This window comes from Oncorhynchus mykiss, chromosome 9, assembly GCF_057628025.1.
Source record: "Oncorhynchus mykiss isolate SJ-2025 chromosome 9, ASM5762802v1, whole genome shotgun sequence".
NCBI classification, from domain to species: Eukaryota; Metazoa; Chordata; class Actinopteri; order Salmoniformes; family Salmonidae; genus Oncorhynchus; species Oncorhynchus mykiss.
In genome coordinates this window covers 68,648,827-68,895,833 of record NC_143030.1, presented here as the reverse complement: position 1 = coordinate 68,895,833, position 247,007 = coordinate 68,648,827, and the positions used below count along the sequence as shown (strand labels likewise).

At 42.2% G+C, this 247,007-nt stretch overlaps 10 protein-coding genes across 27 annotated transcripts; 4 read left to right on the top strand and 6 right to left on the bottom strand.

Annotated features, from left to right (window-relative positions):
- Positions 1–14,605: 14,605 nt before the first annotated feature.
- LOC110532630 (CCN family member 2) lies at positions 14,606–30,036 on the top strand. Of its 2 annotated transcripts, XM_021616697.3 has the most exons (5): positions 14,606–14,933; positions 21,122–21,338; positions 22,477–22,725; positions 25,819–26,042; positions 28,432–30,036. In XM_021616697.3, the coding sequence occupies exons 1-5, from the start codon at positions 14,862–14,864 to the stop codon at positions 28,813–28,815; spliced, it is 1,146 nt and encodes a 381-aa protein (XP_021472372.2). In that variant the 5' UTR covers positions 14,606–14,861; the 3' UTR covers positions 28,816–30,036. The 2 variants fall into 2 exon arrangements, with proteins under 2 accessions (XP_021472372.2, XP_090041315.1); XM_090185189.1 differs by lacking the exon at positions 25,819–26,042 and having other exon boundaries at positions 14,665–14,933.
- A 12,029-nt stretch (positions 30,037–42,065) lies between these two features.
- Positions 42,066–67,521, top strand: LOC110532627 (6-phosphofructo-2-kinase/fructose-2,6-bisphosphatase). Of its 6 annotated transcripts, none has more exons than XM_090185179.1 (14): positions 42,066–42,422; positions 50,549–50,674; positions 50,815–50,911; positions 51,197–51,263; positions 55,588–55,662; positions 56,202–56,258; positions 56,364–56,485; positions 56,797–57,004; positions 64,417–64,563; positions 64,865–64,969; positions 65,958–66,087; positions 66,226–66,288; positions 66,377–66,441; positions 66,546–67,521. In XM_090185179.1, the coding sequence occupies exons 1-14, from the start codon at positions 42,386–42,388 to the stop codon at positions 66,603–66,605; spliced, it is 1,359 nt and encodes a 452-aa protein (XP_090041305.1). In that variant the 5' UTR covers positions 42,066–42,385; the 3' UTR covers positions 66,606–67,521. The 6 variants fall into 6 exon arrangements, with proteins under 6 accessions (XP_090041305.1, XP_090041303.1, XP_090041304.1 ...); XM_090185178.1 differs by lacking the exon at positions 42,066–42,422 and adding an exon at positions 42,449–42,765; XM_021616695.3 differs by lacking the exon at positions 42,066–42,422 and adding an exon at positions 49,070–49,326.
- A 258-nt stretch (positions 67,522–67,779) lies between these two features.
- LOC110532626 (inter-alpha-trypsin inhibitor heavy chain H6) lies at positions 67,780–98,292 on the top strand. 6 transcript variants are annotated; one of them, XM_090185162.1, is made up of 18 exons: positions 67,780–68,231; positions 71,828–71,863; positions 74,488–74,642; positions 81,926–82,036; positions 82,338–82,585; positions 83,428–83,597; positions 83,725–83,841; positions 84,246–84,417; positions 84,642–85,102; positions 85,256–85,610; positions 86,349–86,471; positions 94,410–94,442; positions 94,960–95,001; positions 95,144–95,167; positions 95,275–95,325; positions 95,413–95,526; positions 96,769–97,170; positions 97,286–98,292. In XM_090185162.1, the coding sequence occupies exons 1-18, from the start codon at positions 68,109–68,111 to the stop codon at positions 97,528–97,530; spliced, it is 2,982 nt and encodes a 993-aa protein (XP_090041288.1). In that variant the 5' UTR covers positions 67,780–68,108; the 3' UTR covers positions 97,531–98,292. The 6 variants fall into 6 exon arrangements, with proteins under 6 accessions (XP_090041288.1, XP_036844537.2, XP_090041287.1 ...); XM_036988642.2 differs by having other exon boundaries at positions 95,236–95,325; XM_090185161.1 differs by having other exon boundaries at positions 86,262–86,471.
- An 84-nt stretch (positions 98,293–98,376) lies between these two features.
- On the bottom strand, positions 98,377–108,137 carry LOC110532629 (rab GDP dissociation inhibitor alpha). Its single transcript, XM_021616696.3, has 11 exons — positions 105,897–108,137; positions 104,965–105,072; positions 104,639–104,738; positions 104,164–104,298; positions 103,804–104,002; positions 103,518–103,649; positions 103,213–103,312; positions 102,764–102,935; positions 102,197–102,341; positions 101,605–101,659; positions 98,377–101,485 (listed from the first exon to the last, which is right to left on the bottom strand). The coding sequence occupies exons 1-11, from the start codon at positions 105,939–105,941 to the stop codon at positions 101,333–101,335; spliced, it is 1,344 nt and encodes a 447-aa protein (XP_021472371.1). The 5' UTR covers positions 105,942–108,137; the 3' UTR covers positions 98,377–101,332.
- A 2,286-nt stretch (positions 108,138–110,423) lies between these two features.
- Positions 110,424–115,927, top strand: LOC110532624 (V-type proton ATPase subunit S1). The gene is made up of 10 exons (XM_036988641.2): positions 110,424–110,574; positions 110,838–110,964; positions 111,947–112,021; positions 112,220–112,413; positions 112,513–112,550; positions 112,675–112,760; positions 112,932–113,176; positions 114,157–114,210; positions 114,432–114,663; positions 114,874–115,927. The coding sequence occupies exons 1-10, from the start codon at positions 110,450–110,452 to the stop codon at positions 115,087–115,089; spliced, it is 1,392 nt and encodes a 463-aa protein (XP_036844536.1). The 5' UTR covers positions 110,424–110,449; the 3' UTR covers positions 115,090–115,927.
- Positions 115,928–117,468: 1,541 nt separating this feature from the next.
- On the bottom strand, positions 117,469–123,204 carry LOC110532625 (transcription initiation factor TFIID subunit 8). 2 transcript variants are annotated; one of them, XM_021616686.3, is made up of 8 exons: positions 122,991–123,204; positions 122,582–122,741; positions 122,293–122,391; positions 122,130–122,192; positions 120,244–120,368; positions 119,961–120,108; positions 119,631–119,773; positions 117,469–118,872 (listed from the first exon to the last, which is right to left on the bottom strand). In XM_021616686.3, exons 1-8 carry the CDS (start codon positions 123,036–123,038, stop codon positions 118,732–118,734), a joined length of 927 nt encoding a protein of 308 aa, XP_021472361.1. In that variant the 5' UTR covers positions 123,039–123,204; the 3' UTR covers positions 117,469–118,731. The 2 variants fall into 2 exon arrangements, with proteins under 2 accessions (XP_021472361.1, XP_021472362.1); XM_021616687.3 differs by having other exon boundaries at positions 122,293–122,379; positions 122,991–123,178.
- Positions 123,205–124,038: 834 nt separating this feature from the next.
- On the bottom strand, positions 124,039–125,092 carry g0s2 (G0/G1 switch 2). The gene is made up of 2 exons (XM_021616683.3): positions 124,976–125,092; positions 124,039–124,726 (listed from the first exon to the last, which is right to left on the bottom strand). Exon 2 carries the CDS (start codon positions 124,709–124,711, stop codon positions 124,373–124,375), a length of 339 nt encoding a protein of 112 aa, XP_021472358.1. The 5' UTR covers positions 124,712–124,726; positions 124,976–125,092; the 3' UTR covers positions 124,039–124,372.
- A 7,223-nt stretch (positions 125,093–132,315) lies between these two features.
- On the bottom strand, positions 132,316–178,165 carry LOC110532622 (F-actin-monooxygenase mical1). 3 transcript variants are annotated; one of them, XM_021616682.3, is made up of 27 exons: positions 177,923–178,165; positions 176,986–177,055; positions 167,424–167,734; positions 166,929–167,136; positions 166,581–166,688; positions 166,291–166,386; positions 166,013–166,168; positions 165,483–165,583; positions 163,373–163,630; positions 158,067–158,182; positions 157,644–157,770; positions 156,860–156,947; positions 155,144–155,291; positions 154,673–154,869; positions 152,202–152,302; positions 151,557–151,610; positions 150,985–151,219; positions 148,907–148,977; positions 148,015–148,672; positions 146,276–146,488; positions 145,927–146,045; positions 144,500–144,613; positions 143,712–143,805; positions 137,675–137,768; positions 137,292–137,362; positions 135,768–136,013; positions 132,965–135,587 (listed from the first exon to the last, which is right to left on the bottom strand). In XM_021616682.3, the coding sequence occupies exons 3-26, from the start codon at positions 167,679–167,681 to the stop codon at positions 135,805–135,807; spliced, it is 3,894 nt and encodes a 1,297-aa protein (XP_021472357.3). In that variant the 5' UTR covers positions 167,682–167,734; positions 176,986–177,055; positions 177,923–178,165; the 3' UTR covers positions 132,965–135,587; positions 135,768–135,804. The 3 variants fall into 3 exon arrangements, with proteins under 3 accessions (XP_021472356.3, XP_090041285.1, XP_021472357.3); XM_021616681.3 differs by having other exon boundaries at positions 132,316–136,013; XM_090185159.1 differs by lacking the exon at positions 177,923–178,165 and having other exon boundaries at positions 132,316–136,013; positions 176,986–177,118.
- A 994-nt stretch (positions 178,166–179,159) lies between these two features.
- On the bottom strand, positions 179,160–219,309 carry LOC110532620 (proto-oncogene tyrosine-protein kinase Src). 4 transcript variants are annotated; one of them, XM_021616677.3, is made up of 13 exons: positions 218,670–219,143; positions 190,486–190,717; positions 190,084–190,183; positions 186,960–186,977; positions 186,436–186,534; positions 186,220–186,246; positions 185,930–186,033; positions 184,763–184,912; positions 184,479–184,634; positions 183,952–184,208; positions 183,692–183,845; positions 183,404–183,535; positions 179,160–183,121 (listed from the first exon to the last, which is right to left on the bottom strand). In XM_021616677.3, exons 2-13 carry the CDS (start codon positions 190,706–190,708, stop codon positions 182,913–182,915), a joined length of 1,629 nt encoding a protein of 542 aa, XP_021472352.1. In that variant the 5' UTR covers positions 190,709–190,717; positions 218,670–219,143; the 3' UTR covers positions 179,160–182,912. The 4 variants fall into 4 exon arrangements, with proteins under 4 accessions (XP_021472352.1, XP_021472354.1, XP_021472353.1 ...); XM_021616679.3 differs by lacking the exon at positions 186,220–186,246; XM_021616678.3 differs by lacking the exon at positions 186,960–186,977.
- Positions 219,310–223,666: 4,357 nt separating this feature from the next.
- LOC110532619 (voltage-gated potassium channel regulatory subunit KCNG1-like) lies at positions 223,667–227,619 on the bottom strand. Its single transcript, XM_036988638.2, has 2 exons — positions 226,694–227,619; positions 223,667–225,192 (listed from the first exon to the last, which is right to left on the bottom strand). The coding sequence occupies exons 1-2, from the start codon at positions 227,501–227,503 to the stop codon at positions 224,425–224,427; spliced, it is 1,578 nt and encodes a 525-aa protein (XP_036844533.2). The 5' UTR covers positions 227,504–227,619; the 3' UTR covers positions 223,667–224,424.
- Positions 227,620–247,007: the final 19,388 nt, after the last annotated feature.

The following is a 247,007-nucleotide window of genomic DNA, read 5'->3' as shown; positions in this document are numbered from 1 at the left end:
TGGCTATTGTTATTTTACTGCTGCTCTTTATTTACTTGTTATTTTTGTTTCTTATCCATATTTTTTAAATTTTTTTTATTTGAAACTGCATTTTTGGTTAGGGGCTCGTAAGTAAGCATTTCACTGTAAGGTGTTGTATTCGGAGCATGTGACTAATAACATTTGATTTGATTAGGTCAGTTATTTAAATAACATGAAATTATCATAGCCACATCCCCATAAGTTATGTTCTTTTCGATCACACAATGGTTTTGTAAATGCGTTTTGTATTTTATCATACATTCAACTAAAGGTTGTGTCCGATTGACATGATATTAACAATGGCAACACACAATGATATTGATTATTATTATGGCTGATTACTTTATATGGTATAAATATTCCTCCATGACCACTAGAGGTCATCTAGTGAAAAGCCAACTGACATTTACTCCTGAGGTGCTGACTTGTTGCACCCTCGACAACTACTGTGATTATTATTATTTGACCATGCTGGTCATTTATGAACATTTGAACATCTTGGCCATGTTCTGTTATAATCTCCACCCGGCACAGCCAGAAGAGGAATGGCCACCTCTCATAGCCTGGTTCTTCTCTAGGTTTCTTCCTAGGTTTTGGCCTTTCTAGGGAGTTTTTCCTAGCCACCGTGCTTCTACACCTGCATTGCTTTCTGTTTGGGGTTTTAGGCTGGGTTTCTGTACAGCACTTTGAGATATCAGCTGATGCAAGAAGGGCTATATAAATAAATTTGAATTTGAATCATGTTCACAGTGATAAAGATTTGAAAAGACAGACGTGAAAAATACAGAGATAAAGGAAATACTGCAATTAAAACTGCATTAGAGTAAGAGACCCTCAGCCTCTCAAGCCTCGTTTATTCCTGGTTCTAACATGCATCCTTTGTCCTGATCTTGTTCACATTCTGATTGTGCCCACATTTGTAGAGAGGTGTAGATGTTTAAAAGACACATTGTTATCTGATTGTGATCAGATTTTTCTGATCACCTCCGGAGGTAGTCAGGCACTCATTGTCTCTGGATCCTTGCAAGTGTAGATGGATCTGAATAGTGAAACCATTTAAATCATCATTTTCCAACCTTCTAAATGTGGCACCATTGATTTATTGAATGTGACTTCAAATAAATTAATACATTTTTTTTAAAGACTATTGACTATCAAATGACTATTTTAACCACTTAAAAAAATCTAACATAAGCTGAAACTTCAAAGAAGTGAACTGTCCCTTAAATCAATTGTTTCAGACATTACATGTTTTCATCCTTGGAGTGGGGGCTGATACAAGAGAGAGCCAAAACCTCACACATTCTGGATATTTAAGTATTATGGCGGTTGATACTACTTCTGCAAATGATATGGTCAAATCGATTACACTCTAATTTTATGAGAATATTATTCAAAACATGGCAAAAGTCAAGAAGGACCTCGTCTGTCATCTAGTGGATCTTATTTAGTTTAGTTTAAGGACAGCTTGTTCTGTAGCCACAACTATGAGCATAATCATAAGTCATTTATTTCTGATATTTCAGAAAATAAAATTGTTTTGGTGGATGAGATTTCTAAGGTTTCCATATTAACTAATCTCATTGGTGTCTGTGAAAATACTTTTGAGTAGAATTGTATCTAACATCCCCATTTATTTATCAAAAATGTTTTAGATGAAATATCCTTGGAATGTTCTCTTAACGTTCACTAAAATGTTGTGCACAACATCTGTAACAACCACCACAGAACATTCCCCAGAAGTGTGTATGTTTGTATGAAACGTTTGCCCGATGTTGCAAAAACGTTGCTATAAGAACATTTAATCTCTTCTTTAAAGTTTCCCAGAATGTTTCATTAGGTTGTGGGAACAGTCTGGTGGGGACGTCACAAAAGATATGTTCCCAAAACCCCAAAACTGTCCAGTTGTGCAGATTATTCTACAATGTTTCTTTAAGGGTGAAAAATAAATTCATTTGATGTTACAAGAACATTCCCAGAGCACATTTCATCTGTTCTTTAAAGGTTTTCAGAATGTTTCATTAGGCTGTGGAAATATTGTGGGGACATGATAGGAGAGGTTCCCAAAACATCAGTTGTGCTGACATTCAGATAACGCTTGTATCAGGGTGCACAAAACATTCCTTTGATGTTGCAAGAATGTTGACAGTTAAGCTTTTCTGGGTTATTTAAAGGTTCCCAGAACTTGTAATTATGTTGTGGGACCAGTGTGGGTACATTACAAACAAAATATGTTCAGTTCTGATGACATTCATGGAATGTTTAAGTTAGGTTGGACAGGACATTCCCATTAATGTTGTAAGAATAAAATAAATCCGTTTTTATGACATTCATATTGTATTTGTTTTAGGTTTAACCTAATATTCCATTGATGTTCACACAATATACATTTACCTTTCAAGAACATAAAACAATGTTATATTTACCTTTACCTAACATTCTCAGCAATAAAATCCACTATGTTGCTCACCAGATTTTATAGCAATTCACATTTGAAGACTGGTCTAGACTATGTGAATTTTACACTATAGGACATTTAATCATACAAACATAATTCCTTTTTTAAAAGTTCATCTGTGGACAATCTGCAAATGTAGGGTTTGAACCTGCAATGTTTGGTTCCCAAGCCATGTCTTTTATCCTCTGCGCCACCACAGAAGCTCATCTGCGCCACCACAGAAGCTCATCTGTGCCACCACAGAAGCTCATCTGCACTGTATTTTTTCAGTATATAGCCATGGCAGTAAGGTCACTTAGGAATTCCATGCTTCCCTTTTAGCCTTAACTAACCCAGGGAAATACTGTTAACTTGGTTATTCACCATCACTCCACCCATCCTCTTTATATGCTGCATACTTCTGGGCCCACACTTACAAGTATCCAAGACTATGACAGCTGATCTAGGATCATTTTTGCTTTTCAGATCATGAAAAATATGCCAGGGGGGGCCATATCAGGCGTTTCAAAGTAAGAACAATAAAAGATCATTCTATAATCATCACCATAACTGGACAATTTTTGTGTTATGATAACATTTGCCACGACTTAATGAATGCTCTGGGAACCTTCACAGAACCAATTTTGGTTTACTGGGTGTATCTAGTGCTAGATTCTTTCTGCCTGGGGCCTCGGAAACAAAAGAGGTGTGATCAATCACACATGTTCCGAGCTGAGCTTCTCTCACAGTAAAGTTGTTGGTTTAAACATTCCCATAATATTCCACGTGTATTGTATCCCACACAAACTGTCATCAGACGTTTTCACAGCAACCCGCTACTGTTAGTGTTCACATCTGTCAACACATTATTCATTCATTTGATCAGTGGTTTGCATTGTAAAAAGGCTAAATCCCAGTTGAGTTCTCAGTGTTTCTCAGTGATTCACAGTGTGTTAGACATGCTCAATATGCTGTATGCAGTACAGTATATAACCACCACTGAAGTAAAGGGCACAATCTCAACTAAAAATATTGACACGGCTCACGACTTGTAAGGAAGTGGTCTCATAGATGAAGTCAGTCCTTGTACCATATTTATTTGTTGTCAAGTTATTTTTAGTAACGCGACTAGAAATGGATGTGTTGTTGTTTTAGGTGTGTCTGGATGCATTGCACATGGCTATTTTTACAGTATGTTGTTGCTGCAATTATTTTTCCATAAACAGCTACCTTTGTGAATCCTGGCTGACCAAATGAACTCAATGAGCAAAGAAGAGCAAACTTGACTTGACAAGTTGGGGAAGTTGCCGCAGTGGGGAATAGTGAAGGCCTTCAGAGGCCTTCAGAGGCCTTCGTTTTAATTTCTATTTCATCTTTATAATATTTTTTATGATCTTCTGATTTCATCGCTTCAGTACTGAAGATTAAAAGAAATATGCAGTCAGGATTCTTCTTTGGTAGTCTCTGGGTAGAAAAATCTAGCCAACTTAGCCAGCCTTTAGCTAGACCTTCAGAAGCTGGACAGAAGGATAATGCCATTCAACTGAATTAGAGCAGTTGCTTACAATGGGTGGAACCGTAAAAAAAAGTGAAGGCCTAAACGTGTCACTACATGCACTACATACATGCAACAGCAAATAATCAGTGGTGCGAGCAGTAGTTTTCCCATGCTAACGCTAGTAAAGTTGGCTAGCTTGTGTTGTGTTAGGGTGACAACGGCGATGGCAGCAGCAGCAGCTCTTAACAACTTCGAGGTGGATGTTGTTGCTAATTTGTTAGCATCACCCTTTATAAGATTCACTTTTAAACTTCTTTTAAACTTTGCTTACAAATGATCATCATCTGGTTGGTGGCACTGTTTTTTGTTGCAGCTCGCTTTCTGTTAGCTAATGACAGTGAAACATTGTTGTAATTAAACTTCAGATCACCGGTTAGTGTGATGAACGTGATAAAATATACTGTGTCTTCGGAAAGTATTCAGGCCCCTTGACTTTTTCCACAATTTGTTGCTTTACAGCCTTATTCTAAAATTGATTAAATCGTTTTTTCCCCTCATCAATCTACACATAATAACCTATAATGACAAAGCAAAAATGTTTTTTTAGAAGTGTTTGCTAATTATATATAATAAAATATCACATTTACATAAGTATTCAGGCCCTTTTACTCAGTACTTTGTTGAAGCCCCTTTGGCACTCATGTGATCTTCCTGTCCGGGTGTGGCACCCCCCTCGGGTTCGACCCGTGGGGGAGATCTTTGTGGGCTATACTCAGCCTTGTCTCAGGGTAGTAAGTTGGTGGTTGAAATGCATTCCAGGAGACTACTTCATGAAGCTGGTTGAGAGAATGCCAGGAGTGTGCAAAGCTGTCATCAAGGCAAAGGGTGGCTATTGGAATAATCACTTTTTTGGTGACAACATGATTCCATGTGTGTTATTTCATAGTTTTGATGTCTTCACTATTATTCTATAATGTAGAAAATAGTAAAAATAAAGAAAAACCCTTGAATGAGTAGGTGTTCTGGGTGATGGACATCTACAAATGAATACATTCCATACGAAACGTAACATATCACACGAAATGGAGTGTCCCGGTGTCACGTCCTGACCATATTTCTCTATGGTGTAAGAGGTCAGAGCGTGACTAGGGGATATTCTGGTTTAATATTTCAATGTTGTGTTCTAGTTTATGTTTTCTATGTTGGTGTTTTGTATGATTCTCAATTAGAGGCAGCTGGTATTTGTTGTCTCTAATTGGGGATCATATTTAAGTAGATATTTTTCCCACCTGTGTTTGTGGGATATATTTTGTGTTTGTGCATGTGCACCACGTAGTCATGGTCTGTTGTTTGTTTATTTGATTTGTTTTTTGCTTAAGTTTCTTTGGAATAAATATGTGGAACTCAATATCCGCTGCGCCTTGGTCCCATTCTTACGACAGCCGTGACACCCGGATTTACATACCAAATAATACGAAATGCTCTGACACTAGGTTGCTGTGGTTAATTCATAATGTCATCAACAACAACAAAAAACATTCCTCCTCCTTCACTAGAGCTGGAATTGTCGGACTATAGAAGATATAGCCTAATGACAGGCGCATTAAGTGATGCTATGTATTCTGTAGTTGTTTTTATTTTTTGAGTTTGATACAACATATTGGAAGATTTTTGGTCCCTCTGAACATCTACTCACTGTTGCCACTGGGTTGCCATACATGTTGTTTGTCCATTTTTGAAAGAGAAGTTCTACCAAACCTGTTTCTGTATGCACCGTGTAACATAAATGGTCCAGGTTGAGGTTGCGCCATCCTGGTACCCAAGAAAGACCATGCTGGATTATCAGAACAGGGTTGAAGGTGTATTCCATTTTGAATCTGGTCTATACAGGAAAATGAATTTAATTTCACATACTGACATTCCCTGAAGTTTTTAATCAAATCTCAAGGCCAACCTTACACTGCCTTGGCTAACAGAATATTACCAGAAAAGTCATAGTTTACACAGATTGTCATTAACAAGCCAGAAACTAATATTTCCACCCATGTTGCTACTCAGACAGTGTTGTCTTCCTTCCTTCCTTCCTAGCTAATAATCCTGTCACTGCAGCTGTCAAGGTGGGTGGGTGTGTCCCGGTAGTCTACCAAAGTTTCCTATTTAGCAGACAGACAGACAGACAGGATCTGTGTCCCAAGTGGCATCCCATTCCCTGTGTAATGCACTACTTTTGACCAGGGCCAAAATAGGGAATAGGATGCCATTTGGGACAAAGCCTGGGAGAGAGTGTAGTGCCTCACCCTACTGACGTCATCAGGTGACCTTCTGGTCAGGACACTGTCCTTATCGGAGTGTTTGGTTGTTCCGGAGTGTCTCTGACAGCCCTATGAGATTTTCACACATCCACCTGGAATGCCTGGAATCTAGGTGCCATTTCCTCCAATAGCAAAACATCTTGGCTGCCGGAGACTATCCCTCCATGTTGGAGAGTTGGAGAGCTCTCTGTGTCTACATAGTTGAACTGTCGAAGCACATCTGGACCACAGCTGGGATTAAAGATAGACAAAGTATCTTGTTGAACATGAAAGGACTGAGAACATTTTTGCTTTTATATATTAGTTACTTGAAAAGTATTTATTTGTGTTTTCTGACAGTACTCTCCCAATTTCAGACAACATACTTTCACATGATGTTCCAAATATGCACCTGTAGCATTTTCTTACGGGTTTCAAGAGGTCAGCACGCAAATCCTTGTGCACGCAAATATTTTCATGGATACGCCTGTAAAGTACAGTACATCAAGAACTTAAAATAGTGTCTCTGTCTGGCTGGTGAGCATTACATTATCTAAACTATTCACCTGCGACCTCCTCATCCTCTTCATCCCAGGTTTCCTAACCATGCAGTTGAAACCATGTGCAGTCTTTGACCGCCACCTTTCCTGCTGGTGTCTACTTAGTAAACCTTTTAGCTTGGTGGAACATGAAGAGAGGCTTCATGCAATGCATTGTAGTAATCTTGTACAGTGTATTCAGAAAGCATTCAGACCCCTTGACTTCTTTCACATTTTGTTACGTTACAGCCTTATTCTAATATATAAATAAATAAATAAATAAATAAATAAATATATATATATATATATCCTCATCAATCTACACACAATACCCTATAATGACAAAGCAAAAACAGTTTTTTAAAAATGTTTGAAAATGTATTACAAATAAACAGATTATCCCTTATTTACATGTATTCAGCCTCTTTACTATGAGACTCGAAATTGAGATCAGGTGCATCCTATTTCCATTGATCATCCTTGGGATGTTTTTACAACTTGATTGGAGTCTGCCTGTGGTAAATTCAATTGATTGGACATGATTTGGAAAGGCACACACCTGTCTATATAAGGTCCCAGAGTTGACAGTGCATGTCAGAGCAAAAACCAAGCTATGAGGTCAAAGGAATTGTCCGTAGACCTCTGAGACAGGATTGTGCTGAGGCACAGATCTGGGGAAGGGTACCAAAAAATGTCTGCAGAATTGAAGGTCACCAAGAACACAGTTGTCTCCATCATTCTTAAATGGAAGAAGTTTGGAATCAACAAGACTCTTCCTAGAGCTGGCCTCCCGGCCAAACTGAGCAATCGGGGGAGAAGGGCCTTGGTCAGAGAGGCGACCAAGAACCCCATGGTCACTCTGACAAAGCTCCAGTGTTCCTCTGTGGAGATGGGAGAACCTTCCGCAAGTACAACCATCTCTACAGCACTCCACCAATCAGGCCTTTATGGTGAAGTATCCTGACGGAAGCCACTCCTCAGTAAAAGGGACATGACAGCCGACAGGTACCTAAAGGACTCTCAGACCATGAGAATCAAGATCCTCTGGTCTGTTGGAACCAAAATGTAACTCTTTAGCCTGAATACCAAGCATCACGTCTGGATGAAAGCTGGCACCAACCCTACGGTGAAGCATGGTGGTGGCAGCATCATGCTGTGGGGATGTTTTTCAGCATCAGGGACTGGGAGACTAGTCAGGATTGAGGGAAAGATGAACGGAGCAAAGTACATCGAGATCATTGATGAAAACCTGGTCCAGAGTCCGCAGGACCTCAGAATGGGGCTTAGGTTCACCTTCCAACAGGACAACAACCCTAAGCACACAGCCAAGACAATGCATAAGTGTCTACGGGACAAGTCTCTGAATGTCCTTGAGGTGTACCAAGCTTTAGCGTCATACACAAGACGACTCAAGGCTGTAATCGTTGCCAATGGTGCTCCAACAAAGTACTGAGTTAAGGATCTGGATACTTATGTAAATATCATATTTCTTTATTTGTTTTGCTAAAAATTTCTACAAAACTGTTTTTGTTTTGTCATTTTGGGTTATTGTGTGCAGATTGATGAGGGGGAAAAGTATTTAATACATTTTAGAATAAGGTTGTAACTTAACAAAATGTGGAAAAAGTCAAGAGGTCTGAATACGTTCCGAATGCACTGTATATTACACTGTCTTAGTCGACAGTGATTCAGCCTTAATCATTTGGTAATGTTTCAGAGCTGATACTTCTCAGTTAAGAAAGAACACATTGTTTCAATGTTGATGTTGGATGAATTTACTGTAAACCTTAGGAGAAAACATCTTTCACATCATTCATTGTGCTTTATTCTTACAGACTGAGTGAGGATTGTGGAAGAGCTATGGCTCTATATTCAGCCTGTGAGTTTTAATTTGAGTTTAGAAGTTGGCAGTAAGACTGCGATGTTAGGCATCGTCTCTGCCATGAGTTTTACTGGAATAATGAGTCAATGTAAATCACAACATCAATCTATCTTTGGATTTTGGACACATACTGTAGCTAAACCATTTATTTTACAAACCTAACTTGCGAAGTTGGATCACTCTAGCTATTTCTAAACTCATATTAACACACACACACACACACACACACACACACACACACACACACACACACACACACACACACACACACACACACACACACACACACACACACACACACACACACACACACAAACACACCTCTGAGCTGTCAGAGGTGATGCATCTTCCTCGTTTTGAAGATACAATAAGATCTGGCAGTCTTGACAGTTTTATTATGGCACTGCTCGGACGCCTGACGCTGTTGGTTTAGAGGCGCCCCTGTGCCAAAACCTCAGACACCAATTACATGGTGTGTGGGTATGTCAGATACTGCCCCAGGGGGAGAAGGTGGGTGTATTATTTGTGACTGTTGCTGGCCACAGCTTGTTGACTTTCAGTCACATTCAGATCACCCAGAGCACACTGAGTGTCACCCAAACATGCAGCATCGTGCCCATAGGGTGACACCTCAGATTTGTCCTGTAATGTAAGTTTATACTACTAGTCACTTAGCAATTTGGTCTAACTATCTTAGTTGGCATGCCTTCTGGCTAGGTTGATACATTTTAGAAAAGCAAACAATAACTGAATGTACTGAATAATACTCACATGCCTTTCAATCTTTTACCCAGATTTTAGCAGAGATGCAGAGAGGGATGTTTTGTTTCTTTAAAAAAGTCATACCAGTCAGAGGATACAGATAGTTCAAGAGGTATGCTTTCTTTTGTTTACATATATTTATGTAAAATATTTATATTTATATAATCATTTGATTATGTCTCTAGATTGACCCTTTCCGGACTCCCCCCACCCCAGGTATCTTCACATAATTTGTGCCCCCTCAGATTTTTAGGGTGCATGACGCCCCTGACCCAAACCCATTAACCATAAAACTGGCAGACCTGAAATCTCTCGGTTAGCTGAGGAGAGAAATAGGAGAGGTGAGTTCATAGATGAAATTATGGCTTCTGCAACACTCTTTTTTCATTGTGGGGACAGACAAAACGTCAACTTTGTAAGTTACAGTGTTGTTATGTTGGACCATTATTTAATATTTGAAGCCACTTTTAGATTTTTATTAATGTTGGATAGACATTTTCCTTTAACCATTCTTGCTCCATAGTAACAGATTTGGTATAGTAAGCTCCATTTCCTTTTAGTTCTCAACACTTTGATGATTGCTTTCTTTTCTACATTAATAGGACCCATAATATTTTCATGGCTTTGCCCTACGTTTGAATCAAATAGAGTTCCTGCACATACCATTACATAGCTAAACAGTATCCCTTTCAAACTGAATGGGGTCATTGTATTTAGCCCTGAGGGACTTCTCCAACTGTGCCATCTCCCATCAGTTACAGTAATACTGTTGTTCTGATTAAAGAAGAAATAAAACGGGCCTCCTTTAGACCAGCTGAGTACCTGGAGCATCAGGATTTTGTAGGTTCGATTACAGGCTCAAAATAGCCAGAAACAAAGTACTTTCTTCTGAAACTCGTCAGTCTATTCTTGTTCTGAGAAATGAAGGCTATTCCATGTGAGCAATTGCCAAGACGCTGTGTACTACTCCCTTCACAGAACAGAGCAAAATGGCTCTAACCAGAATAGAAAGAGGAGTGGGAGGCCCCAGTGCACAACTGAGCAAGAGGACAAGTACATTAGAGTGTCTAGTTTGAGAAACAGACGCCTCACAAGTCCTCAACTGGCAGCTTCATTAAATAGTACCTGCAAAACACCAGTCGCAACGTCAACAGTGAAGAGGCGACTCCGGGATGCTGGCCTTCTAGGCAGAGTTACAAAGAAAAAGCTGGCCAATAAAAAGAAAAGATTAAGATGGGAAAAATAACATACAGTAGACACTGGACAGAGGAAGATTGTAAAAAAGTGTTATGGACAGACGAATCTAAGTTTGAGGTGTTCGGATCACAATGAAGAACATTCTTGAGACGCAGGAAAAATGAAAAGATGCTAGAGGAGTGCTTGACGCCATCTGTCAAGCATGGTGGAGGCAATGTGATGTTCTGGGGGTGCTTTGGTGGTGGTAAAGTAGGAGATTTGTACAGGGTAAAAGGGATCTTGAAGAAGGAAGACTATCACTCCATTTTGATAGCCATGCCATTTTGATAGCTACGCCATGCCATACCCTGTGGACGGTGCTTAATTGTAGCCAATTTCCTCCGACAACAGGACAATGACTCAAAGCACAGCTCCAAACTATGCTATAACTATTTAGGGAAGAAGCAATCAGCTGGTATTCTGTCAATAATGGAGTGGCCAGTCAACCCTATTGAGCTGTTGTGGGAGCAGCTTGACCGTATGGTACGTAAGAAGTGCCCATCAAACCAATCCAATTTCTGGGAGGTGCTTCAGGAAACATGGTGTGAAATCTCTTTAGATTACCTCAAGAAATTGACAACTACAATGCCAAAGGTCTGCAAAGCTGTAATTGCTGCGAATGGAGGAAATTTGGACACAATTATTATTTAAATTACAAATCATTATTTCTAACCGTGTCAAAGTCTTGACTCTATTTCCTATTAATTTTGAAACTAATTTCATGTATGTTTTCATGTAAAACAAGGACATTTATTAGTGACCCCAATGTTTTGAACGGTAGTGTACATTGGAATTCAGAGAGCGATTCAGGCTGGATTTCTTCCAGAACATAATTGATGATCTGATGCTCTGTTTGTCATTGATTGTTTTGCTCCTTTGGATAAATAAAGCAATAAAACATTTTTTTACTTTAATTAATGCTTTCAGTAGGACAAATAATGACATTACATTTATATTTATAATAAACTTGAACTTGATCTTTGTAATATCTTTGCTCTACCTGTATGTTTGAACAAGAATGATATGAAGTATGCATACTCTATTGCATAACAAAACAATATTGCCTCAGCTTACTGTGGGCCCATTGTCTTCTGCACTGAAGCAAGGTCTCCTCCAAATGTCCAATGTACACTGTGAAATGCGTCCCAAATGGGACCTTATTCCCTATGAAGTGCACTACATTTGACCAGGGACCATTGCGCTCTGGTCGAATGTAGTGTACTAAATATAGAAAAGCGTGCCATTTGAGACGCGTCAATGTCTCCTCCAAATGTCCCGTGTACACTGTGGGTTACAGCAGGGCTATTGCCTTGCCTATTAGTTTGGGGGCATTGCAAATCCTGTCTTTCTTGGACAGTGTGAAAATAAAATGAAAAGGTGTTGAAAACAAAGTTTAGTGCAAACTGGAGTTCACTTTTGGTCTGCTGTAACTGGCTAACCACATGACTCCCACCTGTGTTGGACATGCATCATTTCATCTGTCTCATTCTATTTTCAAACAATCTGTCTTTTCTTATCCCTTCACTCCCCTGTCCCAGCCTTCTTTCTCCATGTGAACTGTTATCAAGAATTCTCATAGTTGAATGGCATGTTGGACCAAGGCATTTAAACGGTATAATGATGCCCAAGTAATACTCCATGTATTGTTCTTTATTCGATCCATTTCTTAACCAAAAATGTTTCAATGGTATGGAACGGTTATGGTAGGCCTATTTAATTCATACATTAAGTGAATGGTCCAGACTTTTGCAGAATTCTTCACTCGCCCCAAGAAGATATTTCTATCTCTCCAGTCATACTGTTATGTTGACCGTTATAGTAACAGCCTCTTATTTAGACTAGATGTTAGCATTCTCTGCTGCTTTGCTGTGGTTGCTGGGCAGTGCTACTCTTCACTACAGAATATCAGCATCCCAAATGGCACTCTATATAGCCCTAGTATGGGTTTGGTCAAAAGTAATGCACTATATAGTGAACAGGGTGTCATTTCAGACACAGATTTGTTTCCTCATGGTTCCTCCGGAGTGGAACCTCTCTGTCTCTTTCACAAGTTCAGACCCATGTCAGCCATTTTGCTCCAGCACCATGGCAACCACAGGACAGATGAGGTTGGCATTATAAGAGGTGACTTACATATCAATGAATTTGTTTTGGTTGCATCTAAAGTTTTGAAATTAAGAAATAATTAACAACTACCTGTTTTAATGTTATTTTCTAGGCTGTTACTATAAACAGCTGTTCAAAATTGTTAATTGTTTGATTCTTCAAAATAGCCACCCTTTGCCTTGATGACAGCTTTGCACGCTCATGGCATTCTCTCAACCACCTTCACCTGGAATGCTATTCCAACAATCTTGAAGGAGTTCCCACATATGCTGAGTACTTGTTGGCTGTCTTTTCCTTCACTCTTTGGTCCAACTCACCCCAAACCATCTCAATTAGGTTGAGGTCGGGTGATTGTGGAGGCCAGGTCATCTGATGCAGCACTCCATCACTCTCCTTCTTGGTTAAATAGCCCTTACACAGCTTGGAGGTGTGTTGGGTCATTGTCTTGTTCAATAAGATGGGATGGCATATTGCTGCAGAATGCTGTGGTAGCCATGCTGGTTAAGTGTGCCTTGAATTCTAATTAAATCACAGACAGTGTCACCAGCAAAGCACCCCCACACCATCACACACCCTCCTCCATGCTTCACGGTGGGAACCACACATGCGGAGATCATCTGTTCACCTACATAGAATCTCACAAATACATTGTGGTTGGAAACAAATATCTTACATTTGGACTCATCAGACCAAAGAACAGATTTCCACCGGTCTAATGTCCATTGTTTGTGTTTCTTGGTCCAAGCAAGTCACTTCTTCTTATTGGTGTCTTTTAGTAGTGGTTTCTTTGCCGCTATTTGACCACGAAGGTCTGATTCACACAGTCTCCTCCGAAAAATTGATGTTGAGATGTGTCTGTTACTTGAACTTTGTGAAGCATTTATTATATATATATATTATATATATGTTTAGGAAAGGAAAAGCGAAACCACAATCTCAAAACATAAGTAAGAATATATACACTATGAATTAGCACATTTTCATCTTCCTTATGTTTTAAGATTGTGGTTTCGCTTTTCCTTTCCTAAACATATATATATATATATATATATATGACATAACATACACACATGACATAACATATGTGTCTGTTATGTCATGTGTGTATGTTATGTCATATATATATATATATATGTTATATATATATGTTATGGAAAGGAAAAGCGAAACCACTATCACAAAACATAAGGAAGATGAAAATGTGCTAATTCATAGTGGTCTATTATGCAGTACTCAACTCACGAACCTCTCTTTTCTTTTCTCTTTGCTTATTTGAGCTGTTCTCGCCATACTATAGACTTGGTGTCTGTACCGCGGTTAGATAAACACACATAAGACATGGAAACATTTGTAGAATTGCAGGAAATTAGCTTTAAAACAACAACAAAAAATCTCTTTCCGATGCAAAATGTGTAGAATTTTGCAAAATTGGCTTTGAAACTTCTAAATGTTATTTCCGCCTACAAGAAGGGTGTGAACAGTTTGGGGTCGCATGGGTTGCGAGGTGGTGGTCTGTTACTACTTCGATAAATGACAATATCAATCCGGACCTTTGCCACCTAGGAAATATGTGTGACCGGACCTTCTCAAATAGTACCCCTGCAGGAAACTTTACACCGCAAATACGTTTTAGAGGCTATTTGACATCCAGTAGACATCCAGGAGGATAATGTATTTTTCTCCCTTCAATTTGTGTTAAGCTGTGTAAACTTAGCAGCACACCAACAGACTGAGAGGGAGGGAGGGAGGGAGGGAGGGAGGGAGGGAGGGAGGGAGGGAGGGAGGGAGGGAGGGAGGGAGGGAGGGAGGGGAAAAAGAAGGGGAGAAAGGGCTGGAAGTGTAAATGGATGACAGGGAGTAGGAGGAATGTGAAACATTTCTGATCTCGCTCCAGTGACTGTTTATACGGCGGTCAGCTCTGTGACATCACAGCTGAGACTTTATAAATGACAGCCATGCAAAGGAATGAGTAGTTAGCCAACAGCAAGCAGCACTGGTAGCTAGCTAGCACCACTACCAACAACTTCATCACTTAGAGGTTAGACAGACAGACACAACAGAGCAGTCCAATCAACCTACAGTCGTTTCAATGGAAATTTCAAGACAACTCAGTGACAATGTGATAGCCTTGGCATTACTGCTCTGTATGGGTGCACTGCAGGTGAGGCCACACTGGTTTTCTGCTTTTCTCGTTGTGTGTATGGGGAGGTGAACTGTACCTGTATCTTACACCTGTTTCTCAGGATGTGGACTGTCTGTGGAGGTCAATGTGACTACATTCCATTGATTGTATCCATTCATTCCATGGAAAGATCTATCACAAGATTCCAGGTGGTCATGTTGTTTTTATTTGTACATTTCTCTATAGCCAATTTGTAATATTTGTACCTTTCTCTGTAGCCAATTTGTAATATTTGTAACTTACTCTAGAGACAATTTTATAATATTTGTAAATTACTCTAGATCCAATTTGTAATATGTGTAACTTTCTGTATAGCCAATTTGTAATATTTGTACAATAAGCTGTTCATTGCATGATGTACCAGTATTGTACACTGCATATTCCGATGTTTTTTTTTTTTGTTATCTAGAAATGGGCAACAAAAAAAAAAAAAATTTTTGTACACTTTGATCATCATGAATAATAATGATCAATATTGATGTATTAAGAATATTGTGAATGTTTGATGTTAAATTGTATAATCGCATAGAGAATAGCTTGAGATGACAAATTATGTTTAAAACAATGGTAGAGTCCAGGGAGGATGACATTGCTCCGTCAATGAATAATTGAGGCCAGTATGTCCAAAGATTGCCTGCTGTGGGTTGGCTCCATTATCTGCCTGTAATTGAAAACAGGAGTATTTTGACCAGACAGTGTTGGACATAGTGTACTAGATAGTGTACTTTGACTAGACAGTGTTTGACATAGTAGACAAATTACTTCTACCAAATACACATTTTTTGACCAAACTTACATTTGGTCAAAAAAAGGATGTTTTATTTCAGAACATAACTGCAGCATTGTTTTAAATGTGTGTTACGGTGCGTGAATGAGGACCCAAAAGCGAATTAACTTAAACAGAGCTTCTTTAATTACCAAACATAGGTAGGCTCAGACGGACCGGCAGATTCCGACAGGACAAGACAAGGTTACAGCAAACATGACGACAGTCTGGTTCAGGCATGAAACACAACAAACAAGAATCCGACAAGGACAGGAACAAAAACAGAGAGAGATATAGGGGACTAATCAGAGGGAAAAAGGGAACAGGTGGGAAAAGGGGTGACGAGGTGGTTAGGAGGAGACAAGGCACAGCTGGGGGAAAGAGGGGGTGGAAAGGTAACCTAACAACGACCAGCAGAGGGAGACAGGGTGAAGGGAAAGGACAGAGACAAGACACAACATGACAGTACATGACAGTACCCCCCCACTCACCGAGCGCCTCCTGGCGCACTCGAGGAGGAAACCTGGCGGCAACGGAGGAAATCCTCGATCAGCGCACGGTCCAGCACGTCCCGAGAGGGAACCCAACTCCTCTCCTCAGGACCGTACCCCTCCCAATCTACGAGGTACTGGTGACCACGGCCCCGAGGACGCATGTCCAAAATTCTACGGACCCTGTAGATGGGTGCGCCCTCGACAAGGATGGGGGGGGGGGGGAAGACGAGCGGGGGCGCGAAGGACGGGCTTGATGCAGGAGACATGGAAGACCGGGTGGACGCGACGAAGGTATCGCGGAAGAAGAAGTCGAACTGCGACAGGATTAATGACCCGAGAAATACGGAACGGGCCAATGAACCGCGGGGTCAACTTGCGAGAAGCCGTCTTAAGGGGAAGGTTCTGAGTGGAGAGCCAAACTCTCTGACCGCGACAATATCTAGGACTCTTAGTTCTACGCTTATTAGCAGCCCTCACAGTCTGCGTCCTATAACGGCAAAGTGCAGACCTGACCCTCTTCCAGGTGCGCTCGCAACGTTGGACAAAAGCCTGAGCGGAGGGGACGCTGGACTCGGCGAACTGAGATGAGAACAGCGGAGGCTGGTACCCGAGGCTACTCTGAAAAGGAGATAGCCCGGTCGCAGACGAAGGAAGCGAGTTGTGGGCGTATTCTGCCCAGGGGAGCTGTTCTGACCAAGACGCAGGGTTACGAAAAGAAAGACTGCGTAAGATGCGACCAATAGTCTGATTGGCCCGTTCTGCTTGACCGTTAGACTGGGGGTGAAAGCCGGAAGAGAGACTGACGGAAGCCCCAATCAAACGGCAAAACTCCCTCCAAAATTGAGACGTGAATTGCGGACCTCTGTCCGAAACGACGTCTGACGGAAGGCCATGAATTCTGAAAACATTCTCGATGATGATTTGTGCCGTCTCTTTAGCAGAAGGAAGCTTAGCAAGGGGAATGAAATGAGCCGCCTTAGAGAACCTATCGACAACCGTAAGAATAACAGTCTTCCCCGCTGACGAAGGCAGTCCGGTGACAAAATCTAAGGCGATGTGAGACCACGGTCGAGAAGGAATAGGAAGCGGCCTGAGACGGCCGGCAGGAGGAGAGTTACCGGACTTAGTCTGCGCGCAGACCGAACAAGCAGCCACGAAACGACGCGTGTCATGCTCCCGGGTGGGCCACCAAAAACGCTGGCGAATGGAAGCAAGCGTACCCCGAACGCCAGGGTGGCCGGCTAACTTGGCAGAGTGAGCCCACTGAAGAACGGCCAGACGAGTAGGAACGGGAACGAAAAGAAGGTTCCTAGGACAAGCGCGCGGCGACGGAGTGTGAGTGAGCGCTTGTTTTACCTGCCTCTCAATTCCCCAGACAGTCAACCCGACAACACGCCCCTCAGGGAGAATCCCCTCGGGGTCAGTGGAGGCTACTGAAGAACTGAAGAGACGAGACAAAGCATCAGGCTTGGTGTTCTTAGAGCCCGGACGATAAGAAATCACGAACTCGAAACGAGCGAAAAACAGCGCCCAACGCGCCTGACGCGCATTAAGTCGTTTGGCAGAACGGATGTACTCAAGGTTCCTATGGTCAGTCCAAACGACAAAAGGAACGGTCGCCCCCTCCAACCACTGTCGCCATTCGCCTAGGGCTAACCGGATGGCGAGCAGTTCGCGGTTACCCACATCATAGTTACGTTCCGACGGCGACAGGCGATGAGAAAAATACGCGCATGGGTGGACCTTGTCGTCAGAGAGGGAGCGCTGAGAAAGAATGGCTCCCACGCCCACCTCTGACGCGTCAACCTCGACAACGAACTGTCTAGAGACGTCAGGTGTAACAAGGATAGGAGCGGATGTAAAACGATTCTTGAGGAGATCAAAAGCTCCCTGGGCGGAAACGGACCACTTAAAGCACGTCTTGACAGAAGTAAGGGCTGTGAGAGGAGCTGCCACCTGACCGAAATTACGGATGAAACGACGATAGAAGTTCGCGAAGCCGAGAAAGCGCTGCAGCTCGACGCGTGACTTAGGGACGGGCCAATCAATGACAGCTTGGACCTTAGCGGGATCCATCTTAATGCCTTCAGCGGAAATAACAGAACCGAGAAATGTGACGGAGGAGGCATGAAAAGTGCACTTCTCAGCCTTCACAAAAAGACAATTCTCTAAAAGGCGCTGGAGGACACGTCGAACGTGCTGAACATGAATCTGGAGTGACGGTGAAAAAATCAGGATATCGTCAAGGTAAACGAAAACAAAGATGTTCAGCATGTCTCTCAGGACATCATTGACTAATGCCTGAAAGACAGCTGGAGCGTTAGCGAGGCCGAAAGGAAGAACCCGGTATTCAAAGTGCCCTAACGGAGTGTTAAACGCCGTCTTCCACTCGTCCCCCTCCCTGATGCGCACGAGATGGTAAGCGTTACGAAGGTCCAACTTAGTGAAAAACCTGGCTCCCTGCAGGATCTCGAAGGCTGAAGACATAAGAGGAAGCGGATAACGATTCTTCACTGTTATGTCATTCAGCCCTCGATAATCTATGCAGGGGCGCAGAGACCCGTCCTTCTTCTTGACAAAAAAAAACCCCGCTCCGGCGGGAGAGGAGGAGGGGACTATGGTACCGGCGTCAAGAGCTACAGACAAATAATCTTCGAGAGCCTTACGTTCGGGAGCCGACAGAGAGTATAGTCTACCCCGGGGGGGGGTGGTTCCCGGAAGGAGATCAATACTACAATCATACGACCGGTGTGGAGGAAGAGAGGTGGCCCTGGACCGACTGAACACCGTGCGCAGATCGTGATATTCCTCCGGCACCCCTGTCAAATCACCAGGCTCCTCCTGTGAAGAAGAGACAGAGGAAACAGGAGGGATAGCAGACATTAAACATTTCACATGACAAGAGACGTTCCAGGAGAGGATAGAATTACTAGACCAATTAATGGAAGGATTATGACAAACTAGCCAGGGATGGCCCAAAACAACAGGTGTAAAAGGTGAACGAAAAATTAAAAAAGAAATGGTTTCACTATGATTACCAGAAACAGTGAGGGTTAAAGGTAGCGTCTCACGCTGAATCCTGGGGAGAGGACTACCATCCAGGGCGAACAAGGCCGTGGGCTCCTTTAACTGTCTGAGAGGAATGTCATGTTCCCGAGCCCAGGTCTCGTCCATAAAACAGCCCTCCGCCCCAGAGTCTATTAAGGCACTGCAGGAAGCTGACGAACCGGTCCAGCGTAGATGGACCGACAAGGTAGTGCAGGATCTTGAAGGAGAGACAGGAGTAGTAGCGCTCACCAGTAGCCCTCCGCTTACTGACGAGCTCTGGCCTTTTACTGGACATGAAGTGACAAAATGACCAGCGGAACCGCAATAGAGACAGAGGCGGTTGGTGATTCTCCGTTCCCTCTCCTTAGTCGAGATGCGGATACCTCCCAGCTGCATGGGCTCAGCACCCGAGCCGGCAGAGGAAGATGGTAGTGATGCGGAGAGGGGGGCGACGGAGAGCGCGAGCTCCTTTCCACGAGCTCGGTGACGAAGATCAACCCGTCGCTCAATGCGAATAGCGAGTTCAATCAAGGAATCCACGCTGGAAGGAACCTCCCGGGAGAGAATCTCATCCTTTACCTCTGCGCGGAGACCCTCCAGAAGACGAGCGAGCAAGGCCGGCTCGTTCCAGCCACTGGAGACAGCAAGAGTGCGAAACTCAATAGAGTAGTCTGTTATGGATCGATTGCCTTGACATAGGGAAGACAGGGCCCTGGAAGCCTCCTCCCCAAAAACAGATCGATCAAAAACCCGTATCATCTCCTCCTTAAAGTCCTGATACTGGTTAGTACACTCAGCCCTTGCCTCCCAGATTGCCGTGCCCCACTCACGAGCCCGTCCAATAAGGAGAGATATGACGTAGGCGACACGAGCAGTGCTCCTGGAGTAAGTGTTGGGCTGGAGAGAAAACACAATATCACACTGGGTGAGGAACGAGCGGCATTCAGTGGGCTCCCCAGAGTAACACGGCGGGTTATTGATTCTGGGCTCCGGAGATTCGAAAGCCCTGGAAGTGGCCGGTGGATCGAGGCGGAGATGGTGAACCTGTTCTGTGAGGTTGGAGACTTGGGTGGCCAGGGTCTCAACGGCATGTCGAGCAGCAGACACTTCCTGCTCGTGTCTGCCTAGCATCGCTCCCTGGATCCCGACGGCTGAGTGGAGAGGATCCGAAGTCGCTGGGTCCATTCTTGGTCGGATTCTTCTGTTACGGTGCGTGAATGAGGACCCAAAAGCGAATTAACTTAAACAGAGCTTCTTTAATTACCAAACATAGGTAGGCTCAGACGGACCGGCAGATTCCGACAGGACAAGACAAGGTTACAGCAAACATGACGACAGTCTGGTTCAGGCATGAAACACAACAAACAAGAATCCGACAAGGACAGGAACAAAAACAGAGAGAGATATAGGGGACTAATCAGAGGGAAAAAGGGAACAGGTGGGAAAAGGGGTGACGAGGTGGTTAGGAGGAGACAAGGCACAGCTGGGGGAAAGAGGGGGTGGAAAGGTAACCTAACAACGACCAGCAGAGGGAGACAGGGTGAAGGGAAAGGACAGAGACAAGACACAACATGACAGTACATGACACTGTGATGATGTTGATGACGATTATGAGGATGGCGACAATGAAAATATTGTTGATACTTGAGATGGTGATAATAATGATGAAGATGATTAGGATGACGATGATGACGGAGATAATGATGACGACTATGACGACAACAACAACTGACCAACAATTGACCTCCTACTCCTCTTGCTCTAATCTCTACCTGCTCTAATATCTACCTGCTCTAATCTCTACCTGCTCTAATCTCTACCTGCTCTAATCTCTAACATTTGCCCCCGTGTTACTCCAGGTGTGGTGTCAGCTATGCCCGGGACCTTGCCAGTGCCCCAGCCCCGTGCCCCTGTGCCCAGCTGGAGTCCCTCTGGTCCTGGACGGCTGCCAGTGCTGCCAGGTGTGTGCCCGGCAGCAGGGTGAGGCCTGCAGTGATCTGTACTTGTGTGACAGCCAGCGAGGACTGCAGTGTGACTACAGCACTAGCTTCTCCGGCAACCCTGGAGAGTGTTCCAGTGAGTACCAGTTGTTTATTGACTTTCAGTCATAAACAAACGCAACAGTGCCACCCTTCCTAACAGTAAACAAGCAGCCTCTGCCCAAGCCAAACCCAGGCCTGAAAGATTCAGAGTCAGTTTAGACCAGGTGTGGTTTGGCTTTGCAGTCTGTGTGGGTGGGACAAACAGACAACTCTTTTCTGACACTAAACAACCAACCTCTGCCCATGACAATTAGCAAATAAAGGGAGAGGGTTTGAAGCTGCACTCTGTTAGACTGTCTGTATGTAAGAGAGGGACAAACATACACTCTGTTTAGGGCACATACTCAGCGAGCTAGCCAGCCGGAAAGCGGAGGGGCTTTAGTTTGCCTGTATTTCAAAACACCTCAACCTCTATTTTCAGTGGTAGTGTTGACACACTTCCCATTGAGAATGATAGATTGCAGAGACAACACACACGGATTGCAAAACAGACTTTTCAGTCTCCCCAGGCCTGAGTTGTGTCCCAAATGACACCCTATTCCCGACATGGTGCACTACTTTTGACCAGAGCAGTGCACTTAATAGGGAATAGGGTGCCATTTGGGCAACAGCCTGGTTTCCCATAACATCACATAACAACCCACAGGCTTGGCAGTAGACATGAGCCTCTTGAGTCCTTACCTCGCTCTTTCATAAGCTCTCTCTCTCTCTCTCTCTCTCTCTCTCTCTCTCTCTCTCTCTCTCTCTCTCTCTCTCTCTCTCTCTCTCTCTCTCTCTCTCTCTCTCTCTCTCTCTCTCTCTCTCTCTCTCTCTCTCTCTCTCTCTCTCTCTCTCTCTCTCTCTGTTTGAGGTTTTCCTTTCCTAATTGTATTTCCTTCAGACCAGAGCAGGGGCCATGTTCCAGGGTATGGGTTAGGATTAGGGTGGGGATGCCAGTCCAGGTCTCTGTCCTGTTCCCACATCATACTGGGGTTCAAATACTATGTGAAATCCTTTCAAATACTTTATCTGTGCTTGATTGAGCTTGCCTGGTTTGATGGAGCAATATAATAGTCCCAAAAATACAAACTCTGCCCATCTGGACTCCAGGCAGGCTAGAACAAACGCTCAAACTATTTGATAGATTTCAAATGGAATTTGAACCCAGCTCTGTTATGTTCATACCCGTCCAGGTCAGGAGGAGTTGGGCTGTGAGATGAATGGGGTTTCTTACCTGGATGGCCAGGTGTTCCAGCCCTCCTGTGCCACCCAGTGCCGCTGCCTGGGGGGAGGTGTGACCTGTGTGCCCCTGTGCCCTGAGGACATCCGTCTGCCCAGCCCAGACTGCCCATACCCCCAGCGGGTACAGCTGCCTGGGAAGTGTTGCAAGGAGTGGGTGTGTGAGAACACAGACAATACCATCCTTCAGGATGCCATCACAGGTAACATCAAGCTTGGATAACAGTCATACACTAGTCTGGTCCAAGATCTATTTGTGCTGTATCCACTACTATGGTGGTTGTTATTGGCAATACAATACAAACAGATCTGGCACCAGGCTTGTCATCCTCTGTTCTGACGCAGGTTTCTGCTACATCTTTAAACTGGACCATATTTAAAAGTCACTGTGGATTCCAAACGTTATTTTCTGATTTTAGACAAGCTACTTGACATATATAAGGAATTGTTCACACAATTGGACACCACAATGACAGATGTTATTTTGTTGATCAAGCTGTAGGACAATATTAACATCCCACAAGTGCATCGATGACGTCGTCCCCACAATGACTGTACGTACATACCCCAACCAGAAGCCATAGATTACAGGCAACATCCACACAGAGATAAAGGGTAGAGATGCTGCTTTCAAGGAGCGGGACTCTAACCCGGAAGCTTGTAAGAAATCCCGCTATGCCCTCTGACGAACCATCAAACAGGCAAAGCGTCAATACAGGACCAAGATAGAATCGTACTACACCAGCTCCGACGCTCATTGGATGTGGCAGGGCTTGCAAACTATTACAGACTACAAAGGGAAGCACAGCCTCGAGCTGACCCGTGACACAAGCCTACCAGACGAGCTAAATTACTTCTATGCTCGCTTCGAGGCAAGCAACACTGAAGCATGCATGAGAGCATCAGCTGTTCTGGATGACTGTGTGATCACGCTCTCCGTAGCCAATGTTAGTAAGACCTTTAAACAGGTCAACATTCACAAGGCCAGACGGATTACCAGGATGTGTACTCCAAGCATGCACAGACTAACTGGCAAGTGTCTTCCCTGACATTTTCAACCTGTCCCTGACTGAGGCTGTAATACCAACATGTTTCAAGCAGACCACCATAGTCCCTGTGCCCAAGAACACTACGGTACTGTAACCTGCCTAAATGACTACCGACCTGTAGAAGTCACGTCCATAGTCATGAAGTGCTTTGAAAGGCTGGTCATGGCTCACATCAACACCATTATCCCAGAAACCCTAGACCCAGTCCAATTTGCATACCGCCCCAACAGATCCACAGATGATGCAATCTCTATTGCACTCCACACTGCCCTTTCCCACCTGGACAAAAGGAACACCTATGTGAGAATGCTATTCATTGACTACAGCTCAGGGTTCAACACAATAGTGCCCTCAAAGCTCATCACAAGGCTATGGACCCTTGGACTAAACACCTCCCTCTGCAACTGAATCCTGTACTTCCTGACGGGCCGCCCCCAAGTGGTAAGGGTAGGTAACAACACATCTGCCATGCTCATCCTCAACACGGGGGCCCCTCAGGTGTGCGTGCTCAGTCCCCTCCTGTACTCCCTGTTCACTCCTGACTGCATGGCCAGGCACGACTCCAACGCCATCATTAAGTTTGCCAATGACACAACAGTGGTAGGGCTGATCACTGACAACGATGAGACAGCCTATAGGGAGGAGGTCAGAGACCTGGCTATGTGGTGCCAGGATAACAACCTCTCACTCAACGTGATCAAGACAAAGGAGATGATTGTGGACTACAGGAAAAGGAGAACCGAGCACGACTCCATTCTCATCGACGAGGCTGCAGTGGAGCAGGTTGAGAGCTTCAAGTTCCTTGGTGTCATCACCAACAAACTATCATGGTCCATACACACCAAGACAGTCGTGAAGAGGGCACGTCAAAGCCTATTCCCCCTCAGGAGACTGAAAAGATTTGGCATGAGTCCTCAGATCCTCAAAAAGTTCTACAGCTGCACCATCGAGAGCATCCTGACTGCTTGCATCACTGCCTGGTATGGCAACTGCTCGGCCTCCGACCACAAGGCACTAAGTGCGTACGGCCCAGTACATCACTGGGGTAAAGATTCCTGTCAGTGAAAGGCCCTAAAAATGTCAAAAACTCCAGACACCCCACACTCTCTGCTTCCGCATGGCAAGTGGTACCGGAGCGCCAAGTCTAGGTCCAAAAGGCTTCTTAACAGCTTCTACCCCCAAACCATAAGACTCCCGAACAGCTAATCAAATGGCTACCCAGACGATTTGCATTGTCCCCCCTCCCCTCTTTCTTATGCTGCTGTTACTCTCTGTTTATTATCTATGCATGTCAATTTAACTCTACCTACATGTACATATTACCTCAATTACCTGGACTAACCTATGCCCCCATTGACTCTGTACTGGTACCCCCTGTACTCTATACAGACTTGCTACTGTTATTTTGCTGCTGCTCTTTAATCATTTTTAAAATTATATATATATTTTTATTTATCTATTTTTTCTTAAAACTGCATTGTTGGTTAAGGGCTTGTAAGTAAGCATTTTACTGTAAGGTCTACTACACCTGTTGTATTCAGCGCATGTGACAAATAACATTTGATTTGATTTGAGCTGTCACTGACATTCACTGTCTGAGGTCTTTTATTGATGGATGTTTAGCATTTAATTGGGGTGAATTTGGCCAAATGAAAAGACACAATGTCCAAATATAACCACAGCATTTCAATGGAAAAGTCTGGTCAGATGAAGATTCACATTATTGTTAAAATAGAAGTGGACCATTACAGTGGACCATGTTTCCCATATGCATCCCATATGGCACCCTATTCCCTATGTAGTGCACTATTTTTGACCAAAACCGATATGGTTCTGGTCACAGCGGACCAAAAACACAGCTGGTTATTATGACTCACCGATTCAACCAGAGTTAGGGAGTGATCTCTGTCGATAACACTGCTTTTCTGTGATACAAAAAGACAAAAAGTTCCTGTCCAATTTGAGGCCAATTGAGTCATTTAAGAGACATTATGACATCTGAAACACACTGATACATTTTTTTTTTTACCTGGGAATTCATGTCAGATTAGTTTTTTGGCTCTGAGTTGTTAACAGCTGGATGTCGTGACAAGTCACTCATTCCTCATTGTCCTGTTTGTGCTCGAAGCGCACTGCTGTTATTCCCCATACTTATTCTTCTTTTTAAGACAGCTGAAGCAAGCAATCAAGTATTCTTGAGGAAATTCACCATTCAGTCTCATTTCTCTCCTGGCCTCCTCTCTCCAGCCTCCAGATCAGACAGGTTGTGGCCAGGCATGTCTGGTCCCCAGCAAAACCCAGCCTTTAACTGTATAGACCAGAGTACAGAGTGGAGTGTCTGCTCCCGTACTTGTGACGCCGGGGTCTCCACTCGGGTTTCCAACAAGAACCCAGCTTGCCGGCTCGAGATGCAGAGCCGTCTTTGTAAGGTCTGGCCCTGTCAGGCACTCCAGCCACGCAGAAGCCCCATGGTGAGCCCATACCTGCCCATATAACCTCTCGTAACCCACTCCCCAACCGGCCTACCTCACATGTCATAGGTTATATCAACAGGGATATTAGGTTATGTCAACAGGGATATTAGGTTATGTCAACAGAGATATTAGGTATGTCAACAGGGATGTTAGGTGATGTCAACAGGGATATTAGGTTATGTCAACAGGGATATTAGATTATGTCAAAAGGAACATTAGATTATGTCAACAGGGATATTAGGTTACGTCAAGAGGGATATTAGATTATGACAACAGGGATATTAGGTTATAGCAACAGGGATATTAGGCTCTGTCTTATGGCAAAAGGGATATTAGGTTATGTCAACAGGGATATTAGGTTATGTCACAGGGATATTAGGTTATGTCAACAGGGATATTAGGTTCTGTCTTATGGCAAAAGGGATATTAGGTTATGGCAACAGGGATATTGGGTTATGTCAACAGGGATATTAGGTTCTGTCTTATGGCAAAAGGGATATTAGGTTATGTCAACAGGGATATTAGGTTATGTCAACAGGGATATTAGGTTATGTCAACAGAGATATTAGGTATGTCAACAGGGATATTAGGTTATGTCAACAGGGATATTAGGTTATGTCAACAGGGATATTAGGTTATGGCAACAGGGATATTAGGTTATGGCAACAGGGATATTAGTTTATGGCAACAGGGATTTTAGGTTATGGCAACAGGGATATTAGGTTATGTCAACAGGGATATTAGGTTATGTCAACAGGGATATTAGGTTATGGCAACAGGGATTTTAGGTCATGGCAACAGGGATATTAGGTCATGGCAACAGGGATATTAGGTTATGTCAACAGGGATATTAGGTTCTGTCTTATGGCAAAAGGGATATTAGGTTATGTCAACAGGGATTTGGTTATGTCAACAGGGATATTAGATTATGGCAACAGGGATATTAGGTATGTCAACAGGGATATTGGGTCATGGCAACAGGGATATTAGGTATGTCAACAGGGATATTAGGTATGCCAACAGGGATATTAGATTATGGCAACAGAGATATTAGCTTTTGGCAACAATGATATTAGGTTATGTCAACAGGGATATTAGGTTATGGCAACAAGGATATTAGGTTATGTCAACAGGGATATTAGGTCATGGCAACAGGGATATTAGGTTATGGCAACAGGGATATTAGGTTATGTAAACAGGGATATTAGGTATGCCAACAGGGATATTAGATTATGGCAACAGGGATATTGGATCATGGCGTCAGGGATATTAGGTTATGACAACAGGGATAGTAGGTTATGGCAACAGGGATATAAGGTTATGTAAACAGGGATATTAGGTATGCCAACAGGGATATTAGATTATGGCAACAGGGATATTAGTTTATGTCAACAGGGATATTGGATCATGGCATCAGGGATATTAGGTTATGGCAACAGGGATATTAGGTTATGGCAACAGGGATATTAGGTTATGTCAACAGGGATATTAGGTTATGGCAACAGGGATATTAGCTTTTGGCAACAAGGATATTAGGTTATGTCAACAGGGATATTAGGTCATGGCAACAGGGATATTAGGTTATGGCAACAGGGATATAAGGTTATGTAAACAGGGATATTAGGTATGCCAACAGGGATATTAGATTATGGCAACAGGGATATTAGTTTATGTCAACAGGGATATTGGATCATGGCATCAGGGATATTAGGTTATGGCAACAGGGATATTAGGTTATGGCAACAGGGATATTGGATCATGGCATCAGGGATATTAGGTTATGGCAACAGGGATATTAGGTTATGGCAACAGGGATATTAGGTTACGGCAACAGGGATATTAGGTTATGTCAACAGGGATATTAGGTTATGGCAACAGGGATATTAGCTTTTGGCAACAATGATATTAGGTTATGTCAACAGGGATATTAGGTTATGGCAACAAGGATATTAGGTTATGTCAACAGGGATATTAGGTCATGGCAACAGGGATATTAGGTTATGGCAACAGGGATATAAGGTTATGTCAATGGGGGTATTAGGTTATATCAACAGAGATATTAGATTAGATCAACAGGACCCATGCCATGCATATGCCTCATATATGTGCTAAAATGTGTGCTCCTGTCACCTCGACACTAATGTAAAGTGTGCAGTCCTTTATTAAATGGCCATACTGTATGGTCTGGAGTATGCTTGTGTTGGAAACGCATGTGCTATGTGTACAACATTGTACAAAAAATCATGTATTATGGTGTTATATTTTTTCTTCAGTAATTGCATTTGAGTTCATTCCTAATTTAATAAAACATACATGAACCTCTATCCTCAGCAGCCATGAGCTCATCTAGTAGGCTAACATTGGTGATCTGTGTGTGTTTTCTCAGTCGGGCCGGCGCTGCGAGCCGAGCTACAGGTCAGTGGTGCCAGTGAGACTGGTGCACCAGGGCTGCTACAGCACACGAGTCTACCGGCCCCGGTACTGTGGCCAGTGTACCGACGCCCGCTGCTGCTCCCCATACCGGACCAGCACGGCCACCGTGGCATTCCGGTGCCCCACAGGCAGGCTCCTACACCGGGCAGTCATGATGATCCAGTCCTGTGTCTGTCACTACAACTGCCCCTACTCAGCTTCAGGCCCCTATGCAGCTGTACCCTACTCAGCTTCAGGCCCCTATGCAGCTGTACCCTACTCAGCTTCAGGCCCCTATGCAGCTGTACCCTACACAGGCCCTTCACGCTCATACAGGAGCCCTGCCATTTGGGGTTAGACTTGCATTTCGTTTCAACCCTCTAGTCCCCCTTGAGAACCTAGGGTGTCCACCGTGGCTCTACACCTCAATATGTTCCGCATAGGGCTTTTTCCCAGGAGATCTCCACTTTACTACTTACTGTAAGTTATTGTAGAGATCTAGAGCCCTATCCTACCCCCCTTCATGGACTGACACTCCCATACTGAGACATGGGAGCAACACGTATTCTGTGTCTCAATGTCCATACTGGTACACTACTTGCCAAATAGATTGCTGAATACATGCCCATTACATTGCTTCCTTCTAAGTGGTATACAAGTATGGATATTGGAACAGAGCCTCTCTCTATCACGACTGGATCCAGCAGGTGTAACCTATACCTCTTAGGATAGATAGGGGAAGTGAAATGGTCTTCTGGGTAATAAACTGGGACTGAGTTGGGGGATAAAGCCCTGACATGACTGGACAAGGTCAGTCTGCACTAAGACCTCTACTCTCTTCCATTTTATCACCTGTCATAGGGTGACCTCATGAGGAGTAGAATAGGTCAATAAACCCTCATTAGCTAGGCTGGTCCCAGGTCTGTTTGTGTTTTTCTCTACTACATGGTCATTGTCAAGCCAAACATTTAGCGTGACGTCTCCATAAGGAGTTGGCAAGTGAGCAGAAACAGACTGATAGAGCTACTGTTTAGCATATGGAAGTGAACTACTGTCACACAACACGTCTTGTTTACTGATTGACCAACTGTAGTATCATATGACTAGACTAGACGACACCTGACCAGAGACATTTGTTGCCTTTCTCGACTCATCTTAGGTCCTAGTGTTTCTCCTGGACTCGTGACCTGACTTAGTTGAGTGAATAAGTGTTGTTACTTACATTTTCGTGAATTTATTTTACAGAATGACACCAACTTTTGGGTTGATAGACACTGTATCTTGACATGCAAATTCAATCTGTTGTATCAGTTTGTTTGTTTATAAATGTGTCTATTTTGTGATGAAATTGTACTTTTATTTTTTAAGTTGCTGTAAATATAAACCATTCTTATGCTTTTTGAAACGTACAACTGTGTCGCTGATTCTATGCATTGTCCAAAATGTTTTCCATTCACAGTGTCTTTTGTGTAAAGCTTGAGCTCATTTGTACATTGCATATTATTCAATAATTATTTGCTATATTGATATGTTGTTGTAATTTCTTCTGTAACTTTCCCATAAATCTCCTTATGATTGATTAGTGATTTGTGTGCTGATATTTCAACATACACACTGTAGAGTCCCAATATCAGAATGCCATGTAAATTCATTGACATCTAGTGGCTTCTATTGGACTCACAGTATCAGTGCAAATAGTTGTGTGATGAATAGGAAACTGACCGGATCTAAATTGATGTCATTTATTTTTATATAAAATGACTGAATGTTGACCTTGATCAAAAAGTTATGTTCTAGGCTTTCCTCAAAAAGCATCTTATTTCAAACCACTGTTACAAAACTGAATGAAATAAGGGGTCACTGTGTGTGTGTGTGTGTGTGTGTGTGTGTGTGTGTGTGTGTGTGTGTGTGTGTGTGTGTGTGTGTGTGTGTGTGTGTGTGTGTGTGTGTGGTGTGGGTCTAAACATGGAAATGAGTCCCTACTGATAATTTCAGAATTCTTCTGTATAGAGAGTCAGTGATACAGCTTGCCATAGAGCAAATAGCACTTTCACACAAAACATTGTGAGAGAACACCTACCTCCACCTTTTGCAATCTCAATGTGGAGCTCTGAAAATAACTGAGAAGTGATAGGAAACTGAGCGACTGACTTATTCATTCATCTTGAAGGAAATACGTTTTTTCCATTCAACCTCTATTCAGGTTATTCTCAACCATATAAGATCAATTTCTGTGGGGGAGAGAAAATGGAGACAAACTCTTCCTGTGGACAAGTTAACAAGGCCTTTTCACACAAATTCTTACCTGCAGTGTATATGTCAGTATTCATCATTGGTCTTGTTGCTAACTGTTTGGGACTAAAATTATTGTTTGCGAACTGGAAGAAATTCAGAAATATCAATGTTTTTCTTCTGAACCTTGGAGTGGCAGATATTCTGTATTTGATGACACTTCCATTTCTGGTTGCGTCCTACTCAGCAGACAGCAGACGTGTTCGGCATTTTATTAAATCTAACTGAACACTAAATACAAAGTCACAAAAGGCACAACCCACACTAAACAGAAAATAACTACCCACAAATCATAGTGGGAAAACAGGCTGCCTAAGTATGGTTCTCAATCAGAGACAATGATAAACAGCTGCCTCTGATTGGGAACCATACCAGGCCAAACACAGAAATACAAAAACATAGAACAACAGATAGAATGCCCACCCCAACTCACGACCTGACCAAACTAAAATAGAGACATGAAAAAGGAACTAAGGTCAGGACGTGACATGATCGTTCTAGACAACCATTTTCAGGTCTTGCCATAGATTTTGAAGTATGTTAAAGTCAAACTTGTAATTTGGCCACTCAGTAAGCAACTCCAGTGTAGATTTGGCCTTATGTTTTAGGTTATTGTCCTGCTGAAAGGTGAATTAATCTCTCAGTGTCTGTTTGAAAGCAAACTGAAGCAGGTTTTCCTCTAGGATTTTGCTTGTGTTTAGCTCAATTTAGTTTATTTTTAATCCTGAAAAACTCCCCACTCCTTAACAATTACAAGCATACACATAACACGATGCAGCCACCACCATGCTTGAAAATATAGAGTGGTACTCAGCAATGTGTTTTATTGGATTTTCCCTAAACACAACACTTTCTATTCAGGACAAAAAGTTAATGTCTTTGCCACATTTCTTGCAGTTTTACTGCAACCTGGTTGCATGTTTTGGAATGTTTTTTTTCTGTACAGGCTTCCTTTAAAATCACCATTGACCTCATGGTGAAATCCCTGAGCGATTTCCTTCCTCTCCCACAACTGAATTAAGTTTAACTGACTCCTGTACCGTATCCTTGTCGTGACTGGGTGTATTGATACACCATCCAAAGTGTAATTAAGAACTTCACCATGCTCAAAGGGATATTCAATGTCTGCTTTTGTTTTACCCATCTACCAATAGATGCCCTTCTTTGCGAGGCGTTGGAAAGCCTCTCTTGTCTTTGTAGTTAAATCTTTGTTTGAAATTCAATTCTCGACTGAGGGAACTTACAGTTAATTGTATGTGTGGTGTACAGAAATGAAATTGTCATTCAAAAATCATGCTCACCACTATTATTGTGCGTGGAGTGAATCCATGCAACTTATTATGTGACTTGTTAAGCAAATGTTTCCTCCTGAACTTATTTAGGCTTGCCAAAACAAAGGGTTGAATACTTATTGACTCAAGACATTTCAGCTTTTCATTTTTTATTCATTAGAAAAAATGTCTACAAACATAACACCACCTTGCCGTTATGGGGTATTGTGTGTAGACCAGTGACAAAAAAATCTAATTTTCTTTCCATTTTAGATTCAGGCTGTAAGACAACAACATGTGGGAAATGTCAAGGGGTGTGAATACTTTCTGAAGTCACTGTATATGCATGCAGCTTCTTCTGTGTTAAAGAGACTTGACTCTGTTTATCATCTATCCTTATGCTTTGTTACAAATGCTCAGTCACTCACCCACCATTGCCCCTTGAACCAAATGGTGGATTGGAACTATCTTTATATGTGCAGACAGCTACATTGGTACGTGTTCATTTACAAAACCATATTGGATAAACTCCCTCTACATCTGTAGCCTGCTCGCCTCTACCACTAGCAGTTACCAGACCCGGTCTACTAGGTGGTTGCTACTTAAAGTCCCCAGGGCCTTCACCGAGTAAGGCAAGACTGCCTGCTGCTATTGTGGACCAGAGGCATGGAATAGTCGACAAGATATGCTTCACCTAGATGTATTAGTGCCCCTAAAGGGTTTAAAACTCTGATGAGAGACGGTTCATGATGAGTGTAAATATTTCCTGTAGGCTGGATTGTGCTGTTGATGTGCTGATTGTATTGTATGTTTTACATGTAGTAATGTTGTAATGATTACTGCTGCCTTCTTGGCCAGGTATCCCCTGCAAAAGAGACTGGGTGTCAATGAGCTTTTCCTGGTTAAATAAAGGTTAAATAAAACAAAATAAACATTGTTTCCCGTGTATGGTAATATGCATGAATTGACGTTCCTGGTTATTCATTGTATCTAATAGATGTAAATATATTGTAAATCACAGGATGCCGCTGAGGGGAGGCTCATAATAATGTCTGGAATAATAATGCTGCTGAGGGGAGGCTCATAATAATGTCTGGAATAATAATGCTGCTGAGGGGAGGCTCATAATAATGTCTGGAATAATAATGCTGCTGAGGTGAGGCTCATAATAATGTCTGGAATAATAATGCTGCTGAGGACGGGCTCATAATAATGTCTGGAATAATAATGCTGCTGAGGGGAGGCTCATAATAATGTCTGGAATAATAATGCTGCTGAGGACGGGCTCATAATAATGTCTGGAATAATAATGCTGCTGAGGACGGGCTCATAATAATGTCTGGAATAATAATGCTGCTGAGGGGAGGCTCATAATAATGTCTGGAATAATAATGCTGCTGAGGACGGGCTCATAATAATGTCTGGAATAATAATGCTGCTGAGGACGGGCTCATAATAATGTCTGGAATAATAATGCTGCTGAGGACGGGCTCATAATAATGTCTGGAATGAAGTGAATGTGTGTTCGATACCATTCCATTGATTCCATTTTAGCCATTACTATGAGCCCGTCCTCCCCAAAATATTCTTAAGAGTCTATTGACACAACCATGTGTCAATCTAAGTAACATAATAAAGAAATCCACATCACAATCCATCAGCTTAAACTAGAGATACTGTATCATTGCATGGGCTGCATCTCAATCCACCTCATCCACTTATGTCGGCCTTCTGCATCTGCAGTGGAAGGTGGCCAAGCTACAGTGGTGTTTGTCAGACCATGAGACATCCCGAAAATTGGTCGGCATCCGAATGGTTTGGTCTACCAAACTACACTGAACAAAAATATAAATGCAACATGCAACAACTTCAAAGATTTGACTGAGTTACAGTTTGTATAAGGAAATCAGTCAATTTAAATGAATGAATTAGGCCCTAATCTATGGATTTGACATGACTGGGAATACAGATATGCATCTGTTGGTCACCAATACATTTTGTTTTAAAAGGTAGGGGAGTGGACCAGAAAAACAGTCAGTATCTGGTGTGACCACCATTTGCCTCATGCAGCGTGACAAATCTCCTTCGCATAGAGTTGATCAGGCTGTTGATTGTGGCCTGTGAAATGTTGTCCCACTTCTCTTCAATGGTTGTGCGAAGTAGCGGGAACAGGAAAACGCTGTTGTACAGGTCGATCCAGAGCATCCCAAACATTCTCAATGGGTGACATTGTCTGGTGAGTTTGCAGGCCATGGGAGAACTGGGACATTTTCAGCTTCCAGGAATTGTGTACAGATCCTTGTGACATGAGGCTGTGCATTACCATGCTGAAACATGAGGTGATGGCGGAGGATGAATGGCACGACAATGGGCCTCAGGATCTCGTCATGGTATCTCTGTGCATTCAAATTGCCATTGATAAAATGCAATAGTTTTCGTTGTCCGTAGCTTATGCCTGCCCATACCATAACCCCACCGCCACCAAGGGGTACTCTGTTCACAACGTTGAGATCAGCAAACCACTCGCCCACACAACGTCTGCCATCTGCCAGGTACAGTTCAAACTGGGATTCATCCACAAAGAGCACACTTCTCCAGTGTGTGAGTGGCCATCGAAGGTGAGCATTTTGAGGACAACGAGTAAGCAGAGCAAGCAGATTAACTTCACTGAGACGGCATTTGACAGTTTGTGCAGAAATTCTTTGGTTGTGCAAACCCACAGTTTCATCAGCTGTCTGGGTGGCTGGTCTCAGGCAATCCCGCAGGTGAAGAAGCCGGAAGTGGAGATCCTGGGCTGGTGTGGTGACACGTGGTCTGCGTTTGTGCGGCCGGTTCGATGTACTGCCAAATTCTCTATAACAACTTTGGAGATGGCTTATGGTAGACAACTTAACATTAAATTATCTGGCAACAGCTCTGGTTGGCATTCCTGCAGTCAGCATGCCAGTTGCACGGTCCATCAAAACATGAGACATCTGACAACTGCACATTTTAGAGTAGCCTTTATTTGTCCCCAGCACAAGGTGCACCTGTGTAATGATCATGCTGTTTAGTCAGCTTTTTGATATACCACACCTGTTAAGTGGATGGATTACCTTTGCAAAGAAGAAATGCTCACTAACAGGGATGTAAACACATTTGTGCACAAAATTTGAGAGAAATATGCTTTTGTGCATATGGAAAATGTCTGGGATCTTTTATTTCAGCTCATGAAGCATGGGACCAACACTTTACATGCTGTCTTTATATTTTTGTAAAGTAAATTATGAAAGGGGGAGACTCTCAACACGATGGTGTTCGCGATTGTGCTCTACGACCCCCACAAGTGTCATTGGACTCATCTGAAGGTAACGCATACAAAAGAATGAAAGTATGGAGTTAATTTGTGCCAACAAAAATAAGGGGTTAAATATTCCAAAAGCTTTGTTATATCTCCTATATATAAGACAGACACTTCAGAACCTTGTTTCTTGTGATTTATTTTTTAATTGTATTTTTTGCCATTTATGAGTGTGTTATTCAATGCGTTTCTATAGCCTAAGGTCAAATTCAATATTTTATAAAATAATTTAAAAATAAAACTTGTTTGATACCTAAAGGTATCAAGGCACAAGGCGAGACCCAAATGCAGACACAGGAGGCAGATGGTTGGAGTCTAACAATGTTTATTCATCCAAAGGGATAGGCAAGAGAATGGTCTTGGACAGGCAAAAAGGTAAAACCTAGATCAGAGTCCAGGAGGTACAGAGTGGCAGACATGCTTGTGGTCAAGGCAGGTGGGTACAAAGTCCAGAAACAGGCATGGGTCAAAACCGGGAGGACTAGAAAAAGGAAAATGCAAAAAGCAGGAGAACGGGAAAAACACTGGAACAAATACACTGGGGAAAACAAGAAACATCTGGAGGGGGTGGAGACAACAACGAGGACGGGTGAAACTGATCAGGGTGTGACAAAAGGGTTATCTAAATCAAATAGCTACATGATACATGGTATGACCATCTAAAACAATTCCATAGGTTAGGTTAAGGTGCCAATTGTGTTTTAAATATACAATATGTTAAACTGATTTAAAGCAAAGTGTAGACCGTGTTGGTTTATGGCACATGGTATTGATTGCACCACATAATATGTATGAATACATGGCTAAAGATCAATCAGATTTGTGAATGATTTATTTCTTATTTTTTTAATTTCACCTTTATTTAACCAGGTAGGCTAGTTGAGAACAAGTTCTCATTTGCAACTGCGACCTGGCCAAGATAAAGAGTCGCAATTCGACACATACAACAACACAGAGTTACACATGGAATAAACAAAACATACAGTCAATAATACAGTAGAACTAAAGAAAACAAAAAGTCTATAAACAGTGAGTGCAAATGAGATAAGTTAAGGAAATAAATAGGCCATGGTGGCGAAGTAATTACAATATAGCAATTAAACACTGGAATGGTAGATCGGCAGAAGATGAATGTGCAGGTAGAGATACTGGGGTGCAAAGGAGGAAACTAAATAAATAAATAAATACCAGTATTGGGATGAGGTAGGTAGATAGATGGGCTGTTTACAGATGGGCTATGTACAGGAGCAGCGATCTGTAAGCTGCTCTGACAGCTGGTGCGTAAAGCTAGTGAGGGAGATGTGAGTCTCCAGCTTCAGAGATTTTTGCAATTCGTTCCAGTCATGGGCAGCAGAGAACTGGAAGGAAAGACGACCAAAGGAGGAATTGGCTTTGGGGGTGACCAGTGAGATATACCTGCAAGAGCGCGTGCTACGAGTGGGTGCTGCTATGGTGACCAGTGAGCTGAGATAAGGCGGGGCTTTACCTAGCAGAGACTTGTAGATAACCTGTAGCCAGTGGGTTTGGCGACGAGTATGAAGCGAGGTCCAACCAACGAGAGCGCACAGGTCGCAATGGTGGGTAGTGTATGGGGTTTTGGTGACAAAACGGATGGCACTGTGATAGACTGCATATAATATAACCCCTAGCTGTGTATTGTCGCTTTCCATGTTGTCTGTTGTCTGTAGCTTGTGAGGTGTGGAAACACTTTGTTGCGTTAATGAATTTTGTTTTGCTGCTTTTTGTTCTATGTTGCTCTGTCTGTATGCTACGTCTTGCTTGTCCTATGTTGCTTTGTCTGTATGCTATGTCTTGCTTGTCCTATGTTGCTCTGCATGTGCTCACTGCTCAATGATTTCTATATTGTAATTGTTTTTAATAACCTGCCCAGGGACTGCGGTTGAAAATTGTCTGGCTGGCTAAAACCGTCACTTTTACTGAAACGTTGATTAATGTGCACTGTCCCTGTAAAAATAAAATTAACTCAAACTCAAACTCAAACAGAGCAATGTGAAATATGGGCTGGTAGCCCTTTCCTGCAGTTAAATGACCTAGTGGCCTCATTGGTGGAATGTTATGAATATTTTTCAGAATTTCATAATTAATAGATAGCTTGTTCAAAACTACACTGAACAAAAATATAAACGCAACATGCAACAACTTCAAAGATTTGACTGAGTTACAGTTTGTATAAGGAAATTATTATATATTTTTTTAATTAAACGCTTAAAATCCTGCTTCTTTGTCAAACGGTTTTGTTCTATTTCAGTCTTCTGTGATGTATATGAAGTCTAATATTGGGATGCAAACTCATAACTGAATGCATTTCAACGCTATATCTGACATGATATGGGTGTCTTCTTTTTTTAACGCAATAACCATGTAAGTGAGGTGTATACTTTCGTTTCAAAGTAGATTCGTTTAAGACTACCAGGAAGCACACTTTGTGACCCTGATTTAGCCTGCTGCAGTAAAAAGATGATGCATGTGCAGAGGAACAGGAAACAGTCTAACTGCCAGCAGAGTTCTTAATATAGGTGTGAAACTCCATTCAAAATAGAACAGTATTATAATGTGCTGATCGGCTTTTCAATGTGGTGAAGGTCTAAAAAGAATGCATGATACTGTGTATATTCTAAAGTGAACATTTTAATTTAAAGAAGACTTTTGAACGTATTCTTACTCTTATTTCATGAAACATATATCTCATCCTTTATATGTATGGAATCAAATGTTACAATTTATACTGTATTACAAAATGTACAACATTAGTTCAAATACATGGCGAAGGTACCCACTAAAAACTTGATTCAAAAGATGAATGTAATAATTACATGTGACTAACATATTTGACATATTAGAAAGATTCTCTACATAAAATACCAGACACTTTGGAAATCCCATTATATCAACCTTCAGGTTTTTTCAATTGCTTTCCCTATATCTGAAATACACTGCGTTACTTAACAGGAATGACAGGCCCACTGTCACTACAATCACTACATGAAAATCAGAACTGATACATGGGAATACATTAGAATCCATAAACTAAGAATGTACAGGACTTCACACACCATAGTTCCTTATCACTTTGGTTCACATTTTGCTTAGAAATGTTCTGCAATTTGATGTGACATAGTTGTTCTGCCAAGAATAGCCTTGTGTTCCTCAGTAAGAACATTCGGTAAAGTACACACTCTAGTGCTTAGCAGTCATTCAGCAGCAGACAGGAACACAACCTATTTACGCTGCAGGATGTGGCAAGGTCCCAAACGATCTCTAACGATGCACGGTAGTATTGTATAGCATACTATGTTAAGTTTAAACAAAGATCTCCTAGATTAGAGTGAGAAGTGTAAGACCAGATGCAGCACAGGAAAAGCTTCATAAAAGGGATTAAAAATGATTGAGGGCAAAAACTATGGGAACCAGTGCTTTTCAAATGTCACTGTACAAATATATTTTCTCTGAAAATGTGATAAATTAATGGCATGACCTCAAGCAAAAATAGTGGTGTAATATTACAAGAACAAAACTACATACTGTGCAGTGAGGTAAATTCCTGAGCCGTGAGGTCAATTACTGTGCATTGAGGTCAATTATTGTGCAGTGAGGTCAATTATCAATTGAGTATCATCAACCATTTAAGTAGTTGGATCTGTTTGTTTTATAAATGGAAACCATCAATAGTGTTTAGGCCTATGGCATAAATACTAGAACAATTCTGAAAATCCATTGTCTCTGTGCTTATCCTATGTCCGAGCCTCATATACAGGATACTGTACCATTATACTTTGCTGAGGAGTCTATCACTCATGAGGGTCCTCGTTAATTAACCCGACTGTCAGAGAGCACAGAGCAGCCCATCAGTCATTCCCTCTCTCTGCCCTCTACTATGCCTATGTTTCTTGCTTTCTTGGGTGGGTGTTTTTTTGAAAATGTTTTACTCTAGTTGTCAGACTTCAAGGTTTCTTAATCAAGGGTCTCTTCTCAGTTTCCTGTTGATATATGTATATTGCGGACCCAAGGAAATCTAGTGCTCACCGATGCGTCTGCTAATGGGGATCCAGATAAAGAATACCCTTCGTTGGTTTACAACCCTCGCCATATGAAATCAACCTGCACCATATGAAAGGCCACACTTGTGTGGTGACCAAAAGGATCATTACAGTACTGTAACACACTGTGCAGGCAGCAACTCATTACAACAAAATACGCCCAACAGTCTTATTGAGAATAGGGAGGCAAAGTCTTGAGGGAGTACTGATTGTGATTCAAATCAAACAGATTATTTTCCATATTTACTTTTGTTTTGGTGTGCTAAGGTTTTTGCTCAGTAAATGAGCTGTAGTGATATGTTTGAGATAGTGGTAAATTAGTTGATCCTGACAAGTAAGTGGAAAAGTTTAGTGAAGGAAAATGCCCCTTTACAATCCATAAGGGTAACATGAGATGGTACCTTACTAAACTATTTAGAATAGGAGCAGATCATTCTCTGATAGAACTCTGATAGAGTTCAGTGTGTCAAATCGGAGGGTCTGCTGTCCGGACCTCTGGCAGTCTCTATGGGGGTGCCACAGGGTTCAATTCTTGGACCGACTCTCTTCTCTGTATACATCAATGATGTCGCTCTTGCTGCTGGTGAGTCTCTGATCCACCTCTACGCAGACGACACCATTCTGTATACTTCTGGCCCTTCTTTGGACACTGTGTTAACAACCCTCCAGAGCCCTCTGGACGGCTCTGACTTAGAATACGTGGACAACTACAAATACCTAGGTGTCTGGTTAGACTGTAAACTCTCCTTCCAGACCCACATCAAACATCTCCAATCCAAAGTGAAATCTAGAATTGGCGTCCTATTTCGCAACAAAGCATCCTTCACTGATGCTGCCAAACATACCCTTGTAAAACTGACCATCCTACCAATCCTCGACTTCGGCGATGTCATTTACAAAATAGCCTCCAACACCCTACTCAACAAATTGGATGCAGTCTATCACAGTGCAATCCGTTTTGTCACCAAAGCCCTATATACTACCCACCATTGCGACCTGTACGCTCTCGTTGGCTGGCCCTCGCTTCATACTCGTCGCCAAACCCACTGGCTCCATGTCATCTACAAGATCCTGCTAGGTAAAATCCCCCCTTATCTCAGCACACTGGTCACCATAGCATCTCCCACCTGTAGCACATGCTCCAGCAGGTATATCTCTCTAGTCACCCCCAAAACCAATTATTTCTTTGGCCGCCTCTCCTTCCAGTTTTTGCTGTCAATGACTGGAATGAACTACAAAAATCTCTGAAACTGGAAACACTTATCTCCCTCACTAGCTTTAAGCACCAACTGTCAGAGCAACTCACAGATTACTGCACCTGTACATAGCCCACCTATAATTTAGCCCAAATAACTACCTCTTTCCCTACTGTATTTATTTTATTTATTTATTTATTTTGCTCCTTTGCACCCCATTATTTTTATTTTTACTTTGCACATTCTTCCACTGCAAATCTACCATTCCAGTGTTTTACTTGCTATATTGTATTTACCTTGCCACCATTACTTTTTTTGCCTTTACCTCCCTTATCTCACTTCATTTGCTCACATCGTATATAGACTTGTTTATACTGTATTATTGACTGTATGTTTGTTTTACTCCATGTGTAACTCTGTGTCGTTGTATGTGTCGAACTGCTTTGCTTTATCTTGGCCAGGTCGCAATTGTAAATGAGAACTTGCCTACCTGGTTAAATAAAGGTGAAATAAAATAAATAAATATAATTTGGGGCTTGGTTATAAAATAAGGCATGGCTAGATGCTTTGTCTTGCTGCCAAATTAAACCACCATCCATTGTTTTTTACATTACCCCTGTATATCGAGACATCCCAAGATTTCACTGGATTCTTTTGGGGCCTCACGTGAAGAATGGAGCTTGGGTATGGTACTGACTGTAGCAATACCATGCTTCTGTAGCAGACGTTACACATACAGCTAATGGTAGGCTGTACATTTTGATGTGCATGCAGTAATATGCTGTATGTGACATATTTTTGAATTTGTCTGCTGCATAACACAGTCGGTATTGGTTGGATAGAAAAAATTATTGTGTTTTGTTGGTTTTATGATTGCAGCACATAGTAAGCTCCAGTCATTAAAAACATATTTGTTGAAACGTTTAATGTTACACACCCTTTCAAATCAAATCAAATCAAATCCAAATGTATTGGTCGCTACACAGATTTGAAGATGTTATCGCAGGTGCAGCGGAATGCTTGTGTTTCTGGCTCCAACAGTGCAGTAATAGACAAAATACTGCAAAGTTGTCTAGGAGCTAGAAACAGGGTGTCCGTGTCTGTCAGTGCCATCTTGCCAGAGAAACTGTAGTATATGGAACACAACAACAAGAGTTCAAGACATGGACTATAAGTCCTTACTTGTCGCATTCTCATGTAGTAATTACTTTCTATTAACCTTTGGCTCAAATACTATTTGATATTACTTCAAATAGTTTAGCTGGGCTTGATTAAGCTTGCCTGGTGCAATTGAACCAATAGAAGAGTCACAGAAGGGTAAAACCAGCCCGCCTGGCAATAAAGGCAGGCTTAAGCTAAAGCTAATAGTATTTGAAAGATGTCAAATGCTATTCAAACCCAGGTCTGAATGATAAGCGAAGCCACGGAGTTGTAAAGGTTCAAATCCCCTCGATGACCTTTGCTCCTGTTCTGAGCTCACTCCCCTGGGTGTGTGTGTGTGTGAGTGTGCGTATGTGTGAGTGTGCGTGTGTGTGTGTGTGTGTGTGTATGTGTGTAAGTTGTGAATGGTGAACCCAAGACCTGGCAAACATTAAAGGACAAGCCCAGCGTATGTCCATGTGGCGTAGAAAGAGGGAGAAGGTGGTGAGAGGGGAGAGAATGCTTTGGCCGAGGGGTTTGGTTACATTAATAAGAGTATCTGACAGCAGAGCCATAGGCATTAGTAAGTCTTCTTCAGACCGTGCACCGTGCAGGGATAGAACTGCTCCATATGGAATACATAATGAGGCACCGCTGTGACAGCGCAGGTGAGAGCATTCAATGATAAACATGCACTCTCTTGAGAGAGAGGAGTAGGAAGAACTAAGATGGTATAGTAAAGTCCAACTTTACTATGCTGTTTCACTTCTGTCTATGCACATGTTGTCCCGAGCACATGTTGTCCAGGGGGCTAAGTGCAGCAGCACAAAAATACACTCGAGCAAGATAGACTTGGTGGATTGGTGTTACACTCTATGATTCAGACAGTGCAGCAGACACTGCTACAGACCGGACAACGTCTTCTCTGGGTTTCAAGTTGCCTTGATTTAGAAAGCTGCCTTGATTTAGAAAAGATGGACATGCAGACGAAATGGGAAAGGACTTGGGAAGGTCTGTCTGTCACTCTGGTAACTCTGATATCTTCTGTTGTTTCCCTTCTATTTCCTTATACAGTAGTGGTATCATCTTTGTGCTCTGTTACAGTGTGATTAGCACAGTCAAGTATAGTAGTAACCTATCACTGAATGAATGCTACAGTTGTAGGATCTTAATTGGAGCCAGTTTGCTACAGCAGGAAAATGATTCTACAACAACAGGAAATGTGAGGCCTGCACACTGTTTAAGCTCCGAATTCACCGCTTTATTGACAACGTTTCCATCTGAAGCGGATCTTGGTCAGGTCATTATATTTAATGGACATTGTTTGTAGGGGTTGATACATATTTTGTATCACAAAAATGAAGCCTTTTTAAACCTTGAATACACTAGAAGTCAACATTTCCTGATGTGGAGGAAAGGTTTATATACTGTTTTATAAACTCTGGATGTATATACTGTATTCTAGTCAAGGCACATCCTATATAACTATACCTGCGCTCACCTTTTCAATTCATATACTGTCTATACACACCATTACACACTGAGTGTATAAACATTATGAACTATTTTCATGACAAACTGCCCAGGTGAATCCAGGTGAAAGCTATGATCCCTTACTGATGTCACTTGTTAATTCCACTTCAATTGGAGTAGATGAAGGGGAGGAGACAGAATAAAAAAGGATTTTTAAGATTTGAGACAATTGAGACATGGATTGTGTATGTGTGCCATTCAGAGGGTAAATGGGCAAGACAAAATATGCAAGTGCCTTTGAACGGGGTAGTAGGTGCCAGGCGCACCGGTTTGTGTCAAGAACTGCAACACTGCTGAGTTTTCCATGCTAAACAGTTTCATGTGTGTATCAAGAATAGTCCACCACCCAAAGGACATCCAGGAAACTTGACACAACTTTGGGAAGCATTGGCGTCAACTTGGGCCAGCATTCTCGTGAAACGCTTTCGACACCTTGTAGAACCCATGCCCCACCAAATGGGAGGTGTGGGGGGGGTGCAACTCAATATTAGGAAACTATTCTTAATTTGTTGTACACTGAGTATATACAGTGCCTTGCGAAAGTATTCGGCCCCCTTGAACTTTGCGACCTTTTGCCACATTTCAGGCTTCAAACATAAAGATATAAAACTGTATTTTTTTTGTGAAGAATCAACAACAAGTGGGACACAATCATGAAGTGGAACGACATTTGTTGGATATTTCAAACTTTTTTAACAAATCAAAAACTGAAAGATTGGGCGTGCAAAATTATTCAGCCCCTTTACTTTCAGTGCAGCAAACTCTCTCCAGAAGTTCAGTGAGGATCTCTGAATGATCCAATGTTGACCTAAATGACTAATGATGATAAATACAATCCACCTGTGTGTAATCAAGTCTCCGTATAAATGCACCTGCACTGTGATAGTCTCAGAGGTCCGTTAAAAGCGCAGAGAGCATCATGAAGAACAAGGAACACACCAGGCAGGTCCGAGATACTGTTGTGAAGAAGTTGAAATCCGGATTTGGATACAAAAATATTTCCCAAGCTTTAAACATCCCAAGGATGTTATTGATAATATTGAAATGGAAGGAGTATCAGACCACTGCAAATCTACCAAGACCTGGCCGTCCCTCTAAACTTTCAGCTCATACAAGGAGAAGACTGATCAGAGATGCAGCCAAGAGGCCCATGATCACTCTGGATGAACTGCAGAGATCTACAGCTGAGGTGGGAGACTCTGTCCATAGGACAACAATCAGTCGTATATTGCACAAATCTGGCCTTTATGGAAGAGTGGCAAGAAGAAAGCCATTTCTTAAAGATATCCATAAAAAGTGTTGTTTAAAGTTTGCCACAAGCCACCTGGGAGACACACCAAACATGTGGAAGAAGGTGCTCTGGTCAGATGAAACCAAAATTGAACTTTTTGGCAACAATGCAAAACGTTATGTTTGGCGTAAAAGCAACACAGCTCAACACACCATCCCCACTGTCAAACATGGTGGTGGCAGCATCATGGTTTGGGCCTGCTTTTCTTCAGCAGGGACAGGGAAGATGGTTCAAATTGATGGGAAGATGGATGGAGCCAAATACAGGACCATTCTGGAAGAAAACCTGATGGAGTCTGCAAAAGACCTGAGACTGGGACGGAGATTTGTCTTCCAACAAGACAATGATACAAAACATAAAGCAAAATCTACAATGGAATGGTTCAAAAATAAACATATCCAGGTGTTAGAATGGCCAAGTCAAAGTCCAGACCTGAATCCAAACGAGAATCTGTGGAAAGAACTGAAAACTGCTGTTCACAAATGTTCTCCATCTAACCTCACTGAGCTCGAGCTGTTTTGCAAGGAGGAATGGGAAAAAATGTCAGTCTCTCGATGTGCAAAACTGATAGAGACATACCCCAAGCGACTGACAGCTGTAATCGCAGCAAAAGGTGGCGCTACAAAGTATTAACTTAAGGGGGCTGAATAATTTTGCACGCCCAATTTTTCAGTTTTTGATTTGTTAAAAAAGTTTGAAATATCCAATAAATGTCGTTCCACTTCATGATTGTGTCCCACTAGTTGTTGATTCTTCACAAAAAAATACAGTTTTATATCTTTATGTTTGAAGCCTGAAATGTGGCAAAAGGTCGCAAAGTTCAAGGGGGCCGAATACTTTCGCAAGGCACTGTATACAGTGGAAGTTGGAAGTTTACATACACTTTAGCCCAAAAAATGTAAACTCAGTTTTTCAAAATTCCTGACATTTAATCCTAGAACAATTCCCTGTCTTAGGTCAGTTAGGATCACCACTTTATTTTAAGAATGTGAAATGTCAGAATATTAGTATCTATTTTGCCACAACTTTGGAAGTATGCTTGGGTCATTGTCCATTTGGAAGACCCATTTGCGACCAAGCTTTAACTTCCTAACTTCCTTGAGATGTTGCTTCACTCTATCCACATAATTTTCCTACCTCATGAGCCATCTATTTTGTGAAGTGCACCAGTCCCTCCTGCAGCAAAGCACCCACACAGCATGGTGCTGCCACCCCCGTGCTTTATGGTTGGGATGGTGTTCTTCGGCTTGCAAGCCTCCCCCTTTTTCCACCGAACATAACGATGGTCATTATGGCCAAACAGTTCTATTTTTGTTTCATCAGACCAGTGGACATTTCTCCAAAAAGTATGATCTTTCTTCCCATGTGCAGTTGCAAACCGTAGTCTGGAAGTTTTATGGCGATTTTGGAGCCGTGGCTTCTTCCTTGGTGAGCGGCCTTTCAGGTTATGTCGACATACGACTAATTTTTACTGTGGATATAGATACTTTTGTACCTGTTTCCTCCAGCATCTTCACAAGGTCCTGCTGTTATTCTGGGATTGATTTGCACTTTTCGCACCAAAGTACGTTCATCTCTAGGAGACAGAATTCAACTCCTTCCTGAGTGGTATGACGGCTGCGTGGTCCCATGGTGTATATGCTTGTGTACTATTCTTTGTAGAGATGAACGTGGTACCTTCAGGCATTTGGAAATTGCTCCTAAGGATGAACCAGACTCGTGGAGGTCTACAATTGTTTTCTGAGGTCTTGGCTGATTTATTTTTATTTTCCCATGATGTCAATCAAAGAGGCACTGCACTGAGTTTGAAGGTCGGCCTTGAAATACATCCACATGTACACCTCCAATTGACTAATATTATGTAATTTAGCCTATCATAACCTTCTAATGCCATGACATCCTTTTCTGGAATTTTCCAAGCTGTTTAAAGGCACAGTCAACTTAGTGTATGTAAATTTCTGACCCACTGGAATTGTGATACAGTGAATTATAAGTGAAATAATCTGTCTGTAAACAATTGTTGGAAGAATTACTTGTGTCATGCACAAAGTAGATGTCCTTACCGACTTACCAAAACTATAGTTTGTTAACAAGAAATTTGTGGAGTGTTTGAAAAACAATTTTTTAATGACTGCACAGTGAAAAACGTGATTTTCTGTGTTTTATATATATTTCCACACTATGAGGTTGGAATAATATTGTGAAATTTTGAAATTATGGTAATGCCCTTTACGTGCAAGAACTATTTGAAAAGACTGTTTCAAATTTCTGCCTGTTTTTGATGGGATGGCGTTTTGGCCAGACTGGTGACATCACAAGGTGGTAAATTAGTTAATAGACCAATAAAAACAAGAGTTTCAAACCTCTCTGCCATGTCTCTGCCATAAAAACTAGTTTCTGATAGTCCTAGCAAAATTCTTGCTTGAGAAATTGCACTTTGTTAGGAAGCTTTTTTTGTTTATTTTTGACCATTTTAATTGAAAACAATCACAGTAAGAACTATATTGTTACCGAAAAATGATTTGATATTGAGATAAACATTTCTGCATTGGACCTTTAAGTACAGTATGTTCCATGTAAACTTTTATTATGCAATTTACAGTTCCTCAGAGAGAGAGAGAGAGAGAGAGAGAGAGATGTTTTCAGGAATACATTTACACTAAGCTGTGGTTTACAGGAGCTGCCCATAGCTCATTTCTCAGCAGCTACAGTGCAGTCAATCCCTGTCATTCTATTTGGAGCATGGAGGCCAGGCTAAATTCCTGCCAGGCCAAACTCTCAGCCAGCAGGGATAGCATGTTCCTCTCTCGCTTCTCCTGGGCTCTACTAACAAAACCAGATCTAGACTCTGTGGTCATTACTGTTGCTGAAAGGCATAAACATTGTCTGTACTGCAGAATATCAGGTTAGATACTTAACCTTTTTAACATATGCCAACATTAGGCCTACTGTATGATTTGCCCAGAATGTGGTCAGTTAGGTAGCTTAACAGTTGGTATGAGGTCTGACACTTAGATACAGAATGTATTGCTGTGTTATGGGAATTATATTTTCTGTTGGAGAACAATGGCAGAGGCCAAAGAGTGTCTTACTGCCAAACTAACTGTCTGTCTCTGTTAGAATTTGACCACAAAGTTTTATTCAAAGTATCCTGTCCCAATGCCCATTTCAGCCTTGCTAAGTTACTGCAGGTCTAAGTAAAAATGTGTTACAGCAAACCCCACAGTGGAAATGTCTAAACAATGTTGCCACTGCATGTAAAACCGGATACTATACAGTAGGCCTACACTCGTAGAAAAAAGGGTTCCAAAAGGGTTAATTGGCTATTCCCGTAGGAGAACCCTTTATGGTTCCATGTTTCAAAGGGTTCTCCTATGGGGACAGCCGAAGAAGACTTTTCAGTTCTAGATAGCAATCTTTTTTTAAAGAACGTATGGATATAACATTAATAAGAACTGCGGGGGTAACAATGTCCAGCGGGCCCAGTGAACAAAGCTGGTTGTCTTGACGTCAATACAACTAGTTTGCAACCAGGTTGTAATGGTGTAGTACTGATATCGTTTCAACCAGTGTTGCTCGCCTGCTGGGAGGCTACATTACGTATTGATGACATTATCTAACCCATGACGCCACTTCCCTTTAATACTCCACTGCATTAAGTTGTAATGAGATCAGATCAGGGACTGTCCATGTCTCATAGGTTGTCAGATGTCTAATTCCTTAGTCAGGTTAATGCCTCATTGCCTTGGTAACCTCTTGAAGTACTGTCAACAAAGTCAGATATTTTCTGAATGAGAATGATTGCACCAGAGCAGAAAGACAGCAGAGAACATAGGGATGAGCTGTTTTGTCAGTTTATTTGCTACCTACAGGCTACAGACAGTGAGAGTGTATGTAATGATAGAGCCAGTTGATCTTTCCTCTGGATCAGCATTTCAAAAGGAACTGTGAACTCTGACTTCCAACTGCCACCTTGTGGTATAATTGAGCAACACCACACCGTTGCCAAATACAAATCAAGCAACATATATGTGCTGTACTATAGCCTCACAACATATATTGTTTTGATCAGTTCCTTGTAACAGTTAACTATGGTAAACTGTTACTCTGTGATGAGCTTGTTCTTCAAAAGGACTGATATATTTAATGCTTTAGTGCCATGTCACCACCACAACACAGACTTGTGTGACTTTGTGATTCCTTCTCCCTACTGGCTGATATCCCAGGATATTTTAGATCCCTCTAAAGTAGTTGGCCTCGGACCATGTTCTACGCTAACTGCTGAGTAGCAGTGAAACAGCATGGCATCAATGAGCTAACATGTGTCCCAAATGGCACCAAATTCCCTATGGACCCTGGTCAAAAGTATTGCATTATATAAGGAACCAGAGCCCTATGGACCCTGGTCAAAATTATTGCATTATTTAGGGAATCGGATGCCATTTAGAGGTCCTCCCCTTCCATCGTCCCCTCCGCCTTCTGCTCCTTGGCAACAGTCAGGTGACCCCGCCGGAGTTCACTGAAGCAGGCGGCTGTGTTGCTCCTCTTGTCTCCCTCACTCACACTCGCTCCGCTGAACAGGGCCAGGGGGACTGTGCTGTGTTGCATGACTCTGTCTGTCTGGGCTCTGCCGAGAGCTGACATGTCCACAGAACAGGAGAAGAATGAGCTCACGCAGACTCCTCTGCTCAAGATATGGGTGCCATGGTTGGGGATGGAAGGCTGCAAGCTAAGTCGCCGGAGAGGCTGTAAGTGTGAAGAACCCATTTCTGTCTAGTGCTCTCTTTCTCTTTTTCTGTTTCTTTCTTTCCTGTTTCCGTCTGTTTCTGTCTGTTTCTCGCTCTCTCTTTGCCTCTCTCTCTCTCTCTCTCTCTCTGTCTCTCGCTCCTTCTCTTCTCCTGTCTGTTTTCTCTGTCTCTTCTTTCCTCTCAACTTCCTAATTCATTCATTAGTATAAGCCACGGGAAAGTTATCTTCAACAACAGGAGGATGAGTGCTCAAATTTTGATCTTGTTGCTATGTTAAGACTATGATCGAATGTTTCCTAGTGTAAATCTTAGATCTGTTGAATGGTTTCCCTCCCTCCTCCTCCATGCCCCATGTGTGAGAATAAGATGAATCCTACTCTAACATTGTCCTGTGACCTGTAATATATGAATACTGTATACTGACGCTGCAGTCAGTCGTCATTCATATAGACTACCAGCTTCTATATCCTGCAATACGTCCTGGTTCTCCTATATCCTCCCTCATACTACCTATTGTACTGTAACGCTCTTCTAAAGTCTCAGTTAAGTGGAGTTGCTTCCTGACATGTGAAATGATATCTGGTGCCGTGTACAGATATGCAGTTTGAACATTACTTTATTGAGAGGTCTGATGTAGCCTGTGGAATGATTCTGTTCCACATGCTTTCACAGTTATTTTGTTTCTACGATGAAATCTCATGCTGAACAAGAGGTACTGCATGCTGGTACTGTCTGCAGTGGCACCCTTGTCCCAGTGTGTTGTCACCGATGTGACTGGCTGCATGGGATACTCTGTGGTTCTCAGGGTATATTCTGAAGTAGTCTTACACTCTTAAAGGAGTTGGCTAATTACTCTGGGATTATTATGCAGAACACATTACCTCTGGCGATCCTGTTGACAAGGTAAGTAAGACATAACATGGTAACAATGATACGTGTGCCATGGTTAACAGATATTTGATCTCTCTGTCACCTGGTGTTCTCTCTCTTGAGGAGATGGTGAGGATTACCTCGGCAATTGGTACACACACACACACACACACACACACACACACACACACACACACACACACACACACACACACACACACACACACTGTGTGTGTAAGTGTTTACTCTCACCAGTGATTTGTGCCTTGTTAAAAGTGTTCACAGAGAACCACTCTATTTACCTACCAGGCATGTACAGTAGATTCCTAAGGTCTGTCTTGTTTTTCCCCAGCCTCCGTGCCCCAGCTCACCAACTCCCCCACTCTGATTGTGATGGTTGGACTGCCTGCCAGGGGGAAGACATACATATCCAAGAAGCTCTCCCGCTACCTCAACTGGATAGGGGTTCCAACAAAGGGTCAGTTCACAACCAACACACTAGCCAAGTTAAATGACATGAGGTGTGCTTGAGTACTCATACACGTCACTGAGGATTGGAGTTTATGGTCTTTCCCTTATCTATCCTATATCATGTATCATCAATCACCTATCGTCTAGTCTTCAACTTGGGCCAGTATCGCAGGGAAGCAGTCCAGAGCTACAAGAACTTCGAGTTCTTCAGACCGGACAATGAGGAGGCCATGCAGATTCGCAGGTAAGAGATTCCTCATGTTTGATGGGTTTCTCTATCTATGTGACGAAGCTATGGGTGGGGCTGCGTCTGAAATAGCACTCTTTTCCCCATAGCACTCTACTTTCCCACTACTTTCATTGTCAAAGTAGCAGTGCACTGTATAGGGAATAGGGTGACATTTCAGGTGCAGACTAGTGGTGGTTTGTGTAAAGTATTACGTAACGACTGACATGCTACGTCCTTTTGTGCTGTGAATGATCTTTCTGTGGTTAATCCAATGATTTCTCATTGCATTTGCTTTCTCAGGGCCTGCGCTACAAATGCCCTTAAAGATGTAGTTATCTACTTCTCAAAGGAACATGGACAAGTAGCCGTGAGTAAGAGGACAATTTAAAACTGCCCCTCTGAGCTGACTGTCAATAGGGCAAAGACACCATACCTCTTACACCTGACTGACACATACTGTACTCAGGGTGGACAGGACATTGAACTTCAAACACACTGTACATGATAAACTGGATACTTCCAGGTGTCCATGGGTAAAACTATATTTTGACCTCTATGGATTTACAGATTAAATAAAGGTTAAAGAAATATACACTGTGCCAATGTTCCCTCTATGCTGCGGGTGCACAGTAGCCCCAAGACTGCTGCTCAGCTCCCCCTGGACTGCCAAGCAGACGAAATATCAGCCCACAGAGAGAAGTACGAGATTGAACTTCACTCAACTTTCTAGAGCGGTGGTCATCAAACTCGACTAATTGATCTCCAAGGCATTCCTAATCGATCGACAAACATTTCTGTAAAAAAACAAAAAACAAAGATAAAGCCTTGTGTTCCTATTTTGTTTTGCCATTTTGAACAATTTCATGTGTCTGAAAGTACAAACTCTGCCTGTTGGCGGGACCGGAGAGCAAATCAAGTGTACTATAGGCATACAATGGGCCAATCTGATGGCTCAGATAACGTGTCTGCAGTAACGTAGCAGGCATAAATGAAAGCTACAGCAAAATTGATACTGTAAGATTTCAAAACGTCTAAAATCATGACTAGAAAGAGACTGTCAATGAATATAGCGAAGAGCTGCTGTTTTACGAGTGAGTTCATGTTTAAGTTCTTACTCAGCACTGTCAACACTTCGTATTCAACATTAAACCTGTGTTTTTCCTATTTCCACTCAGCGCTACAATAAGCACTGTAGCAGTAAGGAATGAGTAGGAAAGTATATATATATAGGCTTGCGTTGTTGTTATTATTAGCGGCTTGGGTCTTTTTTAACATTGAGGAATATTTCTCTTATTCTGTTCATAAGAGTAACAACACATTTGTGGATGATGTGCGGTGCAACTCCAGTTTCACCATCAGCTCGAAGACAGTGTCCCTTTTGGTCAGTGTCAGTGGAGGAAAGGGAGAGCAGAGGGATATTGAGAGGCGGACCCTAAATCTGCTGCTCTCTGCCTCCATTGAGACTAAAGATCAGATGCAGGCACCATCAGCCCAGTAAAATATTGAAATGTTTGCTCACTCAGCTGTGCCTCACAAGTAATACAACAACGGGTCTATTACGGGAATGATCATATAGCCTACCTTACAACAATGCGGTGCCCGAACAACAATGCGGTGATAATACAGTTGAAGTCAGAAGTTCACATACACCGTAGCCAAATACATTTCAACTCAGTTTTTCACAATTCCTGACATTTAAACCTAGTAAAAAAATACCCTGTCTTAGGTCAGTTAGGATCACCACTTTATTTAAGAATGTGAAATGTCAGAATAATAGTTGTAAGAATAATTTATTTCAGCTTTTATTTCTTTCATCACATTCCCAGTGGGTCAGAAGTTTACATACACTCAGTTAGTATTTGGTAGCATTGCCTTTAAATTGTTTAACTTGGATCAAATGTTTCGGGTAGCCTTTCACAAGCTTCCTACAATAAGTTGAGTGAATTTTGGCCCATTCCTCCTGACAGAGCTGGTATAACTGAGTCAGGTTTGTGGACCTCCTTGCTCACACATGCTTTTTCAATTCTGCCCACACATTTTCTATAGGATTGAGGTCAGGGCTTTGTAATGGCCACACCAAAACCTTGACTTTGTTGTCCATAAGCCATTTTGCCACAACTTTGGAAGTATGCTTGGGGTCATTGTCCATTTGGAAGACCCATTTGCGCCCAAGCTTAAACTGCCTGATTGATGTCTTGAGATGTTGCTTCAATATATCCACATAATTTTCCTCACTCATGATGCCATCTATTTTGTGAAGTGCACCGTCCCTCCTGCAGCAAAGCACCACCACAACATGATGCTGCCACCTCCGTGCTTCACGGTTGGGATGTTGTTCTTCAGCTTGCAAGCTTCCCCCTTTTTCCCCCAAACATAATGATGGTCATTATGGCCAAACAGTTTTACTTTTTTTTTTTTTTTTTTGTCTCCATGGACATCTCCTTTGTCTCCATGTGCAGTTGCAAACCGTAGTCTGTCTTTTTTTATGGCGGTTTTGGAGCAGTGGCTTCTTCCTTGCTGAGCGGCCTTTCAGGTTATGTCGATATACGACTAGTTTTACTGTGGACATAGATACTTTTGTACCTGTTTCCTCCAGCATCTTCACAAGGTACTTTGCTGGTGTTCCAGGATTGATTTGCACTTTTCGCACCAAAGTACATTCATCTCTAGGAGACAGAATGCATCTCCTTCCTGAGCGGTATGACGGCTGCGTGGTCCCATGGTGTTTATACTTGGGTACTATTGTTTGTACAGATGAACGTGGTACCTTCAGGCATTTGGAAATTGCTCCCAGGGACGAACCAGACTTGTGGAGGTCTACACTTTTTTTTCTGAGGTCTTGGCTGATTTATTTTTATTTTCCCATGATGTCAAGCAAAGATGCACTGAGTTTGAAGGTAGGCCTTGAAATAAATCTCAGGTACACCTCCAATTGACTAAAATTATGTAAATTAGTCTATAAGAAGCTTCTAAAGCCATGACATAATTTTCTGGAATTTTCCAAGCTGTTTAAAGGCACAGTCAACTTAGTGTATGTAAACTTCTGACCCACTAGAATTGTGATACAGTTAATTATAAGTGAAATAATCTGTCTGTAAACAATTGTTGGAAAGATTCCTAAAAAACTATAATTTCTTAGCAAGAAATTTGTGGAGCGTTTGAAAAACAAGTTTTAATGACTCCAACCTAAGTGTATGTAAATTCTGACTTCATCTGTACACGTGGTGATAATGTATTGGGCCTATAGCTTACTGCACAAACCTCATTGCTACAGTACTGTTTTTAATTGGTTAATAGGCTTACGTTTTTAAGTCTTGTTAAAAAAAACTGAGCGGTAGATCTTGGCTAGCATTTTGAAAAGATTGGTGACCACCGTTCTTCAGTTTTCCCTGTTAACACTATCCACATTTCCCTTTAATGTGGCAATTGTGATTGAATCTATGCAATATTAGCCACTTTTAATGGTACATATCGAAACAAAACAAACTATGCAAGAGATTTTGTTGTTGGCAGAAAGCATCAGAGTAGGATTCTATTGCATTGACACGCACTACTCAGTCCGTACTCTACACAGACCGATCTGTGCAATTTACTTTGAACTGGACTGTGTTTACAGCATGAGGGGTCTTGAGTAGATGCGCTTGTTTTGAGATCAAAGTGAGAGCTGCATGTAGCAACGTGTGTACATTTTGTTCATATCCTTTGCTAGTTAGTGAGTTATTAGCCCAGTTATAGATAGGGAGTGATTGCTTCCTACAAGACCACAAAACATGTACATTTCCAGACATCTTTGAAAAGCGATTCAGGCGAAGAGCTTTTTTTGTCTTAAAGGGGCAGTGTTTTATTTTGAGACATGTTTTAATAAGCTAAGTAGCCAATAGGCAGAGGGTAGCATAATTTGTCTGATTCTCTGTAATAATGGTATGGGAATAATAATGTATTTTACTTTGTAAAGTGGTTTCTTACATCAAACAACACAACAAAATGTTCAGTCACCTCCTTGTCTGATGGACAAGTGGATAAGCAGGTTAATGTCAAGCCCTGCATGTTTTTTTTCAAACGTCTCAAGGAATATAGGCCTACAATGAACACCACACATTGGCTGCTACACTAGGCTGAATGATAGAACAGGTATTTCCATGTTAAACTGCTATGGGATGTATTTTCTCCATTGTTGTTGATGGTTGACCACCCAGCCTACATGGCCTACTTGGCCCCTGTTAAAACTGTAACTTAAAACGGGTACAGGCTCAGTGTTCACAGTAAACTTTCGCTGGAAGTTTCTTTACAAAGTTCAAGTTTGCGCTCAGCAGACCTGAAATTTGCTCAGTGCCAAAATAATTTTGAGGGAACATTGCACTGTGCCCACAGTGCCCACGTTCTGCTACATTGACTGGAATGTATAGATGTAGGATCTTAATTTAAGCCAGTTTGCTACAGCAGGAAAATAATTCTGAAGCAACAGGAAATTATAATTTTTATGTGGATCATAATTAATGGACCTTTTTGTAGGGGTTGATACATTTTTCGTGGTGGAAATGACAAAATATAGAAGCTTTTTAAAAAAATCAAATACACAAATACAATGCTCAGCAACAAAATAGTAAAACAATCCTACATCTGTAAAATCCTACATCTGTACAGCCGATTAAAATATATTTTCTCTCAAATTTCTATCCTCTTCCCTCCAGGTGTTTGATGCCACCAACACAACACGGGAGAGGAGGATATCCATTGTGAGCTTTTCCAAGGAAAAAGGCTACAAGGCAGGTTCAAGGGCAGGGCAACTGACAGTCCTGTAGCTGCTGCTATACATAATGAATAAACACTTTACTACCACTGCAACAGCTAAATACAAACTCAGATGGTGAAACTGGACAAAACCCCTTTGGTATTGTAACGGTTATCTTGGGGTGAAGTAGAGTCGGACCAAAATGCAGCGTGGTGGTTATTCATGTTTTTTAATAAAGGAAATTATACATGACGAAACTAACAAAACCACAAACGTGAGAAAACCTAAACAGCCTATCTGGTGAACAAACAAACACATAGACAGGAACAATCACCCACAAACACACAGTGAAACCAAGGCTACCTATGATTCTCAATCAGAGACAACTAATGACACCTGCCTCTGATTGAGAACCATACTAGGCCGAAACATAGAAATAACCCAAAACATAGAAAAACAAACATAGACTGCCCACCCAACTCACGCCCTGACCATACTAAATAAATACAAAACAAAGGAAATACAGGTCAGAACGTGACAGGTATAATGAACACAACTGAATTGTCCTTACAGGTATTTTTTGTGGAGTCCATTTGTGATGATCCAGACATCATTGCACAGAATATCACGGTGAGAAAGTATATTCTCAAACCTTACTGGAGGGCTCTCTGTTTCTAAGATGCCAAACTCTGCAAGATGTTAAACTCTACACTGTGACACTGACCTTTGTCCCAGGAAGTGAAAGTGAGCAGCCCAGACTATGTGAACTGTGACAAGGATGAGGCGCAGGCAGACTTCCTGAAACGTATCGAGTGCTACAAGCAAACCTATGTGCCTTTGGACGATGAGAAAGACAGGTAGAGTTCAACAGACTATGCCAACTAGCCTGGTCCCAGAACTGTTTGTGCTGTCTTGCCAACTCATTTATAGTCATAGTCAAAAAAAACACATCTGGGATCAGGCTTTATGCCAACAGCTCCTCTCCCTGAATGAGAGAAAGAGTAAAAACTAAACTGAAAAAAAATACTTGGTTATCTGATACCTGTGATTAACAAAAAAACCATCTCTCCTTCTATCTTCCTGTATTTCCCCTACATGTTATTGTGTCGGCACCTGTCTTGAATAATAATTGTCTCCCTATGTGTCTCTCTATATTTCCTATACAAAGGCATCTGTCTTACATCAAGATCTTCAACGTGGGCTCTAGGTACTTGGTGAACCGTGTGCAAGACCATATACAGAGCCGGATCGTGTACTACCTTATGAACATCCACGTCACACCGCGCTCTATCTTCCTGAGCCGCCACGGGGAGAGCGAGCTGAACCTGCTGGGTCGCATTGGGGGAGACTCAGCACTCTCTCCCAGGGGTCACAAGGTCAGTAGGCCACACAGGCACAGTGGCTTGGAAAAACTTCCTAGAAAGGCAGGAACCTAGGAAGAAACCTAGAGAGGAACCAGGCTCTGAGCGGTGGCCAGTCCTCTTCTGGCTGTGCCGGGTGGAGATTATAACAGAACATGTCCAAGATGTTCAAACATTCATATATGACCAGCAGGGTCAAATAATAATAATAATTACAGTGGTTGTAGAGGGTGCAACAGGTCAGGACCTCAGGAGTAAATGTCAGTTGGCTTTTCATAGCCGATCCTTCAGTTAGAGACAGCAGGTGCGGTAGAGAGAGAGTCGAAAACATTAGGTCCGGGACAAGGTGGCACGTCCGTTGACCACGTCAGGGTTCCATAGCCACAGGCAGAACAGTTGAAACTGGAGCAGCAGCACGACCAGGTGGACTGGGGACAGCAAGGAGCCATCATTAAAACAATAGAGGTCCTAAAACGGAACATTGAGGAAAACCAAAACTTACGGTTGATTTGTCAGAGGACAAACCATCCACAGAGACGAACTGATATCTTTCCCGACAGATAAGATCTGAAATCAGGCCAGAACTTGTCCGTGTAGACCAATTTTGGTTTCCAATCTCTCCAAAAGAATGTGGTGATCGATGGTGTCAAAAGCAGCACTAGGGTGATTCTCACGAAATCTTGGTTTCAAAGATTTCAAACATGAAATCTTTAAAAAGACTTGCATCAACAAATTTCCTTTATAGGCATAATGTTACGGTGCGTGAATGAGGACCCAAAAGCGAATTAACGTAAATCTTAATAATCTTCGAGAGCTTTACGTTCGGGAGCCGACAGAGAGTATAGTCTACCCCGGGGGGGAGTGGTTCCCGGAAGGAGATCAATACTACAATCATACGACCGGTGTGGAGGAAGAGAGGTGGCCCTGGACCGACTGATCGTGATATTCCTCCGGCACCCCTGTCAAATCACCAGGCTCCTCCTGTGAAGAAGAGACAGAGGAAACAGGAGGGATAGCAGACATTAAACATTTCACATGACAAGAGACGTTCCAGGAGAGGATAGAATTACTAGACCAATTAATAGAAGGATTATGACAAACTAGCCAGGGATGGCCCAAAACAACAGGTGTAAAAGGTGAACGAAAAATTAAAAAAGAAATGGTTTCGCTATGATTACCAGAAACAGTGAGGGTTAAAGGTAGCGTCTCACGCTGAATCCTGGGGAGAGGACTACCATCCAAGGCGAACAAGGCCGTGGGCTCCCTTAACTGTCTGAGAGGAATGTCATGTTCCCGAGCCCAGGTCTCGTCCATAAAACAGCCCTCCGCCCCAGAGTCTATTAAGGCACTGCAGGAAGCTGACGAACCGGTCCAACGTAGATGGACCGACAAGGTAGTGCAGGATCTTGAAGGAGAGACAGGAGTAGTAGCGCTCACCAGTAGCCCTCCGCTTACTGATGAGCTCTGGCTTTTACTGGACATGAAGTGACAAAATGACCAGCAGAACCGCAATAGAGACAGAGGCGGTTGGTGATTCTCCGTTCCCTCTCCTTAGTCGAGATGCGGATACCTCCCAGCTGCATAGGCTCAGCACCCGAGCCGGCAGAGGAAGATGGTAGTGATGCGGAGAGGGGGGCAACGGAGAACGCGAGCTCCTTTCCACGAGCTCGGTGACGAAGATCAACCCGTCGCTCAATGCGAATAGCGAGTTCAATCAAGGAATCCACGCTGGAAGGAACCTCCCGGGAGAGAATCTCATCCTTTACCTCTGCGCGGAGACCCTCCAGAAAACGAGCGAGCAAAGCCGGCTCGTTCCAGCCACTGGAGGCAGCAAGAGTGCGAAACTCAATAGAGTAGTCTGTTATGGATCGATTACCTTGACATAGGGAAGACAGGACCCTGGAAGCCTCCTCCCCAAAAACAGATCGATCAAAAACCCGTATCATCTCCTCCTTAAAGTCCTGATACTGGTTAGTACACTCAGCCCTTGCCTCCCAGATTGCCGTGCCCCACTCACGAGCCCGTCCAGTAAGGAGAGATATGACGTAGGCGACACGAGCAGTGCTCCTGGAGTAAGTGTTGGGCTGGAGAGAAAACACAATATCACACTGGGTGAGGAACGAGCGGCATTCAGTGGGCTCCCCAGAGTAACACGGCGGGTTATTGATTCTGGGCTCCGGAGATTCGAAAGCCCTGGAAGTGGCCGGTGGATCGAGGCGGAGATGGTGAACCTGTTCTGTGAGGTTGGAGACTTGGGTGGCCAGGGTCTCAACGGCATGTCGAGCAGCAGACAATTCCTGCTCGTGTCTGCCTAGCATCGCTCCCTGGATCTCGACGGCTGAGTGGAGAGGATCCGAAGTCGCTGGGTCCATTCTTGGTCGGATTCTTCTGTTACGGTGCGTGAATGAGGACCCAAAAGCGAATTAACGTAAACAGAGCTTCTTTAAGAACAAAACAAACGTAGGCTCAGATGGACCGGCAGATTCCGACAGGACAGGACAAGGTTGCAGCAAACATGACGATAGTCTGGTTCAGGCATGAATAACACAAACAAGAATCCGACAAAGACAGAAACAAAAACAGAGAGAGATATAGAGGACTAATCAGAGGGAAAAAGGGAACAGGTGGGAAAAGGGGTGACGAGGTAGTTAGGAGGAGACAAGGAACAGCTGGGGGAAAGAGGGGGAGAAAAGGTAACCTAATAACGACCAGCAGAGGGAGACAGGGTGAAGGGAAAGGACAGAAACAAGACACAACATGACAATACATGACACATAAATAACAAGGTCTGTGTTTGTGTTTGTGAGCATTCATTTAAAAACAGTTACTGACAATTTAACGCCTTTATGAACATATTTTCCAAAACAAGTACTAAAGAATATCATTACCGCAATGTTCTGAAAACATCAAGACCTTTAGGAAAGCTAATACATTTTCAAAAAAAAAAGTTTATTAACAGTCATGCACAGAATACTTCAACTGTAACTAATTTTTAAATTAACAATTTTTTATTGATTTTGACTGATTTCTCTCATTACCGCAACACCTTCCACAATCTACAACCTACATTTTTTGATAATAATTACAATTTAACATTAACACTGGAGTGATAGATGTGCAGATGATGATGTGGAGATACTGGGGTGCAAACGAGCAAAAATAAATAACAATATGGGGATGAGGTAGTTGGGTGTGCTATTTACAGATGGGTTTCAAGTTCAATCAATTTCATTTTGCAGTGCTTCAAAAGTACATAACACACATACAGTGCCTTGCAAAAGTTTTCACCCCCTTGGCATTTTTCCTATTTTGTTGCATTACAACCTGTAGTTTAATTTTTATTTGGATTTCATGTAATGGACATACACAAAATAGTCCAAATTGGTGAAGTGAAATGAAAAAAATAACTTGTTTCAAAAAATTCAAAAAAATACAAAATGGAAAAGTGGTGCGTGCATATGTATTGACCCCTTTTGCTATGATGCCCCTAAATAAGATCTGGTGCAACCAATTACCTTCATAAGTCACATAATTAGTTAAATAAAGTTCACCTGTGTGCAATCTAAGTGTCACATGATATGTCACATGATCTCAGTATATATACACCTGTTCTGAAAGGCCCCAGAGTCTGCAACACCACTAAGCAAGGGGCACCGCCAAGCAAGCGCCACTATGAAGACCAAGGAGCTCTCCAAACAGGTCAGGGACAAAGCTGTGGAGATTACAGACCAGGGCTGGGTTATAAAAAAATATACGAAACTTTGAACATCCCACGGAGCACAATTAAATCCACAACCACAACAAACCTGCTAAGAGAGGGCTGCCCACCAAAACTCACGGACCAGGCAAGGAGGGCATTAATCAGAGAGGCAACAAAGAGTCCAAAGATAACCCTGAAGGAGCTGCAAAGCTCGACAGCGGAGATTGGAGTATCTGTCCATAGGACCACTTTAAGCCGTACACTCCACAGAGCTGGGCTTTACTGGAAGAGTGGCCAGAATAAAGTAATTGCTTGCACATTTGGTGTTCGCCAAAAGGCATGTGGGAGACTCCCCAAACATATGGAAGAAGGTACTCTGGTTAGATGAGACAAAAATGTAGCTTTTTGGCCATCAAGGAAAACACTATGTCTGGCACAAACCACACACCTCTCATCACCCCGAGAACAACATCCCCACAGTGAAGCATGGTAGTGGCAGCATCATGCTGTGGGTATGTTTTTCATCGACAGAGACTGGGAAACTGGTCAGAATTGAAGGAATGATGGATGGCCCTAAATACAGGGAAATTCTTGAGGGAAACCTGTTTCAGTCTTCAAGAGCATCATGAAGAACAAGGAACACACCAGGCAGGTCCGAGATACTGTTGTGAAGAAGTTTAAAGCCGGATTTGGATACAAAAATATTTCCCAAGCTTTAAACATCCCAAGGAGCACTGTGCAAGCGATAATATTGAAATGGAAGGAGTATCAGACCACTGCAAATCTACCAAGACCTGGCCGTCCCTCTAAACTTTCAGCTCATACAAGGAGAAGACTGATCAGAGATGCAGCCAAGAGGCCCATGATCACTCTGGATGAACTGCAGAGATCTACAGCTGAGGTGGGAGACTCTGTCCATAGGACAACAATCAGTCGTATATTGCACAAATCTGGCCATTATGGAAGAGTGGCAAGAAAGCCATTTCTTAAAGATATCCATAAAAAGCGTTGTTTAAAGTTTGCCACAAGCCACCTGGGAGACACACCAAACATGTGGAAGAAGGTGCTCTGGTCAGATGAAACCAAAATTGAACTTTTTGGCAACAATGCAAAACGTTATGTTTGGCGTAAAACCAACACAGCTCATCACCCTGAACACACCATCACCACTGTCAAACATGGTGGTGGCAGCATCATGGTTTGGGCCTGCTTTTCTTCAGCAGGGACAGGGAAGATGGTTAAAATTGATGGGAAGATGGATGGAGCCAAATACAGGACCATTCTGGAAGAATGATGGAGTCTGCAAAAGACCTGAGACTGGGACGGAGATTTGTCTTCTAACAAGACAATGATCCAAAACATAAAGCAAAATCTACAATGGAATGGTTCAAAAATAAACATATCCAGGTGTTAGAATGGCCAAGTCAAAGTCCAGACCTGAATCCAATCGAGAATCTGTGGAAAGAACTGAAAACTGCTGTTCACAAATGCTCTCCATCCAACCTCACTGAGCTCGAGCTGTTTTGCAAGGAGGAATGGGAAACAATTTCAGTCTCTCGATGTGCAAAACTGATAGAGACATACCCCAAGCGACTTACAGCTGTAATCGCAGCAAAAGGTGGCGCTACAAAGTATTAACTTAAGGGGGCTGAATAATTTTGCACGCCCAATTTTTCAGTTTTTGATTTGTTAAAAAAGTTTGAAATATCCAATAAATGTCGTTCCACTTCATGATTGTGTCCCACTTGTTGTTGATTCTTCACAAAAAAATACAGTTTTATATCTTTATGTTTGAAGCCTGAAATGTGGCAAAAGGTTGCAAAGTTCAAGGGGGCCGAATACTTTCGCAAGGCACTGTATCTGCCATGACTACAAGTTCTGATAGGAATTCAGGGAACTAAACAGTAGCTATAAAAAGTGATTGAGTAGGCTGCATAGATTTCATGACTAGAAGCTCAAAAGACGAAACCGCAGTAATTTACTTTTTTGTAAATTGAAATGTTCTATCGTAAATGTTAGCAACACCTCCGCCTTTGTGAGATGCGCAAGGCATATACTCACTAGTGTAAACAGGAGGAGAGGCCTCATTTAACACAGTAAATTCATCAGGCTTAAGCCATGTTTCAGTCAGGCCAATCACATCAAGATTATGATCAGTGATTAGTTCATTGACTATAACTGCCTTGGACGTGAGGGATCTAACATTAATTAGCCCTATTTTGAGATGTGAGATATCACAATCTCTTTCAATAATGACAGGAATAGAGGAGGTCTTTATTCCAGTGAGATTGCTAAAAGGCAAACATCGCCATGTTTATATTTGCCCAACCTAGATCGAGGCACAGACACGGTCTCCATGGGGATAGCTGAGCTGACTACACTGACTGTGCTAGTGGCAGACTCCACTAAGCTGGCAGGCTGGCTAACAGCCTGCTGCCTGACCTGCACCCTATTTCATTGTGGAGCGAGAGGAGTTAGAGCCCTGTCTATGTTCATAGATGAGATGACAGCATCCCTCCAGCTAGGATGGAGTCCGTCACTCCTCAGCAAGCCAGGCTTGGTCCTGTTTGTGGGTGAGTCCCAGAAAGAGGGCCAATTATCTACAATTCTATCTTTTGGGAGAGGCAGGAAACAGTTTTCAACCAGCGATTGAGTTGTGAGACTGTATAGCTCATCACTCCCCCTAACTGGGAAGGGGCCAGAGACAATTACTTGATGCCGACACATCTTTCTAGCTTGTTTACACACTCAAGCTATGTTGCGCTTGGTGATCTCTGACTGTTTCATCCTAACATCGTTGGTGGCGACATGGATAACCATATCCCTATACTCTCTACACTCGCCAGTCTTAGCCTTAGCCAGCACCATCTTCAGATTAGTCTTAACATCGGTAGCCCTGTCCCCTGGTAAACAGTGTATGATCGCTGGATAATTATTTTTAAGTCTAATACTGCGGGTAATGGAGTCGACAATGACTAGGGTTTTCAATTTGTCAGAGCTAATGGTGGGAGGCCTCGGCATCTCAGACCCCGTAACTGGTGGAGGAGAGACCAGAGAAAGCTCGGCCTTTGACTCCGAATTGTTGCTTAATGGGGAGAGCCGGTTGAAAGTTTCTGTCTGCTGAATGAGCGACACCGGTTGAGCATGCCTACAGCATTTCCTTCCAGAAGCCATGAGAAAATTATCTGGCTGTGGGGACTCTGCAAGGGGATTTATACTACTATCTGTACTTATTCCTACACTTAAATTACCCTTGCTTAATGATTGCATCTGAAGCTAGTCTTGTAGCACGGCTATCCTCACCATAAGGCGATCGTTCTCCTGTATATTATGAGTACAGTGACTGCAACTAGAAGGCATAATGTTAATGCTATTACTTTTCTTCGGCTGGTGGAGGTCCTGTAGAACCATGTCCAGATAAAGCGTCCTGTGGGAAAACGTTGAATGAAAAAAGTAGAGCGAGGGAAAAAATGAAAACATAATTGTTTTAATCCAGATATAATGCTATTGTCCCATCCAATGACTTAATGTATTGGGCCCTCCCTTATGTAGAAAATAAAAAACCATAAAGCATAATGTATATGTGTCTCGGAGGTTGGGTTGAAATCCGAAATATAAAATGTCATTCTCCGCAAAGAAAGTGGACAATAAAGCATTCTTCTATAGTAAATGATTGTGTAAAAAATCACCCCCACCCACTCCCTGTGAACATGGTCTGTCCCTGTAGTATGCCACTGCTCTGGGGGGCTTCATCAAGGGCCAGCATATAAAGGATCTGAAGGTGTGGACCAGCCATATGAAGAGGACCATCCAGACTGCAGAGCATCTGGGGATTCCATACGAACAGTGGAAGGCTCTCAATGAGATTGATGCAGTAAGTCACTGTTTACTGCTGAGTTTAAACGAGATTTATACAATAAGTCACTATTTACTGCTGAGTTTAAATGAGATTGATGCATTTAACCACTGTTGACTGTTGAGTTTAAGCATACATTTTATGTGAGTGTGTAATGCATATATACAGTTTGCTGTGAATGTGTGACCAACTGAGCTAAAGTCAATGCATTGCCCTGAAGAGCTAATGCAAATCTTTCGGTCTCGGTATAGGTTACTCATCACTGTACATGCCCGTACCACTCATTGACATCTTCTCTGCACCGCCATTTCCTCCTCAGGGTGTGTGTGAGGAGTTGACATATGAAGATATCCAGGAGAACCACCCAGAAGAGTTTGCACTGAGAGACCAGGACAAGTACCGGTACCGTTACCCCAAGGGTGAGGTAGGACCTGTCTTAATTCACCACACACTGCTTACAAAATACACACAAAATATACATACACTGTACATTACTCAGACAAATTGTGGAGATCTTAGTACAACACCTAGCAGTCATAGAACAACACCTAGCGATCATAGTACAACACTTAGTCATCTTAGTACAACACCTAGCGATCATAGTACAACACCTAGTCATCTAAGTACAACACTGAGTCCTCTTAGTAGAACACATAGTCCTCTTAGTAGAACACCTAGTCCTCTTAGTAAAACACCTAGTCCTCTTAGTAGAATACCTAGTCATCTTAGTACAACACCTAGTACTCTTAGTAAAACACCTAGTCCTCTTAGTAGAATACCTAGTCATCTTAGTACAACACATAGTCCTCTTAGTAGAACACCTAGTTACTGTATCTTAGTAGAACATCTAGTCCTCTTAGTAGAGCACATAGTCCTCTTAGAAGAACACCTAGTCCTCTTAGAAGAACACCTAGTCCTCTTAGTAGAACACCTAGTCCTCTTAGAAAAACACATAGTACTCTTAGTAGAACACCTAGTCCTCTTAGTAGAACACCTAGTCATCTTAGTACAACACCTAGTCCTCTTAGTAGAACACCTAGTTCTCTTAGTACATCTTAGCTACCCTAGTAGAGGTGGATCTGAGTGACTGGGAAAGATAATTAAAGATGATTTTCTTTATTGTCACATACACCGGATAGGTGTAGTGAAATGTGTGGGTCAGCCATGGTAGTACGGCGCCCCTGGAACAGATTAGGGTGAAGTGCTTTGCTCAAGGGCACATACAACAGATTTTTGACCTTGTCTGCTCAAGAATTCAAACGTTTCCAGCTGGAACCAAGCCGAGCTGGTAAGGAAAGAAAGAAAATAGAGAGCATGGTGTGGTTCAGGTTGGTGCAATAGTATGAAGAAGGTACATTTCCTGGTGCAATAGAATGAAAAAGGTACACTTCATTTTCCTCTTTCTACCACAGTCGTATGAAGACCTGGTCCACCGTCTGGAGCCAGTGATCATGGAGCTGGAGAGACAGGAGAATGTGCTGGTCGTATGTCACCAAGCCGTCATGCGTTGTCTGCTGGCCTACTTACTAGACAAAACCGCAGGTACTTTACAGTCCAAAATACATGGATTCATTTAGCATTGTCTTGTGGTAGTGAAGTTTGTCATGTCTACGACTATCTCGTCACTCAAAACCAAATCTCGCATGCGCACTGGACTAGAGACTACTTTTTTTTCCACAGATGAGTTACCATACCTAAAATGTCCTCTTCATACTGTGCTCAAACTTACACCGGTGGCCTATGGTAAGTTGTTGTCCAATTGGACTTGAACAAATTCACATGCTGTAATTGGATCCAACAATTTCACTTAAATCTCTTTCTCCTGGTACAGGGTGTAGAGTGGAGCACATTTGCCTAAACATTGAGGCAGTCAACACGCACAGAGAGAGACCTGGGGTAAGCTTTACAAAACGTATCCATTTATTCCAAGCACAATAGGAAAATGTTATAAGAGATTCCACAAATCTAACGGTGTGACTACATGTGTGTTGTTGTTGTAGAATGTGGACATAACCAGAAACCCAGAAGAGGCGCTGAAGACTATTCCTGACCACTTTTGAATATGATTTAGAGGATATGGACTCTAGGACCGTACTGAACCAGCAATATTATATTTTCAAGTTTTAACTTTATTGCTCGATCAATTATGTCTTAGTACCTTTTCCCGATTAAACTTGTCAAAATCAGCAAGTGTCAAAGGGGAAAAAGATAAGGAAGAAGACTAGATGAATAGAAGATCAAAAAGGACAAACTCCACTGTCTCCGGAAACAGTGAGGGGGAAATGGACTTTCTGCCTCCAACATGGGACGGCTAAAGCCCAGTACTGTATGAGTGTTGTTGACTGACCTATAACGTCCAATATATGTGCATCAGTCTGCTCTGTCTTACCCAAGAGTCTCATGGTGAAGTGCAGTCGGACAGGCTGTGTGAGAGGTGGTTTGGCATGGTATTGTCACTAGAATGTGAAAGAGGCCAGACAATTCTGACATTAGGCTACAGGATGACGAAAGTAAAATGTCCTCCATTCTAGTAGATTAATAAACACATCTTCTGTTTCTTAATGATACATGTCTGACTAAGTGTCAACATCATGAACAGTTCCCAAACAAACAACATGTCTACATTTTATCAGACTCTCTGGTCTTATAGTTGTGAGTGGGTAGATTTTAGATTATTTTTTTTCCGTACTGGTCCCACGTGGGCATTGAACCCACAACCCTGGTGTTGCAAGCACCATGATCTACCAACCGAGCCACACAGGACCTGATTGATGTGAAAAACGGTGTGACTTTGCTAAAGGAGTCTCTTGGCTTGGCTAGATCTGCAACACTACTGATTACATATTTTTAAGGAAACTTGTTGACAATAAATACATTTGTGACAAAGGTATACAATACCACTAGTTAAGACAAAGAGTTTATTGTACTGAATAAGTGGAACTAGATTTATGAAATAAATGGTGAAATTAAAATAAATGGCTTTGTTTTTTACAGATCATGCAAACTTTTATTAGAGCCTAGATGTCAGATAGTCATTTATAAAAATTAAAGATACGTGTTTTACATTTGTCGGCCTATGTTGTAGCCTATTTATGTGTATGTCAGGGTGGTATAGCGTCCTTTATAGGGTCCCGTTGTGGAATTGAGAAAGGGGCAAGAGCAGAGAGTTTGGGATGTTTTTCTGTCAAACTGTCGACATTCATGGGTTAATAATTTGTCATTTCTTCTCATGCTGCTGATGGCAACAGTGCGCGAAATATCCAGTTATGTACACTTGAGGATACCCTACCGAACTCAACTCTTGCAACTTTGCGCTCACTGATTTTCTTTTGACTTTTCATCTGAATATCTGTCAGTTATAAATTATACTTCAACTTATTTTAGGTTATTTTTTCATAGGTTACAAAACGATTAAAATAAAGTGGAGGGAGGGGAACGAGTCGACTGCCCCTTGCAAAACTAACTTGTGTAATATGTGAGGCTTGTACTCCTACCGCGTGCTGTGTATACGCAACGTGAGACCACTGGCAACATAACGTTTTTCATCTCGGAGACAAAAGTATATGACCATGGGGAAAGTGGATTTAAAAATCCGTTGTATTTTCTTTTTCATCATCATCTCAGTCCAGCGGGTATTTTCAGAGGAATTTGGAGCACACCAGGGTGCAAAAGGCATACTTTTACAGGTGAGAATTTTTGTATATTCCTATTGGACTGGACTAATATTGGAAATGAATGTATATTTCTATGGGACTGAATTAATATAGGAAACTCTTGAAAAACAGGCTACTCAGTCAAGAGAGCCTCAAACATCATGTTTTTTTTCTTCATAATTGATCCATGGTCAGCTTTCCCCCCCTTATACTATGCTACATTCCTTTTTGCACTCAATATGTCATTTTTGTACTCGAGTGAGGGTGTAACTTTACTGCACATTACTTTGGGATACAGTGCCTTCAGAAAGTATTCGTACCCTTGACTTATTCCACATTTTGTTGTGTTACTGCCTACATTAAAAATAGATTAAATATACTTTTTCTAACCTATCTACACACAATACCCAAAATGACAAAATGAAAACATGTTTATAGTATTGTTTTGCAAATGTATTGAAAAAGAATTACAGAACTATCACATTTACATAAGTATTCACATCCCTGAATCAATACATTAGAATCACCTTTGGCATCGATTACACATGTGAGCCTTTCTGGGTAAGTCTCTAAGTGGTTTGCACACCTGAATTGTACAATATTTGCACATTATTCCTTAAAAAAATATTCAAGCTCTATCAGGTTGGTTGTTTCAAGTTGTTTCAAGTCCATTTTAAAGTCTTGCCATAGATTTTCAATACGATTAAAGTCCAACTGTAACAAGGCCACTCAGGAACATTCAATGTCGTCTACAACTCTAGTGTATATTTGGCCTTGTGTTTTAGGTTATTGTCCTGCTGAAGGTGAATTTGTCTCCCAGTGTCTGTTGGAATATAGACTGAAGCAGGTTTTCCTTTAGGATTTTGCCTGTGCGTAGCTCTACTCCATTTCAGTGATTTGTTTTGTTGGATTAGCACCAAATATAACGCTTTGTATTCAGGACAAGTTCATTTCTTTGCCAAATTGTTTGCAGTTTTACTTTAGTGCCTTATTGCAAACAGGATGTATGGAGTAACTACAATGTTGTTGATCCATCCTCAATTTTCTCCTATCACAGCCATTCAACTCTGTAACTATTTTAAAGTCACCATTGGCCTCATGGTGAAATAACTGAGTGGTTTTCTTCCTCTCCAGCTCTCTCAAGGATGCCTGTATCTCTGTAGTGACAAAGTGTAATAAATAACGTACCATGCTGAAAGGAAGATTCCATTTCAGTTAAAAATTTTTTTGTTGCCATCTACCAATATGTGACCTTATTTGTGAGGCATTGGAAAACCTCCCTGGTCTTTGTTGTTGAATCGTTGTTTGAAATTCACTGGTGTACAAAGATGAGGTAGTCATTCAAAAATCATGTTAAACACTATTATTGCACACAGAGTGAGTCAATGCAACTTATTACGTGACTAGATAAGCAAATAGTTACTCCTGAACATATTTAGGCTTGCCATAACAAAGGGGTTGAATACTTAATGACTCAATACATAAATTCATATAATTTGTAAAAATGTCAGAAAAGATACACTATATATACAAAAGTATGTGGACTCCCCATCAAATTAGTGGATTTGGCTATTTCAGGCACACCTGTTGCTGACAATTGAGCACACAGCCATGCAAGCTCCATAGACAAACATTGGCAGTAGAATGGCCTTACTGAAGAGCTCAGTGACTTTCAACGTGGCACCGTCATTGGATGTCAGTTTGTCACATTTTTGCCCTGCTAGAGCTGACCCGGTGAACTGTAAGTGTTTTTATTGTGAAGTGGAAACGTCTAGGACTCACAAGCTCACATAACAGGACCGCCGAGTGCAAAAGTGCGTAACACGTAAAAATCATCTGTCCTAGGTTGCAACACTCACTACCAAGTTCCAAACTGCCTCTGGAAGCAACGTCAGCACAAAAACTGTTAGTCGGGACCTTCATGAAATGGGTTTCCATGGCCGAGCAGACGCACTCAAGCCTACGATCACCAAGCGTCGGCTGGAGTGGTGTAAAGCTCACCGCCATTGGACTCTGAAGCAGTCGAAATGCGTTCTCTGGAGTGATGAATCACGCTTCACCATCTGGCAGTCCAACGGACTAATCTGGGTTTGGTGAATGCCAGGAGAAAGCTACCTGCCCCAATGCATGGAACCAACTGTAAAGTTTGGTGGAGGAGGAATAATGGTCTGAGGCTGTTTTTCATGTTCGAGCTAGGCCCCTTAGTTCAAGTGAAGGGAAACCTTAACGCTACAGCATACAATGACATTCTAGAAGATTCTGTGCTTCCAACTTTGTGGCAACAGTTTGGGGAAGGCCATTTCCTGTTTCAGCATGACAATGCCCGCGTGCACAAAGCGAGGTCCATACAGAAATTGTTTGTCGAGATCAGTGTGGAAGAACTTGACTGGCCTGCACAGAGACCTGACCTCAACCCCATTTAACACCATTGGGATGAATTGGAACGCCGACTGCGAGTCAGGCCTAATCACCCAAAGTGCCTGACTTCACTAATGCGATTGTGGCTGAATGGAAGCAAGTCCCTGCAGAAATGTTTCAACATCTAGTGGAAAGCCTTCACAGTAGAGTGGAGGCTGTTATAGCAGCAAAGAGGGGACTAACTCCATATTAATGCCGATGATTTTGGAATGAGATGTTCAACGAGCAGGTGTCCACATACTTTTGGTAATGTAGTGTAGTTCGACTTTGACATAATGGGGTATTGTGTGTAGGCCATTGGCACAAAATCTCAATTTATTCCATTTTAAGTTCAGGCTGTAACACAACAAAATGTGGAAAAAGTCAAAGGTTGTGAGTACTTTCTGAAGGCTCTGCCTATGGCAGATGTGAATACGATTATGAAGTGGAAACACATAATAAACATAATAACACATAATATAGCCTACATTTACATTCATTTAAAATAAAGTTTCTATTTCACCTAAAATGTATATTAAAATTGTCACTGAAGAATAAACGGCCTGCAAATTCAAATGTTTTCCTCTCTTTAAAGGTATTTGATTGTATATCATGGATATGTGGTAAAGTATTGACACAACAATGATTTGTGATCTAAATGAACATTTGAAACCGAACCTGCACCTCTGTGTACAGTGAAAGCATTTATTTAAAGTTACCCCTTCATTCATCTTATTTTGACACAGAAATATTGACCCAACACCACACATAGATTCTGGAGATGAATTTAAAAGGAGGGGATTTTGTAAGGTAATCCTTGTTAGAATGTTGTCACTTTTCTAAGTCAAGTTCTCCTCTTTAATACAACTTATTATCGTAGATAAGGACCTAAATGTACTAACTTACATTTTAAATCATCTTCTTTCCCATACAGTGATAGAAAATTGTGTGGAAGCTTATACATTTTGGAATAATGATGGCTCTAGGGCAACTCTGTGGTCTTAAAGTCACTACTAAGCAAGCTTTTATGAATCTATTAAGATTTTAAAGCTTTGCACAATGTTCAGAGGGCATCAGCTTGTTTTGATGACATTTTTCCAAACTACAGGACTCCAGAAATATGTTACTGTCAGGGCACTGGTGTGAATAAATGTTCCTTACTGCTGCGCTCAATCCCACAGTTAGGATTCATTACACTTTTATTAACTTTCTCTCTGTAATTTTCTCTCCAGAGAGTGAGACGCCAGAGCAAAGCAGCTAAATCTGTGGTGAGTATGAGCTACATGAAACAGCCTGTTGTTCATGACCCAGTCCCAGTGGAATGTGTCATGAGCAAAACAAAACATTCAAATCAGGGATATCTGGCTAGTGACAAAAGTGGCGGCTTAGGGCCCTGCGTGACTAACAAAATCAATGGGACCCCCTGGAGGTCAAGGCCCTTGGGCACGTGCCCTGCCTGCCAGGTTGATAATTCGGCCACGATTATTACAAGTTTACTGTAGATACTGTCGCTGGCTAGACTAACTAGACTAATTTACCAATCCATTTTTATTTTTTACTAACCGGGTAATTGAGTGACTGTCAGTGAGTGACATATAACAAGAGGAAAACTCATCAGTAAATTGAGTCTTCCCACCAAAAAAATAGCTACTAATTGTCACTCAATTAGCCAGTGATGTAATGTACTTAAGTAAAGAAAATACTTTAAAGTATTACTTAAGTAGTTTTTTGGAGTATCTGGACTTCACTTTACTATTTATATTTTTGCCAACTTTTAATTTCCTAAAGAAAATAATGTACTTTTTACTTCATACACCCAAAAGTACTCATTACAATTTAACAGGAAAATGGTCCAATTCACACACTTATCAAGAGAACCTCCCTGGTCATCCCTACTGCCTCTGATCAGGCAGACTCACTTAACACAAATGTTTCGTTTGTAAATTATGTCTGAGTGTTGGAGTGTACTGTCTGTCTGTAAATGGAAATATTGAATTGTTCCATCTGGTTTGCTTAATATAAGGAATTTATCATTTTACTTTGACTTTTGATAGTTATAAGTATATTTTAACAGTTCCATTTACTTTTGATACTTGAGTATATTTAAAACCAAATACTTTTAGACTTTTACCGAAGTAGTATTTTACTGGGTGATTTTCACTTTAACTTGAGTCATATTCTATTATGGTATCTTTTACTCAAGTATATTAATTGAGTACTTTTTCCACCACTAGCCCTTGTCAGCAACATTTTATAGATGGCTTTAAAACTGCTAAATGTTCTCTCCGTCCCATGGCATAATGTGAAGAACTGCAGGAAATTAGCTTTAAAAGTGAAACATTTTCTCTCCATCTCATAGGAAAATGTTTAGAATTGTATTAAACATGCTTTAAAACTGAATTTGTTTCTCTCAGACCCATGGCAAAATGAATAGAATTGCCTGAAATGAGTTTTAAAACTGCAAAATGTTTTCTCTAGAGTTGTAGAGTTGCAGAAATGATGCTTTATAACGTTTTTCTCAACGCCTCATGCTACTCCACATTGGTTCAACGTCATTACGTGGAAACAACTTTTCTTTTTGAAAATAGTGTCAAAATTGACTACAAAGTGTAAAATAGGATAACTTTGGTCATAAAGTCAGTCTCGTCAAAACTGAGATTTGCGAGATGATAGGGAAACATTTTATGTCGCGCAATGAATTGTCTCATAACAGTTTTCTATTGGCTGGGTTTGTTTTAATCCTTCCCACCTGCTCACAGCTGGCAGCACCCAATAAATATTCCTATGGGGCTAGTGAGGGACCATCAGTAAATTACACACTGTACATGGGACAATATTTTAAAAGGTCAATATCGACAAATAACAATGACTTGAAAATCTCAAACCATCTACAAATTGTAGAAATGCATATTCTAATGTCGAAAGCATTTAATGAGACAACTGAAAAATGTGCAACGTGAAAATGTTGTCCCATTTACATTGTGTAGTTCATTGACTGTCCCTATCTATCCCCAGAGCTAGGCTATTCAAAGTCAAAACAACATTGCCACGGTAGCACACCAGCCAGCTGAAGCTAATTGGTTAAATAATTTGGTTACGCTTCCCACCTGCGAACACACACAAGAGACACCCACATCAAACTCAACCCTGAACCAACTCATATTTGAATTCAGTTTATTAATGAACCAAATCTAAAACAAGGCCACATCAGGAAATGTATAGCAACATGATGATTAAAGGCACTAGTATTAGGTTAGGAAAAAGTCATGCAGCAAGTGAAGATCTACCTATCACTCTCATTGCAATCTGTAGTTATAACCTGTGTGCCACACAGAGTAAGAAACCCCACAGTGCTCAATGGAGGCAACACTTTATTTGATGCTTTGAATGTTCCCAGTGACAGAATGTAAATCATCCATTATTACTCTAAATTGATAGGTCTCTGATGTGTCAGAAAGCTTGTCCACTGTCTTTGATACCAGTGAGTAACGAGAAACCTGACTGTCTGTCTGTCTGTGTCCTGGCCTAGCAGTAATGTGGCCCAGCTGACCAGATTGGTCTCAGCAGGGCCCAGAATTAGCCAAGTAAACAAGGGGGTGGGAGGGATATCTTGCAGAGTGTGGCTTTGTATCATTTGTCTAAACTTGTCAAGCCACTGAAGCCAGGGTAAAAAGCCCAGTAATAGTTGGATTTCCAATTCCAAAAGAGCCCGACCAGGACTCAAACCTGGGTCTTCTCAACTGTCAGTCAAACAGCCATTACACAAAGAAGTCCAAAGCTCCTCATGAGGTCACTATTGGTTTTGTACTAGGGTAGCTATATAAAGATTTCATCAGATCAAATGTACATGTTAGTTGGTGTGTCAGGTTTGGTGTGTCTTGTGTGTTCACAGCTGAAGGTGACAGACTACCATGTGAGGTGTTCAGTCGTGTCTCGCTATGCCCACACCACAATCCAAAGCTCTGTGTGGAACCAGCTACCTGTCACCAAGGAGGCAGCCTTTGAGGTGGACCTGCCCTCTGCTGCATTCATCTCCAACTTCACCATGTGAGTCAGAATCACACGCTTCAAGTCAAGTTTACTTTATTATCCTCTCTCTCTCTCTCTCGTGTTCTTATAAGACACCTCATCACAGGTAGTGGGCATGTAATCAAATTAATTGTTCTTTCCCTTGGAATTATATCCTTCTTGCCTGGGTCCCAGTCTGTTTCTGCTCCCTTGCCAACTCCTTATGCTTGACAATGAGGGACGAGGAGTTGGCATTACAGCACAAACATACTGGCACTCAGGCTATTGTCCTTCAGGATCAAAAGGACTTGTACTTTCAACTGTGAAGGGGATCGTTCACATGCGGGAGACAGTATGACTCACCTCAGAGAGTATAACGCTTAATTAGAACATAGAAATATAGAAAAAAGTAAATAAACAAAACAAATCCTGTACACCAGTCAGGTCAGTGGTTCAAAATAAAAACTTCAAAGGAATTATGTCAGGAACTGACATTCCGTCCAGTGTGGAAAGGAGACACATAATTTGATGTGTAAACATTAGACACAACGAGGAACCGCAGTCTGTAGTTGGGTTTGGGAGCAGAAGGGGGAAGACTCGGAGGAACCTTAGAACCAGATGAATACCCGGCTTTATAAATGCACGTCGGAAAGTTATAAGAAAAAATGACAGGACGTTGGCCTGTTTTCTTCCCCCTCTCTCTCCTGCGAAGTTTACCAAGGCATTGAGCCAAGGTACACGTGCACGCACACACATTCAACTACATACTGACACACAGCCTACACATGTCACGCACAGACCCATTTACATGTAGTTTTAGTTTAACATGCATAGAATCTCATAATCTATTTTACTGTCAGTCACACACTCGACACGCCTGCTCGTCACCAACTAACTCAGTAGGAAAATAGCCGTTTTAGCCGAAATAACTATTTCTTAGTTCAGTTGCGTTTCTCAACGTGGGACTGAGGGCCTTGTGTTCTGTGTGTAGGTCACTCAATTGCAGCCGTTCCCAGTTCCCACTCCCTCTCAGCTACACATACATATATATTTTCCACCCTGATAAATCCAACATTCCATTCTGCTCTGTGTCTGAAACAAGACTTGCTTCAAGGCTGCAGTTTATTTCGGTCCCTGTTGGTTATTATTTTAATATATTTGTTCAAAGGACCTTATTTTAGCACATAAACTGTATGGTTTGGATTAAAGTCTTTCCAGTAATCAGGTATGGGTCCCAAATCCCACTCTATTCCCTATATACAGTGCATTTTTAAAGTATTCAGATCCCTTGACTTTATCCACATTTTGTTACGTTACAGACTTATTTTTACTAATAAATCTACAAACAATACCCCATAATGACAATCCGAAAACAGGGCTTTAGAAAAAACTGAAATACCTTATTTACATAAGTATTCAGACCCTTTGCTATGAGACTCGAAATTGAGCTCAGGTGCATGCTGTTTCCATTGATCATCCTTAAGATGTTTTTACAACTTGATTGGAATCCACCTATAGTAAATGAAATTAATTAGACATGATTTGGAAAGGCACACACCTGTCTATATAAGGTCCCACAGTTGACAGCGCATGTCCGAGCAAAAACGAAGCCATGAGGTCAAAGGAATTGTCCGTAGAGCTCCGAGACAGGATTGTGTTGAGGCACAGATCTGGTGAAGGGTACCAAAAAATGTCTACAGCATTGAAGGTCTCCAAGAAGACAGTGGCCTCCATCATTCTTAAATGGAATAAGTGTGGAACACCAAGACTCTTCCTAGAGCTGGCCACCCGGCCAAATACAGAAATTGGAGGAGAAGATCCTTGCTCAGGGAGGTGACCAAGAACTCAATGGTCACTCTGACAGAGCTCCAGAGTTCCTCTGTGGAGATGGGAGATCTTCCAGAACGACAACTATCTCTGCAGCACTCCACCAATCAGGCCTTTATGGTAAAGTGGCCAGGCGGAACCTACTCCTCAGTAAAAAGCACATGACAGCCCGCTTGGAGTTTGCCAAAAGGCACCTAAAGACTCTTACACCATGACAAACAAGATTCTCTGGTCTGATGAAACCAAGATTAAACTCTTTGGCCTGAATGCCAAGTGTCTGGAGGAAACCTGGCTCCATCCTCCTCTGTGGAGATGGGAGAACCTTCCAGAAGGACAACCATTAGAATTGATCTTCTTTGGAGAATAAAACACACAGACGCATACAAATCTCTCCCTTGCCCTCCATTTGGCAAATCTGACCGTAATTCTATCCTCCTGATTCCTGCTTACAAGCAAAAATTAAAGCAGGAAGCACCAGTGACTAGATCAATAAAAAAGTGGTCGGATGAAGCAGATGCTAAGCCACAGGACTGTTTTGCTAGCGCAGACTGTAATATGTTCCGGGATTCCTCCGATGGCATTGAGGAGTACACCACATAAGTAATTGGCTTCATTAATAAGTGTATAGATGACGTCGTCCCCACAGTGACCATTCGTACATACCCCAACCAGAAGCTATGGATTACAGGCAAAATCCGCAAAATCAAGTTGATAGTGCACAGTGAGTTATGTGGCTCTAGAAGGTTCTCAGACCGAGAAACAGCCTCGTACATTTGCAATAACTTCAATTCATTTTGACCATCACGAAAATGACGACATTTAGAAAAGTCCCAGAGTTGCAAAACTAGGTGCATTGAAACTGCCTCGGCCCATAGAGACGGACCCTAACATTTCTGTCCGATAGCTCATTCAAGGACCCCATAGCAAAGCCCGGAAAATGTGGATTTTCAGCACCAATTAAGATCGCTGCTCTGGCTCCAAATGACCTATCGAGCCGAAACTCGGGATTCAGCGTCGCCTCACATAGGCCTACACATAATGTCAGAACTGGAACCGCAGCTAGAACGTAACTATGTGTTTTATGTTTTTATTATGGTTTAAACTGAAGGTGCTGTGAATTATGGGCCTGCTCTGAAATATGTCATAGTTGGCTTCTAAACGAGTTGGAAAAAGTGGGTTTGGTGTCAGATGGTATCAGTTTGGTGTCAGAATGATATCTATTTGACGATGGACGCTCACTTGCTGGCTGACTTTTGTACATTTGCAATATGTTTAGAAAATGAGGAAGCATCACCAAATTGACATTCTGAAATCAACACCAAGAAGCAATGGAGAGGAACCAGAATCACTGCCCGGCCATCCCAAATTCATCGGGACAGTACATTTTGGAAATTTTGGACGTTTTTCAAAAGATCTTAAAACAACGACAGAGTCCCACTTCTCTCATGTCACCATCGAGCAATGGAGAGGAACCACTATCACTGCCCGGCCATCCCGAATTCATCGGGCCAGTCAATTTTGCATTTCTGCAGTATTTTTGAGCATGTCAAATTCGTGATGGTAAATGCCTATTGAAACATATTGCAAATGGACAGTACATTTGCAATAAGATTCAACAGTGAAAAAACATCACCAAATGGACATGATGAAATCAACACAACGAGCGATGGAGAGGAACCACTATCACTGCCCGGCCATCCCGAGTTTATCGGGCCAGTCAATTTTGCATTTCAGCAGTATTTTTGAGCATGTCAAATTCGTGATGTAAATACCCATTGAAGCATATTGCAAATGGACAGCTGTGCACCTGGTGATTGGAATGGGTTCCCAGGAGCACATTTTAAAAATGTTTTTAATGCCTTAAGGGGGTAGCAAGGGGTCTATGGTTGGGTAGGGAGCACCCTCCACCCGGGCCCACCCAACAAAAAATCGTTAATAAACAACAGATTCCTACTTCCCCCTCATCATACATATCAAATAGACCATCTAGGTTGATTCATGGCTTAACATAGTTCACTGACTTTTGGGTTTGGAAACCGACTTCCTATGATCGTACATGGAAAATGGACATAACATCCTGATTTGCCACTTTCAATACTTTCATATTGCATTTGGACATTTCTTATGGCATTTGGCAATGGTTCACTGACTTTTGACTTTGACTTTTGACTTCCTATGAAATCATATTGCAAATGGACAAAACGTATGCCTTATGAACAATCTTTTAAAATATGACAAAATATGACAAAGGTATGTTCATACAGTTCTTATACATGTATAATTATCAAAAAAAATCTAAAGAATGTCGAAAAACGGTCCAGAAAGCACTTTTTTAGAGGGTGATACATTTTTTATTTTGTTTTCAAATTTTCTAAATTTCACCCTTGGGTCTTGACTTGATGTGCATTTGCAGTATGAAAATGTACTGTGGAGCTCGCTCGCCATCTTTTGGATTTTTGCTGTGTGACACTTAGCATTAGCCATATGATATTTGCCATATGACATTTGCCATAAGCTTTCAATGATCTGCTGTCCATTTGAGTGTTATTGGACATCATGTATATATATTTTGTATTTATTTTTTTACCTTTATTTAACTTCTATAACAAGCGGCAACAGTGAGAGACTTATTTCTGGAAAGGTGAATTTTTAAAAGTTGTAGCTCGAACTGTTTGGGCACAGACCTGGATAGCATGACAGAACTTTGCAGACTGTCTCTGCAATACATTGCAACTCCACCCCCGTTGGCAGTTCTGTCTTGGTGGAAAATGTCGTAGTTGGGGATGGAAATTTCTGAATTTTTGGTGGCCTTCTAAGCCAGGATTCAGACATGGCTAGTACATCAGGGTTGGCGGAGTATGCTAAAGCAGTGAATAAAACAAACTTAGGTAGGAGGCTTCTGATGTTAACATGCATGAAACCAAGGCTTTTACGGTTACAGAAGTCAACAAATGATAGCGACAGGGGAATAGGAGTGGAACTGGGGGCTACAGGGCCTGGGTTAACCTCTACATCACCAGAGGAACAGAGGAGGAGTAGGATAAGGGTACGGCTAAAGTCTATATGAACGGGTCGTCGAGTGGGTTGGGAACAGAGAATAAAAGGAGCAGATTTCTATGCGTGGTAGAATAGATTCAGGGCATAATGTACAGACAATGGTATGGTAGGATGTGAGTACAGTGGAGGTAAACCTAGGCGTTGAGTGACAATGAGGCACCAGTTAAGCCAGGTGAGGTCTCCGCATGTGTTTGGGGTGGGACAAAAGAACTATCTAAGGCATGTTGAGCGGGACTGAGGGCTCTACAGTGAAATAAAACAATAAGATCTAGCCAAGACAGCAGTAGACAAGGCATATTGACATTAGAGAGAGGCATAAAGCATTCACAGGTGTTGATCAGAAGAGCTAAGACAACAACGGGTAAATGGCGATGAATGGTTACATGTTAGTTACATTCAGGACCTGAGTTCGAGACTGGGGCTGACAGGTAAACAAAATGAGGTACCGTGTTATTGAAACAGTCCAGGCGGCATCATCAGTGTAGCCGAGTGATCATAGGGTCAAAAGAGCAGCAATAGGTGAGTCAGTGTGCCGTTTGGTAGTCACTGCTATGCTAGGTGAGCAGGGGATACAGCGTTCAGAAAAGCTTGCGGGTCGGGGCTAGTAGATGGTTCTTCGGCGACATCGTAACAGAATAGCCTGTTGAGACCACATCGGGCAATCATGCCAGCAGTCCAGTCGTGATGGATCGGCAAGGCTAAGTGACGACAATAAAGGGTCCAGGCCAATTGGCGAAGGAGGTATTGTAGCCCTAGAATTAGCTGGTATATTTTATTTATTTATTTTTATTTTACCTTTATTTAACCAGGTAGGCAAGTTGAGAACAAGTTCTCATTTACAATTGCGACCTGGCCAAGATAAAGCAAAGCAGTTCGACAGATACAACGACACAGAGTTACACATGGAGTAAAACAAACATACAGTCAATAATACAGTATAAACAAGTCTATATACAATGTGAGCAAATGAGGTGAGAAGGGAGGTAAAGGCAAAAAAGGCCATGGTGGCAAGGTAAATACAATATAGCAAGTAAAACACTGGAATGGTAGTTTTGCAATGGAAGAATGTGCAAAGTAGAAATAAAAATAATGGGGTGCAAAGGAGCAAAATAAATAAATAAATTAAATACAGTTGGGAAAGAGGTAGTTGTTTGGGCTAAATTATAGGTGGGCTATGTACAGGTGCAGTAATCTGTGAGCTGCTCTGACAGTTGGTGCTTAAAGCTAGTGAGGGAGATAAGTGTTTCCAGTTTCAGAGATTTTTGTAGTTCGTTCCAGTCATTGGCAGCAGAGAACTGGAAAGAGAGGCGGCCAAAGAAAGAATTGGTTTTGGGGGTGACTAGAGAGATATACCTGCTGGAGCGTGTGCTACAGGTGGGAGATGCTATGGTGACCAGCGAGCTGAGATAAGGGGGGACTTTACCTAGCAGGGTCTTGTAGATGACATGGAGCCAGTGGGTTTGGCGACGAGTATGAAGCGAGGGCCAGCCAACGAGAGCGTACAGGTCGCAATGGTGGGTAGTATATGGGGCTTTGGTGACAAAACGGATTGCACTGTGATAGACTGCATCCAATTTGTTGAGTAGGGTATTGGAGGCTATTTTGTAAATGACATCGCCAAAGTCGAGGATTGGTAGGATGGTCAGTTTTACAAGGGTATGTTTGGCAGCATGAGTGAAGATTGCTTTGTTGCGAAATAGGAAGCCAATTCTAGATTTAACTTTGGATTGGAGATGTTTGATATGGGTCTGGAAGGAGAGTTTACAGTCTAACCAGACACCTAAGTATTTGTAGTTGTCCACGTATTCTAAGTCAGAGCCGTCCAGAGTAGTGATGTTGGACAGGCGGGTAGGTGCAGGTAGCGATCGGTTGAAGAGCATGCATTTTGTTTTACTTGTATTTAAGAGCAATTGGAGGCCACGGAAGGAGAGTTGTATGGCATTGAAGCTTGCCTGGAGGGTTGTTAACACAGTGTCCAAAGAAGGGCCGGAAGTATACAGAATGGTGTCGTCTGCGTAGAGGTGGATCAGAGACTCACCAGCAGCAAGAGCGACCTCATTGATGTATACAGAGAAGAGAGTCGGTCCAAGAATTGAACCCTGTGGCACCCCCCAGAGGTCCGGACAATGGGCCTAGCTCGAGGCTAGCTCAATGCTAGCTGGTGCTTGCTTTGGGACAAAGATGTCTAAGATGTCCTCCATCTTAGTCCAACTTGAATGCTGTGAAGTACAGTATATTATTGTTTTGTAACACGTGACCGATAATACAAATAGTAACCATAAAGGAAAGTACATTTATGGTAAAGGAAAGTCTATTTACTGTCAATAAACCTTGACGTTTTCAATCTATGAGACCAAAGCATGTTTGTTCACATAGTCTGACCATTGTGAGTTACCCAGAGGGCTATTTTACTTTATTTCTGTCCTCTTATTCCACAGCACCTCCAATGACAAAGTGTACATCGCCCAGGTGAAGGAGAGGAGTGTCGCCAGGAAGATGTATGACGCAGCCAAGAAACAAGGAAAAACAGCTGGACTTGTTGCCACCAAGTCAGTCTGAAAAAGTATTTGATACCACGTTCACTCTTGAATATGCGTTTTATTCAGATTTCTATGTTTTGTGTGAAAGAGTAAGAAACTACTTCAATTTTTCTCTAGATTTTCTGCAGTACAAATCAGACATCCATCACCCACCCACCACATCCACTCACATCTTTCTATCACTTTAGTCTGGATGCTACTCCATTCCCTCAATGCTCTCTCAGCCATTCTTTCAGGTTCGCCATAGACCACTGACACCATCACTCCAATACTGTCTCTCTCTGTTGTTTCTCCTCTGCTGTGGTCTCAGAGAGAGGGAGATCGAGAAGTTCCGCGTGGCGGTGAGTGTTCCCTCGGGGACCCGGATGTCCTTCTCTCTGTCCTACGAGGAGCTGCTGCCCCGCAGGTTGGGTCGCTATGAACTGACCCTGGGTCTGAGGCCTGGAGGACTGGTCACTAACCTCACCCTGGACGTCAGTATTGCAGAAAGGACAGGACTCAGCTTCATCAAGGTCCTCCCGCTGAAGACCAGTCGACTGCTCTCCAACACTGTCACAGGTAACATAGGAAAAGACAACCATCAATGTTCATTGTCAAAGTAGTAGTACTAGTTGTAATACAATCAGCATGTTTAGGGCATCAGTTTGAGCAAGTCAGGGCGCAAAATCACTAATGGCAGGTAGCCCAGTGGTTAGAGCATTGGGACGAGCATTGAGACGGTAACCGAAATGTTGCTGGTTGGAATAGCTGAGCCGACAAGGTGAAAAATATTGAGCAAGGCACTTAACTCTAAATTGCTCCAAGGCTGCTGTACTACTATGGCTGACCCTGTAAAACAACACGTTTCACTGCACCTATCCGGTGTGTGATGGTAGGTTCTAATTTTCAGAGTACAAACTCAACGGACACTATAGAAGCTTCAAACCAAGTTTATTCTGCCCAGAGGGTCAATACAACTGCATTAGACAAAAAACATGGTTTCCCCCATGGTAGTATGCATACCCCACTTTGGGTGGAGTCTCCTCCTTATCGCAAAACATTGCATCATTATTGCTAGTCAGGGAGCTGAGTGAAATGGGTCTTAAACGGTTCTTCCCCTTGTCAGTACTGCCACATGTGACCATGTTCCCTGCACTCAGCACCTCCCAAGCTTCATTATGGCCCCCCTCATGTCTCTTTTATAACTAATGATTAATTATAGTTAAAGCTCAGAAACCAAACCTATCAGTGACAATTAAACTTAAAAAATAATAATGAGTAGTTATTGTATAGTAGGGTGATTTGTGTTTGTGTGATTGTGTGCAGTCCGACTTCAACATACTGTAGTATATCTCAAACATGCACAATGACTGTCTGTGAACTGACTGGGTGTTCTCTGGCCTCCCTTCTCTTCCATCCAGGTGAGTCTGAGGCTCCAGCCTCCACCCAGGTCCAGCAGAACCCTCGTTGTGCTCGTGTGCACTACAGCCCCAGCCTGCAGCAGCAGAGCAGTGCCTCTTCTAAGGGACTCAACGCTGACTACATCATCCAGTACGATGTAGAACTCAGTGACCTCATTGGGGACATACAGGTCATCACACACACACACCCATGTATGCACGCTTGCACAAGCATTACACACTGTCTAGGACCAAAGCCCTAGTGAGACAATAATCTCATCAAGTGAGTTATTATTCTCTTCTTTTGGCCTCTCTCAGGTGTTTGATGGATACTTTGTCCACTACTTTGCACCTCGGGGGCTTCCTGTTGTCCCCAAGGATGTCATATTTGTCATTGATGTCAGTGGCTCCATGATTGGCACCAAGATCAAACAGGTACAGTAGAAGTATTACAGATATTTATTTATTTGACCTATATTGTCACAGCAAAATAATGCAGCAACAGGATTTGAACGTTTAGTCCATAATGTTGCTTGATCGGTGGTTAGGCTATGAGCTTGACAAAAGTATGCTACATGAAAAGTGCAATATTGTTAATATACAGTAACCGTGTGTTAGTGTGGGTTTTCAGTGAATTTGTCTAAATCACGAAGCTCATTTGCATTTCCTGCAAAATTCCCAGCTACAAAGAGTGATCAAATTAAGATCCTACACCTGTACCTCTTCCACATTGCACCCAGCTGCACCCCATTCATTTAGACAAGAATGACAACATTGACTCTACATTATATAGATCAATAAATTATCCTTTCTCTTCTCTCTGCATTTGTGTGGACCAGACAAAGCAGGCGATGTCCACTATCCTGGGAGACCTGCGTGAGGAGGACCACTTCAACATCATCACTTTCTCAGACAAGGTCCACACCTGGAGGAAAGGTCGCACAGTGAGGGCCACGCGGAGTAACATACGAGATGCTAAGGACTTTGTCAAGAGGATCATCGCTGAAGGATGTGAGTGGGATTGAATCTGGTGTACTTGAATTGCAATATATCTGCAGCAACTTGACAAGACCATGAAAACACTGTCGGTATTTCTCTCTTCTTCATTCCATTCCATCTTCTGACTCCTCTTTTTCCTCCTCTTCTCCCTCCTCTTCTGCATCCTCCATTCCTTCCACCGCCACCCCTCCCTCTCTGCTCCACGCCTCCTTCCCATTTGTCCCTCTATCCTCCAGGGACCAACATCAATGCAGCCCTCCTCTCAGCCGCCCAGCTGGTCAACCCTCCCTCCTCCTCCAGTGGTACCCGCCGGGTCCCTCTGGTCATCTTCCTGACAGACGGTGAGGCTACCATCGGCGTGACATCCAGTGACTTCATCCTGAGCAACGCTAAGAGCGCCCTGGGGGCCACCTCTCTGTTCGGCCTGGCTTTCGGTGACGACGCCGACTTCCCTTTGCTACGGCGCCTGGCACTGGACAACCGCGGCGTGGCGAGGATGGTGTACGAGGATGCGGACGCCGCACTCCAGCTGAAGGGATTCTACGATGAGGTGGCCAGCCCACTACTGTCAGACATCCAGCTGACCTACATGGACGACCAGGCCTTTGACGTCACACGCTCCCTCTTCCCTAACTACTTCCAGGGCTCTGAGCTGGTGGTCACTGGGAAGGTCAAGCCAGGGGTCAGGGACCTGAAGGTTTGTGTCATTTAGATCATGTTGCTTGATCTGTGTTTGTCAATTGTTTATACCAGAAGATGAAAGGAAATGTCCACTTGAATTATTCATATTGTAATGGCCAATAAAGATGTATCTTCTCTTATCTTCTCTATTTTTGTATTTTCTTCTCAGGTGTCTCTGACGGCCAGTGGCTCCAAGCAGAAGGTGAAGGTGGAGAATGAGGTGTTGGTGTCTAATGGAGAGGGGAATAGGACAGTGCTCTCTATGGGCTGCCCTGGGGGCATGGATGGGATCCCCAGCTTTGTACGGCGTCTCTGGGCTTACTTCACTATCAAAGAGCTTCTGCTGGCGAAACTGAACACCACTGACCCTAACATACAGAAACTGCTGGGAGAGAAGGCCACCAACCTCTCCCTCAAGTACAACTTTGTCACTCCTGTTACTTCCCTCGTTGTAGTTAAGCCTGATGCCGATGAAATTCCTGCCTCAGCGTCAACTACAACGGTTCGACCCACCACCACCACAGGTACTACAACAACCACAGTAGCCCACACACCTGCCACCAACATAGCCTCCTCAATCCCTGTGAAAAAGCCCAGGATGATCAAAGCTAAACCAGACCCTCTTGTCACAAAGCCTCCACCTCTCCAACCACCTCAACCCAGAAAGGGCTCCAACCCACCAACAAAACCCAACCCAGTGAAAACAGTGGCTCCACCATCCCCCAAGAAAACCACTACAACTACCACCCCCAGCCCCAGTGCTGTCAAAACCGTCCCTGTCCCTCTCTCAGGGAAAACCCCTACCCCTCCTCCCAGCTCTCCTAAAACTGCTCCTGCCCCTCCTGCCAGAATAGTCAGTACCCCCGTGCCCAACTTGCTCAAAACAGCCACCGCTCCTGCACCTGGGAAAACCACCACCACAACCCCTCCACCCACCACAGTGAAGACCATCCCTACAACCACCACCACTACCACCCAACGCAAAACAGTAAAGACTACAGTCCCTACAACTGTGAAAACCACTACCTCCACTACCACCACCACCTCAGTCAGAGCCGACCCAACCCCTGCTCCACAGCCTGGGAAACCCACTACGCCCCTGCCCATCTCTGTTAGAACAGCCCTCCCGCCAGTTAGAATATCCCTCTCATCCCTCTCATCCTCCTCTTCCTCAGAAAACGCCACCATGTCTGCCGCTGATGCCAACCAACCTCAGGTCACCACACACCTGTACAGTCTTAAGTATGTCCCCTCTACTCCAGCTCCACAGGGCAGTAACACAGACCCAGATGTGGACCAGATTGCCACCTTTGTCTCTGCCACGTTTGCCCCCATGCCAGGCGTTACAGATGGACCGAAACTGTGGGAGGCTGCAGGACTATTGGGTAGGTCTTCCACTAATCTCGGAAACCCAGAACTAAAATCTTGCGTAATTGTGCCAGATCTTAGAAAATAAACTAGAATGGTAGCTCCTCCCCCTTCTCTCTCAAAGTTCCGTGCAAGTCTATGGGTCAAATGTCCCTTCCCTTCCGAAATTGTAAAGATGCGAGCACCTGCAAAATCGTGATTTGTCCAAATGATCAGTGACAAAAAAAAAAACAGCTCACTGGAACAATGTTCTTTGTTAGTCGTCGCATCCCAGTCTGTTGACAGATGCTACAATATCAATTATGTGTATCTGTGCACGAGAGGTAAGTCCACTCTCTACTGTCTATTTCACTTGGAACTCCAAAAAGCAGTATGCAAAGTATAGGCGAGGATACATTTTTACTGAATACCAGTATTGCATATTATATACATTTCTTTGTATCAGGTATTGAACTTACAGTCCATATTTTGTACCTGTCTATCAGAGAAGTACTAGTACAATGGCTAGAGGACTCCTGATATCGCCAGGAGTGATAAGTATAATTTGTTTTGTCTTTATCTGTTGTGGTCTAGTACTATATTTTTGCTAGCTATGGCCATCTACTTTAAGTGCTGCCTGTTTTCCCAGTTGCATACTTGGTGTGAACTGCTGACTGCTTATAATTTTCTGATAGTTTTCACACATCAACCAGGATCAAGGGGCAGGGCAGTTTGTGACTTGTTTTGTAATCAGTGGCTGTATTGGGGGGGAGTGGTTTCACCTCTTCTAAGCAATTAGCAATTATTGTTACTTCTTCAGTCTCCCCTGGTTTCACAGCAGCAGCTCTACGCGGCAGGTGTGTCAGTGGCGCTTTTGTCAAGGAAACAAAGGTGTTTTTTCCGAATAGTTCTGTGGAGTTGTTGGAGGAAGGAAAGAGAGAGAGGCGCTACACCCCTCTCTCACTTGAGTATCTTACCTAGTTATTTACAGATTATCTAATTTTGCTCTGTTGTAGCTTTGTCAAATATGTGTGTGTTTTCAATACCTGTTCGCACCACTCCCTGTAGGCTTTACAGATGTCCCCCACCCCTTGGATGCAACCCGTCTAGTGTACCCTGTGTGCAGAACCCATGTGGAATTCCGGGTCTCTGGCAGTGTTTGGAACTGCTGATCTGCGGTCAAGAATGTTGAGTTCATCTCAGCCTATGCTGCCCTTCAGACCCTTGACTTTTTTTGGCCCTGACGGAGACATGGATCTCTACAGAGAGCACTGCTACTCCAGCTGCTCTTTTTTTCATCTGACTATGTTTTCTCTCATAGTCTGAGAGCATCTGGTCATGGACATTTTCTCTGTTCTCCATCTCTCACCTGTCCATCTTCTCATTTGAATTCCATGCTGTCACTGTCACTTGTCATCTATCGCCCACCAGGTGCCCTTAGAGTTCCTCAATGAGCTTGACACCTTGATAAGCAAATTTCCTGACGATAGCTCACTGCTCTTTGTACTTGGTGACTTCCACCTCCCAACATCTGCCTTCAATTAATTTATTTCCAAATCTCCCTTTTCCCTCCTTGCCTCTTGACCCCACCCTTTCACAATCCCCTCCAACTCACAAGGCAGGCAATACGCTTGACCTCATCTTTGCTAGAGGCTGTTTGCCTACTAATCTCACTGCAACCCACCCCCCCCACCCCCAAACAGGTTTCTGATCACTAATTTCCTTTTTCCATTTCTGTCTCCTTTCCTCCAACCCTAACCACTCAGCCCCTACCCAGATGGTCATGCGTCTTCTCTCTCTCTCTCACTACTCTCTCCTCTTCTATTCTATCATCTCTCCATTCTGCTAAATCCTTCTCCCTTCTGTCTCCTGATTCCGCCTCTTTTCCCATTCCGCATACTACGACTCACACTGTCCACTTTCCTCCCAGCCGGCTCGGCCCTCCTCTCCTGCTCCGTGGCTGGGTGACTCATTGTGAGTCTCCCTCCTCCCTATCTGCGGACAACTTTGTCAACCACTTTTGGAAAAAAAGGTGGACCACATCCGCTACTCATTCACTCAGCCTATTGAGTCCACTGGTCTCACTCACACAGAACTACCTTACGCCTTGACCTCTTGATCCCCTCTCTCTCCAGATGACAGAGAGAGGGGAGAAAGCGCCATTGAGAAAATCAAAGATGGTAGCCAATCAGTTTGTATGTGTGATCCTTGAGATCAAAGTTTTAAGAGTTATGTTTTAATGATCCTGATCCTGTTTACAGAAGCAAATACTTTTGATGTGAAGGTGGATGCTTTATATAACAATTATTTTTACATCTGTCTCTATTTTACAAAATATACTTGTACAAAGATTTGGGATTGAGAAGGCCTTTATTTTTTTCTACACCTTTCTGGAGTTGGAACTCACCGAGTCAGGAGCGTCTGTCTGCGTGCAAGGCCTGCTACGCGAACGCAGGTGCGCACTGAAGGCTAGGAGCGGAGTAGCAGTTATCAGATTGGAAAACCTGATGTGCACCTTGGGCGGTGGGAAAACCTACGTTCTACAGTCGTGGCCAAAAGTTTTGAATGATACAAATATGAATTTTTACAAAGTCTGCTGCTTCAGTTTGTATGATGGCAATTTGCATATACTCCAGAATGTTATGAAGAGTGATCAGATGAATTGCAATTAATTGCAAAGTCCCTCTTTGCCATGCAAATGAACTGAATCCCCCCAAAACATTTCCACTTCATTTCAGCCCTGCCCCAAAAGGATCAGCTGACATCATGTCAGTGATTCTCTCGTTAACACAGGTGTGAGTGTTGACGAGGACAAGGCTGGAGATCACTCTGTCATGCTGATTTTGAATAACAGACTGGAAGCTTCAAAAGGAGGGTGGTGCTTGGAATCATTGTTCTTCCTCTGTCAACCATGGTTACCTGCAAGGAAACACGTGCCGTCATCATTTCTTTGCACAAAAAGGGCTTCACAGGCAATGATATTAATGCCAGTAAGATTGCACCTAAATCATCCATTTATCGGATCATCAAGAACTTCAAGGAGAGCGGTTCAATTATTGTGAAGAAGGCTTCAGGGCGCCCAAGAAAGTCCAATCAGCGCCAGGATCGCCTCCTCTAGTTGATTCCGCTGCGGGATCGGGGCACCACCAGTACAGAGCTTGCTCAGGAATGGCAGCAGGCAGGTGTGAGTACATCTTCACGAACAGTGAGGCGAAGACTTATGGAGGATGGCCTGGTGTCAAGAAGGGCAGCAAAGAAGCCACTTCTGTCCAGGAAAAACTTCAGGGACAGACTGATATTCTGTAAAAGGTACAGGGATTGGACTGCTGAGGACTGGGGTAAAGTAATTTTCTCTGATATATCCCCTTTCCGATTATTTGGGGCATCCGGAAAAAAGCTTGTCCGGAGAAGACAAGGTGAGCGCTACCATCAGTCCTGTGTCATGCCAACAGTAAAGCATCCTGAGACCATTCATGTGTGGGGTTGCTTCTCAGCCAAGGGAGTGGGCTCACTCACAATTTTGCTTAAGAACACGGCCATGAATAAAGAATGGTACCAACACATCCTCCGAGAGCAACTTCTCCCAACCATCCAGGAACAGTTTGGTGACGAACAACACCTTTTCCAGCATGTACCTTGCCATAAGGCAAAAGTGATAACTAAGTGGCTCGGGGAACAAAACATAGATATTTTGGGTCCATGGCCAGGAAACTCCCCAGACCTTAATCCCATTGAGAACTTGTGTTCAATCCTCAAGAGGCGGGTAGACAAACAAAACCCCACAAATTCTGAAAAACTCCAAGCATTGATTATGCAAGAATGGGCTGCCTTCAGTCAGAATGTGGCCCAAAAGTTAATTGACAGCATGCCAGGGCAGATTGCAGAGGTCTTGAAAAAGAAGGGTCAGCACTGCAAATTTTGACTCTTTGCATCAACTTCATGTAATTGTCAAAAGCCTTTGACACTTATGAAATGCTTGTAATTATACTTCAGTATTCCATAGTAACATCTGACAACAATATCTAAAGACACTGAAGCAGCAAACTTTGGAAATCAATATATGTGTCATTCTCAAAACTTTTGGCCACGACTGTAGACAACGTCTACTGGTCGTTGCACACTTGTGCTGAAATACCTCTAAAAACCGACATTATGTATCTGTTACTGTGCCTGCTCTTTACTCAATGCCATCATGGATTAAATTGGGTGAGTGAATTATCTTCGCCTTATGCCCTACAATTTGCAAACGCTCTGAGACCATAATGTCAATACCACCAGGAACTTGGTCTCTCTCTGCAAATGCATTTGTACCACTCTCAAACGCAACTGGACCTACACTTGATGACATACTTCCAAAATCTCAAACTATTGAATGACAAAAATAATTCTGTGTCAAAAGACTGTTTGTTTTATTGACAATGGTGCTGGCTCCGCCAAGTCCTCACGCATTGGACAACAGATTTATTGTTATGCTTTTTTTGTTGATCTCTGGTAACGTGTGACCAAACCCTGGGCCAGTAGATACCATGCGATCTCTACCGACTCCCTATGATTTCAAAAACAGAGCAGGTTTAGGCCTCTTGCATGTTAATGTCAGACGTCTATTTACAAAAATAGACATGATTAGAATATGGGCCAAAATGACAAATGCAGACAATGGCTTTATCAGAAACTTGACTAAAGAAGTCTGTGTCAAACAACTCGATTTCTATTGATGGGTACACGGTTTTTAGAACAGATCGGATGAGTAAAGGAGGAGGGGTTGCAATGTTAATTCATGATCAATTCATGTTAAATCCGAGTTTAACACCTCTGCAATTCTCTCGATTACCAAAGCCAAACATTTTGAATTGCTTGCGGTTAAAGTGAACACAAACTCAACAAAAAAAAGAAGTGTCCTCTCACAATCAACTGCGTTTATTTTCAGCAAACTTAACATGTGTAAATATTTGTATGACCATAACAAGACACAACAACTGAGACATAAACTGAACAAGTTCCACAGACCTGTGACTAACAGAAATTGAATAATGTGTCCTTGAACAAAGGGGGGGTCAAAATCAAAAGTAACAGTAAGTATCTGGTGTGGCCACCAGCTGCATTAAGTACTGCAGTGCATCTCCTCCTCATGGACTGCACCAGATTTGCCAGTTCTTGCTGTGAGATGTTACCCCAGTCTTCCACCAAGGCACCTGCAAGTTCCCGGACATTTCTGGGGGGAATGACCCTAGCCCTCACCCACCGATCCAACAGGTCCTAGACGTGGTCAATGGGATTGAGATCTGGGCTCTTCGCTGGCCATGGCAGAACACTGACATTCCTGTCTTGCAGGAAATCACGCACAGAACGAGCAGTATGGCTGGTGGCATTGTCATGCTGGAGGGTCATGTTAGGCTGAGCCTGCAGGAAGGGTACCACATGAGGGAGGAAGATGTCTTCCCTGTAATGCACAGCGTTGAGTTTGCCTGCAATGACAACAAGCTCAGTCCGATGATGCTGAGAACACACCGCCCCAGACCAGGACAGACCCTCCACCTCAAAATGTATCCCGCTCAAGAGTACAGGCCACTGTAATGCTCATTACTTCGACGATAAACGCGAATCCGACCATCACCCCTGGTGAGACAAAACCACTTTTTGCCAGTCCTGCCTGGTCCAGCGACGGTGGGTTTGTGCCCATAGGCGACGTTGTTGCCGGTGATGTAAGGCAGGTCCTCACCAGACAACAGGCCTACACGCCCTCAGTCCAGCCTCTCTCGGCCTATTGCGGACAGTCTGAGCACTGATGGAGGGATTGTGCGTTCCTGGTGTAACTCGGGCAGTTGTTGTTGACATCCTGTACCTGTCCCGCAGGTGTGATGTTCGGATGTACCAATCCTGTGCATGTGTTACGTGGTCTACCACTGTCTGCCCTGTCTCCCTGTAGCACTGTTTTAGGCTTCTTACAGTTCCCGACATTGCCATTAATTGCCCTGGCCACATCTGCAGACCTCATGCCTCCTTGCAACATGCCTAAGGCATGTTCACACAGATGAGCAGGGACCCTGGGCATCTTTCTTTTGGTGTTTTTCAGAGTCAGTAGAAAGGCCTCCTTAAGTATCCTAGGTTTTCATAACTGTGACCTTAATTGCCGACCGTCTGTAAGCTGTTAGTGTCTTAACGACCGTTCCACAGGTGCATGTTCATTAATTGTTCATGGTTCATTGAACAAGCATGGGATCCAGTGTTTAAACCCTTTACAATGAAGATATGTGCAGTTATTTGGATTTTTACTAATTATCTTTGAAATACAGGGTCCTGAAAAAGAGACGTCTCCCACATCACTGTAGTCGACTTCTACAGACCGGCTTTGGGAGGCGCACTAAACTCTTTCAATGTCATGCACAAGTTAAATGACTCAATTTGGTTTTTTTAAATGAGATTTGAACTGGGACATGCTTACATCTGTCTGGCTTTAGATTGGGGCACAGCACCACAACTGCAGCTATGGCAGTGGCAAATGACATTAATGCACTTGATAAAAAGCAACATTGTGCTGCTCCGTTTGTGGATTCATCAAAGGCCTTTGATTCAGTTGACCATGAACTGTTGCTCGCTAGACTCAGAAACATTGGTCTCAGTGAAGAGGCAGTAAATTGGTTTAGGAATTCTTTCTGACAGAACACAATGTGTATATACTGACAATTAAAAGTCTAGCTTTCTTGAGATTAATTTAGGTGTGCCCCAGGGTTCCATTTTAGCTCCAGTGTTCTCAATTTTTATGAATGAAATGGGATACAACCAGCAAAGTTACATCTATATGCAGATGATACAGTCATATATTCATGTGCTCCTTCTCTGGTTCAGGCTGTGGATGAGCTCCAGACTGCTTGTCAGTCAATGCAGGCCTCCCTTTCTGGTCTTGAATGTACAAAAAACTAAATTCATGACCTTTACCAGAGCTAGAACTCTGCCAGAGAAGGTTATTATTGTCACATCTGGTGGCTTATCCATTGAAAAAGTGTCATCCTACAAATACCTAGGTATTTTTCCTCTATAATTGATTATGGTGACTTGCTGTATATGCATGCAGCCTCCTCTGTCTTACAGAGACTGGACTCTGGTTATCATGCATCCTTGCATTTTATTACAAATGCCAAGTCACTCACCCACCATTGCACATTGTACCAAATGGTAGGTTGGACCTCACTTTATATGTGCAGAAAGATATATTTGTATATCTACAAAGCCCTTTTGGGTAAACTCCCTCTTTACCTCTGTAGTCTGGCCTCCTTCACCACCAGCAGTTACCATACCCGGTCTGCTAGGTGGTTGCTACTTAAAGTCCCCATTCACAGTATTAGGCAAGACTGACTTTTCTTCTTGTGCACCAGAGGCATGGAATAGTCTACAATCCATGCTTCATCTAGATATGTTAGTGCCACTGAATTCATTTAAAAAATGTTGTATGTTTTAATGATGTATTGATTGTTGCTGCCTTCTTGGCCAGGTCTCCCTTGAAAAAGAGACTCTGGGTCTCAATGGGCTTTTCCTGGTTTAAAAAAATAAATAATTTATCCTGCAACGAGTGAGGTCTGGCCACCCGACAACCTGCCTGCTCAACCCCATCGCCTTCTCCAGACCATCTCTGGAGACCTCCTATTCGTCACTTCCCTCATCAACTCATCCTTGACCACTGTCTGCGTCCCCTCTGACTTCAAAATGTCTTGAGCTGCTCCCCTCCTCAAGAAACCAACACTCGACTCCTCTGATGTTAAACTATAGACCTGTATCCCTTTTCTTTCCAAAACACTTGTGTGCTGTCTCTGATCAACTTTCTCGCTCTCTCTCAAAGATCTTCTTGACTCTAACTGTATGTCGCTCTGGAAAAGAGTGTCTGCTAAATGACTCAAATGTAAATGTACAATCGAATGCAACACGGGCACTGTACTATCAATCTGCCCTTAGTTGTGACATGTTCCACTTCTCTCCACCAGATGTCTCTACTTCCATTCAGCTCCAGAGAAAAGGTGAATCAAGCACACACTTAGCACCTTTTTCTCTATCTAGAACCTAAAAGGGTTCTTCGGCTGTACCCATAGGAGACCCCTTTGAAGAACCCTTTTTGTTTCTAGGTAGAACCCCTATGAGTTTCATGTAAGACCTTTTGCACAGAGGGTTCTACCTGGAACCAAAAATGGTTCTCCTTTGGGAACTGCTGGAATCCTTTTGGAAACATTTTTATGTAAGAGCGTGCCAGTAGATTTAATCATTCTATTGCACAAAATGTATTAAGTGATGAAGTGGTGCTTTAAACTGTAATCTTTTTTCCTCACGGGTCTTCCTTTAGATATGGAGGTGGTTAAAGATGAGTTCTCTCTTACTTCCCTGCCATGAAAAATAGATTCACTGTAACAACATAAATGTTGTATATTAAAATCTGTTTCCCCTATAGAGATTCTGATGACAGCCCCCAGACCAGCTCAGGGAGAGGGTATGTTTTAACTGTCTGGTGTCTAATGATGTCCGTCTGATTTCATCTTTCAGATTATGATGCAACCTACGACAATGACCTTGACTATGACTCCTGTAAGTCATAGTTTATAGATGTGTATATACATAAATGTGTGTCTGTGTATATAACTGTTTAGTTGTGTTGGCCATGTGGATACTTTGTTTCTAAGTTGATACAGATGTTTAACATCTTTTTTTGGAATTTGTATGTTTACAGGGGATGAATCAGCATCAAATCCTTGTAAGTATTTCTATGTAGTCTAGCATAAGATTAATGTACTTCAGGCTCTGACCTGTCATTGGTTTCAGTGTTTCAGATAGATGAGATTGCCACTGTTGTCCTTCCAGGGCCGGCCCACCCCTCCAGACTGAGCTCTGTCAGAGTCTTCTCCTCTTCTGGTAAGGGGCCTACACGACATAACATATGACTGAAAGTTAATGTTTCTCACCTGTTTTTCTTAATGTCCAACATGTTTTATTCTGAAGTTGATGGAGACCCTCACTTTGTGGTCCAGCTCCCTAAACTGAAACAGAATCTGTGTTTCACGGTGGACGGCAGGGCCAACGATGTGCTGAGACTGCTGGAAGACTCCGAGAGAGGTTAGTCAGCACAGACTACCGAGACAAGTCCAGAACTCTCATATTATATTACTGGCATGCAATTTAATTTTAGCAATGTGCCGTATAATTTGAGAAGCACACTGACATTGTATAGGAACAGAATTGAATAGGAACTCATTAATACGAACAAATTAATCCTGTTAATGCATATATATATATATATATATATATATATATATATATATATATATATATATATATATATATATATATATATATATATATACACACACACACAGTGGGGAGAACAAGTATTTGATACACTGCCGATTTTGCAGGTTTTCCTACTTACAAAGCATGTAGAGGTCTGTAATTTTTATCATAGGTACACTTCAACTGTGAGAGACGGAATCTAAAACAAAAATTCAGAAAATCACATTGTATGATTTTTAAGTAATTCATTTGCATTGGCACTGTATCAAATACTTGTTCTCCCCACTGTCTATATATATACAGTGGGGCAAAAAAGTATTTAGTCAGCCACCAATTGTGCAAGTTCTCCCACTTAAAAAGATGAGAGGCCTGAAATTTTCATCATAGGTACACTTCAACTATGACAGACAAAATGAGAAATAAATTCCAGAAAATCACATTGTATGAATTTATTTGCAAATTATGGTGGAAAATAAGTATTTGGTCACCTACAAACAAGCAAGATATCTGGCTCTCACAGACCTGTAACTTCTTCTTTAAGAGGCTCCCCTGTCCTCCACTCGTTACCTGTATTAATGGCGCCTGTTTGAACTTGTTATCAGTATAAAAGACACCTGTCCACAACCTCAAACAGTCACACTCCAAACTCCACTATGGCCAAGACCAAAGAGCTGTCAAAGGACACCAGAAACAATTGTAGACCTGCAGAAAATGTTTGACCTCTGTCATTGCCAACAAAGGGTATATAACAAAGTATTGAGCAACTTTTGTTATTGACCAAATACTTATTTTCCACCATAATTTGCAAATAAATTCATTAAAAATCCAACAATGTGATTTTCTGATTTTTTTTTCTCATTTTGTCTGTCATAGTTGAAGTGTACCTATGATGAAAATTACAGGCCTCTCTCACCTTTTTAAATGGGAGAACTTGCACAATTGGTGGCTGACTAAATACTTTTTTGCCCCACTGTGTGTGTGTGTGTGTGTGTGTGTGTGTGTATGTATGTATATATATATATATATATATCTCACACACAGTTAACCATTGCCTTCCTCTCACTGAAGGTATCATGGTGGATGGTCATTTGATGTGGGCTCCATCCAACCAAGATGTCGAAGACCGTTCCCGTACATACTTTGACCAGATAACCATCTCCACCAGGGGTGGGACAGGTGTGCTGGGCTCCATAATGATCACCCTCTCATTGGATGCTGTGGTGGTGGAGGGGGAGGGGCGGGACACCCTACACACCAATCAGGAGGGATCTGTGACAAGGCAGGGTGTGATGGTTTCCATGGAAAGCAGAGATGACTTCCATCAGAGCTGTTGGATCGAGCTGACGAAGGACATTCGTTTCCTGGTTCTCTTCCACCACTACAGACACCCCAGCTACCTGCAGATGGCACACCTCGGATTCTACATCGCTGATGGACAGGGCCTCTCTCTTTCAACCAAAGGCCTACTGGGTACATTCATTTATCACCCTTCAATTACTTTAAATGGGTTTCTTTGTCTTTTTGCACCTGACCCTAAAGCCCCTGCATATGTAATGATTTAGTGATTGTTCTCTTGTCCCAACAGGCCAGTTCCAGCATGCTGACATGCGTGTCACGCTGATGAAGGACCCTCGTGACACAATGCGTCAGCCCAGTAAAGAGGGGGTGCTGAGGTGGGGGGTGATACACATGCCCGTCACCCTACAGGACAAGACCCTGAAGGACACAGTGAGGAAAGGTCACCTGGGAAGTTGTTGGGTCGTGCCCAAGGCGCAGGTGGAGAGACTGCTGGGGCATCCCTACCAGAGCTATGTGGTGGATCACCTGTAAATACTCACTGGCTCTTTTCAAATGTCCATCCTAGCACACTAGTTAGAATACTATACATGCCTAATGCATTGCTTTATATTAAGTGGTATGGAGATTGGAACCGAGACACTCATCTAGCTATCCCCTTCACCTCAAAGCTGGGTAGCTCAGGCCATGGGAAACTCTGTAAGGACAAACAACACTGGGACAAAGGGTGCTGCTGGCTAGCCTTCAATACCAATGTCACATAGTGAGTTATTACTCTCTGAGAGCACCGGTGGCAGTGTGCATGAATGCATATTCATGATTATGAGAGGAAAAAGAGAGCCAATTACGAGACAGAGAAAAGAGAGGGCAAAAGAGAACAAGAGACAGATGCGTGAGAGACCGATACAAAGAGAAAAATAGTGAGAGACCGAGGGAGAGTCCAGTAAGTATGATGAGGTAATTCACACAGGTGTCAGACATGAATAAATAAAGGATATGGGATGATGTCATTGCACCACTCCTTTCTGAAACAACAATAGTGACAGACTTCTCCTTCTGCAGTTAACATTGCAACAGTAAGGTCTTAATTTTCTGTATACTTCGGCAGACAAATGCTGCTTGATCTTCACATACAGCTAATTCCAATCTCTCCTTCACGCAAATCATGTTTCATAAGTACTTTTAGAATTCCAATGTTATAACAAATATATTAATAGATGATTTGAGCAATGTGGACTTTTTTTAAGTGTCATACAGTATGTATATTCCTAAAATGACTAAATATTATAAATTGTCTATGGAACTTGTTTTGGTCTTATTGGGGTAGGTAGTTTTACACAAATCATTTAGTTCTGTTAAAACACATCGACTCTCAGACACTATGGATTTGACTTTTCAGGTTTGCCATGTGCTTTTAATTATTTTTTCTATACTTTTGTTCATAGTTTAATTCATTTTATTTGTTACACAAGACATTGTTCACATACTAGTGATCAAACAAAGGACTGTAAGTTGTTTACTTCTCCGTCTGCCCCATGTTTTCGGCAATTTCAAGGGATGTCATCAATAATATTAGTCAAAGGCCAAAACTCTTAAATGAATACATCAAACCACATTTTAGGCTTTCATTTAAATAAATAAAGAGAAGACAGCGTCTGGTGTCGAGGAAGGGGAAAAATGCCCAAATATAACTAGCTACGCTTGCAGAGTAAACTCAACACAATTCACCAAGGTAACATAATTCCAGTATGAAATTCACACAATGTGAAAACTGTGCACAGTCTGAAACTGTAGAAATGAGTCTAAAAGATGACTGGACTGAAGGGTTGAAAGCTTAATTGAACCCTATGATTGAGGACCAGACTGTTGCTATCGTCCCACTGTCCTTCATCACAACCTGTTATAAGACCTGTTAATGTTTAACCCATGTAAAACTGTAATAACCAGTAAATCAGGTCAAACATGATACAACAAAACAAAAAACAATGAAGTCGGCATATGCATCACTTTGAGATCAGTTATGATAATATAACAAACTAATAGCAGAGAAGCATATTCAGCATTACCTTCCATCACCATAACGTCAGTGAAATCAAATAAATTAGCATTGTACTAAGACACACAGAGCCACCCCAAATACGTAAAAACGGAGGTGTTTAGAGATATGAGGGACTACATGAAGGGATCGGCAATAATTCCCACTAACGTCATCCATGTTACTGTAATCGAATTTGAAGGGAAATGTTGTGGCATCTATCTCAGCATTGCTGCCCACAATTGACATGTACTGTAAATAACTAACCAAGCTGCAGATCCAAATCTCAAAACAATGTCATGCCTGGAAACATATAGATGAAGAGAATACAGCTAACATCAAAGGGTCAGACGGAATGGAGGTTAAGGGTTTCTACAATGCAGGAGATTCACATTAGGGCCCAGCCAAGTCCACAGAACCCCAGGATTTACTAGAACATAGAAATAGAATGACTAGAATTTCTGAGATTCTATCGCTGTTATATTAGACTGTGGTGGTAGTTAGTGGAAATACAATGTTCACAGTTAGCAGTCATGAAAGACACCAGACATTTGCAGCATCAAGTCAACCAACTGACATCAATAAGCAGAGGATTGATCGGCAGATAACATTGTTTTTAAATATACTGAAATTATTTAAGAACCCAAACATATTGGATAAGACCCCAAATTTAAGGCTAAAACCAAGTAAAAGCAATTGGTTCATACTCTGGGGAGGCACTTCATATCGAGGCCTCAGAACCTTTTGTAATGGTGCATTCTGTTAAGTGTTTTACATTTTGGGAGTGTCCGCGTTTCCCTCCACTTGCTACTGTAAGGTTGCCTAGCAGGAGTCCAAAGGGAATTTGTCTCTCTGTGTGACATACACAACAAGGGTTAGTTAGACCACAACAATGATCTGGAGCTTCCTTTCACTACAAGCCGAGAGTTCAGTCTTCCTTCTTTTACACAAAAGCAATACTTTCCTGATCTCAAATCTGCGACAGTCCCTAACTACATCCGTTTTTTATCACCTTGCTTCATCGTATCTCAACATGTAGTGATCTGATTTCCTATTTGAGTACAACTGTGCGATCCTTGGGATGTCCCTACCCTAAACCTAACCTTAACCATAACCCTTACCTAACCCTAACCTTGACCCTTACCTTAACCATTTTCAACTTCAATGGGGTGACATCAGTTCGGTTATCCCAAGGACACTGTTTAGACTTTCTCATTTCATGAAAAATGTATTCATGTAACCTCACCAACATGCCTAGCCTCCAGACAGACCCTCTCTCACTCTTCTACACAACACATTCCCTTTTCAGTTTGACCTCAAAGTCCACTTCAGAGTATTACAGTCCATGTTTCTATTTCAAATTCAGTAAACTTCATAACTTCAGCAAGTGAAAATGCGCACCAAATGTTGAAATAAAAACTCTAAACATTTCAAAAATAAAGAACGGAAACCATTCAAATTGTAACTTTGACATCACACAACAAACAGAGAAATAAAACGTGGTTTTAGGGACAACAGAACAGTTAGCCACCGGTTAGCTTAACTACTAGCACAGAGAACACAGCAGCACTGCAAAGTGAGCACTATCAGTTTGACAGAACAGCCTATTGATATTATAACTTTTCATTTTAAAACATTTTGTCTGACCGAGCGAGAGATTTGCCGAAAAAAGAGCAGTTGTCTATGTAAATAAGTAACAGGTTAAATAGTAGGAAGAGAACAGGGTGAAAGCAGGGTTGACAGGAGGGAATGATCAGTGTAAGAATGGCCCAGCCTTCAGAACGCTGCCGCATCATCGTGTTCTATGTGCAATACTACTGTGTATTCATGCATGTCGAAAAGTGAAAAGGCTTTTGAAATTGCAACTACAATGAATCGGTCTACCTCTAATGATCATAGTTTAGACGTAGTTTAAAATGGAATGAGAGACCATATCAACCTTGCCTTTCAGTGAGAGATAGAAATAGGGAATGTGAGTCTTGGAACAATGTGCTGTGTGTGTGTTTTAATTATGTTTGAGTACGGAGACCTCAGGAGGGGGAAAAAAGGAGGACAACTGGAAGGCAGAACCTCCCTGTCTACTCTAGAACCTTCTAGAACTCCCCTGAACACTCCCAACATCTCCCATATAAGGTACCCTACCCAGTACCCTGCCCCTACAATCTGTAAATGATCTAACTCGTTACCCTTTGTACTCTTTACCCTGCCCTCTACCACCTCATCCATATATTCTGCCTTCTTCCATTAACCCCCTCTTCACTCCCTTCTCTGCCCCGCCCTCTCCCTGATGCCCCTCCCTCCTCATTGCTCATCCTCCCCAAACACATCGTTCTGTTTGCGTTTCATGTTCTCAAAGTCAAAGTCGCTTCCGGTCATACGCTTGTAGATGTCCTTGATGTCGTTGCAGGTGGTCTCGAAGTGAGTGGTGGCGTCGTAGGCCGATGAGGCAAATATCTGAACGAGACATAAAATCACACCAATTTTTTTTCACTCAACTGCCTTGTCCTAAAACATGTCTCAGAAATGTGGTGTTTTAGCAATATAGGAGGTATATCCAGATGTGTTTGACTCACCTGACTCTCAGTACCGTCGTCTGTGGGCTCATAGAGGTCACTGAGGGACACAAACCTACAGATAAAGAGGGAAGAGGTAAGTTATTGACTTACAAAAGCCTCCTTACTGCTATTCATTTTATTCATTTGTGATAGCACACATCGTACCAGCTGAGTTTTGGACAGTGATGAAACAACACGAGATATACAGTATAATATATATATATATATAAATACATAATATGTAAGTCGCTCTGGATAATAGCATCTACTAAATTACTAAAATGTAAATTATAATACATGCCATTTAGCAGACGCTTTTATCCAAAGCGACTTAGTCATGTATGCATAAATGTTATGTATGGGTGGTCCTGGGAATTGAACACACTTTCCTGGTGTTGCACGCACCATATGCTCTACCAACTGAACTACAGAGGACCAAGACAATCAGAGAAGTGGGAGGGAGAAGAGGAATGGAGGAGAGGAGGAGAAGACAGAAGGAAGAGGGAGAAGACAGGAGGGAGCAGAGCGGAGGAAGGGGGACTAGAGAGGAGGGAGAAGAGAGTAGTAAAGGGGAGGAAGAGGTAGTAGAGAAGAGGGAGTAGAGACACACTTCTGGTCAATGGGTTCCAGCAGCTCCAGAGCAGGCTCTATCTCAGCCTCAGGCTCGTTGGTCTCCACAGTGGTGCTGACAATGGCAATGTACTTCCCCTGGGCCGCCACATTGTGGGCATAGGAGATCATACACACGTAGATGTCTGGAGGACAGAACACAAGTTTGATCAGTTTAGGGAGTTGGAAAAGAGGGTTTGCGATATATGGCAAATATATCACGGCTAAGGACTGTGTCCAGGCACTCGGCATTGCTCTGTGCATAAGAACAGCCCTTAGCCGTGGTATATTGGCCATATACCACACCCCCTCGTGCCTTATTGCTTAAGTATAAAATATGCCTGACAAATATGTTCTGTGGCAGTCACTTTGCTTTTCTGATAACTAATTGTGTAGTCGATTGAGATTTTACAATTGTACTTTTCTGGACTATTCCAGACTTTTTCACTCTCCAACAACACTGCTATTGTACTTTATGTGAGGTAAACTTACTGGTAGAGAGAACATCTGACAACAGGAAGTCAGAAACATCCCATCTTAGTAAACCTGTATTTGGTCCACCCCTCACCTGACTTGCGGTTGACCTGGTTCTGGGGGATGATGATCTGACAGGAGTTGGCGTCGTTGGTATCCTTGATCGGGTGGCTGAGGATACAGATGACCCTGATCACCTGACCTGCCTTACGCACACGGTCCTGGATGTAGCTGGGGTCACAGATCAGCTGTTTGCACCGAGCCACCTAACAAGGGAAGGACAATATAGAAGACAACAATGTCAATCTAACATACTGTACTTTCTCTCTTCTACCAATTGTATATGTGCAGGTATTGTTCACTTTTCTTCAGTGCATTATCAGCAGTCTTGACTACTTTACTATAAGGTAAAGAGATTAGATCTTATAGACCTATTAGATTGTGATTTTATTGATAGTTTAGCGTGCTTTTTATAGATAGATTGTGATTTTATAGAAGTGATTAGATTGTGGTTTTATAGAACTGATTAGATGGTGAATTTACCTCTCCCTCAGACTTCACTCCCACCACATGGCCATCCTCCATCACTATCTCCTCCACTGGTTTGTTGAGCATGTAGGTTCCTCCATAAATTGCACTCAATCTAACAATGTATGAGAGAGAGACTATGAATGATACGTTATTATAAATATGCTAATACACTATTGAATACATTTACAATTTAGTCGGTTAGCTTTAGCAGACTATTTTATCCTTATCCAGAGTGACTTAAGATCAGAATTATATATGAACAGCTTTGTCTGACTAAAGAAAGGACATTTTAGGGATTACAAATGTAACACACAGACCTGGCAAATCCTTGAGGCAGCTCCCCCAGGCCATAGAGGGGGTACAGGTAGGGGCTTTTCCCATATCGGGCCAGGGATTCACTGTACAGCTTGATACGATTGATGGTCTCCAAACAGGGCACATCAAGGTAGCTGGAGAAAGGGAGACACATGATCAATAGGAGTCAAATTAAAATTTCTTCAATGCTTTTCAAAGCATTAATTTGGAATTTCAGTTTACTTCCTGACAGGCCCTGGCCCAGGTTAGATCTCAGTAGCGATTGGTAATCAATCTAAGTGCTCTTACTCGTCTGTCCTGTAGAGGGCCAGGGCGTGGCCAGTGAAGTCGATGACATCCTGACCCAGGTCAAACTTCTTGTACACATCTCTCATGGTGGTAACTTTGGGGTCGACGCCCTCGAAGGTCTTAGGGTCGTTCTCGTCAAAGTTGGCCACAAACACGAGGAATTTCCGGAACCTTCTCTTCTCAAACATACCCATAAGATCTGGAGGACACGTGACAAAAACAAAAGTGAAAGCTCTGCCTCATATACGACACTATACTGTATATATAGTAGGAAAACGTTAATAAATGTAATCTTTGATGGTATATATAGCAAACTCACAACACAATCTAAAGTACAGTTTACTGTACATTCAAACTTACTTGAAGCTAGAGCCTCAGTCTCAGTTGAAGGAACCTTGTAGATCTTTCCTCCCTTGTACACAAAACTACCCTCCACTACTTTGAAGTCCAGGTATCGTGTCACTTCTGTGTATAGCAGCATTTTCACAAGCTGACCTGTTTTATTGGATTGTCAGACAAAAAGGATGGTTTTCATTTAATAACTTCAAGGTATCTCCATGTTTCATCAACAGCCATGCCATATTTTGCTTTATTGGTATCATGATGGCGATTAAAACATTTTCTTGGGTAAATTCTGCTTCCTACTTATACTCATGATGTGGTGATGGTCTGCATACATGAATAAGTTGAGTAACTGAGCAATATGATTTACGACTGAGGCTATTGGTGTACCGATTGGTTCTGTATGTATTGACTGGTAACAGGAATATTCATTAATCTAATAGGTTTAATTGTATCTCTCATTTGCAAACAAAAAACAAATCCCACAACTGACCATTGGCCATAAGAAATTTGGGGATGAGGTCCACGTTCCAGTCTCTTCCACGACCCATAGACTCTGGAGGGCTGTCAGGCAGCTCAAACCGCTTATACAGCTGTGGAAGGGAAATATATGCACGAGTGAAAACATCAATAAATACTCTTACAAATACCAAACCATTAACCTGGGGCAGTGAAAGGAAAATACAGGATAATAAAATATCTGACTTAAACCATGGAGGGCTGGGTGGAACTTTGGAATATATTAAAAATGATTGAATATTTGAGTGGATATTGACACAAAATGATGACCATTAGATCCACAATGTTCTACGCCCTTACCTCTTCCAGAGGGGTGATGGAGGAGCTTTCACCTCCATAGTAGGGGTTCCTGTCCATGTGCAGAACTTTCTTTCCATTCACAGACATGATCCCAGAGAGGATGCATTCCTAAAACGAAATGAAAGGCAAAATATGAATCAGTATTAAAAAAGCAAGTGTGTGTGTGTGTATCAGGAGGGGGAGATAGAGAGAGGAGGAGGGGGGGGGGGGGGGGGTGTAAGAGGGAGGGACAAGATGTACGCAAGCGCGAGCTGATGTCTGAGCCATAACAATAATACTGTACGAATAATACAAATAATACTATTCATAAAAAAACGAACAATTGTAGTATAAATAAAGAAAATACATTTTTTTTCTCTTTGCATCTGCCACCCCAAATGAAATGAGTGTAGTGGATATTGTTCATATCCAGGCTAAATCATTAACTGTCTGCACTAAAAAAATATAAATTTTATGTATATCCATCGTACTCGTAAAATGTTGGCTTTGTCTTATTGTAAACTCTGTACACATGTGCCTCGAATATGGAACAGGGTGTGATGACTGAGGCGAGTCTACGAAACAGTATACAGTACTAGGGAGAGGTTCTATTTATTTAAAACCATTCTCAGACCTGCGCAAATGCTGTTCAATGAAGGCCACTACACCATCACTCTGGGGCTACGCCTAAAGATGCTGCACAACGAATGAACAATGCATTGACAACACGAATGTATCCAAATAAATTGTTGCCTACTTGTATCCATTATTCAAAGATATCTTATTAGCTTTGGGGCAGATAAGCTATTTACCATCACATTTTCCTAAAGTCAGCCAGAGATGCAGATGCTCCTATCAATTGCATTATTGGATGAATAAGGAAACATAGGCAAACTTCATAAATGTAAAGTTGAGTATGCTATATCACAAATACAATTGATTAGACTACTTACCGTGAGTCCGGTGCCCAAAACGATCACATCATATTCCTCATCCATGTTGTATCACCGCCTCTCCTGTCTCGCCCTCTTTTGCCTAGTGAAATTTCAGGGAATTGGCAGGAAAGGAAACCAAGTGGAAGAACGGACGCAATTTGTCCCCGTTTCTTTTTAGCAAGTGTATGTTGGTTAGATACCTTTTTAAGTTAGTATTTATTTATAATCAGTTGTAATTTGTAAGTGGAATATGGTCCACACACTGTCACCGGCAAGAACGACCAAAGATGGCCCTAACCATGGAACGCTGTGGAACAGCAATGATGCATTCGCGTCGGAAAGTAGGGCACATCCCTTGCGTCTGCGCCTCACACTAGGCTACACCCCTAGTCTCACAACAGACGAAACAGGGAAACCTCAAACCGTCCCTCCTCACATTTAAACAGTTATGTTATTGTATGCTTACGCTATTCATAAAAAGGCTAGATTTATTTTTTTTAAACATTTTTCAATTATCTTCTATTGTCTGATTAGACACTAACGTGTGCGTTTTTATTTTATTTTCCCCTTCAGTCCTTTTCATTGCGGTAGGCGCAGCAATTGCGGATGCAGTGGTATTCCTCCGCCAACACTGCTGTTATGAAAAAGCTCAGAAGAATGATAAAAGACTGAAAATAGTTACCGGTAGCTATGTCTTCTATGGGCCTAGTCAACTAGGTGTGTTTATAGGCTAAAAGTAACATCAGCTGTGTAGACTAAAGAATGACATACTATTAATGTTGCTCATGGAGGCATTATGTTGGTTACTTTGTGTAGCCTATTCATGGTGGCATATAAAAAAAAACATTCATTTTAGCCCTATATGCTAATTCCTCCTCAAGATCAGACACACGTGGAAATGTCTAATGGCCTACTTATTTATACCATAAGACCACCATATTTGACTAGGTCTAGGGGCCACCTACATATTGACCATATCGATGACTGACAGCAACGAAAACGAAGGTCGGAAATATGCGCACGCTAGCTGTCACTCATATCAGCATTAATGTGACCCGCTCTGACGGTCCACTCAGGTCCTCGTTTCAGGACCAAGGAGAGCACCGCAGGTTTCTCGGACAACAAAGCGCCCGGTTTACTTTAAAAGTCCCATATTATTCAACAATATTCTGAGATAAGGCCTAATGAGGGGTCTATAATAAATAGCCTTTTAATTACTTTATCAGATCATCACAGAGAGACAATTGATAGGCCTACAATCAATAGGCCTTCGTTGCTAGGAATCAAAGGCTAATCCTAACATAATGATTATATAATCTCACAGATCCTTATCTAATTTGATAAAATCTCAAATATTCTGGTGGTAAATCAATTGCAAAATAATCTAGCTATTTTGGGCTATTTCCTTCTTTATTAGTGTTATTGCTTGGCAAAAAAAAGAAGCTTGATGTTGCATTTGTACGTGTCTTTGCTCTAGGGCAGGCAACGTTTGCAACGTTGCGTGACGGTTTACTGCCCCCTACACTGTGGAGTGTAGGAGGCAGTATTTTGATGTTTGGATGAAAAACGTACCCAAATTAAACGGCCTATTTCTCAGGCCAAGAAGCTAGAATATGCATATAATTGTCAGATTAGGATAGAAAACACTCTAAAGTTTCCAAAACTGTCAAAATATTGTCTGTGAGTATAACAGAACTGATATTGCAGGCGAAAACCTGAGGAAAATCCAACTAGGAAGTGCCTCTTATTTTGAAAGGTCCCTGTTCCATTGCATGCCTTCCCTCCATTTAAAGGAATATCAACCAGATTCCTCTCCCTATGGCTTCCACATGGTGTGAACAGTCTTTAGACATAGTTTCAGCCTTTTATTCTGAAAAATGGGCAAGAACGATCACATCGCGTCAGTGATGGCTGGGTGCCAGCAGAGTTTTGCATGCGCCAACAGCTTGGAGCAGACATTTTCTCTCTCTCTCCAATTGAAAAAGCTACGGTCCGGTTGAAATATTATTGATTATTTATTGTAAAAACAACCTGAGGATTGATTATAAAAACCGTTTGACATGTTTCTACGAATTTTATGGATACTATTTGGAATTTTCGTCTGCCCCGTCGTGACCGCTCGAGCCTGTGGATTACTGAACATAACGTGCCAACCAAATGGAGGTATTTTGGATATAAAAATAATCTTTATGGAATAAAAGGAACATTTCTTGTGTAACTGGGAGTCTCGTGAGTGCAAACATCCAAAGATCATCAAAGGTAAGCGATTCATTTGATTGCTTTTCTGACTTTCGTGACCAATTTGCTATCTAATTTGCTGGTAGCTGTTGTAATTTTTGGTCTGCTGAGAGAGATGTCCTTACATAAATGCTTGGTTTGCTTTAGCTGTAAAGCTTTTTTGAAATCTGACACGCCAGGTGGATTTAACAACAAGCTAAACTGTGTTTTGCTATATTGCACTTGTGATTTCATGAAAATTAAATATTTGTAGTAATTTAATTGGAATTTGGCGCTCTGCAATTCAGCGGATGTTGACGAAAATGATCCCGCTAACGGGATGGGTGCGCCAAGAAGTTAACGACATGTTTCCCAAAACAGTGCGCACAGTTCTTGAACGGCTTGAATCCCGCTAACGGGCCAGTGACAACAGCCAGTGAAAGCGCAGGGCGCCAAATTCAAAACAATAGAAATCTCATAATTACATTTCCTCAAATATAGATGTATTTTACACCATTTTAAAGATAAACTTGTTGTTAATCCCACCACAGTGTCCGATTTCAAAAAGGCTTTGCGATGAAAGCACACCAAACGATTATGTTAGATCTGCACCTAGTCACAGAAAAACACAGCCATTTTTCCAGCCAAAGAGAGGAGTCACAAAAAGCAGAAATAGAGATAAAAATTAATCACAAACCTTTGATGATCTTCATCAGATGACACTCATAGGACTTCATGTTGCACAATACATGTATTTTTTGTTCGATACAGTTCATATTTATATACAAAAATCTGAGTTTACATTGGCGTGTTATGTTCAGTAGTTCCAAAACATCCGGTGATTTTGCAGAGAGCCACATCAATTTACAGAAATACTCATAATAAACATTGATAAAAGATAGAACTATTATGCATGGAATTATAGATACACTTCTCCTTAATGCAACCGCTGTGTCAGATTTTTAAAAATACCGAAAAAACGCCATGCAATAATCTGAATACAGCGCTCAGACAACAAATCAAGCCATACAGATATTCGCCATGTTGTGGAGTCAACAGAAGTTAGAAATAACATTATAAATATTCACTTACCTTTGACGATCTTCATCAGAATGCACTTCCAGGAATCCCAATTCCACAATAAATGTTTGATTTGTTCGATAAAGTCCATCATTATTGTCCAAATTTCTCCTTTTTGTTCGCGCGTTTAGCCCAGTAATCCAAATTCATGACGCGCAGGCCAGACGAAAAGTCAAAAAGTTCTGTTACAGTTCGTAGAAACATGTCAAACGAAGTATTGAATCAATCTTTAGGATGTTTTTAACATAACTCTTCAATAATGTTCCAACTGGAGAATTCCTTTGTCTTCAGAAATGCAATAGAACGAAAGCTAACTCTTACGTGAACACGCGTGACCAGCTCATGCCACTCTGCCAGACCACTGACTCATTCAGCTCCCATTCCCCCCTCCTTCACAGTAGAAGCATCAAACAAGGTTCTAAAGATTGTTGACATCTAGTGTAAGCCTTAGGAAGTGCAATTTGACCCCATAGACACTGTATATTCAATAGGCAAAGAGTTGAAAAACTACAAACCTCAGATTTCCCAAACTTCTGATTTTTTTCTCAGGGTTTTGCTTGCCATATGAGTTATGTTATACTCGCAGACATCATTCAAACAGTTTTATAAACTCCAGAGTGTTTTCTATCCAAATCGACAAATGATATGCACATATTAGCAACTGAGCCTGAGTAGCAGGCAGTTTACTCTGGGCACCTTATTCATCCAAGCTACTCAATACTGCCCCCAGCCATAAGAAGTTAACAGCCTGAGTTAAATAAAGGTTTTTATTAAAACTTTATTTAACTAGTCAAGTCAGTTAAGAACACATTCTTACTTTACAATGAAGGCCTATCCCAGTCAAACCCTGCCCTAACCTGGAAGACACTGTGCCAGTTGTGCTCCGCCCTGTGGGACTCCCGATCACGGCCGGTTATGATACAGCCAAGGATCGAACCAGGGTCTGTAGTGACGTTTCTAGCACTGAGATGCAGTGCCTTTAACCACGACACCATTCGGGAGCCACATGGTGTACATATGGTGCAGTAACACACTGAAGTATAATAAGAACCATATGGTAACTGCCCTCTGGGTGACCATAATTACAACGTTTTTCAACTGGTCTTTCAGTCGAGTACCGGTTCCGTTGAATTCAACGTTGCACACCGTTCTGACATACTGAATGCAACCCAGGCTGCATAAGCAGGAAGTGTTCCACGCACATGACAGTCAGCTGATTTAATGAAATCGTTTTACCCCACGTGACTTGGACTTTACGGAAAAGCAAACTGACGATGGCAGGATCTGAGTCGTCAAGTAAAATGCGTACTAAAATGGCCTTTATTGCTCTTTTATTCGCCTTATTTTCGACTGGAAGTTGTAGCAGTCAGGTACCACTTGTAATGTGGTCCAGTGAAGGGTAAATATGTATTATTAATTTGAAAGCGAAGGGATTTTGAGCACTGTGCTAACTCTATCTATCATGCTACTGTAAGCTAACCAATCCAGCTGTATTGCATAGCTATACTCACTTTATAAGACAACGTTATAATGGTCAAAGCATTAACTCCCTTTTGGATATCATTTGGTTATTATGCACTGCTAATCATTTCCGTGTTAGTTGTTGATTTGAGTAGTTAGATGTACTGTTATTCTATCATTTTAAGATGTACATCTTTCCAGGTACACCTTACCACAGCTGGTATCTCCCGCAGCTGGTCACATAATATCTAATGTCCAGCTGATGGCCTACCTAAACTCTGCTCTGGGATCTGCCCCACACAATATGCTGCTCTTCCTACAGGACAAGGTCAGGCCTGATATTAATCATATAATTGTATTCAGTTGTACCACGTACAATTGTCTACTACTTGGCAGACACTATTTAAAGCTGTGTCACATAGTATGCAATGACCATTATATACTGTAATGTCAAAGCTGAATAGCCTACTGTGCTCTTGCTTTAGGGACCAGTAGTGCAGAGCTTGGCCAGCTACAGTATAGTAACCCACTTGTGATTCCCTGTCCTGGTGTTTCCCTCTCTGGTGTCCTGTCCTGGTGTTTCCCTCTCTGGTGTCCTGTCCTGGTGTTTCCCACTCTGGTGTCCTGTCCTGGTGTTTCCCACTCTGGTGTCCTGTCCTGGTGTTTCCCTCTCTGGTGTCCTGTCCTGGTGTTTCCCTCTCTGGTGTCCTGTCCTGGTGTTTCCCTCTCTGGTGTCCTGTCCTGGTGTTTCCCACTCTGGTGTTCTGTCCTGGTGTTTCTCACTCTGGTGTCCTGTCCTGGTGTTTCCCACTCTGGTGTCCTGTCCTGGTGTTTCCCACTCTGGTGTCCTGACCTGGTGTTTCCCTATCTGGTGTCCTGACCTGGTGTTTCCCTATCTGGTGTCCTGTCCTGGTGTTTCCCACTCTGGTGTCCTGTCCTGGTGTTTCCCACTCTGGTGTCCTGTCCTGGTGTTTCCCTCTCTGGTGTCCTGTCCTGGTGTTTCCCTCTCTGGTGTCCTGTCCTGGTGTTTCCCTCTCTGGTGTCCTGTCCTGGTGTTTCCCTCTCTGGTGTCCTGTCCTGGTGTTTCCCTCTCTGGTGTGACAATGCGTCTCAGCCCCACTTCCTCCTTACTTCTTCCTATTCTCAGACTGACCTGTTTCTGCAGGCTGGAATTTCAGATATGTAGTAATAATGAGACTAGCCATGTAAATGGATTTTAGCTTGTTATATTGTACTGTTTTTAATTAATCTCAAACTCTGTGAAGCAGATGACACTGACATTGTTGTTGATATATGCATTTTCTACATAGCTGAGCAAAGATGACTTCACAAGGTATGGAGGAGTTTTTGGAAACAAGCAAGACAGTGTCTTTCCTAACCTTGAGGTAAATATTCTGTCTTTTGAGGTGGGGCATGGTATTGAGATACTAATATGATCAGGGCCATAAATCATCTCAGCGTAGGAGTGGGGAATAAGATCGCATGGACAGTGGGGATCTAATCCTACATCAGCACTCCTACTTTGTGAATTTAGACCCGGATGTATGTTGACAACTCATTTTGACTCCATTTCTCTCTCCCAGTCTGCGTTACAGTCTTCGTCTTCACCGTTGGTGCTGCCTGCCCTGTCATGGCTAGGTGCTAGTGCGGTCCCAAGCCTGCTACAGGAGAAGCTGGGTGTTTCCCCACTCAGCGTAGACCCAGACACACTGGAGCATCTCCGATTCAATGCCTCAGAAAACACTCTGCTGGTTATCAACCTGCCATATTCTTCTGGGTAATACAATTAAACCAAATGTTTCTAGAGTGCAGGCTTCTGGAAAAATACTCCCAATCCCACAGTAACTTGAACATGTATTGTATACTTATGTTCCAGTGCTTACCTGTCCTGTCAGGATGTCCTGCGTAACAATGGTACGTTTAAGTTTTGGCCATTTATTGTTCTTGTCAAAACCTTGTTATTATATGTATTGGTATGTATGTATTCAAAAACTATTTCCCTGACTCAACAATGTGATATATTTTTCTCTCTCCCTAGATGAGGTCATTGGTAAGGTTCTGAGCATCATGAAAGCCCAGAGTGTGCCCTACACTGCCATTTACACTGGACTCAAGCCCTCAAGAGTAAGAAACATAAAAATATGCTTAACAAATGCTTCTAATCTACACCATGTATCAGCACTTTTTCAGAATTCACCTGACTTGAAATAAAGTGGCGTGGTGTACTTTTTGTTATGTTCTATAGATCTTCTCAATAACGCTGTATTTTGATTGCGTTCTCTCCTTGCTCCCTAGGTGATTGAGGAGCCGTCCTTGATTGTCCAGTCTTCTATGAGCCGTTCCTTGCTGCAGGCAGTTGTGGATGAGGTCAAACCTCCTCTGATGTTCAATTCCACCAGAGGCCCTTGCATCATGCTCTGGGCCCAGAATCTAAACGTCAGCTTTAGTGACAAGGAATGGATTGATCTCGGTCCATCGACCTTTGCTTCTGGTGGCTCTGTGAGCACGTCTGGGTCCTTCTGTAATGAAACCAACTCACAGTGAGCCTGATACTCTCTTTTTACTATGACATGCCACTTTTTGCTATGTATTACAGTATAGCAGCAGTATTATAACGTCATCAATACTACAGTATAGTGACATCATTGATACTGCAGTATAGTAACATCATTGATACTGCAGTATAGTAACATCATTGATACTACAGTTTAGTATCAGTATAGTAACATCATTGATACTGCAGTATAGTAGCAGTATAGTGACATCATTGCTACTACAGTATAGTAGCAGTATAGTGACATCCTTGATACCACAGTATAGTGACATCATTGATACTACAGTTTACTAGCAGTATAGTAACATCATTGATACTACAGCATAGTAACATCATTGATACTACAGCATAGTAACATCATTGATACTGCAGTATAGTAGTAACATTGATACTACAGCATAGTAACATCATTGATACTGCAGCATAGTGACATAATTGATACTACAGTGTAGTATCAGTATAGTAACACCATTGATACTGCGGTATAGTAACATCCTTGATACTGCAGTATAGTAGCAGTATAGTAACATAATGTATACTACAGTATAGTGACATTGATACTGCAGCATAGTGACATCATTGATACTGCAGCATAGTGACATAATTGATACTACAGTATAGTATCAGTATAGTAACACCATTGATACTGCAGTATAGTGACATGGTTGATACTGCAGTATAGTGACATGGTTGATACTACAGTATAGTAACATCATTGGTACTACAGTATAGTAGCAGAATAGTAACATTGATACTGCAATATAGTAACATTGATACTGCAATATAGTAACATCATTGATACTACAGTATTGTAGCAGTATAATAACATCATTGATTAGTTGCCTTATGTTACATGTGTTGCATATTTTAGCACTATCAAATTACCCAGTTGTGTGTTGACCGCAATAGGGAATCAGAGCTCTGTGGTGGAGGATTTAGATATGAATCCTATTTTGTTTTTCTCAGGCTTGTCCTTGATTATGGGAGTTCTGTTTCACCTTACAATCCCTTCCGTCTCATGTAAGTATATAATGTTAACATTTAAAATAGTTTTTGTATTAATGAGATGCAAGTCAAATATCATAGCAGCTTATACCAAAAAAGTGCACACCATCTGTTCCTATGACACCACCTGTCTCCTCTACCTTTTTTATTTATATTTTCAATGCATGAACAGTTAATTCCTGGACCTTCCCATTCCTATGTCAAGTGTGAGGTTACTAGAGTCTTATCATTTCCAGCTTCTCCATGAGCCAGCGGCGCTATCCTGTGTCTGCACGGAACTGGTTCACCCTGGACACTGTGGAATTGGTATTCAACACCCTAACAGCCACCTACAATGGCAGCCACGGAATCTATGCCCCGGCAGAGTACTCTTTCCACTGCCAAAATGTCAACAACTTCCGCAATGCACTTCTAGTGCCCCGCGCTCAGAATGCCACCCAGTGGAGAATCCTCTTCACTGACTTCCAGGTACGATTGCTTGAATTTCAGCCACGCAAAGAGCCTTTCAATAATCAGGGTTTAACTTCTAGAGGGTTTTGAACTTTTTAGAACAAAAAAGTTTATATTTTTTATGTATCCTTTATTTACCCAGGGAAGTCACATTGAGCTTGACATATATTTTTCAAGTGAGCCCCTGCTCCACTGTTAATAATTTTGCCGGCATCTGTTTCCATCTAGATCCAAGGCTTCAGCATACTGAATGGGACAACAGATTTCTCCTATGCCAGTGACTGTGCTGGCTTCTTCACACCAGGGATCTGGATGGGCCTGATCACCTCTCTGCTGATGCTGTTGATCCTCACCTACGGCCTGCACATGATCATGCAGCTACGCTCCATGGACCGCTTTGACGACCCTAAAGGCCCCTCCATCTCAGTGCCTCAGTCGGAGTAATGAAGACGAGACAATGCCCCCTAGACTGCTCCCAGACCTGTTCGTGCTGTCTTTCCTATTGTCATGTGACAATGTTCCCTCCACTTTGATTTGTTCAATAAATTCTATTGTCAGTTGCTTTAGCCACCTCCCCGTTCTGATTACCAGTTCAGCCATCCCATCCCCTTAGCCTTTATTCTGTTTGTATTACACAAACAGTCATTTAACAGATGCTATTGTCCAGAGCGACTAACAGGAGCAATTAGGGTTAAGTGCCTTGCTCAAGGGCACAGACAGATTTTTCGCCTAGTTGGCTCTGGGATTTGAACCAGCTAACTTTTGGTTACTGGTGCAACACTCTTAACCTTGAGGCTGGCTACCTGCCACCCAAGGGCACGCCCAAGGGCGTTCCTTTACCTCTCTTCATTTGCCCAAAGAACTGTATAATGTACTGTAAATGCCTCCCTTTTCCCTTGATACCTAATCAGCTCACGCATGTGCCAATAAAAGGGGTTTGTTTGTACAGGAAAGCTTTTGATGCCAAATCAGTGACTGAAATATGATTGCAGCATTTTGTGGGACTGATTTTGGTTATTTCGCTTGCATTGTAAGTTTCTCAGCTGTGTAATTTAAAGACTAATGCAAGAATTGCCTGTAAATATTAAGTTTAATTTATGTGTGCAGACTTGACTTGCATTTGAGAATGCCTACCCTAAATTTTGCTGTTGGAAATGCATAGTAGGACGAAATGTGAGAAAAGAATGCTCTGCAAATTATGCTTTGTTTCAAAATACCGTTTTACTCAATGCTGGCATTTTTTCATTGACATCTGTGAAATTGAAATAAAATGTCAAAACTATCAGTGACCCTCATGCCTCTATACATACAAAATAGTGCTAAAATCCAAGGCTTTGCCATTTGTATCTTGACAGTGCATTTGGCAGCGATTACAGCCTCAAGTCTTCTTGGGTATAACGCTACAAGCTTGTATTTGGGGAGTTTCTCCCATCCTTTACAGATCTGCTCAAACTGTCAGATTAGATGGGGAGTGTCACTGCGCAGCTATTTTCAGGTCTCTCCAGAGATGTTCGATCGGGTTAAAGTCCGGGCTCTGGCTGAGCCACTCAAAGACATTCAGAGACTTGTCCTGAAGTCACTCCTGCGTTGTCTTGGCTGTGTGCTTAGGGTCGTTGTCCTGCTGGAAGGTGAACCTTCGCCCGAGTCTGAGGTCCTTAGCGCTCTGGAGTAGGTTTTCACCAAGGATCTCTCTATGTACTTTGCTCCATTCATCTTTCCCTCGATCCTGACTAGTCTCCCAGTCCCTGGGCGGCCATCTCCAGGAAGTCTTGGTGGTTCCAAACATCTTCCATTTAAGAATGATGGAGGTCACTGTTCTTGAGGACCTTCAAATGTAGCAGAAATGTTTTGGTACCCTTCCCCAGATGTGTGCTTCGACACAATCCAATCAAGTTGCAGAAGAATCTCAAGGATGATCAATGGAAACAGGATGCACCTAAGCTCAATTTCACGTCTCATAGCAAAGGGTATGAACATTTACGTAGATAAGGTATCCATTTTCCTTCAATAAAATCTAAAAATCTGTTTTTGCTTTGTCATTATTTGGGGTATTGTGTGTAGATTGATGAGGAAAACTATTTTATCAATTTTAGAATAATACTTAATACTTGCCAAATGCACTTTTGTAAAATATTGGCCTCTTACACTATCCTTAAAATCCCACACCCTGCTTAATGTTTGGACAGTGTGGCCCGTTTGTCTCCCAAAAAAAAAACATTTTTGATTGTCATTATATACAGGAATATTGCATTATGGTCACAATTAAATTGCAATATAAACACAAGTTAATTCTCGTTCATTGAACGTGGAGAACAGAGCAGCCAATCGTGTCAACATGAAGTTCCCAGCCAAGAATTTGCATAATTTACGTGCATCCATTCACCTGGTTACCATTGTTACCCGATAAGAAGGTAAACAAAAGACAGAAACAAGGCAGCGCAGGATGAAGGGACAATTATTAGCATCAGTCCACATTGCATGTCGCAGTGATTATCTATTTGCATCAATAAAAATGTCGGAGCTTATCACTTAATTTATGGCTCCCCTGCAAAGCGTCGCATTAGGCAGCGACCAAGAGCGGAAGCCATTTCCGACCTGTGCACTGTGCACCTAACCGGCTGGGCAACGACCTGTCATTTCAGGGAGCCCCACACCTGGCCCCAGCTGCTATGATAATCATGTTGTGAGTTTCTCAATCCTATACTGTCATGTTCTTTCAACAACCCTCTATCCACTATACCTGTTACACTGTTGTTTTCAAATAAACCAATTTGGTTGTTTTCAGCATTGTAATACCTAATGCATTGCAGAAGCTACTCAAACTGCCAGTTAAAATAATACAAAATACATTTTATTGTGAAGCGTTTCATGTTGGTCATTGTCCCATCAAGTTGCTACCATTCTGTATGATGTACAGAAGAGACCTGAGAGTGATGCAGATTGTAACCTCTACTTTCCGTACATTATCAGGTCTCTGAATACCCTTATGTGTTTTCTTCCCACCACCCAGATAATCACTCCTTCCCCTCGGAAGTATCAGCAGGACAGAACCTGGTGTAAAGTACCCTCTTGGCAGAACCCCCTTCAACTACACCACAAATAGGTTCAGGACCAAGCCTGTTACAGCTGACTCCAACCCAGGGTGAGTGTGTGGTTATTGGCAATGGCACTCTCCAAACTGTCCATGATAGGAAAACACTGATTATCTATTGTATAAATGCATTGCATGTATCAACCTTCAAATAGATTGACCACTAACAGCTGTTTTTCATGATGCAGCCCCGGGGCATATGCTCATGATACTACTCAGAGCCGGAAGGTGTTTTGGCCTATGAACTTTGGCTCCTCAGACTGGGGTAGACTGCCCCCGACTCAAGAGGAAAGCCTTGAGGACAGAGGTGTGTTATTTTACTTTGCATTACTATACAAAGTAATACAGAGATTCTTGTAAATGTATTTTCAGCAATAACATCTAATGCCATTGCATGTTTGTCTTATATAGCTGCTTTGTGACAAGGACTTTGCCAAGCAAAGGACATATCTACAGTTGTTGTACTCCTGACTCTGCAGGGGGTCAACCTGATACAAGCATAAATAAAGTGTTTTTATATATCCGCTTTAATCTAGATATTCACCATTCTCTCCAGGTATACAAAGTAGACAAAGTTGCCGGATTTTGGTCCTCGTGTATTTGGTGATTGGCTAAAATGTATCATTTGGGTAAATGAAAGGTTTTCATGTTAAAATACAAATCAAAACATTGATTTCCTACTCATTATTTATCAATGACTGAACTCATAATTTGGAAATGTTACATATTTTCTTTCACGACAGAACCACTCCACAAATCTGAAGGGAAAAAAATGAATAGCAAAATGTTTGTTTTCTCATGAATGTAACTAGTGAAGAAAGTCATATTGAGCAGTATTTGCCCTGTAGAAAGTTCAGGTGAGAGTCCCTCACTCCAGATGTCCACGTGGGTCCACTTCTCACAGAGGCACAGAACCGTTGACTGCTTCTTACAATTGACCCTTTGTTGTGTCTGACAGATAGAAGTCCGAATTAGTAGCTAAGTGTAGTAAACGTTCACTTCTTCCTCCTCACTTTGGGTTTCTTGACCGGCCTCAGGTATGGATTGTCAATCATGTTTTCTTCACTGGCCTTCACTGAGGGAACCACACCCCCAGGGGGCAGCATGGAATTCTCCTTATCAGCTCCAGGATCATCCTAAATTTTAATAAAGGTATAGATGAGGAAAATGAACATAATTTAAAAAATATAAACTAATTATTAACTAGCCTTGCCATGGACTCCATATTAGAGATGGATACTAACAGTGTCATCCCAATAAGGATGTAGCAATCAACACCAGCTACAGTTGAATATACATTGTGTATACCAAACATTAGGAACACCTTTCTAATATTGAGTTGCACCCCCCCACCCCTTTTGCCTTTAGAGCAGCTTTAATTCATTGGAGGTTTCAAAATCATTCCACAGGGATAATGACCAATGTTGACTACAATGCTTCTCACAGTTGTGACAAGTTGGCTGGATGTCCTTTGGGTGGTGGACCACTCGATACACTCGGGAAACTGTTGAGCATGAAAAACCCGGCAGCGTTGCAGTTCTTGACACAAACTGGTACACCTGGCACCTACTACCATACCCCATTCAAAGGCACTTAAATCTTGCCCATTCACCCTCTGAATGGCATACATACACAATCCATGTCTCAAAGCTTAAACATCCTTCTTTAACCAGTCTCCACCCCTTCATCTACACGGACTGAAGTGGTTTTAACAAGTGACATCAATAAGGAATCATAGCTTTTTCCTGGATTCACCTGGGCAGTCTGTCAGGGAAAGCAGGTGTTCCTTGGTTTTCCTCATGAAAGGTTAATTCTGTATAGGCGTAACCACATTGAACTGCAGATAATATAACTCTGGGTTAAATATTTCCCTTGGCCCTTGTCCCCGACTCACATTGAGGTTGTTGCCTGGCGTGTTCTCGCTGTCGGTCTGGTCATCCTGTTCAGAGGAGTCCGTCTCCTCCAAAGTCTGCAGCTCCAGTTCTGAAGGCAGTAGGGCACTGAGATACGGGATGGAGCTGGGCCGCGCTGCGATCACTGGCAATCACAATAACAAAGGCACAAGTTATATTACCAATGCAAACACAGGCACATAACACTGTCTGTATTAAGAAATGAGATTAGTGGGAACTCAAAACTTTTTTTTACAGATTGAGAAAGAATGAAGGGAAACATATAACAGAAATAGAATCACGTGTGACCACAACGACGAGCGCGCACTCACAAGGAAAGGCAGTGATGTCATCCTTGAAAAGGCTCTGTGTTTCTCCGGTCTTGGCCATGAAGCGTGTGAGAGCTCGCTCCACGTCTCTCCTCTGAGAGGCTGCCTTCTCTCGCACCACCTGGTAATCTGACACAGGCTCCCGAAACGTCTGTGACAGAAAGACAACAGGGAGGAAACTCACTCATCTTTCAAATCTTTTCACTAGACTACTGGAAAAAGTGTAAAAGCGTATTAATACTAAGATGTTTCTGGCTGGGAAAACTAAGAAGTGTGGTTAACTCACTGGAGTTTTGATGTAGGTGTGGGGATCAGGGAACTCAGGGAAGTGGCTGGGTATGTGGGAGGGATGAGTGCGTTTCTGTCCAGCGATCAAGGCCTTCGGGATCACAGGAGCATTTGTTACTGGAGCTGAAAAATACACACAAATTGTCAGGTAGGCAACTAGGCATCACAATTACTTTCATTCTAGGACCAGTCACTAGTGCTCTATAGTGTTCTTGTGTTCTGTGCTCAGTTCTAGTCCAAGGGTGTTCACAGTCTTCTTTAAATAACTGATCTCAGTCCTCTTAAAGTTAACTTTTAAAGCACCAGCACAGCTGGTGCTGAAGAACGACAAAACTATTGGAACACAATAAAGAGAAAAACGGAGACGATTACACACTACAACCAAAGAAAGGTCCTGTGTAGCTCATGTGGTAGAGTATGGCGCTTGCAACGCCAGGGTTGTAGGTTCAATTCCCACGGGGGACCAGTACAAAAATGTATGCACTCACTACTGTAAGTCGCTCTGGATAAGAGCGTCTGCTAAATTACAAAAAAGGTATGTCAAGCAAAAGTTACAAAAATTATGTCAACAGTTAGGACAAGGGATAACAACTAAATCAAATCAAAGTTTATTTGTCACGTGCACCGAATACAACAATGCTTACTTACAGGCTCTAACCAATAGTGCAAAAAAGGTATTAGGTGAACAATAGGTAAGTAAAGAAATAAAACGACAGTAAAAAGACAGTGAAAAATAACAGTAGCGAGGCTATATACAGACACCGGTTAGTCAGGCTGATTGAGTTAGTATTTACATGTAAATATGGTAAAGTGACTATGCATATATGATGAATAGAGGGTAGCAGTAGCGTAAAAGAGGGGTGGGTAGTGGTGGTGGCAGATGTGTTGCTACCTATTAAAGTCTCCGGCCACTAGGGGTGAGTGGTTTCCAGTTTGTTTATTTCCTTATACAGCTGACTGAGTGCTGTCTTAGTGCCAGCATGTCTGTGGTGGTAACTAAACAGCCACGAAAAATATAGCTGAAAGATCTCTAGGTAAGTAGTGTGGCCTGCAATTTATCACAATATACTCTACTTCAGGTGAGCAAAATCTAGAGAATTCCTTAGATTTCCTGCACCAGCTGTTGTTTACAAATATGCACAGCCCGCCCCCCCTCGTCTTACCGGAGTTACAAATAACACAAAAAAAGAATCACATAATAGCACAATTGGTTGGGCGCCCGTAAAACTGCTGTAATTTCTTCTGTCGCCATGTTAGGAATCTAACTTTTGCCATTGCATAGAAATGCACACAATATAAGCACGAGTTGACAATAATTGACTATTTTTGACTGCTGTCATATCATACATTCATTATAATGCTATTATTGCTTGTGTCGAGTGTCACTATTTATTTAAGGCCACTTGGCACTTATAATGGTGTTTAAGCTACTGATGTTTTCACCGCATGTATTTTGACTGTGCGTTCTGGTGTTTGGGGTATTTTTTGGGCGTTATAAAAATAAACTTACTGTGTTCCAACACATATGCTTTCTGTTTCATAGTTGTAACAATGGCACTCCATGAATAACATGAAGTGAACACTTATTTTCTATTTTTTTCACATATCGTATTCTAATGTTTTTTTTTATTTTTTTATTCAACTAGGCAAGTCAGTTAACAATAAACTCTTATTAACAATGACGGCCTACCCCCCGGCCAAACCCTCCTCTAACCCGGAAGACGCTCGGCCAATTGTGTGCCACCCTAAGGGAATCCCAATCACTGCCGGTTGTGACACAGCCTGGGAACGAACCAGGGTCAGTAGCGACGGCTCTAGCACTGAAGTTCCTTAGACCGCTGCACCACTCGAGAGGCCTCTCTCTAACAGTAAAGACATACTCACGGGCAGTTATAACCATCCTCTGTGATCTCTTGGCATACACTGGCAAAGTGTTCACATTGAAACCTGTGGTGATACATGAGAGATAAGTTGATGAAGGCAAATTAAATAGAGATTTCATTTTCAAGCTGCAATTCTTTAGCATCTTTCCTGAAGTTAAACTCACCCATTTCAATGAGTGTGACCACAGTGTCAGAAAGGGTGGGCGTGATTCTGGCTGTGTGTTCACAGTACGCCTTGGCACAACGTCCCACTTCAGATATGTCTCAAAAAGCATAGGGAATAGACACAAATTAATGGTCAGTAATACAGACATTTGTGATTATTTCTTAAAAATCCTAGTCACTTGACATGGTTTGTTGTTTAATTCAAGCCAGCAAAGGGTTATTGTTAGTTTAATCCCAAACTGAAAACATGTATACATTTTCAATAACAACAAAACAATGGTTGCATACAGCTCTGGATCATCTCAGTGAGTGATTCCACGGCCGCCTTCTCTGCGCTTTCGAACCCACACTCTGTCAGCAGCGAGCTCACCACCACTTGGAGGGTGCGACGCCGGGCAAGCTGGTAGTTCTCTGCCGGACTGGACGTAGCTTTACCACCCCCTGAACGCTGTAAAACAAACATGTGGTGGGTGAGAAAACCCTTTCACTCAGGGATAGCAAACTACAATAGTCAGCATTGTTGACGTCAACGCCAGGTTATAAAACAGCAAGTCAGCCACCTACAACATTCGTTTAAACGTAACGTTAGCTAGTGAATGACTTTCATTTGATGAGCCCCCCAAAAAAAATTATAGCGTCTCTTAATTTGCTAGTTAGCTAACGGCGTTACATAGCTATGACAAAATATTTTATTTACCCCTACTACAGCACTGAATCCACCCGCCATCACCGCAGGGTCTGCCATCTGCACGGTATATGGGGATTATTTTCTATCAAAAAGCTACAGTTACACAAAATTACGCCTTTCTGACTAACTAATAAATTATCTAGCTAACGTTACTGTAGCTAGGTAGGTACAGCCAGAAAAACAACATTGACGTAATTTCCGGCAGGACAGGCAGTTTCTGCTTATAAAATAGATTTGCTGCCACCTACTGCATGAACTGTCTAAAAGCAATTATAAACTGGGTGGTTCTAGCCCTGAATGTTGACTGGCAGCCGTGGTGTATCACGCGTATGACAAAACATTTATTTGTACTGCTCTAATTACGTTGGTCACCAGTTTATAATAGCATTTAGTCACCTCTGGGGTTGTGACATATTGTCAATATACCACGACTAAGGGCTCTGTCCAGGCAATCCGCGTTGCGTCATGCGTAAGAAAAGCCCTCTTATTGGCCATATACTACACCTCCTTCAGCGTTCCTGTCCCTTTTCAAAATGTGTGTCCTCTCTGAAACCTATAGTATATAAACATTGGATTGCTGATGCTATGTATTGGCCAATGATAGGCTTTGAAGCCACTGACCTCCATATTTGTACACCTCAGAAGGAGCAGTCCTTCAATGGAATGGGTGGAATTTTACAATATTTAAATTAAATGTTTCAAGGACAGAATGACATGTTTTTATGTATTTCTTTCTTGTAGTGGGAACAGTAACATTGGACCTCTAAAATGTTTTACCTTAAGATTTTTTAAATATTTTTATTTATTTATGTTCAGTTCAAATAAGTATGCATGAAGGTGTCTGTAATAGAATATACTTGGCAAAAATGAATGTAGACATTTATAAATGCATTTCTATTACTTTTTTACACTAGTGGAGGAGTACAAAAATGCCTGCGCAGTGGCCTTAAAACAGAGCCCCCTGTCAGTCATCTAGGGTATATATATACATTATTGGACAGGCTACCTTAGGTTACTCAAAACACTGTTTGACATGAAACACATCATGACCCAGTGGTAACATAAAATAGGTTTATTAGGTCGCCAAAAGAAAATACAAATTCTCAATCAGTCATAAAGCTTCTGCTGCCCAGCAGCCAGTCATAACTGTAGCCTGTTGTTGCATCGGCCCATCCATCCATCCATCCATCCATCCAGTCTCTTCTCTTCTCATTGCTAATACGTCAAGGTGTCCCTAAACATGGCCAAATTATCATGATAAAATCACCAAGTGCAATCCCTTTTGATTGCCAGGTGGATTTAGCTTATTTCACAACATTTTGTGTTCTACGTGTTGGTTTCATTAGTGTGTGTAGAGTTCAATCAACATGAGAAGGAGTTGCAGTGCATCTTCAACAGGCATGTGACCTGATAGACGCCCTCCTCTGACGACTTTCCAGTGGCTTCTTTGCATCAATCTCTGTTTGCAACTCATCCACAACATCAGGCTCGTCAGTGATTATCTCTGGCTCCAGCATTTGCCTCTTCTTCTCCTCTGTGATCAGCTTGATCATTTCTTCGTCTAATGGCTCCTGATCACAAAATGGCATGCAGACCGTTTCCACCAGCCCACCGACCACTCCAAACAATGCCAGGGTAGAACCCAGCAGGTACACCTTCATCATGCCCCGACTGGGCCTCTGGCTCAGGATCTCTTTAGCGAAAGGAATGATCTCGTTCATAGTCTCCATTGTCTTAAGTTGAGTCTATGGAGAAAAAAATTACATTTAATAATTAATAGGCTATTCAATGGCTCTGCAAAGAAAAAATAACTAATTTGCTAAATGATTAGTATTGACCGCCGATCCTTTTATGATCATCATAATGCATTAAGTAATATATCAGTGAAAATATCTCAAATAATATTCTGACCATGTAGATTTCACTGTATATTTCTAAATTAGATTGAATGAAGAGTCCACAGAAAAGAGCAGAAAATATTTTTATATACTTACTTGTATAGGAACCTGTTAAATGATTTCCTAAGATTTCGTGTTAGTTCGAGCATCCACAAACGAAGATGCAATGAGATGTGCTGGGTTTTATACACAATGGGATCCATGTCAACTCCCACATAGTGTCAAATGATGAATATTCATGACGATGGGTGTTTAGAGCAAGTGCAGTGGTGGAGGCAACTGCTTTGAGGCAATGTCTTCAATGTCTGGTGCAATTGGCATTTGTCCAGTGATGTTTTAGAAACAGCCAGGAGTGGGTACAAAGGCAAGGTCATCGAAAACCTCCATCTTGCCAAAATATATTGTGCAAGTAATATCACGTGAGTCACATGTGTTTGGGTCATGCAACATAGATGCAATGGTGTGGTTGGACAAGTTAAAGTGATGCTCTAGAGGTTTGTATAATTTCAGCTAGTAGTTTTGAAACTAGCGCTCACGAGGCAAAAGGGGTCTCTGAAAATTGTGCACAATTGTGTACTTCGTCATCCATTTCATATGATATGCTACATCCCGCAAAATATGATATGCTATGAATTCCAATTTGTATGATATGTTACAAATTTGTAAGTACTTAAGATCCCGGACTGCATCTTTATTAAGTGTAGTAGTGCTGAATAGGCTACTGTATTACTGCAGTCTTATCACGTGAAAAGCAGTCATCACTAAGCCCTGAGTGTCAGCTTGACAGTGTATGATGCTACGTAATACAACTACAGAAACTCATTGATCTTGCTGCTTTTAAACACTGCTATGAGTGTGGCCTGTTAGTTCTACACTGACATGTCATCAGAAAAACATTTAGTTCAATTATGTCAACGGTGAAAGTCCTGACCCTCTTTTGTGGGTCTCATCTACCTGCAAAACTTTTGAAGTTGAACTAGGCAAATAGTTCATCATAAGAGTGAACCTTGTATTGCCTACTATTCTTTTATATTCTGGAATTGACAACTCCACAATGAATAATAAAGGGTGCTTAGACTAACACTACACATGTTGCTGAACATTGACCATCATGTGCATTTGGTTGATTGGTTTGTGTCCAGTGTCTGGTTGCTGAACATTGACCATCATGTGTGGTTGGGTGGTTTGTGTCAAGTGTCTTGTACATTAAACACCATCAGGAGAGGTTGACTTGTATCCAATGAGAATTATTTGATGTTAAGTACCTCCCCCATAAAGATCAATCAAATTATCTCTGTGGCTACCCCTTTATTGGTTGGAAAGCCCCAGCTGCAGTATTCGGTTCATTCCTAATCAAACAAAATTGTACAGATAGCTTTGTGTAAGTCCTAATGCCTCTGAGACCTCCTGTGTCAGTGCCTTAGCCTATGGGTGTCCACAATAAATGGGTGTATATATTGACATTGATGATAAGTCGATGAGGTTACGTTGGATGTGTGTGAAGAACCATGCCCTTTGACATGATTTCCAAAAGGAGGACAAGAGGAGGAAGGCAGTCGTCTGGATCTGTTGTGAAATAGTCTGTTCCCTATCACTCGTCACAGAGGGCCATGTGTTGGGGCACTGATGGCGATAATAAAATACAGAACATATTGTCAGACCTGGGTGACTGTTGAAAAGGCTTTTTCACACTCCAGACCCACTGACATTCTTCAAAATGTGACTGCCAGTCAGACCGAAGGGATAAAGTCCACTGTAAAATTGCGTTGTCACACATTGCTATCTGGAATCCTGAGATGCACACTCATGTTCTTTATTCTCATGCTATGTGCACAGTAAATTCAACCTTTCCCTTCTCACTGGTTCTTGGCCATGATAAACTCCCTAGAGGTAATGTTGCATAATGTGGCTGCAATTATGCTGTCAGAAAAACCCTTACGTGTAAGAGGAGAGCTCCACAAACTCTACACAGACTCTGTTTTAGTAGTGGCTCTGAACTGGCATGTATGTAACTGTGAAGAAACTGGGAGACTGTTCGGGGACCGTTGACCCATATTTCTGGGTTCTGTGCCACGCTCTTTTGCCTGAATAGGAAGTCTGTCTCGCTAGCTGTGCTCCAAGTCAACTATTTTGGGGTTGGGCGAGGAGGGAAGTGGGGTGGGAAAGAGGGATAACACGCTGCATGTAGCGCTCATGTGGGGACCTTTTCATCCATACCACATGAGAAGAAAGGACAAAAGTACACCAACTGGGGTCAAACGTTTTGTGTAGCCTTCCACAAGCTTCCCACAATAAATTGGGTGAATTTTGGCCCATTCCTCCTGACAGAGCTGGTGTAACTGAGTCAGGTTTGTGGATCTCCTTGTTCGCACCTGCCTTTTCAATTCTGCCGACAACTTTTCTATAAGATTGAGGTCAGGGCTTTGTGATGGCCACTCCAATACCTTGACTTTGTTGTCCATAAGCCATTTTGCCACAACTTTGGAAGTATGCTTGGGGTCATTGTCCATTTGGAAGACCCATTTGCGACCAAGCTTTAACTTCCTGACTGATGTCTTGAGATGTGGCTTCAATATATCCACATAATTTTTCTTCCTCATGGTGCTATCTATTTTGTGAAGTACACCAGTCCCTCCTGCAGCAAAGCACCACCACAGTACAATGCTGACACCCCCATGCTTCACGGTTGGGATGGTGTTCTTCGGCTTGCAAGCCTCCCCCTTTTCCTCCAAACATAACGATGGTCATTATGACCAAACAGTTATATTTTTGTTTAATCAGAACAGAGGACATTTCTCCAGAAAGTACGATCTTTGTACAGATGTGCGATTGCAAACCGTAGTCTGTCTTTTTTATGGCGGTTTTGGAGCTTCCTTGCTAATTTTTCAGTTTTTGATTTGTTAAAAGAGTTTGAAATATCCAATAAATGTCGTTCCACTTCATGATTGTGTCCCACTTGTTGTTGATTCTTCACAAAAAAATACAGTTTTATATCTTTATGTTTGAAGCCTGAAATGTGGCAAAAGGTCGCAAAGTTCAAGGGGGCCGAATACTTTTGCAAGGCACTGTATATAGTCACGACTTCCGCTGAAGTCGGGTCCTCTCCTTGTTCGGGGGCGTTCGGTGTCACCGGTCTTCTAGCCATCGCCGATCCACCTTTAATTTTCTATTTGTTTTGTCTTGTTTTCCCACACACCTGGTTTCTATTCCCTCATTACTTGTCGTGTATTTAACCCTCTGTTCCCCCCATGTCTTTGTGTGAGATTGTTTGTTGTATGGGCATGTGCACTTATGTCTGATTTTGCCAGGGGTTATTTTACCCGTATTTTGTTGTTCTGGGTACAGCTTGTTTTGTGCATTATTAAAGTGCTCCAGTTGTTACCCATTTCTGCTCTCCTGCGCCTGACTTCCCCGCAGCCAGTTACGCACCGCTTACATTTTATATATATATATTTATAGTGTGTGTGTGTGTATACATGATTGTGCATATAGAGTAAATCCAGATGATTGTGCATATTCAGTAATCCAGATTCATGTGCATATCCAGATCAAATCATCCAAGTGCAGAGCAGAGCATACAATGTTAGAAGAATACCACATCATAGCATAGATGATAGCTTCAGACACGTGCAATAGCCTAGGCTAGACACAACTGAATATAATATACTATTTTCCCCAGAGGAAAATACATTCCGGAATACCGTGTTCAAGTGTTGCTATCCATAGTTCAGAAGACGTACAACATCGTTTAGATATGTTTTAATCTTTTGATCATCACTTCAGGCTCGTTTAAACTTCAAAGACATTTATCAGATTGTTAGACGTTTAAAAACTGGCCGTGTTTTTTCCTACGGCTCTAAACACAAAGCCGCCGGAGGGACCAAATTGGCTGCTGCATCCCCTGCGCAATCAATCGAATTAGCCTGTTAAAAATGACATTTTACACGATTCTGATTGTAAAACAACCTCAAAAATAGATTTACAGATAAGATACATTATTTGAATTTAGTTGTCATCCACGCGCAGAATAGCCTAGAAATTAGGCTAAACAGTTTCTTGCTGAAATTACCTTTTTTTAAAGGTATGTATAAAAATAAAAAAACTATATCATAGGACGTGGCTACAATCCTTCAATTCAGAAGCACTGATAGACCGATTTTGGAACGAATGAGATAGGCCTATATATACCCTAGAAGCAGTTTACACGGGCATAGCGGATTTCTCTTGGACTTTCCTGCGAGGCTGCTGTAGTTGATGTAGGTAGCTATTCTCTGACTCTCCTGCCAAAAACACGTTGAAGACTGGACAGATTACTGTGTCGGCAGCCGCGGAAATAACAATCTTTTTCAGGTCTTAGATGAGGTCCCGAGGAAGAGGAAAATGGTGTACGTAGGTATGGGTGTGTGTGCGTCCGCGTATATGAGTGTATGTATGTTTTTGTATGGGTGTGTGTATGTATGTATGTATGTATGTATGTATGTATGTATGTATATATATATATATATATATATATATATATATATATATATATATATATATATATGTGTGTATATATATATATATATATATATGCGTAGATATGTGTAAGTGGGTGCTGTTTTTCTTGTTTTTTTTCTGTGTGCTTTGTCTCTGTTGTTGTATCTCTTAATATGGGTGAAAATTGTGAAATTCCAATAAAAATACTGTTACAAAAAATCCCCGTTTAATGGGGAGTGGCCGATATCTCACGGTTGTTCATTTATTGAGAGAGAAGTGCAGTCTGTAGTCAACACTATGTCATGTCTCTCTAACGTCGTGCTGGTGTTGAACAACAAATAATGGGATAATTTTTGTCAAATTGGTTACTTTTCCATCCATCAGTTTACCAAACAAAGTGGCAGGGTCATGCTGTTACAATTACAGATTGTATCTTTGATCTATACATTTTTATTACCAGATGTGCAGTAGCCTATTCATTGAAATAGGAATGTGTTAGGATGTATTACTTTTCATCAAGGTGACATCATGCAAATATATATTTAGTATTTTACTGTTGATGCATTCATCTATACTTTTCATACACATGCAGAATACTGAAAATGGCACTGCATAGCCAAATTGCAATGGGTTTATGCATGCGCTCAATGCATGTTGATTTGGCAAACATTATTACTGTCAGACATTGTATATCAGTAATTATTATTTGATAATTATAAATTATATATCAAGCTTTACAGCTAGCCATAGCCTATGTGCTCACACAACACCACAATGCAAGCACAGCACTCACAAGAAACAGGATGCAAATTGTTAATGACCTCACTGGATTGTAACAGCATATTGTAGATGTGAAGGACTCCTTCATGCCCTTGACTCTTCACAGGTTTATAGTGTACATTAATCTCTCATAGGCTTATCCGGTACTGATCATTTGATAACTTGTCATAGCACTAGGCAATGACAAAGGAGAAGCAATGTCAAACACAGCATCAATTAGTCATGTAAGGAAAACAAGGCATGCCATCACATTTCTATGCAATGATTATAACACATATTAACCATTGTTTCTTTAATGGTCCTGTTCAACATCAGAACACGGTTTAACACACTTTAACCCTAAAAGCAGCAACATAATTAGTTTTTTACCCAAAATTAGTAATGATTGAAAAGAGACACTTTGAAACGCTATGGGCTATCAAATCAGCTCCAATTGTATCTGAAAGATGAGACTCTCAACTTGGTATAGAGACATTGACTGGAAGCTAAGTATGTATTTTCTGGCAGCATACCACCCTGCATCCTGCTGCTGGCTTGCCTCTGAAGCTAAGCAGGGTTGATCCTGGTTGTTCCCTGGGTGGGAGACCAGATGCTGTTGGAGGGCCAGTAGGAGGCACTCTTTTCTCTGGTCTAAAAATAATATCCCACTCCCCCAGGGAAGTGATTGGGGATATTTCCCTGTGTAGCGGTGCCCTCTTTCGGATGGGACGTTAAAAGGGTGTCCTTACTATCTGTGGTCACTAAAGATCCCATGGAACTTATTGTAAATTCCCAAGCTGGACCTCATACAACCATGGCCACCTATATATAGGGTTAACCTTGGTTGCAGAGATGAGTACTGAAGAGCTGTTACATGATAATAATGATGAGGGTACAGTATTATCCTGTACTGAGCTCACCTCAGCTGAAGGGCTCACACTCAAGCCATACCAAGTTACCCAAGACCTGGCGAAGCAGTTCATCCTAAAATAAATCTGTTGTACTACCTCACTGACAATCAAACCAAAAGGTCCATTCTAGAGCTCATGTGTACTTAATAACACTGACTCAAAAATGACCATCACTAGTGTACTAGTAAACTATGCTTAAAGTCCCAATGCTGTCTTTAAATTGTGTTTTAAAATCATCACTGTGTGTTTATTCAATGAAAATAACTCCAGCATATATTTTGTTTAATTTATTTCACTGAGCCTATTTTGGCCATTCAAATGCTCAGTCTTATCGTGTGGGTGTTAGGAAACACATTTGAAGACATTTACATACACCGTTCTGATTGGTAGATGAAAAGTCATTGGTCTATTATAATCAGATCATATTGTGATGTCATGATCTGGGTCAAGAACTCCATCCCACCAGAACAGGCTGAAGTTACAGCCATTTTTTCAAACAGCTCTTACACAAAACGGGAATCATCATAATTTTCACAATGTCAGTTTTATGTCGACCTCATATTGTGAAATTGTCATAACATCTTTGGAATGTTTTGCATCCTCCCTAGCCCAGATTTCCAAGATGGCATCATACGCACTTGCCCAGCTTGCCATACTCACCCATTCATACATAACGCCCAAGGTTAAAACTTTGGGATGACCCTTTGTAACTTTGTCCAGGTAATGTATATTGTAAGTGTTGTACGCAAGCACTGTAATCAAGGGTTCCTGTTAACATCAAATTAATCTCATGATCCTCTTCTCCCTTTACTGAATAATACATATAGAGGATGAGGGTTCATATTTATCCTAATAAAACCTGCATGAGATTAAAGAAATAGATACATGTAGGAAATTCACCTTGGTAAATGTACATGATTTTGCAAAGAGAGACAATTAGCAATAAAGGTTATAATAATAAATAAACATTTTGTTTTGTTTGGCATCAATTAGGCTGCGTTTACACAGGCAACCCAATTTGGATCTTTTTCCAATAATTTGTCTTTTGATCAATCAGATCAACTTTATGCCAATAATTGGGCAAAAGATCAGAATTGGGTTGCCTGTGTAAACGGATCCTTGGTGAATCTGGCACATGATTATACAATAATTGAACATCTAACTCATTAAGGCTTCAGGTCGTTTCATTTCGTTTGGTTGCAGAGAGTGGAGCCATTTGCATAACACTTTAATAAGAGGCCTATTTCTCTGCAGGGTGCTCGTGTTGTGTGCCTAAGTGAGTTGGTCCACTTTGAGCTCACCTCTGCACCAGCTCCTTCAGGAGGTGACATAACCTCTTTTATTACTTCCAGTATTATATTCAGGTTATTAAAAACAGTCCAAGAGGCTGGATATAGTTGTTTTGCACTGCTAGCAGGTATCACTGAGCATGTTCAATTTGCTGTGAAACAAAATACAATACTTCTTTATACTAGATTATGTCTTGAAAGTCAATTCAACGCCAGTGCCCTCAGAATAAACTATAGATTACAGCCAATACTCGCTGAATTTATAGTTCATGGGCAATTTGTGAAGTCACGTCTCTACAAACTCTCTCACACAATGTAATGGTTACCACACCTCTAGTGGTAACCATTAGGACCAGCAACAAAACATGGAAACATGATGGAAAAACAGTCAACACATGTCTTATACAGCAAACAACTCCAATACTGTACATATAATCTAATAACTAAGGGTTCTAGTCTATTCAATCTGTATTGTGGAAGTTCAGCATTAGAGCATGATTGACATTTAAAGGAAAGGTTCCCGCGTTAGCGGATACTGCATTCACGGCAAACGCTGCATATGTCCACTAAATTGGAAATTAGCTTTACATTTCTATCAAACAATCTGTAACGCTTCAGCGATACAGATTAAATAGAGTCCTTAGTAAAAGGAGCTGAAACTGCATTATCTTTATTTGAATGTCTGCAAAAGTACTGTCCTGGCAGCACAATAAGATACATAGGCCTAAGGCCGGGTCTCACTCAACAGTTTTCCCTATATTAAACTTGGCCATACTGTTAACATATATTTATTTACAGAGTTTTGCAAATTACAAATGATGGCTAATGGTTATAGTCAACAACAACAAAAAATACCCGGTCACTTCAGAATGTATTTCACCGATACACTATCATAGGCTGCGTTTAGACAGGCAGACAAATTCTGATCTTTTGACCAATCAGATCAGCTCTAAAAAAAAGATTGGTCAAAAAACAAATTATTAGAAAAAGGATCAGAATTGAGTCTTAGTACCACACATATCCACGAAGTGATATAAAATCCATCCAACATGGATTCCTAGAGAGACCCATTAACCCCTGAGTATATTTTAGTTATTTTTATTTAACTAGGCAAGTCAGTTAAGAACAAATTCTAATTTACAATGACTGCCTACACCAGCCAAACCCAGACGACACTGAGCCAATTGTGCGCCGCCCTATGGGACTCCCAATTACAGCCGGTTGTGATACAGCCTGAATTTGAACCAGGGTGTCTATAGTGACACCTCTAGCACTGAGATGCAATGACGTAGACCACTGTTATATTGTAATTACTTTGCCACCATGGCCTATTTTTTGCCTTACCTCTCTTATCCTACCTCATTTGCACATGCTGTATATAGATTTTTTTCTTCTACTGTATTATTGATTGTGTGTGTTTATTCCATGTGTAACTCTGTGTTGTTGTATGTGTCGAAACACTTTGCTTTATCTTGGCCAGGTCACAGTTGCAAATGAGAATTTGCTCTCAACTAGCCTACCTGGTTAAATAAAGGTTAAATTAAAAAAATAAAACTACACCACTCGGGAGAATAACATTAACTATCAATGTAACATGCAAAGCAATCCACAACATGAGCCACTGAAAAGTGCTAACAAAGTGAAAAATTATTAAAAAATAGTATATAATATCATATATTTAAAGCCCCCATGCAGTCTTATTTTGTTTTTTAATCATCACTGTACGTCTAATAAAATCACGGTGTTATTTTACGAATATAATATATTTTTTAATATACTCAGTTTGATCGTGTTGATACAAATGTTTGATGCAAATATATTTACATACACAGCCCTGATTGGTGGATAGCATTGTCTAGACAAGGGCTCGCCAACCCTGTTCCTTGAGAGCTACCGTCCTGTTTTTCAAACAGCTCTTACACAAAAAGGGCACTATCATTTCATAATTTCAGTGTGTAATTTTGACATCAGTGCGGAATTATCATTTTAAAAAATTGAAAATCACATCAACTGCACTGACCCTTTAACATCATATATTTATATATATTGGCCAATAAAAAGAAAAGATTAAGATGGGAAAAAGAACAGACACTGGACAGAGGAAGATTGGAAAAAAGTGTTATGGACAGACAAATCTAAGTTTGAAGTGTTCGGATCACAAAGAAGAACATTCGTGAGACGACGAAAAAATGAAAAGATGCTGGAGGAGTGCTTGACGCCATCTGTCAAGCATAGTGGAGGCAATGTGATTGTCTGGAGGTGCTTTGGCGGTGGTAAAGTAGAAGATTTGTACAGGGTAAAAGGGATCTTGAAGAAGGAAGGCTATCACCCCATTTTGCAACACCATGCCATACCCTGTGGACGGCGCTTAATTGGAGCCAATTTCTTCCTACAACAGGACAATGACCAAAAGCACAACTCCAAACTATGCAATAACTATTTACGGAAGAAGCAGTCAGCTGGTATTCTGTCAATGATGGAGTGGCCAGCACATTCACCGGATCTCAACCCTATTGAGCTGTTGTGGGAGCAGCTTGACGGTATGGTACGTAAGAAGTGCCCATCAAGCCAATTCAACTTGTGGGAGGTGCTTCAGGAAGCATGGGGTGAAATCGCTTCAGATTACCTCAACAAATTGACAACTAGAATGCCGAAGATCTGAAAGGCTGTAATTTCTGCAAATGGAGGATTCTTTGAAGAAATCAAAGTTTGAAGAACACAACTATTATTTCAATTAAAAATCATTATTTATAACCTTGTCAACACCTTGACTATATTTCCTGTTCATTTTGCAACTTATTTCATGCATGTTTTCATGGAAAATAAGGACATTTCAAAAAACACATTTTATGGCCCAATTTTTTTTGTATTGTATCTAATTTTGTCACTACATTATAGAAAAGTAGAATTGCGATAATCTCATTACCTTTGTGCTTAGCAGAACTAGCTGATTTAGGTTTACCAAAATAAATGAACATGAATCCAGAATCCATTTGAAACAATACTGTCCAACCCACAGAATATAATATCTCCACAATCCACCATGAGTTAAGAACATGCGACTTTGGATCCTTGGCTTTGTATTGTCAGCAGGTCCTCAGTGAGGGTGTGAGTTCAGCTGGCTGTGGTGGTCTCTCTATCCTGGGGCTGCTGCTGGAGCAGGACTGCCTTGACTGCGGATGGACTGCCCATGGGGACAGGCCAGGAAGGACAGCCAGTTATCCAGGCCAGGGTCTGTGTCGTTGCCTCTGGTCAGTATACTGTACCTCAACACTGAGCACAACACTTGTGGAGAAATACCTTCACCAATACATCTTTGGCTTCTCAAATGCAACATTATGGGTGTGTCTGTAAGCAGCAAGTCTCTACTAATATATGTAAGTGTGTATGTAACTGCACATGTATTTGTGTGTGTGCATGTATGCGTGTGTGTGTGTGTGACAGTGGGTGTACCTGTATGTGTCACCCTCACGGCCAGTCCAAGTCACCTTCACGCCCAGTACACCTGTGCCCCAGCTGAGGCTGTAGGGTGTCTCTTGACCTCTAGCAGCAAGGTGGACTGCTGCTCATCAGTCTCCGTCTCTTGTAGTCTCGTCTCGTCTAGGAAGGCCACCAGAGAGTTCCTCATGTCCACCACCTCCAGCATATCCTGCAGCACACGCTCCTCTTCTGCCTGCTGCTCCACAGACTTCTCAGAATCTGGGGTGGACACGGACAGAACGAAAATGACAAACTTTGAACTGGAGCTGATCAGAAAGAAGTCTATCCGCACACTGTTTGCTGCTCCCGATAAGTGATCTTTCAACAATGCTATCAGCAGCTAGGTTTCCATCCAATTGGCGACAGACTTTCATGCAGATATTCTCAAATCCGCATAAAGAAAATATGTGCATTTTCCCACTAATGGTGTATTTAAAAAAAATGGACTAGTTCCAGATAAAAATCAGTGCATGATGATGTAGCGCACACAAAATGTACCTTTTCATGTAGCGAATAAAAATCTAAAGTTCAATGTGTTTCTATCACATTTTCTACTCTAGCAGTGTGTTAGATAGCAAATGTGCCTACTCTGGTCATGGCACATGTGCTCTAGCCAACAGCTGGCAGATAGTGCAGGTAGGCTCTGTGGCAGTGGAGGCTGGTGGGAGGAGCTATAGGAGTACAGGCTTATTGTAATGGCTGGAATGGAATATATATGGTACGGTATCAAACACATCAAACATATGGAAACGACATGATGAGATTATGGATTATGACTGTCAAAACGGCAGTCAAGCATCGATCATCATGTCACCAAAATAAGACCCTTAACACTTATTGGAAAGTGGCATCAAGCTCATACCATGCAGTTTCACCACTATTTTTAATTGTATTTAACCTTTATTTAACTAGGCAAGTCAGTTAAGAACAAAATCTTATTTACAATGACGGCCTACCCTGAACAAACCCGGATGACGCTGGGCCTATTGTGCGCCGCCCTATGGGACTCCCAATCACAGCCGGATGTGATACAACCTTGGTGAGATGCAGTGCCTTAGACCACAGCGCCACTCGGGAGCCACTGTGAAGTTCATCATAAATTATTTCATCTGTAGCCTAATTTAAACTGCATGGTTTTCCGAGTCATAGTGTGAGGACCACACACCATGTCATCGTGTGACTCCAAGTTTACTTCGATATAATGGTTATTATATAAATATTTGCGCATAAAGGCGTTTACACTGCCATTTCTCGCATAGCACATTTTACACTAAAAAAATCCCACCATGTTGAATTAACTAATTATCTGTCTGCATTTATAACATTTCCTGTTTCCATCACAGCTCTTGTGATTTATTTTATATTGTATGACTTTAATTGCATAAAAACTGGATGGAAACGTGGTTAGTGACACAAAGGCAACGTTTCGGTCTGTGTTTCACATTGAAATACATCATGAATATAAAGAAAATAAACTGTTTGTGTAGGGTAACTTACCATCCAGCTCGTATCGTCTCAGTTCCATCTCTAGCGTGCTCTGTTTGTCCTCCAGCTCTAGCTGTCGAGACCTGAGGGGCCAAGAGAAGGAAACACCAGCTGGATAACAACAGGGTGACTCAACCTAGAAGACTGCTTCCGGCTGTTTACAGTCAATGGAGCCTTAAAGTAAGTTGTGATCAAACCCCCAAACAAGGAAGTAACTGTTGAATAAGGGTCAGCGTAAACAATAGTGACAGTGTGGAGAGAGGGACGTCTGCTGCTGTGTCCCCACTGGCTTGCTGGGAACGTATGTGCTACACAGAAAACAAAGCATTACTCAATATGTATTGAAATGTGATGAATAAAAACAACAAAAAAATAAAACAGGGCTATATACTCACGCCACCATAAGGTCTGACTCCTCAGAGACCAGAGTGTTCTTCTGGTGGACCAGATGGACCCACTGGTCGATCATCCCAGAAGAACCACAGCTGTCTGGGGGAGGAAACAGAGGGTGAATGTCAAAATTATTTTCCACCATTTGTTGGTGAAAATACAGACGAAGATTACAGTGCCTTCAGAAAGTATTAATATCCTTTGACTTTTGTGTTACAGCCTGAATAGAAAATTGATTAAATATTATTATTAGTAGTATTTTTTAAACACATCTACACACAATACCCCAAAATGACAAAGTGAAAACATGTTTAGAAATTGTTGCTAATTTATTGTAAAAGAAATACAGAAATATCTCATTTACATAACTATTCACACCCCTGAGCCAATACATGCTAGAATCAACGTTGTGCAGCGATTACAGCTGTGAGTCATCCTGGATAATTCTCTAAGAGATTTGCACACCTGTATTGTACGATAGTTGCACATTATTCTTAAAAACAATTGGTTGTTGATAGATTGACTTGAACATGGCTGTCTAGCAATTATGTCAAAACTGTAACTAGGCCACTCATTGTCTTGGTAAGCAACTCCAGTGTATATTTGGCCTTGTGTTTTATGTTATTGTCCTGCTGAAAGGTGCATTTGTCTAGAATGAAAGGCAAAAAAGAAAATACAGCCCGACAGGATGTTCTCGATTGTGCATCTGTAAAAGTTTGTGAGTGTTTTCGGTGACAAGCCAAATGTCTTCAGCCTCCTGAGGTTGAAGAGGCGCTGTTGCGCCTTCTTCACCACGCTGTCTGTGTGGGTGGACCATTTCAATTAGTCCGTGATGTGTACGCCAAGGAACTTAAAACTTTCCACCTCCTCCACTACTGTCCCATCGATGGGGATAGGGGGGTGCTCCCTCTACTGTTTCCTGAAGTCCACGATCATCTCCTTTGCTTTGTTGACGTTGAGTGAGAGGTTATTTTTCTGACACCACACTCCGAGGGCCCTCATCTCCTCCCTGTAGGCTGTCTCGTCATTGTTGGTAATCAAGCCTACCACTGTAGTGTCGTCTGCAAACTTGATGATTGAGTTGGAGGCGTGCATGGCCACACAGTCATGGGTGAACAGGGAGTACAGGAGAGGGCTGAGAACGCACCCTGGTGGGGCCCCAGTGTTGAGGATCAGCGGGGTGGAGATGTTGTTTCCTACCCTCACCACCTGGGGGCGGCCCGTCAGAAAGTCCAGGACCCAGTTGCACAGAAAAGGGTCGAGACCCAGGATCTAAATGCTAAATGTTAAATGCTGAGCTGTAGTCAATGAACAGCATTCTTACATAGCTATTCCTCTTGTCCAGATGGGTTAGGGCAGTGTGCAGTGTCTGTGGACCTATTGGGGCGGGAGGCAAATTGGAGTGGGTCTAGGGTATCAGGTAGGGTGGAGGTGATATGATCCTTGCCTCGTCTCTTAAAGCACTTCATGACGACAGAAGTGAGTGCTACGGGGTAGTCGTTGAGCTCAGCTACCTTAGCTTTCTTGGGGACAGGAACAATGGTCACCCTCTTGAAGCATGTGGGCACAGCAGACTGGGATAAGGATTGATTGAATATGTCCGTAAACACACCAGCCAGCTGGTCTGCGCATGCTCTGAGGCCGCGGCTAGGGATGCCGTCTGGGCCAGCAGCCTTGCGAGGGTTAACACATTGAAATGTTTTACTCACGTTGGCCACGGTGAAGGAGAGCCCACAGGTTTGGTAGCGGGCCGTATCAGTGGCACTGTATTGTCCTCAAAGCGAGCAAAGAAGTTGTTTAATTTGTCTGGGAGCAAGACGTCGGTGTCTGTGACGCGGCTGGTTTTCTTTTTGTAATCTTACTTTGTCTCTATACTGACGCTCAGCTTGTTTCATTGCCTTGTGGAGGGAATAGCTACACTGTATTCGGTCATGTTTCCGGTCGCGTTGCCATGATTAAAAGCAGTGCTTTGCGCTTTCAGTTTTGTGCGAATGCTGCCATCAATCCACGGTTTCTGGTTAAGGAAGGTTTTAATAGTCACTGTGGGAGCAACATCACCGATGCACTTGCTAATAAACTCGCTCACCGAGTTAGCGTATACATCAATGTTGTTGCCTGGGGCTATCCGGAACATATCAAAGTCCACGTGATCGAAGCAATCTTGAAGCGTGGAATCCGATTGGTCGGACCAGCATTGAACAGACCTGAGCACGGGCGTTTCTGTTTAAGTTTTTGTCTATAGGCTGGGAACAACAACATGTCGTGGTCAGATTTGTCCGAAAGGAGGACGGGGTCTGCGTCGCGGAAGTTAGAGTAGCAATGACCAATAATGCTGCTAGCTCGAGTCATTCGATATGCTGATAGAATTTAGAGAGCCTTGTTTTCAGATTAGCTTTGTTAAAATCCCCAGCTACAATACATGCAGCCTCAGGATGTATGGTTTCCAGTTTTACATAGAGTCCATTTAGTTATTTCAGGGCCGTCGAGGTATCTGTTTGGGAGGGGGATATACACGCCTGTGATTATAATCGAAGAGAATTCTCTTGGTAGGTAATGAGGTCGGCATTTGATTGTAAGAAATTCTAGGTCAGGTGAACTAAAGGACTTGAGTTCCGGCATGTTGTTATGATTACACCACGAGTCGTTAATCACAAGGCATATAACCCTCCCTTCTTCTTACCAGAGAGATGTTTGTTTCTGTTGCCACGATGCATGAAGAAACCGGGTGGCTGTACCGACTCTGATAACGAATCCCGAGTGAGCCATGTTTCTGTGAAACAGAGAATGTTACAATCTCTGAGGTCTCTCTGGAAGGCAACCCTTGCTCGAATTTCGTCTACCTTGTTATCAAGAGACTGAACATTGGCGAGTAGTATACTCAGGAGCGGTGAGCGATGTGCCCGTCTATGAAGCCTGACCACAAGACCGTTCCGTCTGCCCCTTCTGTGGCGCCGTTGTTTTGGGTCAGCTACTGGGATCAGATCCATTGTCCTGGGTGGTGGTTATTCCTGGTCGTAATGTTGGTAAGTTGACGTTGCTCTTATATCCAATAGTTCTTCCCGGCAGAATGTAATAATACTTAAGATTTCCTGGGGTAACAATGTAAGAAATAATACATAAAAAAAACTAAATACTGCATAGATTCCTAAGAACGCGAAGCGAGGCGACCATCTCTGTCGGCGCCATCTTGCTATTCCTTGCCGATGACAAGAATACCCATAACATGATGCAGCCAGCACCATATTTGAAAATATGAAGAGTGGTACTCAGAGATATGTTGTGTTTGACCCAAACATAACACTTTGTATTCAGGACATTTCTTTGCCACAGTTATGCAGTTTTACTTTAGTACCTTATTGTAAACAGGATGCATGTTTTGGAATATGTTTATTCTGTACAGGCTTTCTTCTTTTCACTCTGTCATTATGGTTACTGTGGAGTAACTAAAATGTTACTGATTCATCCACAGTTCTCCTTTCCCAGCCATTAAACTCTGCAACCGTTTTCAAGTCCCCATTGGCCTCATGGTGAAATCCCTGAGCGGTTTCCTTCCTCTCCGGCAACTGAGTTAGGAAGGACACCTGTATCTTTGTAGTGACTGGGTGTATTGATACCCCATACAAAGCGTAATTAATACAGTACATTCGGAGAGTATTACAGCCTTATTCTAAAATAGATTTTTTTTAAATACAAAAAAAATCAATCTACACACAACACCCCATAATGCCAAAGTGAAAGCAGATTTATTAAAAATACAAATCAGAAATACCTTATTTACATAAGTATTCAGACCCTTTGCTACGAGACTCCAAATTAAGATCAGGTGCATCCTCTTTCTATTGATCATCCTTGAGTTGTTTCTACAACTTGATAGGAGCCACCTGTCATAAATTCAATTGATTGGACATGATTTGGAAAGGCACACACTTGTCTATATAAGGTCCCACAGTTGACAGTGCATGTCAGAGCAAAAATCAAACCATGAGATCGAAGAAATTATCTGTAAAGCTCCAAGACAGGATTGTGTCGAGGCACAGATCTGGGGAAGCATTGAATGTCCCCATGAACACAGTGCCGCCCGGACAAACCAAGCAATCAGTGGAGAAGGGCCTTGGTCAGGGAGGTGACCAAGAACGGATTGTCACTGACAGAGCTCCAGAGGTCCTCTGTGGAGATGGGAGGAGCTTCCAGAAGGACAACCATCTCTGCAGCCCTCCACCAATCAGGCCTTTATGCTAGAGTGGCCAGATGGAAGCCCCTCCTCAGTAAAAAGGCACATGACAGGCCGCTTGGAGTTTGCCAAAAGGCACCTAAAGGACTCTCAGACCATGAGAAACAAGATTCTCTGTTCTGATGAATCCAAGCTTGAATTCTTTGGCTTGAATGCCAAGCCTCACGCCTGGAAGAAACCTGGCACCATCCCTACGGTGGAGCATCGTGGTAGCAGCATCATGCGGTGGGGATGTTTTTCAGTGGCAGGGACTGGAAGACTACTCCAGATCAAGGGAAAGATGAACGGAGCAAAGTACAGAGAAATCCTTGATGAAAACCTGCTCCAGAGAACTCAGGACATCAGACTGGGGCGAAGGTTCACATTCCAAAAGGACAACGACCCTAAGCACACAGCCAAGACAATGCAGGAGTGGTTTTGGGACAAGTCTCTGAAAGTCCTTGAGTGTCCCAGCCAGAGCCCGGACTTGAACCCGATCTAACATCTTTGGAGAGACCTGAAAATAGCTGTGCAGTCAAGCTCCCCATCCAACCTGACAGCGCTTGAGAAGATCTGCAGAGAAGAATGGGAGAAACTGCCCAAATACAGGTGTGCCAAGCTTGTAGCATCATACCCAAGAAAACTCAAGGCTGTAATGCTGCCAAAGGTGCTTCAACAAAGCACTGAGTAAAGTGTCTGAATACTGATGTAAATGTGATATATTTCTATATGATTTTTTTTATCAAATCAGCCCCCCAAAATATATATACACATTTTGGCTTAGTCATTATGGGGTATTGTGTATAGATTGACGAGGGAAAAAGCTATTTATTCCATTTTAGAATAAAGAGTAACGTAACAAAATGTGGAAAAAGTCAAGGGGTCTGAATACTTTCTGAATGCACTGTAACTTTACCATGTTCAAAGGGAAATGCTGTTATTTTTTATCTCCCAATAGGTGCACTTCTTTACGAGGCATTGGAAAACCTCGCTGGTCTTTGTGGTTGAATCTGTGTTTACAATTCACTGCTCGACAGAGGGACCTTACAGATAATTGTATGTGTGAGGTACAGAGAAAAGGTAATTATTGAAAAATCATGTTAACCACTATTACTGAACACGGAATGAGTCCATGCAACTGATGTGACTTGTTAAGCACATTTTTACTCCTGAATTTATCTAGGCTTGCCATAACAAAGGGGTTTAATACTTATTGACTCAAGACATTTCAGCGTTTTATTTTGAGTGAATTTGTAAACGTAATTCCACTTCGACATTAAGGGGTAACCTTTCTGCTGTGGAATTATGTTTACAAATAAACTAAAAATGAAACGCTGAAATGTCTTGAGTCAAGTATTAAACCCCTTTGTTATGGCAAGCCTAAATAAATTCAGGAGTACAAATGTGCTTAACAAGTCACATAATAGGTTGCATTGACTTACACTGTGTGCAATAAGTGTTTAACATGATTTTTGAATGACTACCTCATCTCTGTGCCCCACACATGCAGTGACACAAAACCTAAATGTAATCCATTTTAATTTCAGGCTGTAACGTAACTAAATGTGGAAAAAGTCAAGGGGTCTGAATACTTTCAAAGGCACTGTATATGATTGCTGAAGAGCAAAATACTAAAAAAAAGTCCATCTGTACATTGCTGGCTTACTAAAGTTAACCAAATACCGGTGTAATTACATCCATCAGAATATCAAAGAATCAAAGATGAAAAGTCAAATCCCTGTTGTTCAGGGCAAGCTAAGGTCAATATTTTCCTAGTTATTGTTAGTGGTCATTGTGTTAGTTAGAGCAAATGGATCTGTCTGGGTTCCCACCTTCCTCTCCTCTGAGTACCTGCTCCAGCACCACACCTTCATCCTCCAGCTCTTTATACGTCACCTCGATCTCCTCCAGTCGCCTCTGGATAGACTGGGGAGTACAAGCAGAAGATGGGTAATATTGGATAAGCACCAATCGTCAATATACTGCGTCCAATGTTAAAGGGATACTGCGAGATTCTGGCCATTTCTTTTTACTTACCCAGAGTCAGATGAACTCGTGGATACCATTTGTATGTCAAATCAAATTGTATATGTCACATGCGCAGAATACAACAAGTGTAGACCTTAATGCTTACTTACAAGCCTTAACCAACAATGCAGTTTTAAGAAAATACCTAAAAAAGTAAGAGATAAAAGTAACAAATAATTAAAGAGCAGCATTAAAATAACAATAGCGAGGCTATATACAGTGGTTACCGGTACAGAGTCAATGTGCGGGGGCAACGGTGTCGAGGTAATATGTAGGTAGAGTTATTAAAGTGACTATGCATAGATAATAACAAAAAGGTAGCAGTAGCGTAGAGGGGGGGCAATGAAAATAGTCTGGGTAGCCATTTTATGTCTCTGCATGCAGTATGAAGGAAGTTAGAGGTAGTTTCACAAGCCAATACTAGCTAGTGTTAGCGCAATGGCTGCACGCAGAGACATGAAAACTGTATCCACCACGAGTTCATAGGACTCTGGGTAAGTAGAAAAATGGCTTAATTGCCAGAATCTCGCAGTATCCCTTTAGCTATTCCACAGCAGAGCTGATTAGATAACTTGGTGAACTGTGAACTGACCTGGGCTTTGTGGAAGCGCTGCATCTCAGATGTCTTTGCCCGACGTGCCAAAGTCCTCATCTTCATCAGCTGTAGCTTCTCAGCCTTCACAGGGTCTGAATGGACGATCTGGAACTAGAGACAGCAGAGTAAGGGTGAGTGTGTGTGTGTGTAGCTAATAATAATAATACTAATAATAATAGTAATAATAATATAATTATAATAAGAATATTATACAGTACCAGTCAAAAGTTTGGACACACCTACTCATTCAATGGTTTTTCTTTATTTTTACTATTTTCTACATTGTAAAATAATAGTGAAGACATCAAAACTATGAAATAACACATATGGAATCATGTAGTAACTAAAAAAAGTGTTAAACAAATCAAAATATATTTTAGATTCTTCAAAGTAGCCACCCTTTTCCTTGATAAAAGCTTTGCACACTCTCTCAACCAGCTTCACCTGGAATGCTTTTCCAACAGTCTTGAAGGAGTTCCCACATATGCTGAGCACTTGTGAACAAAAAAATCTAAAATTTGGACTCATCAGACCAAAGGAAAGATTTCCACTAGTCGAATGTCCATTGCTTGTGTTTCTTGGCTCAAGCAAGCTTCTTCTTCTTATTGGTGTCCTTTAGTAGTGGTTTCTTTGCAGCAATTCAACCATAAAGGCTTGATTCACGCAGTCTCCTCTGAACAGTTGATGTTGAGATGTGTATGTTACTTGAAATCTGTGAAGCATTTATTTGGCCTGCAATCTGAGGTGCAGTTAACTCTAATTAACGTATCCTCTGCAGCAGAAGTAACTCTGGGTCTTCCTTTCCTGTGGTGGTCCTCATGAGAGCCAGTTTCATCATAGCACTTGATGGTTTTTGCGACTGCAAAAAACATTCAAAGTCCTTGAAATGTTTTCGGATTTACTGACCTTCATGTCTTAAAGTCACGGTGGACTGTCGTTTCTCTTCGCTTATTTGAGCTGTTCTTGCCATAATATGGAATTGCTATTTTACTAAATAGGGCCATCTTCTGTATACCACCCCTACCTTGTCACAACACAAATTATTGTCTCAAATGCATTAAGAAGGAAAGAAATTCCACAACTTAACACACCTGTTAATTGAAATGCATTCCAGGTGACAACCTCATGACAACCTCATGAGAGAAGACGGCAGCTTTGCACACTTGGCAAAGGGTAGCTACTTTGGAGAATCTCAAATATAAAATACATTTTGATTTGTTTAACACCTTTTTGGTTACTACATTATTCCATATGTGTTATTTCATAGTTTTGATGTCTTCACTATTATTAATGTAGAAAATAGTAAAGAATTAAGAAAAACCCTGGAATGAATAGGCATCTCCAAACTTTTGACTGGTACTGTATACATCATGAAATTCCATAGATGGAATTAAAACGCCAGCTAAAAAAGTCCCAGTCCTTACCTTGTCATCATATAAATCCATGCCATCTACTCCAAACATATCCAACTCATCATAATCATCATCATCCTCCTCATCATCAGCACCACCATCTTCGGATACACTGTGGTGATAGTGTACTTCTGTGAAGATAGAGAAATGAAACAATTCATTCAGGACAGATATGAAGAACATGGGAATCAACAACTGCTGGTTGCTCTTTCGGGGTCCAGGTCAGGTATCTGGAAAGCACTTTTGTGACAACTGTTGCTGTACAAAGCCTATACAAATACACGCTATTGATTAAATAGATAGATAAATACTGTGGCAAAGCTGAGACAGTCCAACCACACCACTTTACAGGGAGCTTTACCTGGGTGGCTGTTGAGGACGCTGAAGCGGTAGTCCCTCCTCGGCCGAGGGGAGGAGAGGTTCCAGGGGGAGAATTTGGAGCGGACCCTGCCGTGTTGACCCTGGCCCTCCTCAGGCTCCTCTTTCCTTCTGAAGCAGCGGCGGTTCCTGAGCTCCCGGATGTGTCCCGCCGGCCTCGAGCCCCCAATCCAGTAGCCCTCCTCCTCCTGGCAATCTGCAAATCAAACTCGATTTAACCCTCAAGCTACCAACTGTGGTAATTTTGAACATAACTTATCATCATACCTCAAAAGGAGTTACAGTGCATTCGGAAAGTATTCAGACCCCTTCACTTTTTCCACATTACAGCCTTAATTTAATATTGATTAATATTGAAATTGAGCTCAGGTGCATCCTGTTTACATTGATCCTCATTGAGATGTTTCTACAATTTGGAGTCCACCTGTGGTAAATTAAATTGATTGGACATGATTTGGAAAGGCACACAGCTGTCTATATAAGGTCCCACAGTTGTCAGTGCATGTCAGAGCAAAAACTAAGCCATGAGGTTGAACGAATTGTCCATAGAGCTCAGAGACAGGATTATGTCGAGGCACGAATCTGGGGAAGGGTACAAAAACATTTCTGCAGCATTGAAGGTCCCCAAGAACAAAGTGGCCTCCATAATTCTTAAATGATAGAAGTTTGGAACCACCAAGAATCTTCCTAGAGCTGGCCGCCCGGTCAAACCAATAACCTGATGGCCACTGACAGAGCTCCAGAATTCCTCTGTGGAGATGGGAGAAACTTTTCTGCAGCACTCCACCAATCAGGTCTTTAGAGTGGCCAGACGGAAGCCACTCCTCAGTAAAAGGGAAATGACAGCCTGCTTGGAGTTTGCCAAAAGGCACTTTAAGGATTCTCAGACCATGAGAAACAAGATTCTCTGTTCTGATGAAACCAAGATTGAACACTTTGGCCTGAATACCAAGCGACATGTCTGGAGGAAACCAGGCACTGCTCATGACCTGGCCAATACCATACCTACGGTGAAGCATGGAGGTAGCAGCATCATGCTGTGGGGATGTTTTTTAGCAGCAGGGACTGAGCAATCTACAGAGATCCTTGATGAAAACATGCTCCAGAGCGCTCAGGACCTCAGACTGAGGCGAATGTTCCCCTTCCAATAAGACAACGACCCCAAGCACATACCCAAGACAACGCAGGAGCGGCTTAGGGACAAGTTTCTGAATGTCCTTGACTGGCCCAGCCAGAGCCCGGACTTTAACCCGATTTAACCTGAACATCTCTGGAGAGACCGGAAAATAGCTGTGCAGTCAACCTGAGCTAGTCCAACCCAACAGAGCTTGAGATGATCTGCAGAGAAGAACTCCCCAAATACAGGCGTGTGCCAAGCTTGTAGTGTCTTACCCGTGAAAACGCGAGGCTGTAATCGCTGCCAAAGGTGCTTCAACAAAGTACTGAATAAAAGGGTCTGAATATTTGCAAAAATGTTTAAAAATTATTTTTTTTGCTTCGTAACTACAGTGCATTGTGTTGAGATTGATTAGAAAAAAACAACAATTTAATACATTTTCGTATAAGGTTGTAACGTAACAAAATGCGGAAAAAGTGGAGGGGTCTGAACACTTTTCGAATGCACTGTATATTCCATCCTCCCCATTTAAAATCCTAACACTTACAGTTAAAACACAGTAGAAGAGATCAAAACAAACAAAAGCAATAATAAAAGAGGAATACCTGGAGGTTTGGGTGGGCTGAGACCCCCTGCTGTGACTGTTGAAGAGGAGCAGGAGGAAGAACCAGGTGTCTCTGAGTCAGAGTCCAGGCTGAAGCTCAGATTGACTAATTGGTTCTTCTCCTTGTCGTTGAGCTGCAGCTTCCGCAGGGACTGCTTCGCCCTGGAGTCAGGGGTTGGGGTAGCCTTGGGGGCCCCTTTCTCTCCTGCTGCTTCGAGGGACCCCTTCTCCCCTACATGGGCCGGTGACATGTCCCTTTTTGGGGTGGGGAGGACGGTGCGTGGTTTGGGTACAGGAGGGGAGGCCTGAGGGCTGGGGATTTCCGAACAAGATAGACGAGGTTTTGGGACAGGGGTCGGGGGGTATGAGGAGGGATCCTCAACCCTCTCCTTCCCCTCCTTTTCTTCCTCCACCTCACTGGCCTTAAACCCTTTCTTCAGGTAAACGTCTATGGGTGGATTTGGTGGGACATGGGGCTCCTCTACAGGATTAGATTGTTTGCTGCTGGGGTGTTCCTCACCCTGAGGAGCCATTGGTTTAGGAAGACCCAAGTCTAGAGAGAACTCTTCATCATCATCTTCAGAGGGACAAGGTGAGGGCTCTTCACTGGAGATCCCATTCACACCTCTCTCCTTCTCATTGTGATCTTCTATTGTATCCTGGAAGGGAAAAACATTAAATGAATGGAAGAAGCACTGTACCATTGGCATTGTATTATGGGATTAAACATTCCTCTATAAATGAATGGTTAAAGCACAATGTCCTGTGAAATTAACTAGTCATTTGAGTCAAAAGCAATGTACTACATAGACAAGTAAGCCACAAGCTGGCAACATGGTATGCAACAGAATGGTTTAATTTCCCATCTGCTCAAACTCAGAACAGAGACCCACCTGAAAGGATGGGCATTGTTCCCCGTTCTCCATCTCTAGTTGTTCAGAGTGCAGCTCACAGTAGAACTTCCCTGCGGGCACATGAGAAGGAAAACAACAGCTTTCAGAGAGTCTGGATCTGGCACGTTAGAGAGAGACGCTACTTAATAACCCTGTCTCCTGTTCCCCTTTTCACATGAACCATAAAACATGTAAACGGGTGTCTTTCATTCATTTTTCATATGGTGCATAAATAAATTAAACTGTGCTGTATTTATCATCCAGAAATGTAAGTTTTAACTTCCTACAGGTACGACAGCTTTGGGAATAGACATAGCTATATTCTGTTTCTGTATTGACAAAAGAGGGAGTCATTTGCAGCCTTTTTGCAAACAGACAAAATGTAACATAACATTTCACACAAAATATTTTCCATGCCTGAGTAAATAATGACCATGGAAGTCCCACTTGTACAGTAACATGACGCGCTACTGTACAGTAACATGACGCTCTACTGTACAGTAACATGACGCTCTACTGTACAGTAACATGACGCGCTACTGTACAGTAACATGACGCGCTACTGTACAGTAACATGACGCTCTACTGTACAGTAACATGACGCGCTAATGTACAGTAACATGACGCGCTAATGTACAGTAACATGACGCGCTACTGTACAGTAACATGACGCTCTACTGTACAGTAACATGACGCGCTACTGTACAGTAACATGACGCGCTACTGTACAGTAACATGACGCTCTACTGTACAGTAACATGACGCTCTACTGTACAGTAACATGACGCGCTACTGTACAGTAACATGACGCGCTACTGTACAGTAACATGACGCGCTACTGTACAGTAACATGACGCTCTACTGTACAGTAACATGACGCGCTACTGTACAGTAACATGACGCTCTACTGTACAGTAACATGACGCGCTACTGTACAGTAACATGACGCGCTACTGTACAGTAACATGACGCGCTACTGTACAGTAACATGACGCGCTACTGTACAGTAACATGACGCGCTACTGTACAGTAACATGACGCGCTACTGTACAGTAACATGACGCGCTACTGTACAGTAACATGACGCTCTACTGTACAGTAACATGACGCGCTACTGTACAGTAACATGACGCGCTACTGTACAGTAACATGACGCGCTACTGTACAGTAACATGACGCGCTACTGTACAGTAACATGACGCGCTACTGTACAGTAACATGACGCGCTACTGTACAGTAACATGACGCTCTACTGTACAGTAACATGACGCTCTACTGTACAGTAACATGACGCTCTACTGTACAGTAACATGACGCTCTACTGTACAGTAACATGACGTGCTACTGTACAGTAACATGACGCGCTACTGTACAGTAACATGACGCGCTACTGTACAGTAACATGACGCTCTACTGTACAGTAACATGACGCGCTACTGTACAGTAACATGACGCTCTACTGTACAGTAACATGACGCTCTACTGTACAGTAACATGACGCTCTACTGTACAGTAACATGACGCTCTACTGTACAGTAACATGACGCGCTACTGTACAGTAACATGACGCGCTACTGTACAGTAACATGACGCACTACTGTACAGTAACAGGACGCTCTACTGTACAGTAACATGACGTTCTACTGTACAGTAACATGCTGTTATACTGTACAGTAACATGCTGGTCTACTGTACAGTAACATGATGTTCTATTGTTCTACTGTACAGTAACATTGTTCTAGTGAACAGTAACATGATATATTGTACAGTAACATGTTCTACTGTTCTAGTGTACAGTAACATGCTGTTCTACTGTTCTAGTGTACAGTAACATGATGTTCTAGTGTACAGTAACATGATGTTCTACTGTACAGTAACATGATGTTCTACTGTACAGTAACATGATGTTGTTCTATTATAGAATCTCGTAAAAAATCCTGCTTCTAAAAGATTCAAAAGGCTCATTTGGACCCTATAAATAACATTTGTTACTAAAATTGCAGATTACCCACTAGCCTATTGCCCTGAAAAAGAGTACCCGAGTATAGGCTGTGGTACAAGCGGTGCTCACTACTCACCAGTGTGCTGGTTGAAGGTATACCCGCCCAGTCTAAGGGTGGTGCCGCACTGATGGCAGGTGAAGCAGCTACGGTGGAATAACTTTCCCTCAGTACTGATCCTCTCCAGAACATAGACCCGCTGGCAACAGAAGTAACACTCCTCGTTGCTACTGATGCCTGGCGCCAGGCTCGGTTCAGGGTCAGGGTTCACAGGGTCAGGGTTCACCTTAGGGGCTGAGAGAGGAGCTAAAGGCTGGGGGGAAAGAAATTGAGAACGGTAATATTTTTACAGTAGTTCAACAACATAGCACAAAAACATGTGTTATGGTTCAACATTAGGGAGTAGTATTTCTTTGAAGGCCAAAGAAATACAAAATTACAAATCTGATGGACTCAACAACTCTTCACTCTGTGTACATGTCTCTGGGTTCTGTATCCCAGTAGTAATCAAATAGAGGAACAAAGCACAGAAACAATTTATAGTATAGCAGTTGGAGTAGTCCTGAAGTCTGCAGATACATCCATCAATAAAGAGAAAGGTTAGCTCTGTACTGTATGTGAGCCTCTGATAATAAGGATACACTACTCACATCCTTTTCCTCTCCCATCGTCCCGTTTCTGTCTTTCTTGCTTGCTAGTCTCTCCTGTTGTAAAAGAGAAAACAGTCATGTGACCACGTTTATGGTTTAAATTACATTAACTGAATAACCTCAAAATGACCAATTCTTTAGATATTATCTTGCATGTTTGAAAAGTATCTTTGCCATTACAGTTGATTTTGGAAAAGGCCAAAATAAATTGTAAACCTCATGCAGCATGGTCTTATTTATAATACAGAACTAAAACAATCAAATGATCATTAAAAATACTGTAACTAGTGAAAATTGAATGTACAATGAAAGTATAATCACAAGAAACAAACTAAAATGACAGGGCATATGAATTTGAGGTTCTCATATAGAAAACTCTGATATTAAGTAAATAATCTAGCTACAGTAGTCTCAGCGACAACATGCAGCTGCTTGTTTTAGCTCACCTCGCGGCTCAGCAGGGAGTTGCATGAAAAAGAATGACGTCCATACGAACTTGAGGTTGGCCTACTCCTCTTTTCACCCAAAACACAACTGGTTTTGCACAAATGTTCTTATCCAGTCTATCCCTGATATTAAATAAACACTAAACAGCCAACTACAGTGGTCTCAGTGACACCATGCAGCGGCTTGCCTGAACCTTACCTTGCGTCGCTGCAGAGAGTTGTGCTTGAGGTTGTTGAGGAAGACCACAGCAGCCCGAAAAGACAGGGTCTTGGATGGCTTCAGGGGAAGGCTCTGAGGTTCTGCAGCAGAGAGAAATACACACAAGCTTTAGTGTCCTCCTGCTCTGTTCTAGCGGAACAAACATGCTCATCTGTGTGTCAGCCAGCCAGCCAATCCCCTTACATAGTGATTCTCTACCTCCAGCATCACAGAGCCAAGACAAAGCCAAGCGGAGCAACTGCTCTCCAAGCCTGCTTCCAAATGCTGGATCCCCACTGAAAATCTCTCTCCTACACACTCTGCTAGTATTTACCAGAAATACCTCCGGCAGCAAAAACAGCGTGGGAAAATCCGTACTCCTCACAGGAATAGTAGCTAGATCTCTTTTAGGTGAGGCTGAGGCTGAGGCTAGTCCCACCCGAGCCTGATAAGCCATTTCCTCAGAGGCTGATGCTGTTTGCTTTGGCTGCTGCCTGGCTTACCCACCGAGCGCAGGAGAGCGGCACAACCCTGGCAGCCAATCAGGGCTGGTTATGAGCTCAGCCCCAGCTACTCTAACCAGAGGCACGCTGGGTAATGCTCTTAAAGTGACAATGACAGCCCTCTCCCTTTTATCAACATCATACACATTTCAGAGGGAAAAACACCTGAGCCCTTATACAAACGGGGTTACATAAACTGTGTACTGTCTGAACAACTGACTTGGGACCAGATTCAATTCCTTTCACTAATAATACGCTATTGATACAATTAATCTTGGTCCAGCGTTTTAAGAAATGCCAACTAGAAATATGCCAGTAAACATCTTCATGTAATGAATACAACTATGCTCAATGACAAGATAACAATGTCACAGTAACAGAAAATGATATAAAAATACATAATGTAGTCTCGTGAAAACAGACCAACACCACATTCTTGTTCCTGGAGTCAAGGCTACAAGTGATCAAGCAAACAATCACAGTGATTATTACGTAAGGTGTACGATAAACATTGACCGAATGCAGGTATTCCCAAACTGGGGATTTGTCGGGGGTACGCCAAATTACGTCGGGGGTACGCAATATAAAAATGTGATTCAAATGTTTTATTTTTTATTTAAAAAAAAACAACGGGGCTAAACATTTGGGTGAGTTCTCTTTCTCTCGGCTGAGTAGCCTCATTTCACTGCCAAAAATGTAATTAAACCATCTAGTGTTCAGCAAAATAACAACACAATGTCAAATACAAGTAGCCTAGTCAAATAATGAACATCCAATCACATTAACCGTTACTCTCTCGTGGAAATTCCACTAACGGTCAGTATGTAGCTAAACGTAGCTGCTGCTCATGTTGGTATCTGTACTGATGGCGCAAAAGCCATGACAGAGAGACATAGTGGAGTGGTAACGCGCGTGCAAGCAGTTGCTCCCGACGCCATTTGGGTACACTGCAGCATCCACCGGGAGGCTCTTGTTGCCAAGGGAATGCCTAACAGCTTGAAAAACGTTTTGGACACTACAGTGAAAATGGTTAACTTTGTTAAAGCAAGGCCCCTGAACTCTCGTGTATTTTCTGCATTATGCAATTTTCTGAAAGGGATATCAAGGGGCAAAGTATTGACACTTTTTTTTAAAAATTGAGAGACAAGCTTAAACTTTATTGACCATAATTTCCACTCGCCTGACAGCTTGCATGATGACGAGTTTCTCACACGACTGGCCTATCTGGGTGATGTTTTTTCTCACCTGAATGATCTGAATCCAGGATTACATGACTCTCCACAACTATATTCAATGTGCAGGACAAACTTGAGGCTATGATTAAGAAGTTGGAGCTCTTTTCTGTCTGCATTAACAAGGACAACACACAGGTCTTTCCATCATTCTATGATTTTTTTTGTGTGCAAATGAACTCAAGCTTACGGACAATGTCAAATGTGAACCTGGGTGCGCAATTACGCAGGTTCTTTCCCGAAACAGACGACACAAACAACTGGATTCGTTATCCCTTTCATGCCCTGCCTCCAGTCCACTTATCAATATCTGAACAAGAGAGACTCAGAGGCACAGACTGTGTGTGGAAATGATTTAAGACTGAGACTCTCTCCAATACAACCCAATATTGCAGAGTTATGTGCATCCTTTCAATCACACCCTTCTCATTAACCTGTGGTGAGTTATTCACAATTTTCAATGAACAAATACGGTTTAATATGTAAGATGGTTAAATAAAGGGCAAAATGATTGATTATTATTATTTGTGCCCTGGTCCTATAAGAGCTCTTTGTCACTTCCCACGAGCCGGGTTGTGACAAACTCACACTCATTCTTATGTTTAATAAATGTATCATATAGTGTGTGTGTGGCAGGTTTACAATGATGGCAAAAAACAACATTTGAGAGTGCGCTGACCCTGGTGCTAGAGGGGGTACGCAGCTAAAGTTTGGGAACCACTGCCCTAATGCATACCTTTAGTAGGTGTCCTTTCATTGAACGCATCGTGGATCTGTGTGAGGTAGTGCACCATGGAGAGCTTGTCTATCTGTCCCATGAAAGACATCTCCCTGGCTGACATTATGGGAAGGATGCCCAGCTCTCTCTCCAGCAAGTTGAAGGCCAGCTGGTTATTGTAGACTGCATTAGACTCCTCCAGAGAGGACATGTCACTGTGGAGGAAGAGGTTAGGGATAGCTACTATGTTGACCAAGGGCATGTTCAGGAGGGCATACAATAGCAAACCTATTTGTAACCGAACACATAAGTTTGTTTTCTTATTGGACAGTTAGTACCATGAATAACTTGAACAGGAAAAGTCCTTCAGACCAATTAAATTTGACTAGGCTTATGGGTAAGTTTTTCCTTCTGTAATACTACTTGTGCATTTGCTACATAGGTGGTGGATACGTTGACTTGCCCCCCTTGTAAAGCCCAGAGACTCACATGACACGGGGTCTGAAGGTGTTGATGAGGGCACACAGGGCCAGGCCAGACCTCCAGGACTGGTTCAGATCTTTCACGTTCACCCTGTCGTACCCTGCAGTGTGCTGCTGGCACCACTTCAAAAGCACCTCAAACGCTCCAACCGAATCTGGGCCATGAACACACATAGGAACACTGCATTAGGACGATGGAACATAGTGACATTGCATCAAGGCAGGCATTGAAATAATTATGTGATTCATACACAGACAGTTTACATTCCAAGTTGAGCATCTAAGGATGCAACAGAAAGGTCTCAGCCATTTCTATTTCATTCGGAGTTTTAACACCCCTTGAATTATCAAAAAAATACATACAAAAATGATTTGGCCGCTATGCCAGGGGTGGGTAATTCCAGTCCTCGAGGGCCTGATTGGTGTCACAGTTTAGCCCAAGCCCCACCTAACATGCCTGACTCAAATAAATCACATAATCATGATCTTCAGTTGAGAATGCAATTTGATTAATCAGCTGTGTTTGCTAGGGATGGATTACCTGAATGGGTACTCAAATAATACTCGGACCAACTGGCAAGTGTCTTCCCTGACATTTTCTACCTCTCCCTGACGGACTCTGTAATACCTACATGTTTCAAGCAGACCACCATAGTCCCTGTGCCCAAGGAAGCAAAGGGTACCTGCCTAAATGATTCCTGCCCCGTACCACTCACATCGGTAGCCATGAAGTGCTTTGAAAGGCTGATGATGGCTCACATCAACACCATCATCCCGGAAACTCTAGACCCACTCCAATTCGCATACCGCCCCAACAGATGCACAGATGACACAATCTCAATCCACACTGCCCTTTCCCAAAGGAACACCTATGTGAGAATGTTGTTCATTGACTACAGCTCAGCGTTCAACACCATAGTGCCCACAAAGGTTATCACTAAGCTAAGTACCACGGGACTAAACACCTCCCTCTGCAACCGTATCCTGGACTTCCTGACGGGCCACATCTGCCACACTGATCCTCAATACTGGGGCCCCTCAGGGGTGCGTGCTTAGTCCCCTCCCTGTTCACCCATGACTGCGTGGCCAAACACGACTCCAACTCCATCATTAAGTTTGCTGACGACACAACAGTGGTAGGCCTGATCACCGCCAACGAGAGACCTGGCAATGTGGTGCCATGACAACAACCTCTCCCTCAACGTGAGGAAGACAAAGGAGCTGATCATTGACTATAGGAAAAGGCAGGCCGAACAGGCCCCCATTAACATCGATGGGGCTGTAGTGGAGCAGGTCAAGAGTTTCAAGTTCTTTGGTGTTCACATCACCAACAAACTATCATGGTCCAAACACACCAAGACAGTTGACAAGAGGACACGGCAACACCTTTTCCCCCTCAGGAGACTGAAAAGATTTGGCATGGGTCCCCAGATCCTCAAAAAGTTATACAGCTGCACCATCGAGAGCATCCTGACAGGTTGCAGTACCCTGTCAGGATGCAGTACTAAGGGCAGTTTGTCCTGAAATGTCTGACCTATATCTATTTGAGAGATATAACTAAGATCAGGAAACATCATTTAAAAAATATATAAAATATGTATTTAATGGGTTGTAGTCTCTGCGTGCCCATGATCTCAGCACAGCACAGCCGTGCCAAAACCAAAATGAATCACACCCCTGCCCTTCATGCATTATTGCTTTAGTAATGTGAAGCCAGACTAACCTTGTCGCAGGTGAGACCAATTTTCTTTCGGCTTCTTGTTGGGTCGCCCAGGATTAAGGTGTTCTTCCACATCATAGAGACGTTTCACCTTCGTAATGCATGCAAAGAGAGGGAATACCAAGAAACAATAGAGTTGAGATCAACTTCACACTGAAGCCAGAACATAGTAGCCTGGTAACATATACGTTTGTGCCGTCTTGCCAACTTCTATGGTCATTGTCAAGCAACAAGCATAGGAGTTGGCTGTACAGCACAAACAGATCTGGGACTAGGCTAAGAACACAGCAGGCTTCATAAAGGCAGAAGCTGGGGTTTGGTTTGATGCAGCGTAATTGATCTGGTAACTTCTGAAAACTCTCTAAAGTATTTTAGAACAATACTCCTCTAGTGCCATTCAGCTCACCACAAAATACAAACACACAGCAGTTTCCTGACAATGCATGAATACTATAGGAAATATCCACCAAAATGGGGGAGCAGCATTAATCTATTTCAAAACGTGTTTACAATGTTACACAGCACAATATACAGTATATTTATTTTACTAGCGTTGATACAGTGGGGTAGTCATACCCTTTCGTACTATCGTACCAACCCAAACCTTACTGAGCTGACCTGGTTACGCATCCCCTACAGTTGCTGGAACCGTGCTGAAAAAAGGAAATGTCCAAGCCAGCACTGTGCAGTTCTGGTCAGCCCAATAATGTGAATCGGGCATGAGTGTAGCTTTGTGTCGGCACTGACTATAGAAATAGAAGGAATAGATTATATTTATGTTTTTGACCTGGAAGGCCTTGACGGAGTTGAGGTTGACGTGCTGGTAGCGTGTAGCCGGGTCTATGCTGAAGGCGCTATATTTCTTACTGGTGTTCTCTGGTGTGGTCTGAGACAGGAGCTGGTAGATACTCTCTCTATTCAGTCAGAGGGAAAGACATTTTAAGAGATAGTGAGTTTCTATGGAACTGAAGAAGCGCCAACTAAGGAACAGAAGATTCCGATGGGTTTGTACAGTAAGATCTTTTACAAGCAGCTGCTTGTGAATTAATGGATGTTCAAAGATATACAGTTACAAGGCTAGAGTGGCATTACTAGTTGAAGAATTCTCTGAAAGGCCCAGCCAGGGTAGTCCTTTCTATACAGTGAAGAGGGATGGTCACATGCTTTTAAAAGGTGGTGTTATTGATCATACAGGAAAACTATTCTTTACCGCTCAGCAAGTACTTCCATGTGGGGTCTTCCCTTGCCCCAGCTCCTAACCATCCATGCTGTGTCGAAGGCAGCCAGGAACCCACGGGCAATACCTGTTCCCAGAGGCCAAAACGGCTGTGGACACACACAGACACACACACACACACTTTAGAATTATTAATTGACATGATAACTTGTCAGATTTAAAAGGAAGGAAATAAAGGTATGACACTCTGGGCTGATTTAATACCCACAAGCTGCTGCATTAAGCTGATTTAGTGACCCGTTTCTTAACAGAGCTCTGTGTCTATATACTGTATACACACATACAGTATTCACACCCCTTGACCTTTTACACTTTGTTACGTTACAGTTTTATTCTAAAATGGATTAAATAAATACAAATCCTCATCAATCTACACACAATGCCCCATAATGATGAACCAAAAAACAGGTTTTTAGAAATGTTTGCAAATTTATAAAAAATTAAAAAAACAAAAATACATTATTTACATAAGACCCTTTGTTATAAGACACGAAAGTGAGCTCAGGTGCATTCTGTTTCCATTTATCATCCCTTGAGATGTTTCTACAACTTGATTGGAGTCCACCTTTGGTAAATTCAATTGATTGGACATGACTTGGAAAGGTACACACCTGTCTATATAAGGTACCTTAGATGACAGTGCAAAAACCAACCATGAGGTGGAAGGAATTGTCCGCAAATCTCCGAGACAGGATTATGTCGAGGCACAGATCTGGGGAAGGATACCAAAATATTTTGTGTGGCCTCCATCATTCTTAAATGGAAGAAGTTTGGGACCACCAAAACACTTCCAAGAGCTGGCCGCCGGGCCAAACAGAGCAATCGGGGGAGAAGGGACTTGGTCAGGGAGGTGACCAAGAACCTAAAAGGTCACTGACAGAGTTCTAGAGTTGGCCTGTGGAGATGGGAGGACCTTCCAGAATGACAAACATCTCTGCAGCACTCCACCAATCAGGCCTTTATAGTAGTTTCCAGACAGAAGCCACTCCTCAGTAAAAGTCACATGACAGCCCGCTTGGATTTTGCCAAGAGGCACTTAAAGGACTGACAATGAGAAACAAGATTCTCTGGTCTGATGAAACCAAGATTTGGCCTGAATGCCAAGTGTCACGTCTGGAGGAAACCTGGCACCATTCCACGGTGAAGCATAGTGGTGGCAGTATCATTCTGTGGGAATGTTTTTCCATCGGAAGATCTTGGGAGACTAGTCAGGATCGAAGGAAAGATGAACGGAGCAAAGTACAGAGAGATCCTTGAGCGCTCAGGACCTCAGACTGGGGCAATGGTAAACCTTCCAACAGGACAACAACCCCAAGCACACAGCCAAGACAATGCAGGAGTGGCTTCGGGACAAGTCTTTAAAATGCCCTTGAGTGGCCCAGCCAGAGCCCGGACTTGAACATCTCTGGAGAGAACTGAAAATAGCTGTGCAGCGACGCACCCCATCTAACCTGATTGAGAGGATCTGCAGAGAAGAATGGGAGAAACTCCCCAAATACAGATGTGCCAAACTTGTAGCGTCATACCCAAGAAGACTCGAGGCTGTAATCGCTGCCAAAGGTGCTTCAACAAAGTATTGTGATTTCAGTTTTTTTATTTCTAAATAAGCTAACATTTCTAAAAAAAAAACATTTTTGCTTTGTCATTAGATTGATGAGGGGAAAAAAATACATTTAATCCATTTTAGAATAAGTCTGTAATGTAACAAAATGTGGAAAAAGTCAAGGGTCTGAAAACTTTCCGAATGCACGGTGTACACTAAGTGTACAAAACATTAGGAACACCTTCCTAATATTGACTTGCACCCCCTTTTGCCCTCAGAACAGCCTCAATTCGTCGGAGCATGGACTCTACAAGGTGTCAAAAGCGTACCACAGCAATACTGGCCCATGTTGACTCCAATGTCTCCCACAGTTGTGTCAAGTTGGCTGGATGTCATTTGGGTGGTACATTATTCTTGATGCACACAAGAAATGGTTGGGCATGAAAAACCCAGGAGTGTTGCAGTTCTTGACACACTCAAACCGATGTACAGCGGCACCTACTCCGTTCAAAGACAGTTCAATATTGTCAAACATTAACAATCCATGTCTCAAGGCTTCTTTAACCTGTCTCCTACCCTTCATCTACACTGATTGAAGTGAATTTAATAAGTGGCATCAATAAGGGTTCATAGCTTTCACCTGGTAAGTCTATGTTTTGAAAAGAGCCGGTGTTCTTAATGTTTTGTACACTCAGTGTACAGTCGGAAGTTAACATACACTTAGGTTGGAATCATTGAAACTCATTTTTCAACCACTCCACAAATTTCTTGTTAACAAACTATAGTTTTGGCAAGTCGGGTAGGACATCTACTTTGTGCATAACAATTTTTCCAACAATTGTTTATAGACAGATTATTTAATTTACAATTCACTGTATCACAATTCCAGTGGGTCAGAAGTTTACATACACTACGTTGACTGTGCCTTTAACTTCTTATGGCTGGGGGCAGTATTGAGTAGCTTGGATGAATAAGTTGCCCAAAGTAAACGGCCTGCTTCTCAGTCTCAGTTGCTAATATATGCATATTATTATTTGTATTGGATAGAAAACACTCTAAAGTTTCTAAAACTGTTTGAATGATGTATGTGAGTATAACAGAACTCATATGGCAGGCAAAATCCTGAGGAGAAATCAAAACAGGAAGTGAGAAATCTGAGCTTGGTAAATATTCACCAAGGTTCCCATTGAAATCCCCTTGAGATATGAATGATGTTGCACTTCCTAGGGCTTCCACTAGATGTCAACCGTCTATAGACATTTGAATGAGACTTCTACTGTGTTGTGGGACTGAATGAGAGCAAATTCTAATCAGGTGACTGGCAGTCAGCCATTTTTTGATCACACGCATTCCTCATGGTATCCACTTGCATTCCATTGCTCATCAAGACACAAAGGAATACTCCGGTTGGAACTTTATTGAAGCTATATGTTAAAAACATCCTAATGATTGATTCTGTACTTAGTTTGAAATGTTTCTTCGACCTGTAATATAGCTTTTTGAAGTTTTTGTCCGACCTAACGCTGACCAGAATGAGCGTTTGGATATGTATACCAAACGCGCTAACAAAAGGAGGCATTTGGACATCAATAACGGACATTATCGAACAAAAAAATTAATAAATTGTGGACCTGGGATTCCTGGAGTGCTTTCTGATGAAGATCATCGAAGGTAAGGGAATATTTATCATGTAATTTCTTGTTTATGTTGACGCCAACATGGTGGCTATTGTGACTATTTTTCTGAGCGCTGTCTCAGATTATTGCATGGTTTGCTTATTCCGTAAAGTAAAAAAAGGAGAGGTATATCAATAACTCCATGTGTATAACTTGTATTATCATCTACATTTATGATGAGTATTTCTGTTGAACGATGTGGCTATGCAAAATCACTCTGTTTTTGGAACTAGTGAATGTAACGCGCCAATGTAAACTCATATTTTGATAAATATGAACTTTATCAAACAAAACATACATGTATTGTGTAACATGAAGTCCTATGAGTGTCATCTGATGAAGATCAAAGATGAGTGATTAATTTTATCTTTGTGCTTTTTGTGACTGCTATCTTTGGCTGGAAAAATGGCTGTGCTTATTGGTGGTGACCTAACAATTGTTTGTGGTGCTTTTGCTGTAAAGCATATTTGAAATCGGACACTATGGTGGGATTAACAACAAGATAACCTTTAAAATGGTATAAAATACATGCATGTTCAAGGAATTTTAATTATGAGATTTTTTGATGTTTTGAATTTGGTGCCCTGCACTTTCACTAGCTGTTGTCATATCTATCCCGTTAACGGGATTTCAGCCCTAAGAAGTTTTAAACAGCTTTGAAATTTCCCAAAAATTATGTCATGGCTTTAGAAGCTTCTGATAGGCTAATTGACATAATTTGTCAAATTAAGGTGTACCTGTGGATGTATTTTAAGGCCTACCTTCAAGCTCAGTGTCTCTTTGCTTGACATCATGGTAAAATCAAAAGAAATCAGCCAAGACCTCAGAAAAAGAAAGTCTGGATCATCCTTGGGTGCAATTTCTAAACACCTGAAGGTACCACGTTCATCTGTACAAACAATAGTACAATAGTACGCAAGTATAAACACCATGGGACCACGCAGCCGTCATACCGCTCAGGAAGGAGACGCATTCTGTCTCCTCGAGATGAACGTACCTTGGTGCGAAAAGTGCAAATCTATCCCAGAACAGCAAAGGACCTTGTGAAGATGCTGGAGGAAACAGGTACAAAAGTATCTATATCCACAGTAAAACAAGTCCTATATCAGCATAACCCGAAAGATCGCTCAGCTAGGAAGAAGCCACTGCTCCAAAACCGCCATAAAAAAGCCAGACTACGGTTTGCAACTGCACATGGGGACAAAGATCATATTTTTTGGAGAAATGTCCTCTGGTCTGATGAAACAAAAATAGAACTGTTTGGCCATAATGACCATTGTTATGTTTGGAGGAAAAATGGGAAGGCTTGCAAGCTGAAGAACACCATCCCAACTGTGAAACACGGGGGTGGCAGCATCATGTTATGGGGGTGCATTGCTGCAGGAGGGACTGGTGCACTTCACAAAATAGATGGCATCACGAGGTAGAAAAATGATGTGGATATATTGAAGCAACATCTCAAGACATCAGTCAGGAAGTTAAAGCTTGGTCGCAAATGGGTCTTCCAAATGGACAATGACCCCAATCATACTTTCAAAGTTGTGGCAAAATGGCTTAAGGACAACAAAGTCAAGGTTGGGATTGAGGTCACAAAGCCCTGACTTCAATCCCATATAAAATTTGTGGGCAGAACTGAAAAAGCATGTGCGAGCAAGGAGGAATGGGCCAAAATTCACCCAACTTATTGTGGGAAGCTTGTGGAAGGCTACCCGAAATGTTTGACCCAAGTTAAACAATTGAAAGGCAATGCTACCAAATACTAATTGAGTGCATGTAAACTTCTGACCCACTGGAAAGCTTAAATAAATCATTCTCTGTACTATTATTCTGACATTTCCCATTCTTAAAATAAAAGTGGTGATCCTAACTGACCTAAGACAGGACATTTTTACTAGGATTAAATGTCAAGAATTGTGAAAAACTGGGTTTAAATATATTTGGCTAAGGTGCATGTAAACTTCGACTCCAACTGTAAGCACACACACACACACACACACGTGCCGGAGCATGTGTACGCATAAGTGAATCAAGTCCTCCAACACACTGACATGACCTCTCACCTCTACCAGGCAGTCTCCCACCAGGCCCATGAGTAGTTTCTTGCCCTTTCTCTCCCTGACCAGAGAGGCGTTCTCAGCTCGGTGCATGCAAGTGAAGTCGAACATGGCCACATCAGGCTGGCCCGCGTGGTTCTGGGCAAACTGCATGTCGGGCAGGCAGTGGCCCGTGGAGAACTGGGCAGCATCGTAGGCGTAACGCAACAAGGCCTCCTGGTCCACATTTACCTGGGCCAGAAGCTTATCGGCATCACTAAAGTCCTGGAGGCAGAGGGAACATATTGGAGGTGGTCACTGTAGAGATGTATAACTGTTTTATATCTATGGTGGTCACAGAGGGAACATATTGGAGGTGGTCACCGTAGAGATGTATAACTGTTTTATATCTATGGTGGTCACAGAGGGAACATATTGGAGGTGGTCACCGTAGAGATGTATAACTGTTTTATATCTATGGTGGTCACAGAGGGAACATATTGGAGGTGGTCACCGTAGAGATGTATAACTGTTTTATATCTATGGTGGTCACAGAGGGAGCATATTGGAGGTGGTCACCGTAGAGATGTATAACTGTTTTATATCTATGGTGGTCACAGAGGGAACATATTGGAGGTGGTCACCGTAGAGATGTATAACTGTTTTATATCTATGGTGGTCACAGAGGGAACATATTGGAGGTGGTCACCGTAGAGATGTATAACTGTTTTATATCTATGGTGGTCACAGAGGGAGCATATTGGAGGTGGTCACCGTAGAGATGTATAACTGTTTTATATCTATGGTGGTCACAGAGGGAACAACATCAGTGGTGGAAAAAGTACCCAATTGTCATACTTGAGTAAAAGTAAAAGATACCTTAATAGAAAATGACTCAAGTAAAAGTCACACAGTAAAATACTACTTGAGTAAAAGTCTAAAAGTATTTGGTTTTAAATATACGTAAGTATAAAAAGTAAAAGTAGGAATCATTTCTAATTGCTTATATTAAGCAAACCAGTAGGCACAATGTTTGCGTTTTCTTTACATTTACTGATAGCCAGGGGGACACTCCAACACTCAGACATTGCTTCCAAACAACGCATGTGTGTTACGGAGTACGCCAGATCAAAGGCAGTAGGGATGACCAGGGATGTCCTCTTGATAAGTGTGTGAATTGGACCATGTTCTCTCCTACTAAGCATTCAAAATGTAACAAGTACTTTTGGGTGTCAGGGAAAATGTATGGAGTAAAAAGTACATACTTTTCTATAGGAATGTAGTGAAGTAGAAGTACACAGTGAATCCATTGGAAAAAATAGATTACTGGTATGTCAATATGATTTTTAAACAAAATGGAACAGTGACAAGAAATACAAAAAAAACAACCCCCATAATCATGCAAATACTGTATATAGAATGATTACTCTACTGGTATGTCAATATGCATATCATGAATTAGAATATTGAGCAGAACAAGAGGACACAGAGGAAATATTTTTTTGGGGGGGAAAGTCAGTGTGAGCTCAATCATTGAAGACAAAACAAAATGATCTAGCGTAGTCCTTCCAGAGTTGTAGTGTGAGAAGAGGGAGTGAGCGGGTACACTGTAGCATGGCTCAGTGCTAACCCTGTGCTGCACAGACATCAATTCCATTACAAGTGTTTATTAGCATCTAATCCCTTACAGCAGGAAAGGTACCCAGCCTATCTGGGGAGGACTATATTGTGATGCAAAGGTCAGAGGAGCCAGAGATGGATAATAGACTAGAGAAATAGATGGGTTGGTGGTTTAGTAATAAAACCGACACGTGCGCAACTATGGGACAAAACAGACGGAGCTGGCTTAGATTGTTGACAACATGTAAACTATATTTAGTCTAAAATACATTTGCACAATGAGTATTTGTTGTCTCTCAAATACAGTGTTACAGTTGTTGGTTAGCTAACTAGCGAATTCTAGCCATATTAGCATAGATGTGACATCAGTCAAAACAAGACACGGCATCAATAACAAGATACGAGCTAACTAGGATTCCCCACATGGCAGCTTCTTGTCATTGTTGCTAGCTATCTGTCCTCTAGAGGCCTAGTATGGAGCTGCTGCTGTTGGTACTAATGGATGCGTTTTCCTCACCTGTTTAATGACCCCCATCTTTAACAGGCTCTTCTTCTTGGCAGTCATGACAAAGTAGTGGGTGTCATCTTTATAGTAGACTATGTTCTCCAGATCAATACCTGGAGGGAGAGAGAGAGACACACACACACACACAGAGAGAAAGACAGAGAGAGAGAGAAAAATAAAGAAAAAGAGAGAGACAGACACACACACACAGATCAGACACACACAGAGCGAGAGCAACCGAGAGAGAATGATTGAGAGAAGGGGGATAAAGAGGGACTGAATGAGTGAAATAAACTAGTTACAAGACAATGACAGGACAAGTGAAACAGCAATGGAGCACAGGAAATTAAACAGGAAATTGACAAAAAGAGGAAGAGGGACAGCAATTAAAAGACAGCACTGTCACTCCTTATCTGTCACCATGCCCACCCAGCCCCTATGGTATTCTTTATTCCGATCCCCAGTCACTGACACCATATCAACCACCAGTAGAAGTGTTGGCACTCATAGCCCCAAACCCGGGGCGTAGAATAGAATCCTACCCGTCTCTGTGAGCAGGTCCTGGAAGAACTTCTGGTTGTAGATACGTGCCACACCGCTGATCTCTGCCACCTGGGTCTCGGCTGCAGTGTGACGGTTGAGGAAGTTACACGTGATGCCAATGGCCAGCTTCCCTCGCAGCTCCTTCCTCTTGAAGCCTGGGGAGTGGGGACAAAGACAGAAGCACATGCAGCCTGAAATCAGGTTCATATAGTTGAGTGTTTCTGTTGAATACATCCATTGTATCGGAGCTACAGTAGTGTGTGTCCTCTCTCCTCACCATACGGGACAAAGCTTCCTCCTCCTGCAGATATGAAGACATCAAACTGGAACTTCCCAGCAGGGTGATTGTCAGGAAACAGCTTTGCCATCCAGCCTGATGGAGACATACAACGACAGAGGGAGAGAGACAGGAAGAGCAAAGAGTTAAGGTATATTTCCACTCAACGTGGACACTCCGGACAAATATTTAAAATGGCCCTACAAGCTTTTACTACCACAGAAATATTTTGTATTGTATTCGTTTAATACACGGGGGAACGGGGGGGGGGGGGGGCTCCTGAGGGCTACCTGTGGCTCCTGAGGGCTCCACAAATCCTTTGAATTCCACCCCTGTTTGAACTTCCACCCCTAGGAGAAGACACACTTTCAGCAGTATCAGCTGGAGCTGACGGATGCCTGAAAGATACAGACGCGTACAAGTATGTATGATATTGTCCCACAGGGAATTAAAACAATCCTCTTCAATTCAATGTACGATAATACATACTCAGACACTATGTCCAAGAACCTTAATAGCATCATAGCAAACTGATAAGAGACTGGTTTGATTTAGTCATACGTAATAAATGAAGAAATATGATTGGCATTATGACACCAAGACATCAGGTTGATCTAGTATGGTACTGGTGGACATACTGATGTGATCCAGAGCCCCCGTGCAGAATTTGCCGTAGAACTTCTTGGCAGCCAGCCCACGCAGGTCATAGATGGTGTAGGGCCACAGGTGCAGCACGTTATTCCGGGAGAAAGAGTCTCTCTTCTCTAGTACCACCACATGAGCCCCCAGCAGAGCCAGCTCTATGGCTGTCCTGAGCCCGCACGGCCCTGCACCCAGCACCAGGCACTGAGGAGAGGGAAGCGAGAGAGAGAGATGGGGAGAGACAGAAGATAAATAAAAAAGGAGGAAGAAATGAGGAAGGAGAGACTAAGCTCTGCAGGGATGAATGCACCTTGATAGTATTAAAAGGACAGACTGTACTCTGCCAAAGTAGATCCACAACACTGATGTAGAAACCTTAACCACTACATAGCCACTGTCCTTGTACAAACATATTTTACTTCAAAGAACTTCTTGAGTATCTCTCTTCTTCTCTTAAATAAGAATAAATAAATAAATAAATAAATACACGCCTTGTTTTTGGCACAGACTTCGCCTTGCTGGTAGTCTTGGTGTTGGGCCCGCTTGTCCAGCTTGACCCAGAGGGACTTGGCCTTCCAGTAGTTGAGCCTCTCCTTGAGCTTGGTGTAGAAGCTCTGGTAGTCCCTGGGGTCCACCTGTAGGTGGTGGCAAAGCTCTGAGAAAATACGCTGCACCTCCTTACAGGTCTGGGCTTGGACGAACTGCTCAAACAAGTCATGGGACGGGTTGGTAGAGTTCTGGTTGGCCATGGTAGTGGATGGTGTGGCGCACCGGTGCCTTGGCTCAGAATCTCTGGAGTTTACTGTGGAGAAAGCAAATACCAACACCATGAGCAAACTGCAATATACTGTATATTGTAGTCATCTTTCATTTTCTGTGAATACAAATATATTATAAAAATGATATTTGTTATAGTAATAAAGTTGTCCTATATAAATAACTGAGCTCAGTTATAGCACTTAATATACTGAAAGATTAGTCCTGCAATATTGCTGTTGAGGTTATATATGGAGGTGGTCCTGAGGTCTAAATAACAGACACAACGACTGGTGACAATTCCCTCTGTCTGAAAATATAACACTGAAATTAGATGTTTTCAAAGTCACCTGAGTCCACGTCATCACTAACTACCCCAACCATGTGTTCTGTGTATACAGTACATTTGTGGTCTTTATGACACCACCCTAAGGTTGTGAATGATACCACGATGGGTGTTTGAACTTAGTGACAATATATTTCACACAACTAAGAGATTGAACCTCACAAGTAGAACTCAACGTCAACAAAACAAAGGAGATGATTGTGGACTTCAGGAAAGAGCAGAGGGAGAACCCTCCTATTCACATCGAAGGGACAGCGTCTCTTCAACCTCAGGAGGCTGAAGAAATTTGGCTTCTCACCCAAAACCCTGAAAATTTAACCGCTAGTCTTTCCAGAGGTTGGTGCGGTCTGCCCCGGGCGCAAACTACCTGCCCTCCGTGACACCTACAGCCAAAAAGGACATCAACCACCTGAGCCACTGCCAGTTCACACCGCTACCATCCAGAAGGCGAGGTCAGTACAGGTGCATCAAAACTGGGACCGAGAGACTGAAAAACTGCTTATATCTCAAGGGCATCAGATTGCTAAACAGCAATCACTAACTCAGAGAGGCTGCTGCCTACATTGAGACCCAGTCACTGGCCATTTCAATAAATGGATCACTAGTCACTTTATATATGCACTCTAAATAATGCCACTTTAATAATGTCTACATATCTTAAATTACATGTACAGTGCCTTGCGAAAGTATTCGGCCCCCTTGAACTTCGCGACCTTTTGCCACATTTCAGGCTTCAAACATAAAGATATAAAACTGTATTTTTTTGTGAAGAATCAACAACAAGTGGGACACAATCATGAAGTGGAACGACATTTATTGGATATTTCAAACTTTTTTAACAAATCAAAAACTGAAAAATTGGGGGTGCAAAATTATTCAGCCCCTTTACTTTCAGTGCAGCAAACTCTCTCCAGAAGTTCAGTGAGGATCTCTGAATGATCCAATGTTGACCTAAATGACTAATGATGATAAATACAATCCACCTGTGTGTAATCAAGTCTCCGTATAAATGCACCTGCACTGTGATAGTCTCAGAGGTCCGTTAAAAGCGCAGAGAGCATCATGAAGAACAAGGAACACACCAGGCAGGTCCGAGATACTGTTGTGAAGAAGTTTAAAGCCGGATTTGGATACAAAAAGATTTCCCAAGCTTTAAACATCCCAAGGAGCACTGTGCAAGCGATAATATTGAAATGGAAGGAGTATCAGACCACTGCAAATCTACCAAGACCTGGCCGTCCCTCTAAACTTTCAGCTCATACAAGGAGAAGACTGATCAGAGATGCAGCCAAGAGGCCCATGATCACTCTGGATGAACTGCCGAGATCTACAGCTGAGGTGGGAGACTCTGTCCATAGGACAACAATCAGTCGTATATTGCACAAATCTGGCCTTTATGGAAGAGTGGCAAGAAGAAAGCCATTTCTTAAAGATATCCATAAAAAGTGTTGTTTAAAGTTTGCCACAAGCCACCTGGGAGACACACCAAACATGTGGAAGAAGGTGCTCTGGTCAGATGAAACCAAAATTGAACTTTTTGGCAACAATGCAAAATGTTATGTTTGGCGTAAAAGCAACACAGCTCATCACCCTGAACACACCATGCCCACTGTCAAACATGGTGGTGGCAGCATCATGGTTTGGGCCTGCTTTTCTTCAGCAGGGACAGGGAAGATGGTTAAAATTGATGGGAAGATGGATGGAGCCAAATACAGGACCATTCTGGAAGAAAACCTGATGGAGTCTGCAAAAGACCTGAGACTGGGACGGAGATTTGTCTTCCAACAAGACAATGATTCAAAACATAAAGCAAAATCTACAATGGAATGGTTCAAAAATAAACATATCCAGGTGTTAGAATGGCCAAGTCAAAGTCCAGACCTGAATCCAATCGAGAATCTGTGGAAAGAACTGCTGTTCACAAATGCTCTCCATCCAACCTCACTGAGCTCGAGCTGTTTTGCAAGGAGGAATGGGAAAACATTTCAGTCTCTCGATGTGCAAAACTGATAGAGACATACCCCAAGCGACTTACAGCTGTAATCGCAGCAAAAGGTGGCGCTACAAAGTATTAACTTAAGGGGGCTGAATAATTTTGCACGCCCAAATTTTCAGTTCTTGATTTGTTAAAAAAGTTTGAAATATCCAATAAATGTCGTTCCACTTCATGATTGTGTCCCACTTGTTGTTGATTCTTCACAAAAATACAGTTTTATATCTTTATGTTTGAAGCCTGAAATGTGGCAAAAGGTCGCAAAGTTCAAGGGGGCCGAATACTTTCGCAAGGCACTGTATTTTGAAGTGCACCAGTCCCTCCTGCAGCAAAGCACCCCCACAACATGATGCTGCCACCCCTGTGCTTCACGATTGGGATTGTGTTCTTCAGCTTGCAAGCCTCCCCCTTTTTCCTCCAAACATAACAATGGTCATTATGGCCAAGCAGTTATTTTTTTGTTTCATAAGACCTGAGGACATTTCTCCAAAAAATATGATCTTTGTCCCCATGTGCAGTTGCAAACCGTAGTCTGTTTTTTTATGGCGGTTTTGGAACAGTGGCTTCTTCCTTGCTGAGCGGCCGTTCAGGTTATGTTAATATAGGATTTGTTTTACTGTGGATATAGAAACTTTTGTACCCGTTTCCTCCAGCATTTTCACAAGGTCCTTTGCTGTTGTTCTGGGATTGATTTGCACTTTTCGCACCAAAGTACGTTCATCTCTAGGAAACAGAACGCGTTTCCTTCCTGAGCGGTATGACGGCTGCGTGGTCCCATGGTGTTTATACTTGCGTACTATTGTTTGTACAGATGAATGTGGTACCTTCAGGCGTTTGGAAATTGCTACCAAGGATGAACCAAACTTGTGGAGGCCTACAATTGTTTTCTGAGGTCTAGGCTGATTTATTTTGATTTTCCCATGATGTCAAGCAAAGAGGCACAGAGTTTGAAGGTTAGTCTTGAAATACATCCACAGGTATAACTCCAATTGACTCAAATTATGTCAATTAGCCTATCAAAAGCATCTTAAGCCATGACATCATTTTCTGGAATTTTCCAAGCTGTTTGAAGGCACAGTCAACTTAGTGTATGTAAACTTCTGACCCACTGGAATTTTGATACAGTGAATTACAAGTGAAATAATCTGTCTGTAAACAATTGTTGGAAAAATTACTTGTGTCATGCCAAAAGTAGATGTTCTAACCGACTTGCCAAAACTATAGTTTGTTAACAATAAATGTGTGGAGTGGTTGAAAAACGAGTTTTAATGACTCCAACCTAAGTGTATGTAAACTTCTGACTTCAACTGTACATGTACAAATTACCTCAACTAAGATGTACCCCCGCACACTGACTCGGTAACGGTACCCCCTGAATATAGCCTGGTAATTGTTTTGTTAGTGTGTTACTTTATATATACAGTGGGGAGAACAAGTATTTGATAACCTGCAAAATCGGCAGTGTTTCCTACTTACAAAGCATGTAGAGGTCTGTAATGTTTATCATAGGTACCCTTCAACTGTGAGAGACAGAATCTAAAACAAAAATCCAGAAAATCACATTGCATGATTTTTAAGTAATTCATTTGCATTTTATTGCATGACATAAGTATTTGATCACCTACCAACCAGTAAGAATTCCAGCTCTCACAGACCTGTTGGGCTTCTTAAAGAAAAACTTCCTGTTCTCCACTCATTACCTGTATTAACTGCACCTGTTTGAACTCATTACCTGTATAAAATACATCTGTCCACACACTCAATCAAACAGACTCCAACCTCTCCACAATGGCCAAGACGAGGGAGCTGTGTAAGGACATCAGGGATAAAATTGTAGACCTGCACAAGGCTGGGATGGGCTACAGGACAATAGGCAAGTAGCTTGGTGAGAAGGCAACAACTGTTGGCGCAATTATTAGAAAATGGAAGAAGTTCAAGATGACGGTCAATCACCCTCGGTCTGGGGCTCCATGCATGATCTCACCTCGTGGGGCATCAATGATCATGAGGAAGGTGAAGGATCAGCCCAGAACTACACGGCAGGACCTGGTCAATGACCTGAAGAGAGCTGGGACCACAGTGTCAAAGAAAACCATTAGTAACACACTACGCCGTCATGGATTAAAATCCTGCAGCGCACGCAAGGTCCCCCTGCTCAAGCCATCGCATGTCCAGGTCCGTCTGAAGTTTGCCAATGGCCATCTGGATGATCCAGAGGAGGAATGGGAGAAGGTCATGTGGTCTGATGAGACAAAAATAGAGCCTTTTGGTCTAAACTCCGCTCGCTGTGTTTGGAGGAAGAAGAAGGATGAGTACAACCCCAAGAACACCATCCCAACCGTGAAGCATGGAGGTGGAAACATCATTCTTTGGGGAAGCTTTTCTGCAAAGGGGACAGGAGGACTGCACCGTATTGAGGGGAGGATGGATGGGGCCATGTATCACGAGATCTTGGCCAACAACTCCCTTCCCTCAGTAAGAGCATTGAAGATGGGTCGTGGCTGGGTCTTCCAGCATGACAACAACCCGAAACACACAGGCAGGGCAACTAAGGAGTGGCTCAGTAAGAAGCATCTCAAGGTCCTAGAGTGGCCTAGCCAGTCTCCAGACCTGAACCCAATAGAAAGTCTTTGGAGGGAGCTGAAAGTCTGTATTGTCCAGCGACAGCCCCGAAACCTGAAGGAGCTGGAGAAGGTCTGTATGGTGGAGTGGGCCAAAATCTCTGCTGCAGTGTGTGCAAACCTGGTCAAGAACTACAGGAAACGTATGATCTCTGTAATTGCAAACAAAGGTTTCTGTACCAAATATTAAGTTCTGCTATTCTGATGTATCAAATACTTACGTCATGCAATAAAATGCTAATTAATTACTTTTAAAAAATCATACAAATGTGATTTTCTGGATTTTTGTTTTAGATTCCATCTCTCACAGTTGGAGTGTATCTATGATAAAAAAATTACAGACCTCTACATGCTTTGTAAGTTGGAAAACCTGCAAAATCGGCAGTGTATCAAATACTTGTTCTCCCCACTGTGTGTGTGTGTGTATATATATATAAATAAATAAAATATATATCAACGTAGTGTATGTAAACTTCTGACCCACAGGAATATATATATATATATACACACACACACACACACACACACACACACACACACACACACACACACACACACAGTGGGGTAAAAAAGTATTTAGTCAGCCACCAATTGTGCAAGTTCTCCCACTTAAAAATATGAGATTTTCATCATAGGTACACTTCAACTATGACAGACAAAATGAGGGAAAAAAAACTCTAGAAGATCACATTGTAGGATTTTTACTGAATTTATTTGCAAATTATGGTGGAAAATAGGTATTTGGTCAGTTACAAACAAGCAAGATTTCTGGCTCTCACAGACCTGTAACAACTTCTTTAAGAGACTCCTCTGTCCTCCACTCGTTACCTGTATTAATGGCACCTGTTCGAACTTGTTATCAGTATAAAAGACACCTGTCCACAACCTCAAACAGTCACACTCCAAACTCCACTATGGCCAAGACCAAAGAGCTGTCAAAGGACACCAGAAACAAAATTGTAGACCTGCACCAGGCTGGGAAGACTGAATCTGCAATAGGTAAGCAGCTTGGTTTGAAGAAATCAACTGTGGGAGGAATTATTAGGAAATGGAAGACATACAAGACCACTGATAATCTCCCTCGATCTGGGGCTCCACGCAAGATCTCACCCCGTGGGGTCAAAATGATCACAAGAATGGTGAGCAAAAATCCCAGAACCACACGGGGGGCCTAGTGAATGACCTGCAGAGAGCCGGGACCAAAGTAACAAAGCCTACCATCAGTAACACACTATGCCACCAGGGACTCAAATCCTGCAGTGCCAGACGTGTCCCCCTGCTTAAGACAGTACGTGTCCAGGCCCATCTGAAGTTTGCTAGAGAGCATTTGGATGATCCAGAAGAAGATTGGGAGAATGTCATATGGTCAGATGAAACCGAAATATAACTTTTTGGTAAAAACTCAACTCGTCGTGTTTGGAGGACAAAGAATGCTGAGTTGCATCCAAAAAAACACCATACCTACTGTGAAGCATGGGGGTGGAAACATCATGCTTTGGGGCTGTTTTTCTGCAAAGGGACCAGGACGACTGATCCGTGTAAAGGAAAGAATGAATGGGGCCATGTATCGTGAGATTTTGAGTGAAAGGGCATTGAAGATGAAACGTGGCTGGGTCTTTCAGCATGACAATGATCCCAAACACAATGCCCGGGCAATGACGGAGTGGCTTCGTAAGAAGCATTTCAAGGTCCTGGAGTGGCCTAGCCAGTCTCCAGATCACAACCCCATAGAAAATCTTTGGAAGGAGTTGAAAGTCCGTGTTGCCCAGCAACAGCCCCAAAACATCACTGCTCTAGAGGAGATCTGCATGGAGGAATGGGCCAAATACCAGCAACAGTGTGTGAAAACCTTGTGAAGACTTACAGAAAATGTTTGAACTCTGTCATTGCCAACAAAGGGTATATAACAAAGTATTGAGATAACTGTTGTTATTGACCAAATACTTATTTTTCCACCATCATTTGCAAATAAATTCATTTAAAAATCCTACAATGTGATTTTCTGGATTTTTTTTCTTCTAATTTCTTCTGTCATAGTTGAAGTGTACCTATGATGAAAATTACAGGCCTCTCATCTTTTTAAGTGGGAGAACTTGCACAATTGGTGGCTGACTAAATACTTTTTTGCCCCACTGTGTGTGTGTGTTGTGTGTGTATATATATATTATTTTTTATACTTTAGTTGGTAAATATTTTCTTCGTATAAAAAAATATATAGTTATAGTACACACCGCTGCAGACCCCGGGAATATACACGGACGTGACGTTGACCGAAGAAATTTTCTGGGGAAGTAATGTGGTCGGCATTTAATGGTGAGGCATTCCAGATTGGGAGAACAAAAGGTTTTGAATTCCTGTACGTTACCACAGTCACACCATGAGTAGGTAATCATGAAACATACACCAGGAGAGTTCATTCTTCCTGTCAGCACAATGGATAAAGAACCCCACTGGCTGAATAGACAAGACAATATATCTGGGGAGAGAGATGATTCAGTAAAACAGTATGTTACAGTCCCTGATGTCTCTCTGGTAGGAGATCCTATCCTGGAGAATGTGCACTTTATAGTCCAGGGACTGAACGTTAGTGAGTAATATGCTGGGCAGAAGTGGATGGTATGCACGCCTCCCGAGTCTGACTAGGAGCTCCTTATTCCTCTTCTCCAGAATCAGGGTTTTAGTGCAGCCCCCGGGATGAATGGAACTGCCTCAGGGAGCTCAAACACAGGATCCAATTCAGAGAAGTCTCATTTCTGGTAGAATTTCTATTGACCGCCGATCTAATGTCCAAATGTTATTTTCGGCTGTAGGTAATAATTCAAAAAAACATTCTGAGTAAATAATGTGAGAAACAACAACAGTCCCACTCCTGCCAACCTATGTGTAACTGGTCTGGCTGTGTAGCTGTGTGTCGTGTTTGAAACCTAAAGGACAGCTCGTCGACAGTTTGATGTTATCCATTGATCTAGCATGGAGTAAATTAACTGCCCTACAAAAGACAAAACGCAGTAACTATGAATTTGGTCAAAATCTTTGATCGGTTGTAATGGTCAGGTGTATTATCTGATTAATGTGGTATTTAGTTTCCTGACACAAGAACAAGCCAATTGATCAGAATATATCATGGATAATCAAAAATTGCTGTCTGTCGAGACAAAAAGACTTTGAAGTCAGATTTTGCATTAAAAAAATGACCTATTAGTTCCACTGCAATAACTGCAGAATTTACAGTTGAAACCCTATAGCTGTCAGATCCACATCTTCAGTATTGTGACCAACAGTCACACAGAAAGAAATGCCATCTATCTATTTACTCAGGATCTTGCTGCACTGGAGATGACTAAACACAATCAAATCATGACCAACATCATTACCCAGTCATGATTGAATTCATAACCAAAAAGCTCTTTGACGAATCATGCATTAAAACAGTTGTGACTGGTACATCACACTGGTACATGCCATACAGCTGGCACTACCAGAGAAGCACACACACACAAACGGAAATGGTCGTGTTCAGACGATAATTAATGCTTCCTTGATTAACAATGATTAACAGCTTGCATGTGGGCACAAAAGTCTAGGTTAAAGTCCCTCTCTCAATGGACCTCCTTAGGGAAACAAATAAAACAGTGTGTCAAATACAGTAACAGTAATCCTATCCCATCCTACTGTCCCCAGCTTTTCATCGTCATGTCATCTTCTCTCAGTCATGTGTCTGTCACACTCTTATGACTGTTTATTCAGCCTGATTTTGGATGTCATATTTTGGTACTTCTTATTGGTCACGCAGCAGATTTCTAACAGATATTACTGCACAGTTGGCACCAGGGACACAAGCATTCTGCTACACCCCAATAACATCTGCTAAATACAGTGACAAATCAAATTGGACTTGATTTTGATTAGATAAAGCTATGTAATTCTTCTTCATACTCAATATCTGGATGATATAATTTAAGAGAGAAGAGCAGTAGTATACTTGCTCATACTGTCAAAAGACAGATGACATCCTCAATGCTGCGTTGGCTACTGTAGTGGAAGATAACAAGCAGACCGGTCTTGCCTGTTCTTAACTATTGTGGTGATGTGGGTAAGAATGCTACACTGTAAAACACAGAGAATCTGACTGGTAAAAACACACCATTTAGAGTCAGGAATGAACTTTCAGGTTCTTTCTGAAACACATCTTGGCATGACAAATATGAACATAGCCAAGAGAGAAAAAACCTGAAGAGTGAGGAAGAATCTTCCTTATGAAGTAGACTGACAGAGCAATGATCAAGTTATTTCAATACTTTTGAGAAAACAACAGTGGAAAATGTTTGTTGACTTACCCTGTCACAAGGTCGGCTGAGAACAAAGGCTCTGCCAATGCTGTGTATATTGTCAGGATGCTGGATGCCTCTGTAACATGACAGAGCAGCCGAAAGTTGGAACCAGTAAAGGGGCAGGACAGCAGAACAGTAGCCACAATATAAATTCAAGAGAGATAGTGAAAGAGAGAGAGGGAGGGGGGGTGGAGGGAGGGAAAGAGAAGGGGGAGAGAGGGAGGGAAAGAGAGAGGAAGGGAAAGAGGGGGAGAGGAAGGGAGGGAAAGACAGAGAGGAAGGGGGGGAGGTAGGGAGCGAGAGGAAGGGGGGGGGGGGCGGTAGAGCGCGAGAGGAGGGGGGGGCGGTAGAGAGCGAGAGGAAGGGGGGGGGGGCGGTAGAGAGCGAGAGGAAGGGGGGGCGGTAGAGAGCGAGAGGAAGGGGGGGCGGTAGAGAGCGAGAGGAAGGGGAGAGGTAGAGAGAGATGGGGGGGTAAAGAGAGATAGGGGAGTAAAGAGATAGGGAGGGGGGTAGAGAGAGATTAAAAATAACAGTTAATGGTGCTGAATAATATGGTGTGTGCCAATCCTCCCCAACAGAACATTCTGATTACGATTTCAAAATGAACCAGTATCTGGAATATTTAAAATTTTTGTGAAATGTTTAATTGAACCTTTATTTAACTAAACAAATCAGTTAAGAACAAATTATTATTTACAATGGCGGCCTACCGGGGAACAGTGGGTTAACTGTCTCGTTCAGGGGCAGAACGACAGATTTTTACCATGTCTGCTCGGGGATTCGATCCAGCAACCTTTCGGTTACTGGCCCAACCACTTGGCTACCTGCCGCCTCAAATTACTGGACTCGGTTGTGTCTATCCCTGAATTCAGTCAGTAAGTTTTCGAATAAAATGCTTCAGCACAACATGTTAACACATTTTAAAAACAGATTAATACATTACCTTGTCGAGTAAAGGTATAAATAGAGCGTAATCTTGAAGTTAGTGTTCTGTTCGCTCAATCCGTTTATGTTCAGTGGAGGTTAATTCCCGAAAGAAATCGGTCCGTGTATTGTCAGTTCATTGGTTATACCATTGAAATCAGGAAGTGAAAAACCGAAATCGTTCATTTGATCACCTACGGCTGTACGCGCGCCCAGCAGACATTATGATAACTTTTCCGTGCGTTTCTGCCAATTATGCAATGTCAGGGCATTGCTTCACTTAAAGTAATATAACACTAAAATGTTCACGTCATTGTTTTTATGTTGTTTTCTATCATATCGTATATTGAATGAAGATGTGACAAACAGGCCTACAATAGCCTACTATAATATCTAGCCTGGGCTACTCAATAACATAAAATATGTATTTGACATTATTTGTTTAAAATTTTTACAGCACATGACATCAGGAATGTTATGTTCAAAACCTCTAAAAATGATATCAGGTTAGAATCTCAAAGATATGCAATTAGACCAATTTAGCTCAAAGTAAGTTTTGGATATGATGACAGTGAGTCAGTCACTGCACCTTTACCTCCACCCTGTATAAGCTCACTGAAAGGATGCCATCACTTCAGAATGAAACGAAAGCCTAATGGGCTCGAGTTGTAGGCCTGAAGTTCTATTTGGCATCCAGTCTGTTATGGATAGGGAGAATAGAGTTTGCCGCCTTGTAGTCCTAACAACTGGAAATGAGTTACCTCTGGTTCATTCAGCCATTCCTATGGGGAAAAGAATAGGGTTTTGGGATAAACGATGAAAATAAGGTCTGAGGTTAACACAGACTCTTATATATTTTGTTTTATGAGATAATCAATCATGACCTTTAGGTATTATGTTCTTTATGTGCTTTTTTAAAATGACATAAATGCTTACAAATTCACAAGTGACGGTAACTGATAAAAAATGATCTCATAGAACAAAACGTATAAAATCTCATAAGCCTGTGTTCCCACAGACCTTATTTTCTGAGTTAATCTAAAAACCCTCCAAAAACTCCATTCATTTTCCCATAGGCTTTGTCCACCGAACCATGGCAGAGTTAGGGCCCACAAAAATACGCCATTACTATTTCTCTCTATGTGTAGCTAGACACCATTTCCTGTCAATGGGTAAGCATCAATTGACTCTGTCTGGTTACCATAAGAACCATAATTTATTGCGTTTTCAACAAATTACAACGTGACAGATTACAGTTGGCAATTTAAACATTTTATTCCAACATTGCCATTTGAATTTTAAACAATGTACAGTAGTATTTAGACAACAGAAAAAACATTGCCTGAAATTCTAAAATGTTCCACTGAATGCAGTAAAAAAGAATATACACAGGAATATCACAAATCCCAAAACTGCATAGGTTGAGGAGAAAGACCCAAAGAACCCAATGGAGACATGTCCTTGGTTTTTCAAGATGATGGAACAATGGGGATTACATTAGGATTAAGACAACAGCCTAGTCAATCTGCTGCTCCATATGTTCACAGGACATAAAATAACAAGTCATATTAATAATAGCATACTTATAGAAGATTAATAATTCATGTCTGAGGAAAAACAGTGTAGGCATTTATAGTGGTTTATGAAATGTTGGCATTCTCCAGGAGTTAGTCTTACCTAAATAAAAAAAGGTTGCATTTATAATGTAAGTCTTCTATCCACAGTACATCAGATGTCTTCTATAAAAACACTGTCATTCCTTGTAACAATAACAGAGGAACAGTTCGCAAACCAGCCTCCCAATCAATGTCCTTAGAAATAGATGTCGACATGTAAATGTACAGTTGTGGCCAAATATATTGGCACCCTTGCACTTCTCTTAAATAATTCCCAATTTCTTCTCAATTTTTTTTAAATAAAACATTTAGTAACCACTAACTCAACATTGCAGAACCAATTAGATTTTTGTAAACTTAAGTTTACAATTTAATTGAATAAAGACAAATGGCATCGACTAAATTGTCACCCATAGCTAGTACTTGGTTGCACAGACTTTGGCCAATATAACTGCAGACAAACACTTCTTGTAGCCACCAATGAGCTTGCTGCACCTTTCAACTGGCAATTTGGCCCACTTTTCAGCAGCAAACTGCTGTAATTCTTCAATATTTGAGGGGTGCCCTCAAACAAATGCTGTTTTCAGATTTTGCCATAGGTTTTTGATGTTTCAGATCTGGACTCTTCTTCGTTGGCCACTCCAGAACAGTTCAGCATCCCTTCTTAACCATTCCTGGATGCTTTGTGATGTTGGTGTTTGGGGTTGTTGTCCTGCTGGGAAGACCCAGAACTTTCAATGGAGACCCAATTTTTGGACAATGGGTTGAACGTGGAACAAAACACCCACCTGATAACCTCTAGTGCCAAAGAGCTCCGATTTTGTTTCATTGGTCCACAGAACATTTCCCCCAGGATTTATGCTCTTTTAGGTGGATTTTTGTTCAATAGGGCTTTCTTTTGTCTCTTTCAGCAGTGGGGTCTTTCTATATTTACCAATGACCAAGTTAAGCATTCAAAGAAAAAAAACTCCCTAATATCAATTATATGGGAAGGTTTAATCATACTGTGGGATTGTGTACTGGGGGACTTGAAAGTGTGCAAGACATCATGAAATCAAGGTGTTTTGGAGTGCAATGTTCGAAAAACTGTCTCTCTGATAAATGTTGGATGTGGGTCATCCAGTATGACAACCACAACAAACACAGATAAAAAGCAACAAGAAGAAACGCTGGACTGCCCTGGAGTGGTTAGTCAAGAGTCCAAATCTGAATCGCTGAAATCATCAGTTGGTGGAGGGCACCCATCAAACATGAAAGAATTAGAGTAGTTTGCTGCTGAAGAGTGGGCCAAATTGCCAGTAGATAGATGCAGCAAACGACAAGAAGCCTTTGTTGGCAATGGCTGTGCAACCAAGTACGAGCTGGGTGACAATTTTGTCAATACCATTTTTCTTTAATTTCTCAATTAAAATTGTTTAAAAAAGTTTGCAAAAATGAAATGGGTTCTGCAATGTTGAAAATCCAATAACAAGTTGTGAAGACCAATCTTTTTTTCAATTTAAACGTATTTAGGAAGAAATAGGGAATAAGTTAAGAAAAGTGCAAGGGTGCCAATATATTTGGCCAACTGTATGATTCAGTTTTGATAGCAGTTGAGCAATTGAGTTTTGACTACAGTTTTTGATAGCAAAAATATAATCAGACACCCCTTTATAGGTTATATAAAAAGGTCTTCTCTTATTCTGACCAGATGAATAGATTGTTTTCAATACGAGTCATTGTTTATTTTTTTTGATTGCAGAGTACCACAGAGCTTAGTTTTACAGATAGATGGAAACAATATGAACACAACGTATAAAGATAAAAGTGGAACAAATAAGGATGTAATTATATAAAGAAAATACTCCACTTTCTTCACCAAAAGATGTACCATAGACATGAGGGCCAGTGGTAGAATGATGCTGAAAATAGACAAGACAAACCAAAAGTATCTTTAAAAATTAATAAATTACCAACAGGATATATACAAAAATATTAGCAATGAAGATATTTATGTACAATTTCCCAATGACCGTGGATATTCAAAATGCCAATTCAGCTTCCCAAGCCACTGGAAAGCTCAGTCCTCATATCTTCAGAATCATCTCTCCATCATTCAATGAAAACAAAACCACATTAATTACCTCCAAAATGACCAGCAGCTGCACTGATAACACTTTTCAAAGAATACATTGTGAAAGGTCTTTACTCCTTTCCTGAAAATAACTGAAAACCATTGCAGAACATTGACTGGGTTTTAATCTGAATGTTTGAACAACCAAAGACTTAAAATGTATTCCTTATATATTGGATGGAAAATGGATGGTATTATTAGGTATGCAGTACACAAGTGTTTGAGCATGATTCACAAATAAGTCGATTATCATTGAAGTATATAATTACAGGAAAACGCTTATTGAACTTCGTAGATATAAAAAGTTAATCAAGAGTAATAAAAATACACTTTAAACAATAGAAGAGAGTAGAAAATAGTTGTTTTGATCATTGGCACAAAAACATTGCAGCAGAATTCATGGTCCCAGTCCTGAGAGGAGACTGTGTTCATCAGTAGCCTTTTGTCTTCTTCTAGAAAAGTTGTAAATAGAGAATGCAAATAAACAAACAAATCATTCCCATCTCCTCTTCTTTAGGGGTGCCTGAAGAGGTGTTCCATGTATAGAAAGTCTCTGCGAAGTCGAAGTGCCGCCCACCTCGGCCAACTTCTCAAACTGTCAGTAGTACCATAAATGCTTAGTCAAGAATGGCTACAATGTAGAGGAGAAATATTCACCTGAAATGCCTGTGACCTGATAATAATGTCAAATATTCCAGTTATTCAGGTTTGATAACTAAATTAATAAAAAACACAACATACAGTAAGTGATATCCTGAAAAAAGTACCCCTCAGAGTTACTTCTCAAGCAGACTGTGGGTATAGATTGGAAGACAGTGCCCAGCATACCACAACAAGAAAACATCCTCAAACATCCTCATTATAGAAAGGAACCAATTGGAATATGAGAAGTCAGTCGATTATTTAGTCCTCCAAAGGTGTAGCTATAAAGAGATGCATTGAAGTGGTGCATACAGTAGGTGGCTACTCGTGTCAAATGTCTGACGTTGTGCGGTAACTCCAAACGCATCGTCAATAGGAGCATACAGTAACTGACAGGCATGAACACAACTCAAAATTAACCAGTAGATTCCTACTGTCCTGTTCAAATCAGAATGATATCAATAAGATAACTAAATCATGATATCATCACAATGAATAATGCTAATGGTAGTAATGAGTGTGTGTGTGGCCATTGGTAGTTCAGTTCCAGGTGCACAACAGAGGTCAGAGCTTCAGAGGTTAGTTTGGTTGTATCCAGAGCACTGTTCCTCTCTTCCACCCTGAGCCCTGCTACAGCACTACAGGTTCTCTCCAGGCTGGTACTGGGGCTCAGTGGAGGTGAAGTAGTCTTCCAGGAAGCCCTGCAGGTACTCAAAGGTGGGCCGCTCCTCGGCGTCCTTCCTCCAGCAGGTCAACATGAGGTCGTGGAGGGACTCAGGGCACTCAGCTGGACAGGGCATCCTGTAACCACGCTCCACCTGGTCCAACACCTCCCGATTCACCATGCCTGGGCGAGGGAGTTGGAGACAGCGAGTGAGGGTGGAGGGAGAGAGAACACAAACATCAATATACAGGGACCACTCGCAGGCACAGAATGATTACCCCAAAGATACTCAGTCAACCTTCATGGTTTCAAAGGATAACAGTGTCATCACATAGGAAGTCTTGCTTGCCAGCACTGTGCGTCTTTGGCAAGAAGTCAAGGAATGTGCTCTGAGAGGGATAAGCAATTCGATTAAATATGGGATCTGTTAACTAAGTGACATTATAGAAGAGTCATGGTAGCTACCTGGATATGGTACTCTGCCTTTAGTGGCCAGCTCGGTCAGCAAGACCCCGAACGACCAGACATCAGACTTGATAGTGAAGCGGCCATACAGCGCAGCTTCAGGGGCTGTCCACTTGATGGGGAACTTTGCTCCTGCAACAAGAAAGAGAGACACACATTAAACTAGAGACATCTCAGTAATATCTAAGGACAGCATTCCAATTTGTCTGGAAACTGAAAGATTAAGAGTGAGGTGAGAGAGACAATAGAAAGAGAGAGATGGTAATCCACGCCCTCTAGTGGTCTTACCCTGCCTGGCGGTGTACTCGTTGTCTTCTATTAGGCGGGCCAGGCCGAAATCAGCCACTTTACACACCATGTTGTCTCCCACTAGGATGTTGGCAGCCCTGAGGTCTCTGTGAACGTAGTTCATCCTCTCTACGTACGCCATCCCTGAGGCAATCTGAAGAGGAGACAGGTTTAGCTTTGATTGACAGTGTGTCTGTGTGTGTGAGAGAGAAGGGGTATAATTTGACTAGACAGTATTTTCCATATCTAAACTCTCTTACCTGTGAGGCCATGTCTACCAGCTGAGGAAGGCGGAGCATCTTGCCCATGTCTCCCTTCAGGAAGTCCAATAAGCTCCCTTGTCCCATGTACTCAGTAACAATATAGATGGGTTCTTCAGACACCACAGCATAGAGCTGGACAAGCTTCTCATGTCTCAGCTTCTTCATGACCTGAGCCTCCTGGAGGAAGGCCTCGGGGGACATGGTACCCGTCTTCAGGGTCTTGATTGCTACCCGCGTCGTACCATTCCACGTGCCTTCACAGACAAAGGTTACACAGTTATGTCATTGAAGTTCCAATTGTCATCAGATCATGTTTTTTAAAATAATGCCAACTGCCAAGGAAAATGTTTTGATGCAATGATTAATGCACTCTATAGACATTTGAGGTCCTCTACATGGCAATTCCCCGTGCTTTGTCAGATCAGTTTAGGGAGTCGGCTGAAGTTCAGGAGAATCACACTGATTCCTACAGTAGCTGATTAAATCCCAAAGACAGTAGTGATAGTGGAGAGAGACGGTCTTACCCATCCAGACCTCTCCGAAGCATCCCTGTCCCAGTTTGAGGTCGAGGCGGAGGGAGTCCCTGGGGATCTCCCAGGCATCACGTGCTAGGCCCTGGGTCTGAGGCTTCAGTACGGGACACACCTCTGTCAGACAGTGGCACAGTCCGTCTGCATGCTCTGAGAGGAAGGGAAGTAAACATGGTGAGCTTCAATATCATCTTCTGGTAGTGTTACTGTTAGTTGTTCTTCACATGTACAGCAGTAGAGTTTCCATTTTCTATTTTAATTTAGAAAGAATGACTCACTGTGGTAGTGTGCGACCAGCTGCTGTAGGTTGTTAAACTGAGTGCGTGAGGTGATGTAGAACCCTCCACTGTCCAGCTTCCTGATCTTGTAATGTTTCACGTTCAGCCCTTTAGTGTTGTCATAGTCCAAGACTGACAGACAGTAGGCACCTGGGGAGGGGAACATAAGAGAGGAAATCAGTAAAGAAAGCAAGATAACCTTGGAGTGGAAATATTGCTTCCTCCTTTATTATTCATTCCATTAGCTGATGCCTTAGGAGACTTCTAGTCTTCCTGAGTTCCAAAGGAAGAGGAGTTTGAATGGGTCCTTTTGTGTTGATAAGTTCCTTTCCCTTGTGACAAGTCCCACAAAAACTAAGCAGTAGCCAGTCTCTCACCAGAGGGCAGCACCAGCCCAGTGAGCCAGCCTGATGATTGAACTCAAAGCCTGGGAATTCTCCCCTCCTTCCCTCTGTTTGAACTAGGCGGTAGGGCTTGTGGTTCTCGAACAGAGCCAACATGATTCCTTATTCTACATGTTATCGCGAGGCATGTTTGTTCTACATAACATATTTCTATCTGAACACTTGTTCCCCTCCGTTTTTCCCTGCTGAACACGCCCCTGGGTCTACAATGACCTACTTCTGTCCCACTCAGTCACCGAGGCCCCCCCACTGCTCCCACTCAGCTACCAGCAGGGTATCCCCCCCCGTTCCCCTTTTTACCCTCCCTCTCTACGTTGAGCTTGGCCACGCACGCACACAGACCATGGAGAGTGTGTAATATTACCATGGCAGTGCAGTATCAGAGGCATCACATCTAACCTTTCCCCAGTTGCCCTAATGCTTCACTGTCTAAAACAGCATTCATCTAGCAAACAACACAGCAAGGCACAAGAACTAGAACAGTGAGGAACAATGTCTTATCAGACAGTGCACTGTTTTTTCATTTGTCAATTTTAAATTAAGATGTGCTTCCCCAATCTCTATTCTTATCTTACAAATCAGTTTTTTATTGATAAAAAAAGCTGCAAACAGCTACTTCAAAAAGAACATGTTTACACAGCTACACCGCTTCATCCCAAGAAAAAGGACAATGCCAATGGGCCGGCATTCCAGTGTGGTCTTAATTGTCAAATAGAGGCTTTGTGATGTGTTTCCACTGGAGATGCTAGCCTTAGACACTCACCTTTGGTGGTCTCGCTCTCTCTCACCAAGAACGTTCCTTTCCTGTTCTCCAGACCCAACAAGAGCCGCTCCGAATCGCGACGTGTGATCTTCCCAAAATACCACCTAGGGAAGAGAGGGGAGAGAGCACGAGACACGGGGACCAGGTTGAGAGGAGGGGAAAAGGTGTGTCTTTGTGAGAGAGAGGGAGAGAGAACCGCCCGTGCTGGTTTCTGAAAATAAGTGACTTGTAAACTCCTTCTGTGCATGCCCCAATCAAATAAGTATTGCATTCTGATTACTTCCCCTTACCTGGAAGCCATAGGCAATCTGAGATGACTGGTAGGATAAAGGTAAGAAATGGAATCATTACACAGTTTGTTTGTGTTATTGTAATGTGTGTCTATGCATGTCAGCTTGTACAGTATGTACGCCTTCAAGGTGCATTCCATTTTCAATTAAATACATAGAGAGAGAAGAAAAGGCCGGAAGGATAAATAGATAAGAGAGAGAGAGGGAGGGATTTACTCTTCTGCCTGGATGGAGTCGGAGGGAGCCACATAATTGCTGGGGATGTAACCGCTTTCTCCCGTAGTCAGAGATCGAGCCAGCCACCAGTCCCCTTCTCTGTGGAGACAAGGATAACAGAATATCACTGGCGTTCTACTTTACACAGAGGGATTCTACTTCACTTGGAGTGATTCTAAAGAAAAACGAACACACATTCCTCATGAGTAGACTCAACAACAGGAGGAGATTATTTACAATATCCATAGATTACAGGGCGGTTTCCAGGACTGGTCCTAGGAAATCAGCCCTACAACTACTAGGAATACTAATGGAATGGATCCACAAGGGATTCAAACACCAAAGTGCACTGCGACACAATTAACCAAATGCAGGGAAGTTATCATTATGTGAACCAGCTACTATAATGCGTTAGTGACATGAACACACTGAGACACAAACACACATAGTACATTCACAACGGGACACACACACACAGTACATTTACATGAAGGACACACAAAGACAACATAAGCATCACTAACCTGCTGTTCAACTTTCTCCTAAATACAATTATGAAGGTATGCGATGGAGAAATAGTTTGGGGAGATAGAGAGGAGATGCGAAGGGGGTGGGTTGGGTTAAAAAAAAGAGACAGAAAGCGTGTTAGCAAAGTCGATTTGTAGAGATACAGTGAACAGAACAGAAGACTCATTACAACAGTAGTTATCCACCACACCCTCATCCCAACACTACAGCGGAAGTTATAGGCCTAGCTCACCATTAAACCAGAAGTTGGTATAAAGCTTTCACATCAAAGCAGGGTTTTCATTGATTTTATAGACAGAAGAGACTAAAAGCAGCAATATTTAAAACAGAGAACAGAAGAGGTGATTTGAAGCACAAAAATGTGGTGTAGACCTAATATCAAATTTCAAGAAAGCCTAATGATACATATCAAGTGCAGAAATCATAACATTTTACATTGACATATTAGTAATTTAGCAGACGCTCTTATCCAGAGTGACTTTAAGGAGCAATTAGCGTTAAGTGCCTTGCTCAAGGGCACGTCAACCAATTTCGAACGATCGACCTTTCAGTTACTGGCTCTTAACCGCTAGGCTACCTGCCACCCCTAAGCTACCTAAAACTAAGACAATGGGTTTGGGTCATAAATAAGAAATGATAATGAAACATTCTCTGTTTTTATCATCTCGGGGGGTTCACTAGTTTTATGTGTTTGACCTGGGTAACACTGTAGGTCCTGTGTGGCTCAGTTGCTAGAGCATATTGCTTGCAACGCCAAGGTTGTTCGATTCCCACGGGGGACCAGTACGAAAAATAATTAAAATGCACGCGCTCACTACTGTAAGTCGCTATAGATAAGAGCGTCTGCTAAATTACAAAACATATAAAAATGTAAACACTAAGAGTAAAGATGCATCAGCTTCAGTGGTGAATATTATTATTATTATAATAACAACAACAAACTATCCTTATATTGTCCTCAGCTCAGGCCTTCTAGGTCAACACTTGTTATAGCTGCAGTATTGGGGGCTCACTAGAATAATATGGTCCACTGCACTTCTATTGATCAGACGCATCACAGACTGAGTCCCTATGATTGGGTTACATTATCAGAATGAATGAACAGTCATTTTTATCATTTGAACAAGTACATTTTAGTTATTAAGCAGAAACTCTTATCAAGCAATCAGTGCATTCAACTAAGGTACAACAAAAAAAAGGGGCTAGTTGCAACAAAATAAATATCAGCCTCCAAGTAGAAGCACCAGTGAGACATACAGCTGTGCTTTTGTGAATGAGAAAAAAGTACATCTACAACAAAACCCTGCCTTATGAAGGGAGTCTGTTCCTATGGTTACAGGCTGTACAGAGGGGGGACTGACACGCGGTTTGGGGGCAGAACAGCCAGCCAGCGCAGTGAGAGAGCAGTCATGCAGAGTACAGTGTGTGTATACAATGGGTGGATCGAATCCTGAATGTTGATTGGTTAAAAGGGCATTCCAGCCAGTGTCTATTCCACAAGTTACCACCTGCTAAATCTATGATGTTAAAATTACGTTAAAATGCCTATTTACTCTGTTCCATCTGACTGCGCAATCCACAGTCTCATCAGCCCAGCCAGGCAATTTATAAACTTGATCTCCACTATAAAAAGCATCTAGACATTATCTCACATTTCTTTTATACTAAATCAGATCAAAGTTGATTTGTCACGTGCACCTTACAGTGAAATGCTTACTTACAAGCTCTAACCAATAGTCTAAAAAAGGTATTAGGTGAACAATAGGTAGGTAAAGAAATAAAACAACAGTAAAAAGACAGGCTATATACTGTACAGTAGCGAGGCTACATACAGACACCGGTTAGTCAGGCTGATTGAGGTAGTATGTACATGTAGATCTGATTAAAGTGACTATGCATATATGATGAACAGAGAATAGCAGTAGCGTAAAAGAGGGGTTGGCGGGTGGTGGGACACAATGCAGATAGCCCGGTTAGCCAATGTGCGGGAGCACTGGTTGGTCGGCCCAATTGAGGTAGTATGTACATGAATGTATAGTTAAAGTGACTATGCATATATGATTAACAGAGAGTAGCAGCAGCGTAAAAAGAGCGGGCGGCACACAATGCAAATAGTCCGGGTAGCCATTTGATTACCTGTTCAGGAGTCTTATGGCTTGGGGGTAAAAACTGTGGAGAAGCCTTTTTGTCCTAGACTTGGCACTCCGGTAACATTTAGTTTTCAACAGAGACTTGTATAAACCTTGCTGTCCGTCTCTACAACATTTGCAACATTGTTTCAATATTCAAATTTGATCTCCAGCTGTCGCATAGTAATGAACGTGATGAGACAGACATGCAGGCAGCTTTTTGAAGTGCAGTAAGTTTGCAGTCTTTCCAGCTTCAGTTTGCTGTATTGTTGAATAGCTCCTCTCAACAACAATGTCCTGACAAGAGAGCACATTTTCTATGCCAGGTAAAATCACGCCTCATTAGCTCATTGTTATGGATGTCTCCAAATAAATGTCACTAGAAAACAGCCTAAACAAATGCAAATGCAGCTACTGTTGTTATTCTGGCCGCACTGTTCGACGTGACTGTAAGTTAGCCGTAGTTGGCTAGCTAGCAAGCAAGGGATAAGAACGTTGCCAGCCAGTTTGGCAACAGAAAACATTTAGAACAAACAACTGGGTCGCGTCCAGATACAGAACAAAAAGACTGAACGTATCTGTCAACCGAACGGATGGAAGGAAGAACAACCAGCCGGCTGGGGTAGCAACCCTAGATGTGTCGGGACTATATCTTGTGGAAGGATGAAATAGTATGAATAAATTATCACTTATAATGAAAATATGTCAATCATTATTTGAATATGTTGGTAAACTGTTGTATAAAAGTGATTATGCCCTTGAAGCTAGTGTTTGGAGTATATATTGGCACGGTTCCAATATATCCTCCAAACACCGGCTTAACTCTATTTCTTAAACTGCATTGTTGGTTAAGGGCTTGTATGTAAGCATCTTACGGAAAGGGCTACACCTGTTGTATTCAGCGCATGTAAAGAATACAATTTGATATGCGTCTATCCATGTAGGTGTGACATTATCCTCATCCCAGTGTGTGTGTGTGGTGTTGCCTCACGTGTTGTTTACTATCTGTAGCCGCTCGCCCTTCCTGAAAGACAGATCAGAGGCAGTGCGAGACTCGTAGTCATACAGCGCCACGAACGTAGTCACTCCTCCTGTGGGGGAGAGAGCAGACAGACACTTATCTCAAGGGAGAGGGTCATGAAATATTAAGTGATATAGCAATACCATGTTTAAAAATACACCATATGTACGATTCAGATATCCCCCAGTAAACTGTGTTTCAAATTGTACTAAATAAGATTTGCATATACTAGTCAGTAGCATCAAATATATGGCATCCAATGGAGCTTGAGACGTTTTATATAATAATAATTCCTTTAATGAAATTAATCATGTATTTCTATGCCATACTAGGTGGGGTACTAGGTGGGGTATCTGGGCCCTAGTGTCTTACCTGCAAGTGTCCCTCTGTTAGGAGACGTGACGCTACTGGTGGACTCTGCACCCCCAAACAGGGCCAGCTCCGGGGTATTGGTCAGGGGCTGAGTGGGCTGTCGTGTCCCGTCCACTGCAGGGTTCCGATTGGATGTGAGGGTGTGCTGGGCAGGGCTGAAGTTGAGGCTACCAGCCCCTCCTCCCGAGCTGACGTCTTTGGGCTTGCTTTTGGTTCCCCCCATGGCCTAGACCTATAAGACAAACAGACAGACGAATGAGCTTCTGCAATTCAATAAAAAAATATATACTAAAAGTGTCTATTGAAATAGAACACAGTTCGCTAGGCTTAGAATAGCTACAGTATTTTTTGCAAACTACCCTCTCACACTAGGCCTCCCCTCCTAGGCAGCTTAGCCGAGGGCAGGGCCAAGAGTGGAAACTGAAGTACATGTGAAGTCATACAGTTGCTATGTTCTAACCAGAGCAATACAGTATCATGTGCAGTAATCATACATGCTAAACCTAAGCTTCCCTAAGGATGGGCTTGTAGCTGCCACTCCTTAGCTACCAGATAGGAATCCATGGCTGAGACCCTGCCCCACTCCCATCCTCCTTATACCTGTCCCACCCCCATCCTCCCATATACCTGTCCCACCCCAATCCTCCATTTACCTGTCCCACCCCCATCCTCATGTCCCGTCCTCCATATACCTGTCCCACCCCATCCTCCACCCACCTGTCCCACTCCCATCCTCCACCCTCCTGTCCCACCCCCATCCTCCTTATACCTGTCCCACCCCCATCCTCCAGTCACCTGTCCCACCCCCATCCTCCAAACCACCTGTCCCCTTCCCATCCTCCATTTACCTGTCCTGTCCCACCCCCATATATCTGTCCCACCCCCATCCTCATTTCACCTGTCCCACCCTCATCCTCCAGTCACCTGTCCCACCCCCATCCTCCAAACCACCTGTCCCACCCCCATCCTCCATTTACCTGTCCCACCCCCATCCTCCACCTACCTGTCCCCTTCCCATCCTCCATATACCTGTCCTGTCCCACCCCCATATCTGTCCCACTCCCATCCTCCAGTCACCTATCCCACCCCCATCCTCCAGACACCTGTCCCACCCCCATCCTCCATTTACCTGTCCCACCCCCATCCTCCACACACCTGTCCCCTTCCCATCCTCCATATACCTGTCCTGTCCCACCCCCATATATCTGTCCCACCCCCATCATCCATTTACCTGTCCCACCCTCATCCTCCATATACCTGTCCCACACCATCCACCCCCACCATCCACCCCCTGCCACCACAGCAAACAGAGATGTTTCGTCCCCCCCCAAGAGAGATGATTGAAAATGAAATGCATGACATGGTGTTACAGAAATGACAATGGTCAAGAGCATGCTAGGTGAGCAAAAACTCAGCTACTAAAGTACAGTGCATTCGGGAAGTATTCAGACCCCTTGACTTTTTCCACATTTTGTTAGGTTACAGCCTTATTCTAAAATGGATAAAATCATTCCCGCCCACACAGCATGATGCTGCTACCACCATGGTTCACAGTAGGGATGTTGCCAGGTTTCCTCCAGACGTGAGGCTTGGCATTCAGGCCAAAGAGTTGAGACTTGGTTTCATCAGACCAGAGAATGGTCAGAGTCTGTAGGTGCCTTTTGACAAACCCCAGATCTGTGCTCAAGGATGATCAATAAAAGCAGGATGCACCTGAGATGAATTTCGAGTCTCATAGCAAAGGGTCTGAATAAGGTATCGTTTTTTTCTTGTCATTATGGGGTATTTCTTTTCATTATGTAGATTTCTGAGGATTTTTATTTTTATTTAATCCATTTTAGAATAAGGCTGTAACCTAACAAAATGTGGAAAAAGTCAAGGGGTCTGAATACTTTCCCAAGGCACTGTATATATGGACATGGCTGTGTAGGCCATCATGGCTGTCATCATAGCGTTGTGCCACTGTGTGGCCTTCAGTATTCAGTGGCAGAGCACACATTGTTCCCCGCCATCGTGGTTTTGCAATGGCTCTACAACACTAGTCGATGGTACAGGGTGCAGTCCTCAATAGCTTATTAATGAGTCAGGATCAATAGACTCCCTCCCAGTCAGATCAAAGGGCTGGTTGTACAGTACGATACCCAACCTAACCCCTTATTCACACCCTCCTACCACCCAGTGAAGTGTGACCTGGTGCCGTGTCATCTCTCGAGCTTATTTGCTCCAGATGAATGATGTGATCATGTTGCCCGAGGTGACTAAGTCCATCCGGCCATGCGGCTACATATGGGCTCATAAACATAAAAGGCAAGAGTTCAATTGAGCATAAATATTTACACGTTGCTGAATCAGTGCGCATATGTACTGTAGCAGCTGTACACAAAACAGTTCTCTTGAGATAAAGATGTTCTCAATGAGAATAACCTGGATTAATAAAGTAGATGTTCTCAATGACAAGAGTATACCAATGACAACTGAGGAGTGTTTACACTATTTAACACACAATTAAAGGGATACATCAGGATTTTGGTAAAATACCTAGTCAGATGAACTCGTAGATACCATATTTATGTCTCTGTATCCAGTATGAAGGAAGTTAGAGGCAGCTTATCAAGCTAATGCTAACTAGCGTTAGTGCAATGACTGGAAGTCCCTGGGTATCTGCTTGCAACTTCCTTCAAACTCCACGCAGAGACATAAAAATGTTATTCACTAATTCATCTAACTCTGGGGAAGTAGATAGTCATTGCCAAAATACAGAAGTTTCCCAAAGTAAGGTGCTAAGATCACTTGAAGACTCTTGCTCTCTACTCCTCCTCAGTGTCCTGCCTGTATTCTTAGAGACTCCAGTTATAAACACGTGAAGCATTTCAGTCTTCTCTAATCCCAGTTTAGTGCACAAAATCATTACACCAGGATAATTTAGGGACCCAACCCTCCACTACTGTCATGGATGGATATAGGCCTAGCAGTAGGGGTTTGCTACAGATAGATACTAATTTGGAGAGGAGAGGCAGGGATGTTTTTTTCAAAGTCCTAGCAGTAGTCACCTAAACTAGAAAGTGTCATGTTGACTAGTAATAAGGTAATTACTGGTAGCATTTTTTGTGTTGCTTTTGCTTGTCTTGGGGGTCAGCTATTCCTTTGACCTAGAACAGACATCTCTATGGTTATGGTAGCAGTAGGTGGGCTAATGAGAACAAATTAATTTACAATGACGGCCTAGGAACGGTGGGTTAACTGCCTTGTTCAGGGGCCGAACGACAGATTTTTACCTTGTCAGCTTGGGGATTCGATCTTGCAACCTGGCCCAAAGCTCTAACCACTAGGCTACCTGCCACTCCTAGTGATATTCATTACTAGTACTATTCATACTAATGAGGCTAGAGCCAAGGGCTGTGAGTCATGGAATTTGAAATGAAGGTTATTGGTCAGCCAAATGACCGCGGGGGTCACCGTAATAACCTTTTTTTTTACAGCAGAAACAGACTTAACCGCACGAATGCCCGCCCCCCCCCCCCCCCTCAATTTTGTGGATCTAACTATGGAGTCAGTCAGTTAGTGTGGTACTGGTCTCACTCAACAGACTGACATATGTCTTACTGGAAGCCTGCTAAGCTAAAGCAAGAAAGCAAGGCTGAGACAGAGAAAGCAAGGCTGAGACAGAGACAGCAAGGCTGAGACAGAGACAGCAAGGCTGAGACAACAAGGCTGAGACAACAAGGCTGAGACAACAAGGCTAGGCTAACGCTTCGAACACACCGATAGCATCAATGCGCAAAATAGTACGAAACATCATCATATGTACGCAACAAAAGTTCAACATTCACTTTCTGCTACCATTTCGGTCAAGCAGTCTACACATACATTTTGACGCATATGTTCGATAAATCCAACGTATGCACCATACAGAACGCACTGCTTCTGCCTCTGCAATGCAATGCTGCAAGGCAAACGCAGCGTTTCATTGGAAATTAATGTCATTCTGGTGTACCAAAATGCAATGATGCTGTTGGTGTGTTCAAAGCGTAAGACAGCAAGGCTGAGACAGCTTCTCAGAGAGTTGCAATGTACTGAAGACATGCTGGAAAAATGTATGGCACACAAAGAATAACACCCATCTCTCAATTTGTGAGACCCATCCATGCTTCACGTCTGTTGGAGGACACACACACACCTGGCAGGCAGCCAGGAGATTGGAGATGGAGGCCCCCGGAGATTGGAGACGGAGGCCCCCAGCCTCTTGTTGCTTATCAAACAGCTGAGGAGATTCCTATGGATCAGATGTACACTACAGCAGCAGCCCATCTAGCTTGCCATCCTCCGTCTTTCTCACACACAAACACCCACACAGACACTTTTCATGAGGGAGAAAAGCTGAACCAGCGGGGCTCATTACATTTCTAGTCCAGCCGGCGTCAGGGTGTGGGCGGGGGCTAGTTGTTGAGAGGGAAGGGGGGCTGGTGGGTAGAGAGAGGGGTCAAAGAGGATAGAGAGGCGGTCGATATGTCCCCCAAGGGTATGTCTGTACAACAGGATAGTTCTACTGTAAAGTAGCTAACAGTCTGGTCAGGTTAGAGAGCACACTCAGGCAGACACAAAGAGGACGGGTGGCACAGCAAGCTGGTCTTTGTGTCTTTTGTGTGTCTCATCCACTAGAATGGTTGCACAGTTAATAACGCATTTCCTCTCCCATCTCACTCCATCAAATAAACCCTCCATATTTCACACAACTGGAACTTTTATGATGGAGTTGTTATTTGAACGATATGTCGCAGGTATTTATTCGGCATTACAAACTGGGTGGTTTGAGTTCTGATTGTCTGACAGCTGTGGTATATCAGACCGTATACCACAGGTATGACAAAACATATATTTTAACTGTTCTAATTAAGTTGGTAACCAGTTTATAATAGCATTTAGACACCTCAGAGGTTTGTGGTATATGACCAATATACCACGGCTAAGGACTGTATCCAGGCACTAGCGTTGCATTGTGCATAAGAACAGCCCTTAGCCATGGTATATTGGCCATTACCACACCTCCTCGTGCCTTATTGCTTAAATATACATTACAGCTTGTGAATATTCTGAAACCATGTTATTTCTCAATACTAAATCAGCTTTAGACTATACCAATATGAATAGCTGCTTAAAATACCATGTGATTAAATTTTTTTCTCCCTTTTTTCCCGTAAAATAAAACAGAATTTCATCCCATTAATATCTAGCCAGTGGTGTTCTATCACAATACTCCAAAACAAAACTTCAACAAAGCTTGTTTGTCAGATCTGACCAAATCTACCCATGTCTCAGACAGCTGAGTAAAGTCTCTAAGTCTTGGCTCTGGGGCATTCCACCCATCCTCGATTACACTACTGGTCAAACAAGTCTATTGTCAGCTCACACTCACAGCAAACCCTGCAATCAAACACAATATGCCTGATTCACATCATATACATCCTACCCGAACCACACTGTGCTGGCTCGGCCCTACTGTATGGTTTGAATCAGGCTGCACTGTGCTGGGTCGGCCCTACTGTATGGTTTGAATCAGGCTGCACTGTGCTGGCTCGGCCCTACTGTATGGTTTGAATCAGGCTGCACTGTGCTGGCTCGGCCCTACTGTATGGTTTGAATCAGGCTGCACTGTGCTGGCTCGGCCCTACTGTATGGTTTGAATCAGGCTGCACTGTGCTGGCTCGGCCCTACTGTATGGTTTGAATCAGGCTGCACTGTGCTGGCTCGGCCCTACTGTATGGTTTGAATCAGGCTGCACTGTGCCGGCTCGGCCCTACTGTATGGTTTGAATCAGGCTGCACTGTGCCGGCTCGGCCCTACTGTATGGTTTGAATCAGGCTGCACTGATCTGGCTCGGCCCTACTGTATGGTTTGAATCAGGCTGCACTGTGCTGGCTCGGCCCTACTGTATGGTTTGAATCAGGCTGCACTGTGCTGGCTCGGCCCTACTGTATGGTTTGAATCAGGCTGCACTGTGCTAATGCGCAAGACACTGTGCTTGCTACGGAACGAGGTCGACTAAAATCTTCTCATCACACACCGCCTCCTCACAGATGACAGCCACCGGGAAATATGGAAATGAATAATTAAAGTGATGAAGCGACCACCATGTTTGGGCGGGAAAAGGAAAAAAAAGGGAGAGAGAGATAGCGAGATGCAGAAACACACAGAGAGAGCGTGCGCGTGCGTGTGAGAGAGACACAGCGAGAGAGAGAGAGAGAGAGAGAGGCCGCGAGACAGACAGAGAGAGACAACAAAGGGCGAGAGAGGGAGAACTATACCACCCAGATTCTGCCTTTCTGTGTGATAAACCAGTGAGGTCTAGTCTGTGCCTCATTGGGTCTAATAAGCCTGAGGTAACTAAGCACTCAGCACCTGCTCCACCCACTACAAGGCAGAAATAAACCCAGCAAAATCCCTCTGGCAACAAGGCATGGGGGGGATGATGGATTTGCTTAATTATGCACAAGAAACCAGCAACGGATACAAAATCCTTCAAGTCTCATGGGCTTTGGCTGAACAGGGGAATCATCTTTTAATTTAGCTGCCAGGTTGTCTTTTGTATATTCCATTTTTTTTCCCACTCTCATTTTTATGTTTCTTCTGAAAGGATAACAATGTTAATCTCTGAATAAGAAACAGACCATTCAAAAGCTATTGTGTCATTCATCTATTTAAGACGGTGCATTAAATCACTTCTTTGTCTGAACATTTCCTATTCATTCAATAACATCTCCCTGATGAATTCAGTTAATGTTTCTGTAAAATAAACCTGAATCCCCTTTTTGATCATCAAGCAGTCTTCATTTACTCATAAATAGTGGTCCTGTGTAACACCAGGGTTGTGGGTTTGATTCTCGCTGGGGCCACCCAAATGAATTTGTATGCACATTTGTAAGTCGCTTTGGAGAAAATAGCATATGACATATTCTTATATTATGAAAGTAATAAAACAACATACAGACTTGATTCTATTTGTGCAGGCTAAGATTGAACCCCTATAACCAACTAAAATGATGATAGGCTGTTGACAGTAAGTGAGAATGTTTCAGCCAATATTTACATAGTAATGCACTCTCATTCCAGTGAAAGGAGAATCACCTGTGGGAAAATAGAGACAGAACTTCAAAGAGAGCCCCCCCCCCCAAAAAAAGTTGTCATTGTGGCCTTGCTGTGACAGTCAGTCTGACATCAGTGGTGAGGTTTGACATTAAAGCCCCATCCTATCCACTAGCCTTCATACCGTAGTAGAGTCCTCCCATCACACCTGCGACAGAACAACAGGTTGGCGAGATAGTCATCACATTTATATTGCATTTGCATGAGTCAGACATCAAACATTGTTTTAATATGCTGTATGCATCGGAGCCCTGGACAGCTCTGCAGTCTGTACTGAGGCTTTTAGGATCAGGCCAGGAAACACAAACATGTACTCTAGATGTGCTTCTTCCTTCTCTTAGCGTGCAACTTATAGTACATCTAACCACACAGGTTCTAGACAACAAATCAACATACAGAATGACTCTGTCCTGTTACATAACATGTGACCTGCATCCCAGGCTACTACCATCGTTATCAGCTGGAGACAAGTCTGAGCCACAGGTATACTCAACAGGCATGCTAAAGAATCAAATTCAGAGAAAGACATCAAAAACTGAGGTTAGAAGGGTTAGGTTTCATGTCATTGCTCAATGTTCTTATTTAGGCGGAAGGTACACATCAACTTCTAGAGAAGAAGAGTTGAGGGGGAGCAGGTAGACTAGCGGTTAAGAGTGTTGGGCCAGTAACCAGAAGGTTTCTGGTTTGAATCCCCAAGCAGACCGGGTGAAACATTTGCCGATGTGCCCTTAAGCAAGGCACTTAACCCTAATTTTGCCTGTAAGTCGCTCTTGATAAGAGCATCTGCTAAATGACGTAAACGTAGGGGGAGGGCATCAAGTAAACAAAGACTAGGCCGCATTAAACCTGAGGGGTGTACTATGACACGAGTTAGCAAGCTAACTTTGGTGAACTAACTCCTCTGAGTTCAACTCAACTCGGGATAACAGTTGACACGAAAGTGGCTAGCTTTATAGAATCCTAAGTAAATCTAGCTAGCATCGTAGAATACCCCAGTGGGGCTGTGTCAGAAAAGTTTACTAACCATAAAATCCTTGCTTTCTCCAGTCCTTGTTTCCTCCATTGCATGCTCAAAGTTAATTGGATGAGGTCCGAGGGAGGAACCATTGACCTCGTCCAAAGCACTTTGAGAGGAATTGAAAACAAGGACAGAGGAAACAAGGATTTGATGTTTTCAGACCCAGCCCTCAAAATCAGGCCTTAGAAGTATTCCTTCATCTTAATGCTCTCTATGTAATTACTCCAGGGAAAGCAGGAAAAGTGGGAGGCTTTGGCCTTGGCCCTCCCTGCGTCACTGCCCACCGATTGCAGCCCTAATCCAGCCGCTTGTTCTCCCCAGATTATCAACATCAATTCCGTAATTGCATTTGGATATACCGTGATGAAGTTCCATCTGGGGAGTCAGGACTAGATGTAACTGAACAACATTGGTTACAATATATTTTAAAAGGACCGGATTCAGACCCCTTGACTTTTTCTACATTTTGTTACTTTTCAGTCTTATTCTAAAATGGATGAAATAAATAAAAAACTCAATCTAAACACAGTACCCCATAATGACAATGTAAAAACGGATTTTCAAAGTTTTTTTTTTGCAAATGTATTAAACATAAAGAACAGAAATACCTTAATTACATAAGTAGATTTTGCTATGAGACCCAAAAGTGAGCTGAGGTGCATCCCGTTTCCATTGATCATCCTTGAGATGTTTTAATTGACTGGACATGATGATCTGGAAAGACACACACCTGTCTATATAAGGTCCCACAGTTGACAGTGCATGTCAGAGCAAAAACCAAGCAATGAGGTTGAAGGAATTGTCCGAGACAGGATTGTGTTGAGGCACAGATCTGGGGAAGGGTACCAAAACATTTCTGCAGCATTGAAGGTCCTCAAGAACACAGAGGCCTCCATCATTCTTAAATGGAAGAAGTTTGGAACCACCAAGACTCTTTCCACAGCTGAACGTCCAGCCAAACTGAGCAATCAGGGGAGAAGGGCCTTGGTCAGGGAGGTGACCAAGAACCCAATGGTCTGACAGAGCTCCTCTGTGGAGCTTTGATAACCTTCCATCTCTGCAGCACTCCACCAACCAGGCCTTTATGATAAAGTGGCCAGGGGAAAGCCACTCCTCAGTAAAAAGGCAAATGACAGCCCACTTGGAGTTTGCCAAAAGGCACCTAAAGGCTCTCAGACTATGAGAAACAAGATTCTGTGGTCTGATGAAACCAAGTCTCAACTCTTTGGCCTGAATGCCAAGCATCACGTCTGGAGGAAACCTTGCACCATCCCTACGGTGAAGCATGGTTTTTCAATGGCAGGGACTGGGAGACTACTAAAGATCGATGCAAAGATGAAAAGTACAGAGAAATCCTTGATGAAAACCTGCTCCAGAGCACTCAGGACCTCAGACTGGGGTGAACGTCCCTAAGCACACAGCCAAGACAACGCAGGAGTGGCTTCGGGACAAGTCTCTGAATGTCCTTGAGTGGCCCAGTCAGAGCCCGGACACGGCCCCGATCGAACATCTCTGGGGAGACCTGAAAATAGCTGTGCAGCAGCACTCCCCATCCAACCTGACAGAGCTCGAGAGGATTTGCAGGGAAGAATGGGAGAAACTCTCCAAATACAGGTGCGCCAAGCTTGTAGCGTCATACCAAAGAAGACGTGGCTATAATCACTGCCAAAGGTGCTTCAACAAAGCATTGAGTAAAGGGTCTGAATACTTATGTAAATGTCATTTTTATTTTTTTATTAAGTATCAAACATTTCTCAAAACCTGTTTTTGATTTGTCATTATGAGGCATTGTGTGTATATTGATGAGGAAAAATACCAATTTAAGTCTGAATACTCACTGCAGGCAGCTACTGCAGCCGAGCACATATCTCATCCTGCCTAGACAAATCCATCTGCTGCAGTGTGCTAAATACGGGCAGGCACCCGACATTAAATCTCCCCTACAGACTCCAGAGCTTGGACTCAGTCAGAGAATTCATTAAGTAACTTAAGTCGTGCTTATCCTGCTCAGACAGAGAGCTGCTCTGGTTCATAGCCCTTAACAAAGTTCAGTTACAGAATGTGGGTTTTTCGTTTATTTTCCCCACAAACAAGAAGATTTTTTCTACTATTTCTCATTTTTTCCCCTCTTTGCATTGTTGGGAAGGGCCCGCCCATAAGTAAGCATTCCACTGTTAATCTACGAAGCACATGACCATTTTTATTTGATTTGAAATGGTTAAATGTCACGTAGTGTTTAACACATCCCTCCTCTATTTGATTCAGCCAACCTACACCTCGGTAACAGGACCTAGCCTACCTCCACTATGCACGCGTCCTATCCAGTAAACCATTAATAGGCAAATTATTTCTGTGTAGTTTCAATGGAGTCCATCCACAAACACCATTAACACTCTCAAGCTTGTTGTGTTCAAACTATTTTCATGTGACAGTGTGTGTGTATCAAGTCAAACCAGGAACACTCAAAGCCAAATAGCTCTCCCATGTTTGGAAGGGCCAAAGGTAAACCTCCACCAACAGGGAGAGGAGTACACTGGCTGCTAGTGAGTGTTGAACTGAGGACAGCAGGGCTGTCAGCCCAGAAAGAGACCCTCCTCTGCTCTCCAATCACTGAGAGACACCAGGTCAGAATGGGGAGTTAGTGGAGCCAATATTTACCTCTCCACACAGAACACACCAGCCGTTGCCATGGAGATGATTCCTCACATTCCACAAGCAACGGCTCCGATGCACTTGTACGCTCTCACTTATTTGTCAGAGAAACGTGCAGAAAACGGTAGCAAGCTTCTCAGATAAAGAGAAAAACACAGCCTTCATCCTTTTTTCATTTTCACTCTTAAGAGACTACTGTACTGTGGTTCTTAATAGGATCAGAGCCTGTGAGTCCTGATCCCTTCCACTGTTCAAGTGTGTGTGTGTCAGCAGCACTGATACTTCTGCTTTACCCAATCTAAGTTCATATCACTAACTGTTTTCAAAACAAAACATCCATTCAGTGTTACCATAAAAAAGTCACACTGCCCTCAAAAAAGGCTGAGGCTGATTGGTCTTAAAACCCTCTCCCTCCACAGGCAGGTTACATATTTATGACTTGAAAATCAACAAACGAGCCACTGGTTTGGCAGGGTTCCCAGGTCCGTGGTTTTTCTAAAGGCCTGTTATGCCCGGTGCCGAATCTCACTGCAACACATATGAAATCATTTTGGAAATGAGGCTCAACTCGAAAATATCTAGGCCATTTTGTATTAGGAGGGGATTTGTTTAGAGGACAATTCCTGTGACGTCATGAAGGGAGGGAGGAGCGTCGGGGAGGGAGTGCTGAATGAACCAAAACAGAAGTGAATGTTGAAGTCTCAAAGTTAACTTCACATCAAGCAACAAAAAAGTTAGATATTTCTCACCATTTTCATATTTCCCTACTTTCCTCCTTTTGCTTTCTTTAATCATTTACTTTTTTATTTTAGTCATTTAGCAGAAACTCTTATGCAGAGCGATATACAGGAGCATTTAGGGTTAAGTGCCTTGCTCAAGGGCACAGACATTTTACTCATTATAGGACTAGAGGTTGACCGATTAATCAGCATGGCTGATTAATTAGGGCCGATTTCAAGTTTTCATAATCGGTAATTGGTTTTTGGATGCCGATTACGGCCGATTACATTGCACTCCACGAGGAGACTGCGTGGCAGGCTGACCACCTGTTACACGAGTGCAGCAAGGAGCCATGGTAAGTTGCTAGCTAGCATTAAACTTATCTTATAAAAACAATCAATCTTAACATAACCACTAGTTAACTACACATGGTTGATGATATTACTAGTTTAACTAGCTTGTCCTGCGTTGCAAATATCAATGCAGTGCCTGTTAATTTATCATCAAATCACAGGCTACTTCGTAAAATGGGTGATGATTTGAAGTGTATTCGCGAAAAAAGCACTGTCGTTGCACCAATGTACCTAACCATTAACATCAATGCCTTTCTTAAAATCAATACACAAGTATATATTTTTAAACCTGCATATTCCGTTAAAATAAGTTAATGTTGGCAGGCAATATTATCTAGGGAAATTGTGTCACGTATCTTGCGCTCTGTGCAACAGAGTCAGGGTATATGCAGCAGTTTGGGCCACCTGGCTCATTGCAAAACTGTGTGAAGAGCATTTCTTCCTAACAAAGACTGCAATTAATTTGCCTGATTTTTACATAATTATGACATAACATTGAAGGTTGTGCAATGTAACAGCAATATTTAGACTTAGGAATGCCACCTGTTCGATAAAATATGGAAGGGTTCCGTATTACACTGAAAGAATAAACGTTTTGTTTACGAAATGATAGTTTCCGGATTTGACCATATGACATTAATAAGGCTCGTATTTCTGTGTGTTTATTGTAATCTATGATTTGATATTTGATAGAGCAGTCTGACTGAGCGGTGGTAGGGAGCAGCAGGCTCGTAAGCATTCATTCAAACAGCACTTTCCTGTGTTTGCCAGCAGCTCTTCGCAATGCTTGAAGCACAGCACTGTTTATGACTTCAAGCCTATCAACTCCCGAGATTAGGCTGGCAATACTATAGTGCCTATAAGAACATCCAATAGTCAAAGGTATATGAAATACAAATGGTATAAAGAGAAATAGTCCTATATTTCCTATAATAACTACAACCTAAAACTGCTTAACTGGGAATATTGAAGACTCATGTTAAAAGGAACCACCAGCATTCAAATGACTGCCATTAGGTACCGAGATGAGATCCTCAGACCCCTTGTGAGACCATATGCTGGTGCGGTTGGCCCTGGGTTCCTCCTAATGCAAGACAACGCTAGACCTCATGTGGCTGGAGTGTGTCAGCAGTTCCTGCAAGAGGAAGGCATTGATGCTATGGACTGGCCCGCCCGTTCCCCAGACCTGAATCCAATTGAGCACATCATGTCTCGCTCCATCCACCAACGCCACGTTGCACCACAAACTGTCCAGGAGTTGGCGGATGCTTTAGTCCAGGTCTGGGAGGAGATCCCTCAGGAGACCATCCGCCACCTCATCAGGAGCATGCCCAGGCGTTGTAGGGAGGTCATACACACTACTGAGCCTCATTTTGACTCGTTTTAGCCTATAGTGTGTGTGTAATAATGACAACTACAACAAATACATATAGGCATCTGCTTTTTTTGGTCCTGCAATAATCGGTATCGCCGTTGAAAAATCCTAATCGGTCGACCTCTATATAGGACACATCAAATACTTAATCACAAAGTATCATGTGACAAAATGAGAGTCTAACGAGAACAGAGAAAATCAACTTCTATCACACTCCCTGCTCTCTGCAACCATGATTCAGAGGCATCGCAAAGTCAGTAGAGGACAATTCAAACTATTCTGTGACAACATGAGAGAGTGTGGCAAGACGATAGCAGAGCAGAGCTAGCAGAGTGCAGACCACCAGTCTCACTCCATCCCTGCAGTGAGCCTCCCAGCCCAGCCCAGCCCATCTGATCTGAATCACAAACAAGTCCCACATCAGCTGTGTGTGTGTTAGAGGTCGACCGATTAATCGGAATGGCCGATTTCAACTTTTCATAACAATCGTAAATCGGTATTTTTGGACACCTTTATTTAACTAGGCAAGTCAGTTAAGAGCACATTCTTATTTTCAATTACGGCCTAGGAACGGTGAGTTACCTGCCTTGTTCAGGGACGGAACGACAGATTTTTACCTTGTCAGCTCAGGGATTCAATCTTGCAACCTTACGGTTAAACTAGTCCAACACTCTAATCAGCTGCCTTACATTGCACTCCACGAGGAGCCTGCCTGAATGCAGTAAGAAGCAAAGGTAAGTTGTTAGCTAGCATTAAATTTATCTTATAAAAAACAATCAATGAATCATAAATCACTAGTTAACTACATATGGTTGATGATAGCATATAATCGATGCGGTGCGCATTTGCGAAAAAGGACTGTCGTTGCTCCAACGTGTACCTAATCATAAACATCAATGCCTTTTTTTAAATCAATACACAAGTATATATTTTTAAACCTTCATATTTAGTTAATATTGCTTGCTAACATGGATTTATTTTAACAAGGGCAATTGTGTCACTTCTCTTGCAACAGAGTCAGGGTATATGCAGCAGTTTGGGCCACCTTGCTCTGCAAGGGGCACAGCTTTTGTGGAGCGATGGGTAACACTGTTTCGAGGGTGGCTGTTGTCGATGTGTTCCTGGTTCAAGCCCAGGTAGGGGCGAGGAGAGGGAAGGAAGCTATACTGTTACACTGGCAATACTAAAGTGCCTATAAGAACATCCAATAGTCAAAGGTATATGAAATACAAATGGTATAGAGAGAAGTAATTATTATAGGAATTATAGGACTATAACCTAAAACTGCTTAACTGGGGATATTGAAGACTCATGTTAAAAGGAACCACCAGCTTTCATATGTTCTCATGTTCTGAGCAAGGAACTTAAACGTTAGCTTTTTTACATGGCACATATTGCACTTTTACTTTCTTCTCCAACACTTTGTTTTTGCATTATTTAAACCAAATTGAACATGTTTCATTACTTATTTGAGGCATTATATTAAGTTAAAACAAGTGTTAATTCAATATTGTTGTAATTGTCATTATTACAAAGAAGCTGGCAGATAAATCGATATCGGCGTTGAAAAATCACAATCGGTTGACCTCTAGTGTGTGTGAATCATCCACAGATTAGACCTCAGTGGGCATGTCAAATCATATGTAGGCCTAAACCTATCCCATCCCAACCCAGACTGTGCTGTACCATTCCTAGTGGCTTATAAGAGGCTCTTAAGAGACAGACATGGAGAATTCAGATCCTTTCCTCAGCTTCAACTTGGTTAGTTTACACAAGTTCGAGATGTGGATTTGCTAAATACAACTCTTTCCATTTCTGATAATAGGTAAACTGTTTAGACTATGAAAGAGATAAATCCGAGGGTGCCAAAAGTGATAATCACTGCTGAACTAATAAAAAAGGTAACAAACAAAAACAACTTATGTGGACAGCTTCAGAACAGCAGTGAAGCCTTAAAAATAGATTACAGTTTGCAGAGGCTACTGTTTAACAGTAAGGAAGACACTGGGCAGGTGTGACAGCAGTTCATCATCTTGTTGTGTTAAATGACAGCTTCGAAGTAGCCGTTATAAGAGCCGTTGTGCCATTCCTATATATGAGAAATTACAGATATAAAGAGCAGTTGGTTAGGTTACAGTTATCTTGTGAAACCGAGTTAATACAAAAGCGTGTTCGGTTTCCTGGCTTCAGGATTCATGGCTGCTATCTTCAGATAAATATAAAGACTGAAGCCTGAGACTGAGACTGAAGGAACTTTCTCCTGCCTGAAAGTAAAGGATCACTAGGGTAGGGGGCAGCATTCGGGATTTTGGATGAAAGTAAACTGCCTGCTACTCGGGTCCAGAAGCTAGGATATGCATATAATTGGTCGATTTGGATAGAAAACACTCTAAAGTTTGTAAAACTGTTACAATAATGTCTGAGTATAACAGAACTGATATGGCAGGCGAAAACCTGAGGAAAATCCATCCAGGAAGTGCTATTATTTTGAAAGGCTGTTTTTCCATTGAAAGCCTATCATACAAAGACTTATGGCCTAGTTCACGAGCCCTATGGCTTCACCTACATGTGGCCAGTCTTTAGGCATTGCTTCAGGCATTTACTCTGAAAAATGAGAGAGATACAACACTTTCAATGAGAGGTCAGTGGAAATTTCCAGACATGAGTCCAGCGTGTGACCGGGAGCGCGCCTTTGTTTCTCCTTTTCTATTGAAGAAGCTATTGTCCGGTTGAAATATGATTGATTATTTATGACAAAAACAACCTGAGGATTTGATTTTAAACATCGTTTGACATGTTTCTACGAACTTTTATGGTACTTTTTAGATTTTTCGTCTGTCTGTTGTGACCGCGCTTTGTTCCAATGGATTACTGAACTAAAACGCACCAACAAAACAGAGGTTTTGGGACATAAACAGGGACATTATCGAACAAAACAAACATTTATTGTGTAACATGGAGTCTTCGGAGTGCAACCATATGAAGATCATCAAAAGTGATACATTTTATCATTATTTCTGACTTTTGTTACTCCTCTTCTTGGCTGCTAACTGTTTGTAATGATTTGTCTGCTGGGCGCTGTTCTCAGATAATCGCATGGTTTGCTTTCGCCGTAAAGTCTTTTTGAAATAGAGGTTAAAGGGATGGTTCATCAAAATGTATAACTGAACTGTCTCTTTAAGCATCTGGGCCTCAGCAATGTGACTGCACTGCAGTGACCTTTGCGTGTGTATTATGTTCTATAGAGACCATAAGAAGCGCCATATTGTTCCACTGTGGTATATTTAGACTAACAGTACAATGGTTGATATATTGTTGAAATCTGCTTTGCCATAGCTTCACACTTGAATCTTGGAAGTCTTAATGGAAGTCTGTGTAGTGTTTGGGTACCCTATGTTCTTCTGCCATTACCCCCAAACGATCACATCTCCTTCCCAGCTCTTTCCCTTCATCTAAATATGGTCATGTGTTTGAGGGACAAGTAGATAGAGAGCAAGAGCAAGAGAGACAGAAGAAAAATATAATCCTCTAAGGGTTTAGCTTTTCCCCATTCCTTGTCGCTCTCTCCAATCCTTTCAGGAGATTTCCAAATGGAAATAAAATAATCCAATTCCTTCCACGACCTATGATGGCACATGACAAAAAAGAAAAAAACATCCTCTCTTTCCCAGCATCCAAAATGTTATTGAACTAGTCAATCCTAAGTATTGGGAAAGCACACAGATCCTCTTAATCAATTTTAATTTATCTGACTTATTGATCCAGCATCACAATGAAGTGTTTTACTGTTTTCTTTTCTTTTCAGGACAACCAGGGCTGAACACAAAACAATTTGACATAAATAGTTGCTTTCATGAGTTTTGTTGGCAAATGTCAATTAAAACAATTAGGTCAGCCAAAGCAAAAATCTGATAAGTAAATTTATATGAATGCTGTAAAGAACTAATTGCTTTCTCAGTGGGAAATTAATATCCAATTATCCAACTGTGTGGAGTTTGGAGTTTGTGACAGAAACTATGTGAGCTTATTACAGTATTATAGACACTATGTCCTGGGATTTCCTATGATCTACACGTATGTAGAACATCCCCTTCCCTTCAAATGACTCATGTAGCTTGTGAGCATCATAGAGCAAAACATGTTACAGGTGCATGTTTGTGAGAGTCTCAGCCTTTCATAGATGAATAGTTTGTAGCTCAAACCAAACACTTCCTGACTCTACATACGTTTCTGTAAAAAAAGACCCGTCCCTTCGGGATCTTGCCCTTGTCTCAAAAACACTGCTCTAGCTCAGCCCCCATTAATCACACAGACGAATGGTACCAACGGATACAGAAGAAATAGTCTAATCCAAAATGGTACAACCCAGAAGTCTGTAGCTGAAACAAACAATGTTTAAAAAGGTGTTTGAAGTCCTAAATCACACCAGTGGGACTCACTGGGTTAAAATTGAATTGAAAGCCGACATCTTTTCATCCCTATAGTTTTGTTTGTTCACATTCTGAACACTGTCAGATCAGATTCAAATGATATCACTATGCAACATAAAATGTCAGAGGCAGAAACTAGGATAATAAAGAAGAGAACCAGTCAAAATCTCGGTGTAAAAACCTGCACCGAAATGCTTTGAAGTATAAACTAGCCCCTCAATGACCCTTCTTCTTAATCTTATTTTAAAAAGAGGGAACTTCTAAGCAGCCAGCATCCACCGAGACTGGAGTGCTGCATGCTTCACCAACTCTGGGCTTTGACTGTTTAACTTCTGATTTAGGCAGAAGTGCCTAGTACTGTTACCATTTAAGAAAACGCCATGTTCCTCTGAAATCTGAAGCCCCAGCAGGAAAGAATATGGATGTAAAATGGCAGTTCACAGCAACTCTAAACATAATCATGTGTGTGTAAAAAACAAGTTCAAATATTAGTCTCCATTACAGGTATGAAGAATGAGACAAGCAGGTGTGTGTATTGAAGAGGCTAGGTGTGTGCGCGCGCGCGCACACACACACACACACACACGTCAGTGTTTCCCCTATATTCCTTTAGCAGTAGCGGGCTGCCCTGCTAAATCGTTGCCACCACTCCATAAGATAAACAAATAAATAATGTTTTCAGTGCAAGCTTAAACGTCTAAAATCATATACAGTATATAGAAAAGTAATGGAGTATATATATTTCTTAAATAGGACCATCTTTGAGAACTAACAGTCACCAACATAAAAACTAGGCAGTCAGGCAGAATCAAAAATCAAACAAATGGAATGGGATGGGTCCCACATTGATTTTGTCACTGATGTGTAGAATTGTAGGAAATTATCTTTAAAACTGCACATTTTCTCTAAGCCCCATGGCAAAATGTGTAGAATTGCAGAACATGTGCATTACAACAGCACCATTTTGTCTCTGTGGCCAAGAAGATGGCCCCATTGTCCACGCCCCACACACACACACATACTAACTTTGCTACTGCTTTTGGAAAAACTCCTAGGGGAACACTGCATGTACATGTCTGTATGTGTACTCCCAGGTGTCTGTACACTCAGGTTGGTGATATCAGTGTGAGCCCCAGTCACGTCTGTGGAATGCAGAGTGAAGAATGAGACAAGTCCTGACACCACTCCATCTCACACACCATTACGAGGAATGTTCTGAGAGCAGGTAGAGGCACCCTACACCCAGGACGTGGATAGACGTTCATGATGCCACAGGCCACAATCAATCACAGAACATCCTAACATCCCGCACAGTCAGCCAGGGACATTTCACAACATCTTAGAGTAGGAAAAACTTTTGTGTTTCCATTCCTGAAACCAATAAGCAGTACTAAACCAAAAGAAGATTGATTGTTGTTCTCGTCAACAGATTTCCTCAGGCTAGTGGATGTTTGGATTTAGAATCGACTGAATCAGGCGACAGTGTGTGGTTCGTCACTTGTCTGAAAATATTAAAAGTTTCCTTCTTTTTGAGGCTGCCAAGAGCACTTCCTCAGTGAGACAAGAACTATCCTTAAGCAGAATAGAAGGTCAGAAAAACATAAATTACCTTTCTACAAAAGTACAAACATTCATTATAGATTTGCACCAAGATTAAGCTATACATGTCTAATTATTAGAATCAGGTGCGCTAGATTAGGTTTGGAGTCAAAACCTACAGGACGGTAAGGTAGTCTCTCCAGGAACATGGTTGGAGAGCCCTGACCTATTCTCTTGCCAGTAACTGCAACAGATTGGAATGCTTCTCCAGCAGAGCCAGTGGTAGATAAACAAGATGACAATAAAACAGCTGAGGCCCTCCCTACATGAAACAAATGTGATCGTCACGCATGATCATTAAAATATAACAGGTCTCCTCCACGCCTTGGTTAGTATTTCCATAACCTAACGTGACAAGCGTAAAAATACTGGTCTTTACAAGAAGAAAAAATAATTTAAACTGTCTGGGTAGGTTCTCTTCTGCACCAATCCAGTAAAGGTGGAGGAGGAGTTAAGAGTTTTGGCTTTGTTAACATCCAAAAGCGGAAGTCAGGCTTTCTTTTCATTTCCCCTGAAAACCGGAACATCCGGTTGTTGGGTAGTCGGTAGAGGCTAGCATTTTCATATCAGATTTTAGGGCGAGGGCCCCATCAATGAACCAATTTCATCCATTCATAGGTGAAGACCAGAGTAAACTTCATTTGCTTAGAGGACAGCAGGGTTGTGTTCATTAGGCACTAAATGGAAGGAAACAGACAAACAGGGAGGAACTACCTGGTCTTACGCAATAAGAAACGCTTGGTTGTTTTTCATTGTAAAATGTTTTGCTACAGTGTGCACTAACTAATACACCCCAGGCATGTGATCCCTCCTCACAGGACAGAACATGCAGCTGTAGCAGTAGCTGTATAGCTTCCAGTCAACAGGGCGTGGCTGCTGCTGTTCAGCTCACACAATTCAAATTTCAAGTTTTATTAGTCGAATGTATAGGATACGCATGATCCAACGAAATGATTACCTTGCAGGTTCCTTCTCGGAAATGCAATAAGAAATAACAGATAGGAATATGAAGATAAACGGAAACAAAAATTTAAACGCAACATGTAAAGTTTTGGTCTCATGTTTCATGAACTGAAATAAAAGATCCCAGAATTTTTTCATACGCACAAAAAAATGCTTTTTTCTCTCAAATGTTGTGCACAAATTTGTTTACATCCCTGATGGTGAGCATTTCTCCTTTGCAATATAATCCTTCCACCTGACAGGTGTGGCATATCAAGAATCTGATTAAACAGCATGATCATTACACCTTGTGCTGGGGATAATAAAAGGCCACTTTAAAATGTGCAGTTGTCACAGAACACAATGCCACAGATGTCTCAAGTTGAGGGAGCGTGCAATTGGCATGCTAACTTGGGTTGAGAATTTTACAGTACGTCCAGGACTGCCACATCCAGCCTCTTCACTTCGGGGACCGTCTGGGGGGTGCTGAGGATTATTTCTGTCTGTAATAAAGCCCTTTAGTGGGGAAAAACTTGTTCTGATTTGCTGGGCCTGGCTCCTCAGTGGCTGCACACCTGCCCAGTCATGTGAAATCCATAGATTAGGGCCTAATTAATTTATGTCCTTACTGTTTCAAATTGTATTTTTATTTAACCAGGAAGGGCTCATTGAGATTTAAAATCTCTTTTTCAAGAGCGTCCTGGCCAACATAGGCAGCACTAAGTCATTACAAAGTTACAGACAAACATGAAAAACTACAAGTAATCTAGTAAAACCCAAAAATTCACAAGAGTATAACAAAATCAAAAACATTGACAGGTCAGGGAATCAGTCTCAAGATCATTCATCGGTGATTTAAAAATACCAATTGGGACAAGTTCCTCCAGTTTAAAAGTATTTTGTAAGGCATTCCAAGACGATGGCGCAGAGTACATAAAAGCCCTTTTACCAAATTCAGTTCGGCATTTGGAACAGTTTGCAGGATAAAGTCCAGCGAACGAAGAGAGTACCCACCTCATTTCTGAACAATAAAAATGCCCAAATAATAAGGTAGTAAACCCAAAATGACTTTGTAAATTAAAGTATACCAGTGATTGAGCCTACGATGGACTAGAGAAGGCCAGCAAACCCTGGTATAAAGAAGTGCAGTGGTGCGTAAGGGTTTTGCAGTTTAAAATAAATCTCAAAGTGCCATGGTAAAGGGTGTCAATTGATCTCAAACACCGAGCGGAATCATTCATATATTAAATATCCCCATAGTCTAGTAAAGGAATAAATATAGCTGATTCTAGCCTCCTCCTGGCTTCAAAAGTAAAACAGGCCTTATTCCTAAAATAAAATCCTAATTTCAACTTCAATTTTTTTGTAAATTGTTGAATATGCAATTTAAAAGTGAGGCCGTCATCAATCATAGGTACACTTCAACTATGACAGACAAAATGAGAAAAAAAAAATCCATAAAATCACATTGTAGGATTTTTAATGAATTTATTTGCAAATTATTGTGGAAAACTCCATAGAAAGGGAGTTGAAAGTCCGTGTTGCCCAGCAACAGCCCCAAAACATCACTGCTCTAAAGGAGATCTGCATGGAGGAATGGGCCAAAATACCAGCAACAGTGTGTGAAAACCTTGTGAAGACTTACAGAAAACGTTTGACCTCTGTTACAGTGCCTTGCGAAAGTATTCGGCCCCCTTGAACTTTGCGACCTTTTGCCACATTTCAGGCTTCAAACATAAAGATATAAAACTGTATTTTTTTTGTGAAGAATCAACAACAAGTGGGACACAATCATGAAGTGGAACGACATTTATTGGATATTTCAAACTTTTTTAACAGATCAAAAACTGAAAAATTGGGCGTGCAAAATTATTCAGCCCCCTTAAGTTAATACTTTGTAGCGCCACCTTTTGCTGCGATTACAGCTGTAAGTCGCTTGGGGTATGTCTCTATCAGTTTTGCACATCGAGAGACTGAATTTTTTTCCCATTCCTCCTTGCAAAACAGCTCGAGCCCACGGTAAGGGAGAGAAGAGCTCGTGGCTGGGGTGTGTGGGGTCCTTGATGATGCTGCATACCTTCCTCAGGCACCATTTCAAGTATACGTCCTGGATGGGTGGGAGTGATGTACTGGGCCGTCTTCACCACACGCTGGCAGGTGGAGGGCCTTGCGGTTGTGGATGGAGCAATCCCGTACCAGGCCGTGATGCTCTCGATGGTGTAGCGGAAGTATTTGGAGAGGACCCAGGGCGGCATGCAGAATTTCTTCACCCACCTTAGGTTGCAGCCTCGACAAGACTGATGAGGAAGAAGAGGACCCCGGGGAGCGTCTCTCACACTCACACAGATAAGCATCAGGGGGGACTACGGCCACCGCTCAGGAAAACTGCTCCTGCCTGACCGCCATGTGAGGACTATGAGGAGTGGAAAAGGTTTTTAGTTTAAGATGGATAGGGGCGGCAGGTGGTTAGAGCGTTGGGCCAGTAACCGAAAGGTTGCTAGATCGAATCCCCGAGCTGACAAGGAAAAAATGTCGTTAACCTACTGTTCCTAGGCCATCATTGTAAATAAGAATTTGTTCTTCACCGACTTGCCTAGTTAGATTAAAATTACTGATTAAATTCCTAGACCTCCTACACACAAAATTCCCATTTACCTTGTTCTCCCTGACCTGCTGTAGCCTTGTAGTGGTTGTTCCCAACTCATAGTCCTCACAGGAATCGCAGTCCTCATCTGTCTTTTGTTCCAAGAGACACTAAAGCCACACTCTCAATCCAGAAAGGTGAATTGTGGGAATTTCCATTCCCTTGAAAATGAGAAGATATGAGATCGTGTCATCTACCTACATCCTCGTGTACTCATAATGACATGGTACTTCAGATCAGTACACACAAAAAGTGTGTTGTGCCTTCAATTAGATTACATCTGCAGGGAAAAGGCCAGCAAGTCCAACTTGAGGGGGTCATTTTGTCAATACAACATTTACATAAAACCCATTTCAATATAGTGATTTTCAGGCAGGGGACCCTGAGAGGAACAAAGATCAAGGCTGGTCCAGCATCTCAAAGAGGATTGAGTATAAATATCAACGTTCATTAATCCTTTATTTAACCAGGCGAGTCCCATTGAGATAGGAGTCTCTTTTTCAAGTCAGCCTTGGCCCTGAGGAAGCAATCAGCAAGCAGTCATGCAGTCATATAACTTGACTTAGTGGCCCAGCTGTGACTGCATAGACACAGAGAGACATCTCTCTGAATGAAAAGGAGCCTTTTCTTGTGAAGAGAACTGGTGGGAGTGAGAAGAAAATCCAAACAAGACCTTTCGACTGATAACCCTCCCGTCTCTACTCCCAAGCAACAGTGGATGGATTGAGATTAGATGTATGGGCCCGGTCACACTGTTCACAGAGCACTCTAGGACAGAACAGGAAGTGACTAGCATCAGTAGCCTGGAACCCTGGGAGGAATGAGAGGACAGTCCCTCCTCTGTTCTGTTCCACTCAATGAACCACAATCAGATACTCCATTCAAATGTCTCCAGCCACAGGGCTTCAGATACAGTTGAAGTCAGAGGCTTACATACCTTAGCCAAATACATTTAAACTCAGTTTTTCACAATTCCTGACAATTAATCCTAGTAAACATTCCCTGTTTTAGGTCAGTTAGGATCACCACTTTATTTTATGAATGTGAAATGTCAGAATAATAGTAGAGAGAATGATTGATTTCAGCATTTATTTATTTCATCACATTACAAGTGGGTCAGAAGTTTACATACACTCAATTAGTATTAGTGGTAGCATTGCCTTTCAATTGTTTAACTTGGGTCAAACGTTTCGGGTAGCCTTCCACAAGCTTCCCACAATAAGTTGGGTGAATTTTGGCCCATTCCCCCTGACAGAGCTGGTGTAACTGAGTCAGGTTTGTATGCCTCCTTGCTCGCACAAGCTTTTTCAGTTCTGCCCACAAATGTTCTATAGGATTGACGCTAGGGCTTTGTGATAGCCAGTCCAATACCTTGACTTTGTTGTCCTTAAGCCATTTTGCCACAACTTTGGAAGTATGCGTGGGGTCATTGTCCATTTGGAAGACCCATTTGCGACCAAGCTTTTAACTTCCTGACTGACGTCTTGAGATGTTGCTTCAATATATCCACATCATTTTCCTACCTCATGATGCCATCTATTTTGTGAAGTGCACCAGTCCCTCCTGCAGCAAAGCACGCCCACAACATGATGCTGCCACCCCCATTCTTCACAGTTGGGAGGGTGTTCTTCGGCTTGCAAGCCTCCCCTTTTTCTTCCAAACAATAACAATGGTCATTATGGCCAAACAGTTCTACTTTTGTTTCATCAGACCAGATGACATTTCTCCAAAACATACGATCTTTGTCCCCATGGGCAGTTGCAAACCGTAGTCTGTTTTTTTTATGGCGGTTTTGGAGCAGTGGCTTCTTCCTTGCTGAGCAGCCTTTCAGGTTATGTCGATATAGGACTCGTTTTACTGTGGATAAAGATACTTTTGTACCGGTTTCCTCCAGCATCTTCACAAGGTCCTTTGCTGTTGTTCTGGGATTGATTTGCACTTTTCGCACCAAAGTACGTTCATCTCTAGGAGACAAAACACGTCTCCTTCCTGAGAGGTATGACGGCTGCGTGGTCCCATGGTGTTTATACTTGAGTACTATTGTTTGTACAGATGAACGTGGTACCTTCAGGCATTTGGAAATTTTTCCCAAGGATGAACCAGACTTGTGGAGGTCTACAATTTCTTTTGATTTTCCCATGATGTCAAGCAAAGAGGCACTGAGTTTGAAGGTAGGCCTTGAAATACATACACAGGTACACCTCCAATTGACTCAAATTATGTCAATTAGCCTATTAGAAGCTTCTAAAGCCATGACATCATTCTCTGGAATTTTCCAAGCTGTTTAAAGGCACAGTCAACTTAGTGTATGTAAACTTCTGACCCACTGGAATTGTGATACAGTGAATTATAAGTGAAATAATCTGTCTGTAAACAATTGTTGGAGAAATTACTTGTGTCATGCACAAAATAGATGTCCTAACTGACTTGCCAAAAAATAAATTTGTGGAGTGGTTGAAAAACAAGTTTTAATGACTCCAACATAAGTGTATGTAAACTTCCAACATCAACTGTGTCTTGCAAAGAGTGCTGGATGAGTGACTGCTATCAGATAGCTGCATGCAGAGAGGGCTGGGTGAGTGACTGCTTATTATAATATACAGTCGTTTCTAAGCTGAACACTTAAAAAATATCGATTTAACATTGGTTTGACTATTACATATGGAGTTACCCTTAAGCAATTCTTCTGATGTAACTCATGTGACGTCCTGTGGGCTGTTCACTGCTCAGCTGACTGTAACCTGGAAGTGAAATTTGGTAATACTGTACACTTCAGGTCATAAGTCTGGTTCCCTTTTACATGCACACGTCCACGCCCTAAAGATGGGTTAGAACTCACGTGGCCAGGGCTCTCTTGAAAAATAAGTCCTCTTCCACCATTTATGATTAACTACCCCAAACAAAGCCCATTTCAACAGAGAACGAGAACAGGTGGCATTTCCCCCCTCCCCCACAATTAAAATGGCTGCCCTTGAAAATCACTGGGCACTAATTAGTACTAAAACTGGGCCAGACAGAGCGACATAAGTTTGGTGTGTACGTCTGTCACATGAAAAATTCAATGAGTTCAGTGGGAGGCTGTCGCAGTCCTCACGCCAGCCGCCCAAAGTACCAATACAACTGCAGTGAGTGCTGTAACTGAATTATAAATCCAAAGGCCAAATTGAAGTGAGCATGTTCTAGGCATTGTTGGCATCAGATAAGTGTTTTGTTTGTTAAGAACTCCTCAATAAGCCATCAGGGAACATTGTGCTGTTCTACTTGGACCAACGTTTTCACCATCCCGCCATTTGTGCATCACTACAATCCTATTCCTCAGGCCCAAGAACCAGCCCCCCTACTCATGATATTATAGCCAATTAAGTTGTTAGAACTTTACACTAATTTATCCTCGTCTGACCTGAAGGAAACCGGGACAACTCGGTTGAAATGATATTTGCAGGCAAACTAGCCTGTTCTGTTTTCATTGTATTTGCCGTGTTTGCCGTCTACAGCTAAATAAGGTTAACTCTCAAATTCAAGGTAACAATATAGGGTCAAAACTTTATTCATAGTAATAGTCACTCCTCAAGGCCCCTCGAAATGCCCTTTCCATTAAGCGCACAAAGACATTTTAACAGAGCCAGTCACAATTGTTGCATAGGCAGATCATTCTCAAAGGCTTGGACGCCAGGCTTTGGAAACAAGCGAGTCATTGACTCCCGCCAGGCCCAGTGTAGTGTACTACTCTGTCAAAAAGAATGCTTCAGTATATAGGGGGAACAAAGGGGTTAATCCACCAACTAACAGGACATTCTGCCACTTTGCAGTGATCTCGTTGGAGCCAACAAAGTTCCAGAGGTTTCACTGAGGGACATTTTTCGAAGGATTCCAAGAGACATTTCCTTTATCAATGGCGTCTACATCAACCAGGGAAGATTCAGTTAGGCATGTTGATGAAACACTTATGACTGACAGGCCATCTGAAAAGACCTGCAGAGAGAGAGAGAGGATGGCTGCCAAGAAAGCAGCAAAATCATATGGAATTCTCCCATTGTTTTAGTACAAAATAAACACATTTAAATGAAATTGTGTGACTAAAACACTGCAGTGCTTTTCTCGTCATCATGTATGATTTTGGGCATTAGAACTAAATCTCCTTGGAGCATACGTTTGGTTTGCGTGTCAGATTTTTGGAAACAGAGGAGCAGATTGTGGGAAGGGATATAGGCTAGCCTATACAGAGACTAATAGGTTCAGAATGCTCTTGTCGAACAACAGAATTCCTCAATAATGCAGAAACAGATACATATTATCATCATTACAGAAACTGAGACATAGTTCATATTCAATTAAGGATGTGTACTTCAATTCATCTAATCATCCACAGTTTACAATGTACTGGCCAATTCAATGGCACATTCTAAACAAAAATATAATTCATTGGGAAATGTTACATTCTTTGTGATTTTAAAATGAACTCAGTGAATTCCCAGAGAGACAATTCCAGTGGAGATTTTTCCTTTGTTTGTTCACACATTATCTAGACTTCAGATAGATCATAAGGTACAAGACAACACTCAATGGGGGTGGAAACAAAGTGAATGCATACTGTGTAATGTGTATGTTTTAGGATTATGGCAACTCTGTTTTGAATAAATACAATTGCCATGGGGCAAGGCGATCCTATTACTTCATCAAGTGTATACCACTTCCAAAAGTCAACACTAAAACCATTTTTTTTTGTCCTTACTCAGCCATTCTCAATAAGGAAAAAACGTATATGTTCAAAAACTGAAATGAGACATGTTATGCTTCAGCAAGAGTCAATATTTGGCTTGTTGACTCATCTTGAGTAGGAGAACACTAATCCTGAGCATGACAGCCCATAGTTCAGAAGTAGGCTATAGTCACCGGCAGAGAGCTGGTGAGAGCTCTATGGCCTATATAGCTACACTTTATTACATCTCTCTCTCTTTCTTTCTCACACACTAGTGTATTGCTGATTGACATATCTTGGCATGAATGTAGCTACTTGAAAAGCCAATAATGTGATGGGACAAAGCTATGGAACTCCATTGACCAATCATAAAACTAGGTACTTAATAACTATGTAAAATGTTAGGCAACAATTAGCCTACTTTCATTAAGACATTAATTATTGGATTAGAAAGACGCTCCCGAACACCCTGATCCAGCGAGATATTTCACATCAGCTTCATTAGAAGCATTGCGGCAATGTTGAGTTTAGAACGTATTTGGATACGGCCAGGATACATTGTTTATGTTCAATCATTGGTTTCATCATATACAAAAATAACAAGTCACTTACCCTGACGAGTACCAACCAGTGTATTGCCGATGCTTGTTTATTTACCAGATGGGCAATAGTTCATCGAATAAACGACAAAATATCACAGACTCCGTCATCGAAGTAAACCCAAAAATTATAACTGATTTCAGACGACGTTCACAGCAGAGAACCGATGGTCGAACTGATGCGGAGGGATCCCATTCAACCGGAGGGGCGGGCTAGACCAAGACGGGGATTGCCTGAGAATCAGGGCAGCAGTCAGAACCAGTCTGATTGCGGCAATCATTTGAATCCCTAATTATGAGAGAGAGTATCCAGCTCTTTGCTAATGCCTTGAAATCAAAGGATAGATTTGAAAAATATCTAGGCTACTGCGTTCACTGCTGCGGGTAGTAGGCCTATCACACACACAAGCAAAGAGAATACAGGACCAAAACATTAACAGTGAAAAGGAGGAGGGGAGGATGGGGTAAAGACGTCCGCATGCTTCCCATTCGAAACAGTTAGTGCATATATTATGACGACATTTTATGACGTTTTGGTCTTCGGCAAAGCGTTAAGTGTATAAAACTTAGTGCACTGTGTACGCATCAGATTCTAGTTTTGGGAACATAAACATTTATTGCGATGAGAAGATTATATCGGCCCACTTTCAACCTCTCACACTTCCCACAACTGGACTTCCTTTCCCTACCAAACGTTGTGCATCTTCTTCTGTGGGGATTATCGGTGGTTGGCATCTAACGTTATGGTGAATTACTGCCACCTACTGTACTGTACTGGAGTGTGGACCAGAGACAGGGAGAAACTAAATCCTACCTGTCAGGCCTGTTGCTCTTGAAAAAAGATAACAACATATTTGAGACTATCTAATGCCATACTTCTCAATATACTTTAATTTCCAGTATCCTCTTCTCTCTCATACTATATCAAATCAAATCAAATGTATTTATATAGCCCTTCTTACATCAGCTGATATCTCAAAGTGCTGTACAGAAACCCAGCCTAAAACCCCAAACAGCAAGCAATGCAGGTGTTGAAGCACGTTGGCTAGGAAAAACTCCCTAGAAAGGCCAAAACCTAGGAGGAAACCTACAGAGGAACCAGGCTATGAGGGGTGGCCAAGTCCTCTTCTGGCTGTGCCGGGTGGAGACTATAACAGAACATGGCCAAGATGTTCAAATGTTCATAAATGACCAGCATGGTCCAATAATAGGTCTGGGACAGGTAGCACGTCCGGTGAACAGGTCAGGATTTCATAGCCGTAGGCAGAACAGTTGAAACTGGAGCAGCAGCACGGCCAAGTGGACTGGATGGCAAGGAGTCATCATGCCAGGTCCATATCGGGCGTTTTGCCTCTGCCTTGATCATTGAAACTACAACATCCCCACTACTAAGTGCTTGTTTAGCCAGTACATCAACTGCCTCGTTCCCCTCCAACCCCACATGGGCTGGGATTCAAGTAAATCTTATCTGTATATCCATCTGTCTAATCCAGCCATGGGTTTGTAGCACCTCATAAAGCAGGTCTTGTCTGCTACGTGATATAAAGGACTGGAGGCTCATCAACACTGCACATGAATCAGAGCAAATAACTACTCTGTCTGGCTTGACTTCCTCCATCCACTGCAAGGCCAACAGTATGGCCATCAGCTCATTTGTATATATACAGCCAGATGATCTGTAACGTTTTCTGACTGCCATCCCACATTCCTGCACTATAAATGCTGACCCAGTATGTCCTGTCCTTGGATCTTTGAACCATCTGTGAAAATGGCCACAAAATTCTGATAGACAGTATTCAGAGATCTCTTAAACAAATTAGATAGATCAACACCCTCCCTATCTTTCTGTAGTCTCTTCAACACTTCTAGATCAACTACTGGAGGCAGGAGTAGCCATGGTGCATATACAGGAACAGCTACCATTGGAGTAAACTCCATTCCATACTGTCCCATCTCCTTCCTCTGGGTATTACCCACATACCCAAAGCGTGTGTTCTGTCTTTAACTCATGTTCTCAGCATGCCTGTAAAATCCCTTTCGCAGGATGAGACACCCCATGTCCCTGTAGGTTGACCCAATAATTAATTGCCAGCTGCTGTCTCCTTATCTGCAATGGCATATCCCCTATCTCCACCTGTAGTGCAGACACTGGGGATGTCCGAAATGCTTCACTACATATTCTGAGTCCTTGCCCCTGTATAACATCTAGCCTTTCCAATGAGGTCCTTGCTGCCTGAACCATAGGCAATACTGCCATAGTCTATTACAGATCGAATCAAAGCAACATACATGGTCCTCAATGAGGAACGCCCAGCCCCCTACTCCTTCCCTATCAGACAGCGCATCACATTTTGCACTTTCTTAAAATGTTCTGACTACTCTCTCAATGTGTTCTGCCCAGGTCAGTCAGTGTCAAGTATACCCCAAGGAACCTGAAGGCCAACCATCTCCAAATGTCTCCCATATAACCTCATGCATACCTCATCTCCCACCGTCCTCTTGTTAAGCACAGTCTGAATTTTCTCTATAGAGGACCTGAATCCCCACATTAATGCCCACCTCTCTACTTCATCAATTGCATCCTGAACCTTCCTGACTAAGTCTGGTACATTTCTTCCCCTCTTCCATAAGGCCCCATCATCTGCAAATAACGACCTCACAATATCCGGCCGTACCTGAGAGTAAAAATCATTGATGGACAACAGAGGACTAATCACATTCCCCTGCGGTGTATCGTTATCCACCAGGTAGCTAGCTGCCTGATAGAGACTTCTCCACCCTCACCTTCCAAACAGGAAATCATTTGTCCGTTCTTCCTCCTACCCTCATAATATCAAGCTTGATTAACAACCCCTCCTTCCACATCATATCATACGCCTTCACCACATCAAAAAAGACACCTACAACAGATTCCTTGTGCTTCTCAAATCAAATCAATTTTTATTGGTCACATACACATGGTAAGCAGATGTTAATGCGAGTGTAGCGGAATGCTTGTTCTTCTAGTTCCGACAGTGCAGTAATATCTAACAAGTAATCAAACAATTCCCCAACAACTACCTAATACACACAAATTTAAAGGGGTGAATGAGAATATCTACATATAAATATATGGATGAGCGATGGCCGAGCAGCATAGGCAAGGTGCAATAGATGGTATAAAATCCAGTATATACATGTGATATGAGTAATGTAACATATGTAAACATTATTATGCTATTATTAAGTGTCATTATTTAAAGTGCCATTGTTTAAAGAGACTAGTGATCCATTTATTAAAGTGTCCAGTGATTGGGTCTCAATGTGGGCAGCAACCTCTCAGAGTTAGTGATTGCTGTTTAGTAGTCTGATGGCCTTGAAACAGAAGCTGTTTTTCAATCTCTCGGTTGAAATCTCGGTTGAATCTTTGATGCACCTGTACTGACCTCGCCTTCTGGATGTTAGCGGTGTGAACAGGCAGTGGCTCGGGTGGTTGTTGTCCTTGATGATCTTTTTGACCTCCTGTGACATTGGGTGCTGTAGGTGTCATGGAGGGTAGGTAGTTTGTCCCTGGTGATGTGTTGTGCAGACCGCACCACACTCTGGAGAACCTTGCGGTTGAGGGCGGTGCAGTTGCCGTACCAAGCTGTGACACAGCCCAACAGGATGCTCTCAATTGTGCATTTGTAAAAGTTTGTCGGGGTTTTGGATGACAAGCCACATGTCTTCAGCCTCCTGAGGTTGAAGAGGCGCTGTTCCGCCTTCACCACACTGTCTGTGTGGGTGGACCATTTCTGATTGTCTGTGATGTGTACGCCCAGGAACTTAAAACTTTCCACCTTCTCAACTACCTGGAAGCGACGACGATGAAGCGACGACGATGAGACAACCTATAGGGAGTAGGTCAGAGACCTGGCAGTGTGGTGCCAGGACAACAACCTTTCTCTCAACGTCAGCAAAACAAAGGAGCTGATCGTGGACTACAGGAAACTGAGGGCCGAGCATGCCTCCCATTCACATAGACAAGGCTATAGTGGAGCGGGTCGAGAGCTTCAAGGTCCTCGGTGTCCACATCACTAAGGACCTAAGGAAGTGAAAAGATTTTCCATGGGCCCTCAGATCCTCAAAAAGTTCTACAGCTGCACCATTTGAGAGCATCTTGACTGGCTGCATCACCGCTTGGTATGGCAACTGCTTGGCATCTGACCATAAGGCGCTACAGAGGATAGTGGGTACAGCCAGTTCATCACTGGGGCCAAGCTCCCTGCCATCCAGGACCTCTATACCAGGCGGTGTCAGAGGAAGGCCCAAAAAAATTGCCAAATACTCCAGCTACCAAAGTCATAGACTGTTCTGTCTGCTACCACACTGCAAGTGGTACCAGAACGCAAAGTCTGGGACCAAATGGCTCCTGAACAGCTTCTACCCCCAAGCCATGCGACTTCTGAACATTTAATCAAGTGGCTACCCGGTGTATTTGCATTGATTCCCTTTGTTTTGCACTGCCTCTCTTGCACAGGCTCTATGCATACTCACTGGACCCTACCGACACACTAACACATGCTACACTGACACACCAACACACACATACACATACACACACATAGACACACTTTCACCCTCTACATATACGCTGCTGCTACCTATTATTATCTATTCTGATTGCCTAGACACTTTAACTGTTACCTACACGTACATATGATCTCAATTTCCTCAACGACCTCATACCCCCTGAACATTGACCCAGTACTCCTTTTATATAGCCTCGTTATTGTTATTTTATTGTGTTACTATTTTCTTTTTTCATTAAGAAAATGTTTCTTAATTTTTAATAATGCATTGTTCTTAAAGGGCTCGTAGGTAAGCATTTCATGGTAAAGTCTACAGCTGTTGTATTAAGCGCATGTGACAAATTAGATTTGATTTGATTTAATTTGCTGTGTTTTGAAAATAGACATATAAATGGTTAGGAAATAGCAGAAAAGTCAGTAAATTACAAATAAGTCCAAGCAATCATGAGGCAGATCAGACTAAGTTCAGTTAAACTTTAAAGAGAAAAATAAGCTCAAAACATTTAGCAATCAATAGCAAAAAATAAAACAAACGTACCATTTTTTTTACACACAAATTACTAGGTTTTAGAAATACATTTGTGAGAGACGGAGCACATAATAACTACGTACAGATACACATTCCTTCATTGTTTTATACAGAAAATTGCAACCCAGTGCTGAGCACCAATACACCTCCAATACAAGTAACTCTTAAGAAATATGGTTATGGACTCACACTTTACAATTGAGACACAAAAATGAATAAGAAATCGATCACATATTACATGTAGCCTATACTGTACGTCCATGTTATTTTTGATAAATTACTTTATGGAATATGATGTACAGTTATGTCAATCATCTAAAATGGTTTATTATAATCTTCTTTCTGCTATTGTGCAGATCTTCTGATTTCTGGGAACATTTCCGGCATCTGTTAAATCATAATGCTGTAGGCAGAGATGACGTCATCCATTGAAGAATAATAAACTCATAAAATGGAAGCAGAGCATTGCCAGGTAATCTTACTTAACCCCTATTTTATCACTCTCAGTTTGTCTCTCTGTCTATAGTCTCTTTGTCTATAGTCTGTGCTTTGCGTCTTCTCTCATTCTCCTCAGTCATTTGGTTCCCTGTTCACAGATGAAGTTGCCAAGTTCTAACCCATTTTTTCTCTCATTTTCTTTGTGTGCTGTGCCCTTTAATCATCCCTCCTCCTCCTCCACCTCCTCCTACTCAGTTGTCCCTGGCCCCAGAGGAACCACAGCTGGGGTAGTCACTCTCCAGCGACATGTTACTCCCCAGCCCGCCTATCCTCCTGCGTAACAGGAAGTGTGTCCGTCTTTGCAGTAGCCTCTGCTGCTCCTGCTTCAGCTCCACATAGGACCGGGAGAATGTATGGAAGATGGAGGTGACTGGGAACGCCATGAGAAGAATCCCGCTCAGGATACTGCTCAGAGCCACCACCTGACCCGGGATGCTCCTCGGAACCATGTCCCCGTAGCCCACTGTGGTCATGGTAATGACGGCCCACCAGTAGGTGGCGGGGATACTGCTGAACTCGTGGGTCGTAGCCATCTCGTTCTCAATGAGGTAGAGCAGCGGGGAGAAGAGGGCAATGGCCACGCAGAGGAAGAGGAGGAGTAATCCGAACTCCCGCGTGCAGCGCCGTGCAGTAAGCCCCAGAGTCTGCAGGCCCAATGAGTGGCGGGCCAGTCGCATCACGTACAGAATCCTCAGGGCACGGAGGATCCGGAGCACCAGACCCACCTTGTCAAGGTAACTGCTGCCCGAGCCCAGCTTCTTCTCCCCCTGGTAGCTGTCCACTACTAGGGTGATGTAGTAGGGCAGGATTGCCACCACGTCTATGAGGTTCAGAGGGCGTCTTAGGAAGGCAAGTTTGTCCCGGTCCTGGATGAAGCGCAGGGTGAACTCAAGGGAGAACCAGCCCACACACACCGTCTCCACTATGAAGATGTTGTAGCACATCTGGGAGCACTTGCCCTAAGAGGCACAGGAGACACTGGTTAGCACCTGTACATACATCTAATATTATGCATCTAGCATATACAACAGTATTCTTCACCATTTGTCCTATAAGGCCACAGGGTGTGTAGGCTTTTGTTCTGAACTAATTTTGGACCTTTTGTTGTTACAAGGATGTAGTTAGACACTAGAGGGAGCTATTATGCTGCCTAAAATCTAAGGGACATTATTGTGGTATACCAATTTGTATTCCACAAATGTCAAATTGTAGACTGCAGGGCATCAAAAACAGACTCTATTTATAACAGACCATTTATTTTCTAGTCACAGCTTGTTGCCAATCTTTTCATGTTAAACTGCAAGATTGCACCTTCTCTGTTCACTGCTCAGATGGTTCTGTTCAGAGTGAGGTGTTGTGAGTGTAGGTGTTGCTTTATTAAGCTACATAAAAGATGAGAATGCAATGTACTGAACCAAAAACCTGACAAAACTCCTGAATGTAGTTAGCACCAGAAAATCCTCTCCAAGCCCGATGGTTATGTATTATTTGGGAGGTTGTTTCTAATAAATTATTTTCGTGAAGATGTTTCAATTGATATTCAATTGTTAACCAATTCAAAACACATACAATATAATATAAAATGGCCTTTGAGTTGATTCTATTTCAGAAGAAAGCACGCAGTATTATTATGAAACACTCCCACACAGTCGGAAATGACTTATACCAGTGTATCATATCTACACAGTATGTACAATAAGCTTTTTTTCAGAAAGAACAGCTTTTAGAAAGCAACATTCTCCTCTTCAATTAATTCTAACTGTGTAACAATATAATACATCAGGGATACAATTTTGGAATGCACTGCTCCGGTACCAGCCTTTGGAGCCCCATATGAAGTAATTCCCCTCTGGGGTAATGAATTACCTTCTGGGTACAAAAATATGTTCCATAATGGTTACATACAGGTAACTGAGGCTAAAGACAAATTAATTGCTTTTTCTCCACCTGAAAGTACTCTCCTAGAACTCACAATGAAACCAGTGAAGTACAGTGTGTGTGTGCGGGTGTGTGCATGTGTGTGTGTGTGACTCCAATTTTCTATTTATTTTCTTTTTATCTGGCTACTGAGGCCAGAAAAAGTTAATTACCACAGTGATTGAAGTCAGCCATGATAATGAGCACCTAAATTAGATTAGAACGAGACTTTTCCAAATGTTTTCTTTGCAAATTAAACGAGTGGTCTGATTCCCTCACACATAATCAATTATTAATTTTACTTGCCAAATGCTCTTTGAGCTTTGATATAAAAAAAGTTATTTACAATTTCAAAGTGAAGGCTTTGTTATCAAGGGTCGGGGAATATAATTCTGTGTTGATGTAATGGCTATGTTAGTAATTATGAAATACGTATGGTGTAATTATTATGTCCATATGTAACAACTATGTAATATCCATGGTGAGAGTGTATGTCCTGTTGCCCTGTGCTGACGCTTCCTAGTCCTCATGATGTCCATCTACCTGCTCCTCCTCCTCTCTCATGGCCGGCATGGTGCTGATGGACAGGTTGACAGCCGTGATGGTGACAAACAGCACCGACAAACAGGCAAAGATCTTCCCTGGCAGGCCTGAGTGAGGCCTCTCCACCATGTCTCTCAGCTTGTTCATATAATGTCCCATCCGGGTCTCCGTAGCCCGGGCGGCGCTGCCTCTGCGGTGCCCGCTTTCGGTGTCCATCATCAGCTCCTCCTCCTCGTCCTCCTGGGCTGCCCGCTCCAGCTCGTCACACTCCTCCACCCGCTGGATGAGGCGGCGACGGCAGCACCATTCTAGGTTCTCCTCAGGGACCCCCCAGTAGAGCAGCTCCTCCCTGAAGGAGAGGGCACACATCTCCCTGAGGGATCGCAGCTTCCCGGCCCGCAGGAAGGTCAGGATGGTGCGGAAGGCACAGGGCGAACGATCGAAGAAGTACTCGTTGCTGGCAATGTCATAATCGTCGCAGACGCACATGATCTCGTCAAAGCTGCTGCAGAGGCGCAGCTGGCCAAGTCGGGACAGGGGGAAGTCCTCCAAGGTGGTCCAGGGTAATTGATAACGCAGCCCGCCGACATTGATAATGGCATGGAGTTTACGGGCAGCGGAGAGCGAGGTGGAGTTGGTGAGGAGGTGGTCTGGGTCCTCAGGTAGGAGTTGGGCCCGTTTGTAGTAGGCCCCCTTGAGGGCCTCTTGCTCTGACAGGGGCGGGGGTTGAGGAAGGAGGAGGGAGGCATCGGAGGCACAGCTCAGAGCACTGTAGTCATAGTCTGAGCCGTCGCCTGCCAGCAGAGTCATCTTTACCTATACAGGCACAGAACCTCCATGTGCACTCCCACCGCAGCTCACATTCCTGTGGTCAACCTCTCACGGACACACCTTTACCTTCAGGAGGGAAAGGACAAACATAAAAAATCATGTACTATACACTCTTAAAAATACTCTTAAAAGGATGTTAGAACCTTGTTAGAACCTATGGTTCTTGAGGGAAATATGGCCTTTTAGAATGTAAACATTTCTTGACACTTGCATTAAAGGGATAGTTCACACAAATGACAAAATTACATTAGCTTCCTTACCATGTAACCAGTTTATGGACATGGTATGACAATAATGCATGCTTTGGTTTAGTTTACCTGGCACGGTTTCCAAATGATAAATCCCATCCCGTTTTGTGGAACAAATCCCATTCAAGTCATGGAACTGACATTAGCATTTTTTTGAGCATCATGTCCAAATTGTTCTAAAGAATCTAAAATGGATTGTTAAGCTCAACAAAAGTCACTTATAGATCATTTGAATATGATGCACGAAAAATGCTAACATCGGTTCTATGACTTGCCAGCCACTGCCAGGTAAACTTAACCAAAGCATGGATTGCTGTCATACATTATCAACAGACTGCTTACATGGTAAGGAAACCAATATGTCATTTTGTTATTTGGGGGAACTATCCCTTTAAGAGTATAAGCCCCCAACATTCTTTAGGCATAGTTAGCCTCTTTCGTCAGTGGCCCGGGGCCCCAAATGCAGTAGTCCGGCCCTGTCTTTTGTATTTGCTTGAAGCTTAATGTCATACAGTACATCAAACTTAAGGACATTTTCTCTACGTCCTCTTCCACCCCTCCCCCACAAGTTATCGTGCCACTTTTTCTGAGATAATATCACGTGAAGTTGAACCTCAACCTCTGTCTGAAGAACACGTGCCTGGGACGCCAGAATTGAAACTTTAGGGGAGTTACTTTTTCCTAACATTACTTCTTTGCATTTAACTGAATAAGACCTACAGTACATTAGGTAGTGTATCTTGCTAGTTAGCTAAAATTTATATGGTTTCTTCTTTGAGTTGGCTCGTAGCGTATCAATCAGCTGGCTGGGAAGCTAACTGCTCATTCCTGTCTATGCAACTAGGTGAACATTTCTCTATGTAGGCAGAACCAGTGCCACACCTATTGTTTTTTGTTGTTGCCTATTTTGCATGTTATTTTGCCATTAATACGTGTCACATATCAGTTTGAAAACAATGTAAAAAAATAGAAAAAATCTTTCAATTAATAAATCCACCTACAAATATGTCAGCTTTTTGCTTTCTTGAGTAAGGCAGATCCAAAATGCAGGTGTTTCAGCCTAGCTCAGTGCTTTCTGTGGTGGTGGTGGGGCAGCCAGCGGAAAATCCGGAGCGTAGGGGTTCGTAATGTTCTCTAGTTGCTCAATGTTTTGTCACTCATAGGGACACTACATCGCCACAAAATCTAGGTGTAGAGCTCGAAAATGTAAGCCCCTTAGGTGCTACCACAGAGTTACATTAGAAGTGCCTATCCAAGAAGGCTCAAAGTCATTGGCCACAGATAAAATGATGTCAAATCATGTTATATCCACCGTAGCTTTGATTGGACTAATCATGTCAACATCATACTTTCAAAAATTAGCTGGCAAGCTAGCAGTCATAATCATGAATCAAGTCCACAATCAACTAGCAAAGCCTTTTTAATCCTTTTTGTATGAAGATAAATTAATGATATAACGTATCGGTGCTCATCAACTATTGGACATAAACATTACACAACAAGATGTAAATCGGAAATTCAACAATGAGTGGTTTGGAAGGAATGAGTGGCTAACTGCAAGCATTGAAAGGCATTCACTAGCCTGTTATTAAGGGGAGTGGGTGTGTGGTCCAAGTCTGGGTTTAAGGGTCTCTTTCCAAGCTTAAAAGGATCAACATTCAACATGATTTGCCAGTTTGAATACATTGGCCATGCTGTCAATCCAGCATGACTTCTGCCGTGTTCAAAACAACTGGAAACTCGGAACTTGGAAAGACTTTAGTGAGTTCAAGACAACTGGGAACTCTGAAAATAACGAGCTCCGACTGGGAAAATACGTTTTGAACAGTCATCCAACTCAGGAACTCAGGCCTCTTTTAGCGCTCCGACCTGAAGATCACCGACATCTTGATTCAACCTTGTTCCCAGTTGTAATGAAAGCACCATAAATCCAGAGAATGTCATACTTTCATGACAATGTTTGATGACAAAATTTGCCCATGAAGGACCGTCGCACCACTTTCCCTTTCAAGTGAGCACAGCACAAGAAGGTCCAAAAATGTATTGTATGCTGCTGCATAAGTGATGTAATATGCCAGGGAGATATGTATACTGTAGCTAAGTAACACTAAATGTATGTTATGGAGTAAGGTATTAGTAGCCTATGTGCCTCACCCTAATAATTTGGTCCCTTTCCCCCTCATGACTAAGCCTACTGTTCTGACTTGGTGGTCCAGATGTAGCCTATAGTCTGTTTTAGAGAAATGTCATCATCTAATATTGTAAGAGCTTTCATTGTCTGCTTATATGGCCCCTTTATTTATCCTGCGGTTTGGACTTGCTGTAAAACAACACATTTCACTGCACCTATGTGACAATAAAACATTTAAGTTTTAGGAGTATATATTGAACTTTCAACATTAATTTTCAATGGTATTGTCCTTAATCAGGTAAAAACTGCTGAATGAGTCCAAAAACCGCTGTAATTTATTTATTTTCATGGCAGTTCATTCAGCCTCATTCACTGCTGTTAAAAAAACATAGCTGATATAGCTGACTTGCTTAAACAAAATGTGGTTTCTACTGACAATTGACATGCACAAACTATGACATAATGGGGCGACGAGCAGATAAGAGGCAATCTGTAATTTTGATTAAGACATTAATGAGCGAGCTAGGATGGACATTTGATTTATTTTACTAGGCAAGTCAGTTAAGAACAAATTCTTATTTTCAATGACAGCCTAGGAACAGTGGGTTAACTGCCTGTTCAGGGGCAGAACGACAGATTTGTACCTTGTCAGCTCGGGGGTTTGAACTTACAACTTTCCGGTTACTAGTCCAACACTCTAACACTCTAACCACTAGGCTACCCTGCCGCCCCGACATAGTCAATATAACTATTTGTTCAGCCCTTTGAAATGTACAGCGACTGAATTAATAACATGGGCTACAGTATTACAGTATTCTCCCTAAACACCAAGTCAGAACTGGAGGATAAATAAGGGGGCATATAAGCAGACAATGAAAGCTCTTACAATACTCAATGATTATATTTCTCTATAACAGGCTATAGACTACAGTACATGTGCACCATCAAGTCAGAACAGTAGGCTAAGTTATGAGGGAGGAAAGGGACCAAATGTTTAGGGTGAGGCACATGGGTTACTAACAGCTTACTACACAACATACCCTTAGTATTACTTTCTTGGCTACAGTATACATATCTCCCTGGCATATTTCATCATTTATGCAGCAGCACGCATACATTTTTTTCACTCACGTTGTTGTGCTCTGCTCACTTGAACAGGAAGCGGCACAGGGGTCCTTCTTGTGGGCTCTAGAAAGAGGCCTGAAATCCCGACTTCGAATTCAGAGTTGGATGACCATTCAAAATTATTTTCTGTATTTTCACAGTCAGAGCTAGTTTGATCCGAGCTCCCAGTTGTCTTGAATTCACTAAAGTCTGAGATTTCCCAGGTCTGAGTTTCCAGTTGTTTTGAACGCAACAGAAGTCATGCTGGATTGCCAGCATGGCCAATGTATTCAAACTTTTCTGGCCCGTGGCGTTACCCCCTTTTTGGTGATATCCAATTGGTAATTACGATGTTGTCTCACCCCTACGGACTCAGCAAAGGTCAAGAGCCAAGCCGCACTGCTTCTTGACACACTGCTCACTTAACCTGGAAGCCAGCAGCACCAATGTGTCGGAAGAAACACTGTCGAGCTGATGACCGAAGTCCACTTGCAGGCGCTCGGCCCGCCACAAGGAGTCGCTAGAGCACGATGAGACAAGGACATCCCGGCCAGCGAAACCCTCCCCTTACCCGGACGACGCCAATTGTGCACCGCCTCATTGGTCTCCCGGTCACAGCCGGCTGTGACACAGCCTGGGATCAAACCATGGCTGCAGTGGCGCCTTAGCACTCATTGTTGAATTTGCAATTTCCAACTTGTTATGTAATGTTTATGACCGATGAGTACTGATCAATTTTATCTATAATTTCTCTTCATATGACAGGGATTGAAAAGTATTTGCCAGTAGATTGCAGACTTGATGCAGGATGATAACTGCTTGTCTAGCTTGCTAACTAAGATTTTGAAAGCATGATGTTGACATGATCAATCCAATCAAAGCTACGGTAGATATAACATGATTTGATGTAATTTTATCTCTGGCCAATGACCTTGAGCCTTCTTGGATGGGCACATCTAATGTAAATCTATGGCAGCACCCAAGGGGCTGGAATTTTCAAGCTCTACCTGTAGATATTGCGGTGATGTAGTGTCCCAATGAGTGACAGAATACTGAGACAATCTCAGCGAACATTACCAACCCCTATACTTTGTACTTTCCGCTGGCTGCCCCACCACCACAGAAAGCACTGGGCTAGGCTGAAACACCTGCATTTTGGAGCTGCCTTACTCAAAAAAGCAAAAAGAGACCATGTTTGTATGCAGCTTTATTAACTGAATTATACATTTTTGTACATTGTTTGCAAACTGATATGTGACATGTATTAATGACAAAATAACATGCAAAAATATATATACACCTACTATATACACCTACTCATTCTGAGGCTGGTAACTCTAATGAACTTGTCCTCTGCAGCAGAGGTAACTCTGAGTCTTCCTTTCCTGTGGTGGTCCTCATGAGAGCCAGTTTCATCACAGCGCTTGATGGTTTTTGCTACGGTTTTGCAACTTTCAAACTTCTTGATTGACTGACCTTCATGTATTAAAATATTGAGGGACTTGTTTCTCTTTGCTTATTTGAGCTGTTCTTGCTATAACATGGACTACCATATAGGGCTATCTTCTGTATACCACCCCTACCATGTCACAACTGATTGGCTCAAACGCATTAAGAAGGAAAGAAATTTGACAAATGAACCTTTAACAAGGAACACCTGTTAATTGAAATGCATTCCACCTCATGAAGCTGGTTGAGAGAATGCCAAGTGTGTGCAAAGCTGTCATCAAGGTAAAGGGTGGCTACTTTGAAGAATCTCAAATATAAAATATATTTAGATTTGTTTAACACTTTTTTGGTTCCATATGTGTTATTTCATAGTTTTTTCACTGTTATTCTACAATGTATAAAATAGTAAAAATATAGAAAAACCCTGGAATGAGTAGCTGTGTCCAAACTTTTGACTGGTACTGTATATATTTTTTATTTACTTTTTTTTAGCTAAACAGGTAGTGCTCAAAACAGGTGGGTCTGCCCTGAATGACGGGTCGCGAGTGCACCAATCTGAGGTAAAATGTTGGGTAATATACATTAATTAGATACGGGAAAATTATTTAATTTTATAGTTTAGCATGATAGTGAATGAAGCAAACTCGCAGATTTTTTCAGCAATGAAATATATTTCTCACTAGTTAAAAAAATGAATCAAATCCCTTTTTTTACCCCTTTTCCCACCTGTGTTTGTGGGAAGTTAACTTGGTTTGATGGCACATAGCTTTAAGCTTCACGGTTTATTTTGTATTGTTTATTGTTTTGTCGGTGTCATTTCGAATAAAATAGAAAATGTACGCTCACCACGCTGCACATTGGTCCAGTTCTTTTAACGGCCGTTACAAGAACAACAATAAAATAAAAATAGCGAGGCTATATACAGGGGCTACCGGTACAGATTCAATGTGCCGGAGCACAGGTTAGTCAAGGTATTTGAAGTAATATGTACATGTAGGTAGAGGTAAAGTGACTATGCATAGATAATAAACAGAGAGTAGCAGCAGTGTAAAAAGTGGGGTTAGCCATTTGGTTCGCTGTTCAGGAGTCTTATGGCTTTGGGGTAGAAGCTGTTATAAGCCTTTTTGACCTGGACTTTGTGCTTTGTATCGCTTGTCATGTGGTAGCAGAGAGAACAGTCTATGACTAGGGTGGCTGGAATCTTTGACAATTTTTAGGGCCTTCCTTTGACACCGCCAGTTATAGAGGTCCTGGATGGCAGGAAGCTTGGCCCCAGTGATGTACTGGGCAGTATGCATTACCCTCTGTAGTGCCTTATGGTCGGAGGCCGAGCTGTTGCCATACCAGGCGGTGATACAACCAGTCAGGATGCTCTCGATGGTGCAACTGTATAACTTTTTGAGGATCTGAGGAACCATGCCAAATCTTTTCAGTCTCCATAGGGGGAATAGGTGTTGTTGTGCCCTCTACCTGACTGTTTTTGCGTGTTTAGACCATAACAGTTTGTTGGTGATGTAGAGACCAAGCATATTGAAGCTCTCAACCTACTCCACCACAGCCACATCGATGAGATTGGGGGCGTGCTTGGCCCTCCTTTTGCTGTAGTTCACAATAGTCTTCTTTGTCTTGATCATTTTAAGGGAGAGGCTGTTATCCTGGCATCACACTGCCAGGTCTCTGACCTCCTCCCATTAAGCTGTCTCATCGTTGTCGGTGATCAGTCACTGTTGTGTTGTTGGCAAACTTACTGATGATGTTGGAGTCATTCTTGACCATGCAGTCATGGGTGAACAGAGAGTACAGGACGGGACTGAGCATGCACCCCTGAGGGGCGCCGTGTTGAGGATCAGCGTGGCAGATGTGTTGTTACCTCCCCTTACCACCTACGAGTCGCCCATGGAAGTCAAGGATCCAGTTGCAGAAGGAGGTGTTTAGTCCCAGGGTCCTTAGCTTAGTGATGAGCTTTGAGGGCACTATGGTGTTGAACGCTGAGCTGTAGTCAATGAATAGCATTCTCACATAGGTGTTCCTTTTTGTCCAGATGGGAAAGGGCAGTGTGGAGTGCAATAGAGATTGCGTCATCCTTAGATCTGTTGGGGCAGTATGCAAATTGGAGTGGGTCTAGGGTTTCTCGGATAATGGTGTTGATGTGAGCCACGACCAGCCTTTTAAAGCACCTCATGACTACAGATGTGAGTGCTACAGGACAGAAGTAATTTAGGCCTGTGACCTTGGTGTTCTTGGGCACAGGGACTATGGTGGTCTGCTTTGAACATGTTGGTATTACAGACTCGGTCAGAAACAGGTTGAAAATGTCAGTGAAGACACTTGCCAGTTGGGCAGCGCATGCTCGGAGTACATGTCCTGGTAATCCGTCTGGCCCTGTGGCCTTGTGAATGTTGACCTATTTAAAGGTCTTACTCACATCATCTATGGAGAGCGTGATCACACAGTTGTCCGGGAACAGCTGGTGCTCTCATGCGTGCTTCAGTGTTGCTTGACTGGAAGTCTGCATAGAAGTAATTTAGCTCATTTGGTAGGGTCGTGTCACTGGGCAGCTCGCGGCCGTGCTTCCCTTTGTAATCGTAATAGTTTGCAAGCCCTGCCACATCCAACGAGTGTCAGAGCCGGTGTAGTAGGATTCAATCTTAGTCTTGTATTGACACTTTGCCTGTTTGATGGTTCATCGGAGGGCATAGCAGGATTTCTTATAAGCTCCTTCAAAAGTGGCAGCTCTACCCTTTAGCTCAGTGCGAATGTTGTCTGTAGTCCATGTCTTCTGGTTGGAGTATGTACAGTGGGGAGAACAAGTTATTGATACACTGCCGATTTTGCATATTTTCCTACTTACAAAGCATGTAGGGGTTTGTAATTTTTATCATAGGTACACTTCAACTGTGAGAGACGGAATCTAAAACAAATATGCAGAAAATCACATGAAATGATTTTTAAGTAATTAATTTGAATTTTATTGCACTGGTTACCCAGTCATTCACAATAGCTTGATTAGTGATTGCTAACTGGCTAAAGTTATATGGACTAGACATATGGGGCTATTTATTGGGGGAAAATTGTACTTGATAGTTAGGATTTCTAATTGACATTCTATATGTATCCTGCAATTTAACTTATACGTTAATTCAAAGAAGTGATGAGTTAATTTCATAGCTGTAATATATTTTTGCTACTTTTAAAAGGATTATTTTACAATCATGTAAGGGATAATCAATGAGGAGCTACGCGTTCTAAGGAAAATAAAGTATGTCGTGGAAGTTGTTAGTCACAATGCATAGCCTAAGCAGAGTGGCACCTAGCTTCCATGGAGTTGCATTATTTTCCAAAGAACGCATAGAACTCTGAGTTGATTATCCCGCTTATACTACGGCTATAATTTAACACATTTGCCACTAGAAATGTGTTAATTTCCCAGTAAAAATGTGTTCACCATCCACTGCAGTAGCTAGAAAATGCATCAGATAGCTACAGCCTTGGTAATCAAACAGACTTGCTAGCTTAGCGAACCAAACCATCAGTCCTCCTACAGTAGCTTGCTGTTATGAAAATTTAATTCAACAATGCCAATAATGTTTTCAATTCTACTTTCAAACGCAGCTTAAACATAGAACATGTAAAAATGAACTTCATAGCTTTTGAATATTGCTGGGCATTATAGGGAAATCATGCATGCCCTAGAATGCCCTTCAAGCCAATCAGAAACAAGATTTCAAAAATCCCAGGGTATAAGTGGACATAATGTACATCACTATACCACAACATACATGGCACCAAATGTACAGGGAGTTGTGACAATTATGGGAAACATCGAACACTACAAACATGAATAAATCATTGATTTAGCCTATTGTCTTTTCTCATTATGCCCCTAATGGAGAGATTATTGTCACAGCAGAGCAAAAGCCTCAAAAACAAAAAAAAACTATTGCATTTAGTGGTCGATTCAGGATGTTTGATTCAGTTACTGATTGTGGCTGATTTCCCATTAATGCACATAAAAGCTTTGTCTAATCAATGGCTTGGGTTTTGCGCATCAAAAATTCTGACTCAGGATTTTAGGCAACAACATGATTTCACTGTGATGTTGATGCTTGATTGACAAAAGCTGAAATGATCCTGGCTTCTGATTATGTAGGGGGTGTCATTGTGAAATATGTCAATGTGAATAATTGTTGTTACGTGTCACCACACACACACTTTGTTCAATTCAGCCAGAGGGGAACCATGTATCATGTAGTGGAGTCATGTACCCATGAAAAACACTGGGTTGAAATGAAATATTTACTTGTAACCAAAACACAAGTGAAAACACATTCAGAGCCAAAGGTGAGGTGGTTGTGATGGGAATCAAGATCTTCTAGAAAACTGCTTCTATTTCAGGAGCTTTGCATAACAACACTTATAGACAATAGACACACACACACACACACAGAGATACACAAACGCAGATAGCAATATGACATCATCAAACACAGCGGGGTGACTTCCTGCTTACAAAAATGGATTTCTAATCTGCCAAGACTGTTACTATCGACTCTTCCTAATATGGACATTCCTGCCACATTGGTTCTGACTGCATTGTTGTTCTTGATGGCTGGCCTTTAAGCTGTCGAGGCAGCAGAACAGAGGTAACCCCAACCCTGTTACCCCCTCCCCCCGGGTTTGTCACAGCAAATGGATCTTTACAATAGAATGGTGTAGCACAACACCCACACTGTTGGCCCCTGTTACATGAAGATGCAGTTTACACATCTTTAAACAAGATTACTTGTCTAGATGAATTGATAATAATCTAGCCATGTTCTGACAGCAAATATCCGTTGTATAACAGTTGCTCAAACTGAGAACAATATGCTGCTGATTGATTTTTCCGAAGTTGTTTTTATTTTTCCAGACTATATGTTAGCGAGAGCATTTAGGGCTGGATTGATTGCATGTAGTATCTAAGGCCAAAACTATGTATGTACTGAACACTTTTTAACAGTACAATCACCTCTGCTTTATACAGCTACACTCTCTAAAACTAAACTCAGCAAAAAAAGAAACGTTCTCTCACTGTCAACTGCGTTTATTTTCAGCAAACTTAACATGTGTGAATATTTGTATGAACATAACAAGATTCAATAACTGAGACATAAACTGAACATGTTCCACAGACATTTGCACCCCAGTATCTATACTTGCACATTCATCTTCTGCACATCTTACCATTCCCATGTTTAATTGCTATATTGCAATTACTTCGCCTTCATGGCCTATTTATTGCCTTACCTCTCTCATCCTACCTCATTTGTACATGCTGTATATAGAGTTTTCTACTGTGTTATTGATTGTATGTTTGTTTATTCCATGTGTAACTCTGTGTTGTTGTATGTGTCAAACTGCTTTGCTTTATCTTTGCCAGGTCGCAATTGCAAATGAGAACTTGTTCTCAACTAGCCTACCTGGTTAAATAAAGGTGAAATAAAAAACATTTAAAAAAACATGTGACTAACAGAAATGGAATAATGTGTCCCTGAACAAAGGGGGGGTCAAAATCAAAAGTAACAGTCAGCATCTGGTGTGGCCACCAGCTGCATTAAGTACTGAAGTGCATCTCCTCCTCATGGACTGCACCAGATTTGACAGTTCTTGCTGTGAGATGTTACCCCACTCTCCCACCAAGGCACCTGCAAGTTCCCAGACATTTCTGGGGGGAATGGCCCTTGCCCTCTGAACCAACAGGTCCAAGATGTGCTCAATGGGATTGAGATCCGACCATGGCCATGGCAGAACACTGACATTCCTGTCTTGCAGGAAATCACACACAGAACGAGTAGTATGGCTGGTGATATCGTCATGCTGGAGGGTCATGTCAGGATGAGCCTGCCGGAAGGGTACCACATGTCTTCTCTGTAACGCGATTGCCTGCAATTACAGCAAGTTCAGTCCGATGATGCTGTGACACACCGCCCCAGACCATGACGGACCCTCCACCTCCAATTCGAAGAGGCTGCCTTACTACAGGCCTACAAGCCCTCAGTCCAGCCTCTCTCAGCCTGTTGCGGACAGTCTGAGCACTAATGGTGGGATTGTGCGTTCCTGGTGTAACTCGGGCAGTTGTTGTTGCCATCCTCTACCTGTCCCACAGGTGTGATGTTCGGATGTACCAATGCTCTGCAGGTGTTGTTACACGTGGTCTGCCATTGCGAGGACGATCAGCTGTCTGTCCTGTCTTCCTGTAGTGCTGTCTTAGGTGTCTCACAGTTCGGACATTGCAATTTACGGTCATTGCAATTTATTGCCATGGCCACATCTGCAGTCCTCATGCCTCCTTGCAGCATGCCTAAGGCACGTTCACGCAGATGAGCAGGTACCCTGGGCATCTTACTTTTTGTGTTTTTCAGAGTCAGTAGAAAGGCCTCTTTAGTGTCCTAAGTTTTCATAACTGTGACCTTAATTGCCTACCATCTGTAAGTTGTTAGTGTCTTATCAACCGTCCACAGGTGCATGTTCATATTTTTTTTATGGTTCATTGAACAAGCATGGGAAACAGTGTTTAAACCCTTTACAATGAAGGTCTGTGAAGTTATTTGGATTTTACGAATTATCTTTGAAAGACAGGGTCCTGAAAAGGGGACGTTTTTATATAAAATTGCCTTTTGTAACACTTCAATTTCCATCATGTGTGAAATACCCTAACTACCAATCCCACAACACAATACATTTTGTAGCTGTAAAAAAAAAACATGACAAAAAACTCCAGTTTGAATGTTTTGTTATGCCTATGATTATAATGATTACAATAAATATTCTAATAGTATTTCTCTGATTCCTGACAGACTTTCCTTGGCAACGCCATAACAACCAAAAATACCACTAAGAAAACAAAATTGGATTTCAATTTTTAGAAATTTCAGTGTGCAGCCATAAGACCAACCACAAATTAAAACTATTCACTTCATCAGTGGCTCTGAGGGCCTTGTGGCTTATGTCCAAACTAATTAAATAAATGATTGTGATTAAGGAGAGGCAGGTTAGCAAGTCGCAAATTGTGACAAATTAATGTCAGAGCGCAGGCGTCTTCAGCCACCAATCACTGGGTGAGGAAGGATCCAAGGGGTTCTAAAAATGGATGGATCGGAGTGCGTCACGGTCAGTGGATAGTTATTAGGCACCTGCACTGTCAGTTCCTCTGAGCCAATGATTACAGTTACTGTTGGCCTTCTCTCTGTTTCCCGCCTGTCACATTAGAGTGAACCACCCCAAGCGAAGCCAAAGATTATGGAGTACATTGACATTCGCCTATTCCTCTCTGGCAAAGCATCACTGTAACATTTAGCCTGCTTGGTATCCAATTGGAAGAATCTGTGTTTGGTTTGCCACTGGTTGTTTCTAAAGAACAGAGGGAACCAGCATTACTCATAGAAGGATATGTGTAAGATGAGGAGAGACACTTAGGTCACAATGATCAGCATCTTGAATCGACTCAACAGCTTGAACAAAACCAGCTTGAACAAGGCCACTGTTGTGATGGTCAATAGAGAGCAATAGTAATAGCATCTTTTTGTAGGCACTAACTCCACCATGGTTCATGGACAAAGCTTATAATGTTTTTATTTTTTATTTCCTAATAAACGCTGAAAATATGTCCTGTGGTAAACATATGCTTAGGAGATCTTATAGGTTTTGTTCTGTGAGATAGCTGATGAAGATTAACATCACCTTTTGTGAATTTTTAAGCATTTACAGTGCCTTGCGAAAGTATTCGGCCCCCTTGAACTTTGCGACCTTTTGCCACATTTCAGGCTTCAAACATAAAGATATAAAACTGTATTTTTTTGTGAAGAATCAACAACAAGTGGGACACAATCATGAAGTGGAACGACATTTATTGGATATTTCAAACTTTTTTAACAAATTAAAAACTGAAAAATTGGGCGTGCAAAATTATTCAGCCCCCTTAAGTTAATACTTTGTAGCGCCACCTTTTGCTGCGATTACATTCCTCCTTGCAAAACAGCTCGAGCTCAGTGAGGTTGGATGGAGAGCATTTGTGAACAGCAGTTTTCAGTTCTTTCCACAGATTCTCGATTGGATTCAGGTCTGGACTTTGACTTGGCCATTCTAACACCTGGATATGTTTATTTTTGAACCATTCCATTGTAGATTTTGCTTTATGTTTTGGATCATTGTCTTTTTGGAAGACAAATCTCCGTCCCAGTCTCAGGTCTTTTGCAGACTCCATCAGGTTCTTCCAGAATGGTCCTGTATTTGGCTCCATCCATCTTCCCATCAATTTTAACCATATTCCCTGTCCCTGCTGAAGAAAAGCAGGCCCAAACCATGATGCTGCCACCACCATGTTTGACAGTGGGGATGGTGTGTTCAGCTGTGTTGCTTTTACGCCAAACATAACGTTTTGCATTGTTGCCAAAAAGTTCAATTTTGGTTTCATCTGACCAGAGCACCTTCTTCCACATGTTTGGTGTGTCTCCCAGGTGGCTTGTGGCAAACTTTAAACGACACTTTTTATGGATGTCTTTAAGAAATGGCTTTCTTCTTGCCACTCTTCCATAAAGGCCAGATTTGTGCAATATACGACTGATTGTTGTCCTATGGACAGAGTCTCTCACCTCAACTCCCACCTCAGCAGTTCATCCAGAGTGATCATGGGCCTCTTGGCTGCATCTCTGATCAGTCTTCTCCTTGTATGAGCTGAAAGTTTAGAGGGACGGCCAGGTCTTGGTAGATTTGCAGTGGTCTGATACTCCTTCCATTTCAATATTATCGCTTGCACAGTGCTCCTTGGGATGTTTAAAGCTTGGGAAATCTTTTTGTATCCAAATCCGGCTTTAAACTTCTTCACAACAGTATCTCGGACCTGCCTGGTGTGTTCCTTGTTCTTCATGATGCTCTCTGCGCTTTTAACGGACCTCTGAGACTATCACAGTGCAGGTGCATTTATACGGAGACTTGATTACACACAGGTGGATTGTATTTATCATCATTAGTCATTTAGGTCAACATTGGATCATTCAGAGATCCTCACTGAACTTCTGGAGAGAGTTTGCTGCACTGAAAGTAAAGCGGCTGAATAATTTTGCACGCCCAATTTTTCAGTTTTTGATTTGTTAAAAAAGTTTGAAATATCCAATAAATGTCGTTCCACTTCGTGATTGTGTCCCACTTGTTGTTGATTCTTCACAAAAAAATACAGCTTTATATCTTTATGTTTGAAGCCTGAAATGTGGCAAAAGGTCGCAAAGTTCAAGGGGGCCGAATACTTTTGAACACTGTATGTAATCATGAGCACATAAAGAACATAAAGACCTCATAATTCATAATTCATAACCTCATAATTCATAACCTCATAATTCATAAAGTCCATGTTAACTGACTGATATCTCATAGAACAAAACGTATACAATCTCCTTAGCCTGTGTTAACCTCAGACCTTATTTTCTGCATTTATCCCAAAACTCCATTAATTTCCCCATAGGAATGATTGAACGAACTCATTCCCGGTTTTTAGGACGAAAAGCTGGTGAGCTCTATGACACTGCAGTGACTCCCAACAGCATTCTCTGTCTTTATGGAATACCACAAAAGTATAACAAATAGACCATTTTAGTTTCAACAAACCATATCCCATCTGCTTCTAAAATCCTAAATATCCAGTAAATCTTTCATGAAAATTACTAATTTATTGATGCTCCAAGGATATTATACTGATAAAAATCAAGAATAGAAGTTATTGAGGCATTCTTCAAATCCTCTCCTCTTCTTTGCCCAAAGACAGTAAACATGTGTTCCACTCTAAATTGCAGAACAATTAGTTATTTATTCGTCATGCTCCAACGGTCAAAATTCTCAAATAAATTATCTTAAAAATTCCTCTCCTCTTCTTAGCCCAAAGACATGGATGGCAAAGATACGATAGATAAAAGCCTTATATTCTCCAGTTTTGTTTACTCTCTAGGGCCAGTAGTAACAGGTGTCTCCAGTCACAGGAGAACCCTTGTAGTTGTGGTGTTTTAGAACTCTGTTGTGCCTTTAAACACCTCCTTCAGGGAGATTTGTATTTCCCAGGGACCTCGGAGAAAGAGATGAAACAACACAGAGCCAGATACATTTTTCTCTTTCCACCAGATCGGGTGAGGTCTGGCCCTCTCTCGATGTACCTCTCTGTGCAGGCTCTATGCCATGCTATCTATCGCAGCTTTGCCACAGGGCATGTTCTCTCCAGATTGCTTGTGAGTCACTGGCCTGGGCTGTGATTCCCTCTGTCTGCAGTGCTCATGCATTTCCAACTGTGCCTCGAGAAACTGACTCAAACTGTCTTTGGAAAGCACTACCAGAACATTTCAAGGGTCTGAGAAATATAGGATTGACTGTGGCTTTGAAATGCAACACGAATGAAGCAGATTTCCAACAGTACCTTGAGAATGTGACTGAAATTGCTTGGGAAATATAGTGAGCAACATACTTTATGTGTCTAATGAAGGCTATGACTGAGATCCTGGAATTGTGCCATTCAGGCCATCGTAATGTGACAAATATGAAGTTGATCCTAAGTGATCCTTATTTGGTGCCATTTTCTGGTCACACTTTGAATCAACATTGACGTTTCTGTTAGCTTTCAGAGGTCATTGGTTTGGTAATGAGTAAAAGGTTTCAGAGAAGTCTGTGTAAACACAAGTACATTATAGTTTATTAACTATACAAAGCTTAAATGCATCATAGATTTTTTATTTAATATTTTAGCCCCTTTTTCTCCCCAATTTCAATCTTGTCTCATCGCTGCAACTCCACAACGGGCTTGGGAGAGGCAAAGGTGGAGTCATGCGTCCTCCGAAACATGACCCGCCTTAACACCCGGCAGCTTAACCCGGAAGCCAGCTGCACCAATGTGTAGGAGGAAACACTGTTCAACTGGCAACCGGGGTCAGCCCGCAGGCACCCGGCCCGCCACAAGGAGTCACTAGAGCACGATGAGCCAAATAAAGCCCCTCCGGCCAAACCCTCCCTTAAGTGGGACGATGCTGGGCCAAATGTACTACGGACCCACGAATGGACCCTGTATTAATGCCTCTAGCACTGTAATGCAGTGCCTTAGACCGCTGCACCACTCAGGAGGACCCTAAATACATTGTCTTAAATTATTTTTAAGCTAGACACATTCATGTTCAGTTTAGGTCAAATTACCGAAACTGAGTCTACATTTTTCAAATCTCTTATTAATGAAATATTTGGCATTTAAAACAGAATCTCGGTCTGTTAAATATAAAACTCACACCGAGGTTGAATTAAGCAAATCATATATCTTATTTATCATACTGTTGGTTACTTTGATTAGTTTTGTATTCTCTGTCATTATTTAATAATCCTGTCTACTTGATATGAGCAGAGAGATTTTTTTCACCCTCTACTATAGACTGGTTTCTCTATAGACCATTTTCTCTGTTTCTCCACACGTTATGTGAAATGGATTTTTGACCACAGAGATACTGAGCTCTGTCTGTCACTCACTCTCTCTTCCCCTCTCTCTGGCTCACTTGCTCTATCTCTCTTTCTCACTATGTCTCTCTCTCTCTCCTCTCTTTTCAAATCAGTTTTTTTATGCAGGCTAGAATCAACGCCTGGAGCAAACCTTATGCTTATGAATTGCGGAATCGAAAAAAGGCCCTTTTATGATGCAAGTGGGTGGATTTAATAAATTCTGAATACATTGGCACAAGAAATATCTCCAGGGCTATAATTGTTTTGCTAGCCTTCAACATTGTCCACCATATCCAAACGTCATTTACTTTAATCCACACAATACTACTACTTTACATTTTTCGTACAGTATAATGTATAAGGAGAGAGTGGGGTAAGTTGAGCCAAAGGGGTAAGATGAGCCACCCGTCTTTCTAGGGAACCATACACAAAATGCATAATTTGACCAAATATTTTATTTTATGATTATGAAATGTTAATGAAAACCATTTTATCTCTCCTGTGACTCTTACTTTGATGAAAACCCTTCATGCAATATTTTTAATCCTTCACTCATGCTGCTAGTCATACCCTCGTAAAACTGACCATCCTAACGATCCTTGACTTCGGTGATGTCATTTACAAATTAGCCTCCAACACTCTACTCAACAAATTGGATGCAGTCTATCACAGTGCCATCCGTTTTGCCACCAAAGCCCCATATACTACCCACCACTGTGACCTGTATGCTCTCGTTGGCTGGCCCTCGCTTCATACTCATCGCCAAACCCACTGGCTCCAGGTTATCTACAAGTCTCTGCTAGGTAAAGCCCCGCCTTATCTCAGCTCACTGGTCACCATAGCAGCACCCACCCGTAGCACACGCTCCAGCAGGTATATCTCACTGGTCACCACCAAAGCCAATTCTTTGCTGCCAATGACTGGTACGAACTGCAAAAATCTCTGAAGCTGGAGACACTTACCTCCCTCACTAGCTTTAAGCACCAGCTGTCAGAGCAGCTCACAGATCACTGCACCTGTACATAGCTCATCTGTAAATAGCCCATCCAATCTACCTCATCCCCATACTGTATTTATTTATCTTGCTCCTTTGCACCCCAATATCTATACTTGCACATTCATCTTCTGCACATCCTACCACTCCAGTGTTTTACTTGCTATATTGTAATTACTTCGCCACCATGGCCTATTTATTGCCTTACCTCTCTTATCCTACCTCATTTGCACATGCTGTATATAGATTTTTTTACTTTATTATTGATTGTATGTTTGTTTACTCCATGTGTAACTCTGTGTTGTTGTATGTGTCGAACTGCTTTGCTTTATCTTGGCCAGGTCGCAGTTGCAAATGAGAACTTGTTGTCAACTAGCCTACCTGGTTAAATAAAGGTGAAATAATAATAATATATATTTTTCTTGAAATTAGTTTTCTTTTGTGTGCACTGGGGAACCTTTTGACGTTAATCTAAGGAAATGTCCTTTCTTGCAGTGGTTATGTATTTCTTTCAGTAGACAGTTCCCACTCTCAGAAAATGTTAGGCCATCAATGGGAAAGATCATAATTTTCTCCATTTCTCTTAGTCCTTGTCCTCCTTCATGCCCTTAGAACTCCCCAGATAGACGCTTAGAAGACCCTGCCAATCCAATCAAACCCACAATCCTGGTGTAGCAAGCAACATTCTCTACCAACTGACCCACACAGGACTTTCAACACCACCACAGTGTGACTGATAATAATTAATCCCAGTGGTGTTCAATGGGGTTGAGGTCAGGGCTCTGAGCAGGTCATCAAGTTCGTCCACACCAATCTCAACAAACCATTTCTGTATAGACCTCGCATTGTGCAGGGGGACATTGTCATGCTGAAACAGGAAAGGGCCTCCCCCAAACTGCTGAAACAGGAAAGGTCCTTCCCAAAATCTGTGGAAACACATAATCGTCTAGATTGTCATTGTATGTTGTAGCGTTAAGATTTCCCTTCACTGGAACAAAGAGACCTAGCCTGAATCATGAAAAACATCTCTAGCTGATGATTACTCCTCCACCAAACTTTACAGTTGACATTATGCATTGGGGTAGGTAGAGTTCTCCTGGTATTCGCGGAACCTACATTTGTACGTCGGACTGCCAGATGGTGAAGCATGATTCATCACTCCAGATTACGAGTTTCCACTGCTTCAAGATCCAATAGCGGCGAGCTTTACACCACTCCTGCCAATGCTTGCCATTGTGCATGGTGATCTTAGACTTGTGTGTGGCTGCTCGGCCATGGAAACCCATTTCATGAATCTCCCAACGAACAGTTCTTGTGCTGATGCTGCTTCCAGAGGCAGTTTGGAACTCGGTAGTGAGTGTTGCAACAGAGGAGAGACAATTTTTACGTGCTACATGCTTCAGCACTCGGCGGTCCCATTCTTTGAGCTTGTGTGGCCTACCACTTCACCGCTGAGCCGTTGTTGCTCGTAGATGTTTCCACTTCACAGTAACAGCACATACAGTTACAGAAATTTGATGAATTGACTTGTTGGAAAGGTGGCACCCTGAGCTCTTCAGTAAGGCCATTCTACTGCCAATGTTTGTCTATGGAGATTGCATGGCTGTGTGCTCGATTTTATACACCTGTCGGGTGTGGCTGAAATAGTAAAATCCACTAATTTGAAGAGGTGTCCAGATATTTGTGTATATATAGTGTAGTACAGTGCATTTGGAAAGTATCAGACCCGTTTACTTTTTGCACATTCCAGCCTTATTCTAAAATGGATTACATTTTGCACACAATACCCTATAACGACAAAGCAAAACAGTTTTTTAAAAATAATTATTGCAAATGTATAAAAAAAATAAAACTGAAATATTACATTTACATAAGTATTCCGACCCTTTACTCAGGACTTTGTTGAAACACCCTTGGCAGCGATTTCAGCCTCCAGTCATCTGGGTATGATGTTACAAGCGTGGCACACCTGTATTTGGGGAGTTTCTCCCATTCTTCTCTGCAGATCCTCTCAAGTTCTGTCAGGTTGGATGGGGAGCGCCGCTGCACAGTCTCGCCGCT

Coding starts and splice junctions, on each gene's coding strand:
- g0s2 (XM_021616683.3), bottom strand. CDS start 124,711: ATGGAGACTATGAACGAGATCATTCCTTTCGCTAAAGAGATCCTGAGC.
- LOC110532626 (XM_021616688.3), top strand. CDS start 68,109: ATGACCATGGGGAAAGTGGATTTAAAAATCCGTTGTATTTTCTTTTTC. Junction 95,002..95,143: donor TGACCTTGACTATGACTCCT/GTAAGTCATAGT, acceptor GTATGTTTACAG/GGGATGAATCAGCATCAAAT. Junction 95,326..95,412: donor CAGAGTCTTCTCCTCTTCTG/GTAAGGGGCCTA, acceptor TTTATTCTGAAG/TTGATGGAGACCCTCACTTT.
- LOC110532619 (XM_036988638.2), bottom strand. CDS start 227,503: ATGACTCTGCTGGCAGGCGACGGCTCAGACTATGACTACAGTGCTCTG. Junction 225,193..226,693: donor TGAGAGAGGAGGAGGAGCAG/GTAGATGGACAT, acceptor TGTGCCTCTTAG/GGCAAGTGCTCCCAGATGTG.
- LOC110532622 (XM_021616681.3), bottom strand. CDS start 167,681: ATGGCCAACCAGAACTCTACCAACCCGTCCCATGACTTGTTTGAGCAG. Junction 155,292..156,859: donor TTGGTCTCACCTGCGACAAG/GTTAGTCTGGCT, acceptor TTCATGGCCCAG/ATTCGGTTGGAGCGTTTGAG. Junction 151,220..151,556: donor CGATGGGAGAGGAAAAGGAT/GTGAGTAGTGTA, acceptor CTTTCCCCCCAG/CCTTTAGCTCCTCTCTCAGC.
- LOC110532625 (XM_021616686.3), bottom strand. CDS start 123,038: ATGGCAGACCCTGCGGTGATGGCGGGTGGATTCAGTGCTGTAGTAGGG. Junction 120,369..122,129: donor GAGGATGGTTATAACTGCCC/GTGAGTATGTCT, acceptor TGTATTTTTCAG/CTCCAGTAACAAATGCTCCT. Junction 120,109..120,243: donor ACACCTACATCAAAACTCCA/GTGAGTTAACCA, acceptor TTTCTGTCACAG/ACGTTTCGGGAGCCTGTGTC.
- LOC110532629 (XM_021616696.3), bottom strand. CDS start 105,941: ATGGATGAGGAATATGATGTGATCGTTTTGGGCACCGGACTCACG. Junction 104,739..104,964: donor CCATCACCCCTCTGGAAGAG/GTAAGGGCGTAG, acceptor TCCCTTCCACAG/CTGTATAAGCGGTTTGAGCT. Junction 103,650..103,803: donor GCCCTCTACAGGACAGACGA/GTAAGAGCACTT, acceptor CCCTTTCTCCAG/CTACCTTGATGTGCCCTGTT.
- LOC110532620 (XM_021616677.3), bottom strand. CDS start 190,708: ATGGGGGGAACCAAAAGCAAGCCCAAAGACGTCAGCTCGGGAGGAGGG. Junction 190,184..190,485: donor TAACAGAGGGACACTTGCAG/GTAAGACACTAG, acceptor TCTCCCCCACAG/GAGGAGTGACTACGTTCGTG. Junction 183,122..183,403: donor AGGCAGAGTACCATATCCAG/GTAGCTACCATG, acceptor TCCCTCGCCCAG/GCATGGTGAATCGGGAGGTG.
- LOC110532627 (XM_090185176.1), top strand. CDS start 49,185: ATGACTCTGTCTGTCTGGGCTCTGCCGAGAGCTGACATGTCCACAGAA. Junction 50,912..51,196: donor GAGGCCATGCAGATTCGCAG/GTAAGAGATTCC, acceptor TTGCTTTCTCAG/GGCCTGCGCTACAAATGCCC. Junction 56,486..56,796: donor TTGGACGATGAGAAAGACAG/GTAGAGTTCAAC, acceptor TCCTATACAAAG/GCATCTGTCTTACATCAAGA.
- LOC110532630 (XM_021616697.3), top strand. CDS start 14,862: ATGGAAATTTCAAGACAACTCAGTGACAATGTGATAGCCTTGGCATTA. Junction 21,339..22,476: donor CAACCCTGGAGAGTGTTCCA/GTGAGTACCAGT, acceptor ATACCCGTCCAG/GTCAGGAGGAGTTGGGCTGT. Junction 22,726..25,818: donor CCTTCAGGATGCCATCACAG/GTAACATCAAGC, acceptor TCCTCTCTCCAG/CCTCCAGATCAGACAGGTTG.
- LOC110532624 (XM_036988641.2), top strand. CDS start 110,450: ATGGCAGGATCTGAGTCGTCAAGTAAAATGCGTACTAAAATGGCCTTT. Junction 112,022..112,219: donor GTGTCTTTCCTAACCTTGAG/GTAAATATTCTG, acceptor TCTCTCTCCCAG/TCTGCGTTACAGTCTTCGTC. Junction 112,761..112,931: donor CTGGACTCAAGCCCTCAAGA/GTAAGAAACATA, acceptor CTTGCTCCCTAG/GTGATTGAGGAGCCGTCCTT.